The 281,223-nt window shown below is 41.1% G+C and overlaps 24 protein-coding genes and 2 long non-coding RNA genes across 43 annotated transcripts; 8 read left to right on the top strand and 18 right to left on the bottom strand.

The window, feature by feature from the left end:
- Positions 1-2,718: 2,718 nt before the first annotated feature.
- LOC117737359 (neuronal acetylcholine receptor subunit beta-2-like) lies at positions 2,719-15,981 on the bottom strand. Its single transcript, XM_034543276.1, has 6 exons — positions 15,930-15,981; positions 7,869-8,014; positions 7,707-7,751; positions 7,328-7,437; positions 3,970-4,954; positions 2,719-2,859 (listed from the first exon to the last, which is right to left on the bottom strand). The coding sequence occupies exons 1-6, from the start codon at positions 15,979-15,981 to the stop codon at positions 2,719-2,721; spliced, it is 1,479 nt and encodes a 492-aa protein (XP_034399167.1).
- Positions 15,982-39,336: 23,355 nt separating this feature from the next.
- On the bottom strand, positions 39,337-51,249 carry LOC117737677 (E3 ubiquitin-protein ligase RNF38-like). The gene is made up of 13 exons (XM_034543775.1): positions 51,114-51,249; positions 49,881-50,324; positions 46,018-46,070; positions 45,676-45,857; positions 44,080-44,548; positions 43,254-43,391; positions 42,932-43,120; positions 42,282-42,443; positions 42,084-42,187; positions 41,400-41,481; positions 41,179-41,300; positions 40,931-41,030; positions 39,337-40,338 (listed from the first exon to the last, which is right to left on the bottom strand). The coding sequence occupies exons 2-13, from the start codon at positions 50,179-50,181 to the stop codon at positions 40,276-40,278; spliced, it is 1,965 nt and encodes a 654-aa protein (XP_034399666.1). The 5' UTR covers positions 50,182-50,324; positions 51,114-51,249; the 3' UTR covers positions 39,337-40,275.
- A 469-nt stretch (positions 51,250-51,718) lies between these two features.
- Positions 51,719-56,803, bottom strand: LOC117737379 (zinc finger CCHC domain-containing protein 7-like). 2 transcript variants are annotated; one of them, XM_034543310.1, is made up of 8 exons: positions 55,960-56,803; positions 55,159-55,211; positions 54,698-54,808; positions 54,031-54,201; positions 53,798-53,833; positions 53,403-53,507; positions 53,018-53,135; positions 51,719-52,549 (listed from the first exon to the last, which is right to left on the bottom strand). In XM_034543310.1, the coding sequence occupies exons 1-8, from the start codon at positions 56,330-56,332 to the stop codon at positions 52,110-52,112; spliced, it is 1,407 nt and encodes a 468-aa protein (XP_034399201.1). In that variant the 5' UTR covers positions 56,333-56,803; the 3' UTR covers positions 51,719-52,109. The 2 variants fall into 2 exon arrangements, with proteins under 2 accessions (XP_034399201.1, XP_034399202.1); XM_034543311.1 differs by having other exon boundaries at positions 54,031-54,168; positions 55,960-56,791.
- Positions 56,804-63,716: 6,913 nt separating this feature from the next.
- LOC117737710 lies at positions 63,717-65,210 on the top strand. Of its 2 annotated transcripts, XR_004610058.1 has the most exons (4): positions 63,717-63,985; positions 64,480-64,567; positions 64,789-64,829; positions 64,905-65,210. It is a non-coding gene; the product is annotated as an uncharacterized LOC117737710 (long non-coding RNA). The 2 variants fall into 2 exon arrangements; XR_004610057.1 differs by having other exon boundaries at positions 63,720-63,985; positions 64,789-65,210.
- A 521-nt stretch (positions 65,211-65,731) lies between these two features.
- Positions 65,732-69,515, top strand: LOC117737996 (signal-transducing adaptor protein 1-like). The gene is made up of 10 exons (XM_034544257.1): positions 65,732-66,075; positions 66,261-66,332; positions 66,754-66,870; positions 67,004-67,060; positions 67,748-67,941; positions 68,174-68,305; positions 68,742-68,811; positions 68,888-68,990; positions 69,071-69,253; positions 69,361-69,515. Exons 1-10 carry the CDS (start codon positions 65,974-65,976, stop codon positions 69,513-69,515), a joined length of 1,185 nt encoding a protein of 394 aa, XP_034400148.1. The 5' UTR covers positions 65,732-65,973.
- ankrd13d (ankyrin repeat domain 13 family, member D) lies at positions 68,996-78,811 on the bottom strand. 3 transcript variants are annotated; one of them, XM_034544049.1, is made up of 17 exons: positions 77,928-78,771; positions 77,668-77,803; positions 77,447-77,571; positions 77,199-77,244; positions 76,262-76,405; positions 75,915-76,104; positions 75,665-75,731; positions 75,151-75,232; positions 74,788-74,849; positions 74,557-74,687; positions 74,294-74,451; positions 73,867-73,980; positions 73,387-73,559; positions 73,196-73,275; positions 72,334-72,573; positions 71,117-71,214; positions 68,996-69,249 (listed from the first exon to the last, which is right to left on the bottom strand). In XM_034544049.1, the coding sequence occupies exons 1-16, from the start codon at positions 78,009-78,011 to the stop codon at positions 71,151-71,153; spliced, it is 1,896 nt and encodes a 631-aa protein (XP_034399940.1). In that variant the 5' UTR covers positions 78,012-78,771; the 3' UTR covers positions 68,996-69,249; positions 71,117-71,150. The 3 variants fall into 3 exon arrangements, with proteins under 3 accessions (XP_034399940.1, XP_034399938.1, XP_034399937.1); XM_034544047.1 differs by lacking the exon at positions 68,996-69,249 and adding an exon at positions 70,690-71,008; XM_034544046.1 differs by lacking the exon at positions 68,996-69,249 and having other exon boundaries at positions 70,690-71,214; positions 77,928-78,811.
- A 464-nt stretch (positions 78,812-79,275) lies between these two features.
- kdm2ab (lysine (K)-specific demethylase 2Ab) lies at positions 79,276-91,284 on the bottom strand. Its single transcript, XM_034543088.1, has 23 exons — positions 91,053-91,284; positions 90,576-90,616; positions 89,032-89,170; positions 88,684-88,762; positions 88,464-88,510; positions 87,884-88,062; positions 87,513-87,619; positions 87,315-87,408; positions 86,905-87,058; positions 86,676-86,791; positions 85,645-85,771; positions 85,281-85,549; positions 85,094-85,171; positions 84,480-84,740; positions 84,078-84,206; positions 83,872-83,952; positions 83,527-83,763; positions 83,073-83,102; positions 81,830-82,926; positions 81,454-81,617; positions 81,026-81,172; positions 80,656-80,871; positions 79,276-80,560 (listed from the first exon to the last, which is right to left on the bottom strand). Exons 2-23 carry the CDS (start codon positions 90,609-90,611, stop codon positions 80,379-80,381), a joined length of 3,969 nt encoding a protein of 1,322 aa, XP_034398979.1. The 5' UTR covers positions 90,612-90,616; positions 91,053-91,284; the 3' UTR covers positions 79,276-80,378.
- Positions 91,285-92,549: 1,265 nt separating this feature from the next.
- Positions 92,550-107,424, bottom strand: stx3a (syntaxin 3A). 4 transcript variants are annotated; one of them, XR_004610030.1, is made up of 12 exons: positions 107,020-107,424; positions 101,444-101,518; positions 101,199-101,298; positions 100,580-100,654; positions 100,348-100,418; positions 99,843-99,951; positions 99,692-99,765; positions 98,595-98,729; positions 97,726-97,836; positions 95,976-96,095; positions 93,004-95,646; positions 92,550-92,917 (listed from the first exon to the last, which is right to left on the bottom strand). XR_004610030.1 is itself a non-coding variant. In XM_034543186.1 (11 exons), the coding sequence occupies exons 1-10, from the start codon at positions 107,047-107,049 to the stop codon at positions 96,006-96,008; spliced, it is 870 nt and encodes a 289-aa protein (XP_034399077.1). In that variant the 5' UTR covers positions 107,050-107,424; the 3' UTR covers positions 92,550-95,646; positions 95,976-96,005. The 4 variants fall into 4 exon arrangements, 2 of the variants coding, with proteins under 2 accessions (XP_034399077.1, XP_034399078.1); XM_034543186.1 differs by having other exon boundaries at positions 92,550-95,646; XM_034543187.1 differs by lacking the exons at positions 95,976-96,095; positions 97,726-97,836 and adding an exon at positions 97,396-97,506 and having other exon boundaries at positions 92,550-93,093.
- Positions 107,425-109,129: 1,705 nt separating this feature from the next.
- Positions 109,130-111,910, bottom strand: ran (RAN, member RAS oncogene family). The gene is made up of 7 exons (XM_034544053.1): positions 111,658-111,910; positions 110,747-110,804; positions 110,531-110,615; positions 110,012-110,137; positions 109,713-109,900; positions 109,454-109,624; positions 109,130-109,313 (listed from the first exon to the last, which is right to left on the bottom strand). The coding sequence occupies exons 2-7, from the start codon at positions 110,777-110,779 to the stop codon at positions 109,269-109,271; spliced, it is 648 nt and encodes a 215-aa protein (XP_034399944.1). The 5' UTR covers positions 110,780-110,804; positions 111,658-111,910; the 3' UTR covers positions 109,130-109,268.
- A 452-nt stretch (positions 111,911-112,362) lies between these two features.
- On the bottom strand, positions 112,363-116,343 carry ndufs8b (NADH:ubiquinone oxidoreductase core subunit S8b). Of its 2 annotated transcripts, none has more exons than XM_034544083.1 (7): positions 116,137-116,343; positions 115,180-115,216; positions 115,022-115,087; positions 114,811-114,900; positions 113,991-114,163; positions 113,189-113,317; positions 112,363-112,875 (listed from the first exon to the last, which is right to left on the bottom strand). In XM_034544083.1, exons 1-7 carry the CDS (start codon positions 116,206-116,208, stop codon positions 112,744-112,746), a joined length of 699 nt encoding a protein of 232 aa, XP_034399974.1. In that variant the 5' UTR covers positions 116,209-116,343; the 3' UTR covers positions 112,363-112,743. The 2 variants fall into 2 exon arrangements, with proteins under 2 accessions (XP_034399974.1, XP_034399975.1); XM_034544084.1 differs by having other exon boundaries at positions 116,072-116,166.
- Positions 116,344-116,556: 213 nt separating this feature from the next.
- Positions 116,557-124,914, top strand: tbc1d10c (TBC1 domain family, member 10C). Of its 2 annotated transcripts, none has more exons than XM_034544077.1 (10): positions 116,557-116,708; positions 117,072-117,202; positions 118,627-118,726; positions 119,115-119,222; positions 119,742-119,848; positions 120,002-120,116; positions 120,375-120,440; positions 120,677-120,866; positions 121,561-121,718; positions 122,022-124,914. In XM_034544077.1, exons 2-10 carry the CDS (start codon positions 117,072-117,074, stop codon positions 124,587-124,589), a joined length of 3,543 nt encoding a protein of 1,180 aa, XP_034399968.1. In that variant the 5' UTR covers positions 116,557-116,708; the 3' UTR covers positions 124,590-124,914. The 2 variants fall into 2 exon arrangements, with proteins under 2 accessions (XP_034399968.1, XP_034399967.1); XM_034544076.1 differs by having other exon boundaries at positions 116,558-116,708; positions 117,068-117,202.
- Positions 124,740-130,695, bottom strand: rad9a (RAD9 checkpoint clamp component A). Its single transcript, XM_034544082.1, has 12 exons — positions 130,371-130,695; positions 130,188-130,258; positions 129,986-130,059; positions 129,799-129,847; positions 129,013-129,127; positions 128,756-128,855; positions 128,476-128,582; positions 127,839-127,945; positions 127,575-127,639; positions 127,381-127,479; positions 125,989-126,244; positions 124,740-125,185 (listed from the first exon to the last, which is right to left on the bottom strand). The coding sequence occupies exons 1-12, from the start codon at positions 130,402-130,404 to the stop codon at positions 125,075-125,077; spliced, it is 1,188 nt and encodes a 395-aa protein (XP_034399973.1). The 5' UTR covers positions 130,405-130,695; the 3' UTR covers positions 124,740-125,074.
- Positions 129,990-136,758, top strand: zgc:113229 (uncharacterized protein LOC550612 homolog). Of its 3 annotated transcripts, XM_034544080.1 has the most exons (8): positions 129,990-130,265; positions 131,036-131,423; positions 131,584-132,478; positions 132,569-132,711; positions 133,613-134,018; positions 134,196-134,328; positions 134,438-134,640; positions 135,357-136,758. In XM_034544080.1, exons 3-8 carry the CDS (start codon positions 132,425-132,427, stop codon positions 135,609-135,611), a joined length of 1,194 nt encoding a protein of 397 aa, XP_034399971.1. In that variant the 5' UTR covers positions 129,990-130,265; positions 131,036-131,423; positions 131,584-132,424; the 3' UTR covers positions 135,612-136,758. The 3 variants fall into 3 exon arrangements, with proteins under 3 accessions (XP_034399971.1, XP_034399970.1, XP_034399969.1); XM_034544079.1 differs by having other exon boundaries at positions 130,926-132,478; XM_034544078.1 differs by having other exon boundaries at positions 130,923-132,478.
- A 947-nt stretch (positions 136,759-137,705) lies between these two features.
- On the bottom strand, positions 137,706-143,796 carry p2rx3a (purinergic receptor P2X, ligand-gated ion channel, 3a). The gene is made up of 12 exons (XM_034543807.1): positions 143,666-143,796; positions 142,268-142,403; positions 141,919-141,990; positions 141,094-141,163; positions 140,240-140,333; positions 140,079-140,156; positions 139,831-139,972; positions 138,924-139,060; positions 138,740-138,833; positions 138,141-138,206; positions 137,975-138,052; positions 137,706-137,834 (listed from the first exon to the last, which is right to left on the bottom strand). Exons 1-12 carry the CDS (start codon positions 143,794-143,796, stop codon positions 137,706-137,708), a joined length of 1,227 nt encoding a protein of 408 aa, XP_034399698.1.
- Positions 143,797-147,407: 3,611 nt separating this feature from the next.
- Positions 147,408-159,312, bottom strand: ssrp1a (structure specific recognition protein 1a). Of its 2 annotated transcripts, XM_034543433.1 has the most exons (19): positions 159,043-159,161; positions 158,196-158,272; positions 157,294-157,479; positions 154,441-154,546; positions 153,729-153,922; positions 153,509-153,609; positions 153,145-153,274; positions 152,914-153,017; positions 152,470-152,598; positions 152,165-152,386; positions 151,538-151,610; positions 151,402-151,407; positions 150,166-150,298; positions 150,027-150,072; positions 149,779-149,908; positions 149,469-149,630; positions 148,896-149,026; positions 148,607-148,790; positions 147,408-147,949 (listed from the first exon to the last, which is right to left on the bottom strand). In XM_034543433.1, the coding sequence occupies exons 2-19, from the start codon at positions 158,247-158,249 to the stop codon at positions 147,884-147,886; spliced, it is 2,157 nt and encodes a 718-aa protein (XP_034399324.1). In that variant the 5' UTR covers positions 158,250-158,272; positions 159,043-159,161; the 3' UTR covers positions 147,408-147,883. The 2 variants fall into 2 exon arrangements, with proteins under 2 accessions (XP_034399324.1, XP_034399325.1); XM_034543434.1 differs by lacking the exon at positions 151,402-151,407 and having other exon boundaries at positions 159,043-159,312.
- A 1,661-nt stretch (positions 159,313-160,973) lies between these two features.
- clcf1 (cardiotrophin-like cytokine factor 1) lies at positions 160,974-173,707 on the top strand. Its single transcript, XM_034543424.1, has 3 exons — positions 160,974-161,250; positions 169,973-170,127; positions 170,749-173,707. The coding sequence occupies exons 1-3, from the start codon at positions 161,232-161,234 to the stop codon at positions 172,084-172,086; spliced, it is 1,512 nt and encodes a 503-aa protein (XP_034399315.1). The 5' UTR covers positions 160,974-161,231; the 3' UTR covers positions 172,087-173,707.
- Positions 173,708-196,268: 22,561 nt separating this feature from the next.
- Positions 196,269-217,387, top strand: slc43a1a (solute carrier family 43 member 1a). 3 transcript variants are annotated; one of them, XM_034542869.1, is made up of 16 exons: positions 196,304-196,523; positions 200,105-200,318; positions 201,565-201,728; positions 202,510-202,702; positions 203,338-203,393; positions 204,182-204,258; positions 210,308-210,400; positions 210,902-211,035; positions 211,144-211,271; positions 211,397-211,543; positions 211,632-211,667; positions 213,008-213,143; positions 213,249-213,378; positions 213,472-213,545; positions 214,757-214,880; positions 214,976-215,173. In XM_034542869.1, the coding sequence occupies exons 3-16, from the start codon at positions 201,575-201,577 to the stop codon at positions 215,171-215,173; spliced, it is 1,680 nt and encodes a 559-aa protein (XP_034398760.1). In that variant the 5' UTR covers positions 196,304-196,523; positions 200,105-200,318; positions 201,565-201,574. The 3 variants fall into 3 exon arrangements, with proteins under 3 accessions (XP_034398761.1, XP_034398760.1, XP_034398762.1); XM_034542870.1 differs by lacking the exon at positions 200,105-200,318 and having other exon boundaries at positions 196,269-196,352; XM_034542871.1 differs by lacking the exon at positions 200,105-200,318 and having other exon boundaries at positions 214,976-217,387.
- Positions 217,388-217,565: 178 nt separating this feature from the next.
- On the bottom strand, positions 217,566-220,617 carry med19a (mediator complex subunit 19a). The gene is made up of 6 exons (XM_034542872.1): positions 220,261-220,617; positions 219,705-219,827; positions 219,119-219,252; positions 218,595-218,691; positions 218,416-218,510; positions 217,566-218,131 (listed from the first exon to the last, which is right to left on the bottom strand). The coding sequence occupies exons 1-6, from the start codon at positions 220,475-220,477 to the stop codon at positions 218,066-218,068; spliced, it is 732 nt and encodes a 243-aa protein (XP_034398763.1). The 5' UTR covers positions 220,478-220,617; the 3' UTR covers positions 217,566-218,065.
- A 122-nt stretch (positions 220,618-220,739) lies between these two features.
- si:dkey-6i22.5 (polyamine-modulated factor 1) lies at positions 220,740-224,157 on the bottom strand. Its single transcript, XM_034544129.1, has 5 exons — positions 223,871-224,157; positions 221,809-221,914; positions 221,550-221,650; positions 221,022-221,217; positions 220,740-220,899 (listed from the first exon to the last, which is right to left on the bottom strand). Exons 1-5 carry the CDS (start codon positions 224,095-224,097, stop codon positions 220,834-220,836), a joined length of 696 nt encoding a protein of 231 aa, XP_034400020.1. The 5' UTR covers positions 224,098-224,157; the 3' UTR covers positions 220,740-220,833.
- A 42-nt stretch (positions 224,158-224,199) lies between these two features.
- On the top strand, positions 224,200-228,254 carry tmx2a (thioredoxin-related transmembrane protein 2a). The gene is made up of 8 exons (XM_034544128.1): positions 224,200-224,472; positions 224,608-224,668; positions 225,293-225,406; positions 226,056-226,132; positions 226,545-226,651; positions 227,290-227,355; positions 227,482-227,611; positions 227,697-228,254. Exons 1-8 carry the CDS (start codon positions 224,284-224,286, stop codon positions 227,871-227,873), a joined length of 921 nt encoding a protein of 306 aa, XP_034400019.1. The 5' UTR covers positions 224,200-224,283; the 3' UTR covers positions 227,874-228,254.
- Positions 228,255-240,110, bottom strand: zdhhc5b (zinc finger DHHC-type palmitoyltransferase 5b). Of its 3 annotated transcripts, none has more exons than XM_034544124.1 (12): positions 239,945-240,110; positions 237,258-238,711; positions 236,637-236,758; positions 236,250-236,407; positions 235,370-235,542; positions 235,113-235,215; positions 234,891-234,982; positions 234,475-234,607; positions 232,931-233,039; positions 232,625-232,731; positions 230,866-231,791; positions 228,255-230,399 (listed from the first exon to the last, which is right to left on the bottom strand). In XM_034544124.1, the coding sequence occupies exons 2-12, from the start codon at positions 237,404-237,406 to the stop codon at positions 230,294-230,296; spliced, it is 2,178 nt and encodes a 725-aa protein (XP_034400015.1). In that variant the 5' UTR covers positions 237,407-238,711; positions 239,945-240,110; the 3' UTR covers positions 228,255-230,293. The 3 variants fall into 3 exon arrangements, with proteins under 3 accessions (XP_034400015.1, XP_034400017.1, XP_034400016.1); XM_034544126.1 differs by having other exon boundaries at positions 238,434-238,711; positions 239,945-240,108; XM_034544125.1 differs by lacking the exon at positions 239,945-240,110 and adding an exon at positions 239,824-239,935.
- A 1,486-nt stretch (positions 240,111-241,596) lies between these two features.
- clp1 (cleavage factor polyribonucleotide kinase subunit 1) lies at positions 241,597-244,744 on the bottom strand. The gene is made up of 6 exons (XM_034544127.1): positions 244,648-244,744; positions 243,663-243,937; positions 243,384-243,491; positions 243,158-243,277; positions 242,716-242,853; positions 241,597-242,584 (listed from the first exon to the last, which is right to left on the bottom strand). The coding sequence occupies exons 2-6, from the start codon at positions 243,933-243,935 to the stop codon at positions 241,898-241,900; spliced, it is 1,326 nt and encodes a 441-aa protein (XP_034400018.1). The 5' UTR covers positions 243,936-243,937; positions 244,648-244,744; the 3' UTR covers positions 241,597-241,897.
- Positions 244,745-245,220: 476 nt separating this feature from the next.
- On the bottom strand, positions 245,221-249,691 carry selenoh (selenoprotein H). 2 transcript variants are annotated; one of them, XM_034544273.1, is made up of 5 exons: positions 249,628-249,691; positions 249,189-249,315; positions 248,262-248,404; positions 246,790-246,909; positions 245,221-245,475 (listed from the first exon to the last, which is right to left on the bottom strand). In XM_034544273.1, the coding sequence occupies exons 1-4, from the start codon at positions 249,641-249,643 to the stop codon at positions 246,803-246,805; spliced, it is 393 nt and encodes a 130-aa protein (XP_034400164.1). In that variant the 5' UTR covers positions 249,644-249,691; the 3' UTR covers positions 245,221-245,475; positions 246,790-246,802. The 2 variants fall into 2 exon arrangements, with proteins under 2 accessions (XP_034400164.1, XP_034400163.1); XM_034544272.1 differs by lacking the exon at positions 245,221-245,475 and adding an exon at positions 245,482-246,051.
- Positions 249,692-254,137: 4,446 nt separating this feature from the next.
- Positions 254,138-258,889, bottom strand: rtn4rl2b (reticulon 4 receptor-like 2b). Its single transcript, XM_034544350.1, has 4 exons — positions 258,746-258,889; positions 257,291-257,517; positions 256,957-257,187; positions 254,138-256,221 (listed from the first exon to the last, which is right to left on the bottom strand). Exons 1-4 carry the CDS (start codon positions 258,795-258,797, stop codon positions 255,355-255,357), a joined length of 1,377 nt encoding a protein of 458 aa, XP_034400241.1. The 5' UTR covers positions 258,798-258,889; the 3' UTR covers positions 254,138-255,354.
- A 5,532-nt stretch (positions 258,890-264,421) lies between these two features.
- Positions 264,422-265,618, top strand: LOC117737689. Its single transcript, XR_004610056.1, has 3 exons — positions 264,422-264,587; positions 265,045-265,145; positions 265,267-265,618. It is a non-coding gene; the product is annotated as an uncharacterized LOC117737689 (long non-coding RNA).
- Positions 265,619-266,891: 1,273 nt separating this feature from the next.
- Positions 266,892-274,400, bottom strand: slc43a3b (solute carrier family 43 member 3b). Its single transcript, XM_034544359.1, has 13 exons — positions 274,205-274,400; positions 273,548-273,821; positions 273,191-273,320; positions 271,466-271,512; positions 271,294-271,370; positions 270,446-270,538; positions 270,211-270,350; positions 269,071-269,177; positions 268,789-268,932; positions 268,451-268,558; positions 268,072-268,258; positions 267,729-267,852; positions 266,892-267,620 (listed from the first exon to the last, which is right to left on the bottom strand). Exons 2-13 carry the CDS (start codon positions 273,732-273,734, stop codon positions 267,510-267,512), a joined length of 1,455 nt encoding a protein of 484 aa, XP_034400250.1. The 5' UTR covers positions 273,735-273,821; positions 274,205-274,400; the 3' UTR covers positions 266,892-267,509.
- Between the last annotated feature and the right edge of the window lie 6,823 nt (positions 274,401-281,223).

Genomic DNA, 281,223 nt, shown 5'->3' with positions numbered 1-281,223 from the left:
ATCATACGAGGAGAGGATGGGGGTACAACTCTGAGCTGTAATTGCTGAACCCAACTCCAGTCACTTTGTCTGTGGAATTATGTGTGTGTGTGCATGTGTGTGTATGTGTGTGTGTGTGTGTGTGTGTGTGTGTGATCTGATGTTGGCTGGAAAATTATGATGCAGTAGTTTCTTTGCGAGAAAAGCATCTGATGCACACTTGTAAAACAGACCTTAAAATAATCACGGAGACATAATAATACAATTTGACCTAAAGCTTCCACTGTTGGAGATGATTATCAGTGGCATGTAACCAACAAGCTTTATCTGATGCTTCTGGCTCCTTTTTAGGTCTACACAACATAAACATCACACATGTCAGGAAAGCAGCTACTATCTGATAAAGAGGGGAAAGTTTTATAACACATAAGACTTTACAGATTTGTGATTGTGTGTATTCATTCACATGCAGGGTCCAATTAGCAGCTTGCAGCCACTCTGACATCTTAAGCTAACAGAAGGCGAAGTTGCAAACCCCGGGGATACAAGAATGTCTAATGAAGCCTTAGTCTGCTGACTAACATTTAGCACTGGCCCCAGAGAGTTCACACACATACACAAAGAGCACGTACACTTTAGAAACCTCTGTCCAAAATGCCAACTGCGTGGAAGTTGTGCTTGGTTTTGAATCATCTCAGCGTGGCTGAAAATGTGTGAGGTGGGAGAAAAGAGCCTGGAGAATGTTTGAGCTTTTTAAGTCCTTAACAAGATGGTACTCAAATAGGAGAGAAACAGCTGGAGGAGAGATAGTGAGAGATGCCTCAAGAAGAGCTCAATATAGAAACTGAGACATGTTTATAATGTTGAATTAAATAAAATGATCATGTTTATGTGATTCACCAGGTCTGCTTGTTGCTTTCATTTCCCTTTATTGATCCAGTTATCAAGACATCAGCTCCAATCAGAGTCCCTTCCTGTGGTTCTCAGCAATCATTGTCTAGACAGGCACAAGTCAACAACATGACTGGCCAGTGGGATAGAAAAAATATGTATGTTTCATTCCATCCATTAAAAAAAATCAAAAGATGAAATAAATCAATACAACTGTATTAGTAGGCCTACAGTACACCTGTTACTTGGCTAGCGTTGGTAGCAGTGACAGACTTGTGTGTTATGATGGTGACAAGTTAAACCATATCTTGGAAATAATTTATTGACACAGATTCAAGTAATGTCTCTGAGAGCAGACTGCGATAATCAAGCATACAATATGGAAGATGAAGCAAGTGAAGAGCCAGGCTGTTTGGCTCATTTTTGCCCAGGTCTGTGTGTATAAAATATTGTACAATATTATTGCTGCTGGTTTCCTTGGTGATGGATGCTGAGGAGCACTGCTTTGATGAGACAAGAGTTTTTCTTTCTTTTTTTTTTTTGCTCCATCATAATGTCCGGTCTTCATTTTAAACATGACTGCTTTAAAACATCACAACAACATTTGATCAGTATTGTTATCAGTATTATCAGTTCACACAGGGAGGTGTGTGTGTGAGGGTAAAAACAGGCTGGTCACCCCCGTACTCACTCATCCATTATTATTTGAGCAGTCCAACAGTTTTCTGTATTAAACAGTATGTATGTGTGCTGTTGGCAAAAGGACACAGGGAGGTTATCCTATTCTAAGTATGGCGACTCATCTTCTTATCTGCAGGGGATGTGTTGTCGAAGTGAGGCCCGGAGCTCCAAAGTCTGCTTGTGAGTTTCTGTGGCCTTGTTACTCTTTGGGCTCATTCTCTTTTTGAGTCAACAAAATATCAAACTAAAAACAAAGAACTGTCCCTTGTTGTATGCATGCGGCCCCCAATAACGTCATGTTCGCACCATTATAATTTGATTTAGACTCAGAGAAAAAAGAGCGAAACCAAGTCTGTTCTAAACAGAAAAAGTCCTGAGTTGCTGCCAAGTAAACCTTTGTGAACAGTTATGGGGTCGACACTATTTCAATGTTTCAGGTAATGGTTTTCTTTTTAAAATACTGCTACATTTCAATCATAGGAGACTGTGGATCTATGAGCATCTACAAGAAAGAGCATAATGGCTGAATGGTGGTTTAATGTTTTGAAATAAAAGATTATTCTGGTTTACTATAAATTGGGTCTTGTTTTCATAGTTTTGGCCATTGCTTCTTTTGATTATGATATTAACATATCAATAAGTGTACAACTGGGAATGTTAGGTAAACCGTAAAATCAATCTGTAAACTGTGATTGATGTTACAAGAGACATTTCAAGTTATAAATGTACTGTTTGCCTTAGTTTTGTCATCCAAATTAGTTTGGCTAACCCGGGGGTTTTAGTGGTAACCAAGTGATAACCTTTTAGCTTCAGTGTCCCCAGATCTACAGCAATAGTATGACCTCCACCATCCCTGTCTACTGAATGATGGCCACACTATGAAAAGGTGACCCAAGTTGTTATAAACCAGAGTTATCGATTAATTAACTAAAATAATTAGATCCCAGTTGGTGACAGATGAGTGGAGCAGAGGATGGCAATACACGTAAACAGGTTGAAGTAAGGAAGGGAGCAGGTGGAGGAAGAGGGCTAAAGGGCATCATTATAATTTCCCAATGAATGTGTGATGCGAGGCGGACATGTGAGTACATATGTTCAAGTCAGAGCTCTGTTTCTTGGGGGTAATCAAAGTTCATGATGACGTTTCAGCTCTTGGTTGCAGTCCATCTAATCAATAATGGGAGTGTTGTAACTCTGGAACAGAGGCTGCATGAAGAGGCCCAGCGTCCCGACCACACACACAAACACAAAGATCCACAGGAAGAGACGGTCGATCACCATGGCCACGTACTTCCAGTCTTCAATGATCTGTAGAGAGAGGTTTGATTTTAAATGTTGCCACTGTTGTGTTGCTTGTCTTGAACTCAAGCAAACTGATTTGATTTAGTCTTTTCTTTTCACTTATGAACTTTTGTCTATGATGGTTATAATTTCTCAGATCACATATCTAAGGATTTATTGGCTGAAACAACAGTGTTGACATTGCTCTGACATATAAAGTGGTACCATTCACAACTCATTGAAATAGAGCTTTGGATGGATTGGCTCTGATGGCAGGTACTTTGCAAATGATGTGGCTGGCTTTCCTCGTGCTCAACAGAGTAATGCATTTTACATCAAATTACATGCTGCGCAAAATATTGACCACTGATGTAAAATATTTTTGCAGAACTCCTACAGAAATACACAATAATAAAGTCCCTAATTGAGCTATTCACAGAAAGATAACCATTGACAATATTTTCCAAAAACATATGATGTAGATTACACAAAGTTATCCATCACATAGAATAGGTGGTACAGCCTAATCCATCCAAGGTTGTTGAGGCTTGTCATAAATATATGAGGGTCACCAAGGTCATTAGAAACATTATACTGGAGACCTGAATGCCTGTACCAAATTTTGAGCCAATCCATCATGTACACTTGTACACATTGTACTGCATTATTAAACATTTTGACCTGCCCTTTGAGCTAAATGGAAAGTCAGAGGATCAACAGTCATGAGGATCAATCCTCTGGGCACCATGAGTACCAAAACTAATAGATATTTAGACATTTCACCCATAACCAAAAATGTCAGCTTTATGGTGACATCAGAGGGATAGGGTATCACCAAAGTCTTTAGGATTTATCATCCGGTTACTATGAATGTATTTCCAAAATTCCATGGCAATCTATATTTGCTGAGATATTTCAGTGAGGACAAAAGTGGTTGATACCACCAGCAGATTACCATTGCTATCAATTTTGTATACAGGTAGCCACGCTGCTAGTGTAGGACGTCCTATCTTTTGTGGCTATCCTACCACACATGTGAAAATCTATAAATAGTAAAAAAAAAAACTAAAAAAACAACAACAAGCAGGTTGCACAATTCTAGACTTTTGACACACATGTACATGCAGATACACCTACCCCTTCATCATCATCCTCGCTCTTCATCTTCTCTGCGATGTAGCGTACTCCATCCACCGCATCCTCTGTGTCAATGTTGCACTTGAGCGTCATCCTCTTTCTGAACTCTGTGTTCTCTGACAAGTCGCTAAACTTCCAGCCGTAGCGTTTGGCCGACTCCTCGTTCACAAAGAAGGATGAAGAGGAATCTGCCATTCCTGAAGGAACTCCTCCTTCTGCTCCACGCAGCTTTTGGTCAGAGTATGATCGCTGCTGGTGTTTTTTGCGGAACTTCTCGCGGATATTTGAGCTACCGGGTCTCCGCATGAAGAGGTAAGAGGGGAGCCGGTACAGGAAGACACGCTTGACCCAAGGGGGCATGGTGTGCGTACTGGGGGACCGATGGTGCACGTTGAGCACGCAAACGCTGGTAACAATGGAGAAGGTGACCAGCACCATTGAAAACATCAAGTACTTTCCAATCAGAGGCACTGCTAAAGATGTGGGGGGCACAATCTTTGAGATAAGGAGTAAAAACACAGTCAGGGCCAAGAGGACAGAGATACAGAGAGTCATCTTCTCACCACAGTCTGATGGGAGGTAGAACACCAGAATAGCCAGTGAGGTTATCAGGATGCAGGGAATGATCAGGTTGATGGTGTAGAAGAGAGGTTTTCTCTTGATAATAAAGTCATAGGTGATATCCAGGTACCTGATGTCATTTGGGTCTTCATTCTTGCGTCCAGGCAGTGAAACAATATCCCACTCACCGCTGGGTTTGAAGTCATCACGTGAGGCATAATCAGTGAGGAGGATGAGATCAATTTCAGTGTGGTCATAGGTCCAGGAGCGAAACTTGAGGGTGCAGTTCTGCTGGTCAAAAGGGAAATCACGGACTTCAATTTTGCAGGCCGACTTGTAGATAGCTGGTGGGAGCCAGGCCACCTCGCCGTTGTTGGAGACCACGACATTGGAATAGAAAGAGACTTCATATGTCCCATCAGCACTGAGAGGAGGACAAAGGCAGGACGTAAGCAACAAAAGGAGAAAGATAAATTTAAAGCACTCAACGAGAAAGTGATTACTGGAAGAATAATGGCAAATTGTATTCAAAGACTTTCTCTCACTCAATCAAACACACATCTCCACCATCTTCACATGGCCTTGGAACACTTTTTCTTACATACAACTTGACAAACACATATAGGAGTGAGAGGCTCCTCCACACTTTCAACCTTACTCAAACTCTACGATGCATTGCATGTTGAAATCTATGTTACCACTTGTTGAATACATTACAATCTTGAGCTTGCTCATTTTATTAGTGCAACTGATAACAGGATAACAACATAATCAGTGTTGTAGCAACATCATCAAGAGGCAAAGAGTTTACATGAGTAAAACAATTGACTGCTGACTAATGGCATGTTGAGAAAGTCATGTTCTGCAGAGGTGACACATGCAACAGTTATGATAGTTGAAAGTTAAAGGATGTGTGATGATCATCTCAAGGGAGGAGCGCAACCTGGGACACATCCCAGCAACGTGGCAACAACTGCCCCCCCTCACCTTAAATCTGCTGAGACTGACTTTTGTTCCGTGGCTGAAGGTAATGCATAATAGAGAAGTGGCCTATCAATTATAAAGTAGTTCAGGAATCTAACCATCACACTCGGCCTCTAATGCTTTGGACCTTGCTGTGAATATGCAGACTGATTAAAAATGCAGAGGCCCAACCTGCTCACTGCAACCTCTAGTCCCCTACCTAGTCCCCTACACTTGGCCAGAGACCTCGACCTAAAGCCGTAAAGTAGTGCTGATCATCTATCGGTTTGCCTCTTAAGCCATTATGCTCTTTATGTGGTCTTTACTGAGCAGCAATCTGTGTATATAAAAGTGTAATGCTCCTTTATACACTGTAGGGTAACACTGCTGACCAAAACACAAAAGCTACACAAAGCTAGCTATGAGCCTGTGACACTATCTCCTTCTTGACCTTGAATATAGTTGTTGAGAAAACCAACAAACCACCAGGTTCATTTAGTAAATGTCTTGGAACTTTTGATCATATCACATGGTCTTCATCAGCAGACAGAGTTTAGTCAGTTTCCAGTTTTTCTGAGCACAGAAGTATTAGCTGCTAAATATACTTAAAGTATCAAGGTACTCATCTCACAGACAAATGGCTTGACCAATGACCAACGGCCAGTCACTATTTTAGTAGCGAATTTAGATGGAGCTTATTTGAACTACTATACTTTATGTACAATTAGTTTACTCCAGTGGTTCCTAATCTAGGGATATGTCTGTCAAAAGGCTCAAATGAATCTGAGAAGTTAAGACTTAATTTGTGACAGTAATGTGATTTGAGCACAAGGACTATTTTAGTAACTTTCATAATAAAGGTTAACTGTTAATATCATCCGTAAGTTATGTACAAGAAACTAGAAGATGGACTAGAAACACCCAGATGTTGACATGCATGGGTGGCAGATGAGGTGAGGCCCAAAAGCCTTTTTGTGTTTGCCAGCCAACAACTTTCAGTGGATAAAAGCCGTTAGGCTAATTTCTCCTTGAATTATCTCATTACAGCATTAACATTCTCGTGTATTGATTTTACCTTGCAGCTATTTCATACAGCTGCAAGATGATTTTTCAGATGTGCAAAAACACACAATAATGTACGGGGATGTTGTCCTTTTTTCAGAGTAGTTTGAATGTGTAGTAAGAGTGTTATAGTACATTGATTTGTAAGTATACTTTGAGTTTAAAGGCTATAATTTGATTGCATCAATCCAGTGTACATATCATAATCCATATTGTGAAAGGCAGCTGAAACATTTTAAATGTGTCTGCTTGCTGCAGGCCAATAATACATGTTTTGTTTACATAACTGTAAACTGTAAAATATTTTAATGTGGGCATCGGTTATCAAAGGTGGGACCAAATGCACCGTTGTTTTAGCAGCAGATTTTATGACTTCAATATGTCCCGGTCTCGGTTTCTCCATAAAACCTGTAATCTCTCAGCCCTTAAACAATCACTCATCATTATGAGACTGTCAGGAGATGGTTTAGTCAGTGTTAACAACACATTTTGGTAGCATTCATTATCCTAAAAGAGGTGAAAAGTGGGATAGTAAACAAGAGATAAGAGGATAGAAGTAATAATGTCCAATGTTATGCACCACCCGCCAAGACACATTCCTTGTATGTCCAACATACTTGCCAATAAATGGTTCTGATTCTGATAAGAGGATATGAGAAAACATTTTAGGAAAATTGGGCTTTTGAACAAAGTTGCTCATTGTTTGTGTTTGTTCCTCTTTTAATCATTTAGTTTTATACAAAGACACACACTCATTTTGTGTTTCACATACTTGTTGTAGAGAACGATGTCCGGCAGCCAGATGTGTTGTGATGGGAGCCGAATTTTCTTGATTCCCTCGTACTCTTCAGGGTCCCACATTAATCTGTAGTCATTCCATACCTGATGAAGAAGTGCACATACATGCACACTTAACAAAATAGATTAATTCATCTCACTAAACTCTATAGCCACCAGCCCACACTTAATACTTGGCCCAAGCCCAGTCCCCAAGGACTGAGCTACTGCTGCCCATAAACATACCAGTTTGGTTGGAGATACAGACACATTCACACACTTGTTGAGTGAGCCCTTATTTGGCAAGACTTTTTTAACAGATGGACACAAACACACACAGAAAGGAGAACCAGAGTACGAGTGGGGACACACACCTGACTGAGCCAGCAGTTGGTGGTCATGATTTGCTCCCTCTCATTCTGAAACAGACAGGAAGGGAACTCATCCAAATAGAACAGTGTGAATTCTTGAATGAGGAGGATATGCCTCAGTAATAACAGCATATGTGGATTTGGATAGAGTGTGTGTTTCCTCACCACGTTGATCAGCTGGGCCAGAGACACCTGGATGTAGATGGTGACTTGCTGGCTGTTGTTAACAGCTGGTCTGATCAGCTTGTTGTAGCGCTCTGGTGACAACAGGTGACTTACCAGTCGTTCCTCAACCTCCGCACACAAGGCAGCTGTACACAAACATACACAGAACAAAATGTAGCCGGAAAGCAATTACGTACAACAGATCAGGACCTGCATTACATACTCATCCATTGTTCCTACACAGAGGGGGCCAGACACATAACATGAGAGTCAACCATCTGCAGACAACACGCAGACTGCTGGTTCTCCATTGTTTGGCCACCCTTAGTCCAACACTCTGCCCGATGACATATTTCCACATTAATGTGGTGGAGGATATGAAGTCCACACCATTACAGACAGCGTGAAATTATTGAACCTGCTGGTTCGAATTATGATTCAGAGGTTTTGGGAATTTCTGCATCAGCAGCTGTATTTGACGTTAAACTTTGAAATTGACATTTTATCCAAAGCAAAACAAGATTAATTTTGTCAGCATAAAAAAAAGAAAATGAATATCCCATATTCCTTTCCTCTCGTCACTTGTTTATTAGTTTTGAGGAGGATATATTATATTATATCCTCCTCAAAGCCTCATGGGAGATATTCCTATTTATTATAAAGCTACACCATCCTCTGGTTGTTATGTAATCTCATTGAATAATAATAATAATTGCCATCAGCGTGAGGTTGGGGTGTGCGTATGTGTGTGTGTGTGTGTGTGTGTGTGTGTGTGTGTGTGCGTGTGCGTGTGCGTGTGTGTTTGAATGGACTCATTATTGTCATATTACTGCAGATTGCATGCATTGTTAACATGCAATATGCAATATCTACTGTGTATGTATCAAGTATTTTTGTTATTGTTGTTTATATGAGTTGTTGAGTTAGTCACTAAATACACCATTACATCATGTCTGTGATCTCAAACAGATCAGAGACACACACGCACATACACTCTTTACTCTCATTACTCTCATTACTCCCATTACTCCCATTACACACTCATTACATCTCAGGACCGAGTTGGAAAGACCTCATCGCACAAGATTTAAACATCGTTTCACAAACTACTGCTCTGGGAATATGTGTTGATTTGTGTTTGCTTCTGTTAGACATTCATTGCTGTCTCTTGGTTATTATTATTTAGTTTAAAGAGATTATAATGACAAATCCCACACTATATATTTGTCAACCATGCTAAGACTATGTAATTGTACAGTTTGTTTTAACATAATATGTTTACTTTTTCAGGACAAATCAATCTAACTACGTCACACCTCTTTCAGATGATTTATCCCAGCATGGAAAGTTGAACTCAAGGTTGCATCAAGTTCAAGGTTTAGAAACAGACACCTACGCACATCTGTAAGATAAACCTGAGTCAGCAACTGAGATCACCCTCTACATGTGTCTAGTCACAATAACTGATTGTTACACACACACACACAAACACACACACACACGCACACACAGTCACCGGGCTGATTTCACTCACTCAAACAACTAAGACCAACGTCTGAATTGGTCACAGAGCTTCGGTGATAGTGGGTGGTTTGAAACATGGATGTTGCCAGACATTTTCATACATTTTAAACGTGTGAAAAAAAAATCCCTTGAGTTGAGTTCCTTGTTCTTGGCTTGTTTATTAAGGAAACCTTTTTATGTCCCCATATTTGCATAGTCACTATCCCTCTATTGAAAATAGAAATATCAACCTGGTTGTCTCCCGTACAAGCCAAAAGGTACTCGCTGTCGCAGACGCTTTTTATTTAAAAGCCTTTTCTCTTGTGTTTGGTCTTGTACCTGTTCTTTCCTGTTTATTTGTGTTCATGTGTCCCTTGTTGGCTATGGCTTTCCTGCTTACAGGACAATATAAACTGGAGGGTGACAAGATATAAAAGAGAGAACGAGGTGCATCATAGAACAGGTCAATTCAGTGTATAACACAGCCCAAAGAACAATACGACTGCATCTATAAAAAGTACTTAAAAGTATGATACATGAGATTCATCTTAATCTTGATATTTTACTAAACTGTACAACACACCAGAATAACCAGAAAATGAACTAATCTCTATAAGTGTGGTAGTTTTTGTCTAGACCTTTACATTCAGCCGAGCAATGAAGTGATAATCTGTCATGGCAACAGTCACTTCATATTTCTCCCTGTCATTTCTCTCCTTGTCCAACATTTACACACCTGCTCCCAATTGTCTCATTAGGTCCCTGGTGCACACATGTCACGGCTGTCTTCATTCCACAGTTTCATGCAGTCTTTTTTCTTTGGTACTTTGGTCCTGTTTTGTTTTGGGTTTATTTTCTATGTTTGCCTCCTCTTTTGGACTTGCCTGCCTGCATATGCCGCTTTGACTATCTGCCTATTTCCACACCTGGCTTTGATTCTTAAAATAAAACATCACTGTTATTCTCGCTGTATGTCTGTGTAAAGTCAGTTTTATCTATATATGTCTATGTATATATATATACATAGACATATATATAATATCCCAAATCAAACAATCTGTACAGCATACAACACACTCTGCCCTTAGATCCCTTGATTTGGATCAGGATAAACACAACTGGAAACCACCATTCAAGATGTCCAGTCAGTTGTAGGAAGAGTGTGTGTTGATGTTGTAATTTATTATTATTATTATGTAGCCTAATTAAAGTGACGTATGTCCAGACCACAGAAAGCAGAGAGAAAGGTGTGGTCTGCCGTTGTCAGGCAAAAGCAAATTCACCTTGAATCAACAAAAACACAGAATAAAAAAGTATTAGTGATCTTATTCTAAGACCGTTGCCATTTGGGGGGATGTATAACTTTAGCGATGGTGTCCATCATCTAACTTCCTCGAATAGTCTATATGACAGCTATATGACAGCTGTATGTTTAACTTAAGCTTAAGCACACACTTTTCAGTAGAATATGTTGTTGTTATAGTCAACATTCATATTGAGCTGTGCAAACAATTCTGATCCGACATCAGCAATATACTTGAGTCCCGGCATCTCAAAGCTTTGGACAACTATGAATATCGTTTATTTTGGCATTTTCCTTCCACTGGTTTTCAGCATTTCACATATATGTTGTGTGCGTGTCTGTTATTCTCTCTGACCAAGTGTATAATATATCTCTTTCCTGCACCTGCCATTATAGCTCAGTTAATTTTCAGTTGGATCTGACATGTTTTAGAAAACATTTTTATCTTGGAAAATGTTTTCTGAAATGTCAGATCCAACTGAAAATTAGAGGCACTGAGCTATAATGGCAGGTGCAGGAAGAGATATTCTACACTTGGTCAGTTCACATTAACCTCCAGCAGGCCTCCATTTGAAGAGAAGTGTCCGACATCTGAGCAACTATGACATGACACTAAACCTCAAGGGTGCATGTCTTGAGAGAGCTCTGACACCCAGAGTTGTGTCTGTCAGGATAAGACAGAGAGAAAAAATGGAGACACATGAGGAGAAGAGAGGATAACAGACAAGCATACGACACACAAAAACAACAGCAAGGAGCGAGGGACGAAACAGTTCCCAGATTAGTATAACCATCTCATAAAATTAAATAGGATCATGCCATACTAGGGTGATGATTCTGTAAAATCAGTGATTCATAAATGTGTTGAATGGGATCAAAGCCAATATATGAAGCTATAGCGTAAGTTCAGTCGGAAGACCATACTCTTGCATGCCTAAGCCCCGTAATTTATTTCTCACACATCTGCCAATCACTTCTCACGCATGCTCACTCATTATTTACTTGCTGTCATTTCTCGGGGCTGTCAATCAGGAAATCAGCTGTTTAAATCAGCTGGTCTCCTCTATCCAATAAGCACAACGAGACAATTACATCATTAGTCGATCCTCTTGCTGCTGTCTCTTTTTAAATAGGACTGTCTCTCTACCTTCAGTTTATTCATGTTGCTGTTACGCACCGCTCAACCTCCCCATCTCCGCCCAGTCTTCGCAGACCAATCAGCTTCATCACCCCTTAATTCTATTAGCCTCATCATCATCACCACCACCAGGTCTGGACTCCACTGGGGGATTTATCTCGTTGCTGACAGGGCAGACGGCCCTCAATTACAATCTCCCTGTAGAGTCCAAGCGCTGTCAAGACTTCATCACCACATATCCCCTGTTAATAATAAACAATTCTCTTTTCTTTATCCAACTGGTCTCTCCTGGTTGAAAAGCAATAAGGATGCAAACTGCTGCATGATGGCACACAGGCTTCTTGTGTTATTCAAAAGCAACTGGTGTGAGGCTCTTGGGAGTTGAGAACACAGTCTATAAATCCTATTAGTCAGCTCATTGTTTCATCTGGTTTTGTCATTGTGCTTTGGTTAATTCAATTAAAGCCTCAATAAAAAGCTAGAGCAGTGACCCCAAGCAGTGACAAACAGACAGTTGGTCACAAAATGTAGATCAGTCAGGAATCTGTTATAATATGTTATTGAATCATTATCCGTGATGATCAAATAAAACAAAATAAATTACGGGAAACATACTCCCATTAAGCTTCAAGAGGCACTCTGAATGCACGCATGAAGTTCATTTTACTCATCATGAGAAGTAATCAGACTTAAACATCATTTGTATTCTCCATTTATGAACTCCAAAAAAGTAAAGCTGGTGACATTGATGGCATGATGCAAGTAAAATGTAGGAGTCTGTGATTTTGACCCATATGGAATAAAATTCAGGATATCTTAGCCTCTGCTGCATCAATTTTGACTATCCTTTGATTGTCCCCTCACTTTATGAACGTGCAACATTAAATCATTGCCAAGCCCCATCTTATCAGCACACGAGTGGTTCTGTTGTTCATATGCCACATTTATCAAATCCTTAACCAAACCACCATGGCCAGCAATGTGTTTTTTACTGTAGCGGCTTCGGCCTTTTCTCTGGCTGCTCACTGATTTCTGCAAAAGACAAATAGGAGGGGTAGTTTTATAAGGAGGGTGGCATAAAGATGAAACCCAGCGCACACGTCATCTGACTAGTGGAAAGGACTGAGGAAGAGATGCACTGTATAGAGTAATGTATGGGTTTGACAGTAAATGCTAAAACGGTAGATGAGGCTAGAATGAGATGTGTATGGGGTCAATGTAGAGACGGAGCATTAAGGAGTCTACCAGCAGGTCCCATCACACACCTATGCACACACAGATATACACACACTCCTCTCAGCCTTGCTGCGCTCTCAATGCCTCAATTATTCATCACTGCTAAAATAAAAATGACATAATCTCACAAGCAGATACTCAACCACAATCAAAGACTATTCTCTGAGTCTTTCAAAACCGGATCAAATTAACAGTCACAATAAATTATATATCACAATATATAGAATTTATAAATTGTGACAAAAAACATTCAGACACAATGCTACATCGCTGCTGTGTTTGGGTGATGCGGATGGATTGACAGGCTGTGTTATTGGTTCAGTGTACAGAGGGAAAAGCATCCAGATTCTGCATCCTGTCTGTTATTTTTTAGGGTAATGAATTATGCAATGCCTTGTCATCTGGGGTGGCCTTTCTGAGGCCAAAGCAATTTAGGATTCAGCTGTCTTTGGTTTTGCTCAGTGCACTGCCCGTATCAGTCATGTTATGAAAGCATCCGGGGCCACATGGTCAAGTTCCAGTAGACATTTAGCATTGCTCAAAGTTGTTGTGTTTATTTTTTTTGTATCTCCTGGGCCCTGCAAATGTCTGGCGACTTTTCCAGGGTGTACCCTGCCTTCGCCCAATGTCACCTCCCCCCATGACCCTGAACAGGATAAAAGGTTAAAGATAATCGATAGATGAAAGAATCTCATGGGATTTCAGTTGGTTGTTTGCTCTCAAACTTTTCATTTCTTTATTTGTCGTCTCCCTCGTGTCTTTCTCTTCTGCTTTTTCTTTTCCTCTCGGCAGTGACAGCAACAGAAGAGAGACAATGACAGCAGGAACAGTGTCTTTCTTCTGTCCTCGGCTTCCTAAGACTCACTCTCACATGTAACCTAAATGTATTGTAAATTCATCTGATGCATCTCTGGCTTTAAGCGTTAAATTATATATATATATATATATTCATATGCCTCCCTTCTCTCATTCAAAGAGCAATATCCTAACAAGTGTCCAATGAATAATACTTTACTATGAAGTGTTGACTCACTGATGCCGAGCCCTCTTGACACATTAGACATCTGCAGTTATGAGAAAGCAGCTATAAAGTCATGAGAAACAATGACAAAACTTAGAGCTGCATATTTCTGCCGACCCAAATGTAAAGCTTCACCCGAGGGCTGCAAAGATGCAGTCAGGGTTGTCACGCACAGATAGTGTGTGTTTTCCCCCTTCTGCACTCCTGAGCATTTAGCAAGCTGTTAATGAGCAAAACATTGAATCAGGAGTAGCTCCTCTAACACACATTGGCAAATTTACTACAGCATATAGTTGATACTTAGAGAGACAGAGATGACAGGAGACAGAAGCGGTGTGATAAGCAACTAAATATGTCAGATAAGTTACAGAACAAGAGAAGGAGAGGAAAAATATAAGAAATGTGGTATGCAGGAAGTGACAGAGAAAGGCACAGAGAGTGACAGTAGACAGAACAACACTGAAATCTGTCCTAACTAAGTGGTTGCATGGATTTAGTCGTTTTACTGTAGCTGCAAGGGTGAAGTGGCAGAGTCACTGTCATCAATGCTTGTACCCAGAGCACAGGTGATGAGACAAGAGACAAAGTTAGCTATGTTAGACAAAAAAGGAGAATAAAGAGGTCAAAGAAAGGGCAGCGGGAGAGGGTTTGAACAATAAGGAGACTCACTAAATGTGACAAATGCACAAATTGTGGAAGGCTTGTATTTGATAACTTGCTCCCTAAATTAAGACTCCTTTAGAATAAAATGAAGTTTTAGTGCATTTAGAGCATTTTACATCCACGATTCAGATGCCCAGCCAAGGCTCTATCATTCTGAGGATGCAATTGAAGAGAAGGAGAGTGGAAAAGTCATAAGGGCATGCTATCTAAACACACTTAATGAATTTGAGTCGACACAATGGCTGCTGGGGTTTGCCCTGTTGAGTGCTGCAGCAGATCATAGACTGGCCCGTTGAGCACCATGGACAGCTCCTCAGAAACTGCTTCATGTGACAGAATCAAAAGAGAAAATATTTATACTGCACATAATCTGAGAGAGGTGCACTAAATTAAAGTTAAGATACTCTGTAAAGAGGGTCCATTTAGGTCCCTATTGCTAAATTGCCCATAGGTGTGAATGTGAGAGTGAATGGTTGTATGTCCCTACATGTGCCCTCGATGGACTGGCGGCCTGTCCAGGGTGTCCCCTGCCTTCGCCCTATGTCAGCTGGGATAGGCTCCAGCGCCCCCGCGACCCTAATGAGGATAAGCGGTATTGAAAATGGATGGATGGATGGATGCTATAATCAGAGGACATTGAATCAAATTGAAGGCAGTGAGGGCCGCAGAATATTCCATTATGTGATATTATCAAGTAGATGTGTGTCCGCAATAAGAGCTCAACCAGGGAAAGGGCATGTGTGCAGCAATGCATCCTTCCAGCATCCATCCCACCCATGCAATTATAAAGCAATGTCATGATGTCAAAGATGAGTTAGTTAATTGAGGCGTGCTTTGAAATCACGTGTTAAACTGTCTGGCGAACGGAAATGCCATTATTTCCCCCACTAGCCTGCTTTCCAGATTCACGTGTTGGCTGTAAGTTCAAATGTGACATTTCCCCAAATTAAAAATAAAACTCACAGAGAGCATTAGGCTATTGTTTAGCTCATGGGGCGGAGGGGTGGTCTTTAGCTACAAAGCACATGTGGTATTAAATTAAATTCCTAACATTGCCAACACTTCCCGGACCTGTTATTTATATCAAGTGCCATACACAAGCAAGCCCACAGAGAGTGTGACACCGTGAGCCCCAAACGCAAAGTAGAAGCCCCCCTGTCCCGTCCCGTTCCGGGAGGATTTGAAAGGATTACTCACTTGCCACGGTGAGAACCAGGAGAGCCAACGCTGCTTTCACCGGGGCTGCCATCGCTTCCTCCCCTCCAGTGCGACAAACACACGAACACTTACAGACGGAGCGTTTCTCGCGTGGTTTTTCTTCTTTTCTACTCCCGATGTGAAATAAGTAAAGAGTGAAACAAACAAAAAAAAGAGATGGCGTGACTGGATTATAGCGGTTTCATTGCAAGGGATTTCGCGAGTGACAGCCGATAGCGGAGGCTTGGAGGCATGGAGAGGAGCACTGACTGCTGTCTAAGCCCACAGAGGGGGTGGCTGGATGCTTTCTGCCAGAGCGCACCGACTCCACCGCTGGTCCTGGAGCTGTGATTGCGCGCAGCGGAAACCGTCTGTAGAGAACAGAGCCCCCTTAATTCTTCTTGAGCGATGCAAATAACGTTTTCTTCGGAAATATGGGTCAGGAGCTAGTGGGGATATGCCAATCCTGTTATCACCGAAGCGGCCATTCTTCAGATAAAAGATTTAAGCGCCCCGGTGCTCACATCACCCTGCCCGCCCAGTGCACTCCCCCGTCGGGCGTCAGTTTCACTCTCTGCCGTCTTGATCGACACAGTTCGACATGACAACAAACAGGAAGCGATAAGACTCAGAAATCCCCCTAAGGAGGGAAGACATTTAATACCCAGCAGACATTGAAACCAACCTTATCTTCTCCAATCAAAGGAGAAATCCCCTCATTGAAAATGCACTTCAAGTTAATTAAAACACAATTTTAAGCTCAACAGCTCCAAGAAGCCCAAACGGGGGTTTTGTTGTTATGAACTTGTGGCTTAAACTACAAAATGAAAACGTTATCTCTTTAAATGCTCGACTCTGTTCCTTAATGATAAAATAAAATCATTAAAACCAGAGACTGAATTTGTACAGAAGCAGGTCTTTGCAAGTAATTTATCCGCATTGAACACACTGTGATTCAGTTGTTGGAAGCATGAACACGTTTCGGTGCTGGCAGCCAGTCATTTAAAATAGAAACAATCCAGTGAATGTGATGTTTTATTAATTCCTATGGGGCAATTGTCCACTGTGTTCCCCCACATCATTACCACAGGGAGATCAAAGGTCAGAGTCAGCTACAGGCCACCAAATAAGCAGGTATGATGTATTTATGTAGGCCAACACAGAAGTTACCCTCAAACTGGTTCCCTTACAAAAGCCAATGGGAATTTGGATTTTGTATTATTGAAAAAAATAGTGTGTTTTGCATTATGAAGTTTAGTAGTCTCACGTGAGAGCTTCTATATTCACAAGTGTTTATTTACTGGAGGATGTTATGCCATAGAACAACAAAACGTTCAAATCTCTTAAACTTGTGTTAACCACAGATCTTATTTCAGGCATTTGACTTTGAAACAAGAGAGCCGGAAGTGCAAAAATGCTTCCTCCTCTCCGGGTTTTAGACCTCATTCCTTCAGATCAGCTCAGATCAAGAGGCCCCCAAAATCTGACGGCACACTCAGTTATTCATCAAATCAGTTGTTTAAATTCATTCAACACAAAGATAGGCGTGATAATGGAAATAATAAGAGAAACACAATAACTGTTAATCCAATCTGCCTTTCTGTACCAGGACAATTACAGTTTTCCATTCATCTCCCCTTGAGCTTCATGTCAGGTCTGAAGGTCGGTCTAACCATGACAAGCAATACTTTGTGTTGCGCTCTCATGATGTGGTGAAGCAGTCTTGGCTGGTGGCCCAGAGGTCCTCAGACATCGTAGAGGAAAAGAGGGGTGTCTGCGTGCGTGCGTGAGTGCATGTCTGTGCGTGTGTGTGTTTGTCTGCGTATGTGAGTGGAAAGGCTGCAGGCTCCCTCAGTCGACGAACGTCAATGCGGTATAACTGCCCCAGAGGTCCCTTTGATGATGTGAGCAGGAGAGAGAGCAGTAGAAAGAAATGTCCTTAAATGTGCTTCACAAAACAACTCTCGCTAATAGTTTTACTGTGTGAACACAGAGAAGTGAGAGGATGAGAAGAAGGAAAAGATTAAAAGTGGGTATATGGTTGTCCATCAAAAACTGTGAAGAGGGTATTTTTTCTGTAAGTTTTTAAGTTGTTGTAAGGTCTGTGTAAATTTGTGGAGAAAAATGTGAGGAGACTGTTGAGTAATACTTTCACTGTCTTACCAAGAGTAAGATGAGAAGATTGAAACCACTCTCTTAGAACTTTACGCAAATAAGGGCATTTCCCAAAATGTTAAACTATTCCTTTAAGCCTCTCCAGGACCGTGTTCCTGAAAGTTGGAAAAAGAAGCAAAGCAAACACGTCTGAACAAATGCTGAGTAGTATGTGTCAGTCAAGAGAAGATGCAGGAACACAGAGTACTACTCTCACCTGAACTTTGACCTTACGCCTTCCCCCATACAAGAGAGGTATTTTATGGTTCATACATTCATTCAAACACACACACACACACACACACACACACACACACACTCCATAAAATTAACCTCTAGTCACAGCTCCAAATGCAACCAAATTGTATTATCCCTCATCACTCCCCATTACAGCCACATATGAGCATCCGCCTCCCAAAGTCCCCGCCCGTCTCTCCTAATGAACATTATCTCTGCATCCTAAAAGCAATGGAGAGGAGCAAAGGGAAGCCAGATTTAATCAGAGCTACTTAGAGCTCGCTGTGGGGTCTGCTGCGGCTCTGAGCCATCTAGCAAGCATGTACGCGCACGCATACACACACACGCACACACACACACACGCGCACACTCAAAAGATAAATTCTATGAACCCATATTTTGTAAATACTATAACTGATAGCTGGAAGATTGGCAATATTACATGCAGCCCCCAAACACGGTTACAGACACACACATACACACACATTCACAGGCATTTATTAAAGCACTTATGAGGACTTTAAATTTCAGCTTTAACACTTAAACGTAAACATTCATAATGTATTCAGCCTGATTAGTCTTAACTTACATTATGCTACTAGTTTAGCATTTACTTACTAAACGTACAACTTTATCATTCTAATTCTGTCACATTCATGTCATATGGAAGATATTTTGATTTCCAGTTTAAAACTTATAAAATGTGTGAAGGCCTTTGAGTGAAGCTATTTATACAGCCCAATATCACAGATTTGCGTCGGGGGTAATTGCACAGCTTATGATACCCTCTATCTATAGGCCCAAGTTTCAAGGCTTCTACAAATAGATACTAGCATATAGCCTCCTGAAGGGTACAATATTCACCGAAAAACATTATTCAATGATTAAAATAATGAATAATACACATGCGATAATCATTTAACCCACAATCCAAACTTTAAAAAAAAAGTCTGATTCATAAAAGCTTCTTCATCTGGTCACGTTTGTTCCTCAAAAGATAAAATGCATACCTTTGGTTTAGTTTTTTAATTTGCATAATGATTCATCAATTCATTTCCTCCAGCTATAATAATCTTATATTAACCAGAGCCAAAGCAGTCTGTTCGCATAAATAAATTAACCACATATTGTACACCACTCCATATGTATGTGTAAAGTATGTTACACACAAACACACATTACATTATGTGTCTTCCCCTCCGGGTAAAACACACAAACACAGCAAACTCACAACATCTGCATCTATTTCCCAACAGATGCATCATCATATTGTATATCATTTCAGTAGATTACGTTTGTTTAGTTTACTCCTCTCCAAGGAGCCGACACACCAGCCTCCCTTTCATCAAACACTGTTGAGACATTGTGCCCTGGTGAAGTGGCCTATCTCATCGCTGCATTAATGTTATCATAAATTCATATCACTAGGGGACATTTGCGTCCTGGACTGACAGTATGAGATTGAGCTTTCTAAATCCCAGACTGGTAGCCTGTCACAGCTGGTCATTGTCCTGCTCCTTTGGGGCAGAATCAGTATGATGGGACCTCTGAGATGTGTCGTGATTCATCATATATCTTTATGTCTTTCTAATCTTGTTGTTGCTTCATCGTTGCTTGCCTTCAGTGTTTGTCTCCTTTATTTGCACTTTTGCTCCACTGTTGTTCCTTTGTTCCATGTATGTGCTTCCTCCCTTTTTCACCCTCTCTGATCTCCTCCCTGTGCACCTTCTCCCTACTTACACTCTTTCTTCTTGAATCCTCTTCATACCAGGTCGCTCTCCTCTCATCTCCTTTGAACCAAACAGGCATATAAACCCCTGCTGAGCTCCCAGTGGGTGGAGGAAAGAAATGGTGGGAAAAAGGCAGAAATCTTATCAAGGCTGAACTCAGTTAAATGTTCTGACAGCCTCCATGCTGCTTCTGAGTGTGCCTGCTGTCATGGCTGATTTGGTTTTCTGTAACTTTGTAAAGGAAGGTGGCTTTCTGTGAGACCCCAAGGTTTGCACCCAAAACTTTAGGATGGCTTGGAAGTGAGCATATGCAATGCTGTCGCTTTCATACTGGGCATACTGGTCATACTGGGTTAATTGTTCATATTAGAAATCATACAACGGATAATTATTTATATTAGTACAGGCTAATCAAATTTAAAACAGTCTTTTAAGGGTGTGCAGGGTGCACATGCATGGCAGTGCTGTCTCTATGGCCCTCCTCCACAGGAAGCCTCTTGTGTCATCCTTACAAGAAGATTCAGCCCTGCATATAATCCAGAGGCAACAGCAACCTGACAGACATGGACCCCACAAACATGTACTGTTGAAAAAATATGACAGTGTTACACAATCCAGTATGTTCCTATGACACAGTCACATTTCTTGCTCAGAGATGAGTGAGGAAGATGAGGGGGAGGAGATTTGAGGAAAAAGCAATTAGTTCTCTGACTAAAGAATAATTGCAATTATTTCACAATATTAATACAAGAGTGTGTTATATATATATATATATATATATATATATATATATATATATATATATATATATATAAACATGTCAGAATAGCAAACTTTATCAATTTGTTCATTGATTTTAGGAGAAAAAAATCCATTACAGGCTGACAGTAAAGTTAATCACTTTTTGATGACTGGATGTTTAGTTGAAAGTTCCCATCAGGCATTACTGATTCGATTCACCATTGGATCTCAACTCTGAAAATGCATGCAAGGTAAACAGATGTATAATTTACACTAAATAGTCAAATCATAAACATCTGTAATTGACTTGTAACAAATTGAGTTTCCATGTTTTTAATAGCAGGTCACTTCCACCAGTGTTTAGTTTTCACCCCAAAATGCATAACACTAAATAATAAACTGAGTGACCCTCCGTGTACTTTATTTGACAAACAAATCCAAAAATAAAAACGGATGTTTGGATGCACACATTTTTGACTGTGTGTGTGTGTGTGTATGTGTGTGTGTGTGTGTGTGTGTGTGTGTGTGTGTGTGTGTGTGTGTCTATATTCTCGGAGTTGGTTTGAAAGGCAGGTGTGGCTTTACATTTCATATTTCTAGGTGCACTTACATGAACATGAACACTCGTTAATAATAAAGTGTTCCATACTGTAGCTTTTCTCCTGGAAAGACTCAGTTTCAATAGCAGTGAACCAAAGCATGTAGTCCATAGGTGGACTATATATCATACATTGGTGGATTGGTTATTCACTATTTGCTAATTGAATTAAATAGAAGATGACAGGTTTCAAATGCCCAAAACACTCTTTTCATGCTAAAAAGATGCTCGTAAAAAATTAAGAACATTTTGGTAAAATAAATTCATCGCAAGTATAAATATTTGTGAGCTATCAATAAATCCAATTATTCTCTCGATTAATCAAGAAACCAAGACATGTTTTGTTTTTAAATAATGTTTTATTTTTCTATTTATTAATTTTTCAAATCACAATTTACAAATGCCAAAAGGAAAGTCTACAAATCACATGCTCCGCCAACCAAGCAACAGAAACCATTTTCATAGCTTATATATTTGTACTTGGTATGATTAGTCCGGGGCTGCACGGTGGCGTAGTGGCTAGCACTGTCGCCTCACAGCAAGAGGGCCGCGGGTTCGATTCCCGGTCGGAGCGGTCCTTCTGTGTGGAGTTTGCATGTTCTCCCCGTGGCAGCGTGGGTTCTCTCCGGGCTCTCCGGCTTCCTCCCACAGTCCAAAGACATGCTGCAGGTTAATTGATCTCTAAATTGCCCATAGGTGTGAATGTGAGAGTGAATGGTTGTATGTCCCTACATGTGCCCTCGATGGACTGGCGGCCTGTCTAGGGTGTCCCCTGCCTTCGCCCTATGTCAGCTGGGATAGGCTCCAGCGCCCCGCGACCCTAATGAGGATAAGCGGTATTGAAAATGGATGGATGGATGGATGATTAGTCCGTCTATCCAAATTGATTGAACAGAAGAAGAATGAAAAACAAGTCTTGAAGCCTAGTTAAAACCTCCAACCTCTTGTTTTTTCCGAGCTGTATACTCAAACAGATCGTTACACTTCCTCCTTTACTCTTTAAGATCCAATAGAAAGTACACCAGCGTTTTGGCAACATTTTGCAGTGAAATCAATTCATTTCTATGGATTCACTAGCAGGTCTAACTAAGTCCTGCCAATTCATTCAGTTCAGCAATAGAACGCAGTACAAAATGGAGGATGCTGAGGTAGGTTAACAACATCCACATTTATTTAGTCTTTTCTGTATGAGTATAAACTGCTCCATGAGGCAGAAGTTAATCATTTAAATATGTTAGAACTTACTGTCCCATTAGCGATCGAGCTAATGAGCTTTCTATCTGACAGTTGGCAAGAAGTTAGATTGTTATCTCGTGAGCTTGGAGAGTTGTTCCAGACGAGCTAGTGTTTAGCGGTTAGCTTGCAAAGGACACTTCAACTACCCCAGCGAGTCGGCCAAACCCTACATTAACAAGCCTCTCTTAAGAATGTGTCGTCAAAACAAGCGCCCAAAAAAGTTTAGTAAATTACTAAAACATTGTTTAAATGTGTGTGTGTGTGTGTGTGTGTGTGTGCGTGCGTGCGTGCGTGCGTGCGTGCGTGCGTGCGTGCGTGCGTGCGTGCGTGCGTGCGTGCGTGCGTGCGTGCGTGCGTGCGTGCGTGCGTGCGTGTGTCTGTGTCTAACTGAAAGGTTTACACTCTGTAAAGTGTTATGTCACCATGACTCAGTCCGTGGCTGACCTCAGCACACCTAACTCAGGCTGCTGCGTGGCTAGACGGCAACACCTCATCCTGAAATGACATGTCCACAAGCACACACAGACAAACAAACAGACAAATGCACAAACAAACACAAACAAACAAGCAGACAAATACAAAAACACAAACATTTGCACACACACACACACACACACACAAGTGAGGGGGTACACAAAAGGAGACAGAAAGCAGAAATTCAGGGCATGTCTATGCTAACACTCCTTATCTTGAAAGGAAAACTAAAAATGAAAAATAGATTTGAGAAAAAACATTTTTGTTTTAAATAGATACACTTGTTGAGATCAATTTGATGGTCACAAGAATATTAAAAAAATGTAAATACATTAAATACATTAAAGAAATGGTACGCCCAAAGATAAAATGGTGAGTGCTATCAAATAAATCAATTGAGAATTGTTTTGTTTATAAAATGTCAGATAATAAAGAAATAATAATATTCATAATTATAATTTTCAGATTAACAATTTCCAAAAGCCACAGTGAAAAGCCTATTTTATAGCTATATTTTCTAACCATGGCGTAGAAAATGGAGTCAGCATATTCTCTCTGGTCTGTGTGTGTGTAATATGGCCTCTGGGTAAAGTTAGTGTTTGTTTACAATGTAGATTCTACTCATGATACAAATAAACACATGTTGTACTCTGGGAAGTCTATAAAATGATGGCTTGACATCTGTCAATCATAACATACAGTCTGAAGTCATGAACAATGACAACACAGCCAACACCTACATGCACAAATTGGCAACACACACACTGGAGAGCATTTACGGACTCAGTTAAAGGGAATGGAATCAAAACTTGATTCAAATTGAGAACCATTTGATAGCAGTTTAATTAATTAATAAAGTATCACAGGAGCATTAGTGCCACTGTAGCACACACTCTTATCCTCTTCCAATAATTACTGAGATTGTGAATTAAAAACTATATGCTTGTTTCTTATGCTTATGCTACATATGCTTGTTTCTCAAGCCATGTGCACACTGAGTCATGTGATACAAAGGTATGTATATATTTTTATATATTGTACATTACTAAGGCTCTTGTAGGGGCCGTAGTGGTTGAAGTTTGCCTCAACCTCTTGTCAATTCTCATCTTTTGGCACTGATCTGTTTTCAAGTGGTAGCAGTCTGGGATATTATAGAGTTTGATGCTTCATTTCTGAATAATAATGGATACAAGTCTGATTATGGTTAGCTGAAAATAATGTGTGTGCACTGGATGTTTGTCACCATTTTAAAAAACAAAGTCAATAGAAAACCCAAATCACCTAATAAAAGAGTTTTTTTGTTTGTTTTGTTTTAGACCTTTTGTCAGTTTTTTTTGTATCAATGCATTTGTTCACAAGGCTATTTAATAAGTTGGTTCTAATGGTATACTTGCTATGACCCAAATCTCACCCTGAAATAGTGGATGTGCATTGTGTCTCTACTGCACCAGACAATACCAAAAAGAAATTGCATCAAAACCGTCGGGCTCTCAGGTGTCTATTAAGTTATGGCACATCCCTGTCAGAAGAGGACGTATGTGACCATTTGCTTCTCTGACCTGTTGGCCAACCCTTCTTGGATACAGAAACCAGTACTTTTCCATTTTCATTGTTACCAAATGTCACTTTGGAACAGGCACCAATACAGCTATAAATTGTATTTCTATGGCCTGACCTGGCCTGACCCCCCAGACAAATCATAAAAGCAGCTGGCGTCAGATGTGCTGCTAGATGTCTTCAATAATATCACATCAATGGAGAAAGCTGATGGAGAAGGGATCAAAGATATATAGATGGAAAATATGGCCGATTGTTTCTTCTATTCAATTCAATTCAGTTTTTTATATATAGCCCAATATCACAAATTTGCCTCAAAGTGCTTTACAATCTGTACACATACGACATCCCTGTCCCAGGACCTCACATCGGATCAGGAAAAACTCCCCAAAAATAACCTTTCACAGGGAAAAAAATGGAAGAAACCTTCAGGAGAGCAACAGAGGAGGATCCCTCTCCCCGGATGGACAGACACAATAGATGTCATGTGTACAGAATGAACAGCATTACAGAGTTACATAAACACATACAATGTTTCATGGACAATCCATGAAACAGAAGGAGGTAGAGAGGAGGGGGGCCAGGGCGCATCAGCAGGGCCAACGCGGGAGGCATCAGACATCTCCAGGTCCAATGGACCCTATGAGACGTGAAGTCACAAAGACTCCGGGGAGGAAGCAGAGTTAATAAGGTGCAATGGAGAGATGTAAATTCATCCATAAGGAGAGAGAGAAGAGATAGGTGCTCAGTGTATCCTAAAACATCCCCCTATCAGAATATAATTCTACTATTAGAGCATCAGTCACATTCAGTGCAGCATTGGCTTTAGGTTTGCACATATATATACTGTATAACCATTTATATCTATCAGAATCTTGAATAAAAACTTTTGTAACTTTGAGCCAGCACAGTTTTGCAGAGGAAGGTGATTATCATGATTCCTCATACATAGAAAGTTCCTTGTCAGGATTGCAATACAGTACTGTTGAAATCACAGATTAAATCAAATTCAACAATTTACAAAATTACTGAAACTTGTACAAAAAAATTCCAAAGAATAAGAAAAGTTAAATTAATGTTCTGTAATCAATTCAAACATTTATCTTACTGAGTTGAACGAAAAATACAAACGGAATACAAATGTTTAGCTTTAGTGACATAAGGCATTACAAATTGATAGTATAGTATGTCATAAAAGTGACATCAAATGTATGTCGATAGTATAGTATTTCAATAAATAGCACAAGAGGCTCAGTATAATAATAAAAAAGTAACAATATATTATGTCGGAAAATGCCATAAAGAAGTAATTGTTATGGTTTGTCTCTGACCCCAAGCGCACGACAACAGCAAGGTTTAGTTCTAGCCGAACACACGGCGTAGTTTATTGAGCACAACAAGTCGCTTAGAAAAGAAACACAAAAAACTCAGTGTCCCCTTAGTCCACGGGTGATCGAACATCAAACCCCAAAAAATCCAAGAAAATACTCCACACAAAAAAAGTCAGCAAAGACACGAGGGAAAGTTCAGTGACGACACAAGGAGGAACGTCCACGGACATCATGGCACGAACTCGCAACGTCAGCACAGACAGTCCTGCTCTTTATCCCCCCGAATACAACGAGCTGACGAGCTGCAGCCGTGGGACGAGCTGAGTGGCTTCAGGTGTGAGTTGGAGCGCCCCTGGCTTGTCCCCGCCTCCAAGCCCGTAGCTCCCTGGCAGCGCGCTCTGAGGTACCGGGTGTCACTGTGTGAATGGGCTGAGGAGGGAGTCCGGCTGGCTGAGTCCTGACAATACCCCCCCCTCTACGGGAGCCACATGGCGACTTGCCAGGCTTTTCGGGATGGGCCTGATAAAAGTCAGTCAACAGTCCTGGGTCCATAATGAGCTGGCGGGACACCCAGCTTCGTTCCTCCGGACCATAGCCCACCCAGTCCACCAGAAACTGGTACCCACGTCCTCGTCGGCGAACATCCATCAGTCGGCGAACATTCCACTGAGGGTGCCCATCTACGATCTTAGGGGGAGGTGGAACTGGGGCAGGAGGCATCAGGGGACTGTGGGAGACAGGTTTAATTCGCGACACATGGAACACTGGATGGATCCTCATGGAGGTTGGAAGTCTCAGCCTCACCGCTGCAGGACTGAGCACCCTTGTGATCTCAAAGGGTCCAACGAACCGGGGATCCAGCTTCTTAGCGGTTGACTGCAGGGGAAGATCCTTGGAGGACAGCCAAACCTTCTGCCCCAGTTGGTATGCGGGAGCTGGGTTCCGGCGACGGTTGGCTCCTCGGCTGCCACGTTCAGCCGCTCGGAGTAAGGCGGCTCTGGTGACCTCCCAGATACGACGACACCTGTTCAGATGGGTCTGCACGGAGGGAACTGCCACTTCCGACTGCTGAGCAGGAAAGAGCGGCGGCTGGTAACCAAGAGACGCCTCGAAGGGGGAGAGGCCGGTGGCAGAGCTGACCAGGGAGTTGATGGCGTACTCAACCCAGGGGAGGAACCGACTCCAGGAGGATGGTCTCCTGGCTGCCACACAACGGAGTGCAGACTCCACGCTCTGGTTCATCCTCTCAGTCTGTCCGTTTGTCTGTGGGTGATAACCAGAGGAAAGACTGACAGAGGCGCCCAACCCCTTGTAAAATGTTCGCCATACCTGGGAGATGAACTGGGGTCCTCTGTCCGAGACGACGTCCTGGGGGAGACCATGAAGCCGGAACACGTGGCTCGTCAGGAGGTCCGCCGTCTCCAACGCCGAAGGGAGTTTAGGGAGGGCCACCAGGTGCACCCCTTTACTGAAACGGTCCACTACCGTTAGTATCACCGTCTTCCCCTGGGAGGGCGGAAGTCCGGACACAAAGTCCAATGCCACGTGGGACCAGGGACGGCTAGGAACTGGAAGGGGCTGCAGTAGCCCTGCGGGAGCCCGGTGAGAGGCCTTGCTGCGGGCACAAACGGGGCAGGCCAGTACAAAGTCCTTTACATCGTTCCTCATAGTAGGCCACCAGAAACGGCGAGCCAGAAAGGTGAAGGTGCGGTGGACGCCAGGATGGCAGGCAAACTGGCTATCATGTCCCCACTGAAGCACTCGGGACCTGACCGACTCCGGAACGAACAGACGGCGTGGGGGCACGCCACTCGGAGCAGGATGGGAGCGCAACGCCTGTCTCACGACTGTCTCGATGCCCCAGGTCACCATGCCAACCACCTTGCCCTTGGGGATGATGGGAACTGACTCCTCAGCAGTCAGGCTCCTCCCTTGGTGTAGTCGGGACAGGGCATCCGCCTTAATGTTGCGGGAACCGGGACGATAGGTCAGAGAAAAATCGAACCGACTGAGGAAGCCGGCCCACCGAGCCTGTCGACCATTGAGACGCTTGGTCGCCCGGATGAAAGTCAAGTTCTTATGATCCGTCCAGATGGTGAACGGCTGCTCAGCCCCCTCCAGCCAATGGCGCCACTCCCCCAGAGCAGCTACCACTGCCAGCAACTCCCGGTTCCCGATGTCGTAGTTCTCCTCAGCAGGAAGGAACCGGCGAGAGAAGAACGCACAGGGATGAACCTTCTGATCCGCCACGGCTCGTTGGGAAAGAACCGCCCCCAAGCCGGTGTCCGAGGCATCCACCTCCACAATGAACTGCCTCTTAGGGTCGGGATGGAGTAGAACTGGGGCGCTGGTAAACCTCCTCTTGAGAGCCAGAAACGCGGCATCGGTAGCTGGGGACCAGATGAACGGCTGGGAGGGAGAGGTCAGCCTGGTGAGAGGTTCCGCCACGACACTGTAGTTCCGGATGAACCTCCTGTAGAAGTTGGCAAACCCGAGGAAGCTCTGCAACTCCTTTCGCGACGTGGGGTTCGGCCAGTCCACCACAGCCTGGATCTTGCGGGGGTCGGCCCGAGTCTGACCCTTCTCCACAACGAAGCCCAAGTAGTCGACAGAGGTTGAGTGGAATCGGCACTTCTCAGCCTTGACGAAGAGCCGGTTAAGGAGGAGACGCTTGAGCACCCGGCGGACGTGCTGGACATGATCCTCGAGGGTCCTGGAGAAGACCAGGATGTCGTCGAGGTAAACGACCACAAACTCATCCAGCATGTCGCGGAGCACGTCGTTCATGAGCGCCTGGAATACCGCCGGGGCGTTGGTAAGGCATTACCCGGTACTCGTAGTGACCTCGGGGTGTCTTGAAGGCGGTCTTCCACTCGTCCCCCTTCCTGATTCGAACCAGGTGGTAGGCACTCCGGAGATCCAGCTTGGTGAAGATGGTAGCCTGGGTGAGGGGCTCAAGGGTGGAACTCATGAGGGGGAGGGGGTACTTGTTCTTGACCGTTATGTCGTTCAGTTGGCGATAGTCAATACAGGGTCGGAGGCCCCCCATCCTTCTTCACGAAGAAGAAGCCCGCTGCCACCGGGGAGGACGACGGCCGAATGAGCCCTGCTGCCACTGACTCCGATATGTACTCGTCCATCGAAGCCTTCTCCGGAATAGACAGGCTGTACAGCCGACTGCTGGGAAGGGAAGCCCCAGGGCTGAGGTCAATTGCACAGTCGTACGGCCTACGTGGAGGGAGCGACTGAGCCCGGGTCTTGCTGAAAACCTCTCCCAGATCGTGGTACTCCGGAGGAATAGAGGAAACGTCCGGGGGAGGGGCACTGGGGATTGGTCGGGGTAACGGGCTGGGGGCTGCCTGTAGACACTGGGCGTGACAGGAGGAACTCCATTCCAGTATCATCCCAGAGGACCAGGCAATGTGTGGCTCATGCTGTACAAACCAGGGGTGCCCTACGATCACAGGGGCCAGTGGGGACTGGATCAGGTAGAACTTGCGGTTCTCCACATGGTTTCCCGCCACAGTGAGGGAGATGGGACGGGTGCTCTGGGTGATGCGGGCCAGATGGCGGTTGTCCAGTGCAAAGGCCTCTACGGGCTCCTCCAGTGCTTCTAGCGGGATGTTAGCCTGGGCAGCGAACTCCGAGTCCAGGAAACACTCATCCGCCCCAGAATCGAGGAGGGCCCCCACTGTAATCCGCTGATCCGCCCAGGCCAGGGTGACGCTAATCCGCCGGCTCGGTGGTGCAGGACTACGGGAACAGGAAAGGTGACTCACTAGGATCTCCCGAGGTCCTGGTGAGCCTAATCTTTTGGCCGGGTGGGGCAGCCGCTGATGCGATGTCCCTTCTGGCCACAGTAGAGACACAGGCCTGCCCTGAATCGGGCCTCCCGTTCGGTTGGGCTAAGGCGCATGCGTCCCAGCTGCATGGGTTCCTCGCCAGTCGTCGTCTGTGATGAGGGCAGGACGGGAATAGGGGGAGTAGGTTGAGCTACGGCGAGGGTCCTCTCCTGTATGCTGGGTCTGTGGGGGGTGGGAAGGAACCCCCGGAGGACTCGCTCCCGCCTCCTCTCACAGAGGCGTCCATCGATGCGGATGGCGAGGTTGATGAGGTCATCGAGGGAAGAGGACTCCTCCCGTGTGGCTAGCTGGTCTCTCACCGCCTCGCTGAGCCCCCTCCAGAAGGTGACCCGAAGCGCAGGATCGTTCCACCCGCTCTCCGCAGCGGCCAACCTGAACTCCACCGAGTAGTCCGCCACTCGGCCACCACCCTGTTGGATACTGCTCAACCGGGCACCGGGGTCCTGACCACTGGCTGGATGATGGAACACCTTACGTAGCTCTGCCACAAACTCCCTATAGGAGAGACAGAAGCTGGCACCCATGGCCCAGGAAGCGGTAGCCCACTGGGCTGCCCGGCCGGCGAGCAGGTTAATCACATACGCGACTCGAGCGGTGTCAGAGGTGAACCTGCTAGGCTGGTGAGCGAAAACCAACTCACACTGCATGATGAAGGTGGCACAAGTCTCAAAATCGCCCTCGAACGGTCGTGGGCTGGAGAGGCTAGGCTCCCGTGGTACTGGGTTGGAAACCGCAGGGTTAACCGGAGAGGGATACACAGGGGGCGGGTTCACAGGCTGGGTGGTGAGGGCCATCGTCAACGCCCGCAGCTGTAGCAGGATCTCGGCTTGTTGGTCTGCCGATGCCGCCTGCTGACGAGTCAGGATCTCCACAGAAGCGTGGAGCGGCTGGACCTGGGCTTGGAGGTTCTGCACGGCAACGGAGGCCGCCTCCAGCTGGTGAGAGTGGGTGTTGGTCAGATGCAGCTGCCTACTAAGGGCAACCTGAACAGAGCTGGACAATCCACTCTCTGTGTCGGCTGGGGTCGTCATGGCGAGTTCGTACTGTTATGGTTTGTCTCTGACCCCAAGCGCACGACAACAGCAAAGTTTAGTTCTAGCCGAACACACGGCGTAGTTTATTGAGCACAACAAGTCGCTTAGAAAAGAAACACAAAAAACTCAAAGTGTCCCCTTAGTCCACGGGTGATCGAACATCAAACCCCAAAAAATCCAAGAAAATACTCCACACAAAAAAAGTCAGCAAAGACACGAGGGAAAGTTCAGTGACGACACAAGGAGGAACGTCCACGGACATCATGGCACGAACTCGCAACATCAGCACAGACAGTCCTGCTCTTTATCCCCCCGAATACAACGAGCTGACGAGCTGCAGCCGTGGGACGAGCTGAGTGGCTTCAGGTGTGAGTTGGAGCGCCCCTGGCTTGTCCCCGCCTCCAAGCCCGTAGCTCCCTGGCAGCGCGCTCTGAGGTACCGGGTGTCACTGTGTGAATGGGCTGAGGAGGGAGTCCGGCTGGCTGAGTCCTGACAGTAATAGTATAGTACGTCAAATTGGGCGTAAAGTCATAAGTCGTATGTTAAAGTGAAAAAAAACTCAGTGTAGTTTGTCTAAAAAATTAATAAAACAGTCCAACTATAGTATTTAAAAAGAATAGTAATAAAAAGTCATAGTATCATATTTTAAAAAATCTTTTTTTTTTTTATGACTAACCATCGTTTAACTTTTTGATGGCATACTTTACCATGGCAATTAATCTTTATTTCATGGCATACCATAAAATATTATATTTTTACGAAACTATATCATGTTTTTTTAATGGCATGCCATACCATACAATTGATGACATATTTGTTAGAAAAAAATATTGTTTTATGAAAAAGAAATATGACATTTTCAATGTTTTTTCTGGCATATTTGATCATAATTCTTTTTTAAAAAACTATAAAATTACATTTGTATTACTTATTTATGAGATACTTCCTATGACATTTATAATGACCCACTATACTATGACTTCTGTATTAACACAATACTACTATGCGATTATACTAACAATTTGAGAACACACTATATTATAAATGTTCTTTTTATCGCATACTATAACTTGCTTATGACATTTTTATGAGAAACTGGTATGTCATTTTCTATGACTTACCAGTCCATTACTTGTTTGCGTCATGAAAACTGTGATATATATATATATATATATAATATGTTACAGAAGTCTTAAAATGTCATAGCACCATCCACCAAAAAAAAATGCCATAGTATCAGACGACATGAGACAAGAATAATATAGTATGTCATTAAACATGTCTTAGTATTTCATTTTGACATACATACATAACATGTTTATTATAATTTTTTTGTTATACTATACTTTGACATTTTATGGCATAGTGTGTTATTATTTTATTGCATAGTATACTTACTGGAACAGTAATCAAAGTATCAAGATAATGTTTGTCTTCACTGGTGGTTCCTCATTCAGAGTTTGTGTAGCATTCTCTGCTGGTCTCAGATCTGGTCTCGGTTGTGGCTGAGCTGCTTCTGATGAGCCTCCCTGTGGTTCTCAAACTGCTTCCCCAGCATGTGCTGGAGGATGGAGACGAACACAGACACACATTCATTTAAATATAAAAAACATTATCAGCCATATGATGTTTGCCGTTTCCAGCCGTGTGCAGACGGTTGTTTTTCAGGTCCACCTCTCCTCCCCTTGATGCTCCTCACTTTGTCTTTTTTCTGAGAACCAACAAAAAAGATAATGGGCTATAAATGTAGCTTTAGCTTTTTTGACGTTCTGGTCATCAGAGATATTCTGGGGATGTTAAATCACAATGAAGGATGTCTGAACTATCTGTGTCTGTCTATTACTGACCATATCCTATCATTTCATGAATATTCGAGAATTTGACATATTTGAATGCTTTCAGTAATCAACAACATTAATGCAATTTTGAACAAAATCCAAGCAAGAGGTACAACATTACTATTCTGTACTTTTTCACCTACGGGCTGAGTTAATATATTGATCAATTGCATCACTATTTTCTGTGTAAATTTATTTTACGACTATCATCATCAAAATGATAAATTCACAGTTTTGTTCTACCTCGGATAGGGGTATCTGCAAGACTAAAGCTCTTTGCATCATAGTATGAATAAGATTATGTGTCAAAACAGCAACCAAAGAACTTAACTTTCATAAACCCCTTTCAGGGAAAAATGTATCTCAAATTCCATTATAATATTTGAAAAAGTTAATGAACACAGTTTTAAGATAAACCACATTGTAATTGTTTAATACAGTTGGTTTCTCTTAATTACATTTTAAATGATTATTATTCTTTTTTCTGCAATTGTTTTTGTTTTCGACTGAAAATCTAGTTAGTATATTTTGTAAAACATTTAAGCCAACTGACAATAATGAAAGCATTCATACTTTAGTTGACTTCATGAACTTTGCTAACCACGGTTCTCTGGAGAGGGAATCATACAGCAGATTAAGACGACCTGAGGGTCCTACTTGGATAGCAGACACACACACACACTCCGCACGGTGCCTCCAAGCTAGCCTGTCCTCACTGACTAAATGTGTCAAGTAGAAAGCCTTAGTCCTCATCCTGACGCTCAACCTATCCACACACACACACACACACGTCCTGTCTGTCTCCCTCTTTCTGTCTCGTCGATACATCCATGGTCTCGAACCTTCCCCATTTCTCTCTGTCTCTCGATCGACAGCAATGGTGGCAGCTGACAGCATCAAGCATGCTGAGAGAGGGAAATCCCTATGAAATAAATATTACACACACACACACTTCACTCAGAGAGATGGTCAGGAAACAGCCTGCCCTGCTGATGCGTCCACATTTAACCGCTGCCCCGTCCTCTGTGGAGAGTGAAAGATACACTAGAGACAAAATGGGAGAAAAAAAGACAGTGCGTGCAAGTCTGTATACGCGTGTGTGCGTGTGTGTGAATATAAGTGAAGTAGGCAGAGCTTGGTGCCCTCGCTTTCTTTTTATACACAAGCAGGATGGAGAATCTATGTACCCTGTCAGCTTGGGACAGTCTGCACAACACACACACAGACACACTTGCACATTAAAAGTGTGGGATGCCATGGAGGAGCGCAGTGGAAACCGCAGAGGTGTGAAAGCCTTTCTTCTCTTTGTTCAAGCGACAGAGGTAGGACAGAATGAAAAGAAAAGAAAAAGAAACATTTATTTAAAATTAATAAATGGCAGAAAGGTGCCTAATCAGGGTTTTGTAAAACCGAGCTTAACATTTATTTTTATCAACAAACCAGCTTTGCCCCAAAAGAAGAAAAGATCAATTGAAGATTGTACACTTTGATCCTGGATCTGTTAATTGCTGCTGGTAAAGTTGCACCCACACTCACACGCACACACACACACACGCACCAACCTTATCTTAACCAACAACTCAAGAATCTGTTTTGCCAGAGGGAACAGACCAACATGTCCTCAACACTTAAACATCCAATATCTTCAGCTAGATGCCCTTTACACACATTACATGTGTTGCATTATAAACAAATAATCTGTATTTGGCTTTTTAAATTTGTGTTTTGCTTCATGTTTGCAAGAACAAACACATACCTGAGCAGAAAGTCCTTCAGGCTCGCTCTGAGGTCACAGGGGATGTCATGGCTCTGATGTCAATGAGTCACATCTCCTTCACATCAAACTCTCTTGCTTGAAATATAATTGAGTCCCAAATGCACACTCACATGCAAACATGTATTGTAAACAGACATAATGGGCCATAAACTAGCAAACACAGCTACATATGTAGCTCATTGACTCTGGAACTAAAGGAAGTGGGAACTGAATACATTTGGAACATTTACAACTCTGAAATGGTCGATACCAACGAGGTTTGTTGCAATACAACTAAACAACACCTTGAACAGTGAGCTATTTATGTGGAAAGAAAAAATCATCCTCATCCACACTTCTAAAATATATATAGTTTACAGTATATGCAACAAAATATAAAATCCGGAGATTATTTTTTATCTTCTTGCAAGTTGTTTTCTTCCTCCCCTCTTTGACCTGCAACTGAAGGAATTACAGTTCCTCTTCTCCACAGTCACTCTGGAGGACAAAGCTGCCTAAAACAAGTCACGAGTCCGGGCACAGCCTGAGGACGGGACAGCCAGTCACACATGAGTGACCGGAGAGAGCAGCTCACCGGCCAAAGAGGAAGACATTCAAGCAAACATGTGTTACTGCTGTAACTCCTCTTGAGCAACTACAACAATACTGAGAAAATACTTGGTTAGGTCTGTGCAAAGATTAAGGGGCACTATCATGCAGATTTGACCCTGCAGTCGGAATGTAAATGTGAAATGACAAGCCGGTGCAGCTTTATTTCTACATTTTGCAGTCCATTTTAATGCGAGTTTTGGTTAAAGTTGGAACAAAAGCAATTTTACGACATCAAGGGGGCTCATCTGCCATACAAAAAAATAACTGGGCCCCGTATAACCCTGGTTATGAAATTCAAGATGGGGGAGGGTGAAAGATAAAGCAAGACGAGACAAATACAATTTGTTCCAATTTGAGTAACCGGGCCGACCGTTTTAGGCAGAACTTCCCCATCACTTCCACTTCACGACTGTGTAGCGGAAGTGGGTTAAAGGAGTGGGTGGTGATCACAGCAGAGGCAAAGAGGGAGAGGTCATAAGATGCATAAGTAAAAAGACAGAAGGAAGAACAGAGTGGTGAGGCAGAGGAGGAGGGCAGGAGAAAGAAGGGGAGCAAAGTCTGAAGGAATGGACCGTCGTAGAAGAAAAAAGGGAAAAGAGCAAAAAAGAGAGATGATAGAGGGGAAGATGGGGAACTGAGGTGCCTAACAGAAAAGATGGCTGAAGCAAATATAATGGACAGAGTGAAAGACAAGGATGGAGGACAGTGAGTCATCAGGCCTCCGCCAAGAGGTTTCTCGTTGAATTAAACATGAACTCAAAAGTAAAAGAAAATCTGACTTTATTTATAGTTAGATAGCATGAACCTGCATCACCTTATGTGGTTTGACTACCGTCTTTCAGTTTACAACCACAACAACGCAGATGAAGGTGATAAAATAGTATCAGAGTGCAGTTCTTGTTTTACATCCGTCTGAAAATCCATGTTGGACACTGAATGTGGCCAACATTGGTACTGAGCGTCTGGTCCGGTTTTCTTAGAGTTTCTATTGGTGTATTATTGTACCTGCTTTTTACAAAGTGTAAGGTTGTTGGTCCTTTATCTCTGTAACCTGCGCAGACACCATCAACATGTGTTTTAAGTGAGTTTGCGGTTTCAAATGTTTTTTCCTTACTTGGCCCATTGCCACTGATCCATCTTTCAAATCAACCCACTCACCAAAAATGCAGTTTCATGTGTAGAGCATATTTTTGTTATTTATTGCTGTAAAAAAAGAAGACTATGAGAATTAAAAAACATACAGGATGAGAACAAATTAAAATAAACTGAAGAGAATAAAGTAACTATAGGAACAAATTAAAATAAACTGAAGTGAATAAAGTAACTATAGGTTCAGCATGTTCAAGCTTTTGCGATCATCTTGGTTTCGTTCCCGTGGTCTCCCTCAAACACACAGAGTGAATCAAGATTGAACATAAGCTCTCACTTCTAGAACCACAACCCACTATCTCTGGACAGGTGTCTCGATAAATTATTTCATAACATTATTTCACTGTCAGTAGGACCAACTCAATGTAAAGAATACGAAAACTGTTCCGAGGTGCTTGTGGCCTCTCCCTCACATTATTCGTTAACTAGCTGTGGAAATGAAGCTGTGGAAATGGTCTCCAGTGGAAAAAAAACAATGACATTTGTGTTGTCTGCACCTAAAGCAGCTCCATGCAAGTAGCTTGCAGAAATGTGGCCATTTATCCAGCAAAGCCAAGAGTTGACGTCTGGCTTTTGGACTTCAACTGTAGATGCTGTATTAGTATGTACAGTAACAAAAGGCAGCAGACTGCAGTCAAGGAAACAGACGTGTATGTCGACAATGGGGAGACAGGAGCGCTGCGAGGGGAGGAAGAGGAGGAGGGGAGCGTGTCCGTGCACCTACGAGTGGAATTGCAGCTTTAATGTTCACCGATTATACCTTCTAAGTTCATAAGCTGTCCACTACGGTCGTTATTGTATAGTTCCACTACATTGTCTAGGAATTAGTTATTTTTATTTATCATGACTAGTAATATGCCATTTGGACTATGACATATACAGTGGTATGAACAAGTTTGGGCACCCCTGATCATTTTCAAGATTTTCCTGCATAAATTTGGGCACCCCAACAGAAAAATTAAATGAATATTTAGTAGATCCTCCTTTTGCAGAAATAACAGCCTCTAAACGCTTCCTATAGCTTCCAATGAGGGTCTGGATTCTGGTTGAAGTTATTTTTGACCATTCTTCTTTACAAAAAACATCTCCAGTTCAGTCCGGTTTGATGGTTTCCGAATATGGACAGCCCGCTTTAAAACAGACCACAGATTTTCAATGATATTCAGGTCTGGGGACTGAGATGGCCATTCCAGAACGTTGTACTTGTTCCTCTGCATGAATGCTTTGGTAGAATTTGAGCGGTGTTTAGGGTCGTTGTCTTGTTAAAGTATCCAGCCCCAGCACAACTTCAACTTTGTCACTGATTCTTGAACGTTGTTCGCAAGAATCTGCTCATACTGACTGGAATCCATGCGACCTTCAACTTTAACAAGATTGCTAGTACCTGCACTGGCCACACAGCCCCACAGCATGATGGAACCACCACCACATTTAACTGTGGGTAGCAAGTGTTTGTCTTGGAATGCTGTGTTCTTCTTCCGCCATGCATACCGCCCCTTGTTATGTCCAAATAACTAAAATGTTATCAGTCCACAGCACCTTATTCCAAAATGAAGCTGGCTTGTCCAAATGTGCTTTAGCATACCTCAAGCGACTCTTTTTGTGGCATGGGCGCAGAAAAGGCTTCTGCCGCATTCCTCTCCCATACAGCATCTCCTTGTGCAAAGTGCGCTGAATAGTTAAACGATGCACAGTGACACCATCTGCAGCAAGATCATGTTGTAGGTCTTTGGAGCTGGTCTGTGGGTTGAGTTTGACTGTTCTCACCATCCTTCGCCTCTGCTTATCTGAGATTGTTCTTGGCCTGCCACTACGGGCCTTAACTAGAACTGTGCCTGTGGTCTTCCATTTCCTCACTATATTCCTCACAGTGGAAACTGACAGCTGAAATCTCTGAGCTAGCTTTTTGTATCCTTCCCCTAAACCATGATGTTGAACAATCTTTATTTTCAGGTCATTTGACAGTTGTTTTGAGGTTCCCATGTTGCCAGTCTTCAGAGAAGATGCAAAGAGGAGAACAACTTGCCACCTTAAATACCCTTTCTCATGATTGGCTTCACCTGTGTATGTAGGTCAAGGGTCAATGAGCTTACCAAACAAATTTGGTGTTCCAATAATTAGTGCTAAAGGTATTCAAATCAATAAAAGGGTGCCCAAATTTATGCACCGGCCTACTTTTGTTTAAGTAATTATTGCACACTTTCTGTAAATCCTCTAAACTTAATTTCACTTCTTAAATATCACTGTTTGTCTGCTATATGATATATTTAATTGAAATTGCTGTTCCGAACAACCAATGATACATAAAGGAAAATCTTGAAAATGATCAGGGGTGCCCAAACTTTTTCATACCACTGTATGTATGTATGTATGTATATATATATGTGTATATATATATATATATATATATATGTGTATATATATATATATATATATATATATATATATATATATATATATATATATATATATGGCAGTAGAGTAACAGGTGTAACAGTGGGTCAGTGGTTAGCAAGTCTTTCAATCAGATGATCGGCTGTTCAATCCCGGGCTCTGTCCTTGAGCAAGACACTTAACCCTGAATTGCTCCCCGTGTCTACGGTGTATGAATGTAAGTCGCTTTGGATAAAAGTGTCACGCTAAATGTAATGTAATGTAACTTCCCGCTCTTGGGGTTCCCGTTGGGAGTGTTTACTGTCTTGCTATGTTGACATTGCTTCAAAAAAGTCTCTTATGTGGATATTCTGTTTATCAAGCAAACGATCTGCAGTTAAATTGTACTAATTATATACTGTCAACCTGCTAAACAAACAGTATGCATCAGGGGAACCAAAACAACCTGGGCAGATGCGGAGTGATGGTAGTCTAGATTCTAGAAGAACAGTAACGCCGCCCAGTGGCAGCTTGAAGTCACTGCACCTCCAGACCAAAATCTGAAAAGATGGAGTCACCCAAGGCAGCGATCTGCAGACAGTGTCATTTTTAATATTACCACCACTTCAACTCTAACACAGAAATTTAGCACGACTATACCCAACTTATTTCTCTTGCTCCTATGCAGCTTTAAAAAAAAAAAATATATATACAAAATGCTAAGTTTAAAAAGTTCATATCAAGCATTTTATTTGGTATACAGATATTCATAGATTTATACAGTATATATAGATATATGTATATATGTAACACATGTGCCATCGCAAAATTCAGACAAAATTATTTTTACTAAGAAAAGAAAAGGAGAAGAAAAAAATATAATGTGCTTAATTTCAAAGTAGTACTGTGAAGCGTTTGTAATGAAAGATGAGCAAAACCGGAATGATGAGGTAACTGCCAGGCAGGAAAACAATCACTTATAATGGTTGAGTAATAATAATAATAATAATAATAATAATCTACTAAAACAAATGGATCAAACAGGCAACCGAGAAATATAGTGGCAGCATGGACCCTTACTGTCAAACTAGAAAAAAAGGATTTAAGTCTATAACGTACATACACACAGAGTATGCATACAGACGGACAGTGCATAAAACGTACAAACAGGAAGTAAAGTCAGTCACTCATGAGAGCAAAAACACTCTCGTCGTTACCCTTGTCTGATACACAACAGAAACTCAGGCATGCTCCAGGACATCTAAAAATCTCTCTCACACACACACACACCAGCATTACAGGGCTGACCAAACAACGCTTGCACAGTTGAGGTGCATGCACGTGTACACACACCCACACACAGATCCACACCACAGCAGAATAGTGGTCAGGCAGGGTGAAATTCACTAAAAAGATGTGACAGCTTGCATTAATGTGAACAGACAGTAAAATAACTGCTGAAGAGGGAATCTGATCAGATCAAAAATAAGGGAGAAGGGATAAAGATTGAAAGGATAACAAAGTAGCAGAATGTGCTGCACAAAAACACAAGGAAGTGGTGTATGCGTGTGTGTAAGCACATACATGTGTATCAATATATCAGGAGCAGGTAGTGCTGAACGTGTTTGACAGACAATTGGGAGAATCTGGCTCCCTCCTGTGGTCACTCTGAGTCTCTCTGGACCTCTGAGGCGTCGGCCCGACAAATGGGACACGTCCTGTTGGCCTGAGGACAGAGAGGAAACAAAAATGATCCACTTAGATTTTAACTTCGGTCTTGTTATTGATTACACAACATGCCCATTCCTATGACTGCACATTTGGACAGTAGCTAAACTTACCACTGCACTTCCCCATTTTTATTATTTCTTTTGTATCAATTTGTAATTGGGCTAATGCCATCATGCCTCTAAAACATAAGTCTGTGTTATGACTAAAGCCAGAACTTAGTATTTAAGAGACTTTTTTTGTTTGGAACTCAAGTGTTGAAGTGTGTTCAGCGTCTTCTTCAGATGTTCCAGTCCCGGGTTTTAGTGTGGTTTGACTCTTCTGTGCCGAGTTTAGGAACATAGACACAAGCCTGATATTGGTTTCCTTTAAGCAAAACTTGTTTTGCAGAGTAAGATTCTCACCACACTTCAATAATTAAGAGCTGCCTGTGTCACATAATGAATGTGTACTTGGACAGAAGTTACCGGTGAGCTTTTAGGTGATACTGACACACAGAGACACAAAACCGTGTGATTGGTCTCAGATGAACGCAGATATTTATATATGTACTCAATGGGAGTGAGCAGGCTACACGGGGTGGTACTTACCCTGAGCCACTTGTCGACACATTTCCCATGGAACTCGTGGCTGCAGGGCAAGACTCGCAGCAGTTGGCGGGACTCAAAATCACTCATACACACCACACACCTGCAACACAACGAGAATGGACACTTTTCACATGACACCTGGGCATTAAGGCAGATTTAGGTTGATTGGTTAGAGTTAGACCACAAAAAACATAAAGGGAAAAAAACAATCAACCAGGGAAGACCTGGTGTTAAAGGGCAGCACTCACAGCGTTTGTTCAGACTGATGGTTATTTGGATTGAACCGATAGGAAGGAAGCTGTTCGATGTCTCCCTTAGTCAGTCCTCGGAGTTTGGCCTCTCCCAGACGTTCAGCGAGGTTCAGGAGGGCCTGTGGCGGAAAAAACACAACATCAGCCACGACTGAAGAATAAGTCTGCATCCAGCAAACATGCACATAAGGCAAAAAAAATGGCAGATTAAGACTAACCTCATAATTCTCCACTTCTCCATCGTCAACATCCAGCTCTAGACTGATCGCAGGTCCTGTGGGCTGGACTGGCAGCATTGAACTAGAGAAGGCGATAATTAAATTCAGTTTATTTTGTATAGCCCAATATCACAAATTTGCCTCAGAGGGCTTTACAATCTGTACACATACAATTAAATTCAAAGAAGCAAGTTAAGCAACTAAATTGAATATTCAATGCCTCACCTGTATTAAACAGATGTAAGAGAATCCTTAGAATTCTATGGTGCGGTGCACAGTTAACACTCTTACAGTCCTGGCTAGAGTCCAGACGATGTTTTAAGTTGGCTTTATAATGTTCTCCAACTTTTCCAAGGAGACATGTGTCTTTGGAGACCGGTTTTAGATTTTATTGGAGAGAACGGTGCAGAAATCATAATAAAATGTTTTGCAGATTTGCTTAGACGTGTTCACTAAAGGGTTAAGTCCACTTGATTATTAACACTTCTTTGCCATTGTAGTTATAATATAGAGCATGATAATCTCCGCTTGTGTTGTTTCCTCGTCCGTTAGCCTGATTGTTTGAATGGTTAGCCGCTGTTGGTTTTATATATGTGTTATGTACCATTCATTGAGTGTGTAACCTGTATAAAAGTGAAAATAAAACTATGAAAAGAAAGGATGTTAATGTACTGATCTACTTACAGGAAGTAAGGCAGGAGGCTGGGGTGGTAAGGCGAAGGTGGCAGTGGCTGTTGTGATCGGTACCGTCGCCCCGGGAGACGCCGAGGAATAAAGTTTGGATAGGACTATGGAGCAATTGACGACACATACATGAGAAATCATTCACATGTATTTTCTGCAAAGGAAAACAAACGTCTTTGTATTATTCTTATTGCTCACCACTCCGAAGAATTCTTGTGGCAGGGGATCATGGGAGAGAAAGTGAAGCTGGGTGGAGTGTGGTGTGAGGGCAGGGTGGGTGGCATGAGGATACTGGAGCCCAGCACCCAAAGACAGGTGTTCTCCAAGAAGCTCCACATCATTCTCTATCCTCTGTAACGGCTGGTAGCGTCGCGAAGAAAATACACACCGTTACCATCTGAGAGCGTTTCATGTTATCACAGCAACACGAGCAATTAAAAACTATTCAAACATTAAATAACAGATAAACTAGGAAAGGGGAAGAGGAGCATCAACCCTCAACAAATCCTGTAAATGAGTTGGGGGTTAGGACTTATTATAGAAAAATATGATATACTAAACACTGCACTATTTCCAGGTGCTTGCTAACACTCAAGGAGAGCAGCACAAATTGCTTCAACAAAATGTATAAAACATGCATCATCCATTTTGCTTTAATTATAAAAACACCGTTGCTGCTGCATTTTCTTTTTATACAGCAGGCAAAATATTTAACTCTTTGCTCAAAGAAGCTGACAAAAACACAAGCTCCTCAATTATATACCATAGTTTCCAATATTCACAAAAGCTGCCTCTGATACCAAATCAGAGGTCTGAAAAAAAACATAACAAAATTAATTTCTACTCACCGATCGGGCCTGCTGCGTCGGATAGGGTCCAAACTGTCCAGGCTGTGGCAGGTGAGTTGGGTGGTGGGAAAGGTGTGCTGGGGGGTGGGAAAGGTGAGGAGGGGGAAGCAGGAAGGCTGGGTCACTGGACAGCAATGATGGGAACGGGTAGGGCATGGGTAAGTGCTGCACAGAACAAGTCTGAAGGACCTGGAAGAAACAAAGAAAAATGGCAGCAATATTTCCTTTAATGAGGGGCGTTGCAAACCTCATCTTAAACATGAAATAATAAACTCATCAGTAGCAGAACATGTGCAACTGTAATATAAAGAAACAGACTCACAGGAGGAACACTGCACACAGGATAGTGCTGTCCACTGAAAACTACTGAGCATGCTGGGATCTGCTGAGGAGTGGAGCGAGGCGGCAGGCCTGGTGGCGCTCCCGGAGGAGACACAGGATACGATAGTGGAGCTGAACCCTAGATACAGAGATCAACTGGTAAAAGGTCCACTCTACCAACACAGACTGGGATTTAAAACCGAACAGCTGGAGTTACTAGATTGTGTCCACATTATGCAGGTAGCAAATCAGACCTATTTGGAATTGTGATGGTATACTGATACTTGTGAGAGGATGTCTTGCAGTTACAGTAATATTTTTGACGAGAAGCCTTTCGTTACTGGCATTTTGTGAATTCTGATGTGAACTTAAATTATTATATACATTATTTTTAAATGATTGAAGTCAAACATCTCAACTTACTCTTTCACCTGGAAATAAATCATGTGACCAACTTAACAGTGCATCTAGTAATGCAAACTGTTCCCTTTAAATTTAATTACTAGCCTTGTGTTTCACTGTATTTCTAGAGACGGCCTAAAAGTGCACACTGCAACACCACCAATTAGTGATTGTCAAACAATTAGTTAAATATTGGATATGACGTTTTAAAAAAGGTACAAATAGTTCCTGCTTGTATCTTTCTGAAAAGATCATACTCTTTGTGCCTCTCATTAGGCACACAAGCCAGACATAGAAACGCCCACATTACCAACTAAATCTTTCACCTACATGGTTACAGAAAATGTAGTTACTGCTTCCAGATCAAACAGACCCCAGTAATACACTCATAAATTCACCCCATCAACATGATTTCAAGAAGTCACCTGCTCATGGAGGTCCAGCACCATGCTGCTCTGCTGGGATGGGTGGGCATGTTGGTGTGGGTGCTGTGGATGGGCCACAGGGTGCAGCAGCCTAGGAGACAGGTTTGGTGAATGGTGGAGGGGCCTCGGTGAGGGATTTAGGGGATGGTGACCTGGGCGCTCTTCAAGCCCGGGCCCCAGCCCACGGGGAGGTTGCTGGCTGAAAGGTGGGTAGCCCTGAGGGGGAGCGGGGTGACGGTAGTTCTCATCCTGGTGGCCTGGCGATGGGCCGTGGTGGGAGTGCAGATGGTGGTGGTGATGATGATGATGGGCGTTGGGGGGGGGGTGGTGATGATGGTGGTGGTGGTGGTGATGGTTGTTGTTGTTGTTGTTGTTGTTATTGTTGTAATGGTGGTGGTTGTTGTGGGCGTGGTGGTGGTGGTGGCGGGTCAGACGGTCTCTCCGGCCACGCTGGCGTCTCATTGGAGGGCTGAGTTGGAAAGAAAAGAGGGAAAAACATAAGAAAAAGGCCAAAGGAACTGTGTTGTTGTTGTTTGCATAAATACAGTACTAGTGCTGTCCCCTTCTGCAAGTAACTTAACTTACTCCACCAACTAAAAAAGGTCCTACATTTGATATTCAGGGCATTAATATAGCAGAAAACAGCTATTTCCTCTGTAAAGATATAGTAGAGTAATGGCTACCTCTTCTCTTGAGAATTAGACCTCTTGTGTCAATGAAATTACCTGTATAAAAAGGTTAAATAAAATGCAAAACCAGAGCAGAGAATTAAGTCACTCTTCCTGTGTGTGTTGGCGTCTAAGCTTCTCCTGGCTTTATTTACATATGCTCATACTTGTAATGCATGCGAGCGTGCCCCACTGGCTAGCTCACAGCCGCCACTCTGCACCGCTCTAGTACGGCAGTTGATAGCGTCCTAACTGTTTAACCATTGAGCGTCCATAGAAATGCTCCAAATCTCATAAAACCTTTAAGCACTGCACTCTGATGACATTGTTTGACTCAAGTTTAAAACAAAAATGATTATAAATGACAGCAATCAGCTTTTGTTATTCCACATATTATTTTCCCTTTTCTAAACCTGGTGCCTACATTACCCACAATGCAATCTGACCGTCAACGGTGCGGTTGGCGATTTGGAAGTTTTTTTTTTTTTTTTTTTTTTTTAAAAGATAGAAAAAAATGAGTCCTTATTTTTTTAATACAAATATCATTGTAAATTGGAATTACAATGATAGAGAAAAATGACGTGATTGTCAGAACAGAATTATTTCACCAGTGCATTACTGGCAGTAACAGTAATTAACAAAAACATAATGAAATCCCAACAGATCCGATTCATTCTTATATGGCGTAAAAAGATTTAGAAAAGGAAAAAAAAAATGTTGGGTGACAGTTTCTTGAATCCTGGTTTTAGTTAGTTTTATTTAACTGTGATTGAAAATGTTTAAGTCTTTTGCCTGTTTGTTAGATAGAATAAGCAATTTCAACATGTACATTTTACATAATCTTTTTACATTTTACGGGCTTAACAATTACATGATTAATATAATGGCAATATGTATTTGTGTCACACACACACACACACACACACACCTGCGTCGGTTGCGAACAGGCGTGTGGCATCTCTCTGGCATGTAGTGGGGGTGTGGTCTGCGACTGGGAGGCAACTCCCACGGGCGAATGGGAGAGGAAGGAGTTGAAGGAGGGGCGGTGTTTAGATCCAACATGGCCTGCTGGGAAAGACGCTGCCTTTTCGGACTTGGGCTGTCTTCCATCTGCACACAGAGGTAAAGGAGGGGGGGGCGACCATTGGGATGATTGGTTAGGGAGAAACAAAAACAAGGACAGAGAAAAGGGGAGAATGAATAAGAAACAAAAACATACAAATCCTATTCAAAGCAGAGGCAACAGGCAGAGCTCATGTTTCATACTTACTTTGTCCCGATCCTCGCTGCACACATTATCTGGATGAAAATGTATCACTCCTCCTGCAGGCCACAGAGGAAAAAAATACAGAATCAGATAAGGCAGGGCTGAGAAAAACATCAACATCACAAGACACACGGACATATGCTTGTGAAGCAAACAAAAAATACAACACAAAGGCAGCTGGTTGCCTTTGATTTGATTTTCCATGGATCGTCATGAAGCCTGAATGGTTTGTTGCTTAAACAGATCTGCAGATGTAATACTACAAAATGCAACATCTTGCTACACAAACAGAGTTACATTCCTTATCGAGGGTCTGTCTGCCTAACAGCCTTTTGAATTCCCTGCTTAAAACGAGCAGACAAAAGGATGAGGCCATCTCTGGAAGATATCACACTGGGCTCATCCTCGCTGCTTCTCACAGACAAATCCCTCCCTCCGACCCACCATGCAGACTCAGATTGTCCTGTTGCCTCCGCATATGTACAGGACGGCTCACCTTCACCTCAAGTTACCATAGTGTACTATCAAAAGGCTATCAAATTGATTAGTCGAAAGATAGAACATTTATTATATTTATAAAGCAAAGATGCCCAACCATTCATTACCTGGCAGTTTTAGCTTCTCAAATGGGATTTGCTGCTTTGCTGCTTCTCCATGTTTCTGCTTATGACTTACAGTGATTATCATATCTGGAATTTTGAGAAAAAACTATATCTTGTTTCTCTGGTTTAACAAGATAATTATCTCTCAATTCTCAGGAAAGTGTTCACATAAAAAAGAAGCTCCCACATGCATGGAATATAGTTGCTGCTGCTAATCAGCAGGCAGGTTTGATTTCAAATGCATCTTCAACTATCCGTGAAGTGTGCCATATCGGGTCAACTAATCCTGGAGAAACACTGCGATGTCCATCCCAACAGAATCGGCTGTTTATACAACAGTCCACATGTGCAATCTGGATGCAGCATGTGCACTCAGTCATTTCAGCAGCTTAAGAAAGATGTCCTTGAACTCAGCTGACAAGAGTTTCCTCTAAGCAGTCCCCCAAAAACCTTTAATCACCACAAAGAGCGGGGAAAAAAAACTCCTCCCCTCATCTTTTTTTCTATTTCTTCCTCTATGCCTCCCTCATACAAACAGCCCCTTCTGTCTCCCCACAGACAACAGATCTGAAAGCAACCCCCCACCCTTTTCTTGTCTTTGCGACACCACTCCAGAGCCATATGAAGGCTGCCGATAGTGAAGCTCAAAGACTGAATATAGCTTTATTATTATGCTAGTGGCAGCGGAGCACAGAGGGCCACTCAGTTGAAGAACTAGCCAACAGTAGGGCCAACACGCTGGCTTACATATTTATGCATCTGCCATGCTTTTTCTTCATACCTCAGAGGGTCCTGGGTAGGGCTCGGTATCGTTTGGAAAAAACAATCACACCTCGCATTAAATTGAAGAATGCTTAAGGTGATTGCCTGTGAGCAAAACAATTGAAATTGTGCATCTTTTTCTAGATCTGGGCAGAATTATTTGACTGGAGGAAGTTTTGATACTACTTAGTACTGGGTTATTTCGGCCAATACCTTAAAGACCCAATACACAGCTCGGTTTTTAGGAGAACTAGGTCTGTTAATGCCGATTCACCCCGAAGGCCATAGGAGAGGGGCTGGGGAGCCAGAATAGACGGGTTCTGTTGGGGTGTAGACACAACCTTGTTTCCTCCGAGCATGGCTGCTGGGGCAGACTGACACCATTTATTTTACAACAGACCATCAAGTCAGGCAGGCCAGATAGTGAACTTAAGAGTATCAGCTGTCAAGTAGCAATTTGCTCCTGTTCTTTGACAAAGACCATTATTGATAAGCAACATGCCAAAAATAGAGAGACGCTCTCTACAACCCACATAATCATCAGAAATACCAGGTGATGATAATAGTATTAATACAGATCTGTAAAAAACTGGTTGCTATTAAATTGTGATACTGGCAAGTTGTGGGATGCAACACTCGCTGTTGAAGCTACACTGGGGGGTAAAAGCTTGAGACTGGGGGAGAGAAAGAGGAGAAAGAGAGGTGAAAAACAGAGATAAGACAGAGGGACACATTTTTAAAAACCCCAGATAAATATTATACATAAAAGTGATGCCTGGAGGCGTATAACAACGGCTCATACAAAAACAAAACGAGCATTAACCAACAGAAAATCTGACACACACAGAGAGAGAGATAGAGAGAGAGAGGCATACACAGAGAGAGAGACACACACACACACAGAGACAGAGAGAGAGAGGACAGAGAGGGATAGAGACACACAGAGAGAGAGACACAGAGAGAGAGAGAGAGACACACAAAGAGAGAGAATGTGTTTTTGTGCGCTGCCATTATGACAGAGACCCATTAAAAGCCTGCTTTCATTCATTAACAGCACTGTTTTGCCTTTGAGGGATTCCAATCTGGTATTACAGAAGCTTTCTCCAATCAATCACTTTTCCAAAGGTCAGCGATGGAAACATGCTGAACACTAACATAGTTATCAATGTTGAATACAATGAACGGAGGCTGTGGGGCAGTCTTACTTTGTATTTTATATGCGTTTCTTCCTCTATTTTCTCAAAAGGTTTTAGGGAGTTTTTCTTTTTCTTCTAGTGCGTTTGAGTTGGATAAGGAGCTATTACTGTTGTGGTTGTGAAATGCCTGTTGAATAACAGTTGATACCGGGCAATGTCAATAAATTAAACTTCACAAAGTGAATAAACCAACAACAAGCCAACACAACTCTATTGTTTCTTTGTGTTTGGACAGTTCTTTGAAACTATAACACCTTATCAATCTTTAATGTACCCTGCAACTTTAGATAAGAGAGCTGTTGGATTATTTTGGTACAATATACAGCTTTGTACAGGCTTAAATGTAAGATGAATAGTATTACGGCTTATGGCTGAAAGGGATAGTTGAGAAATAGAAGGGTGTACTATCCCAGCCTGCATCACAACTGTGAGAACAAAAATATAAAATCACTATCAAGAAAGAGATTTTATTTGAAACTATTTCAAGGCTTGTTTCAAGGCTCCAAACTGTTTTCTTTTGTTTGTTTAAATTGGACTCCTCTCATACATGCTGAAGGTTGTGTGGCGGCAAAAGTAGAGTATGTAAGCGGTCTACACCACTGGGCAGATGAATCCGTCACTGATCTGATATGTGAAAACAGCCATCCACTGACCAACCAGATTGGTTTTCTACTTTTTATAGAATATATATCAACATGCCACTGTAATTCTAATGAAGGTTTAATAATGCATTAAAATAATAATAAATGTATTATTTTTTCTCCTATCTTAACAGGACATTATATGACCTGCAGGCCTTCAGCATCATTATGCCAGGACTATAGGACAATTCTGTAGTGTTAAATTCCTACTGGTGGGGAAGTAGATCTTTCACTGAACCAGGCAATGACATACATTACATTGATTTAGCTGACTTTTATTCAAAACTACCTCCAATAAGTGTTTTCAACCATGTGGATACAACTCAAACATTCTAAGAACTTGAGAGTACATCAACTTCATCAAATGTGCTGAAATAGTTCAAGTGCAACATACAAGACAAAGTTCAGGTGGTTTACCCTCCTCCTCACATGAGTAAATGCTACTCAAAAGGTCTTCAGCAGATCCGCCACTATAACCCCCGAAATGACATATAGCCGACTTTTCAAGCAACAGCTGGCAGTGAAGGCACCAAGCCTTTCAGTGAAAATGTCTCAAAGCCTGTTAAGCTGCTAGTGGTCTGCCTGCATCCCCCAGGGGGTGTATCCTGCGTGTGTAGTGATGCATCGATCCGGGCTGCAGGCCCTGTTTACTGACGCTTGCTTACCGGCCCCGGGGTGTCTGTGAGCTCCGTGGGTTGGGTGGCGCTGCGCCCCTGCGGACAGGTAGCTCCCCTGGGTGTGCTGCTGCTGCTGCTGCTGTTGCTGACTCTCCGGGTAGCTGCGACCACCGTGGTGCGGCGCCCAGCCGGGGTTGCTCTGCTGTGCGTAGCTCACCCCTCCTCCGCTGGCGGTCATCAAGCCCCCGTTGCCAACCGCGTTGGCGCTGCCGTTGCTTCCAACGTTGCCGCTCATGCCGAAATGATAGAAGCCGGACCGAGACCGCGACCGGGTCCTCGGGGGGTCCATGGCCGTGGAGGGCGGTGGGGGATGGACGTGATGAAGGTGGGCTGGAGAGAGAAACGGGCAGGAGCCTCCCTGTTCGACCGCTTCTACGCGTCTCTCCGTCCACCGAGTTACCTCTGATGACGACCGGCTGCTGCGAGTGTTTTCTGAGGCATTTAAAGCTGTTGTTTTAATAATATAATGAGACGAGGCACCTGAAAACACCGCGTTCAGGGAAGCGCAGCCCTCATATGTCGCACAAGCACCATCAGCTGCCCCCGAGCGATCCGTGCGGGTCAACTTCACGGTTATTTAATCTTACCGCTTATGGACCTACATACGTATTTAATTTAAAAAAACAAATTATGTCCTGATGTCAGCTTGCGGTTTAACGAAAGATTAATCAAAACACAATTTTCTCGAAGTTTTTTGAGCAAGTCTCGGGCTCTATTGTCTTTTCACAGAGGAACACTGGCAGGCTTTCCACAGGAAAATAATGTGTTTAAGTCATTAGTCCAGTCGGGATGAACCCATTACCTACGCACATATTAACGTGCAACTGAAGTTAATATCGCTCGCTCTCTGCCACCAAGAGCTTGTGAAGTTAAATACTTAAATCCCTCAACACAAGCAAGATGGCTTGATGTCGTAGGTTAGCAAACTAAAGGAAACCAGCAGCCTTCATAGCTGGCTGAGAAACTAACTTATCAGCATTTATTTGTGAATAAACTCCAACAAAATTAGGACTGGTAACCTATTATATGTAGTAAAGTTACACCCCTTCGCGTTGGCGAACTATACCTGCTCGGTCATTTGCATAATTGCGATTTTCCAGCTAGCCCAAAGCTAGCAGGAAGCGGGGTCTGGAAGGGAAAACAAGTCCAACAGTGCCGACATTACAAGCTCGCTAACGTCGACGTTAGACTGGTCGTTAAACAACGTGAGGAGCAGATTACCTTGGACCACACGAGAAAGAAGATAATACCTTTCCCGTCAAGTAACGAGGGCGATATTTGTCACATTTAAATCCCCTCTCGCATTCGCTATCGAGTGTTTTCTCTGGTCAGCGGGGAGTGTGTGGAGATCAATCAATGGGAGTTTCACATCTCTGCCAAGTCACTACCAATCGATTACAGAGAAACACGTAGCTCGTCACAAGCCTGACCCGCGACGTGCTTGTTGGTAAACAGCACAAATCCACAAGAAAGGAGGTAATACAATTCGCACAACATCCATCAAAGGGAGATTTGTTTAATCAGCAACGGTCAAAGTCGATTTTAGGTAGCCGCTCATTATTGGAGTTGACTACTTTAGCCTGGCAAACCGCAGGCAGCTGCTCAGTTCATTAATAATTCAGCAGCTTCATACCAGAAATACTATAAGACAACGCTTCAAAAGCATCAAGCCACTTGCGTTATACAGTTTTTCAGGTAGAGAAACTATGCGGTTGCTTTAAGCTTTCTCAAATATACTATATACACCTAAACCCCCATGATAATATGCTTATACGTATCAGTCACACAATAATCCTCCATCTTCGAATATAAATTATACACGAGGATATCCGGAATCCATGTTTATTGTTGTTCTTTACAATATAAACATACAAAGCCCAATCACGGTTCCGTTTTACCCTATTTCAATTATTTTAATGACTATAAACTGCCCTAATTTTGGATAATTAGGATAATAAACCACACTTTCAAAACAACACAGGCATTGTATGTAAAAACATATGCTGCCAAAATACTGTATGTTGAAAACTGTACCTGCATAAAACAAGCTTGCAGAACAAGGTTAAAGTACAAAAGCACATGCATATAAGCTACACTGTATATGATATTCTACAGTTTTTTGATTTGACAATAAATAAATCAATCCCAAAAAATAAAAATATTTAATCAACCAGTTACATTTGATACTCCTTGAAAAAGAAAATCAATCATCATAAATTATCTTTTTCTGCGGCGTGCTTTTTTTTTGGAGGAAAGAAGGCTTTCACTATGGGGATATAAATCCCCACGTTTTAGCCCTCCTCTCTTCTTCCACCTTTCAGCCTCTCTGCTCTTCCTGCTTTTGCCACCTGCCCCATCCTTCCTCTTATGTGGAGGAGGTGTGTACTGCTTGTGAACTTGGAGGTCTGCAGGGCAAACTTCCTCAACAAAGTACCTCCAGGATTGTTGTCGTCCTACTTGTTTGGCTTGAGCTTTTTTCCTTAGCCTCTTCACCTCTTTTTTCTCTTTGCGCCTTTCTGGCCACGTCTTCATCTTGCATGTCTCCTGCTTTGTCCTGCTCCTCCCCTGGACTGGCTGATTCTCCTCAACACTCTCGCTTGTTGCTTCAGGCAAGTGCTGCTGGTCTGACAGTGGCAGGAATCCAGCACTCAAAAGCTCTGAATACACAGCATTGATGGAGAAAATGTCCTCAATAAATAGTGAGCCTTTATAGCTGAACAATAAGTTGAAAGCAGTAGTTCTTTACAGCGGCACTAATTAATACTTTTATGTAAACAAAAGGTCAATGTAAAGGGAAAGGGGCTGCTCAACAAGGCAAAGGCAGAGTGAATTAACAACCAACTCTGCAGTTCTCTGCAGCTCCACGGAGCGCCTTTCAGCACATTGCCTTGGTTTTACAGCCCACAACTCTACTGTTTTGATGCTGCAATTCATGGTGCTGTTAAACTGAATTCTGTTATTTATTATTTTGTCCACATAATTTATATCAATGCTAAACATCTACATAAAGCAAAATGTTCATAGAAAAAACACTATTTTAAGTGTTTTAAATGTTTGCATAATTGTATGTATATTATTACTGTATATACCGGTACTATTATACAGTAATTTATACGTTTAGTCACCTTTGGCTCTTTTCTGCTTCTTGGGACGACATTGGAGGACGTCCTCGATGGTGTCGTAGTGGCAAATGTATGGCAGTGAGGGAAAAGTCCCACTGATCATCCTCCTTTTAGTGCATTCCTAATACCGAGAGAGTAGATCAAATTGAAAGTGAGTGAGCAAGAAGAGAACTACAGCTACAGTTAAGTCCAATCCGAAAGAAGATACAGAAAGAGAGGGAGAATATGTTGTACAGAAGTATACAGAGGGGAAGAGGAAGGCAGTGAGACAGTGTAGACCGACAGAGAAAGAGAGGGATAACATATTAGGTAAGGCAAAGTTCAAGTCAAGAAGGAAAGGAGAGACGGTAAAAGTTAAAAAAAAGGATTCCTTTCATTGGCTACTTACATAGCCATAATGTCCCCTCTCAGAGCAGTTGCAACAATGAGCGGGGCATTTCTTTTTTTTGAGGACGTGGACTGTCCATGGCGGGATTGGAAGCTCTAACCGTATCTGGAAAAAAGGTCAAACAAAGATTTTAAAAGTGTAAGTGTAAAAATAAAAAAATGACATTCGTTTTTTTAATTTATTTGAAGTGTTATCAATACACAACCATGAATTTAAACTTCAATTTTCACGAGGCTATTAAAAAGCTAAATTAAGATGGTTCTTCTTATCATCTGATTATTTATATTCATTCATTTTAAATCGGTGGTGTTAATAAAGTCAGAAAGGCCTTGCATCTTGCTTTTAGTAAAGAAGGTGCACTAATAGAGTGAGGTAAAATCTAAACGCCAACTCACTGTGAAGTGGTATTGTCTCCACGTATCAGGGCAGGTCTGAGGAAAACAAAGGAGTCAATTACTCTTTTGATCAGGACTACAGTAAAGAGCATTGTGCAGATGAGAAACTGTCAAGGTAGAGTAACACTTCAGAAAAAAGGCCCACACATACCTGAGGCTACAGAATATGTCAACACACAACATACACATCCTTTTGACGTTTCCTTCAATACAGAAACCCAACATAAACTCACATCAGAGAGGTGCCCTGACATCCCACAGCGCTGGCAGTATTGGTTCCACACCCGGGGCCTTTCACAGGGCCTGAGGCCATGTGATGGCAGTCCACAGTTGGGGCAGGGGCGGCCCGGACAGTCTCTCAGGATGTGGCCCTGTATCCCACAAAGAACACAAGTGGGACATTTCTGCTGACAGAAACAAAAAAAAATCTTAGAACATTAATATTACCATTAATGTGTTGTCATCCATTTGTTTTCAATTTGACAGCATAAACTTCAAAACAGCACAGGAATATATTCAATGTTTAAACTGCTGAAAATATGAAGGATGCTTTTCAAAAGAAAGCATACACCAAACATTTGCATTTTAGAATTTTGCAATTATTGAATAGCTTAAAGTATATATGTGTAGCTGCAGGAAATACAGCAAAGGGCAGGGGGATATCAGCTGAACTCAACAGATTCAGCCCTGTGAAAGTAATTTCAGACAGAAATCTCACCAGCTGTGTAAGTATTTTAACCTGAATCTGGGTTATTAATCTTACAATTAACTGTATTAAACTCCTGCAATGGTTATTTATTCTACAAGACCTTGATATTGGCTTAATACCTACTTAATGACAGTGTGAAAGTACATTATGGAAAAGTCAAAGAAAATAGGTAAATGCATGTGTTCCTTTACCTTATGGCTGTAGCAGCTTTTGGCAAGGTGTCCTGTCTTTTGGCAAATGTTACAGATCCGAGAACGACCAGTCATAAAATAGCGGCTGGGCAGAGACCGATCAGCACCACGCTAAATATTGTGAGGGACAAAGACATGATGGACATTATTTAAAAGGCGGTATTGTAAGTTCATAATACTGCGTACATGCTAGGAATCAAGACGACAGCCAGACAAAATTGTCTTCCTTGTTTATATCCTTGTTTTACATTTCATGTTTTGCAATTACATGTTTTTTTCATGTATTTTTTATGCACTCATACATTTAAATTTCCTTCAACAATATCTGCTTTTTAATTATAAGAATGTTTCCCTTAACATAAACATAATGTTAACAATAAATATAGTATATACATTTCCTTGAATAAATTAGCTCTGCTCTACTATTTCTGAAAATTAATATAAAATGAATCACACGCTACCTTGTCTTTCTCAGATACAGCCCAGGTATCCTTCACTGATTTCACAGTCTGATCTATAATGGAAACAATAAACAAGGTGAAAATTAAGTTTTGTAGAGGTAAATGTATTTAACAATTAAAGTTATCTTTATGTTGTTCTCAGGCAGAATACCTATTGAATTAAATTCAAACAAAAGAAAAGATTGCAGATTTAGTGAAAATATGTTCATTGTTTTGAAAACTAGGCCACATTTAAAGCTGTGTTCTCCCCATTAAAAAGACTAATCACAAGTAAAATAATGATGTTTAGTAAAGAAAATATTAATCTTCAACCATTCCCATATTGTTGATCATTTGTATTGATTTGTTGTTACTGCTGGCTATCAGCCGTAAATAGACATTCACTTATTCGGTTACAAAATAAGAGCTTGTCATATACTAACAACCAAACTAACCAGCACCGTGAGTGTGAATGTGATATAAAACCACAATAGTATTTAAATAAAGCTTAATCCTTGCGGGTCAAAAGTGATGTTATCATACAACTCATACATAGGCAACTGTGGATCATTGATTGCTTTATGTTTGAGTCTTGTATAGTTATTTTTCTTATTATCACACAGAAATCATTCAGTTTATGTAGGTGGAAAATCTTGGGACACAATTGCTGGTACTTCATTCAGGTCTAATTATTTTTCCTTCAGGTAAACATTTCAGAATAAATACTACGATAACAACTTATTTCTAGCACTCTTAGCCAAGCTTTGAAACAAGATATTAAATAGCAACAGAATGTTAACCCAGAATAGAGTACAGACTAACCTTCATCTCCAGAGTCATCCTCCCAGCAGTCCCTGTAGCTCAGGTTGAGCTGGATGCTTGAGTCTCCCACCTGCTCCTCTCCTCCAAGGAGCATCCACTCCTCAATGGGCTGGTCACACTCCTCCTCTTTTAAGTCTAAACTGGAAGTAGGACTCGGGCTGCTGAGGTGCAGCGCCCGGCCAGAGGGGATGTTGAATGCCAGGAGGAGCGGAGGAGAGCTTTCCCTGTTGAGCCGTGCCGCCCGTTTACAACTGCTGTGAAGTTTCTGGTGACTAAACGTGATCTCATCTTCTCCTTCTGAACTATTGATGTCCTCCACAAAGAAGATGTGGCTCTTGATACCTTGCTCACCATCTTCATTTACAATGGCCATAGTACAACTAATACAACTAATTGTACTAATCCATAGTACAACCTCAAAATAGCAGCGGAACAGCACCACCCAGGGGCGGCTCACTGCATTGCTATCAACCAGTGGTGGCTAATTCAAGTTACTACAACGTTTAAGTTGTTCGCAACGTCCAATAAAATCGTCTGGTTGTGTCTTTTCTTCTTTAAACATGTAATTATGAGGTGTATATGTAGCCAGTTAAAATATACTGGCACGTGGGCTAACATAGGGCCAACCGACGGTGCTATGCTAACGTTAACTAACGAAGCTAATATAGTTAAATAAGCGGACACAACCAAGTGAAATTAAGTTTATAATTGCACTTTACGAGTGCTTACCGTTTTCTGTTCATTATAAATCTGTTGGGAATGCACAATACCAATAATCCCTCCATACAACTAAAAGCGCTGTGACTTCCACTTTTGTTTATATGTTTAAAGCGAAGGCTTGAAGAACTTTTCCGGCGTTTCCGGGAGTTAAAATGTTGGACAACCAAAACTGTCCCCAGCGTTTGGAAAACATGAAGTTAGACAACAATCCCTGGAGCTGATTTAGTAAATAATTTGATTGATTTTGTCAACATATGTAGCTTATTCTTAGTCCATATAAAGCAATCTTTATTTGTTGAGGGTTTTGTGTTTTGTTGTTGCTCCATCGCAACGACTTCCAATCAGGCTGCAAATTCATTTGTAGACATATATATATATATATTCCTCCATAGACTGTATGTCTATGTATGTATATATACAGTCTATAGAGGAATGTAATTGAGTAAAAGGTAGTCTACAGTGTTTAATTCTGAAATGTATCCTTGAGGAATAGAAATAAATCAATGTAAGAAGGTGTACCTCAAAAGATTGACCCCCTGAATGTAATAAGTTCAGACACATTAGTTGTCACAGCATTGGTATTGCTGGGGTCATTTCCTCCGCACTTTATGTATTTGGGGGGCTTTAACTTAGGTGTTATTATTATTATTTTACCGATTAAAAACGTTCATGATTCCAGCATTTTTAGCCCAAGGTTTCGTCTATGGCCCCGTGTAGGGTAACTGAATAGAGCATCGTGTTAGAAACATGTTGGCTGAACTATTCACTGAATGAAAAATATAATTAGGTTATAATTGTTTAGACTCGTGGGCTGCGTATGACTTCTGTATTTTCAAAATCCTGGCTACAGCTCTGATCAGCGCCTTAAAGATAATGCAGCGCGTGCACCCGTGCATGTGCGCCCAATTAAAGGCTCGTGCAGCACCACCGCTCAGGTGCTGAGGACACACTGCTAGTCACTCCGCACCACAAACCATGGGGACAAACTCTGAATAGTGTTCTCTTAAAGCCTCTTTTTTTCTGTTTGAATTAGTAAATGTTTCGTCGAAACCGGATAGGCTCGACTTTAAACCAAACAACGAGAAGTTAAGTATTAAGCTTTGTCGGTCTGTGATGGACGCACGCTTTGGACAGGTTACGCAGAGTAAGTAACCCTGTTTAAATTAAAGTCATGAGGTGCAGCCTCAGCCTGCGTAGGAACCAGAGTTACAGCCGACCCCATCACGGAATCATGTTGATCCGCTCCGGTCCTCAGGGTACGGCGGGGTGAACCAGCTCGGCGGTGCCTTCATTAACGGGCGCCCGTTACCGAACGTGATGAGGCAGCATCGTGGAGCTCGCGCAACGGTGTGTGCGCGTCCCTGTGAGATCTCCCACCACATACGCGTCAGTCACGGCTGTGTCATCAAAATGACCTTGTATTTAGGTTTATTTTGTCTATTTATTAATATTTTACTCATTGGTTTATAGACAGTTGATTAAGCAGATTTTTTTAAACAACATTATTGCATGTAATAATTAATAATCTTTGTAAAACTTTCCAAAACGTAGTTGCAAGTGTTACAATGTGCACTACAACTTATTTTTAAAGTTAATAAGTCATTTGGAAATGTATATAAATGTCTTTCATGTCTAAATGCATAATATTTGGAGCCTTTTGTTGGACAATCCACAATATGCTATTGTGGTCATCCATGTGAGCATTATTCAGAAATGAATACATTTTTGATAGATAACCTATTAACCTGCTGACATACATCTATATTGTGAATTCAGGTACAATGACACAGGAAGCATCAGACCGGGGTGATCGGAGGCTCTAAACCCAAAGTGGCCAATCCCAGCGTTGTGCAGATGATTCAGCATCTGAAACACACTAATCCCACCATGTTCGCCTGGGAAATCCGAGACAGGCTGCTGCTAGAGCGAGTGTGCAACCATGATGTCGTGCCCAGCATCAGCTCCATCAACAGGTACAGATGAGCTCACGCATGTGTGAGTTAGTGTGCTTGACAACACAGATCCTTGAAATGAGCTGAGATCCCTCTGTCCTTACAGGATCATCAGAAACAAAATACAGTCTGAGTCTTGTGAAGTTGGTATGTTTTTCTGTCCCTTCCACTCTTTCTTGACCCGTCTGGGTTTCTAATGTTTCCTGACACTGACCTCTGACCCTGCAGTGTCATTGGCATCATCTGTTGCCATGGGAACCACCTATTCCTCTGAGTCCATCTATTCCATCAGTGGAATTCTGGGAATCAGGAAATACAACAAACACGAGAAAGGTAAAATATTATTATTATTATCAATGTATTGTTGTGTGTTTGAAAGTGAATGTATATGTGCATATTTGTTTTTATTGTTTTAGTAGATACAAGATGGATAAGAGTCTAACTGCAACTTTACCACTTCTATTTGTTTCAAAATTGGAAACCTGACAAATAAAATCAAAATGGTTTTGTTTTGCACAGAGATTTAACACTTAGTTTTAATCTATATTTCCCATTGTCCACAATTTGGTCAGCCTGCATTTTTCCTGCTGTCAGCAGCTCCCTATTCTTTTAATAAAAAGAAAAAAAGACCATTCTCCACCCTGCAACCTTTATTCCTGACTAAATGTTCATCTGCACACTAGATTTCACATGTTGCGTAGACGGATGTATTTGCAGAGCAGACACAACAGACCACACAGCAGACCGATGAGTAAAGCCAGTGGTCCTGTGTTCACATCACTCTGGCTGAGACAACCTCCGCAGCAGGAGATCCACCTCATTGCCCCAGGCTTCTGTCCTCTCAGCCAGCGGGCGCTCTGCTTCTTCCTTCCTCCCCCTCACCTCAGCCTCTCATTACGGGACTTCCACCTCCACTCCTCCATCACTGCAGCCATTATAATAGGAGATTGCGTAGATTAATATGCATGCTTACAGCTAGGAACACGCGTGTGCATGCATTTAGTCAATCTACTAATTAGAACAAGTCATGATTGCAGGAGAGGGATGGATGTAGGGAGATAAATGAAAGTGATCCTGGGCAGAAGCTGTTTTGTTTTCCAGGAGGGGATCTCTCCTGCTGCGTCTATTACGACCAGCCATGTTCCTGTAATGAAGCCTGGGGATTGTCCAACCCCTGCCTGACTTTTATTTCCAGCTTGACCTTTTACCCTGGTCTGCCAGCTCATCATAATCCAGACTTTTTAGGTCAGTCTGCATCAAAACGTGATCACTTATGTATGATATGAGTTGAACCTTCATGTGTTTCTCTCATGTGTTCTCTTGTTTAGGTCGTGCGTAGCTGAACGGGGCTGCAAAACACCTCCTGATTATTAAAACATGCAACATCAATTTAGAAACACAAATCACAATTACAAATGTTGAAATAAAACTGAGATGATATACTTGGTGTATATTTGGATAGCTTTTCTCCCATTAACCTAGACCAATTGTCCTCAACGGTTTCTACTTCTAAACCGTCTACCTGTCTCTTAGACCTCATCCCAACGAGGCTGCTTAAAGACGTGTTGCCTTTAATTGGCACCTCTCTGCTGGATATTGTTAATGTGTCTTTGCTAACAGGGCATGTACCACATTCCTTCAAAGTAGCTGTAATTAAACCTCTCCTGAAAAAGCCCATAATCCAGAGGTGTTGGCTAACTACAGACTGATCTCTAACCTTCCCTTCCTCTCTAAGATCCTTGAGAAAGTAGTTGCAAATCAGTTGTGCGACTTTCTACATCAGAATAGTTTATTTGAGGAGTTTCAGTCAGGATTTAGAAAACACCACAGCACAGGTGAAAATTACAAATTACCTCCTAATTGCATCAGATAAAGGACTCATCTCCGTACTGGTATTATTAGACCTTAGTGCTGCGTTCGACACCATTGACCATGACATCCTATTACAGAGACTGGATCAGTCGATTGGCATTTCAGGTACCGCACTAAGCTGGTTTAAATCCTATTTATCAGATCGATCTCAATTTGTTTTTGTAAACGATGAAGCCTCAATGACCACCAACGTTAATCACGGAGTTCCACAAGGTTCTGTGCTTGGACCAATTTTCTTTACCTTTATATATGCTTCCTTTGGGCAACATTATCAGGAAACACTCTATAAACTTTCATTGCTATGGAGATGATACTCATACTAATTATATTTATCGATCAAACCAGAGGAGACCAACCAGCTCGCTAAAATTCAAGAATGTCTTAAAGACATAAAAACATGGATGACCTGTTGTCTGACAAAACTGAAGTTATTTTACTAGGCCCTGAACACCTCAGAGATCAATTATCTGGTGATGTGGATTCTCTAGATGGCATTGCCCTGGCATCCAACACCACTGTAAAGAATCTCGGCGTTATCTTTGACCGAGACTTGTCCTTTAACTCCCACATTAAGCAAATCTCAAGGATTGCATTTTTTCAACTACGTAACATTTCAAAAATCAGGCACATCTTGTCCCAAAAAGATGCAGAAAAGCTGGTTCACGCGTTTGTTACATCCAGACTAGATTACTGCAACTCCTTATTATCAGGCTGCTCTAATAAGTCTCTTAAATCCGTCCAGTTGATCCAGAATGCTGCAGCTCGTGTACTCACAAAAACTAAGAAAAGAGATCCCATTACTCCTGTATTAGCTGCTCTGCACTGGCTCCCTGTAAAATCAAGAATCACATTTAAAATTCTTCTCCTCACCTACAAAGCCTTGATTGGTGATGCATCATCATATCTTAATGAGCTTGTAGTACCATATTGCCCCACTAGGGAGCTGCGCTCACTAAATGCGGGGCTACTTGTGGTTCCCAGAGTCTTAAAAAGTAGGATGGGAGCAAGAGCCTTCAGTTATCAAGCTCCTCTTTTATGGAACCAGCTTCCACTTTCAGTCCGGGAGGCAGACACAGTCACCTCATTCAAGAATAGACTTAAGACTTTCCTCTTTGATAGTGCTTATAGTTAGGGCTGAATCAGGTTTGCCCTGGTCGAGCCCCTTGATATGCTGTTATAGGCTTATAGGCTGCTGGGGGATGTTTTAGGATACACTGAGCACCTATCTCCTCTTCTCTCTCTCCTTATGGATGAATTTACATCTCTCCATTGCACCTTATTAACTCTGCTTCCTCCCCGGAGTCTTTGTGACTTCACGTCTCATAGGGTCCATTGGACCTGGAGGTGTCTGATGCCTGGTGAGCCGGTCTCGCGTTGGCCCTGCTGATGCGCCCCGCCCCCCCCTCCTCTCTACCTCCTTCTGTTTCATGGATTGGAGTTCCATTCATACATTGTCATATTCATGTAATGTGTTTATGTAACTTTGTAAATGCTGTTCATTCTGTACACATGACATCTATTGTCATGAGAGGGATCCTCCTCTGTTGCTCTCCTGAAGGTTTCTTCCCTTTTTTCCCTGTGAAACATTATTTTTGGGGAGTTTTTCCTGATCCGATGTGAGGTCCTGGGACAGGGATGTCGTATGTGTACAGATTGTAAAGCACTCTGAGGCAAAATTGTAATTGTGATATTGGGCTATATAAAATAAACTGAATTGAATTGAATACTTCAGCTGTTGTGTTTTATTTACATAATTTGGAGTCAAAGAATAATACGCATGCATGCTGTTATTTCAGCCTTAACAGAGTTTCATCAGTCCAACATATTAACCCCCATCCCTGCCACCCATGTGGCCATTTTCTCCTCGGCCAGTGGTTGAGGGGGAGCATCATTAGGGGCCCCGTGATGAAGAACAAAGACTGTTTTCTCTCCTTCGTGTTCGTCTCCCTGGCCTCCCCTCCAGCATGACGGGATTAAAGGAGATGGGAGATGCCAGAGGGACCCGTGGGGTCAAAGAACACCACAGAGAAAGAATCTATCTGTGGCCAGCAATGGGAATCAGTCTATCGGAGGCATGCAGAGAGCAGACATACGGTGCCACATGTTTTGTATACATCTACATATTTCTATGGGAGGGTTTTGTTACAGATGTTCAAACCTCTGCAGTTTGCCAAAATATGTGTGCAAAAGTTTGCAATTTAAAGGAATAAGCTAAACATGATTCCACATACTTTCAGTGTGAAAACTTCAGGCACCACACAAAAGTCAAGTCAAATCTCTGAAGCCCCAAATAATCTTTTTACAGTCTGTACAACATCCTAAATTGAACAGAGTCATCGTTACAGCAACAAATCTAGTTGAAGCTTTTATCAGCAGGGGGCAGTAGTTGACAGTGAGTTGCTTGGTTATAAGCAACAATATCAACAAGTTTGCACAGAGCTGACACATTTAAGCTGCAGCTTGATAAGAAACTAGTTCTTACAAACAATCAAACTGAATTGAATGTTCACCCTCTGACAGTCTCCCAGTAATGAGCTATTTTTAGGCATTACTTGTGCAGCCAGTTCTCCAGCGGGCATTATGAGGCAAGCCACAGTTGCTAGGAGAACAGTGACACAAGTGCACAGGCAACCCAGAGGGGTATTTTTGGTCGAGACAATAAAACCAAGAGGGACCTGACCAAAAATCTCAGGCTGTGACATAATGTGAGCCAGGCCTGGTAATGTCCTACGAAATGACTCTGTGTATATGCATATAGACAGGCAAGAGCTGAAGTTTTTAATTAGCCGGGTCAGGGAGAGTGCTTTCAGATACTGTAACTAAGGTTGACATACAGTGCCACAGACACACACAGGAGAAACGATAAAAACATAATAACCATAAGCTCATCAAGTTGTGACTACGAGGATTCTTCAGTACAGAGTGAATTACAGTCAAAACTAACTGCAAAAGCATTGAGTAAAAGAAAACAATATTGTATATAAACCAAAATAATTATTCCTTGTCGGCTGACAATATGGACAATGAAGGCCACAATACAAAGGGTGAGGAATGCAGACGGACCGGCTTTCAGCACCATTGCTTTTTACTGAGTAAATGTTTATCGTGCTGACGAGTCATTCCTCCACAAAGGTGCTAATGAAGAGGACACGTTTAAATTATGTTTCTACTCACAACATCTGAAAGTTAGATGCAAAACCTTGCCATCAACACTTTGCTTAGAATAGAAAATTGCAGATTAACAGGTTGATTAAGTTGGTTAACATCAGGTTTCACTGACACACCCACACACACACACACACAGGGTAGCTTGCTCAGACAGTCCTCCAGTCACTACTGGATGGTCCACAGCGACCCGAGGAGCTCCGATGATGGTCCGTCCTTCAGCAGCTGTGGGGGCGCTGAGTGATCGTTCTCTGGCTCATATCCTGAGCATTTGCAGGACGTATGAGCAGGCAGCAGTAGGTGATTTAGTCTCACAGGTAAGATGAGGTAAAATGCCTTCTACTGCTGCTGCTATTATATCTATTTAGCCATGAGTAGCTATTGCTGACGCGGTTACATCTAATAGACTATACAGCCCAACTGAGGGAACAGGCCTTTTTACGAATATTGATAATAATAATGATGATAAACAGACTTTATAAAGTAAAAACTAAAAATATAATATCTCAGAAAGTCTAATTTATAATGTTTTGGTTAGTTTCTAAAAAGTTATATTGGGTTGTAAAATAAGTAGTTAGTTTTGTATGTGTCCCCAAACATAAGACAAAATAAACACTTAATGTTTCATTACACCCTTGCACACAAAATGTATACTAATAGTATTTAATGTATATTCTTTTTTTGGTCATAATTAGGACGTCATACAGAAGCTATCTGTTTTACAACATTATGTTTCCATTATACTTGGTTGTTGTTTAGTTTACAGTCAAAAAATAAAATTAACATTTCTTTTGGTATAAATACAATATAGGTCGAAGCACAGAGACGGAACAGGCGAAGAGAGAAATTGCTGTGGATGACCTCTGTGATATTCTTTCTCCTGGCATTCACTTTCGTCAGTAAGTGACAACATGTTGATAATGAATGCACTGAATGAAAGAAGTTCACAGATAAATTTTCTTAATGTACAACCACTTATAGAAGAGCTCAACATGCCTTTTCTTCAAAGTGGCCTTCTTGAACATTGAGGAATTAATAGTTACAGTATCTGCCTCTGTGACATCTGTGTTTTCTCTCGATCCCAGTGACACAGATTTGTTTTGTCCCTTTCTTTCTAAAGTGGGAACAGTTGGCAAAGAAGACAATGATGCACAATACTATGTAAGCCCACATGAACTCACACACTCATTTACAACAAGACAACAAAAAAAGAGTCTCTCCTTCTCTTTCTTCTAGGATGCTGATGTCTTTTTTCCGTCCAAAGCTTTGTGGTTATTTGGATGTCTGCTGTTCTGGACGGTTTGGTCGGTCCTGCGTCTCCTCCAGATGTTCCTCTGGTTGATCAAACTCTTGCTCTGGTTCATCTCTGTTTCTACATCCCCTCTGTGTTGCTGTGCATCGTTTCTTCTGACCTGCGTTATATTGCTGCTACATTATACATGTCATGCTGTGTTTTTCGCAACCACCATTCATGTGTATGTTTATGGCACGTTTCTCTTGGTTGGCGTTTTACTGCTTATTTACAACAGGTGAAAGTCAAAGATACTGTATGATTTCACATGTGAAATAATTTTTTTAATATATATAAATAAATATATGAATATATTCTTTTACTTTTAGAGAACATTTCTTTGTTATCATCATGAATTTCTTCTACATGTATCCAGCAACTGAAGTCTAACCCCTAGTTGGTTCAGTGTGTGAGTGAGTATCTTTATTTTCATTTAATGATATAAACTGAAGCTAATAAAAAGTTTAAACTGTCAATGAATATTGACAAATTCTCACGGAAGAAATCTCCCAGAATGCATTGTCACCACGGCAATATTAAGCTCCCTCACAGCATGTGCAAAATGGAAATAATTAATCTGGTTTGCACATTGAAACTCGTAATCTGTGTGCATGCGCTCGCAGAAATGCGTCATTGCCTCAGACTGGTGTAAACTGTGTTTCTTAGTAACGCCTAGGTTGAAAGTCCAAAAGGGAATTTTTTTTGGAATTCCTATTCCAACTACTTCCTTCATCATAAATCACTGCAGTGTTTCCTCGTGCTCAGTCAAAACAGCACTGAAAGAAAAGGGCTGGAGGAGCTTATCAGTGGAGGTTTATAGATCAATAATCATCTTGGATATAAGAGTCATTGTGAATCCAACACTGCTTTGAGAGCTTCACAAGGAATCAACAAGGAACAAAACCTTCTCAGGACCCAACTCCACGGTTTACTCAACGCTAATGAAAACAGAAGAAAAGTGAGCCAAAGCTGAAACAAGCCAAGCCAGTCGAAGCACTTTGATTTGGCAGGACGATGTCTTTGCCAGCCAGAGTTGTTCACAAGAGGAGGACCACCATCACAGACCTGCCTCTCTACTACTCTGGACACCTGCTGAAGAAACTTACCAAAGAGAAGGTGAGGACGAAGATGGAAAAAGTCATGCAGACACGTGTGTATTAAAGAAATAAGAGGACTACACGGGTAATAAAAGGTGGTCTTAGCAATTTCAATATGAGGTTTTATGCCTGCCTTGAATTCAGTTTAATTTGGGAATGTTGTGTCAAAAACAGACATCCAAAATGGCAATTTGTGATTTTTAGGATTTCAAAAAGTACTACGGAGAGCTCCGTGGCACCACACTCTTTCTGTACAAAGATGACACACAAGATACGGTAAGCAAACGGTTTACTTTGCTCTTCTATATTAAGCTGTACAAGTAACAATACAGACACTTTTCAACGTATATATACTTACATTTTTTTTTTCATATTCCATAGTAATTATTATCTTTAATAATGCCTTTAATTTCATTGTGTTTATGCACCAAGTATATGCAAATATACCTGGCAATTAACCGTTTCTGATTCTGATACTAACAGCAGCATTGGGATTGCCAAAATAACAAATAAATACATCATAAATCACAGTGTTAAGCCTTATGAACAACACTGTTTAAGGGCTATAAGAACGTAGGTGAAAGAAATGGGGCAGAAACATATTTGTTTTTCTCCTATTTTAGATAAATGAATACACGTTTTATTGATCGAGTATGTTTTCTAGAAAGTGATCATTCTTGTTCGTTAACTTTGTCAGTACTCAGAGAAGGTGGACCTGGAGCAGCTGAAGTCCATGGAGCTAAAGTGTCCGTATCAAAAGAAGGCACCAACTATCTTCACTCTCACCCTGCACACAGAGGCGGTGCAGCTGAAGGTGAGACTTATCTCTCTTTTTCAAGATTGAGTCAGTCGAGGGTCCATACCACTAAAAAGAAACTGACTGGAATGTACATATATATTATTTTGACTGTGGCACACCCACGTCTGCTGCTTGTGTGACGATACAGATGGACAACTCTGACACAGGAGAAGAGTGGAGGGGTTACATCCTAACCGTGGTCAAAGTAAGCAAACACTCCACACACACTTAAAGATGTCCGACTGGGTTGGGAGTCTCTTGTCTAACTGTCAGCTCAGTTGCTATTGATACCGAATATTATTGAGTGCTCACAAAAAAAAAGAAGCAAAAACAAAACCTAAATCTCCAAGTTTGAAATGTGCTCTGTGGACAAGTATTTAACTACACACAACTCGGTGATGCAACTGCACAACTTTTATAACTTCTTTTTGCCCTCTTTTGAAAATAAGTATTTTCTGTGTGTACTACTGTACCGATTTCATACACAACACCAAGCTCAACAAACAGAAAACAAGTATTTTCTGGTTAATTATTAGGCAATATTTGGGCTCAGGATGCTTCTTGGGGCACACTCCCAACAAGGAAACATCAATATCTGCAAAGTGAAAAGATTCAAGCAATCTATTACATATGTGACAGAGAAACTGCATCAGTAAATATTTGGGAGTGAGTGGATGCAGGTGTTTTCTGTTTTGTATTTGATTTAATAAATGCTGCACCTGAACTCAAAGTGGATTGTGTTGAAACAGAGTTGCTATATTTGATTTCATAGAGGGAGTCAAGAATGTACAACCACCTTCCAGGATGTGTTTTCTAACTTGTTACAACTCTTAACTCGACGATTAGTAATTACAATGAGTAAAACAAGTTGACGAGCTTTGCTTGCCCGCAGAAAGAGATTCCCAGTAATCTACAGCTGCTGCCTGGCCAGATGTTGTTGCTGCAGGAGGCTCTGGATCAGGAGAGGAGAAGAAACACATTCCCCAGGGAACGTCCACCCCTCCCACCCCGACCCCACTTCCTCCTGTCAGCCCCCCTTATAACGGCCAAAGACGAGCTTGACCAATGTGCCCCCGAGCTTCCTGCGTAAGTTAAGTGTTTGTGTCCAGAAACAAATACAGGGACAGTCTACAGATGCTTAACACTACAGGAAATGAAACGTGGAAGGGGATTTATTTTTGATTTAACGGAGGGTTAATCTCTTCTCGTTAACCTAAATTGATAAACATGTTCTCGTCCCTTGCACTCTGCAATCTGCAGCTTTATTACCTGCACTGGCAATAAGGAAATGCTTAATGTATTTCTTTGGTTCCTGCAGGTGTTTCTTAAGCGTGAGTCGGAAGGAGGCTGAGCAACTGTTGGAGGCAAACCCCGAGTGCGGCAGCATTATCCTTCGCCCTTCCACTCTGGCCAACAATTACGCCCTAACCCTCAGACAACTGATGCCCAGGTCTGTCTGAAATGTACCACAATGCGAGGATCAGGTTCATTCCTTCGACAAATGCATGTACAAGAAGAGCAGATTTCACGAGCAAAGAATTAACTATTATTTAAATTTGTACGTTGTTTTGTGAGATAAGTTTCAATTAAAAAAATATTTAAAAAAATGTAACCCAAATATAACAAGTGTTACTGTATAGTTTACCAGTGTCATATTAACACATTCCCTCACTAGCATATGGATAATTTGCATGCCAGTGTAATGTAATTCACGAGATGCTACAGCTGGCAGATGAACACATGTAAAGGTGGATGTTGTTTTTTGCTCATTCAAATTGGTTTACATTTCATATAAAAAATAAAACATACAAATGATAATAATAATAATATATAAATAATGTTTCATAAGCAGTAAGCAAATAAACCTCCTCTTGTTTGTGTTTCAGTGGGCCAGTCATGAAGAACTACAGAGTGACCTCCACCAACTCTGGGTTTGTCATTGAACTGGACACAGCAGTAAGCCCCTCAGCTCGATACAACCATAGTCATCTTCTTTCTCTTTGCTTGTCTTCATGCGTCTTCCTCCCTTTAGGTGACGGTCTCCTCCTTGAATGACGTACTTAAATATTTCCTTGAAAAGACAGAGAACCGTCTTCATCCCTACGTGGCATCCGAGCCCTACGACACTTGCATCGGTGAGAAGAACGCTGCTGTTACAGTCCCAGGGGCAAGCGCACAACACCTAACAATGTATATCTGTGTGTGTGTGTAATAGACATGACACCGACTCCAAAGTATGTCAGCATGACCTCCCCTACATCTAAAACAGTACCCAGGGCACAAGTGGCACCCATGCTGCGTTCACAGACCAAAGAAGAGCTTCTGCCGCCCAAACAAGAGGAGAGTGAATATGTGGTTCCTGAGGATCAGTGTCCTGATGTTCACAACCTAAAGCTAGGTAAGAATGAGAGAATATTAGTTTATCATTATCACTGTAACAGCTATAAAAGTGTGCATACAAGTAAAGCGAGTCTGAATAGGTAAATGTGTATGTTTTTCTCCCAGTTAAGTTGGATGGAAAGCTTCATGAAGTTTTAAAGTTACGGAAGGGAAACTTGTACACTGAAACTGGCACGGTTGAAGTCACCACAAAGATGAATGAAACCACAGAAAAATCACACTCAGGCACAGCACAGTGGACCACAGAGAGTGACATTTAAATTCAAACTAAATTCTAAAGTTCTCAATCACTTAAAGCAAGGGTCTCAAACTACGACGGTGCAATCAGGTGCAGATCAAACCACCACAACCACTGCTGTACTGTGGGATTGAACGAACACAACCCACAACCCCCCGTCTGGACACCAATGAGCTGCAACGCGTCACAAAACCAGTGATGTATTGCAATCGGCTGAAAGCCGTCATACAAGAGACTTAATATAATCTTGCCAAAAACTAAATTAAACTCGTATCGGGGTCAGATGGGGGTCGAAGATGCACTCAGCTGTGTCATCACCAACATCCCCTAATGGCCAGAAGTAGGTTAAGAGTGTTGAGTGACGAGTCAGCAGGCAGTCAACGGCAGAATAAAACGGGCAATAAAATGTGTTTTGAGAACGTGCGAGGCACCGCAACCACGAGAAGTCCTCGAGCAAGCAGCCATGCCTGGGCACCCAACATGTTATGCAGTTTGCTGCTGCAGCAGAATGAGAGATTAACCGTGGACTTCCTCCTGGCGGAGGATAATAATAATAATAATAATAATAATAATAATAATAATAATAATCTGGATTGTTCCATCATCTGTTCATCTCTTGATTTGCCATGCCAACATTAGCTAATTAGCACTGAACACAAAGTACAGCTGAGGATGATCGAAATTTCATTTGTTTTGCTGATGGTCAGCAAATAAATAATGAATGTATGAGACCCCTTCAATTTAAATATACACCATCTTTACATCGCAACAGTAGTCTATAGCTTAAAAACAGCATATTAAAGTATATTGTTTTCTTGATGAAGGATTTACAAATCAATGTGACAGAGAAATTATGTAGTAAAGTAGATTTTGTATAAATGACGAGAGATAACAGCTCAATACATAAAACTGTATGACCCAGATTTGGGCTAACGATTATTTTCATATTCACTATTAATGACACAAACCAAATATCAATTACGTGAGATATTTTTCATAGTTTGGATGGTTATCATGTTTTCTTTTTTTTGTTCTATTGTTGTGGCTTGAAAGTGTAAAAATGAAGATCCTGTCAGACAATTATAGATGTTTTTCCTTTTTTGATATGAAAGAATAATGCACCTGTAAAATTCAAAACTACAAATACTCTTATGTCTGCGTCTTTCTTCAAAAGCACTGAATAAAAAAAATATATATATGATCCAGGATGATCATTATTCTTTATTTTTCACACAGAAAGCCAACATAAATGTTTCAAATGTTATAACAATATTTTTCAGAAGTTATTCCACTAAGATTGTAATTTCTTATTTTTTTATAATTATCATGGAACAGGTTATAGGATTAGCAAATTTAAGGATCATTTGTCACTCAAAGACAGCAAGACTGAAAAATAGTCAATAAAAAAAGAAAAACAAAGACTCCCTCTATTTTGTTGTCACTGTTGTGAGTTTCTCTTCTTATTCATCCCTCCCACCTCTTATGTTCTGGTCCTTTACAATCTGTTGTAGCAGCCTTTGTGTGAGAAAGACAAATAAAATATCTGTAATAACTTAACATCTCAGGATTTCAAAAACTAAAAACTGAATAAATTAAGAAGATTGTTCCCCAATGAAGACACACCTCCATTGTTGATGTTGTTGTTGTTGTTGTGACATTACTTTTCAGTGAGTGACAGCTGCAGGATCCTCTCCAGCTCATCCTCTTCTTCCTTCTGCTTCCTGTGATGAAAATAGGAAATAAAGCTCTTTAGTCAGAACAATGACGGCCCTATAACTTTAAATTATTCTATATCTATATCTTTATAGTAAATTCTCTTTACCTAGAAATATTCCCCACTATAACTGTTACGTTTAATTTTAGATTATGTTTATTCTAATTGTCTGATTTTATTCTTTAATATGTGTTTAATATGTGATGTTTTGTTTTTGTAAAAAAAAAAAAAAAGTACACTAAATTTGAAATATTTTTAGTTTGCAGGTTCCTTAATGCCTAATAAAGAGAACATTATAATAGCACTGCAGCTAACAGTTGATATATTATATTACTGTAATAATGTCAGATTTAGTCTTGAGCTTAGATAGTTGCATGGCAGCATTCATTTGGAAAAGCAATAGCCCTTATTCAGTGCATAATATATAAGCTCAACTAAACAGACACAAGTAAAAACGTGCTAAATATCCTGGGTTACGGCAGGTACATAAACGGAGTATATTTGAGGGAGAGTTCCCTGTAAATACCGTATTCTCAATATTCCTGTATTCAACCTTGGTCACAGATTGCAAAACAAAACTATCCTTAAAGATTGAGGTGAAGTAGTCATTAGATTATTTCGTCAAACAGCCAATAATTAGTCAGCCAAGGCTGCGTTGCATCAAACATCACTAATCCAAGGACTACTCCCATGACCTCGTCTGAACCATGTATGTATTGTACCATCTTGGTATTAAAGTGCACAAATAACAACATGTAACAGCAGAAATGAAAATATTCTAACATCCACTGTGCCAAAAACAGTCTGAGGTGAATAAGCCGACTGTGTGGGCACCCTCTCTTGAAATTAGAGGGAGACAAAAAGTATTTATTCTAATTTTCCATTTTTAAAGAAAGGCAACAGGTGATGCAGGTGTATGGGCGTCCTTCCTGTGGGTGCTTTGGCTCCCTTCCACAGTCAAAGACATGCAGGTCAGTTTGTGAATGACCGTCTGTCAACATCTGTATTAGCTCCGGGCTAGACTGGCGAGCTGTCCCGGGTAAAGGTGTGCAGGGTATATTTTGTCTCAGGTAAGATAAAGCGGGCCAGATTGTTCCAACCATCTCTTTGTGTTCCCCCGCCTCACCTGTCTATCTCCTCATGCTCCCGGCACGACATCTCCATGGCGATACGCAGCTGCTCGTCGAAGCTTGACGCCACACCGAAGTGTCCCGACAACCGCGGATTGGTCACTGTGCTGTAGGAGAGCGGGGAGTTGGCGGTGGGGGTGGAGTCAGACGGGGAGACAGCAGCGGGCTGGTTGAGGACGGCAGTGTCTTCTCCCTCTGCGCTACCCAGCGAGATGGTCAGAGACTCCTGGAGTGCCCTGAGAAAAGAAACAAATTAAGATTGAGACTGAAGTGTTATTAAATAAAGAGAAATATCTTAACAGGGAAGTGTCGCTGCTGGGCTCAATTACAGGATGTCTGGGAGTTGCTGCTCCCAAGAGAAGGTGGAAAAAAAAAGCTAATCACTGAACTCTATTTAAAAAGACGTTTAATTACTTCACAAGCCAGAGGTTTCCCTGAATAAGAAGGAATTATGAATAGACATGAGTTAAACTGCATGATGGTACTACAGTAACAACTACAAATGTCCTAATTTAGAACAAACCCAAAACAACTTATGTCTGGGGTGAACTGAATTGAGTTTATAATGCTGCCTTGGTGATGCTAAATGTAATTGATTTGTCATCCTTATTTTTGATCATCTTAGTTCATAAAGTACAAAATCTAAGGGGAATCAAATCCAAGAAAGAGCATGTAAAAAACAGATATTGGGTATCAGAAATGTTGAGAAGAAAAATTATATATATATATATAGACGGGGAGACATATATATATATATATATGTCTCCCCGTATATATATATATATATATATATATATATATATATATATATATATATATAGGCCTGTAAAGGAAACATGAGTCTGAAGTTCAGCTCACCTCTCAAGCTGAGAGTCTTCCTCAAACAACGGAGACGGGGGCACCGGGCGGCTGTTGGTCAGGGCCTCCCAGATGGTCACCTAAGAACCACACAGGTGTTACACCACTGGCTTAAGATATAACAAGCAAATAATCAATTCTGACATCTGATGCGTAACTCTGTAATTAATTAGGAGTTCTTTGACGCTGACCTGCTCACTCTCAGTGCCGGCGTCCAGCAGGCTCTGCTGGATAGCGAACTGCAGTAGGTTGTCATCCTCGTCCCTCATTGGCTCGCTACGGCCTGGACCGAGGGTGGTGTAGTCTGCAGGGGGCTCAAACACCGAGGGGTCCACCTCACAGTGGAAGGGAGGTGGAGCTTGACCTAGGTGAAGATGAGTTACAATATTACTGGACTGTACATGTAAGAAATAGATGGGGTTTTAAATTTTTTTATTATGACTCAAGTCTGTGATTTGTGCTGGGAACACCTTACATTTACAGGTGCAATTTCAGTCATAAAATTAATTTTACGACGTACTATAAAATAATTACATTATCCTGCTTTAGGACTGATAATTTGATAGATAACTCTTGCTCTCCTGTAAACAAGATTTTACTTTCAGAAGAAGTTCATATTTTTAATTATATGTTGAAATATATTAGGTGTGAATTAATTTCAGCATAAGTACCAGCTTCTTCGGAGCCCTCTGGTGTGTGAACTGTCACAGAGCTGACCGGCTCGTCGCAGCCACACAGGTTACTGAAAGTCACTCTGGCATTCAACACGTGAAACAAGGGAATCTCTGGGGGAGTGAGAGTTAGAGAGATTTAAATGGCTGATTATTCCAGTAAAACCAGTGGGCAGTGGGAATGAAAACACACAGTAAGAATCACGAATGACGAGGTGGGTGATGGCAAACAAAAAAAAGCCTGAATCACGCATAGAAATTAATAAAGCTTTTAGTTTTTATTATTTTAGTTCTTTGAGCTACAGCTAAAGTCCAGAACAGTGGTAGATAATCGACATGTCGGCTTGTACCAAGGTTTAATAAAATCAAGACACCCATCTAGCTCCACACTGGAAGTGGCACACACTGTGTGACCTCTCATACCCACCTATCTTGACAGGGAAGCCTGGCGGCAGGCGCAGAGTGATGAAGTCACGCAGCTTGGCAAAGTGGGCGTTGGAGATGGCCATAAGGTCGATGATGGGCGTCACCTGCTCGGCCAGGGACAGAGGGTGACTCTCACTCAACCACAGTGTCGCTTTAAACCTGGAGAGGAGACAGAGACGGGCAGAGAGTTTTTGAGCAAACTGGTCCACAATGAAAGCTCTGCTTTTGGTGATGAACTTTAATGTTTCCACGGATTCATCAAACCTCTGGACTTTGCTGGAAAGCTCAACGGGACGTCCGATGTCTCGGCTGTTCAGGTTGAACTCTGGGTTGAAGTACTCGTCAGCTGTGATGGCCGTCGGGTTGTGAGGACTGGCACACTGGGACACATTACTCTGACAGAAACCCAGAGAGAGTTCTAAGTGACGGTGTTCAAAGAAAGCTGCGGGTGGTGTACATGTGGATGTGATGCACAGGTAATGTGGAGACTCTTACCCCATTAGGAGCTGTATGTTGTTCAGCAATCCCCAGGAAGGACTGCAGAGGAGTCTTTGAGCCTGAGTGAGAATAATGTAGGGAGATCATCAATCTTCTCTATTTTTTGCTACAGAAAGAAGGCAAGGGATACACCTGGAGCAAAAGTAGCATTGTAACACATGTACAAGAACATAACTTTGTGCCACCTAGTCCCCAATTGATAGTTTTTCAAAACTTAATCTTTTAAATGTAGGCTATGATTTCTCTGCGGTTATTCTCTGGCCCAATAACACTAATTTTGACATGATGTTCCTTCCCCATTTCTACACGTGTAAGAGCACAAGGACTTACTGTGTGGGTGTCGTTTGTGTGTGTAATCACCTTTGCTTCTCGATTTATCCTGGTCTGATAGATGCTCTGTCCTTGACCGAGTCACCAGCTCCACATTGGCGGCACTGTAAACCTGGACGCAAAGACGCACAAAAAGAACAAATACTCTTGAACAAACTTCTTATTTCTTTCTTTTTCTCTCTTTTTTTTTACACTTGTTCAAGTAAAGCTCCTGTCAACCAATGTGTTTGTGTTGTGTATAGTTTAAGAGTCTCTCCTGGTCCATCTTTGACATAGCAAAATGCATATTGTGACTGTAATTTCTCGGCATCTTTTCACACCATTTTCCTCGTTAAACTATTTTTTAATCTCAAAGAGAAAATCTTCACAAAAAACTAAATCTGTACGCTCTTTCTTATTTACCTATTGTTGGTATGATCAAATTAAAGAGTATGTGTTACTCTGCATACATGTGTGGCCCCAAAACTGTACTAACCTCACTTCCAAATGGCCTGAATTATGCGTTTCAGCAATCGTATACTAGGTTGGCTCACTGATCACTTACCTTCGCTTCGTACCCGCTGACCACTTCACTCTTCTCAGAACGCCAGCCCCAGATTCCCGACTTGTTCCTAAACAAGGAAAGAGATATAGTAAGGGCTCAGGATATCAGTATTTGTTTATTGTTAATTGTGGAAATGAAATGCATGCATAATAAATGCAACTGCAGATATCCGCACGACATTAACAAATCAAGCGGGATCTTGAGGAAATGCTTCTAGTTTGTGGATCTGTACGGCGCATACGCTTATTACCGTTCAAAGGCAATGTTGCGTGTGTTGAGGTGCGTAGAGACGATGGGCGATGTAAGTCTTTGGGCTGTGTTCTCTTGTGATGGCTGCATGGCTGCTAGGAGGGAGGGCGCGTCCCGGGGAGACAACACCAGTGGCTCTGTGTACACCACCTGCTTCTCATGGTCCACCTCCATCACCACAGCACCTTCATCTAAACACATTCAGCGGAGTTGATTCTAGTATTCCAGGGTGGGCCAAGTCAAGTTTTCATAACAAAATCCTCCTTCCATCCATCCATTCATCCATCCATCAACCTCAGCTGTTCACTTATTTGTAGGTATGTAATGCAGTTAAAGGAGCACACACACCTCCACCTCTGAAGATATAGCTGCGTCGTCCTTTCAGCCAGGTCATGTGTTCGAAGCCCAGGAGGGTGGTGTCCACACGGAGGCACGAGCCACTCTTCCACACCCTGTAGACGTCACTTGGACACACCTTTGACACCAAGGGCACTGAGACGAGGACCAACGAAAAGGAGTAGCATTTTAGAAACAGGAGGCAAAAAGAATGGGGAAATCAAACGGGATAGTGAGCGAAGTTAAGAAAAGCAGATTTACATTGTAGGTTGCAATGTTTTCTCAAAACAATCTGGTGTTACATAGTGCTACAACTAATGCATATTTTATTCATAGATGAAGTCATTCAACAGAAAAATGACCTTCACAAATTCTAAGTTGTGCTGTGTTTATTCTGACTAACATCTAGTATATGTGTGTATGTATAAGTGTACCATGACAAATGAAGAATAGTCAAAAGGCATTGCAGAGGTGACATTAAGTGTGGGAATGTTGTTCTCTACGAGTAATTAATGAGTTAGACTCCATATAATTCAGACAATGCACAAGCAGTTTCGTGCTATCCTCTTAGTTGTGGTCTTGACCGATCTTTAACTAAAATCCCAAGGCGGAATAAAGATGCTGTTGATTCAAAGATGAGACCAAGATCCATCTACAAGTACTATAACAAAGGATAATGATATTAAAGTATTCAGATACTAAATAGATTTAATCATATAATCATCTTCTGCAGATTAAAAGAGACCACATTACATTATTGAGCTGTTAAATACATTACAGATAACCCTTTTATAAAGGCATTTGGTCATTTGTAGAGGGTTACAGTGCCCTGTCTTGAGGTTAGGCCAATGCTTCAAACTGACTGAGGGACAGCTGCTGCCGGGGGAGCTGTCCAACCATGGTGGTGCTGAAACTGACCTCTGTGAAAACAGATTAAAGAAACACTCACCCCAACTGGTGAACTCCCACTTCATCTCCACATAGAAGTCCTGTGCCTGGAGTCCAACAAAACGAATTTTGCACATGTCATCTTACATTTCAGTCACCTAGGTGCAGTCAAGCTTGAACGTTGTTGGGAACAATATATATATATATATATATATATATATATATATATATATATATATATATATATATATATATATATATATATATATATATATATATATATATATATTTGCTGTGAAGCAACCGTACCTGTCTGAGTTTGCTAAGCAGCTCTGGGATGCCCGCCAATCTCTCAGTGGCTCGTTTGAAGTCTCTGTACTGAAGCACCAGCTGAACCAGCTCAGGGTCCCCGGTGCTCACCGCCTCCTGCAAGACTGAAACACACATCCACAATGAAATGCCAGCCAGTGCTTCTTATTCCATGCGCCGCCTCGAGGGCATTAAAACGGGGAGCACAGCAGAGGACTTACTGGTCCAGCCCTGCGCGTTGTTGTGTGTCGTGTCCGCAGAGTGCCGGAGCAGCACCCGGGTCGACTCCAGGTGGCCCAGACACACAGCCAGCTCCAGCGGGGTGCGCCCTCTCGGATCGAGGCGCTCCACATCCTGCTGCAGAAGCAAAACGTACAAGGCGAGCATCGGCGCAATGCAGTGCGATCTGACATATGCGATCTGTGAAACATTCAACCGCTAGTGCACTAAATAAATAATAATATGAACCTCGTTTACTCACCTCGTTGTTCTGCAGCTCGAGCTCGAGCTCCAGGTACTGATTGTTCCACACCAGAACATGCAGTGGAAACGCTTCTTGGGCCATGACTGTCGTCCGCTTGACGGTTTCCCGGTAGTAAAGCTATGTTTGCAGGATGACTTCTACAGCCAAACGATTGCAGTGACACCAGAGTGGACTGAGACAACCGCTGGCGAGCTAGCTTCTCTAGTTAACTGCAGAAAAATGGGTAAACGTTGAATGCGTTTCCTTGGAAAACCCCTGTCGCTAAGCAAATGTACCCAATAAGCTCACGTTGGACAGCAAACAAAGTAGAATGATGTATATTCCTATTGAAATTAGTGGGCTGAGTTAGCTCGAGCTAACTCAGCCCACTAATTTGATGCAGTTAACTAACAGCTAGCTGAGCTAACGTTAGCTAACTGGCTAACAACAACATTGTTTCCTGCTCCTCTTGGCTCCTGTTTTCCATCATTCACGAAGTCAAAAACTACTATTTTAGCTGGCCAGAAATGCACCCTCAAAGTCCGTTCATTTTCTCACACGATGGATTACGTTCTTAAGTAATATAAATAAATAAAATATGAGTGAAATGGCCAGCTGATAAAGTTAGCTAGCTCCCCCGCTGTGGCTGCAGCCGCCCCCGTTTGTATCGCAGGTTGTTGCGGTATAAATAAAGCGAATCGGCCTTTATTCCTGTTTCACATCCAGGTCACTCGATCTGAGCGCATCGAGATGTTGGAGGCGGCAGCTGGCCGGCTAATGATCATCACACCGGACCACATCTGTCAAAGCCGGGGTCGTGTCCCTGTGCAAAACCGCAGCTTCGCTATGATGAGTGCATGTACAGCTGCTGTGCCATTATGTATCGATATATTTATTTAGGCGTCCTTTCTTTCCTGTTTACGGAGAAGAGCTTGGTGGAGCTGATATTTGATCTGATCCTACAGTGCAATTGGCATGTAGCCTACTGTATGCATCTCTCCCACTTTCAGTGACAACACGACAGTTAACCTTTCTTTATCTTTTTTTATTGAAAAATAACACAAATAACATAAAGTGAAAAATGCTTTTGAAAATAATTACAATGCTACAGGACTCCCGTTTTGATAATCGAAAAAAGGAAAACAAATGTACACAAAAGTATATATTTATATACTTATATTCATTTGAAGGTATATGGCCAGGAGGGCAGTCGGGAAGGAGACCTTTGATACAGAACTACAACACTTTAAGGGAACAAAGAAATGAGCAACCCCAACCGCCAAACTAAATTGTACATCTCTACATTGAATTGGACAGGGTCATGTAATTCAGTGAAAAGTAGATACTCACATTTTTTCCATCCATGAAAAGAAGAAAGTGTATCAAAGTGGGGTGGGGAGCAATTTCATCTAGAATATTAACATTTTGGCTCTAAATGTTGTCTCTGTACAAAAACAAAGTAATAAAGAGTTTGGAAATAATAGCACCTGAAGTCTAACGTTCTTTTTGTTTGAAAACGCACCATTTATCTGACACCTGACCCGTGGCTTACCCCGATCACTTCATGCAACCTGCCCTTTGTTGGGGTGAGGTGTTGTTGCTTTGTCGATTGCCTTCTCACATTGTTTTTCTACCGTTTTCTACAACCACATCTACTCAATGTCCATGTACACTTATCAGGTATACCACTTAACTACGGTTGCATCCAAATGCCTTATAGAGCTGAACATACAACAGGCCATTCCATTCCCTCACTTTATAAGCAATGATGTCCAAAATCTGTTGCCTTTTAGTTGTCTTCAAAAAATAAATCTTAGCGCATAGTTGTTGTGCATAAAGCAGACGTCAAACTTCTAGACGTGTGCTCTCTTGAATCTGACAAAATATAACCATCTATTTAGAGCATCCACCAGTAGCCGATATTAAAAGGAGTTAAAATGATAAATCACAAGATAAATAAGACTTTATGGGAATCAGCCAAACAAAACAATGCATTTACACCCCAAAGATGAAACTCAAAAGTCTAACTCAAGGCAGGAGTTTGTGAGGAGTCAAGATCAATGTCCCTTCAAAGAGTTGAGCACTTGGTTATCCAAAGGAAGTGCAGTCTAATACAGAGAATTGATTGGCCATGTTCTTCAACTCCAGGCAAAAAAAAAAAGAAAGACACCTTGCTTTTTCCACTCCACATTAAATCCTCAAAGAACTGAAAAGGAAAAATGAGTCCCATTTTACGGTACATGAACATTTTTACATAATGTTAAAAAAAGAAATATTGTTTCAGCTGTGACAACCCCTTTCACCAACACCAGTTAAGTGAGTAAGCACTCCCAGTTCAGACCCCAGCCCTGCTTTAACGTGACACGGGTGCATGTGAACTTCCCTTGCTGCCTGTGTCCTTTGTGTGACACAGATTCACTGTTTGCCTTTGCACCTCAAATCCCCTCAGCAGTGAGAATAGGCAGATGCTTAGGAAATCCTCTGGATCAGTTTTTCATCCGACAGGCAGTAGAGTGTGTTGACTGACAGCTCGGAGAAGAAGGCCTCACAGGCTTTGCGGGAGACACCGTTACAGCCTCGCAGGTCAAGCAGGGAGATGCAAGAGAGGCGGCGGAGATACTTAAGACTAGTGTCTGTCAGTTTACTGCAACCTAGGAAATAAACAAAAACACACAACAATACTAGTAAAATTAAACTGTGCATGTTAATTCTTCCCAAAAATGTGCAATCGCCATCAATCTCTCACCTCCCAGGTTGAGTTCTGTGAGCGTGTTTCGTGTGGACGAGCCCACTGCAGTCAACAGGTTGATGGAATTGTCGGTGAGGCTGTTACAGTGGGAGAGGTCCAGTTTTGTTAAATGGGGCATGTGGCGAATCACCAGGCGCAGAGTGGCGTCGCTGATGTCCAGGCCTGCTAGTCGCAAACACTGCATGGTCCGAAACTGACTGCGATTGTCACAACCTGGAACAGAGGAGTTATTTGTAAGGAAGACAAGAAAAATAAGTTTTTGCAAGAGTTTGATGAGGAAATTATCAAAAAAGGAGTATAATGACAAGAAAGTCAGGAGTTATAAAAAGGAGGGAAACATAAGATCCTGAGGCTGCTCTTTTCTCACCTGGAGGGGTGACTAGATCCCTGATCTGAGAGTCTTTGACGCCATCTGCATACCGCAGGTCCAGGGAACGGAGGAGAGGGCAACCAGAGGAGCAGAGAGCTGAAATGGTTAACCAGGAACAACCTGCCACCATCAGATCCTTCAGCCCTGCAAAATCAAAAAAGAGATTTCAATTAAGTGTTTAATGTATGTAGGTAGAGCACACCACTGATTGGTGGATACATGACATATTGAGAATTAATTTATAAAACTCAAAAATAAACATTAGAAAAAATTGATATGAAACTAAATAAATCCCTACTTTGTTATTGTATAATCTTGTTATTTATTTAGGTGATTCTTTTGTTTCATATTGAATTGCATTATATTGACCAAATTGAGTGAAGCAGTGTGTGTGTGTGCGTGTGTGTGTGTGTGTGTGTGTGCACCTGGCAGGCGGCCAACAAGCCAGTTGAGCTGTTTTTTAGAGATGTTGGTCCATGACAGATCCAGTGTGATCGGCTGTCTCTTTGTGATGCCCGTTAGGGCCTGAGGAGTAATGGTGCGTTTGATGCTCAGGTCAATCCGAGCCCAAAGCCGCTTGTCTAAACACCTATGAACAAGCACACATACATTCATAGTTATCTATTTGCAGAGCGATATGATCTACTGACCCAACCAATATCACTATGGAGTTCGTAATAACATATACAAATTAGGGATGAGTTTGATCAAGTTTTTAATTAAATCCCCCCTCCCGAGATGCGAAATGGAACCGGCTAATGAAACCCATTCCTAATAAAAACATCCGCAAAAAGATCTTACCATTTGTACCAGTTCTTGCAGACAGCCATGCAGACGCAGAGATCAGCTCGACTTAAGTAACGGAAGACAGATACCCACACCTCCCTCTCACAGCCTGGTCCGCTGCCACTGTTCTCCCTGTCTGCCTCGCTCCCCCCTTCCTGCAGGGCGGACAGAGGGATGCGGAGATGGGGAAGCTCAGATGTTGAAGAGGAGGCGCCATTGCTCAATTTAGCAGGTCTGCTGAGCCTCTCTGGGTGGGAGGTGCGAGTGTCTGTGTGTCTACTACGAGTGTAAGGAGGTGTGTGCCTACTGGAGTGTTGATCGGGACAGGGGGCACGGTTTTTAATGGGGGGTCTGGCGAGGATTCTGGTCTGGTTGTGTATTGTGGAAGCTGCAGTTTGAGGGGCGATGGCTTCCAACTTGGGGACAATGGCTGATGGGTCGTATTTGGCTTTGGTTGGCTTTTGGAGTGTCACTTTAAGAAACGAGCCCTCTTTTCCCCTCGTTTCACTGTCCTGCTCCATCTCCTCCTCCTCCTCGTCCTCCTCTGCACCGTTTTGGTTGGCCACCTCGCTCACTTCCTCTTCTCCCTCTTTGGTTGCCCGTCCTCCTCGCCTTGACTGCGGCTGGTTCTCTTTATCCAATCCCCTCCCAATGTTCTGCCCTCTCTCCTCTTCCTTGTCGTCATCGCTGCTGGTGCTGCTGCTGGTGCTGTTGTTGTTGTTGTTGTTGTTGTTGTTGGTAGTAGTGGTGGTGGTGCTGCTGCTGCTGCTGCTGCTGCTGCTGCTGCTGCTGCTGCTGCTGTCCTCGCTCTCCTCCTTCTCCAACTGTTCATGGCTTCTACCACCTCTTATCCCTCTTCCGGCTCCTCCTCCCCGCAGCCTCACCCCTCTCCCCCTCCCTCTGCAGGGCTCTCCTGTGGGCTCAAGTACCAGACCAAGGGAAGACTGTTGCTGGAATGAATCAGTCCCTCCTGAAGAGCTGTGGTAAGAGGAGCCACTCGCCCAGGTGGAGCCCCGGCCTCTGCCCTGAGAAAGTCTGCTGGTTGGAGAGCGCAGCCGGGACAGCACCTTGGAGCGCAGCAGCCGGGGAGAACGCTCGAGAGACGACTGTTTCTGTTGGAAAGGACAAAAAGGATGGCTCGTGGTTAAAAGGCATCTTTGGCAAACCAAGTTGTTTGGAGGAAACTACCTCCTGGAATACCACATATGCATTATAGTATTTAAATGCAACACAGAACATTACAGAACTATATGCTTACCGTTAGGATTTTGCTGCGCTCTAGTTTTATCTGAAATAAACAGAAAAGGGGTGAGGGAATGAGATTTATTTATGTATTTTTTAAACACACACACACACAGAGCACATTTCAGGGTGACTCCAAGTTTTATCATGGAAACACTTTGAAAAGGTCTTTTTAGATTCTATAAGATTGTAAGTGACTAAAATCGATCAAAAGAAATGTCAAAACAGAAAGAATTATGGCTCGCTGAATATTTCCTACTCTCGCAAAAACTGAATTTTCAGGGCATCAAACGCTTTCAGACTTCTAGAACTAAAAAAAAAAAACGTAACAACTAGACTACCGCTAATCAAAGAAATCTAAATATTTATTTGGAAATGCAGACATGCTGAATTACCTATATGCTTTGAATAAAAAAAAACTGTCTTGATCATGAAAACATTCAACAAATGTATATCTAAATTCACTTTACCCTCTTCTTGAGTCTGAGCTCCAGTGCATTTGCTCTTTTGCGATTCTGTTGATGCTGCAGTAGAAGTTTCTGAGACGGTGGTGGTGCTGTGGATCGTGATGAGGATCTGCTAGGTTTCCCTTGTCTCACCCCTTCACCTACACCAATTCCCTCCCGGTAAGCAAGTTTGGACACTGGCAAGGAGGTTGGCAAGGAGGTTGAGCCCTCCGACTCCTCACTTTCCTCATCGCTGGAAGACTGGTGTGGGAAGGTCGGGAGGAGATGGTTGATTGGGTTGAAGAAGAGAATGTGTCATTTTAATTTGAGAGAGAGATAGAAAGATAGAGATAGAGTGTAGATATGTACCTCCAAGTCTTTGCCTTGGTAACATTTGGGACATTCCCAGCAGCTGGGCAAATCTTTATTGATCTTCCCTTCACCGGGTTCCTGAAACAGCAAACAATTATCAAATCAAGACCTGCACATACAATTTTGAAGGCAACAAAACAAACCATGCAATACTGAGTTAATGTATTCACCTTTTTGCTTTCCCGATATCTGAAGTTAATTACCTTAATGCATTGATGATGGACAATCTGCGAGCAGACAGTGCACTCCATGAGTGAGTAAGTGCTCGGATTTGATTCATCCAATTCCCCTTCTCCACATATGGCACATCGCGCTGTGTTTGGCAAGGCAGGCTGGAGGCCGAAATAAAAATATGGAAATTTCAATGCAATGGTTATACACATTATTGTGAATCACACGCACGCGGCGAAGCAAAACAATACAATACAATTGTTACACTGGTATTCTTGAGATCTGACAATCTCCATTTCAGAATGAAGAGTTTTGGAGCTGTAAAAGAATCTCACTTGACATTACGAGCCACCGGCTCTCCTAGTGTACACTGTGCTTACAAGGACAGATGGGCAGCATTATTCCACACATACAAAGAAGGGTATGAGACTCACTGCTAGACACCGTCTCATGATGCAGCCCTTCTTCATTCGTCCGGGGCCACCAAACTTCCTCATGTCGTGGCAGTACTGGCAGGTGCCACACTCCTTCCGGCAGCAGGCGCCACAGTGCTTACACCTCACCCGCCTGCGCCTCAGGGCAGAGATGGAGGAGCGTTTGGTGGGCCTCTGACCCAAAGGCTTGTGGAGGGTCGGGCCCAAGCGAGGACGGTGAATGACAGGAGGAGGGGGAGTGGGAGGCTGGTACCATGACGGCTGTAAAAGGGACATCAGCAGGAAAATTAAAGAAAAGCTTGGTTAGAGCGGTGTACGGTATGAGGACTTGTTTGATGAGCCTGAATCAAGTGCTTAATAATTTATAATGAATGTATATTAATAATGTAATGTGAAAAATAAACAATATATTTAATAAGTAAAAAGAATAAACATTTTCTCTCAATTACACCGACAGTGTATTTATTAAATAATTATAGATTAAAACTAACTGAAGCACTAATACAATTTAAAAAATGTTGGCGAAATGTGACAAGTTTGCATGCCTGATATGGATGTTGTTAAGTATATATCCAAGCTTGCTGGACGCTTGTAAAAATGTGTTCTCTACTCACCCTTTCGGGCCACTTGACAATGGGCTTTCCAGTGTAGGACAACTTAGGGTTATCATTGGAATGCTCTTTCAGGAGAGTCTAGAAGTGGAGAAGAGAAAAGAAGTAGCAAGACAAAAATAACACACATACCATGGCACAGAAACCCAAAAGCAGTAGTTCATTGAGATGAAATGCACAAGGAACCCACCCTCATGTCTTCGAGCAAGGCTGCAGCATTCAGGATGCCTTCAGGTACACACTTTTTCTGGTCCGACAGCTCCTCTAGCTTCCCTAAGAGGTTCCACAGTCCCTCCAGCTCAAAGGGAGTCAGCATGTGCTGAGGTTGAGCAACTTCAGCTGTCTCTTCTTCAACTTTTTCCTCTTTGATTACGATCTCCATGATTTGAGTACTTTCAACTCCATTAGCTGTGCCATTCTTGGTTTGATCATTGGTTTCAATGTCAGGCTGTGTCAGTCCTGAAAAGAGTGATGGATTAAGTTATAGGTCTGTGGAAAGAAGAGACAAATACAATTGAGGACAGCAATGTTTTATTGTGTTTATTCATCCGTACCTATGCCAAGGGAGTATTTCTGGAACTCAGGAGTGAGGTGGGAGATGTTGGTCTGACAGTAGAGGTATCTCTCCAGGACGTACCAGCACATCTCAAAGTAGAATGGGTAGCGGAACTTTGCTGGCACCTAGAGGACAGAAATAGGAAAAAGAGAAAATTGCTTAATATTTTTTGTGTCTAAGTTTTGTCAAATACCAGAGAGAAAATAAAATGTTTACTTTTTTTGTGAATTTATACATGAAAACATAACTTATGCTTCTTCAAACTGCTCTTAAGTAACTGAACTTTGTTGTGGTTTGCACTTCTACTTAGGAATTGGGGAAAGTAAGATGTGGCTGGAGTCCGGAAACAGCTGTTTGCTTCCACTAGCCCACAGCTGATGTCTGAGCAACCAACTTGTGTTTTAGCAAAATTCACAAAAAATGTTTGCGTCGTCTCCCAAAGGACCAAAGAAGTGGGAGACATGCCTGTGATAAGAGATACCATAAACCCTATTATATGACTACTTAGATTGAATTGTGCAGCCTTACATACCAACTCACCAATCCTATACTCAGTAGCAACTACCACACAGGCCTTATTTGGTGGATTGGAACAATGATATGATCAATCCACAATAAAAACGTTTCAATGCAAGTGTCATTCTAAAATGTAGTGTTTTCACTATCAATTGAACTAATTCCCACTTAATTATTTTAAAACCTTAAATCACAGTTACTTACGTACTAATGAGTTCTACTTAATGAGCTATACAGATTTTCAATTGAAAAAAAGGGAGCACTGGTATTGTATCAGATTGTTACTCTATTGGGCGATACTCCAAATTAGTATGTCAGAGAAATAAGACATAAAAAGCAGTGCATCACTGTCTTTATGGCTGTTAAAAATAAAACATTAAAATCATTTTATTGAGAAATGATTATGTTTTTCTATTAGGAGGTTTTCCACAGAATAAGACTCTGCGTAATAACACAATCTGAAGCAATCAACAATGCGTGTCAGGAGGACAGTAAAAATAACAACATGCTCACCCTTGTACGATCCTCAATGCTGTAGATGTTGAGCTGCATGGGGATGTTGAAGCTGTGGAGGAAATTTCCCCCAAACACCAACGTGTCCTCTGGTGTGTACACGGCATGAATCCACCCTACAACATACAAAACACAGGATGTTGAAGATATGTAGTGATCAAGTGTGTTGTTTTAGTTTTTTAGTTTTTAAAATAGGGCTGTGTGTCACAGCCTTATTACAGGAACATACCTGATGGGATTATGAAGGTGTTGCCTTGCTTGAGCTCGATCCTCTGACAGTCATAACACTTGTCCCCCAAGAAGATGTCCCCTTGTTTTCCTGATAAAACCCAGTTCTCATACATCTCCAGGTTCGGCGGTGTGGGTGGAATCAGCCAGAACACCTGCAGGGATCACGGGTGAAAGGTCATGTTGATGGTCTGAGGTCAACAAATACTTGCATCCATGGCACTAATGTCTATTAGCGGGACGTTAAGAAAGTTGAAAACCAAGATGCAGTGTTAGTCCACATTGTATTCTCATAGCTTGAGGGGAAATAATGTCTGTCTCTCATTACAACAAAAAGTGTACATTGAGTCACTGCAGGTAGACAAAACTTCAAAATCTAGAATTTGTGTGTGGCGGGACATGCATACTGACCTTTCCACCTCGCAGGATGTGGTACCACACTGAAGTGCCTCCAAAGTCAATGTGGAAATCTGTGAAGCAGCCCTGCACACTCATGAGACAGTACCTTTTGAGAAGTAAAGGAAGGACATAAAAAACAATGAAGATTTTTTATTTTTTATAATCTTAATATCTTCTCTATAGCATAGCAAAGAGCTCTGGTTTACTCACTTCTGTACTTTGGGATAATGCATGTCTATGATGGCATTAGTGGAGTCTCTCTGTCTCTCCTTGAGATGGCGGGGCCACATGTTGTCCACCCAGTCAATGAGGTCCACCTGGACAATTAGGAGAAGACAATATATGTATTTAAAAAGTATGCTCCAAACCCAGTTTAGGGCCAAGTCAGAACCCAATAGCCATCAAAGTAGTCATTAAATTATTTGGATAACTAACCTGTCTTCCTTAACTACCTAAAGTGTGATTTTTCTCAATTGTTTGTGACTTACATGTGTGTGAATAAGAGTTATAAAATAGCATTACCAATGTGAATATCTGACTCGTTGTAAAAGGCTGACAAATAATATTGTGTTTATTCTCACCGAAGCCGGACGTTTGACCAGATTCTCCAGCCTGGTGTGGCTGAACTCCAGGCTGATGACGTTGTAAAGTTTTTCTCTTTCAGATGGTGGCGTTTCATAGTAGCGTCGCCACTGAGCCATCGACATCTCAATTCCCTTCTGGGTGTTCACGTCCATTACGTCTACAATGCGTCGACTACCTGTAAGATAATTAAAAGGGGGTGCCCATTGTAATTAAATTGTCCTGGAATATACTCAATATTCATTCGCATTGTGTGTAATACCCATTCATTGTAATTAAAATGCCGAGCAACTATAGCCCAACGGATACTGGTTTTAAGAGGTCAAGATTGATTGATTTTTTTTTTTTTAATATAATGTTTTTACATGAACAAACACCTTTTTTATGAAAGAAATACTGAGATACATACTGAACGGGACACTTAACAGTTGAAAGGCCTAGTTTATCAATTCCTTTAAGTTTTTTCTTGTTACTGATCAACCGGAATATTCACCAAGTTATTTGTAATACGGTAATATCGTTCTATAAGACTAGCATTTTGTGTCATTTACACGGAAAGGGCATAAAACAGGAACTTACCAACAAACAACTTGACATCACTCACACTGAAGTCAGGGTCTGGCATTCTGCAAGAGAGAGACAAGTCCAATGTAAATGTTTACATTTATTTTTAATCTCCAGACAAAAACTGGTTTATTAGCATTTGATTTGGAACTAAGTTATAACTCTCCATACGAGAATCAAAACAATTGTGTATATGTTTACTTCTTTTTTTTTTTAATTAAAGAATGCGACTGACTGTATGCCAAGGCCGTCAGCGTTGTCAAAGATAATGGGGTCCCTGAGTCCTTCTCTCTGGATGTACTCAAATGTGAAATCTAGAAAGGAGACACACACACAGTAACAGTCAAACAACACATACTTGCATTGGGGAGATAACAACGTTATGACAACACTTATATTAGACACTATGAACTTGTACAGACACTGTGATCCAATCAGTCTAAAAAAAATTGCAGTATAAAACCATACAGTGTGTAGAACAAACCGTTAGCCTTAGTTGCCTTTTCATGTCATCAGATATGTTCAGGCAAGGTTTAATTAAAAGTTATATTCCAAAAACTCTCCTGGAGTTGAAACCTCTCACCTTTACCCTCCATGTTTTTGATCAAGTCAGACTTAAACCTGACACACTGCAACTTCTCGTCCAGGTCGAACATCCGTTTCCCTTCAATTTCATCGTCTGAGATTCCATCATCCTGGTAGCGGCGTCGCGTCCCTGTACGCTGAGTATAGAAGATGATTTCTTTTAACATCTACATCAAGTATAACAATATGTTTTGTAGTGAGCAACAGAAAGAGGACATGATGAGAGAGTTGGAACAACTGGCAGTGATAAATATGCAATGTCTCGTTGTACAAAAGATATTTTAGTGCCATGACAAAGCTACCAGACAGCAATACTGATGCAAACGTCAAATGAAACCACGAAGCAGCAGAACTAGTATCACATCAATATGTTTTCAGCAAACTACACATGGTATTTTTTTACACAACCAAAAGCAAGCACATTCAAAACTAACTGAGGAGGAAAAATACCAAGAAACTGCTTCATGCATTTTTCAAATGTTCTCACTGGAATTAAATTGCTAAGATATGAGGGGACACCCATGGGAGTTTTCCCTAATATGTCGGTGCTAAAATGGGACTAATATTAGTTGTAAAATGTACTATTTCACCTATCACAATAAATCAATCCAAGCAGATCAGTCAGCCATATACCAAATACCAAAGTCCATGTGAGAACCAAACAGCATTACAATAGCAGGGGTTAATCTTCCATAAACTGCCCCCCCCCTCCCTTTTCCCCCGTCCTACCATTCACCCTATGCAGCACTGCTTGGCTAGACAGATGGATAAAGCACAACACCCCCGTTCTCAGATCTCCCCACCCCCATACAATAAATGTAGCATTATCTAAAGTCTGATACTCCTCACTTTCATAACTGAGCACTGCACAGGAGCTATTACTTCACAACTCAAATCAATGTAAAACTATGAAAGAAACCCATATGGTTGTTTAAAATAGAGTAATAAAAATGACAAAGGGAATAAATTAAATTAAGCAACACATTATTGGGTGCTTTTATTAAGCTTTGGTGTTTTCGACAAATAATTCTAGACACGCTTTCCCAAAGTAAATCAACAAAGGCTTTATTACATATCTATTAAGAAATGTATATTTGGATCGCAACAACCACTAGTATTAGAAATAAATATGCGAGTACACACTGAGAAGTATGAAAGCACTGAGTAAATGACTTAACCAGGGGATACGATTGTTAGGAGGTGAATCAAGGTCACAGCACAAATACTCAGGTTGGACAGTGAACTTGACCGTCTCTTGAACCCAGTCTCCATCGACAGGTTCATTACTGGTATTATCGTGGCACACAACAGAAAGCATCACTGCCGTGGCACAATGTGCCCCAACAAAAAGTGGGCCATTCCAACCAACTATACGATGATTTTAATTTAGTGGACTAAAAGGGCTGGAAAAGGGCTAAACAGCTCTCACACACACACACACATCTTGGATGAGACACACCAAAACACATCACAAAACATTGCAACGGTGAAACACAACACAACGGTTCCGGGAAGCAGTTGTGTTCAGTTGACGTTACTCACCAGGCGTTTGCTGTACCGCGTATGAGGGTCCGCCATAATCTCTAGAAGACAAACAAAGTATCGGCAGCGACGTTAAATTACACACATTAAACAGTCACCTGGAGTTAAAACGTCCCGGTGTGTGTGTGTTTTGTACATTCTGTCGGACACAAACACACCTCTCTCCGAGTAGAGCCTAACGTTAGCAAGAAAGCCTCGCTAACGTTAGCAAACATTTTTGCCTGAGGTTCGCGACGCGACACAAAACATTTACGCCGAATTTGCGTCGTCGTGTGAAGACAAGTGCCGACAGACACGACGACTTTAACAATGAATTCCCCGGCCCAGCGTGTCTATTTAAAGACAGTAGTTGTCGGCTACCGTGAACTAGCTTAGAAGGCAAACCCTTTCTTAAGTCGTCGGCTAACGTTGACGCTCGCGAGCTAAGCTAGCTGACGTTCGCCTCTGAACCGCAGTTGGACGCTTCTTTATCGTTACCTCTGCGTCTTGGCTCCTTGAGCCGGAGTGGTGAAAGTGATATGTCCCGACTAGAGCGTCTGAGGTCTCTCGGTAAAGTTTCTCCCCATGATGTGTGACAACAGCTGTGTATATTGTTGTGTTTATTATTGTGCGATAAAGTTAGAAGGATCCGACGCTCCGAGCCGCCATTTTCAGCTGGTGAGAAAACACACACACAACACACGAACTGAGAAAAAAAAAAAGAAAGAAAAAAAAAAAAGAGGCTCGTGGCCACGCCCTCTATTTACTTCTTGGCTGCAAGTAATTAGCATTCAAACACTCCCATTGGACAAAACACGTGCCTTTTAAACATGATTAGAATATGTTAAGATACAAGTGTGCTCGGTTTGTCTTCCCCGGTTTGACGGTGATGGAAGAAATAGTCCCTGTATGTTCACTGTAAACGTACCTGCAAGGTAGTATTTGCAACAAAATTTACTTGAATTATTAAAATCTCTCATTAGAAAAAATTGCCTGTGTTTATTGGATCATCATTTAGCATAAGCAGTATTTTATTGTTGAAATAACTTAGCAGCAAATGTAGTTAGTTACTTTACATAGTTACTGCGTTTTCATATATATTTATGAATACGTTATATGTACTACACCTCTGCTCAATTTATATATGAATATATCACATATTTTGTGTATTATATTGATATGCAATTCACGTTATGTTTTGCTCGTATTCCCTACTGTACCCGTCACTTTGGTTTGTGAAAATGGCCCCGTGGTTTTGCATGTGTCTTCTATTCATGCAGACTGGTCTCGGTTAATGTTCTGTATGTTCTGTAATAATATATAGCTTTTCTGTCCCTGTGCTGCTCTAATGCTAAATGTCCCTCCTAGGGATCAATATACGTAGCTTAATCTAATTGTATCCCAATCCTGGCTATCCTGCAAACACGAAGCAGGAAACCGAGCGCATCCTTGTACAGACCCCGCCCCCACCGGTTGTCAATGGGGCGGGCCTGCCTCCTGTTAGGAAGAAGAGCGAGATGGGGGCTGAAATGAGGTCAGGGAAGCCGCTCATACACAGATGTTACGCCGTGCATCGCCATACATTTCCCGTAGCTTCACACACAGAGTATACGATTTAAATGTAAAAGGTGTTATGTTGGATGAAGCCAGCCCCCATGCATACAGACTGGGCCATGTAAAAAAAACTTCCAACACAAGAAGCGAAGCACACAACTCCAACACACGCACAGAAATCATTTATTACATAACAGGCTTTACAGGGTTGACACGCAGCCAGTGAGCGAGTGGCAGCCGCTGTCACAGAAAAGACCATCAGTGCGAGCATTTCAGCAGCACAGACGCATACAGACAGATCACACACAACAAAATCACACATAATGTATTCAAATTATGACAACACATAAGTCAGAAAATACTACTTCATTGGATATGTTTGACAAGGGCATATTTATGTGTATGAGCATGAATAGACTTTTGGAGCCAACAACAAAAGAATCATCTTCATGCATTTATTTTTTAAATGAATCCTTCGAAATAATTTCCTTACAATAAACAAATATGATTTGATCCAAACACCACCAGGAGGCGGTAGACTCCACCCGACAAGCACGGTCCAAAAAGATTTTAAGTCTCATATTGATCCATCTGGTAACGAACAGGCAGACTGAGACACATCTACACATTTATAACACGTTTTCAAACACTTCATACAGCAAGATGATTAATAAAAGGGTAAGTGCACAGGGTTGGTTTGGTTCATTTTTTATACTTTTATTCGATTTTAAATTAGATTCAAATAATGGTCAGGGTAAACACAGGAAGTGCCTGAGGAAACTTTCTTGACACCCTCTTCCATAGGAACTCTGCACAAACACAAAAAGGACCTTATTCAACATTTAGTTTGAAATAATTGAATGCATAGTGTTAAAGGCGGTTGCAGCTGTTTTACCTGTAACACCTTTTATGAGAAGAAGCTGTAGATATAGGAGAATCCAACGATTCCAATGATGGTACAGCACAATGTAATCATCATCTTTTTCTGTTGATTTAATACAAAATAAAAATAAAAAGTTGGTCAGACAGCATTTAACACAATACAATTACTCACACTAATGGACACATTGATTTGAGGAAATGATTGATCAGAAGGAGAACAAAGGGTTACAGAGATCAGGGTGTGTGTGTGTGTGTTTGTGTGTAAAGAGAGAGAAAAGGTGAAAAAACGTACCTCTTTAAAAGTGTGCACCAGGCTTTAAAAACTGTACTTTGTAACATTGGTTAATCTGCTGACAACAGCTACAACCATCCCATAAACGCACACACACACACACACACACACACACACACACACACACTTCCCGTCACTCACAAAAGGGACAGGCATGAGGTCACAAGTAGACACTATAGTCAACCAAGTCATTAAAAAACATAAAATCTTTAATTTCAATAACATTTGTGGCACCTTAAGTTATACAGTGTACAGCTGCTTCAGTTTCCCCTCCTTCTCTTGGTGGCGTGTGAAGAAAAAAAGCTTGAATAGAAGCATTAGGATTAAACAGTCGATGGCTGCATGAGTGCGGTCAAAAGACAAAGCTGGGATGGACTCTCACTTTCAAGAGCTCAACCAGAATGAAAAAGAACCATTCAGGCTCTGGTCGAACAGAAACAAAGACTTCCCTCAGACAGCCGCCCTCATAATGTACTTGACATTAAAAGATGATGTCTTTGCGCTACAGAACTCCTAGACGTGGTAAATACCAGTCTCTAAATGATGGGACATAATGTCTCTCATACAGTCTTTGAATGCACAGCTGGCGTCACCTTTAATTACTTTAACTGCCAAATTAAAGCCTCTTGGTGACATGTGCACTGGGTTTTAAAAACTCTCAAATTCCCTCGAACAAGAAAAAAGTATAGAACACAACACATCAGACATTGTTAGGGATAGATAAAATCAATAAAGTTATGTACTTTAAACATTGCGTTATGTACAGTTTTTGTTGAAACTGTTTAAGATATGTGTTAAATCAACTGTATTGTCTATTTAGAGGCTGTACTTGTTGGTGCTGTTGAATTGTCTCAGACGTTGGCAGGCAGCCGGTCCATAAAGTTTAATTAACCAGCATACCTCAATAGCTATTTCAAGAAAAACTGAACATTCAAGAACCTTCAAGACAAGAGGATTTATTGCAGGGCTGCTGTATTAATGCATTCGTTTCAGATAGTTGTACCCAATAAACTGGCAACTGAGGTATACATTTACAGTATAAATATGATTTAAAATATGCCAGGAAATGCATATCGCACTAGTAAAGACCACCAATCAGGGAGATCTTACTGGAGGTTAGAGTGTCCTTTTACACTTTCATCCGTCTTTGCGACTTACTTTGCAACGTCATCAAAAAGTATTATAAATATATTACTATTACTTACGGAACTCTGGCACGGAGATTGAAATATGATAGTGTTACTACCAATCTCTCTTTTCGCACGAAGGCATTATGTTTGTACAGGATTTTAACAATGGAGTCAATCATGTCTTTAAGTGTAGAAAGTCAAGCTGACATTGTATCAAGTTAGCAAAGATACAAAACAAATATTCAGGCATTTCAAGCCTTAAAGCAATGGATACATGTTAATGCACCAAGCTTGTTTGTTTGTTTGTTTGCTCATCTAAGCTCCACCGGTGTTTGAAATGGGTTCCCATGAGGACGTCCTCCATATTTAAAATAAGAACCACTGAGCTCTCCAAACTGAAGAATCATAAGTTAGCACACCGATCCTCTTCAAGTTAAAAGAACTGAGACCTATTCAGGGTTGCATATCTACGACACATAAAATCACAATCCTATTACTCAAATGATTGTCTGAGCTTAATTGCAGAAATAAAAGACATCATTTGAAATGTGAAAGTGCTAAAAAAAAAAAAAAACTCTAAACGAACACATTCCAAGTACAGTGAATATACTATCTTTTCAATCACAGAATGTGTCAAGGCTCATAAAAAGGCAATGATTATGACGAGGGAGGTGATGTGCTTCTACAAGGCTTCACAAGGGTCCCACTAACTGGACATTCAAATCTATTTCACTCAACACTTTCTTTGGCATTGAATGTTAGACAATGAAATGTTAAGTGACATTATGTGGCGTTATGATCAGTTATTTCTCAATTCTCTCTTCCTCTCCACGCAGTCAGCTTCAGTCTCATTTCCTCATTTGCAGCAGAGCATCCTCAAACTGTCCAAGCCTCCTGCGGGACTCAAACGAACCGACCAGGAAAGACGGGTCCGATTGGATAAAAAGGTTTTATAATATCCCAAGTCTCGGTGGTCTTCTTTCTTATCCAGAGATAAAATGCAACACTTGTTCTTCAACCAAAAAGTTGTACATCTGCAAGTTAAACATTTTATCCATATGGAGCCATCAGTATCAGTTTTGTCTTTGGTGGCGCAGCTGACGGAGTATAGGATGAAGTGGATGATTAATAACTGATGATAAAAACAGCAGGCCTGTGATCGTGTCTGGGTGAGGATGACGATGAGGAAGATGAGAACATCCACAGCACAGACTACAACAATTAAGATCATCTTCTACAGATAGGGAGATAGAGAGAGACAACAGGAGATTAATGACGGGGAACTTGAGAACATTGGGACATTGAAAGTAACTCACTTCTAGCACTGCTTGTTTGTTCAGCAGTAACTAGAGGCGAGTGCTGCAGAATAGGAAGAATAACACACACACACACACACCCAAGAACTTCATATATACACAAACACACCTCAAGTTAGCTCTGTGGATAGAAAGAAAACAAACACACATAGAGCACCAAAGGAAAGAGTGCGCAAACCCTTTTCCCAAGTATGTTTCATACATCCATTGTGGCACTACAGAGCTTATTTGCTCCAGAGTTACTCACCCTTAGTGCTCCTCATATTCAAATAGCTCATCACCTTTGCTTCAATCCCACAGACAACCCGATTATGAGAGCTAGTAAGGCCAGCAAGACCACCACAACCACCACTATTATCACCATTTTCTGTTGGGAACAACCAAGTACATACAGTACCATCAGGATAATTCTCAGTGGGAAACAACAAGAAGTACATTATTCATTTGTGCAACAATAATATAATCTACTACTGGAAGTTGTATAGTATTTGTGCTAGTTTTGGGAATATGTATATGAGGGAATATGTACAAAATATCATTAACTCTTCTTGTAGCTTGGCAACCACACAAACCAAGAGCATCAGTTTTGTAAAAGTCTGATAAACCAGTTTTGTCTTGGTGCAACAGTATTGACTTTATGTTAACTCATCAGTGAACAAGTAACTTTCACAGACGTGCTTAAACAGCCTGAGGCTAACAAGCAATATCCTCAAACACAGGAAAAAACAAAAAATAATGTCGCCGCCATGAGATAGAACAGAGAGAAAGAAGAGTGTAGAGGCTCTGTCTGTGTGTGTGTGTGTGTGTGTGTGTGTGTGTGTGTGTGTGTGTGTGTGTGTGTGTGTGGGAAGGTGTGGGAAGGTGTGGTTTTGGTGCTGGAGAGCAGGTAGGAGGGTACTGGGTCATCACAGATAAGGATCAAGGTAAAGATCAGGGTCTTGATGGTGGGGATGGTCTTCATTCTGGCAGGTTTCCCAAAAGCATCTTTGTGTTAAAATGTCATAGCTAACTGGGCTTCGAAGGAGCTGCATAGGATGGCCAGCTTGAGTAATGAGTTTGAAGGCATTTTAGATGCTACAAAACTGCACAGCAGAAGAGTTTTACAACTCTTTAACACCATTTATCATAACAATAATAATGTCATCTCTTAATGTGATGATCACAAGGTAAACTGTAAAACAAAAAGCATGTTACAAAGTAATTCACCAGGAACATGTGTTTGATTGGCCGACATAAGGCAAAAGGTCGGTCAGGTCAACCCTGCATTTTTTGTGTCTTTTGCATCTTTGAGGGGGCTGTTATTTTTGATGCTGTATAGTTCTCTGTTGGAACCACTTGTGACACTTGTATGATCTGGGATAGTGCAGTCTAAGCTATACATGTTAACTACTGCTCTGTAGTTGAGCAGAGGGATCTTTGACGTCCCTGGTACATTTTCACATGGCTTAAATTACTTAATCATATTAGAATGCAAGGTCAGGGTTGCAACTCAAATCTGACTCAATCATTGTCCTGTATTACTAAATCTAGTCCATTTAATTTGTCCTATCTCTCTTCCCTTTGTACTGATTTGAATTTGAATAGCATTGATCTTAGGGTAAAGTTGTAAACGCTATTTTTGCTGCTTTTGGGAAACCGGACCACTCCTCCCGATTGTGGTCACTCACACGGCGAGCCTCTTGCTGAAACTTTGCAGCTTTCTTTGTGTCCGCTACGGCCCGCTCCACAAAGCCCACTGATTGGTCCATGTTGCTCTCAATCTTCTCAATCATCCCGCCCTAACATGGGGCACGGCGTCAGAGGTGACGGAAAGCAACGAAAAAATATGTTTTTAAAAACAACGAGAGAGAGAGAGAGAGAGAGCGCCGAGGGAGTGGGATCTGTATGCACACTGTGTGGTTTAAATGTGTCAAACTGTGACAAGATAATAGGCAGGAATAATACAACAGGAAGAGGTCACCAGCAGACTGGAGCAGCCGTTGGCTACATTACATTACCTTGCGGGCTTTGGTCCGATGCCTTATAGCTTTTTTGGTCTGTTCCTTAGCCACTGTGATATGGTCCACTGACTTGGATACATTCTGCTCTATGTTGTCAACTATGTCACCCTGAAAAACACAGAAAAATCAATAAGATACAGAGCAACACACCACCAGCAGAGGAGCAGTTCAGAACATTGGTTTAAATACACAAAGTAATACATCTCGTTACAGTCTACTGTTAATAAACTGACAGCTTCAATAATGACTCCATGAGGAGCTGTGTTTTGAATGTCAGAGAGAAGCATTATGTTCATGCTGACATTGACCTCTTCAGACTAAAAGCTGGAAATAAAAAATGGCTACGAAAGTATCGTGGGGAAATCACACAACACAGACAGCAGCATTGTAGCCCTTACCTCAAACAAGCCTTTCCCTCAGACAGCATGGTTCAAGCAGTAAGAAATATGTGGTTAGACTTATTTACGCATAAACAGCGATCAACAATATGCGTTTGTATGAATTCTAGTGCGACGTCTGCGCTCATTTCTACGAAGATGCTTTACTGGTACAGCTTACTAAATGCATTTGTGTTGGTTCCATCAATGTTGGGGGATGAGATGGTGGTGGCAGTGAGAATAAAAGGTGTAAAGAGGTGTAAGGCATGGAGCTGGAAAAGAGGAAACAAATGCAGGTTGAAAGTCAAACCACAGCGGAGACGGGAAGAAATAACCAAGAGAAAAAGAGTTGAATGCAGTCACGATCAAACACAAAGCCATGTAGGAAAAGTAAAGAATGAATGAATAAATGAATGGAAAAAATGAGAAGTTCCTGAAGTAATTGTCAGGTGGACAAAATGATGGGCAGATGGACATGGAGGAGCGTACCTGGTTCTCCACAAGCATGGCGATGTCTACAAACATATCGTGCAGCTCCTTGATGCTACTTTCCAGACGGACAATGTCTTTGTGTCTGGCTTCAATCTCACTTAGAGCTTGTTTTGAGATCCCAGCGTCCACAATCTGTGGAGAGGAGAGGTTTCAGATAAACATGCACAACAACAAAAAAAGTCTAAATGACGGTTGGTCTCCAGGTCACATTAAAAAGGGACCGTGTGGAGGATTTGTAGGCATCTAGCAGTGTGGTTGCAATCCCTCGGCTAACTCCTTCTTTTCCAAGACTCCGGTAACGTGAACTCACAAGTGGTAACGAACAGATCCTCCAAACTCCTACATACTGGGCCTTTAGTATTTCATCTTTATGTCTTCTGATCATTGTGGCTGCGGCTGCAGGTATGTGTATCCCTGTGCCGAACATTCTTCCCGAACTGCATTGGATACAACCATTCTATGAGCAAAGTATGCATGGAGAGGCTTTCTCACCACTGGAAATGCTTTGTGTGGTAGTCGGATCAGTTGAGACACACTGGTGCTCATTTTCTCAGCCGTTTCAAGCAGCTCACAAAAAGATTAGTCATTGCCCATTTGCTGTTTGGGGTTTGCAGCACTTAAGAAAGCAAACTGACTTTGAGTCCAACGGGACAGATCACAAGCCCAGCTAATCTTTAACCAGATGATACGAGGCACTTGGAGTTTTACTGAGCTATTTCTCAGTTCAACCACATTGTGATCAGTGTCGAGGCCCAGTGGATCCTATAAATAACACACACACACACACACACACACACACACACACACACACACACACACACACACACACACACACACACACACACACACACACACACACACACACACACACACACACACACACACACACACACACACACACACACACACACACACACACACACACACACACACACACACACACACACACACACACACACACACACAACACACACACACACACACACACACACACACACACACACACACACACACACACACACACACACACACACACACACACACACACACACACACACACACACACACACACACACACACACACACACACTTACCCCTGCCGTAAACACAGCAGAATTGCCACTTTCCAACATCTCTTCAAGTTCATCATCTGTTGTTGCTTGTCCAGCTGAAGAGGAAAGGAACAAGATTATGACAAAGAAGATTGTGAGACGATCACATGGTTTTATTATAGCCATCACTCACTGATCTCTAGTTGTCTCTGAATACGTCCTTTACTCCTCTCCCTGAAGTCCACCTGAGCTTCATTATACTTTGTCATTACCTCCACAAATTTCCTGGACAGGACTGCATGCTGGGAGACAACAGGGAAAAAAGGAGTTAGCACAGAAGTAATCTAGATGGCAGTATTGTCACCATTCGTCTCAAATCAGGCATAAACTTCAGAGCCCAGACACATCTGACATATCTTCTTTTTATGTCAAAGACAAATGTTTCAAAATATATATTAATAATAATACTTATAAGAGTAATAATAATAAAATACCTATAACGACTAATTATAATAATAAATTATATCAGTCTGTTGTAGCTTTGAAAGCTCCGTTTTCAATTAATGTTTTTCAATACAATATTTAATACATGTAGGCCAATTGCTTTTCTTCTCTTCCCCTTTTCTTTCATGCCCATAGGCCTGTCAAGTTTGAATTTGAGAAAGAAATAGAGGAAACTTCAGTTGGACATCATTTACCTGTGATTTACGTATCCGGATGTCAGCAGACACCCTCTCCTGCTCCTCTGACTCCAGATTCCTCTCGATGGCTGGGAAGCAATCCAAACTACTGATTCATGACTGCGTTAAAATCAACTTCACATCACATCATTGTTTAATTCTTCCACAACAGTTCACATTAAAGCAATTCAACATTCCTTTTATTGTATAGACTGACAAGCTGTGCGTGTGTGCGCGTGTCCTGACTCACTCTTGAGTTTGTTTCTTGCATTGTTAGCCATCTTCTTTATGTCGTTGGTGATTGCCTCCAAGTCATCCTGGGTTTCTACAAAGAAAGAAAGAGGCGTGTCAATAAACAGCTAAGAGTGTGACGATGGGTGAGAGAAACCCACTTATTACAAGTACTAATAAACTAATAATGCTCCCAAATCAAGTTAACATTTAAATGATGCAAGGGAAAGATCCTCAGTCTGTCAAAAGGATTTTCTGAAATGTTCAGACAAAAAAAAAAAATCACAATACTTTTTGAATGTTGCTTTCACTGGGTACAACAACAGGTAGCTTAGTTCCTCTCCACAAAAGTCGGATTGAATTCATTTTGGGACACAAACAATTGAATGGCTCTTTTCAAATAGGGTTAGGGTGAGGTAAGAATATATCCTCACCGTAAGGGAGACGGGTTGGGTGAATATGTTCGATGTGAGGTCCTGGGACAGGGATGTCGTATGTGTACAGATTGTAAAGCCCTCTGAGGCAAATTTGTAATTTGTGATATTGGGCTATACAAAATAAACTGAATTGAATTGAATACATTTGCAGAGGAGAGAGAAAAAAAGGAGCAAGTACAGGAAGAAAAGCAAGTATCTTACTCTGATCTGATGTGGGAGCAGACAAGATGACGGAGAAAAGCTTTTTGACTTCAGCCACATTCTCATCAATTTTATCAATACTGCTCCTGATGTCCTCAATCTGAAACAAACACATAGACACTTCTTCAATCAGAAATACATGTGAATGACAACAGGTAAGACATTAACTCTTGCATGCCTTTATAAATACAAGTGAATCAGTAGAAACAGCCCCGACACACTAATGCACTGAGAGTAACACTGACCTGACAGAAGAATTCGTCCATGAAGGCCGCATTGTCCATAGCAATCTCCACCTCGTCATCATCTTGATCACACGTCTGACAGAATAAAAGTAAAAGTAAGTAAAGTCTGTTTCAACCTAGTTTTTAATGCCCTTCTAGGTGTTATGAATGCCCTTGTTGTTAAACGGTGCTCTACAAACAAACAATGATTTTCAGGAGAGATACAAAAACAATACTGTTTCCAATACGTTAGTTTAAGGGATACAAACTTGCTTTCAACATATTTTTTAAAATATATTTAACACAATATGTATTCTGTATCAACACTGTGCAAGAACATTGTCCATATCAAATACAGATGAAAATTAGCAAAACTAATATTAAAACCAGGAAATAAAATAATCAATTCACAAGAATAAGTCATATAGTAAGTAAATAAAACTAATAATCTGAACAAGCATGCAACGACAACTCCCATAAGTATTGTGATTTGATACCCAGCCCCAAATCATACATAACCACAATAAAAACAAATTAAATCAACATTGTTATAATCAGCTCTCAATTAAGTCTAACTTTTTATAGACCAATACCCATAGACTGAATTCTGAAGACTGATATGTTGTGAAAATACTGCCAATTGTTTTTCACTATTTTCATTTCCAATACTACAGAGTCATTGTATAGAAATGTATTTCTTCTCAGGGTACAAAGTCGCTGAATGACATTTAGACCGTAAACAAAATTGCTTCTTGGTTAGCAGCTCAGCGTGACATATGTCAGAAATATTGGTGTGATCCTAATCAGCCTTCACCCAATAACTTATATCAGAAGGTTCCCCTCGATATACGTCACAAGGACAGTCAGTAAACACAGGGCAGTGGCTGCTGGTGAATATTTACACGGTGAAGCATTAGGGCCGGGCTCCAGGAACTATAAGAAACCACAGCAAAGGCTCCGTGTAAACAGACATCACAGGGCCATGCTGTGACGGAGTTACACGACTGAAACAATGAGTGGAAAGAGACAGTGAGCTCACTTTGTTTCCCTCCCTTCTAATTACTTCTGCATTTTACAAAATATTGCGTTTCACCTATACAACTACAGAGTGTTGCTGGCCGACTAAACTCGAAAACAGATATTCTGTTTTGTAATGCAAGTCTCAAATGTGGACACTTGACTTTCCTGGAGAAAGTCAGACTGAATCAAAGTCAAGGCATGAGAAATGCCTCGTCGACTTCCCTGCTCTCTCATATCACCTCAATCTCTAAACAAGCAATCTTGTGTTACACTTCAGCTACAGCAACTCCGTAACTATAATTATTCTTTAACTTCCAAAAGAACACGTTACAGTTTATTCTTATTGGGTTGGTCAAATAAAACAAGTCATTTTATCACATCACCTTAGGGCTGTAGAACTCATACATAATGGGCGCTTTATTTCTTTTATTATTGTCAGACATTTTATGAACAAAGTGATCAAGGAAATAATACAGCAGACTAATCAATGATGGAAATAAGTGGCAGTTGCAGCCCCAGTGGGAACTTCCATTCAATGCACCAGCACGTCTTTTTGAATTTGAATTGCAAATGTAGACATTTGGTTCAGGCTGCTGTAATTAACAACAGCTGTGAAGTAACATAAAGTTCCCTGGACACAAACACACTGCTTGTTTTCATAGCTCTCTGTGAGTTATTCAGCGAACATACAGCTGCAGCCCTCTGGCCTCAACACCATACTCCCTCACACAACACTTCTGCAACAGCGAGATAAGAACAAGCACAACTTCCTCCCAGTGTGTCTCATTCATCAGAAATAAGAGCAAAAGGGACGGTCGTGTGCAACAAATGCTTTAACAAACCAAGCAGCCAAAGGCCACACACACACACACAGAGTGACTTTACCCACTTCATGAAGAAAACCTTTTACAACGTTCCTCATTAAACTCACTTGCTCATCATATGACTCCACCTGGAAACACCCATTGGAAGACCGACTGAGACTTGCTTCATTACTTTGGTTAAAAATCTTACTCAGAATAAATATATACACTAGCCTTGTTTTGGACCCCTACATGGGGGTTGGAAGTTGTTTAATGCACAGTGCAACCCTTGATGTTCAGTAGTGTGAGATGATCTAATGTTTAAGACGAGTGTATTCTGGAAATACATTAAATTTATTCAGTAATGTGTCGAATGTTAATGGGAAAATCACACACATTCTTTAATCCTTTTTTCAAAATAAACCAATATAATGTGAACAAACCCTACAAGGTCACATCTGTGCTACTGTGTCAAAATGTTGACTGACGGAGTGAACCAAGAAGCAACTCATTAGATTTTCTCTTTTATCCAAAAATGCTTTAATCTATTGCCTCATGCTGTGACATGGAGATTGTGTAATCATCAAAAACCAATAAGAAAAACAGAGCATACGCTGCGTGAGTGAATGATACGTTAGCTTGGATGCTAGCTTGTTCCTTTTATTCAAATCACTTAATTACGCTTGTTCTGAATACAAAGCACCATATGTCACGTTGCATAACGCACGACTCAACAGAGGGTTTACACGGAGGAAGACAAAAACATAAACTGACCAGCTCTCTGAGCACACGGTTTCATTAGAGCCAACATTATAAGACTGTGTTGTACTGGTCGATCTGGAAAGTCAGATGTGCAATGACAAACTGAGCTCATCCTGTCAGCCTCGACACACATACAGGTTGAGCACATATAGTATTAATAATAATTTGAATTTATATAGCGCTTTTCTAGACACTCAAACAGAACATTTCGCACACACACACACACACACACACGCACTATCTTTCCTGTGACTCCGTCATTTTACAGAAACTGGGAGGTGATTTACTGTCAGACTTTGTCTCCGAGGATCATAAATGACGACGAGAGCGATGGGAGTGCACTAAGGCTCAAGTGAGCTGAAAAGGTGGTCATATAAAATAAGAATAATGTGAACACTGCATAACTTGTGAATTAATCAATTAGTTGATTACTAGAAGAAGAATCTTGATAATTGATTAATCAATTAAGTAATTTTTTCAAACAAAAGAGGCCAAACTTCAAAGAAATTGAGCGAGTCATTTCTAAGGGAATTGCTTAGTTGTATGTAATAATGTACATTTCATTTAGCTGACGCTTTTATGCAAAGCGACTTACAATAAGTGCATTCAACCATGAGAGTACAAACTCTTTTTCAAGGAAGCCAAACTACAAAGTGTTATAAGTGCCATTTAAGTTCAACTTTTTTATTTAAGATATAGTCGAAAAATATGTGTTTTTAGTTTGCGGCGGAAGATGTAGAGACTTCCTGCTGTCCTGGTGTCCTTAGGGAGCTCATTCCAGTTATGGCTGCATGTCAAAGACCTCTTATGGTCACATTAATTCACAATTTCTCAAAACCCTCTTTTTTTAAAAGAGTTTTTATACTGCCACTGACTGCCTGCTGACTCCCACTCACTATGGGTGACTGTGGGTCAGTGGTTAGCAGGTCTGTCTTTCAATCAGGGGGTTGGCTGTTCAATCCCCGCCCTAGTCAATGTGTCCTTGAGCAAGACACTTAACCCTGAATTGCTCCCTGTAGCTGTGTCTAATGTAACATGATTGTAAGTCGCTTTGGATAAAAGTGTCAGCGAAATGACATTTAATCTAATGTACTGGCGGGTGATAATAAAGCTGAGTGCAACACCGAAGAAGTGCACCTTTTAATTTTCCATTGTTTTTGGGACATTTTATTAGACCAACCTGAGTACATTCTGCCAGATTCATCAATAATAAAAGTTAGTTGAAGGCCAATTTACTAAATTTTCTCACGGGATGATTTAGAAAATGAGCCACTAACCAAAAACAGCAGCAGGACAGGGACATGGGGTCAGATTTACAGCAGCATGCGGTGACAGAAGGCAAAACACTCCATCAGGACGTGTGTTAATGCAGCGCTAACATCTGACAAGGGATTTAAAAACTCCATGTGCTACAGAAGAAGCCATATTAGCTTTCAGGGTAACAACTCTGTGCACACAGAACTGAGGATAAGGCTTTCACTGGAAAAAAATACCATGAGGGGAACAAAGAGCCTAAAATACAGAAACCAGCTGTCAAGTTAATGTCAATGAAACTACATGGGGTTTTGATTGCAAAAATGTTTAACAGCATACAGTATAAACGATCACATGTGACCATAGCCCCAGGTGAAACCAAAACTCAGCATTTCTTGTTCTTGTTGTGCTCCTCTTTTCCAAGTCTATCAGGTGACACACACATGCAAACATGCATCAATATTTACCCTAGTTTACTGCCAACAAGTTACATATTACATTCAAGGAGGGCAACACATGTGAATAAAGAAGAATGACAAAGAAAGAGAAGACTTAAGATTGGACAAAAACTAAAAGGGATGAACTAGAGAACTTAGTTTTATCGATGTTTTACAGGTGTTGACATATACAGTAGTCTTATACCGACTGGCCCATTTATGATCTGTACTTCCTTTGCATGAAAAGAAGCCAGCTGTGTGAGATTACAGATGGGGGAGGGCGGCAGCAGATATATATTTGGCCAGCAGTTTCAGGTAGCTATGGCAACATATCCCAACTTTTGGTTACAATTGGATCAAGGCATTCCCTTACATTTTGTATAGGGAAAATATAAATACTGTGTTTAATATATTTGATTTATTTGTGATGGCAAAAAAGGTAAAAAGTATTCTAGTTCAAAGCATCCCAACTGTAGATCATTTTAACAGTGATGTGTCTAGTAGTAATGACAACTCGGACTGCATGTGATATTTTCAGTATTGATTAGTCTATATATTGTTTACTGCAATCATTGATTAACGACTTACGGAAAACTTTAGAAGATACATGACAGTAATGTCCATCCAAATGTCCACGTCCAAGATCTTCAATTAACATTCATTCAAAACAGATACTTAAAAACACATTTGTAACCAGAGTATTTTGACAATGTTGCATAATAAATCACTTCAACGATCATAGTCGATGAATAAAATTAATAATTGACTTATCTTTTCATCTTTTACGGCATCTTCCGTGACATAAAAAAGAATGACTAATCCGTTGTTAGACCATTGCTGAGGCGAGTATCATGTGAAGCTCGATTTACATCTAAATGTAGGAATTAAGAGCACCAATTGTCGCCCTTGTAAAATGGTATCCGCTGATACAGTTCAACTAATACACTTTTTATTATACTACATACAATACATCTTTGACAAACCAAAAAAATGGCTGCTGCATGTCAAGAAACGTAAAGTAATGTCAGTATGACTTTGACCTATCATCCCCATTTCAAATCATGTATCCACCTGCAGTGTTACTATCTCCATCAGGAGTTATGTCATCAACCGGTACACCACTGGCTCAAATCATTAGTATGTTATGTGTCAACTATTTTAAGTTACATTTAGAATAGTAAAAAGGGGAAATGGTTTTACTAATCTTCATTTCTTTCTATGAGAAACGTTTTACAGATGGCCTTTGAGGTATACGAGAAGACAATACTGGAAGAAAAGAAGACACTAGAAGGAACATGTAGATTTCCTGGACATTACTTACCGCTTTAAGTTGTTCCAATCGGTCCTTCATGTTTCACGCGGATATTTGAACACCGTACACCAAAAGATGATCCCAATATTGTATAAAAATGCTCAAAAACTAGTCCCAATCTGAGAATTCCGCAACCAGCTGGCAAGCTAGTTGTCCGAGAGAAACCCACCGCCAGTAAGAAAAACAATTAAACTCCCCAAAAGTCTTGAGAGAGGTGTATGAGTAAACGACCTTTTCAGAAAAGCGGAGTCTTTCCTTCGTTTTTCCATACAATATGGCTGCTGGGTTTAAAACCAGTGTTTTTTTCTTTGCTAAATCTCCTCGCCCAGGGGATTAAAACAACAGTTGTGTAGAGCTCTATAATCTGTCTCTGCGCTGGCCAACAGTAATCATTCTAAAACGCACTTTTCTAGCTCACGCATGCGCAGACAAATCCATATCCTCTGAGATGAAGCCACGCCCTGAGCCACCTGCACAAGTGATGCATTCAGGTGTTGTAGGAATGATAAACTCTGCACTGCTTAAAATCAAGTTGAACATTGACCTGCCGAGGAAAAAACGGTTAAAAAGGCCATTTAATCTGACATCAATTAATCTACTGTCCCTGATATCACAATTGGATCTTAAAAAGAAAGGTTGGGGTGCACATTTGTACAATGGTCTCTCTTTTTCAATAACTGTTTATTTTTTGGTTCTACCTGCTTAATTAAGGTGACACACTGTTGAACAAAACAATGAAAGCAGGTTGAAAAAAATCTCACCAAAAGGTTCACTTCTGGAGCTTTTGATCATATCTCAAAGACGTTCAATTTAAGTTAACTTAGATTTATAAATGATCAACAATTGAAAGCAAGAGGACCTATTTTGATTCCGTCTGTAGCAGTTTCATATTCCACCTCAAGACCCCAATTCGTATTAATAAAAAGCTGAAGCATGTAGAAATCTTGCATTTCCACTTTTAGAATGTAGCTTGAATGCAGAGCCCAATATTATAGCAACAATTTTTATGGCAATAGTTGAGTTTGTAACGCAGTGCAGTAAAAGCATCAGCAGCAATATATCTTTGTCTGTAATATAAACAACTACACCGCTTTAAACTCAGCTAGAGAACAACCTGTCTTTATAAAGTTGGGAAAACTCATGCTAAGAGGTCAGCTAAGAGAGAAATGTTATTTATTAAATATGTAAATGTTGGTAGAAAACTAAATTGGCATAAAACCCAAGCTGGTGGTTTTATCGGGGCCTGATGGTGAAGGACCCTGGATATCCATCTAAATATAATGAGGAGCATTGCTCTACCAGTGATCGAGTGGAGACAATTGATGCGAGAACTGGCTGTTGGTGTTTCTTCCAATTTACAAATAATGGGTTATAATTACTGCAATCTCGAGGATGTATGAAGTAGCATTCGAACCCTGTAGTAACAGCTGGGTGGAGGACACACATCACCATGAACATGCAGCGTAAATCTATTACATAATCCTGTTGTCCAGTGTGCTCTGAATGAAAAAACATGCCTGACACCTGGTGGCCACCAGTGTGTGAAGTTACAAAGTCTTCAATGATTCAACGCCCTGTGTAATATCTCTTCATATGCTGATGTATTAAAGCCCAATCATTGTGCCCCATTGGACCTCCCCTCACTCTTTTTTGTTCTCAAAGTACAGTGGAGCAGACTACAAATGGCAGCTGAGCTTCATGTCAGGTTTAAGGCCCATCAAGTACTTTTAAACACCAAGTTTATGAGTTGCTTTGTTATTTTGGCCAGATTAATAGATAAAGAATACTATAATAGGCCTTTCATAAGTGATCATTAAAAACACCATTGTTTTCAAAAGTCTTCCCTTAAAAAAGGCCTTCTAGGAAACGTTCAATGTCAAGTATCTGCGTGACTACTGTGCAGGGAAATTAAAATCAACAGACATGTTATATTGAGAATGTTTTATTCAAAGTTTACTCCCCTTAGTGCTTCCAATACACCGTACAACAGCATTATGTGAGCTGGGTAAGTGCAGTGGAGGGTGCTCGATGATGAAGAGTAGCACGTTGCCATGCCTACAACAACACTAGGGTGGTGTGTCTTATACAGTGAAATTAGAACTACAACTTTTCCACCAGATTTTTTTTCTTAGTTTTAAAACAAACAAAAAAAATTCAAAAATAAAAAATCTGAAAAGGGATTTTACAGTAAGGGGCAAAACTCCAACAACTTCCTGTCAACATTTGGGGTGAGATAGGGGGAACATTGAGGTAACAGGTTAGAGGTCATCTTCTTCATCTGGGAGCGCTGTTTGTGATGCAACCTGGACATGAGGAGACAAGATACAATGTCAGATTTCCAATGTTAATTGTTGCAGAGTTTTTTCATTATCCATTTTGAACCATGTTCGATTCAAATATACTAGTCACCTAACAGACATAGCACCTGGATGGTCATACTCACATGAAGCTCTTCCTCATACTTTGCAGCAAGGTTGGGGTCCATTTGGACTTCTGGGGGAGCAAGGGCAGGCATTGCCACAAACTCCAGGTTGGGGTCACCAATTAACTTCCTTGCTAGCCACAGGAAGGGCTTCTCAAAGTTGTAGTTACTCTTGGCAGAAATATCGTAGTACTGGGGACAGAGCAGTTTATGACAGTTGTAAATTAAAGACTCAAACCAATGCTTTCTATAATTATTAGCATTTTGTGAGCACTGTTACCTGCAGGTTCTTCTTGCGATGAAACACAATGGCCTTGGCTTTGACTTTCCTGTCTTTGATATCCACCTTGTTGCCGCAAAGGACAATGGGAATGTTCTCGCAGACACGGACCAAGTCACGATGCCAGTTGGGCACATTCTTATAGGTAACGCGAGAGGTGACGTCGAACATGATGATAGCGCACTGAGCTGTGAAGGTAGTAGAGAAGTTTTAACATATTATTCAAATAGCAGGGTTTTTAATTTACAGTGATCAAGGTTTAATAACCATAACAGCCCGCTAAGGATTGTGACAAGCACCTTGAATGTAGTATCCATCTCTCAGGCCTCCAAACTTCTCCTGACCAGCTGTATCCCACACATTGTACTTGATGGCTCCTCTGTTGGTGTGGAACATCAGCGGGTGCACCTCTACTCCCAGCGTAGCTAGAATTACAAGCAAAGAAAAGATGTATGAGAACAAGAAAGGGGAAAACTGTTGAAAAAGATTATTTTCGGCAAGTGCTGGACAAATTAGTAGGATTAACTGAAAGTGTAATTGATTAATTAGCACAATTACAATTTAAGTCACAATCTACAGAAATTGCACTAGTTTGCCTTGATGGATTAGATTTCCTTTGCCAAATAAAAGGTTATATAATAGTTAAGCACTTTACTGATCAGCACAATCAGAGGATCAGACTATGAAGTTACAATACAGATTTTTAGGAAAACATCCTGTGTTACTTAGAGGCCTTAGCCAGGGCCCTGTCTGCCTAATTTCAGTTAGTTCAACCATATACTTTTGTGTCATGCACTTATTACCACACAAGGACTTACCAACATATTTCTTCTCAAACTCTCCTGTAATGTGCCTCTTCACAAAGGTTGTTTTCCCGGTGCCTCCATCTCCCACCAAAACAAGCTGTCGGGAAACAGAGCGGTTAGAGGAGACTGTTTTTATACACGGACTGTTAGCACAGCTAACTAGCTGACCACCACATGTATCGTCACCCGCGTCCTAACGTACAAACCCACTCGTTACACAGAACTTACCTTAAACACCGCCACCGGTGCACACTGTGCCATTGAGTCCGCCGTGGTTGCGATTTACCTGAGTAAAAAAACAAAACGGGATGTTTAGCACGTTCTCGTCCTCCTCCTGGTCACGTTGAAACGGTCTTTTAACCGTCGTCTTGTAACAGGGGCTAGCGGTGTTAGCTATTAACGCTACCGTTGTTACATTTGGTGGAAAGTGGCGACGGGATTTTCCTCAGGGTTTAATATTGGTTCCTTTTAAGCAGTTTACTTTACAGCCAAACATAACGTGAAACTGCAACGCTTGTTCGCTTCACGTGTAGCGTACCTACTGTTGCCCAATTATATCACTTTCTATCCACGCTAACATGCCGACGAGCTAATGTGCCACTGTTGTTCAAATTGCAACTCATGGAAAGCAGCTTACTGCATTTATAATAACGACTACTGCTGCTTTGGACCCGTTGTTCCAACGGTTACCAGTTGCTAACAACGCTAACGTTCCGGTCTCGAGTCGGAGTGCGCCATTCGCCGCGAGAGCGCACTTTTTCTCGTTCGACTGGAACAATCGAACTGGAACACCAGCTAATGTGTTCCATGTTGCGGTTGATAAGACAACTCGAACAAAAACATACCGATTCAAACCGACTTCACACGTTCAATATTGATTTAGTTTAACAGCAGTAAATGCACTTAATTAGATAAATATAAACTGGTCTCAAGAACAAAGCAGTGAAATGACGGAGAGCTAACATGTTAGCTAGCAACGCATGGAAGCCATTCTTTTCAGAGCTAACGGCTACGTTAGCACAAGAAAACCAACGGCCTAATGTAGCTACTGAAGCCTCAAGTCGCTGCACTCCACATTACTAAACCCCCCCCCCCCCCAACAATACCTTCAAGTTCCCCCATTGTTTTAACTCACTTACCCGAAAAACAAACTAGGAAGAATCGGATGGCCTGTTCTGAGGAAAATGTAGAGACCCACAAAACCGGTGTAACTACTAAGAGAGAAAAGAGGTAAATGGCTGCGTTCGCGGGAGATTCAGCGTGGCGTATGAGTCAGTTTCCGCCCATATCATGTGATCACCGCAGCGGTAAAAACCTATGAGAAACGAGCATTTCACAGACCATGATTCAGCAGGTCAGCTAACAGTTAATCTTAACAAGACACTTAACGTTATATCTGGGATCGGGTGGGACGTCCTAGTCCCTGCACAGAGATAATAGACTGTAACTATATGCTATGCATATCTTGAACATTTACTAGTATTTACCATTTTAACTCAATTTAAAAAATATGATAACAATAATGATTTTGATGGTTATTTTCTAGATAAATCAATTACTTTGTTGGGCTATCAGAAAAGTAACAAATGCTCATCACAACTTCCCAGGGTTACATTTTCCAAAACTTAACTAGTTTCATCATAAAAGACAGAGAAAAGCAGTCAAATTGATTTAGTTACTTGTTTTGTTGGCCAGTGAACCCACATATATTTACTGTGATATAAAACAGAAGCAGCAAATCACCACATTTAGTTATATAACTAGATGAGGGATTGTTTGAATTGAATAATCAATTAATTAACTAATTGCTTCCGTAACAGCTTTAATGCAACAGACATTAATGGTTAAAGTTGTAAAACATTATTTATTTCAGTATCTTAAATAACATTACATTACATACATTTACTCTTTCAGAAATGTCTTAGCTATCACATCAGATTTTAAAAAAAGAAGCTTTTAAAGTGCAGCAGAAAATAGTCCATCATAGACTGTGCATAGGCTGCATGGGTTACAGACTACAATCAACATCTTAAAGTACAATATCATCCATCTTTACTTAAAAATAAATAGGATTTGTGCATTTTTCAATTGTTTCTCAATTCGGAATCAGAGGCTGCAAGGCTTCCCTGCTTATTTGTAACTCACTGAATAAACTACAAATAATCAATGTAATGCGTAGATGGACGATAAGATATATTGTTTTCATGTATGGGGCAATATACTCTCTATCTGTACAGGTAGTCTGCCTGTATGTTGGCTGCTATCTCAGCCTCCCATTGGTCTCCATTGTTGAGCAGCTTCTCTTTGTTGTACAGCAGCTCCTCGTGGGTCTCTGTGGAGAACTCAAAGTTTGGACCCTGAGGGAGTAATTGAGGGAAAAATATACATTAAACATCAATAGGTCTAAAGCCACACAGCTGATTGTAGTTTCATGTTCTACATTTATGTTTTGGTGGTGGGTTGAGTGCTAAATGCCCCATTTGAGAATGTAAAATGAATAAAAATAATAATAAATGTGAAAATTATACAAATTATATTTGTCAAAAAAATCCACTGGCAAATTAATTGTTTTTATGAAATACATATTTCATAAAATCCAGAATACAGTTTTAGTCAGCCAACAGCTCCATATAATCTCCTTTTCACTATACAGGGTAAGCTTATACTTACCTCAACAATGGCATCAACAGGACAGGCTTCCTGGCAGAAGCCACAGTAGATACATTTAGTCATATCAATGTCATAGCGTGTCGTTCTCCTGCTGCCATCAGCTCGAGTCTCAGCTTCAATAGTGATGGCCTGACTTCCACAAAGGGAGGAAAGAGATGAGCCAAAACCAAAGTCAGACCGCCGACAGACACATATTTCGGCATTGACTGAATCAAAGCCAAGCAGCTGATATTGTGAGATAATTTAATTACAGACAGTGGTGATAAATGTACTGTAGAAATCACATGATAGCATTAACAGAATAGAAGATATCCAATAGGTATGCATGTGAATAGAGTGTAGCATTTAAGTATTAACATCAATATTAAGTCACACACTCAAGTTGTTTTTGGGACGTTTGTGTGTGACCAAATATACCAAAGTTGTTAGAAATTTGTGACTATATTGCTCAATATAAAATCCCTGTTTACATTAGAAAAAGTGCAAGGAAAATATACTGGAATGCAGAATAAACAGAATACATAAGGCTGTTTTTTGGTTGTTGTGGTTTTCCAGATTTTCACTCCAAAAATACAGAGATGTTTTTAAGAGGCTCATATTGGTTAAACTATTGTTTTAATCTAAACTTGCTGCCTCTAAGCATCCCACATTTGTAGAGTTGGCTGCTGCCTGAGGATGCAAATGAAGAGAGAAAACACCAAACAGCAGCTGATGATGATAATAAATGATGGCTCCTAAAAATTCACTGCAGTAGAACTGCTAATATCCTAATAGCTGGAACTGAGTATGTGCTTGTGTTCACCTGAGCAGGACAGACAGCCTCACACAGCTTACAGGCAATGCAGCGCTCCTCTCCATTAGGGTAGCGGCGGAGTGCGTGCTCTCCTCTGAAGCGGGGGGACAGAGGGCCCTTCTCAAACGGGTAGTTGATGGTGGCAGGTTCACGGAACAGGTAACTCATAGTCATCGCCAGACCTGCAGGTCGGTGTTCAAAGAATTGTGACTCACTTTATTATTTTCCTTCAAGAAATTACATAAAATTACCAAAACAACCAAAGCTCTCTTTATACATTCTGACTTCCCGTCGGCGGCAAACAGTAGGGCGCTGCAGTTTTTGGCAAACGTCACTCAAACTGGAGGAAAAGGTGTATTTGTTGGGGATTTGTAAATAATTAATCTTATGTGGACTTTTAGGATTTTTTTTCAAATTGTCCAGATATGTATCGTATTGGCTGGAACTGGAACTTCTACACCTTTACTCTTTACATCAATGGAAATACTTTGAGTCTTCGACTTTACTGTGTCATCCTTGACATTTTGTCATCAGGTTTTGTCGGTATCAGCCTCTAATTATTATACATTTGGTACACTACTGAGCATTTACAGCAAGAGGAGGTTGGTGTATGTAGAATTGACAAACGTTACAAAGGCTGTGTTTCTTGTGATTAAGCAACATTTTACCTAATGGTTTGACTAATTTATGTTTTATAGTTTTGGAGCTCGACAAGCTTTATCAGGCTTTGACTACACAGACGATATTTAGGATACATCTTTTGTTGGTGCACACTAACACAAATATAGAATAACACTAGGCCTTTGACACGATGCACAGTATATGTGACCTCTAAAGAGTTCGGTCCAGAGGAGGGTTGTGGCTGCCCGGTCAGTGATGGACCACAGGTCTGTCGGCAGCTCCTGGGCATTTACATACTCTACAAGGAGAGCAGAGGGAGAGGGGAGTGTATGGTTAGATCATTTCAAACAACAGTCACATGTGGCCACTCCACTGAGAAGGCCATACATGAATAGCCCATGGTTTGTAGCAGTGCTTACTGAAGGCCTCTCTCTGCATGCTGAGACTGAATGGGCGAATGGCACCAAGACCACATCCTGATGTACCTGGAGATACAAACAAATATGATAGGATGATGCCACATTTTGTGCATATAGTTATTATTGCCTTAATGACACCTGCTCCAGTAGCAGCCTACCTGGCTTTGAATAGCAACGGAGAAGACGCAGACTCATCTGTGCAGAGGAGAGAGTGTGAAGTACACTGAAATAGTTTAAATTTATAGGAGGAACTAAACATGTACAAAGTAGATATAGGGAACCTTTATTGATGCTACCATGTAAATAGCTCCACATTGAAAACAAGGGGAGGGACTCCAGAGATTGAGGGAGGAAGGCTGCCAGCTAACTGCGCACATGCATCCTCTAATCTTGCGCCCCAAATCCCTGCTTTACGTCACCGGTGTGCCACATTCACGGCACGCCGGCAGAATGGGAAGAACGGGTACACACTCAGTTCATATGGAGCACTCAAGGATTATTCCAAAATTGTTACACCTGTTGCTCGACAGCATCCACCCCATATAAACGGAAAATAAATAAAAAATGACACGTTTTATTGTTTCGAATATAGGTAGATGTTAAGAAGTGAGGTAAAATATAACGTTAAACAAACTGTAGCATGTATATATTCACTTAGCTGACATGACTGTAAATATGATTGTATAACACTGCCAACGACAGAGTTGTTCCCAACGTTTTGCAATCAGTTTGTAGGCATGTGGGCAATCTTTTCCACAAACATATCAATCCATAAAATCGCGTTTACGTAATGACATTAACTCCTCATTACAAAAAAGTATTACAATGTGTCCTCAATCAGCCTGACGTTACACGACGACGCAGTTTCCTCAAAAACGTTTTTTTGGTCATTAACTTTGATTTTTTTCAGAAGCTACATGTTTGTAACACTAACATGATTTGATAAAATACTATAACCACGTCGCTCACACTTTCCACTCTCATAATAACATTACATATTAACATGATATATTTCGCAGAATACAATGGACTTAACATCGTTTATATTACCGAAGTTTAAAATAATCGCCAACAGTAACCAGCTCGCATTTATAATGTCCTTTTACTCGATTTACCTCTGTCACAAGTTTACGATGATCAACAGCAGACAGCAGTCCCTGAACTATGCAATTGTGTTTATGTTGCATTCAGGTGCTCCTTGTTCATTTCTGACCCTCGGTTAGGAAATTGCAATGTATGATATTTTCCAAATTATCTTAATTGCCTTCAAACACGTACTTGCAATATTTCCTAGAGCAAACAAAAGCAGCATACACATTGTTCGGAAAAGAGGAAGCACTTTAAAAAACGAAATCATCGGAGAATAGTACACATGTATCACTCCCTCTGATGTCATGTTTGATTAATCATGTTTCTGCAATAGAGTATCACTTCCATGTCAGTTAAAATAAAGCTATATTCCATAAATAGTCAATTTTACTGCTAAAATAGTCAATGGGAAGTTGATTCAAGGGACATCATGCAATAGTCGTCAGAGGGAGAGGGAGAGCGAGCGAGAGAGAGAGGGAGAGAGAGAGAGAGAGAGAGAGAGAGAGAGAAAGAGGAAGTTTGTCTTCCTCATCACTGGAGGACCTCACACTTTACCTCTTCAACAACCGAGTGATTAATAATGACGGAAATGTAAAAGGTAATTTGGTTTAAATGGATATTTAAGAAGATGTACAACTGTCCTCTTGTTGTTTGTGGGTGGAAGGATGAAAGTTGATTTTTAAAATAAGGCAAAAAACAAAGGAGCGAGACAGATTTCACAAGCGTGGCTTTTATTGAAGAGGGATGGTAAAGCATGTACTTTTAAGATGTAATGAAACGTAGCACAACATTTTTATTCAGAAATTAAATTTTCATACGATCACTAACAGCGTTTTTGGATGGGGTTATGGTATTCTTTGATATCTAGGAGGCATTGTAAAGTCACACCAGCTTCACATAGCCATGTTGATAGTGTAGTCACATGCTGAATAATGAGAGCCTCCTCTCCTCTGTTAGTAAGATGTTAAATCCAACGAGAGCCCAGAAGAACCTCAGTGAAGAGGACAGCTCTGGATCGGATGCAGGGTCAGAGGGTCAGGAACCTGAGACAGACCGCTTCGGCTTCATTCTGACAAATGGATCCACCGCTGGGTGAGCAGTTACACATGGGTGCTTGTCTACTGGTACTATACGGTTATTGAGCTTGGTATTGTTGTCAAAGCAGGTTTACTCGCTTTCTGTTTTAATTCTCTTTCTTTTTTAAAAGGTCTTTAAAACTAATTGTTCCCCTGAATGTTAATGAAAAATGATCCCATTCGTATACAGCAGGTTAATTGAGCTCTAAGGGGCCGTGTGATTTTCACAAACCATGTAATTTTCTTTCAAAGCATGATCACGTAATTCTGAGTCCTTTATCTGAAGATCCAATGCTCTTATGAGACAGAACCGGGCCTGCATCCCAGACACAGGGTCAAGTGGGCAAATAACACACTAATCCGATTTATAAAATAGTCAAAAGACAGTAAACAGGTCGTATTAAGAAAGCTGCAGCTTCCAAACCATTTATTTGAGAATAACAAGAGCAAAATGTTTTCGCTAAAGAGTGAAAGAAGCCTGAAAGTAAAGTTTGAACTTTACAGTGAACTAAGTTGAGAAGACAGCCACATGACATTTTAGCAAACCAGTGCATAAATGTTCATGTATGAAACCATAGTTTCATGTATGAACAATGGTTAAAAGAAAATTGTTTTTCCGACATGAAACTACTCACAGGGTCTGTGGATTATCTTGATTAACCAGGTCATGATTTCTGGAAACAAACATTGCTGTTTAGTTTTTCAAATGTATTGTTTCTCCCTTTGAGCACCTGAAGGCAAGTCCCATTATATTGTTTATATAAAATTGTGTAGAGAAGGATAGATTTTGAAGCAAGACAGAGACCTTAACACCAGGCTGTGTCAGATCTGTTTGAAGTGCAATCCTAAACTGCAGTTGTTAGACCTCAACCAAAGAGAACGTTTTGGGAAACACTTCATAAAGAAACAAAAACCTACTGTTACATTACTAGGATTAGGATTTTATCATTCTGTGGAAAGGTGTCAAATCCATGCCATAGAGTGCACACTAGAATTAAGTGTAGATGTAAAATACTGAGCATGTTCGCTTTCAAATACCAGCAAACTCTTCTAGAATCAATTGACTTCATATTTACATAACATTTAATCAACAGTGAAACAAACATTTCTGCAATGACCAGATCAAGCAGTGTACATTCAGGATAAGAACAAACTTCTATCTGCCTTACCCATTGAAAACATCCTGACCTGTTACCATGGAGACATCACACTGCTACCGTGTGGTTTTCCTGTTTCCTGTCTGGTTTTTCGGAGCCCTGTCTTTCTGTAATAAGAACACACAAAAGTGCACGCATCAACTCTGCACACGGACCTTCTGGTCTCCAGTTCCGCAAGCCTTAATGCTGTACAGGCAATAAATATGACACATAAAAAGGCTCTCATTTCTTGTATTGAATATTTAATGTTTAAAATACTTACCTGTATGCTGTTTTGTGTCAGGAGTCTGGGCCCACCCCCTGAGTTGGTCAGGCAGAGGGAGACCAAGTGGATACATATCATGAGCCAATGGGATCGCATCTTATTGAAGAAGACCAGTAAGGTGTGTCCCGTCTTAGACACCTAAAGTCTATAAATGTAGTGAAAAGTAACTCCTGAAAAATGATAGGCCTTGTCAATGAAAGATGTTTTGTTACAGCAGGAAAAAAACAGTCAACAATAAAATGAATGATGGCTGAATTCTATTTAGCTGCTTCAGTTGCAGGGTCCTGTTATTATTCATGCTGGGTCACTGTCACAATGGATAGTCTTACTGGGACACGTATAGTATAGAACAGAGCTATTGTTCATGTTATAACACACCTGTGCTTTTCCAGTTAAAATGTCTGCGTTGAAAAGGATCTGTCTGCATTCACAACAGCAATGAAATGTAGTCATCTGTTTCTGACCGCACTGAGCTGATCCTGTGTCTGCTACCAACATCCATTCAGGTCAAAGTGCAGTGTCAGAAAGGCATCCCAGCCTCACTCAGAGCGAAGTGCTGGCCTCTGCTGTGTGGAGCTACTGACAAGACGAAACAAAACGAAAACCTCTACCAGGCAAGAAAACTAAACACTCTCAGTGTGGTCAATGCTTTCAAATCAGCAGTAACTATGTATGGTAGGATTCAACAATATATCGTTTTTGGCATCTGAAATGAAAAGGATGCAATTTTGACAATCAATTATTTATGTAATTTATCGAGCAATAATCATTGTTCTGCTTGCAGCTTCTCAAATGTGAAGAATTCCTACTATTTTCAGTTTTATATCTCTGTGGATCTGATATTCGTACTGACAAAACAAGCAATTTTAGCAGCATAACATAATGAGCTCTGTCATGGGCAATTGCTATTGTCTTATATTGCTATATATCTTTGTGAATCGAACATTTTGGGGGTTTGGACTGTTTTAGCACATTCTATTGGGCTTTGTGATCTTGTGACAGGCTATATATATATTAAGTATTTTCAATTCACACAGTAGATAATGGAAGTCCATATCCATGTCACTTATCTTAAAAACAAATAGTCGAGTGCTTGTAGCTGGTGGACTTAAACTATCTTTTGTCACTGTTAGTCTCTGGACTCGCAGCCTGCTCTGCAGAGCTGGGTGGATGTGATCGAGAGAGACCTGGACCGACAGTTCCCTTTCCATGAAATGTTCCTTTCCAAGGATGGACATGGGTAGGACACATTTCTATTTCTATTTGTTTCTGCTTGCAAAATAAAAGTTATTACCACTGGCCTACATTATTACTTTGTAGATTTCACCTCTATTGAAAGATGATTCATACCAGACATTATACACAGAATCATGGGCTTGTGGTTTGTGTGTAGGCAGCAAGGTTTGTTCCGGGTGTTGAAAGCCTTCACTCAGTACCAACCGGAGGAGGGTTACTGCCAGGCACAGGGGCCTGTGGCTGCAGTGCTGCTGATGAACATGCCTGCTGAGGTAACGATCAATAACACCGTAAACCATTCTGCCCAAGAAACAAGCTGCAGACGCATCTCAAAAACATTTCATTAACCTAGATTTCAGTGGAGAAGAAAAGCAATTTCAGCCATTGAATCAGTACCAATTCTTGTTTCTTCTGTCTGTTAAAATACTGGCTTTCTGTCCCACAAACACATCATAACAAAATATACATATAATTGTGGCATCTGATGTTGACTTATTATCATTTTATTTGCAATCATGTAACCTTGGCAGGAGGCCTTCTGGTGTCTGGTGCAGATTAGTGAGCAGTACCTGCCTGGATATTACAGCCCTCTGCTGGTGAGGACCTGCACACATACATATATAATGTACCTGAAACTGCACTTATTTATGTTCGAGACGGAGAATTTACCTGTCAATTGAATTTTAAAGCAGATTTGTGTGCATATGTGCACCGCATTTAGTTCTCTAGAAAATCCTATTTCCCAATAATGAGTACCCGATTACTGCAATTAATTTATAAAAGAAACCTGAAAAAGATCTCCTGAACCGTCAAAGCATGTGTACCTCTGCAGGAGGGAGTCCTGTTTGATGCAGCCATGCTGAACTGGGCTTTGAAAAGGACGTGTCCAGCTGCCCACAAGCACCTGCAGCACCACGGAGTGGAGCCCCTCATGTTCGCCACTGACTGGCTGATGTGTCTCTTCACACGTCACCTGCCCTTCAACACACTGCTTCGAGTCTGGGACCTCTTTTTCTGCTATGGTACGTCCTACATAACGACTGCTGTGGGTCATAAAAACTCAATTATCTTGTGAAAGGTAGCCCAAATAAATGTGATTTTTGTATATCATATTATGTTGTAGGCTATATTTCACCTGATTAGAATTATATTAGTTCCGTCAGCTTAAAGGCCTCTATGTGACCCCCATCTGCTCCTGTTGTAGTACGAGAGCAGAATCCCGCCCATTCAGCTTCTTTAACTCACACACATAACCAACACAGGTGCCAGGATAATTGATCTCTTCACTCCCAACCTCACGGGACTAAACAATAAGGCCATCGCTCGCATTGTAACAGGACATCCCACACCCACTTAATCTCCACCTCACCCTTCTGCGCTACCAGTGCAGGTAAAGAGCTCTGAGATGCAGAAGGGCTCGCTTTGGGAAAAGCCTGATCCTGCAGCCACAGCCGCCCTAAATAACAGGCCTTGTGTGTCGTTGCGTGTTGCTACTGTTGCATGTAATATTATTTGACATGTATGTGTGACGAGAAATTGCCCTGAGGACAATAAAGTCTAGTTATGTTGAACATGAATAACTTAACTGTCACATACAGAGGGATTTGTAGAATAAGGATTTCCTCAGAAACAATTTTCAGCATATGATGTCATTATTATGGCACGGTCCTATTTCTGTCCTCCTGCCCACTTCTACTCCTCCTCTCTACTTCTCAGGGGTGCGGGTGCTGCTCCAGGTGGCGGTGGTGCTGGTGCGCCGGGTGCTGGGCCGGGCCGAGCAGAGGAAACTGTGTCAGGGCCAGATGGAGACTCTGGAGAAGCTGAGGGCTGTCATGGAGCAGGTCCAAGAGGAAGACGACACTTTCATAGCAGAGGTTAGAATGAAACACGTGGGTGGTGTTGAGGAAAGTCAGTTACCAGTTAAACTACTGTTTTTTAGTAGTAGTTTAACAAAACAAACCCAACTCAAGGTTCACTTATTTGCATTTTCTGAAGCTTTTAAACAGCACCACATAGAAATGTTATGGGAAACCTGAATAAATAAGTCTAGAAACATAACAAATGTAGAACCAAACTGAACAATGTGGCACTGATGTGTTATATAGAACTCTCTCACCACTGTGCTGAAATCACAAACAAACAAAAGAGTGAGACTAGTGTCTTTCTCCCTGCCTCAGGTGTGCTCGGTGCAGCTGTCAGCCAGAGATCTGGAGAAACAGACGGAGAAGGAGTTAGAAAAGTGGAGAAAAGACAGACCCTCATCAACATTTGACCCAAGAGGTCGCTGCCATGGATATCGGATGGCGTGGGCGAGGGCACGACAGTACGAGGAAGTGCGGGGCAGGAAAGAGAGAGAGAAAGGAAACCTGTCTGTCCCTCTTGCTCGCTCGGCCTCTACTCTCTCGCTGTCTCCATCCCTCCTTCACAAGAGGTGGAGGAAAGGGGGAAAGGCGAATTCACGCAAATGGGAAGGCAGCGGAGGCAAAGTTGTGAGGCATCTCTCAATGGGAGCAAAGGAGGACTGGAGGGGCTGGACTGAGTTCAATTCTAAGAAGGTGCAGCGTGTTCACGAGGAGGAAGATGTAGTTTTAGAGGATCATAAAAATGTGAGTGAGCTGAAACTGACAGAACAAATACTTTTAGAAGAACCTAAGACGATGGAAATCCCAAACATGCCAACAGTAGAAGAAACGGTCATCGTAGAAGAAGAGAATGACCAAGTGGAAACAAGAATCACTGAAAAGGAGGAAAGCCAACTCAACAAGACCGAGGAGAGCAGAGTGCTTTCAGAACAGAAGGAAGAAACAAATGAGAAGACACAACAAACCAAAGATCAGACTGTTGAACACAAACAGGGAGAAGAGCTGGACTCTAACAGCCAGACACAAGTCCTGGAACAGCAGAGTCACACAATCAAGCACCTAGAAATTCAAGGGAAGGACTCAAATAAAGAGACAGAAAACGAAGTGGCAGAAAGCGAAAATACAAATGCTGTGGTGGAAAATCAGACTGAGATAGAGGAAGCTGCTGATCCAGCTAAAAACACAAAGATGGAGACACAGGAAAGTGTGTATCTAGGTGAGTATCAGATGATTGAGGCAGACATGAAACCAGAGAGCACAGAAACTGTGCAACAGACGCAGGTGGACACAGTCACAACTGAGACACGCCCGGGCTCAGAGACAGACAGCAAAGTCAAAGCTCCGACTATCAAACATCCTACAACAGAGACAGAGACACAACAGCAAAAAGTAATCACAGAGACAGACAGAAGCTCACGGGGAGATGCATTTGAAGAAAAATACCACAGCAGTGAGTCATTAGCAGAAACTGAAACACAAGAAGAGTCCCACACCCAAACAGAGACAGAAACTAATGAACTGGCACAGACTCAAGAACAGCTAGAGGAAAATGCAGCCACACAGGAGTCAGAGAGTGAAATAGTACAAATGAATTCAGAACAACACATAGACTCAGAGACAGAAGCAGAAACATTCATTCTGTGTTCACCTCAATGCATTCAACCAGAAGAAGGAGATGACTTAGAAGCTGATACAGAGACTGAAGCAGAAATACCATTTGCAAACGACATAGTGACGGAGTCAACTGCAGGTATTGGCAAAGAGGGTGATGCAGCAGCATCTGAACCTACACAGGAGGAAGAAGAAAGAAGGTTGGATGAACACTCAGAGGCACAGGTTGATCAAACACAAGCAGAGGAAACACCAACAGAAATGGAGACTTCTAACTTGATGGCACCTCCACAGGAGGAGGAGGAGGAGGAGGATGTAACACAGGACGCAAGGCCTCAAGCCGGGCCTGATGGGGAGACTAGTTCAGTAGAAACTGAAGAACCTGCACCCGAACAACCACCCACCCAGGTCACTATCGGTGCCGTGGAGGAGGAAGAAAGCACAGAAACTGTTCAAGAAAACACTGTAGGAGAGGACGACGTCTTAATTTCTACTGAACCAACCGACTCCCCAAATACTGACAGAAACCGAGAAGTCCAAGACAAAGATTCTCGCCATGTGACGGACAAGGCTGAGCCAGTTAACGACAGCCTGACACAAGCCCCCGGGCATCGTAGCAGCAGGTCTTCTGGGAATCTCTGCGTCCGCAGGTCATCCAACTCCCGTGGGTCTAGGTTAGCACGTCGTCTCTCTGAAGATCTCTTCATCATGTCGGACAAAACTAACCAATCACAATCTACTCCTAATCACCCAGTGGTTAACCCCAGTCAATTACAGCCCAATCCTGGAGAAGTAAACCCAACCCAAAGTCCTTCTGACGTGACTTCAGAAGTCTCTTCGCCCCCGTCTGCAGAAGTGACTCCAGCGGTTCAGCCGCGGCCTGATCCCCCGAAACGTTTCGGTCTATTCCGCAGACTGAGAGGAGAGCAGGCCAAAAAATCAACCAAAATGCAAATCCCCAAAATCTTGATTCAGGACTACAGCGATGGCACAGGGAAGCCGGTTGAGGAAGACGGGGAAGAGAAACTGAGCTCAAAGGAAAGGAGGAGGAGGCGGAGGGACCGAGAGAGAAAAGAGAAAGAGGAGGAGAGATTGAAAAAGAAGCGAGAGAAGGAGCTGGGGAAGGAGAAAGAACGAGAGAGGACAAAACCACAGACGAGGGGGCAGAGTTTCCAGTTGCAAAGAGAGAAAGGGAGCAGTGATGTGACTCAACCCGAGACTGGATCACAGACGCTTAGATATTCTTCTTGTTATGCTGAATCTTACTTTTGACAGAAAGTGTTATTGGATCTGGCGGAATGAGGAGGCGTTTTACTGAGTGCTTCAGACCTCCACATCCTGTCTCTTTGGTCTTTCTGTCGTGCGGAAGTCTCTCATACTTGAACCTTTTGACATGTAAATAAATCATAATTATTGTTTACATAATTTGAAAAATATGTTTCTTTTATTTAGAGGAGCTTTTTTGTTGCACCTTGATCACAAACCCAACAGACTTTGAACAAAAATAAACAGGAAGTGCTTCATGTCCAGTTCCACATAATTGTATATGTTCAAGTCCACCATGAACATTATAGTCCAATAAAACATTTGAATATCCTGTTCTCTACTGTCTTTGCATATCTTTGCCCATGTAAAAAGAAAACAATCCCTGTACAACAGTTGTACAGGCTGGTAAAGATGAGAAATGAGGGTGCTGGAGGTGGCATGTGTGTAAATGAAAAGGTTCATCTCATCCAACAGGCCACTGTCCCTGTGCTTCATTGTACGTCGTCCTCACTGTCACTGGCCAACACTTCCTGACTTGTCACTGGTTGAGTGGTCATCTGAGAAGACGGGGAAAGCACCGATCCAAAGAACAAGGAACAGAACTGTGAGAGGAAAAATAGAAAAATTATGAGCATGTTTTTTATCAAGTAATTCCTGAAAGTTTTATCCAGACAACTGTTCCCTAAAGCCTAGTCCTGGCATGGTTTGGATGAATATCGCAATCATATGCTCATGTCATAGACATCTCTAATTGGAATAAGCTTGTAAACTGGTACACCTTGTTTTAGATTAGTTGTATACTTTCAATCAGGGAGAAGAAGAAAAAAGAGATTTTCTAGTCGGCAGTAGGCTTCAGTCATCGTTGTGCATGAAAACTCATGGCAGTCTAATCTAAGTGCTGCGTCTTGGGACCTAGACTAGATAATACATTTAGCAATTTATTGTATTGATAGTTTTAAAGTAAGTCAGGTTGTGATCAATAAACTGTAGAGTTGTAATAGGTTATTTTGATTTGCACATGTACATAAAGGAAGTCTTATGTTTTAAATTAATAAATAAAGAAGGTTATGATAATTAATAGGGAATATTATGAAGAATATTAAGAAGAATGTATTATAAAGCACAAGAGGCGATCACTGTTGTATTATTGTCTATTAACTTTTGCCATTAAATATTGTTAACTTTAACCCATTGAATCCTGAAGTTCCTTGAGCCCGAGACATCCAGTAGCAAGAATCTTTTCAAAACCAATAACTATAAAAACATGATGCCGTATGCAGATGAACAGCTGTTAATTTGGAAATTAATTTGGTCTCAGCTCCATCCGATATAAATATATTAACCAGCTTTTTCCATTTTGAGCATTTTATTTAGTTAATGCATGAATGTGAATACTAAACCATACCTTCTTATTAGGTGGTCTGCCTGAATCAGCTGTTTCATATTCCTCCTCCTCCTCCTCCTCCTCCTCCTCACTGTGTAGCCTTGTCCTGTGATTGGCTGCCGCACTCTGTTTTGAACATATAGAATCAGCTACTGGGGGTGTGGATAGGCATGTGGCAGAGGGACCTGGCGCAATACTGGTATCCATGGCGATGAGGTAAGCGTCTATGTCGTCATTCATGAAGTCATCAGGAGGCGGCGGCGGCAGTGTGCATTCTCTGAGGAGATAAGACAGTAAGAGAAATATGACATGAACGAAGACGAGAAAGGTAAAAAAAAAAAGAAGAGAAGAGTCTGAGCTTCATTGACAGCACACTTGCATTTAAATTCATAGAAGTTATGAACAGAAAACTGAGTTTATCTACTAATCTTGTTACTGTATCACTGCTCATCCAAATGGATTCTTTAGTCCTGATACCAGGCAGGAAATCTTTAGCATTTATCATGTGGAGAAGTGACACCGACTAGGGGACAATACAGACACACATTTTTTCAAAAGCCTTCTGTAAATTATGTCTCTATTTATACAGAATTGGCTATATATATATATATATATATATATATATATATATATATATATATATATATATATATATATATATACACACAAGAAGGGGATGAGTCAACTCTTTCTTGAGGAAACTTCAAACCTTCGATGTGTGCAGCAAGATGTTGGAGATGTTCTACCAGTCTGTGGTGACCAGTGCTCTGTACTTCTCCGTAGTCTGCTTGGGAAGCAGCATTGGAGCCGGAGACACTAACCGACTCACTAAACTGGTGAGGAAGGCCGGCTCCATCATTGGCTGCAAACAGGACTATCCGGAACAGTTGGTGGAGAGGAGGATACTGAAGAAATTACAGTCCATATTGGATAACCTGGATCACCCTCTCCACCACCTACTGCCGCAGAGCACGTTCTCCAACAGACTGATTCAGCTCCGCTGTCACAAGGACAGATACAGGAGAACATTCCTGCCCACTGCTATAATAAATCAATAACCTTTGGACCGCTTCACTTTATATACTTTATACTCACTTGTATACACTGTATATACTTAGCATTTTTTTAATTTTCTTTATTATTTAATTTTCTTAAATGTAATATGTCCTGCTCTACCATTTTATTTTATTTTACCAAATGTGCTTCAGCTGGACAGATGTGTTGGCAAGAATATTTGCATGTTGTAGTCAGCAGACACTCAGGGAAAAAATAAAATAAGTTGACTTCCAGGAATGTCAAGGATTGTCGTAATGTCTCTGCAGAGTATCCGCTGAGCATTTCCTGCCTGTCATTAGAACTGGAGAAAAAAAAGCAGTTGTATTTTTACTTTGATAAGTTTTTTGAGAGCTTTACCGTTTAGTGTTGTTTTTACGGTGGTTGTGGTCATCAGAAAGTGTGGCCAGCACAAAGTTCCCCTCTAGTACACTGTCTGTTACTGAAAGCACTATAGGGCTGACACACACCAAACACACACACACACACAGTTAATGTCAATAAATCAAAGTTACACAAGTGATTAACTAACATATGTATGTGAACATATTTACCTTCCTGGTTCATCAAAATACATAGAAATAGGGAGACCAGTAGACTCTGCAAACACTAACAAACCCTGGAGGAGAGATGACAAAAGCTCACTGAGAAAAAAGGTTTTTAAAATGGTCAACCACAACATATTTTTAACTGACTGCCCTTAGTGTCATTTCCCTCCAAAGAATCCTCTCCCTCTTGTAAATTTCACAATCTTTGCCTTCCAGACTAATCCTTCTCTTCTTTTGCTCCATCAACCCTCCCTTTGCCCTCCTACTCACCCGTAACTCCTTCAGACAAAAAGTGACACTGTTGTGAGCTTGGACAGCAAAATGGTCAAACTCGTCTGAAGCCAGACACAGCTCTGTCAGCATGGCCTTAGACTGGTCTGAGAAGGAAACAAGGGAGCAAGAGAAACAGAAAGAAAAGTAAGAGTGAATGATGGAAAAAAGCAGAATAACATTTTTTTTAAATATTCTATTGCTGCTAGCAGAGTTGAGAAGACTTCCTCTATTGGCTGATGACAGCCACGACTAGACGATTCTGCTGTTCTGCCTTTCTACCACACAAGGGCACCACTGGCTTCAAATACATCCTCTTTCCTCTTTTTGCATTATTTCTCAATGTCATTAACACAACACTTAATAGAATTTACTTAATAGTGGGTGTTAAAAAGACAATGACTCTTTTGGGTTGGGGATTTAGTAATTAACTAATTAAATACAAGTAAGATATGTTTATTTTGCTTTTGTTGTGGAACATTTTTTAATTCCTGGTTTACTGCTTGATTGACACAATACACCATTTGAAACCTACGAATAATAAACAACCTTGGATTTTAGTCATGTAAGTTCTTTTTAAAATACAGTTCACAACTTTTGAAAATGTTATCAGGTAAGTTTATAACTTCTGAGTCACCTGCTTCTTCCTCCACATGGTTCCTGACCCACATACGTTCATCGCTCACTGACACCGTTACTTCTTCCAGAGACGGAGGGAAATGAACGACTGTGTCCACCAGCAGCCTGAGATCAAGGGAAGATGTGAGTGAGTAACAACAAAAATAAGTAAAGAGCTACATACATTTCTTTTATTTGGACATATTATTCATTAATTTAGTCTAATTGTGTTGGCAAACCACAAAGTGTTCAAGAAAAAATCAGATCTCTATTATTTTTGTAAGGAAGATTTCACAGACCTGGGATGGGATCTGAATACATTGGCATAGCTGTCTTTATCAAACACGGCCTGTAAGCTTTCACTGTCCTGGAAAGACAGGTTATGTGTCTTCATGAGGCCTGCAGAGAAAATACCAACACAAACGCTTTGAGTACACAAGCACGTAGAATGCAATGCACAGAATGAATGACGAGCTTAAATGACTCAAATATGTGTCAGTATAATTAAGATGTAATCCTTTTAAAATCATCTGAGCAGGAAGTGAAGCACAGATACCGTGTTTGCAGTGCAGGGTGAAGGTGAGGTGGTTTTTCTGCTCGTCCAGCTCGATGTGACACTTTTCCACCGTCTTCTCCAGAGTCGCTAGAGACCTGAATACAGCCTGCACACTCTGGCTCACACATAGAGGAACATACAAAGGAGGAAAAATAAGACCATGACTTTGTGAATGTACATTGAAATATTCTGGTAATAACCAAATTAAGCTAATACTCTACACTGAAGCTACCATGACAACAACATTTCAGTCACATTTAAGGAAATTGTTGGACATGCATTGCACCTTACTTTAATCTCTAAAACTATAGGTTTACACTTGCACAACATTCTTTACGTGTGACAATATAACTGCTTGGTGACAAATGCCATGTACAACTGTTTTTTTATTTTTTATTGTGACATTTGCACAAAGATAACAAAGTCATACCACAGTAGCGACATAACAGGAAAGATAGCCTTTAGATAGTAGAATGGAAATTGATTCATTAATTAGATTCTGCTCTGAATCATGTAAACAGGAACGCAAAAATGACCAAACAGACCAAGACTACACATTGTCATTTTCAGGATCACTTTGTGATTCAATTTCTTTATAGTTAAGGTCAAGGCTAGTGTTTATGAAATAGTTCTTGAGCTCCTCTAAACTTTTGGGGTGCAATACAACAACAAAAGGAAGTTGAGAATCATTTCACATAGATGATTACAGTCCATGTAAATGTATTGAATGTTACATAAACTGGATAAAGAATTGAATTAAAGATCCATAGCTTTCTCTCACCACACCTTTATTGCAATCTTGCAGCGGAAGGTGTGTCCACTGGGGATGGTGTACCTGCACAAGAAATGGGAGGGGAAGTTGGCTTAAAGCTCCTATTATAAATGACACAAATAAATGTGATGCACACACCACACACACATCACAACGCACACACACACATCACAGTGCCGTTTATACACAAGCACACAGCACCTGCTGAAGAAGAGTGGTGCGAACAGGAAGCATGCATATGCCGACCGAGAGGAGTTCACAGACCGCAGGGCCAGCTACAAGAGAGAGAAAATGCAAATCAGCACCATCCATTGACGCAAAGTTTGCACCAACAGGAAGTAACAAGACTATATGCATGGCAGGAGGAAGTGTTGGTGTCTATGACAGTATCAGAGCAGCTCACCCCATCTTCCTGAGGCTCCACATAGAGCTCATCCCCGATCCTGGACAGAGAATGGATGGCTTTGGCCAGCACTGGACGGTACATACACACACATATACAACATCATTAGTTAATAGCTAACTATTGTTTTTTACTGAATGTATAGGTGAAGACAGGTTTGAAAAGGCCGGACACGTTTACTACCTTTCACGTTTCCTCCCGTCACGACACAGTCCATCTCAATAAACTAAAGTTAGATAGCGTACTACTTTTCCTTTAGGCTAGCAAAGTGGGCTAAAAGTTAGCCGACTAGCGGCTAAACGCCATCAATAACTGAGTCAGTGGGGTTTTAATAGTTTGCACATCGAGCAAGAATCCTCCTAGTACCGAAAACATATTCCGTTAAGTTATAGCTTTACTCTCAAGTTATATCTTCAACAGCAGTTCGACTAAGCAGCATATTTGCACCGATCTTTGCGTTGTTTACGCTGCCATTACCCGCGTCCTCACTGAGGACCAATCAGAGAGGCTGAAAGTCAAAGAGGCGTGGTTTGAACATGCGCATGCGCAATATGTTTCTAAAATGATATTTTTAAAGCTGCATGTTTTTTGGTTGCATGTGGTTTAATATTTTCTGTATCCTACTTTTGTTTCTATTTCTTTTATCTGCCCGCCGTACAAATTACTGTGCCGTTTTTAAATATGATCATTTACTAAATATATATGATGCATGATAATTACTTTTTCTTGTAACAGCAGATAAATGGGAAAGAAGGAAGGGCAGAGAGAGAGAGAGAGAAAGAGAGAGAGAGAGCCTGTCAATGCAAAATTATCTCACCTCACTGGTCTTTCTCGTTGGCCTGCTTTAGAGTGTGAGGAACGCTGCCACACATCGTCTCTCCTCCCATCACCGTAGATCTAAATGGCTGTTGCAGAAGAGGTGTAACTAAAACAACATTTGTGCACTGAAACCACAGACATTTGGTGAAAGAGATAACACACGACAGGAGTAGTTTTGTGTCTGGCTAAGCTTTGTGCCAAAACAACACAACGAGGGACAGACTGCTGCTGAAACTTTGGTGGACTATGGAGGATTGGAGCCAGTATGAAAGTGTAACATCCACGAGAAGAATTACTAATCTAGCTGGGGAATTTAAACCGTGAGAGATGGACCCATCATGCTATTTACGTTGAGAAACGTATAAGAAGATAATGGAAAAAGATTGGAATGAAAACAAGGGGAACCCACCATCACAGGTATCTTAAGGGCTGACATGATTCACACACAGCTAATTTCTTCTCTCCTGGACTCCTGTCTTTTTTTAAAGTGAGCTATTACACAAGAATCCATACTATTGTGTCATTGTCGAAACGTTTTTCTGTGAAACCTGGATTTGATACACAGCAGTTCTGTTAGATGTCTCAGTCACATGAAACAAAAGACAATCAGGCTTTGCTGCAGTCCATGCTGCAGAAACTGAAGCTCCAGCCGGGAAAAGAGGCCCAGGGATACCCGCACACACCTGTACCCACCGCAGCTGCTTCTGCATGGGGGCGAGATGGAGAAAGAGGAGCCTCCAACCTTCAGAAAGCAAACAGCAGTCCTGTAAATGGCGTTGAGCTTGGTACCAATAGAATCCCCTCAAAGGGGTTTGGGATCTCTGCTGCGGAAAGTAATTTATGCCTCAGAAGTCCGGAAATACAACCACCAGGTCATGGTTGTGAAGGGGACAGGGGTCTTATTTCCTCCCACACCCAGAAAGACAACATTGATGCTGACACGGGTGAGGAAAAGCGGTTGGGACAGGCCACTCAGCCTGCTATCACCCCAACAGGAACAGGGCAGCTGTTTCCTGCTGAATCACTTAAGGATGCTGATATCACTTCCTCTGAGAGGACTGATGGGGCGAGGGGGAGTTCTGGCAGTTCTGCAATGACAAGACACACCCCGAGAAATTATGATGATGTCAAAAGCACGGGACAGAATCAGAATCAGAACCAGGACCAGAGTTTTATGCCAAAAGTCTACATGTGGTCCTTAAAGCCCAAAGATGCAGATCTTGCCACACAAATTCAAGGCAATGAAGCATTGCATGTGGGAAACGGGGGATTTAGAGCTTTGGCAAATAATAAGGACATGCAGATTGTTGCGACAAACAGCGGCTCTATAAGACAACAACTATCGCCTGAGAGTAAAACGAGGAGATGGACTCAGAAGATCAAGGAGAGATGGAGGGACAGGCCAGGGAGTTTTGGCAATGAAAGAAAAAAAAGGAGGAACGGGAGACCAGAAGAGTAAGCAAGGACCTGAAGTGAGTAGTGGATTTTGATTTTACTTAGTTTCTTTGTCAAAATGAAAAACATTAACTGAAAAGTGAAACTGCAACTTATTTATTTATCAGATTTCACCTCAAAACCAGCTGTTGCCAGCAGAAAATGTCATCAACACATCAAATAAGGTGGAAGAAAGGATCTTTCCTACACTCGACTGCAGTGATCCCAGTAACACTCCTCCTACAGACGGCACTAACGAAGGATATATGAGGTAATCTGCAAACAAATTGTCCTAATTGTTAAAATTGTAAAATAAGATACTCAAACCACTACTGAAGTCAGCAGACACAGGCTAAACATTCTCATAGTCAGGCTTTGTTAATTCGTCTCTCAGCCTTAGCAACAGGAGTAAAATTTGTTCGGTATTTTTGAGACGTTTCCAAGCATAGCTGTAATATCAGTTTGGGCTGATTTATGTGATGTCATGTGCCCAACACACCCCTGTCACTGACAGCATCTGTCATCAGCCATCTTCAGTCACACTTTCAATAACTGCACAGCATAACATAAATGCCTTAAAGAAAACAGCATGAAACGGATACATGCTCACACAGAGATCCTCAATCCCCCTTAAAGATAGTCAAACCTCAATATTTCAATTTGTTTATTCTTACCCTGTCTGTACTCAGAACCAAGCCTACTTGTTCAGAATGAAGACTCTAAATCTCTTTAAATCTTTAAAATGTTGTTACACATGTATAATTTCTTTTTTTAAAAGACGCTCAGTCATTTTCTGAAACAGCTCAACGCTGTATTTCTTTGCAAATGTGAGGACTATTTTCAGCCATACACACATGGTGGACTAGCGAGTATTTACAGCAGCAGCAAGGTGTATGTGAGACTGACTCAAAGCAAACCACAGTGTCCATGTTCAACATAACGATGAAGCATGTCACCTAGTACAACAGAGAGGCTAAATAATGTGTTTATAATAGTTTTTCAACAACAATGGAGCTCTATGGCCAAAGGAATAAATCAGGATATATATATATATATATATATATATATATATATATATATATATATATATATATATATATATATATCCTGATATTGAGGCTGAGATAATTTAATGTGCTGCACTAACTACAGAATCTATTTTCTTGTTCCAGACCAACCAGCAGAGATTTTGAGTTTGGCCTGGGCTCCTTTAGCTTGCTGGAGGAGATCATCACCGGTCAAGAGTGGGCAAGGTTCCTAAACCCCAACGTATCAGCTGCCTCGGCCAATCAGAGACCTTCAGAACTCAAAATCCCACCAAATCCTAATGATAGTGGTCAATCACCTGTGATTTTTAATCAACAAGGAGGTGTGAACAACCAGTGGGACTTCAAGGGATCTGAGACATCCCCAGATTTAGACTTCAGCAGGGCACAAATATCGCCTGAAGCTTTCCAAACTGTCAGCATGGAGGTTTCAGAAGGAAAGCAAGCTGCAGTACGAGGCTTTCACAGTGAGGCCGATCAATCAGAACCAATGGAGCATGGACAAACCCGCAGACCCCATTTGTTTGTAAAGGTTAGATCTAAATTGTAATGCATTTCTACTATTTTAACAGATATCATTTCATTAAAATTATGTTCCTCTAAAAATATAACCAAAATAAAAACACCCATTAGCACATTTCCTAAACTCTAATGAATTGTATTTTCTCTCATGAGTTTGTCACCTTGTTAACTTAATTTTCTTTTGCAGCCTAAAGTTATTTTGGAAAACTCAGTGCTGAAGAGCACAGTCCACCTCAACAGGAAGAGACAGCATCACTCAGCTCATAGAGACAAGGAACTTTCCATGGAGATAATAAGTGATGGAAAAGAGGCAGACAGAGGTCAGAACAACTTAATACTCTGTCTAATCACATGTTTCAGGCAAGAGAGTTTACAGAGATTGTGTCAGTTGGAGCTGAAAACTCAATTCTCTTGTCTCTCGTCTCACAGGGGGGTTCATATCTTCACTGAGCCTCACAAGCAACCACGTGATGGAGGAGACAGGAGAGTCACAGCGTAATAACCTCATGCCTTTATACATCTTAAACTCTCCTCGCTCTCCATCTACTCCTTTTGCTCCTGCACCCCGGGGTGTCCTCAAACACAGCATATCCCAGGATTCACAGTCCTCAATGGAAACTGTGACAAAAAGGGTAAGTTGACAAAAAAGTGAATTTGTATCACACTGCCTCCTGGTGGTATAACATGTAAAGATACAGTTTGGGAAGTTCAGTGTTGCACTGATACTTTCTTTAAAAGTAAGGTAAGTGGTTTTCTTGTACTCTATCTGTAAAAACACAGTATACTATAGATTAATAGATTATATATATATATATATATATATATATATATATATAAGTAGTGTAGCAGCTGGATGAAGTTGAGGAACTGCAGATCTCAAAGGTTTTGTTTGAAAATTAGATTATTTAAAAAGTAATTTATGCAATGCAAAAAGGAATATCATGGAAAAACAGATGAGGTTATAGACGTTTTAATAGTTTTGTCTGCACAACATTATGTATTCTTAGATTAAATTATCTGTTTTTTAAAATTATTGGCAACACTTTACTTTTCATTTCATTATAGTTTCTGTTTATTAAAAATAACTATGTAATTTGGTACTAATACTAATAAGGAAAGATTAATTTATTTTTAATTTTTTTAATTTGGAAACCTCACATATGTTGAATTTATGTTTTGGCAGTTTATGCTCAGCTGAATAACATTTAAAAGATTTTCTAGGTACCGACCAAATATATCCCTTTTGGAATAATAAAAGTAACATGACATTTTATCAACTACTTCTCTCTTTGCCACTTTCTGTTCATCTTTCCTTTTCTCCCATGCCATTCATCCCACTCTGGATCAGAGGCGAGTTGAGGAGAACCGGCGGGTTCATTTTTCAGAGGAAGTGGTTGCCATAGCGCCTCCAGAGCCACAGTCGTATGCTACAGATTCGGAGGAGGATTCGGAAGAAGAGGAGGACGCTGTGGCAGAGCAGGAGTGTGAGGAAGAGCAGGCAGCGACAGAGGAGGTGGCAGCACCAGCACCAACACGCCGGCCTGCTCTCCCTGCCTGGATACAGGCTCTGAAGAGGAGGAACACACGGAGGAAGCGCAGATAGAGACTGCACAACTGTTTTTGGTTCTTTCTGGATACTTGAAGCACATCGGTGTCTTATTGCTCCTCATCCAGACCACCACCTCTCAAAATGATAATTGATCAAGTGTTGAGAGTATTTCAAACCTTTCCAACTAGAGCCAGAATTGTTTCCCCTCAACGTTTTTTTGTCCATGCTCTCCTCTTTGTCTGTCTATCTAGATTGGATCCTATATTATATAATGTCAATATGGATAATATAAGTATATTAAGTGTTTAGTCGATTTGGTTACTGGAGTAAATATTCTTCCACCAGCTTTTATCAGAAATGCTGTCCTCCTCCTCCCACTCCTTCCATGTCACACTGGCCAGCAGCAGACTGTCTCTCGGTAATGGATCCCTGTCCAGCCATCCTGGGAAATTAACCCCAGAGGAGGAAAGGGACTTTGAGCTGAAGCAGTGGCTGCAGACTATTGGTGGTTTCTGATTGTCTGCTGCTCTCTGTGCAGCTCTTGAAGCGCTGAAACCTTATTGTGAAGCAATATGCTTGCAGTCTTCACTTATAGGATGGTACATTGACAATGTTATCAGCCTCTGTTATGTTTTTACATACTAGGACTGCAGCTACAGATACTTGCATTTGAGAGATTGTGTAGCTATAAGACAAGTATTGTAATAATGTTTGTTTGCTTTCTCTTTGTGAGTCAGATGAGTCGGTATGATGTCTGTATGACATTGTATGTTGAACCCAGATCTCTGCTGGCTGCTCGTCTGGTACATAAATCCTGTAAAACCTCACTAGGATATCTGCTTCCTCCTGTCCTCAGTCTTTGTGGTAAGCTAGCTTCATAATTACTGTATGTTTGTCTACATTGTCCCCGCAACATGAAACAGTTATTTAAAAAGAAAACATCCTCCAGCTACATCATTATCCCAGTTACATTTATCAATTCTTCTTGGCCTCCCAGTGCTGTTAAAATAGTCTGAAAACGATTTGTTAATTCTGTGTACAGACGAGCTGCAGCTTTGTTTTAAAGATTGACCAGAAGCAACATTCATTGAGTATTTTATAGTGATGTGTATCATATCCTGTCATTTCCATTATGTGTGTTGTATTGATTTATGTGATTAAGTTAGTACATTAAAGTTTGTGGCTAACTGCCGTCAATTCCTCTGTGGCCTCCCCTCAACGCTATCTTCTCTCGTAAATCACTGTCAGAGCCATTAAGAGGCTCTTTAGCGGATCTATTAGTGCCCTGGTCACAGTTTATAGTGGAGCAAGGGGGGGACAAAGAGAAGAAGGGGGGGTACTAAAAAGTACCGTATGGGACAAAGAGAGCAAGAAATACTGACAATCACGTAAACCAGAGAAATAAATGGAGGAACAGAGAATCATAATGCCATTTTGGATTGAAAAAGAAAAATGTCCGTACACTAACATCTACTGCGTGTCATCGCCAAGAAGTGTACTAATAATGGCACATTTGTAAACCTCAAACCACACACAAATGTATCCCTCTGCAGACCCCTCTCATAACACACACCTCATTATTTACCATGTCTTTACAACATATGGAGACTCTAGTGCTTTTATTTGTGCGGGACAGAGAAGAAGGGTGGTGAGGGTGTGGACATGACAACAAATAAATTAGCTTTTTTATTATTCTGGCTCGTTCGAGCAAAGCTAACAGAAAACGAGAAGGGGATTTATTCAGCTTTAATGTTTGGCGGACAAACATGAAGTTGCAGTTTATTGTAGCTGTTTCATGTCTTGTAAAATAAAACTGCAAACAATAAAATAACATGTTTACTACTGTATATTTCCCTCCAAATGTAATTGCTATACTATTAACTAAGCTTTATTTAAATAGTGAAGAGTAGGCCATTCTTTGAGTTTCATCTTAAATCTTCTTAGGAGAATGTTGCTTGCGTGCTGCTAACCAGAAGGGTCCAGTTTGTGTTATCAGCTATTCTTTTAGCTGATTAATTATTCTTTTCTTCTGAAAACTAAAACTGTCTGCAAGATCATGACAACCAGAAAAGGCAGAACACATCTATTGTAATCAGGCAGAAAGGGAAAGAGAAAGGAAAGTCAACTTCTTCAGATTGTTGTTGTCAGTCAAATAGGTTGGTCCGAGTTGGCGAGGGAAATGGCTCCAGAGTCATAGGAGCTCTTGATACCTTGTTTGAGTGACAGCTGGCTGTCTGGGCTTTGACTAAGGGATGCTTCTATCTGAGCCATCGACACCTGGATGGACAAAACAATGAAGAATGTCTGTGATGAAGCTTTTGCAGGAAAGGTCCTCTGGACTCACAGCTTTGTTGAAGCTTACTCTGCCGTTAGTGTCTATATTGATAGTCAAAAAACATGCAACTGTTATTAGTTACCTCTTCAAACTTCTTGGCTTTGTACTGGTCTGCCCCTTTCAAGAAGTTCAGTAGAATAATGTCACAGAGAACTGTACCCTGCCGACACAGATGCAAAAAAGAAAGTGTAATCAAAGCTGACAGCAACAAAATAAATACTGTCTTTAGCCTGATCAGATTTTCTTACCAGTCCAACAGAGGTGAAGGCAGCTACCAAATGGATCAGTGTTTGGACTGTGTTAAACTTTCCGGCCTGGAAGAGATGGAGTCAGTTTAGGTGAAGTAATGTACAAACAGACCCCCACAGGAGTGGTCTCTACAGAATATACTGTATAATAGTTTGTGAAATTGTATTTCACTTTTCAAAAAAGTGTTCCGCACAACTTTCTCATTGAAAAATTATGATGATTTTGAATTACTTTACAGTCATGAATGGAGATTTTAAAGAAATATTTTGACAATTTGAGAAATATTACAGTTATTTGTTGTCTTGTTGAGAGTTAGCAACCTGTTAGCTTAGCTTGGCTTAAACATGGAGTTAGTTAGCCTCTAAAGCTCACTAAATTATTCCTAACAAAACCAAACTCTAAAAAATACAGTGCTGTGAATCACACTGCTTTTCATGCCAAGACCAGCCTTGAGGCAGAAACGATTGTTTTTTATGGTTCGTCATTAACCTCGAGTAGTTAGAATCAGGATAGCCCACTGGTCAGGGCATAGGACCTGAACAATCAGGTCACCAGTCCCTCGGCGACCACGGACGCTTGACCATGTTACACAACTCACAATGCCAGTGACCATAACATCAAAGCGGATGGCATATGCTTTGTGAAGTGTCCGAAATTCAGTCCCATTCTCTGTCATGAAATATTTGGCAAATCTGCATTTGAAGAGAAGGGAAAAAAGTGACCAAAGAATTAAAAGGTATAAAGAGATTTGACATGGAGAGGAGAAATCCCCCTTACTTTACCTGAAGTTGTAGCCACTGGAGACGGCATTCTTGACAAATGGTGCGTCCAGTCGTGTGAATGAATACTTTGGTAGACAATATTCAAGGCCCCAGTCCAAGTTACACTTCCACTCAATATTTATTCCTATTTCTCCACCCTGAAAGAGAAGGATGAAAAGGAAAATATAGATGTACATTGAGGCTCTAAGTAATAGAGTAACCTTTAATTTTTAGAATTTAGCCGGCTTTTTTAATTGCTCAACCTTCGGCTAGTAATAATCAGGGTTACACTAGTATCGTGAAAACAATCAGTGTGTCTTTGCAAAATATTTCTTTCTGGAAGCTCTGTGGCATAGTGAATAATTGCAGGACTACTTTGTAAACGGCTGTTGCTGGCGAGCTAACTGTTAATCTGCCAGCCAACGGGGTGATCACCGGGTACTAGTCAGTCACAAAACCTTGGAGATTCTCTGAATTTATTTTCCCACTACTATTCTGTTTACTGCTTGTCATTTTGTGCACTATTGTAGCTTCAATAAAAAGATAATGAAGAGAGAAAATAAAGCTCTCCAAGCTAACTAACGCACAGTTAGCAAACTCATTAGTTTATTAGCTTAGCTCCGTCGCCAAAGGTACAAGACGCATTTGTACAATCAAATACTGTCTCATAACTAAAATCTCTTTTGTCGAGCATTAATTAAAAGCCCGGTGCATCTCATATAGATGCTAAAAGGTGCCCTGGGCGTTGGTATCAGATGCTGAGGGACGTGACAAAGCATTGTTATTGGGAATGAGCTGCTGCCTACTCCTATGCATGTCAACAAAACTATCTCTGTGTGTAGTTACAACATTTTAGTCTTGAGGATGAAAAGTTAAGGAAATGTTGAGGAGAAATAGGAGGAAGGAGGAGATAGAGGACAGATAAGACCTTGAGTGCCAGTGCAGTCTGGTTCTGCCTAGTGATGTTCAGCACGTCCTCCACACGAAAGATGGGGCAAAAGGGGTTTTTCTCCGGATGGTAAGTACATTTCTTGATATCACTGGATGTCATTGTGGAGATAAAGTTCCCTCTGAGAGAAAGATATTTCACCAGGTTATGTGGGATTATTATATATTTTCTTCACAGTTGTTTCAGCTGCTTAAGTTTGATAATGTGTGTGTCTTGTTGTGACCGACCTGGTGACATTGAACAGTGGAAAGCGAACACTGTTTTTGATGAAGATGGTGAATTTGACCACATCCATCATGGGTTTGCTGGCAGGATGTTGACAGAGAACGACATGTGAGGATGACAATCAAGTCTTTCAATGAGGATGTGTTGTATGTGTAAATCTTACATATAAACGTTGTCATCCTCGGCTGGACACCATCCATAAATCTCGCAATGACCGGTGCCATTGTAGGAGTTAAGGCAAACACCTGTTATCATCCCTGGTGGGTGAGACAGAAAGAACAGGAATGTCAGTTAAATTGAGATGATCTGGTTCATAGGTTAATACAGAGGAAGCCATAAGAGTTATTACAGTCTTTTGTGCATCACTTACAGAGTGTGTGCATTTGGAAAGATGCATACTTCCTTTGTTTTCTGCTTTTACATCACTTTTTGTTTACACCCCACCTACACCACCACTGCTTGGTCAAACTAACTTGTGTCAGTCATCAGAATGAACAATGATCCATATGAGCAGACAATCTTAGGTTTGAAAATATGGCCAAAGATTTATCAAGTGTAAATTGGAAAAGTACATCTAACACCTGGCCTTATGTTTAATGTATAGGATTTTACAATTACAACAATTTTCTCTGGGATTGGCTCCATCTTCTATAAACAAAATCCCACACTAGCAGAATCATTTTAAACATGCTATTATACCAGGACAATCTCTACATAGATTAACTATATTAAGGTCTGTCAGCCGGAGCAACATCTTGAGAAGTTCTAAATGTATTCTAAGATTTATTGCATGTTTAACTGATTGAACACTCAGCCTCTGCAGTCTTTTCTTGTTTTAAAGAACATGATTCTGAGTGTACTTGAAAATAGTTTGCCTCTCTGGTTAGCGGCTGCAGAGTTCTCGCTCAATACTCGCTCAACTCCAAAAATGATTCTCCCCATTATTCACTTAGACACAAAAATATGTAGGAAATAGGTTTTAAAAAAAGCAAAGATACCCTTTAAGTTTAGACTCACCATTGGAAAGGACGCTGCCTAGATGCTTTTTGCAGTCGTCATTGTTGCTACAATTAAACCCTTTCTCCACCTGAAACACACAAACTTAAAGCGTGATATCATTCATACACTCAACCCTTACACGCCTTTTAAATTCCTTTCACTTCCTCAGTAATTCTGGATGTAGAGGTATTCTTGGACAAAATTATTTTAATAGAACAAATGTAACTGTTGGAGCTATTTATTTGATATTGGTATTTAGTTATTTTATTGACAAGTAGTATTGTTTAATCATTCAGGTTGTTTGCTTATTTAGGTTAGATGTTTTGATATATTAGAATAGCTTTTTTCTTGTGATAGTTTTTAGTTTAGTTTTATTCTTTATTGTTGTTGTAGATATATTTAGTCTTTTGGTTGTTCATTTGTTCGTTAATTGGGTAACACTGTGGGCACCTGTGGTTATATGTAGGAGTAGGCAGGTACAGGACCAGCATGCACCTGGGTTTATGTTTGTTTTTGATTTATTGGACAAATGACCACTACAGTAATGATGATGAAGTAAGCAAGTAAGCTATAAGATATGTGACCATGTTTTTTTTGCACTGCCTTCCTTGAATGTATACAATATAATAAATATAGAGGAATAAAATAAACAAGTGTAATAGCTAAAACATTAACTCGACAACAAAACATTGGGGTCTTATAAAGGCCTTCACAGAAAAGGTTTTAATAAGAAGTGATTTAGAAGATGTTTCAGAGTCTGCACGCCCTTACATCATCATGCAAGGCTCTGACTGCATTTTTTACAATGCCAGTGAAACTGAATGATTTAAATAATGTCCTCACCTCTGCACATTTTCTTTGTGACTGTTTTTTTGTGATGATGACTTTGGTCATGATGCAGAAGATACCTGCGCCCTGAAACACAGTGGATCATTATTATATTCTGTATTTTTATAAAATGCTGTACAACGGTCGAAATGTGCCACACATGGAAAGATGGAGACAGAAAGACAGCTTGCTCATCACAAAATTGATATCAACAATGCATTATCAACTGTCGGATTCTTCATGTGCACCTCAAACCACCACCAAACCTTTCAGTCCACCTAATGTGTGTCGTCCGTCCGACAGGGAACCTGAGAGTTGAAAATGAATCAAATGTCATGCTTATGTTTGTGCGGGCGCCACACACCTGTTGGGGGAAGACATAGTCGGCCACATCCATCACTTGGCCGTTAAGGTCACCGAAGCCTTTCACTTTGGTCATCACAGAGGACTCAATGCCGGTGTCCTTCACCTGATACGATTTCTCATGGATGAAGACCCAGCTGCAGGGCACACAGGATTAATAGCAGATCAAGAGTTACGTGAAAGAAGTAGAGAATATGAAGTCTCGTTTCTGGACATATTTTACTTAATAAATGTATCAATTTATTTTGATCAAGTTCAGCCTTAACATTTGTTTTAATATAAAAAGGGTTTGGATTTTACCTCTGTATCAAAAGTGCATTGAACCTTTTTACATATATTAGTTTTTAAAACTTTTATGCTTGCCATTTGGTCATTTCAGGCTACCATCTTTGTTTGGATATACAAATTAAAAATAGTAAAACTTCGTTATTATTTTGCAGTAGATGGATTATGTATTTCATCCAGATGGTAGAACAAAACATCTGTTGTCAAACAACCTTATGGATCACATTTCTTCTTTATATTTCTCTTTTAATTGCATGCTTAACTCTTGAATGTAATGAAAATACATGAGAGGCACCAACTGGGGCTGAAAGTAAATCTGATCACAGATAAAGATAAAAAAAGTATGAATTAATACATTAATTTGCACAAGTTGGATGGCAATCCAATTGCACATTTCTTTACATTTAAAAAGCCATTTAAAAATGTTACATTTTGGGAATCCCTATGGCCTACTGGTCTAAGAGGTAAATTAAATTAAATTGCACCATCCACAGTTACCATTTTAACTGGGGTCTTTGTAGCATATCTCCCAGTATTTTCTGTCCCTCTACTTCAGATTTTATTGTATTGTATCACAGAGTTTGTACAGCACTTAATAAACGTATCCCTTAACCAGATGCAACTATCAAAAGCTGCCTTTTTGTTCATGCATCAGCAATCACCCTGAAACAATTTGATATATAATAATGTAATACTGACAGGGGCTTTTCTGCTGCACAGCGACTACTATTACTTTTTATACTTGAATTGAATTTAGCTGACAACTTCTTTTCTTTTACTTCTGAAAAATTTAGAAGGAAGGACTTTTACTTGTAATTAAATATGTTTACATTGTAGAATTGATACTCTTATAAAGTAAAAGATCTGATTATTTTTTTTCACTGCTGAAAGTAGTTTGCCAGGAAAACTGTTTGTGGAGGAAATCTCAAAATATGGCCAAATAAAACAAAAAAACATCTGCATAGCAAGATTGAAAAAAATATTTTTGTTGTTAGGGTGAGTCTATACCAAGAGAAATCCCAGAGCTTGTAACACAAAGAAACTAACCTGGGGAGGAAAAAACACAATCAACCACTAAACATAACAACTAAACCAAAAGAAACACATCACTGACCCGACAAAATATGAAATGATGAGCAGCTGAACAATCCGGTTGACGATGCCCACAAACCAGCTCTTGACCACCACAGACTTGGTAGTCTCATAAGTGAAGAAGTCCGTGATGCAGCCCACCATTGAGCCCATGGCTGCTTGTCGGTGCAAGTCAGAGAGCGACGGACGAAGAGACGGGTCCTCCTGAGTCTAAGTTTAACACCTGGTCAGCCTCAACAGGTGCCTTCGGGGAAGTGAGGTGGTAAAACTGTAGCTCCCTCCGGATTCTACTGAGAGAAACTATTTCTGATCCTGTCTTTCACTTACTTGGTGCGGCCTGTGTTCGTCTGCTTCATTGCATATTTGATGGTTAGACCTCACTGTCTCTCTCCTCTTTGTTTCACTGGTTTATAACACAAACTGGACCTCCCCTTCCTTTACTTGAATTAGCGAGAGGAAAATGTGAAAGTGTTCTGCTGTCCCTCCCTCTTTCTTTCTTTCTGCACCACAAATCCCCATCTCCCACGCCTCTTTCTCTCACAATAAGCCGGAGATGCAAGCGCGCACACACAATTATCCAGGGACACTGATCAATATCCCATACATCCACTTTCATTTGCTCCAGACACATTTCTGTCATCCATTTAAGTAGTTTTGTCCACGTTTCTTTAATGCTTTTATTTGAAGTACACTACCGTCACTTAATTCATTGTTCAGTGTTACTGAGAGACTCTGAGGGAATCTAACCCCAAAAACCCGAACACTTCACTCACAGAACCATAAATTACAAATTAAAATTATAATGCTGTTTAATAGCAGAAAGCTGTGAAATGGAAATAAGGGATGAAATACATTACCTGTTTATTTGGTTGGTGTATTTAACAGCAAAGCTCTATAAGGAATTACTATAAATGGGACAGTTTGTAAAAAGGTTATTTTTCCTCTGTTCCCTCTGGTCAGATGTTACACAACACCCTGAAGACTGTTACTAAAACAAGTATATTATATATATATATATATATATATATATATATATATATGTTAGTTTTACTTTTTCGATCATAATCAAACAAGATCCCCCTTCCTTGGGTTTTAGAAGATCCTGTTAGTTCGACTGGTAAATCATCTGAGCCTATTTGCTGTATATTGGCCATTCTTGGCTTATTGAAAATATATTGGGAGCAACTAATAAGTGACAAAAAACTATTACAAATGCTAAATATTATTGAAATATGTCGAAATAGTGTCATAACCATTTAGATTGTCTTTTCTTTAACTGTAAAATGCCTCGCTCAGTACATTTGTCACAATTCTAGGGATCCGTATGAAAAATGTTTTTGTATACATTGCGGACTGTGTCTTCCTATTTATTCTGGCTCAAGAATGTTTTACAAAAACAAGAAGATAAAAATGCTTCTACTTTTAACTCAGGTTTCATCAGTTAATCTGAGATGCATTCTTCAAAAGTAGCAGTGAAAACTTGTGATAATGTCATCACTTTAAATGTAACCACTCAGACACATATGTTCAATATCTCTCCATTATCACTTGTTTCAGTCATATACATCAACACTATATACATAAATCAGATTCTATACTTACAGGCTGCTATGGGAGGCTTTGGTAATAAGTTATAAGCTGTTTTTGACAACTGTGCAATTATTGCGACATATGATACGATCACTTCTCAACATACTCACGAGAACCAACAGCATTATTGGCTCTTATATCAGGGAGATAATGTAATGATGCAATGACAGTGTCTGTCTGTCTGTCTGTGTGTGTGTGTGTGCGTGTGTGTGCGTGTGTGTGTGTATAAATGCATGAGCCTGAAGACTTTGTCATTTCATAAGTGGGCCCATTATGTTTGTGGTCAATTACTGTTAACGTAATCGAAGACAGGATAAACACACATGCACGAGCTTTCAGGCTGCATGCAACTGTAACCCTGATCCCAAAGATTAGAGCCTTTGCATTCCTGTAATGGCCAATGATATGGTGAAACACGTACATCTACAAATATGAGACACCATTTGTCAGATTGTAAATGTGGACACGCATGAGGAGTGAGTGTCAGATTGACGGATGGATTTTCTTTGTGAAAGGGGACACTGTCGTGAAAGTGGTTATCATCATTCAACAGGAAGGGATCTATGTAAAAACATCCACACTCGATCTGTATTTGGCCGCTACATTTAGGATTTAGGACATGCCATTACACAAACATCCCAAGATCACGTGAACACAAAGGCACTGTCCAACACTTTGGTCCAGACTGATAATATCTCAACATCTAGTTGATGGAGTGCCATAAAACTTTGCAGACATTCATGTTCCCCAGTGGATGAATCTTACATATGTTGGTGACCACCTGACTTTTCCTGTAGTGCCGTCATAAGGCCAAAGCTTTCCTATAAATGTCTCAACATTTACTCGAGGCATTGGAAAAACATTTTGTATATTCATAGTTCCCAGACAATTAACCCAAATTACTTTGATCACCTGACACTTCTTTTAGCGTTTCAAATGTTTCAACAACTATTGGATGGATTGCCATGTAATTCGGTTTATATATTCATGTCCGCATCAGGGTAGTCACTTTAATGATCCCGACTTTTCATCCAGGACTGCAATCAGGTCAACGTTTCAATTTGTCAATTTTGTTTTTTCTTTACAAAATTCTACACACTAAACTACAGGCTAAACATCAGCATGTTAGCATCCTGACATTAGCATTTAGGTAAGAGCACAGTGGTACCCCTCACAGATCCACTTGTCTGACTTTCCACTTGTTTTCCTTGAATGCTTCAAAATAAAACTTAAAAACAAAAGGTGCAGTTGGAACTAGGGATATTGTGATGTTCCCATATTGAGAACAAAGGGAAATCTTTGAGAAAAATTCAACTCAAATGACATCCAGTCTGTTACTGCCGCAGGAAGAGTATCTTATCATCAAAATCAACACTGTTCACTCGGAAGTCTACCACACATTGGGAGTGTTTGGCTCTTAAAAACCACCATGTTCGATCCTAACATAGCGACCCTTTTACAAACCGCTGTGTACTTAGGCCTTGGCTTTCCGATTGAAATGTCTCTCCGACATTCATCAGCGTCGCCATCTAACTTCCTGTGATAACACACTCCCAAACCACCCTGCCTGGTTAAATGGGCCTGATGTACAACACAACAGGGGATAGGACTCCTATGGGAATTGCCTGAGTAAGACTAACTACATAAAGAGCTAATATCTCCCTGATATGCAGTGCCATTTCTTCAGTGGATAGGGAGACGCTCAGGTGGGGAAAAATAACAGCAAAACGTGAATGAATCCTTGTGCAGTGAGTTTGGAAGAACAGAGACAATCCTGCATGAATTCTGCTGGTGTTCACGAGAAGTGTTTTTAAATGGTATAATAAGAACATTAGGTTCAAAGTTCATTATTGACCTTCACATTAACAAAAGGACAAAACAATCACCAAAGGTACTTTTAATAACTGTTCTGGAGCTTTTGATCATGTCATCTTCCTCAGCAAGTGGAGTTTGAGTTGTCACCGAATTCAAAATCCATTTATTTAAGGACGTCTTTAACCATGTTGGCAGAAATGTTCAGCTTCAAAGTCCATTCTTTGGCTTTTATTTCTTAATGCAAATGAATCCATAACAGACATGCATAATAAGTGATGAAAGCCGCCAAGACAACTTTCTATTACCACTCTGCAGCATAATGCTAAAAGTTGTGTACAACAAAAACAGAAAAGTGCAGATTTATTAAAAATGAATCATTTATTTATTCAAGCCTGAAAAGATAACAAAAACACAAACAAACACTTAACTGCGGTTTGAAATGCTCAACACTGGAAGAACAAAACCGCTTCACACCTGCTCCTCTGTGTTATCGACATTGAATCAACTAATAACTCCTATATTCTTCAGTACTACCAAACTACAGCCATCCCCGTGGGTGAGATAGGAAAAAAACCTCAAGAATTCTTGGTAAAGTGGTACACCAGTATACCACCATTTCACAAAGCTGTCAGGATGAAAACAAGTTAGAATATCAAATATGACGCAAGCTTTCGGAGTCACAAGGCGTGTTTGTACTCTTGAAGCAAAACTTGTCGTAGAAAAAAAATTAAACTCAAGTCTGTTGATTTGTCTGTCAGTCCATTTGTGTGAGATCAACATGGAGCATATAAATGCTTGGTCCTTGGTTTGTCTCGGATGGGTAAATGTTGTATGTTTAGTCAGAGTCTGCCTCTGAGCTGGCAGGTGTGGACACAGCCTCTTCCTTCTCTTCATCCGATTCCTGGTTAAAAAATATTAAAAGAAAACAGAGGTTAACATGAGTAATGAGGAATAAAGACAACATGTTTTTATTCCCTCTGTATTCTGCCAGTAACAAAAATCCAGATACAATAAAAAATACCAATCGTTCACTTACTTGTGTGATACATTTTGGTCTTGCGTCTCCATTTTGAATATTATGAAAAACATTTCCTTTATTTCAGAATTGCTCGACAACAGGAAGGCGTATGCTTCACAAGGCCGACGCACCAGGAGTTTAAAATCCTGATAAATATTGAAATCCGGCTCGAGCTAGACTCAGATTATTATCACAGATATACATCGGTATCTGTGTATCAGATATACCGGCTAGCTTTTGTAAAAAGTCCTCTTTCCTCCTATCTTTACTTGATTGGGACGTCCAGATTCACTCAAAAAAGTCAAAAACAAATACAATCTCTACATTGATCTGCAACGCAAACTTACAAGTGGTTGAAAACAAATTTTGCACCCTAAAATGTCTATCCATAATTAAATGTATACGACATAACCAGAGACTGACTCACTACAGCGAGCGATGTCTGAATGTTGTGGTGAACGGAGAGAAACGCACAGAAGATGAATCCGATAATGGATTCTGCTGAAGCCCAGCTGACCATTATGTTTGTTATTAATTTACCTTCTTCTTCTTCTTCTTCTTGGACTTGCTCTTGCGGTCAGTGTCTGACGAACTGTCCTCGCTCGTCTCGATGAACTCTCGACTCTTAAAGCTGTCGTTGCCTCCTCCCCGCTCCTTTTCCTTGTCTCCTCCAGCAGACTTCCTCTTCTTCTCGTCCTTCTTACCTCCAGATTTTTTACTCTCCCTAAAAGGGTGAAGGGTGGTGAGAAAAGAGTTACATACATATTAGACTGATTGTTTCGAAGAAAACCCCCCCAAAAAACAAGAGTTTCAGTATTGTAAGCCTTACTTCTTGGAACTTGATGTTGCTCCGCCACCGCCACTACTGGCACCGCCAACGCCACTGGCGACGCTATCTTTGTACTCTTTCTTTGCTTTGTCATACTGCCTCTTCGCCTCTGCCGCCTTTGTGTCCCACTCCTGGAGGACATAGAGAAGCAGGAAAGTAAAGAGCGGATTGAAGAACTTAAGTTTGTTAAAACTTTTTCTCTATGTCCTATTTGGCAAAGATGTGCAAATCTGGCTGTAGTTCTTTGAGAAATAGCACTACAAAACAGTTCGATATCATTCTTTCTTCTTCATTAATTAATTAATTAAATAAATATATATATATATATATATATACACATTTTTAACCCAAAGAATAACACATGATCCACACTGAGTAACAAAGATTGCGTGAAAAAAAAAAGTTTCCTACATTGCATCTAAATTAAAATGATCAAACCTACAACTTGCATACTTTGCTTTTATGTCATGCTATGGTCACAGCCACACAAAAAACACATAATTATCTAGTGTTGTGAGAGCAATGGAGTAAACATAATCCAAATCATCTCTCCTGCTCATTCTCCTGCCTCACCTCCTTGTCGTCTTTGCCCAGTTGTCTCCACATCTCTCCAGCCTTCTTGGAAATCTCTGTGATGGAGATGCCGGGGTTCTCAGACTTGATGCGCTCGCGGCTGGCATTCAGCCACAACATGTAGGCGCTCATCGGCCTCTTGGGTCCTTCTCTCGGCTTTTTCTACTCAGATTAAAAGGAAGGAAAGGATTTTAAATCCTCGAGTAACCCAAACTCTGCATCAGTTTGCAATTTCTAGAGCCGGGAAAAATAAAAATCGCTCCTTGAATCGATATTTCTCACGTTTTCTTTGTCCACACGGTTCTCTCACCTCTTTACGTGGTTTCCTTTCTTTTTTCTCCTTGACCACTTTGGGTTTCTTGACCTTCTTCTTTGAGCCATCATTGTCGCTATCGTCCCCGTCTTCGCTGCTGTCGCTCGCCGACGCATTGCTGTCGTACCTGACGTAGGTGAAGAAACAGAACAGGAAAGTCAGCTGGGTTGAAGAAGCCACGGGGACCGATGAAAAGGACAAACGGACACTAAAATAAAGATCAATTTTACGAAAAAGTCACTTACTCTTCTGCAATATCATCATCTTCTTCTCCGGGGTTAAACGACTCATCTAAAAGAGTGAAACAAGACCGGAATTCAATCGTGCTGATCTTCTGAACACAACATGTATCGCTTACTTCCGGCATACTGAACTGTTGCTCACCGCTTTCGCCGTCCGATTCTTCGCTTTCGTTGCCCTCCTCTCTGATCTTGCCCTCAGCCTTCATCCTCTCCAGGTAGGCATCATGCTGGTCCTCGTCTGAGTCACTGTACTCGTCAATTTTACCCTTCATGCCCTGAAAGTAAACTGCACCGTCAGAAACAAAACACAAACCCAACAGTAACCACTATACAAGCATAGCCATTGGAGTTTCAGGGCTGCAATTAAATCAGCACTTTCATAATTGATAATTTGGTCATAATTGATCATTTAGTCAATGAGATTTAGGAAGATACTGAAAAATGCCAATCACAATTTAACAGAGGAAGTGTCCAACAGGACAAAACCACAAATATTCAATTTACAGAAATCAGCAAACGCACACACTTGAAGTGGCAATTAGTTTGACTTAATATTGGAATTAAACAATTATTAATATTGTAGTATATTTACCTTTTAATTGACTAAATGATTAATTGACAAGTCAGATTCAGCAACTGCACAACCTTGTAATACATTTACAAATAGCTACCTGGTCATTAACATCTTATGTTAATGACCAGGTGAAATTTGTTATTTAGAAAAATGTAGTCTGGAAATGTCCTGTTCCTCTGTATTTGTGCCAAGTTTCTTTAACAAAAGATATCACTCAAGAGTAAAAGGAAGAATCCCCCCCACAGAAAAGCATTGTCTTGTATCTGTATTTCTTCTCCTCTCACATGGGCTTTCCTATCTCCATGCATCAAGGAGCCTCTTATTAAAACACCAACAGGACATAGAGAGCCGGCCCATTCATTTTCATTAACCTTCTCAACTGACCCTGTCACCATGGCAACAGATGGCCTCATCACCAGAGAAACAGAGTTGTCAGACAAACCACGAACTTGTATATACGTCAACTGACAGCATTAATGCAATCAGCACTGCCTATGTTAAGCAGTGGTCATGCCGACAGCTGTGTCGAGTGTTAAAGCACACCAAAATTCCCCGGGCCACACATTAGTCAGCACGATGCAAACAACTGCACGCACGCACGCTTAGTTAACAGAGTCCCACACTCCATCACCCCGATGTCCCATGATTAGTTATAAATCACTTAGCAATCGTATTGGTAATCTTCAATCAAAAGCATGATTTTAAGAAACGATCCTTGGTAACATACACACACGCCATGCAAGCAGAAATCACACCGTTAAAAATCAAGTGTCGTTCAAACATGACGCCCATGACCATACCCACCTTCTTCTACAGGGGTACAAGGACAGACACACAGGAGAAGGGCAACAAGCATCAATATGTGGGATGGAAGTCAAACAAAAGTCATGTAATGTCTTTGATCACAAACTGGGAGATGTTGAAAAGACAAGTGAGTTACCTCTTTGAATCCTCTGTTCTTGATGTTGAGCTTCTTGGCGTTAACAAAGTCAAACAGTTTGCCGTACTCTTCTCTGAAGGAACAGAGAAAGACTGAGGTTATCTTGGCTGAAATTCACTAAATGGATTCAAGGCTTGATGATAAAATCTATATCTCAATACGTTGTCACACTTATCTCAATAACAATGGCTGCAACTTTAAAGTTCCCCACAGACACATTCTTAAATGGAGGTAAAAAGAATACTCGGCTATGATTATTAATATATAATATATCTATCTTTAGTGCTAGTGAAAAATACAATAATATCTAGAGGGATTTTAGTACCAGGTTTATATCCAGAATCATCACACTCTACCATGTTGTCAAAACGTTCACTCTGCTTGTGCAAACTCTCGCTCTCTGTATCAACAAGTCCACTCTGGGCTGGAGGTTTCAGGTTTCTATGCTGCCATTAGTAATTGACTTTGAAATTCATGAGGCATTTTTTAATCTCAGATTTTAGGCAAGTGCACAGACAGTAGAGGAATGTGAAAAAACCTCTCTGGTAACACACTTTGCACAGATTCAAATCAGTATGGTAAAGGTCAGACATTTTTAGGACAGGACTGAGTGACAGGAGCTCTCACCTCTCAATGCTGCTGAAGGTGAACTGATTTCCCTGCTTGGTCTCGATCTCAAAGTCAAAGGATCGCGTTGTGGTGGTGCCTCGGGCGAAGTTGACAGAGGAGATCTCCTCGAAGCGCAAATGCACGGGGGGCTTGTGGACATAGATGAAGCCCCTCTCCAGAGGATAGAGGAGGCCCGAGGACGCCTTGTAGGAGCAGGTAATGCACTGAACCCCAGAGTGACTGTGGAAGAATTAGGCACGTTTAACTGGATTTACTCAAACATAGAAGAAAATGTGTTCCGAATGCGTCTATCAGGTGCTTACCCCTGGAAGTTTCCGGGCACAGTGATCTTGCGGTTGACCAGGGCCTTCATCACCCTGCTGACCATCTCGTACAAAGACCCTGACATGTTTTTACTGAGTTTGCCCTCAAAACGGCGCTCCACGTCCTCCCTTTGAAGACGCAAAAGAAACGACAGGTTTACTATTGTGGAATGAAAATACTTAACACAGGTTTCTAGTGTTGTAAGCAACAATGCAAAGAACATACAAGTAGCTGGTGCTCCTGGAAATGTATGTAAAGTGCTCCTCCAGACCGTTGCTTCCCCCTAGTGGATACGTCAAATCTTGTCCTATCATTGAGCCGTTACCATAAGAGAGCTCCTAACAGGCCTTTTAAACAAACTTCCCAACATGTCTATGGCTCATATTGCACATGGCGACATGTTACCCAAAAAAACATGGTGTCCTTCACTGTCACATACTCACTCGCTCATGTTGAGGGTGAGGCTGAGATCCTCTTCCTTGGAGAAAAGCAGGATGAGGAAGTGATAACGCGTCTGACCCTGCTTAATGGGAGGATCCAGACTTATCTAACAAAAAAAAAAAGACAAACAGGGAGAAAGAGTTTAAGAAGGATCGAGGGTACCAGCAACAGGAAAATGCTTGTTTGGAGTGAAAAACTAAGGACTGAGAAAAATGGCACAAAAGTCCACTTACCACAAAGAACATCTGCCTCTGATCCTTGTGCGGCAGCAGGAATAGACGGAGGACGGTGGTGTAGGGAATCTTGTAGTCAAACGTCTTACCATGGAGGTGAAGGAAAGTCGGGTAGATACGGATGTCGTATCTGAGTGTGGAAAAAAGAGAAATTAGATTGCACTCTTGCTATAGTCTTAACTAAGGTGAATGGCGTAAACACCATCACTGTAGTTAATGACTAACCCGGTCATGTTTGGACTAACCGGAGTGGCTTCCCAAGCAAACACTATCAATGGTTTTGTTTGTAAGACTGGTTTTCGATTGATGGGATAACATTAATGAGGAAATCTGTGAGTGACTTTGCTTTGTGTTGATCTTCTACCTTCCTCTGGGCGTAAGACACTGCAGCTCTTTGAAGATACACACAGCGTCTCCTGTGGCCTGGATCACATCAGCCTTCGACAACACATTATCTGCAAATGCCTGCAGGAAAACAGACACACATTTTAAGCTTTATTATCAAAGATGTACATTTACTTTTTGAAGCACTTTACGAGGAGCGAACTAGCAGTATAAAAAGGAAGAAGCCCATCATTCCTCACCTCCACAGGGTCTTGTCGTTCATCAGCCTGGGCGGGAGGGACGTAGAATCGGACCTCCATGAGGGAGACATCAGTGTCGTCGTTCTGGTGAAACTCCAGAGTGACTTCGTTCTTCCCCGTTGCGCATTGGGACACGTTGGACAGTGGGACCTCGAAAGCTGTACTGTCATTTACTTCAAATGATAACAGTGGTCCTGCGGTGGTGGTGTGGGGGGGGTGACAAATGTCAGTGGCAGCTTACTTTTCAAATCTTCTTTAAGTATTATCAGGGTTCTCAGTACATGAGAAAAAATGTGTTTAGTATGTTTGTTACAGATCAATAGGCTTGCTACTCGCTGCTACTTTGAATCCTGCTCTTCATTGTTAGAACATAGTATATATTAGGAGCTGAAACAAGCAGTCAATTAACCAGTAAGATGGTTTAAAGGATAATTAATTAAACAATTTTTGATCATTCAAATTTCTGCAAACCTTTGCTGGTTCTCAAATGTGAAGAAATTATGCCCACCTGGTATATCAATTAGTAAACTGAATAATGTGACTACTCGTTGCATTTCTATGGACAAAATAATGAATTAAGTAATCTACAGATTAATCGATAACGAAAATAATCTAATATACATTACTTCAGTGACCCTGTGCATACTTAATCCTTCAGTAGCCAACTGGTGAGGACATTTTGTTTGTTACAAATGTTTTGTTTGTTTTTTACCTGAGAACTTGGCTGTTCCCCAGTTCCATCCCTTCACACACATGTCCTTCTCCGTCAGCTCCACCTTGTAGTTAGCCTTGAAAAACTCAGAGATCTTCTCAAAGTCCTGATGGACAAAAGGTAAGAGGGGGCAGAAGACAAAGTTGACAGGAGAGGACATGATGAAAAGGGGTAAATAAATGGAAAAGACAAAAGGCTTCATGTTAGTCAGGCAGTAACACACTTTTGCGGCAAGGGTCAATTCTTAGAAAAACACCCTCCGAAAAGGGTGAGGGGATGGAGGGTTAATTAATCACGGAGCTATTAGAACCACACCCCCAAACTGAGGCCTCTTGGGAACACTGGAGGTGAAGGTAATCCATCTGCCCTCCGTGTCCTCCTCCCCTCCACACCGCCGCTGACAATCAGCCTGTTTATTTATCCTGCAAGCTCACTTACAACTGGAAAGGAGACACAGTCACACACAGCGACAAACACATGCTCAATCACGCACACAAGCACTGTCCTAGCTGTACACACACATGTGGAAGTGATTGTGGTGTGCGAGTGAGCAGGCCAGGGTAGAGACTGTGTGGGAAACAGAGTTTACGCACCTGGATATCTGCCTGTCCATAAGGTTATTAGAGCCAATTAGAGCTCAGAGAGTCTGTCTGTGTGTGTGTGTGCGCACACACACATTCATCAGCGGTTTGTTAGCCAGGATTAAGGCATTGTTTAGATACGAGAGCATGTGTGAGCAGATGTGTAAATGCATTTTTATTTTATTTTTTTAAATCAAGAGTTTGTGCAGAGGTGGCCTGTTTTTGTCGATGTGTGTGTTCATTCCCAGTGTCCTCATCAGGCCTGCTGTTGAGTGTTTCTCTACTCCTCATTACAGTTCTGGCAGATTTGTTGTTGCTCAGCTCATTTAATCATAATAAACACAGAGTCCCCCCCCCCCCCCCCCCACGCACGCACACCTGTATGTCTTTTATAACAACATTTTTCATGCTCTCCCAACAACCTTCAACCTCATTTCATAAAAAACATCCACATTTTCGGACCAATAGAGCTAGCCAACTTCCTGTTGCCTCTCCGCACACAGGAATGGCATTAAATTATTTCATGATCGGCTTCAGGACTTTTCTTTGGGACCTAACACATCAAATTCTGATAATACAACAAGTCATGGCAGTAGGGATAGTTAACATTTGGATGTTATTGATATTAGTACGTTTATCGATAGTCTTGTTTTTTTGGGGATTATTTTGTGAGAAAAATCAAGAAACGACTAAACATTGCTTTAATATTCTTACATGTATGTAAACAAATAGTCTTTCTTGAGCAGCAATACAAAAAGTGCCAAGATCTGTTAAAAAAAAGTGATTAGCTTTCATTTATGAACCTATTCTTATTAGAAAACTCTGTATGGCATCGCTAACAATACAAATGTTGCACATATATGATATATTTTCTTTTACTACTACGACTACACAAACTTGACTACAAAAGCTTTTTGTTCACTTCACAATATAAGCCAGACGTCTGAATTGTTAAATAATGTGTACAAGCAAAGCGACTGTTCAAGAGCTTTACCAGAAGCAGGCAAAAATTCCTGCTTTAAGTAGGAAAACTGGCAATACCTGTGAATTAATAAAGAAGACTATAAATCTGACATGGCTTTTGAAACCAACATTTTACAGAACTGTGGGCACATTTCATCCAGTAACGGCAAAAAATATTGAGGTTTCATTATCAGCTCTGGACAATCTAGACATTATTAAGTACCTATGGCAGGGTTTAATACCAAGATGCAACCATAACATGCAGCTGCATACATTCAATGCCACACTCTTAATGTAAACAATGATGTCTTAGGCCAATAAACATTGAAGCGAAATGAACAGAAGACATGGACGTGCCTCTACAGCCCGACCCTCAAATAGACAATTACAGGTTAGCTACATAACCGGAGAGATTCGTTGTCTTGCTCAAGGACACTTCAGAAGGACAGATGCATCAAAGCTCCTGTATGGCTCGCCAGCGGCTAAACCTCCTGCCAACTCCCGATTACTGACACTGGCTGTGGGATAATAAACAATGACATCATGCCATGTGCTGCGGGACGAGAGGATCCATCTACAAAAAAAAACTATGCTGATTAACCCCAGGAGACGCCAGCGCTCGCAGCCACAGAATCCAGGTTATACCCATTCCTCCATCCCAATTTTATACTTGCGTGCTGACATTCCCCATACACTCAGAGCAGCGGGGGGAAAAGAATAAAAAAAAACTAGGGTGATAAAAACAAATACGACCACAAATGTTTTTCTTGTCTGTCTTCTGAGCCAAATTGTTTCAGTGGATTGATATAAACACTGGACTCACATGAGCCGATGATTACACTGTTTATGGAACACACATGCTAGCGCTGGTTTCCCTCATTAATCCCATTAGGATCTTTGGAGAGAAGAGTCGACTCATTCACATACTTTTGATAACAACCCACACTCCAAGTGTTGGTTGTTTTTTGCAAGATGGTAGCGTTTCTTTCAAGGCAATGTCAGACATGGGATGGGAGTTGTTTACCGGCGGGCCCCTTACTTGTGTTACATCTCTCGTCATAAACACAGCACCGAACAAACCAGCAGAGTGTGTGTGTGTGTAAGTCTGTAATATTCCACTGTTGCCTTGTTCCCCTCGGAGTGAGGTAACAATTACTTCCCAGAAACAGAAAAATACAACCAGGAAGAACGATTTAGAGTCTGTTTAAGGATTGCAACAGGAAAAAATTATGACAGAAGCTTTGAGAGCCTGATCTGCCTAATAAACCTCAAAAACTGTCAAACTACAGCTTTATTAAAACACACTCACCGTGTCCCTGAAGCCGTCATATTTGTGGACATGTCCCGAGTTGGTGGCCAGTTTGATTCCGTGACCTAAACACACTCGCCTCCACTGGGCGAGGTTGAGCTCTCCAGCAGGGATGCTGTCCACCTTCCCCGTTTTGCTGCTCTTATAAACCACATTTTGTTTGCCGAAACGCAGCCGCCCATCATTCTGCAGCGACCAAGGGAGGAGATACAAACAGACATAGGACTTGTGTTGAAATGCTGGGACTTAACGCCTCAAGAAAGAGTTTAATCAATCTCTTTTCAGTTTTACAATGAACAGTCAACTGACAAAAATGTAATCGGCCTATTTTGACAACAGATTCACTGTTAAGTTGTTTGTTTTTCAAAGAAGTAATGCCAGAAATTCAATGGTTCCATGTTTTTTTTTTTTTTTTTAGATGAACATTTTCTGCCTTTCCAAGTCTTCTACATTGAGAATATTCTTGGTTTTTTTGGAACAGTGGTCAAAAAAAACAAGCAATTTGGGCTCTGGAAAGCCTTTTCTGATATTTAATAGTCTACTTAAGAAAACAATATGCAGATGAATGAATTGTGAACATATCTGTTAGTTGCTGTCCTAGTTCTTAAGGATAACTTAATTATTTTGCAAGGAAATTATATTTTTTGTCATCCCAACTTGCAATACAAAATCGATTTTGCCTCTAATCAGATACACTTTTAAATTCAGCAGAAAGCAACATAAAACGGGAATGCACCGATATGTTTTAACTTTATCAATCATGTTATACGAGTTGTAGTACATACAAAGCAGGATAGCAAATATAGTTATTATGAGTGTAGATCAGTCTGTGTATTAGTAATATTCTGAATGGTTCCCATCTACACATTTTGAGAGCAGAGTTGGTTGATGAGGATACTGACCCACGAGCCTTTGAACTCCTGGTAAATGTCGTTGAACTCCAGCGTGTCTCCCATTTCAGCTACAGGCGACTGATCCTCTACAGACAGAAGAACATGAATTACACAGAAGCAAACACCCACAGGGCTGAAATATCAATCACTATGTACACTCTTGTGATGGTGGTCAGACACTAATTGGAGGCTGAGCACCGAGTCCCACTCGAGAGACAGAGAAGCCTCCATGTGATGGTGTCAATACGACAGAGTGTTGTGGTTACTTCTGTTAACTTTAGTTGTTTTATTCACAAATGCATGTACGACTGATGCTAACTAACGTGACACTCAATTTAAAGCACTGGTTAGAGTTGTGAGCTAACTTCAGCTCTCAGTTTCCGCTGGCTGTGCGCGAGCAGTGAGATACAGCGTGCCCACATTGCGATTGTTATTTCCTTCTGACGTCAATCGATCACTAACCGTTGGGTCCGATCGTCCGGTGCAGCGGTTTCTGATAAAAAATAGTAAGTAACGTCCATGCTGGCTAACGTCCATGCTAGGCTAACTTGAACTGCACAAGGTGCGCTTGTTTTCCTGTAAGTCGTGGCGCTGAGTTCGACCGACACCTCAAGCAGAGCGATAGGCGACACTGACTACAGGCGCCGCCCCGCTGGAGACACAGCGAACATCAAATCGAGCGCTCCAGCTGAAACTAGGCCGTTGAAAAGAAATCAACTGATAATCAGCTAATTTTGTGAACGAAATAGCTCCACGTACAGCACGTGGGTGGAATATGGCCCCTTGTTACAAACACATGTATCAAACTGAGTTCCTAAACAAGCGATACAATACAATTTGAAACTTCATGTCTTACTGTCAATGTGATGAGCAGCTTCGCCTGTTTCCCGCGTGTAGCACCGGGAGCTAGTGCTACGTCACAGGAAAGAATTCTGGTCTGTTTGTATGTACTTCCGGTTTGGTGAACAATTTCTCTTTTCTTCAATAAAGCCGTACATTTGAAAGCATCCACTCTGCGATGTGTTTCCGACGCAGCGGTTTTATTGTAATTTACGCATCGAGTAGCTCCTGGCAACTTCTGTGTGAAGACTTGAAGTTGTTGCAGAGCAGACTGCAATGACCACTCATCACCTTTAGGTGGCACACGACACTTCTAAAGAAGTAGTATATAGTAGTAGCCTATAGTAGTTTATAGTATATGCATTTCTATTATATTTTCTATATTTTTTTCCTTTTTGTCAAAGGTGTAACATACAGTACAATACACAGAGTAGAACAGTACAGATGTCGCCTTTCTCTAATTTTTTAAGTCACAGTCCAAATAATTATTTGGATTTTGAAACCGCATGATATCAAACGTAATATGACTGCGGCAAGGGCCTGGATCAAATACAACTCAAAAGATAGCCTACTCATGTCCTGATTCACATGACTTTACTTGTTCTTGGGCTTTTGGGCAGAAATCAACTGTTTGGCCATATACCCCCTAACCACTCTAGTCTATACATATCTGCATTTACTAGATAGTACATTTTAAATTTAAATGAAATAAACCATCTTAAGAACTGGGCCACGGTATATTAAGTCATGATCTAATGTAATGTAAAATGTAATTATGTAGCCCAAACAAAATTTGAAATTAAATTAGACCAAAACAGTTTACAGAAAAGAAAGAAAAAAACATTTAAGTTGGACCCAATACAAATTGTCATCTAGTGAGGCTTCTCCTTGAATTTCTCACCTCGTGCACGCACACAATCATGCGCGCGCCATGGTGTGAGTGCTGTTGGTATGCTGAGTGACAGCCTGAGGTGAGAGAAGAAGATCACCGTAATCCACGTGTCAATAAAAACAACTAAAAGCCGAGGAATGGGAGAAGAAAGAAATGCCGCGGAGCAGGCAAACACTTGCCTTCATCCTCCCCCTTTCTCAGAAACAGACAGAAAAAACAAACGGAATATTTCCGAATGGGGACTAAGTATATTCAATGCTCCATTGATAACTTGTGTCGTAACACAGTTTATGGGAGGCCTCTAAATTTATAGGCCCTAGCGTCCATATAATCTTCCTGTCGACAACTATTCACATTATAGGCTGCTCAATGAAATCTTACCCCGATTTCTGAACCGTGTATCGTCAAGGGCTTTTTACTCCTATATTCCACGATATTTTAAAGTTTTGATTCACATATGGCTATACATTATTTTAAGATTACGTTGGGCTTTCTTTTGCATAAAGACTATGATAAACAAATAATTGCTCTTAATTGTTTACTGTTTTTTAAAATACATTTAGAGAAAGGCCCACGAATAGCCTAATAGAGTAAAGGCTACTGGTGGAAAATAATTTAAAAAATGAATTTTAGGCGATTATAAAAAGGGGAAGAACACGGCCATAAATAAGAGAGAAAATGTAATTCCTTATTTGCAGGATGATTTGAGGGTCGAAGGGTTACTAGGTCCTTCTGCCTTGCAGGTATCTGATCCAGCAAGACGTGCACCTTATTAAAGGAAAAGCGGATTACAGATCAAACGGCCGCAGTCAGATCGCGCTCAGGAGGATGACGAGCGGAGAGAGACATAAATGAGTTGTGACAAGTCCCGTGGTTCAGCTCGGCTCTGTGATGCGTCAACCTCGTGAATCACCAGCGCCGAGGAGGATAACGACAGAAGGAGAGACGGGGATGGGGAGGAGGGGAGGAAAAGAAGAAAAGGGGTAGAAAAAGAGGAGGAGGCGGAGGTACATAAGACTCCACCGTCATTCAGTCTGTCACACAGACCACACACACCAAGTCAGCGGAGCATCAACGGCTCAACCTCATCCTCTGATCAATGAGATTTAATCGACATCACCTGCTTTTTCCCCTCCAGCTCATCCAAAGTTGTGTGAGGAAGGAGAACAGATCTAATTTATTCAAAGTTTCAAGACAGCGAACTAATCTACAAAAGGAAAGGAGACATTTTTATCGGGTTATTTCAGCTCTTAAAATTCACCAGTGGATAAACTTGTGAGAGCGAACTGAACGGAATAAAAGGATTGGGATAAATGAAAATGTTTTGCGGAGGTAAGTACATCAATCCAAATACTTTTGTTATGTGAATAAAAGAAAGAAAGAAAGAAAGAAAACACTTAAATAATGTCCTGCTCTAATAATTACGTTATTATTATTATTCTGTCGCAAATTTCCTGTCGATCGTCAATATTGTGAGATATTGTGAAAAAAACTTGGATGCAGACAAGTGTTTGCTGTTTTTTTGCACACTTAATTTTGATATCGTGATGTGGTTTACTTGCGCACCGTCTAGAAAGTAACTATCTAATTACAACAATGGACTTATATTCCATTCAATTTGTGTTGGTTATCTAGAAAAAAAGAAATTGAAAAATCTTGAAAATATTTCCAACATCCAAAATTTGTTGTATTTACATTACAAGATTTATGTTGAAGAAACAGATGGGTTCGGTGGCTCATCAGCAAGCCTCAAAGGTTACCAAATAAATAATAGACAGAAAAAACTGCATATTGAACAGACGTGTTCAACACAGAAGCAAACTTTAGTTTTCGATATTTTGTTATATATTTTTTCTTTAACATAGTGAAGGGAGAATGTGAGATTAACAGACAACAAAGACAAAAGAGTAAAAGGACTGAAAGAAAGTCTGTGTGTGTGTGTGTTAAAAAGAGAGCAGTGTGTGTGTGTGTGTGTGTGTGTGGGGGGGGGGGGGGGGGGGTTAAAAATGACAGGGGTTGAGGAGGTCAGAGGCAGCTTAAGCCTCTGTCTAGTTAGCTGTCAGTGATATGAGAAAGTACATGATTCACGTTAGTCAGGGTGTGAACGCACACACACACATGCACACGCATGCACGCATACACGCACACGCACACGCACACAGGCACGCACGCACACACACACACACACACACACACACGCACACACTTTTCCCCCTGGGACTGGAGCGGCTGCTGCTCCATGTCTATGAAAGGAAGGAAAAGGAGGTGAAAGAAAGATAATACAGAAGGTTGGCTGCGTGATGAAATGATGCGCTGAACTGAAGCGCTGAACTGAAGATCACCAAGTTCCTCTGTCTCTCTCCCCCCTCTCCCTCAACTCCCGCCACCCTCCCACACCCCTCCCTCCCTTCCTTGCTCTCCTAGATGGTCACACCATGAGGCCAAATTTGCTGATGGCTGGCTGGTTCACATGACGTGACCACCTATAGACAGGAAGAGTAAAGAACAAACTGCTGCTCCCTCTGATATTCAGAGCAAATAAATACACACAGAGCTCAGCTGTTGAAGAACATGCTGCCTTTGACACACCCACACCCACACCCACACACACACACACAAACACACACACACACACACACACACACACACACACACAAACACACACACACACCTCCCCAGGTAGACACACAAAACAACACGTTCCCACACATAGTTGCACATGTTTTTTCTCCTTTTAAATACACATACCTCCTACACACACACACACACACACACATACACACACACACATACACACACACACTCACACACACACACACACACACACACACACACACAGACAAGGCCTGTTATTGCTGGGAGGGTTGAATTAGTGTCGGTGTGTTTCAGATAAAAGCGTTAGTGTGTGTTGGAATAGCGAGTTAAAACACACCCGCCAAAAGGAGGAAACAAAGGAAGAGTGAAAGGAGTGAGAGAGAGAGAGAGAGAGAGAGAGAAAGAGCAAAGGATGTGGAAAGGAGAAGAATAGTGAACCTTTCACATCTTTTGATTCGCTCAGCACCATCCTCAATTCTTCACGGTATATATATGGATGTCAGGAGGATTTGTGGAGGTGGGGTGGGGGGCTGTGTGTGTGTTGGGGTGAGAGAGAGTAAAGAGAGGTAGAGACAGATAAAAGTAAATAGAGAGAGAGAGAGGGAGAGAGGAACTGGCGGTAGAGGGGTTAATGCAGTGCAGATTCCCGATTGACAGAAGTTAGCAGCACCCAGAGGGAAAGAGAGAGGAGAGAGCAGGGGGGACTGATATAAAATGAGTCGGTCACGCTTTGAACAGTTACACATGCTGTTTACATTTTTCCCAAATTAACATGGCCCCTCGCTTTAGAAAACTCTCCCTCTCCCCTCCACCAACTCCTTTTCCTCTCCCTCCTTCCTTTAAAATCCTCTCTTCCTCCTCCTCTCCGCTGTCTCTATCCTTCAAGACCCCAAAATATCTCTCCTCACTCCTGATTCAGGTCCTGAATACCACAACGTAAAATACTCTCAAGTCCCTAATTTATTCAGTATAATCAGCAAAATACCTTTAAAGCATTAAAAGTACTCATTATGCCGGAAGAATGGCCGCTAGGTCATGATGGAGGTCATATAAAGTTTGTATCTACGCCTGGGAAGTTTAAACAGTGCATTGTGTATTTTAAATGCTCATTTTAAGTAACTCACTAGTTGTCAATTATTAAAAAGTTCAGTGTTTTTCTCGGAAATTTTGTTGAAGATGATGAGCATATAACTTTATTAGTAATCTCCAGAGGTGAAATTAGTTGTGTCGCTCCCACACAGTAACAAATAAAAGATACTCAAGTAAACAGCTCAGCAGACAATATATAAAAAGACATACTGCCACACCAATAAACTAAGACATGTAGCTCAGGAGCATTTATGCCATGAAATGAAAATAAACATCCATCCATCCATCCATTATCACCCGCTTATCCGGGGTCGGGTCGCGGTGGCAGCAGGTTCAGCAGGCCGACCCAGGCTTCCCTCTCACCCGCAGCACTTTCCAAAAATAAACATATTTATACAATAAATGAATTAATATATGAAATACCATAACTTATGCACATAAATAAATTGATTAGTAAAACAAGTGATGAATATTGAATAAAACAAGTATTTTACATGGAAAAAAACAACAACTAAAAAATCTGCCGGTGCCTTTGTCAGTTGACCAATCAGTTCTTTGTTCGAGAATGTCAGAAAAAAGTGAACTTCAAATCCCCTGTTTTGTCCACCAAAAGTCAAATATATTCAGTATAATATCAAATTAGGCAAAGGAGCAAATCCTCTTATTTGACCAGATGAAACTGAAAAAAAACCTCAATGATGAATGATTTTATTTTCTGTCGACTGACAATTATTTGACTAATTGTTTCATTACTACCTCAGAACTGTAAGTACATTACTTAGTTTATTTCCTACTTTCTGTGAAACAAATTTAAATCTTGTCGGATTCTATTTTGAATTATTATTTAGGAGAAAAGATAGGGAGCAGCTGGGGACACAAGGGGGTTCAAGCTGTAAATTAAAAACCGAAGGTCTTTAAGGAGGGAGTGAAAGATGTAGATGGAGGGAACGAGTGGAGACAATTAGTGAAAAAAAGAGAGGGACACGGTAATTAGGGAGAGAAAGGAAGGAGACTTTAAGAAGGAGGTTTGATGTTTCAGGAAGATTTAGGGGGAGAGGGGGACAGATGAAGGGACAACGAAATTGAAACCAAACATGGCGATAAAGTTTGGAGCAATTGGAATCCACATATTAAAAAATATGGATGGATTGGTTTATAAGGTGAAGAGGGAGACAGACATCGGGGTAAGAAGGGGAAGTACACGTAGGACATTGATTTTACGACCAGTGAGACACAGTTTCACAGAGAGTTTCTGAGCATAAACAACAATTTTATTGGATTTTTTAATTGTTTTCTTTCATCTTTGTTTTTTGGATCATTGATGTTGTTTGGCTACCCCAGTTGTCTGACCGGTGCCAAGAGGATCAATTTTAAATTCAATATGAACAAACTCCAGAGCAAGGAATGTCATGGGACAATAAATGGGAAAATGTCTTTGTTTATATGCATTTATTCAGGATAAGGTTGTGCATACATGCTCCAGTGCGCAATCTGGATGCAAGTGTGTGTGCACGTCTGTGTGTGTTGAGTTAGTAAAGGAATGCACATTTGATTGAGTACAGACTGCACATAAATCTGGCCTATAACTGTACACAGACAAAACACCGACCCTGACCCCAGACTGTCAAACCCACCACCCTCCCCCCCCCTCATCCAACGCGTGTCTCCGTCCACTTCCACTTTGGCTCATCCCTCACATCAGCGTGTCGATGTTTTTATGCCCCTGGCGTCCGGCACAGGTGTGTTTATGTTTAGGATAAGCCTTATGACAGAAGGCAGAATTGCCACTAGGTACAGTAACACAGAATAATTAAATAACTGTGCAAGAGACAAACAGCTCCTCTGAGTTTGGTTGTGATGAGTCTTTTCTGTCAACAAAGCCACAACAAGCCTCAATGATCCTCTGGGTCCGTCTCTGACAAAATGACTACACGACAACACATATGCAAGACGGGTGCACATTCTCAGAAAGACACATCAATTAAACATTTCTAACAAAAGGAAACAGATAACAAAAAAAGTAACAATGTGGGAACACAAATCTGTGATAAACTATCTTGAGTATCAGGTTCACTTACTAGCTTTTTCTGGAGCGTTCAACCATGTCCCACAGTCTGGAAAATGTTTCAGGTGTCAGTGCAGAGGTTTGGTTGGTGACACCACTGAAGAGGAGTCTGGGATACAACTTAAACCTCTGGAAAAAGCCAGTAGGTAAAGCTGGAGTTTATGGTGCATTCACACCCACTGATAGCCAGATCATTTAATTTGCCTAAATAAGCAACTTATTAAAACATGTAGTAGTTTGGAGATTAACTGATGTTATAAAATGAACTGAACAGATTGGCAACCTATATAAAACAATTATCAGATCGTAATCAGATTTCATTCAGCCTGGATTGAAAAACACACATTAAAAACATTACACATAAATCTGATTAAATCTGATTACCGGGTTTAATTAAATAACATTTATAGCCTCCTTACTATAAGTTTACATTTAAATCTGTCATTATAATCACTCCCAACATGGCATGTAACGTGCATGTAGCATGAAACATGGCTGGATACATCATGTGTCTAAGGTTGTCTAAAATTGTCCTCCGATGTAGAAGAGGAGTCCTGAATAGTAGACGACACTAAAGAGTGAAGAGTGAGAGGACGTAGCCTGCAGCTTGTTGTTTTGGTTCTGAAGAAACCCACTGCAGTTTCAACATTTTGTTCCAAAATCCGGCTGCATGGCTTGATTAATGTTAAATCATGTCAACGTCTAACAATGTAGGTTCACCAAAAGTATGGCTTGACAATAGACTGTAGTTATCGTAAGAACTGGAAAACGTAACAATTAAACATCTAATTTGGGCCGGATTCGAACATCTTCGACAAGACACTGATGTTTTCTTTCTGTTTAAGACTTCTTTCAAGTGGTTGGAGCAATGAAGGGCAACCTCTTTTGGCTCTGGAGCTACTTTTTCCTGGACCAGACTGGAGAGATTAACTTGCACATGGTTTTCCCACAATTCCAAATTCTGTTTAAGCGCTTGTTTGAAACCTCAAGTGGTGGTGCATGTTGGAAAAGATGAAATTCTAGTCCCCTTGGATGGAGGCAGCACAACGCCCTCAAACTCTGGGTCACTGGTTTACCAAAACACCGTCTGTGTAAATGTCAAGTGTGTTACAAGGCTCTTTTTGCCCTGAACGCAACCTCACACCCTATAATTCAACTCTGAACCCTGACCCTGCGCTGATATTTAGTTTTGACCTATTAGGAGCTCAGAAGCTCTGGCGCCTGAACCTCATGTTGAGCTCTGTAATATAGATGGCAGCCAGACTCCAGAGTGCCAGATCTGACTTTAAAACCAGCGAACAAACCCTTAGTTAAAAATATGATCTGTTGTGAATAATGGAGCTTCCCCGTGGGTGAATAATTTGTGAAACCCTAATGCATATGTGTGCCAAAATATGTTTCACACACACATAAGTGCACAGAGGCGGGTCATTGTCGGCCGTTGTAGGGAACCCCTGTGTTGCTGTAATGCAATCCTCCCACGGAGAATGTTCTGGTTTCAACCCTACCCTGCGGAGTGTGCTTTCACTGCCAGGTACACAGCCCCACGCCTGCAGGGCTCCCCTTGAAGTCGGGCTATACGCCGACTTCAATGTATATTGCTCAATGTAATGTTATATAAAAACAACTTGGCCCTATATGGGTTTGAGTTATCTCAGTTTATGGTACAAAAGAGCAGTTGTTTTTGGCGGAGGATGCTTTTAGACATGTCAGCGCTCAATCACAACAACAAGAGGTTTTCACGTCTGGCAATCATCTCTGAACATGTGGCTGCAGACGAAAGGAAACAGTTTGGAACAGTTTGGGTTGAGTTTTTCCTCAGGAGAATTTTCTTTCTGCGTCCCAGGCTCCTTTTTTTTTTGGTACCTGTTTATTCCTTCTGAATGCAACCCTTGTTGCTCGTGTGTGTCCTTTTCCTTCAGGGCTGTTTACTCAGAGATGTCGTGTTGATTTCGGAGTGTTTAGATGCTAATGGAGGAGGAGCCCGTGGCTTGATGAGCTCCAAATGTTCAGGGGTTGCTGAAAGATGCTTATTGCTTCTGACAGGTGATGAGGATGTTGAGGGTGAGGAGATTGGAGAGGGCTTGGCTGTGGGGGTTGTCCTAGTTGACTGATTTTAAGGTGTGTGTGGGAGCATAAGAGTTGCCTGGGTCCAACCAGAAAATATTCTGGGAGAAAGCTTTGATGTAGCCGATAACTCGTGGTCCACAGGTAATGGAAGATCTACGAGCCATGAATGAGGCACTTCTTTTCCACTTTAAATCAAGCAGTTGTTTGTTCAGGTTTTGTCCGTGTCACACAAGCATTTCTAATCGTGCTTTAATTTCAAACTGCCGGTTACCCAATCTGTCAAGTCAATTGATGAGTACAACTTCAGCAAGCTTGAGCTTGTTAGGCTAAAATTGTCACTACAGTTACTCGTTGTTACCATGTCATCATCGCAAATCATAACATAATCAAATGGGTGAACATCAATGTATTTGGATGATTTGCTTTCTTTCTGATCACTTTACATGTTACATGGGTAAAGGCACAGAAGACAAAAAACTATATATGACAATAATTTTTTTATAATTTTCTTCAGTGACACATTTTCTAATGCTCACTGCAATTATAACACAGCAGACTACACATATTTATGTATTGAGTAGTGCAGAGTGCATAATATCATGAGGTTTCTACCTAACTCACGCATACCGATGCATCAAATGTAAGTGCTTGAGTCAGAAGAAAAAAGTGTTGACTGTTTTAGGTCAGAATTTGTTTTCCTAGAACCACTGAAAACGTGTTGAATGTTTAAACCATTTAATGTTCATCCTGTGGGGCCCATCATGATGGATAGATGAAAGAGAAAGAAAAAGGGGCACTAGAGGGAGAGTAGGAGAGCTAATCGGGGTTAATTGGCTGTTATTTTTCCCCGAGGCAGAGAAGAGATAAAAGCGTCAGGAGAGAGAAGTGGGGAGGAGAAAGGTATGATGTCAGAAAGTAAAGAGTGCAGTGAGGGAGGGATTCAATTGATGAAGCAACGAGAGGCCCCAGGTGAGTCAGAGAGAGACAGAGAGATAGAGAGAAGGTTGACACACATTGTGCAATACTTATTTCCCACCTGTTGAACAGCAGCATGTTTTGTCCATAATTACAAGCATGAATCACTGCCATACCGTCTGGGTGTCAGGAGGATGACGGAGTGCAGAGAAGATGGAAAAGGATGACAGAGAACAGAGACAAACAAAAGAAATGTACGTCGCGCTCAAGCGAGGGAAAGAGAAAGAGAGTTAGAAAGTTAAGGAGGGAGTGGGAAAGGGAAGGCGTGCAGAGACAGCAAGCCAGGGACAAAGATAAGTGGACGTACATGAGGTCCCTTAATGTTGAAAACCACCTTTCTAATCCAATTTTCTCTGTTTGAAATCAGAGATGAGGGGACTAAAAGGCTTCCAGTGTTACAACCTCCGTATTCCCCCCCCCCACACACACACACACACGCACACACACACTCATAATCATTGTATACAATGTGAAATCCACATATAAAATTACAACTACAAACATTCTCACAAACACTCACAATCACTCTGGAACCTAAACAAGAAGTCCACAGCAAACATACAACTGATACAAACACATTAATGTTTGTGATTGTAAAGAAAGCCACATGTCTGTGTTGTTGGGATATCAGTTAGGAATGTGTGTGTGTGTGTGTGTGTGTGTGTGTGTGTGTGTGTGTGTGTGTGTGTGTGTGTGTGTGTGTGTGTGTGTTAAAGGGCTGTTTGCCCGACAGGCTGGTGCATTGAGCATAGGAGCCATTTGTCTGACTGTCTGCAGCCATTAAGTGAGGTTTTATTTGAAGGCAGAGTAAACCTCCGACAGCCAGAAACCTCTAAAATTAGATTGGAAACGGAAAAAGCTTTATTGGCAGTGTCAGATGACTCTGATCCGGCAGTATGTAAACAGACGAGGCCATCGCTATAGAGACAAAGAAATAAACCAGAATATTGTAAAAAATAAAAAAATACTATAAACAGTGTGATGGTGCAGCGACCGGGGCGACATTTGGAAACATAGCTGGAGGTGATTTTGGTCTGTTGAGCTCTCAAATCATCATGATAATTAAAAACCAAACATTCAAGTTATATAAATCACCGAATGAGAAAATAATGTCTGAGATAAAGTTCATCTCTTTGTTATGATTACAAATACCTCTGCAGTGTGTGTTAATTATCACTTGGACACCCATGACGCCTGTGTGCTTAAAGAAACATCTCATACTGTCTGTCTGAGTTTTAATCATTTTTTATTTCTCCACAGTGCATCAACACCAACTCATCTTGCTATTGGCTGCTGCCATGGCGACGGCCCTGGATTCTTCACACAACCTGGCCAGCGAGAGGAGTTCGATAGAAAGCACGTACGAGCTGACCAAATACCTGGAGTATCAGCTCAAGGAAATCAAAGACATCTATGTGAGTTGTGTTTTGTGACACCTTTCTGTTTCTGAGTTCCCATTAAAGTGCTTAAAAAACGATCTATATATACTATCTATATAATTTATCACATGAATCCGCAGCTCCTCTCTGCTTTATGTCATTTTCGGCCCCAGCACGCAGCGGTTTTCACTGAGAAACCTCTAAAAACCCTCAGTACACTACCTGCTCAGCACCAAACCGACTGATACAGTCAGAGATAGCTGGTGAACATAGTGGAGCATTAAGCAGCTAAAGAGGCAGATATTGTCCTCAGGAGTTGGTAGAGATGAAAAACAGAGCAAACAGAGAGTTGATATTGGTCAAACTAATTCCAAAGAGAACAGAAAGCTACTTTAGAAGTTGACTTCCTGGTTTAATTATGATCATCTGTACGTGACCACAGTTTTCCTGTGTATTGATGTATTATTACAGACATGACAGAATCACTCACTTTCAGATTAAGCTCCAAATAAAGTTGTTTAGATAATCTAACTAAACTGTTGGCTAATTGACAAACTGTCTGATATTATGTTTCTGGGCTACTTCCCAATAGCAAGGAATCTGTAGAAAGTGTACACGTTCTCAACCTTTCGTCTGATTTGTGTATATCTCCTCCAGCTGACCTACCTAGGTCCTCCATTCAACGAGAAAGACTTCTCCCCTCCTCGACCCAACAGTACCTCTCTGTCCCTGCCCAGCGCCGCCACCCGCCTGGAGCTGTGGCACGGCCTGGAGAACCAAGCTCGGCTCTCCCAGAACCAGAAGGCCTACTCTGTCCTGCTGGCAGCAGTCAGGGAGTTGGCCCGCTCCACCCTCTGCCCCTCCCTCAAGACCTCCCTGCTGCACTTTTGCACAGGCCTAGATGGGCTGCTGGGCTCTATATCTGCACTGATGACCACCCTCGGTTACGCACTTCCTCCTCCATCTGCAAACACGGGGAGTACCGCTAGAGAGCTGCAGTACCCTTTGAGGGTGGTAGGGGCCGACCGACCTGCTCCACTGATGAGCCAGAGCCTTTACAGGTCCAGAGCCAGGACCAGGACAGAGTCCGCTCAGCGTTACAACCAAAGACGGAGCGGGAAGACGGTGGTCAGAGGAGAGCGGGAGGACGGTGTCAGAGTAGACCTGGTGGAGAAAAGAAGAGGGAGAGAGGGGAGGAGAGCGGACGCCACCGCAGCTGGAGGAGGGAGTGGCGGATCGAGGGAGAAGGGAAGAGGAGAAAGAGGGAGGAGAGTGAGAAGGGAAGAGCCAGAGAGCGGGAAATGGTCTCCCAGCGAAGAAGAGAGAGTAGGGGAGGAGGAAGATGAGGAGCTGGAGCGAGAAGTAGGTGAGGACGGATGGAGGAGGAGAAGGTTGTTGAGTATCAGCGAGGATGGAGAGGAGAAGGAAAGTCAGCCTGAACCCTGGGTAGAAGTGTCGTACCCGGGCACAGACAGCTCCAGCTCCCTTGGACTACCAAACATCCAAACCCACAATAATCAATACAGCTACAACCTGAACTCACGTCACACTGACACACTAAGAGAAGAAGATGGATTTATTATGGAGGCACGCAGAGGGTTAACGGTGGAGGAGGAGAAGCAAACATACATGGAGGCTCCTTACTCCACTTTCCATCATCAGCGTCGGCCTCCTCGCTCCCTCCTCACTCCCACCCTCCAACCTCCTCTGTCCACCCTCTCCTTACTCTACCAGTTTGGAGCAGGTGAGGAGCACACCCTCCTCTCCCAGCCGGTTCCTCTGTCTTTACAAAGGGGCACCTCCCTCCTTTCGCCTCCACTAAATCCGCTCCTTTCCTCTGCCTCCTCTGCCTCCTCCTCGCTGTTGTCGGTGCGGCCGACAATGAACGACTTTGCCAGGAAGGTGGAGGGGTTTTGGATATTGAGGGAGCTGCAGAGTTGGCTGTGGCGGTCGGCGAAGGACTTTAACCGCCTAAAGAAGAGACTCAGAGGCTGAGACACTGAGACACACAAGTGCAGTATATCGGAACATCTATGATTTGCATACATTCTGAGTGGGAACAAATTGAGAGTTTAAACAGACAAAAGCACATAAAAGCATTCTTAACTCATTCATACAGTACTGGAATAAGTGAATGAAGGACGATTTGGCAGGTCAACAAGAAGCATTGATGGAATATAAAGCCAAAATATTACCAGCACTGTCACCCGCCTGATGCACATAGAAGCTCATTGAGCGAGACACACTGAGACTGGGCTGAGTTACCGGACTTCACGGCTCATAGATCAACAGAAATACCACTGTAGGTGGTTAGACACACACACAGACACACACACACACACACTGAACACAGGGGTAAGCCAAGTGACAGTGCAGCCATTGAGTGAAAACTGATTCAGTGACCTCCAGATGTGTGAATCAGCAAACTTTCTCGAAAGGAAGAACACTTCTGAATGGGTAAAAGACAAAAGGAGAGGAGGAAAAGCCCAGAGGGATGAAGAGGAGGGGATGAAGAGGCAAGGAGAGGAGAGGAAGACGGGAGGAGGCGTGAGTCAGGACATGAGCAGTGGAAATAATGGGCAGAGGGGTGTTGCTGAGTAATCAGAAGTCGGCTGGTCAGTTACAGTAACTCTACAACAGCGCTACACATACTGTCCAGACAGAGAGGTGGTCAAACACACACACAGGCACACACACGCACACACACACACACACACACACACACACACACACACACACACACACACACACACACAAACGCACATGCGCACTTATTGTGATTTTTGGAGCTCAACCATTCACTTCTACGCTGCTTTTGATTCAGTGCACACTCATTTGTGCCACTTTTTAATGACTTAACTCCATAACAACAAATGCTTTATTTAAAAATGTTTTAGAATATAATAATTTCCCCTCAAAAATACCACCGTTTTGTGTTTTCTGTAAAAATAAGTATAGTTTGACATTTTGGGAAATATACTGTACATATATGCTTTCTTGCTGAAAGTAAAATTTGAAAATCAGTACCACTTTCACGTTTGTACAATAAAATATGTAGATGTGAAACAGCTCGCCTGACAAAACCCACCTTCAGCACCTCTAAACTAATTAACATGTAACATCTTGTTTATTTAAAAGGGTTAAATTAGCATGTTGCAGTCTTGGAAATATCCGGCGCATAAAACCATAAAACTACAAATGTCTGTTAATTTTACACTTGTATGGGACACATGATTGTGGCATGTAACTTCCTCTGTCAAGTCATTTTGTGTACAGTTATGTGTATTTGACATTTAACATTCATATCCAAAAGACATGAGAGTGGAAATACATCTTCACATCTAACTCTCAGAAAGAACGCAAAGGTTGTCTAACTATTCCTTTAAGTAACTTCACACTCCTCAACACAAAACATTGGCCACATGGATGTGAATCTTTTGTGCCTTTTAAAACATGAAATCAGACACTTTCTCCTTTGGCAATTTACAGATGTCTTCATTTGTTTTTCAGAATAATGTCCAATTGTTATGTCTCTACAATGTGCCTTGGATGATGTAGCTAAAGGTTATGGATCATATCTCTATAATATTTATTGAACAAGATGTTTATTTATTTTTCTCCGTGGTGTAAATATACTGTATTGTAACTCAAGAGAATAAATACTAGCTTTTGTACAGAGCATGGTGTTATTGGTCTTTTGGGAGCCCATTGGGAGGGGAGACAAAAAAAACAAATGCTTATGGGATTTTTGTTTGCACTGGTTTCAGTTTTATAGGGATGGTTTCAGGTGATTGACACAAGGGGACAGGAGTTTGGGGTCGGGGAAACAAAGGCTGGCTCACATTCATGACAAAAAGTAAAACAAGAGAGGCGGGGTATGAGAGAGTTTTTATTTGTCGGTCCTGGTGAAAATTTACGATCTCATTTTTCCTTTCATCTCTCTTTTCCCACCTCCCACCGCATCATCCCTCCTCCCACACTATCTCACGAAGCTCCTTCCCCCCCCAAAAAAAACATCTCTCTGACCTGTGACAGTGAGGGATTTACATGAAACAGGCACAGGTACAAACCCGCCCCCACATAATCCCACCAACCGCTGGGCTCTCGTTGAGTCTGTGTTGCCGCCACGCTCCGTGTTTCTGTCACTGTCTCTGCCTCTTATCATCTTTGCTCTTGTCTACCACACGGCGACTTGTATCGCTTCCTCACCTGTTATCCTTTTTCTTTCTTTCTTATTTGGCTTTATTTATCTTGACTGCTCCCCCTCCCCCCTCCCACGTGCTCTGCAGCTCACTGGCTCCCTCTGCTCGCCCCAGGCCAGTTTTTAAAGGATCAATGAGAATCTCCTTTCCATCACCTTTGAGGTACACACCTGCACACAACAGCACATGCCTGGCCTGACACACACACACACACACACACACGCACACACACACACACACACAAATGTGGACCATGTCCAAGCCAGTGCCCATCAGATGAACCTTGAGAAGCAGCATTAGCTGAGCAGGAAGTGACTTTTATAGGAGGTTGACTGCGTCAACGCTGACACATCGTCTCACACACACTCTCACTAAGTGGGGTAAGGGTTAATGCTGACAGAGACGCGACTTAACACACACACACACACACACACACAAGACACTGTATGTTTTTTACATTTAGTAAGCAAAGACTGAGGGACCGCCAGTAGTCAACAAAGGCAGCTTTGTATGGTCTGTGTGTGTGGGTTTGTTCTGTGTGCGTGTATTGTTGTGTGGGCTTGCAAGCGCAGCACGTGTGTGAATCATTATCTCTGTGTATTAGAACTCCGTTGGAATAAGGCTTGTCATACCTAACAGCCATCACTCAGCGTTGTCTCTCTCTGTCTCTCTCCCTATGTCAGCTAAGCAGAGACAAATTGCTGTAACTAATACGTAACAGGATTGCCGAGCTCCGTTTGTATGACTCAGCTGGCGAGTGCTGCAATAATAACGGATACTGTCATTGACAGGCATCAACGTTATTGGCTTGTTCGGTCTATCAGGCAGCTGCTGACAGAAAAAGGCTCTGGTGCCCAGACAGTCTGTCCCACCAGCAGTCATATAGGACTGATGACTGCCAGAGGAGTCGACGTGCGCGCCATCTTGTTGAGGAACTTTGATTTGCTCTTGCAGTGCACTTCTTCTGCTATTTCTTCTTGCTCAATCGCTCCACACTTCACCTCCTTTTATTGTGAAATTCTTCCATGTCCCCAGTCTAGTCCTTTCAAAACCTGCCACCTATATTACCCACAATGTAACTCAACTGCCAATACTTCAGTCTGAGATTTCAGGACATCACTTTGAGGAATCTTTTTGACTTATGTTATTCGATATATCTGAGAAAATGTCATAGGTAAGAATGATTTTCAAGCATTTCGGTAAGAACATCTATTTGCAAGTTGTTTGTTTTTGCACATGTACAGCAACAATAATCTGAAGCTAAAGATTATGCTTTGTAGACAGTGCTATTTTTAACGATAACGCAGTTTAATTAGTTACAGCTCTGATTCATGCTGCTGATAAATGAGGCTGTATCTAATTCAGAGTGATAGCCAGAAGGTAAACCTATACTTTAATTTATCTATACGGAAGATTTGTTCATTTTTATGTTGAGAAATATTGAAGATATCATGAAACAAAAACCTAAAATAAGTTGCAAAAAGCAGTTTTGCTTGTATGCAGAGATAAAACACCTGTTACCACTTTAGAAAGGCAGTGCTTGTGTAACAATGGGGATCACAGAACAACATTTGGATGTTGTATTATAGAAAGAAACAAAAGTAGCCTAGTTTAAAAGCACTGAAATGTACCAGAGTACACTTTCTCCTTCAAAACACCTGAAAACATAAATTAAGTAATAATAAATCAGTCAATAGGCCAAACAAATGAAGAATATATTGCCTATAAGATAATCTTCATTATACTCTGATAACATTCAACATGATTTGTGTGTTGTGTGATCATTGAGGTGCGTGTGATCTCATCATTGAAGCTGACCAATCTCCCAAAAAGCCGTGTATGCCTTTAAGATCACAGATACGCTCGTTTTCGGACTTCCTCTTCCACCCCGTCAGTCTGTCTCTGTCCTATTTATCCCTTTTTTTTTGTTCACACTCTGTCTCCCAATCTTTTCTCCTTATGTCTTTCTGCCTTTTTTTTCACTGTGTCCATCCATATGTCATGCTCTCTCTAGCTGCATGAGTAGCCATTTTGTGTCATTTCTTGTCACTTTTGCTTCATTTTCAGTCCATGTGTCCCTTTTTTCTGCTACAATCGAACCCTTTCAAGCTTTCCTCAAATTCCCTCGGCCACCCCCGCGTCCTCTCCCTCTTTTTCCATCTGTCTATCTCCTCGTCTCCTCTTCCCTCTGCTCTGTTCTGCTCACCTGCAGCACATAAAAATTCCTCTTTTCTTTCTCCAGAGGATTGTTCAGTCGCTTTGGGATTTACTGCATTCCTCTATGCTTTCTCTCCCTCTTTCTCTCCATTTCTATATCCCCCCGTTTCTCTCTGTTTTGGCAGCACTACACAGCGTTTCATTCAGTTCTTCTCATTTGTCTTCATAACACATTTGTATCTCTCTTTAAGCCCCTCTGTGTTTTCTTTCTACATCCCTCCACGTCTGTATAATAACACATACTAATCCTATACCTGTCGTTTCCATGACCCCACCCTAATTCTTTTTCTACACAGTAAGCACCCACTGTACCTGCCCCACCTGGCCTCTCCCTCCTGCTGGGCTTCTGCCATGAGCTGAAACATCCCGCCTCCACTTACTTAGCTGGAGGGTGCAGGGTTGGGCTGCAGCTTCTCATCGCCATTTTTATTTGTGTGTGTGTGTGTGTGTGTGTGTGTGTGTGTGTGTGTGTGTGTGTGTGTGTGTGTGGGGGGGGGGGGGGGGGGGGGGGGGGTGATGGGGTGCTCCCATGCCCGAGGCCTGAATGAGAATGATTTATGAGTTAATCAATTGGTCGTCCGTGTGAGTGAGCAAAACCACAGAGGTGGATGAGCTCTTTCATGTCACTGTCTGTGCTTGTTGACTTAGTCCCGTAGGAAAACATCAGGAGCTGTCATTGCCCATGTTGCTCAGCTCCCCGACATGTTTTCCAAAGCAATTAGGGAGAAATGGGGCTTGGTGTTCATTCATCTGATGGTTGAATGGCTTGTATGGGAGGATGTTCGTGTTCGGTTGTCTGGGTGTCTCACAGAAGACTCACCATGACATGACAACAAATTTTAAGGTAACGTTTGGCCTCGGAAACAAATGCAAGCTTTGATTTACTATGTGAACTTATTAACGCCCTATGGGTTGTGTGACAGCAAACAACTTTCAAACATAACTTACACATCCAGCAGACTCAGAGCAACATCTTTCTGGAGTGATCTTCCTCACCACTCGTTAAGACTTTGCCCCGAATCCACAAATTATTTAGTGAGCGCCGAAGAAAAATACCTTTGGCTCATTCACTTGATGGATGATGTCAAAGACGTTTGCAGATTACTGTCATGAACAATTACACTGAGTGCAGATTTACATCTTTAATCACCTCAAACTTTAGTATCATGTTCAGATTTGTCCCGCTTCAAGGTTTGTTCTGAAGCTTGGTCAGAAAATCTCAAGACAAACTGTGTTGACTCTTCATGCTGTTTGTAGAACAGTTCAGACTCAGTGTAATCTTGAAAATCAGGCGTTTAAGCTTTGGAGAAGCAATGTGTTTTTTTCATGTAGTTTTGTGTATCTGCTTTTGCTTTTCTTTCTCTTTCTTCTTGCTTGTCTGCCAACATTTGCATTTAACATATACTTGTATGTGTATGTGGGAACAGTGATGAAAAGTGAAAACAGCTACTTTAAAGGAGAGAGGAAGACTGCGAGAAAGCAGAGCCAGATGACAGACAGATGATAGAGCAGGCGTTTGATGGCATCTAATAAGTCTGATAACTGACATGCATCCTGGCAAAAGCACAGACGTACAGATTCAAAACAGAGGGGGAAAGCCAACCAGAGCGAGGTAAACACACTCATCCAACTCAAGGTATATCTCAGCCCCTTTATTCCCCAAGTCAAGCTATCCTGAGAAGAATCCAGCAGTTGTAGCCAATAACTTCCCTCCGCACATTTGTTTTGCTCAATTTATGACAATCATATTCTTCCCCATCCCTCGTAAAAATCAAATTTATGATTAATGGCTGCAGTTGTGTGTAAGCAAAAATATATATTTTTTTCCTTTTTCTTTTCCTCTCGGCTTTGGGTGGGAGTCAATGAGGCGTTTTACATGTTGCTGTATTGCGGTCTAGGTTACATCTTTGACGTGTCACAGTTTGTTAGAGACTCAAACGCCTGTTTTGGACCAGCTGTCCACCCACACCAGGAGGACTTTACAGGGCTCTGTCTCTCTCGCTCGCTCTCACACACACACACGCACACACGCACACACACACACACACACACACACCTCTATCTGCGACCTGAAAATGGGAGAATGGTGCGAAAGGTAAATAGAAAGCTTTTAAACTGTCTGCGGGTCGCACAAAGACAGGAGATTATAGAAGAACTACAGACTCCCTCAGACATACACACTCAGTCGCGCACTTGTTTTTGTCACTTAGGAAGAGACGTTGACTTACATTCATTCCCTGGAGACCTGCCCTACAATCTCAACTCTACATGCCACAACCCCACCTTAACCTCAAAGAATAACTCTAGGGATATTCTACATTTTTGTTATTGTCAACCAATCTTGTGAAAAACAATATTGAATTTAACCTTCTAATAACCATTGTCTGTGTAGCCAAATCCGGATATCTTATTGCCTTAAAATCACAATGATCCCCACTGTTGCACTGGACTCATACAGCGGTTGGTGTGGTATCTTACAGTTAGTTTGAGTTATTTAGCATTCTTCTTTTACAAATGTCCAGCAACTTGAGCAATCAGTGCGCCAGTGTGTATACGTGCCTGGCTGTAAAATACTCTCAAACAAATGCACTATTTAGTCCTAGAATTTACTAAAAGCGCCCACTTAAAGTCTTTTTAAAGAATCAAAGGATATTTTTGTGACTTGTTTTCAAAAGATGTGCATCTTTAACCTAACTTTAACCAAAACCTAAACCATAAAATTTAATTTTTTTTTTCTGATTGTCCGTGACATTATTAACATGACATTATTGTGAGTAATTAAAGTAAAAAACTAAAATACACAAAGACATTAATTGGTAGACTAATTTATTCTCACACCTCCACATTGCCTTATACACACATACACAGACATAACACACATTTTCTCACACTAGTTCACAGCTTCCTCTTTTCTTTCTCCTAAAATTCTCACGAACACTGGACAATTTTTTTCCCCTCTCCCACAGTGCACTGTTTCAAAAGTGGAGGAAAAGGCAGAACCAAATATTTTCCCGTTCAAGGCCTGGAAAGTTCACAGTGCATATCTTTTTACGGTCCTCTTAAGAACCTCACGGTAATATAATACTAGTTCTTCATTCCGTCACGCTGTCTGAGTTTTCATTTAGTTTTCACCATTTGAGCACATTTAGACAAGAGTGGACCAAAACAAACAAGGCATGCTTGTGTCTGTCTGCCTGGCAGGATCACCAGGATGAGCAAGAAAGAAAAGTTTAGAAAAAGAAAGCCAGGATTCAGCTTTTTCCTTTTCTCTTTTTGACCAGACGGATGAATGAGTCTGAGCATTTTTGACTCACATCCTATTTGTGACTCCAGTTTGATGTTTGACAGAGATCTGAACTCTCAAACCTGCAAAACCACCACACCACATATCCAGGGGAAAGATTCCAAAAGTTCTGAGCCTGTTTCTCTCAGTGCTGGCAGTTTGAATGCAGAAAGCTTTTACATCTTGAATATAAAAAAGAATAATCTAAAAGCTGCCATGCAAGTATTTACTGCTAGGAGCAAGGACGTTCAAAGGGATCCAGAACAAGTTGTTTTGAATAAGTTTGTGCTTTCATGTTCGGTTTGCTTGGTCGATGGAACAAAGATCAGATGCGCCGGTCAGTTCCGCAATGGGTTGCTCGGCTCTGTGTGACAGTCAAAGTTAATCTCTCGGAGGGAGCCCAAGTAACAAGCGACTAGAATGAGATTTTACACAATGTGCCCCGGCTTGATTGACACATTCTACGATCAAATCAAAGTGCTGACAGCTGGGACTTATTTCCCACAACTGTTGTGGTTTAGGGACAGAGAACTGAACCAATGGGAAAGCTCAATACAGAGACACACTGTAAAACAGAGACAGAGCTTGAAATACGGGTAAAGAAGGGGACTTTTTTTCTTTTCTTGACGTCACATGAGAGTATTATTTGGAGCTTGGGTGCTATTTGTTTTCTATTATACAGACTGTTGTTATTTTTGACAGGGAGGGTGACTGAATAGTAGGAAATTGATCTTTACCACAGAGATGTATGGTTGTTTCAAAGTCTACAGCAGCTGCAGTCAACAGAGCCAGCAAGAAAGGCCTTTTATTATAGTGCTTACTTTCAGTTTTACGTAAAGTTGTGTTAACAGTTTCAGATCCCAAAAGCAGAAGCTTATGTGAAGCACTGGAGCTGCTTTAAACAGACCTTGATTATTATTTTTATTTATTTGCTTTTTTCAAAACAGTAAAATTGTGGGCCACAAAAATCCCAACAATTAGCTAAAAGACACTAAAACGCAACGCAAAGCTGAGGGAATACACACATAATTGTCAAACCCATTGTTGACATGACATTTGATAAGAGCCGCTTTCAGGGTTCAGTTGGTTGAAATAAACTAGGTTGTAGGTGAATGAATCATACAAGTGGGGATGACAGCACTTATTTTCAAACAGTCTCCTCTCGAAAGGCCTTCCTCGGATGTACACACAAACATTGAAGGTAGTACATACAACATTTGGTTATTTGTTTGAAGCACACTGAGACCTTTACTCTGACAAATATGATTCCAATAAGGGTCAAAGTTTATAGTTGACTCAATTATTGTTGGTTTGAACCCAGCGATGAGGTCGCAGCCTCCTTGAATCCTGAATTTAGCTGTGCCCTTTCAAGGCTGCTTTTTCTGCAAACTTGGAACGGCAAAGAAAGACGGGAATCCAACTATGGATGCTCAGACGGTGAGTAGAGAAATCTGATGAGTTTAAAGAATGGAGAAAGAAAGATTCAGGGTTAAACTAAAAGAAATCAGGAACTGAAAGACGTCTACCGCGGACATGTATTTTCCTAACCTTCTTGGCTTCTCTCTCTCTAAAGCTCTTGGTGGAGTTTCATTAAAGTATGCTTTTAAGTTAATGCAAGATCTTATCACGCATCTCCACTCAGCTCAGCTCCTCTCTCTGCCTCTCTCGCTTCATTTGTTATCACGTCTAATCTTCTTCTTCCTTCCACTGTTTCCCATAGCCTCGCTCAATCCACCCTCAACCCCCCTTACACACCTTTTCTCTCCCTCTGTTGTTCTCTGCCTGATTTACTCAGCCTGCTTCAAGGCACTCATTATCTACTTGAAGTTATGGAGTTCCTTAAAAGGCAGAAATAGAAGAGGGGTAATACTTGAGGCCTGAGACACTAAGACCTCCACCATTCTCTCCTCCTCCTTCAATCCATCTTTTGTTTTGCCTTTCACTCCCATTCCTCCGAACACAGTTTGTGTTACACCAGTAGCCCTGTTTTTTTCTCCACTCGCCTTGTACATGTTTTATTTCCCTGGCTCATCCATCATGTGCTGTCGCCGGCGGTTGTGATGCTGTCGTGTAATTATCTCATATTTATGCGAATATGCCTGTCCTATACTAGCGCTGCATTGGTTTTATGCACACTCAGGGTTCCTGTGACTCCATGCTCCTGGCTTCATGTCATAATTCAAGCCAGAGGGAGACGTTTGATTGGCCCACGGCCCCAACGGCACAGCGGGATCTCTTTGATTTTTCACCGCTCTCAGTGGACGCTGTCGTTTTCAGACAAACAACGAATGTGCTAATTACTTTAAGGCATCGCCTCACAGGGTACAAATGCACCATAAGCAATTTGCAGGATACAATTTATTATTGCTCTTGCAGTACTGAGCAAACATACAGTTTCAATTTGAGGAGCCACAGTGGGAGCCTAACCCCTAACCACAGCACCACTGGTGCCATGCTCTGCCCATTGAGCTTCAGAGCAGGAGCGTGCACAGAACCAGCAGGGAGGGTAATCACGGTCTACACCGAATGCCCTGAGGGTCCAAATGCCTCTCGAAAGCATAGACCGGGCCACGTTCACCCTGGACTACATTTTCACATCTTCTTTCAATTCTGACCAAAGTCCTATTTGCTTATAATAAATCTCTTTACATCTTTCTTGCCAGCATGCCTGGCTATTCGCTCCAAAAAAAACTAACTCAAAAGCTCCCAGGACCTGCTTGATCTGTAATAATGGATAATAAAACAATTTCTACTCTCTTCCATTTTTGTAGATGGAAATATAATGGAGCTAGTGTGGACATTTTATTCAAAAGAGAACAAGCCCGTCTGTGAAAACTATTACAACTAGTTTCAAAGCGTCAAGCCTTAGTTTCTCTTTGCAGCTGGAGCTGACTGATATCTTAAGGACAACATTGCTTTGAGACACACTGTCAACTTCAGTGGTGCTCTACCATATACGTAGCTTAATAGTTAGCCTGATTCCCATTACTTTTTGTTGTTCAAACACCCGTTGAGTGCCATTAGTAAAGTGTTGTGTTTATCACACATAATGCAATGGAGCGGTCTTAAATATCTCTCTTTCATGGGGTGATAGAAAATGTACAGCTCCAAAATTCCCTTTTATCTCAACACTCACAAATATGATAACCTCTGATTTGAATCACACCCCTGAGATTACATGTAATCACACCAAATAAATAGCTTAAATTACCTACCTACCTTTTGTAGTTGTATTTAGTTTGTCAGCATGTGAAACCAGATACAAATCAGATATGTATAGCTCATTTCAAATTTACTGAATTGACTGTAATGGTAGCTGTCAGTGATGGATGCTTTGCAGCCATGTTGACACCTGTTTATTCACACTTATATTGACATTTCTTACCATGATTGAGATTCACATATTCACAGTCACTTATGGTCTATAAAACTATATGACATGAACGTTGAGAAAGAGCGAGAAGAATCTAAATTAATTAAAATTAACTTACATTTCAGTTAAACTTTAAACACATTTTAAAGTGATCTGTTCCTCATGTAGTTTTGTTGTTACCTTACCCGTTATTGTCTAGATAAATTAATGTCAGTTGTGCATTAGCGTGTTGAAAACACATACTGGTGGGAATTATTTTTGGTAAATCCATTAATCGTACAGGTCTGACGGGCTGCACCCACTTATGGAAGATGTATAAAGGTCTGCAATAAAGCAACTGATGAAAATCAGTGCAATGAAGAACGATAGGAAAACGTGTTCCAAGTTGGTTACGGCTAGAGTTAAATGGCTTTAGACAGAGAAGAAGTAGAAAAGCCTCAAAAATACTGGGGGGAACAAAAAGCTGGAACCAAGGCGATGTTTCAAAAAGATGTATTCATAATTTTTTTTTGTGTGTTTGAGGAGAGCACTGGATTACATTAAGTAGAAAACTTGTGCTCCAAATCTCACCAGAGGGTAAATAACCTCACTGGAAACTGTTTTGTTTCAGCCCACAGACCAGTTTCTTAAATGATTGGCCAGTAGTTAAAGAGGTTAAATAGACCTCTCCTGTCAAAAGTAGCCCCATGCTGTTTTTATAGGCCTCTGTTGCCCTCCTGTGGTGAGCAGTGAGCGTTACTATAGCGGTCGATGACTCTTCGGGAGTGCTTTTGACCACCTGCGTGTAGTTTTAGGCTGAGAAAAGTGATGTGTTATGGTCTTCTGCTAATGGAATCACAGGATTAGATATGTTTTATGTTTCAGGTACCGTGAGACTCCTTGGCAACCCACAAGCCTTCTTTACATTCATGAAAATTAAGACCACATTGAGTTTGAGAGTGCGTGTGTGTGCTTTCACTGATTGCTGTCTGGACCTTATTTAAGTAGAAACAGATTGAAGAATGATAATTAGGTCTAATAAGATGGAATTTCCATATGTCAAACAGCAGCCGCATCATAGGGCTGCTTTTAAAGGGGCTTCAGGTCAATTGGAACCACACATGGGCACAAAAAGTCATACGAGACCTTTGATAACTCTAGTTCGAACTATAGTTTGACATTTTGGGGAAATGTGCTCATTTGCTTTGTTGTCAAAAGTGAGATGAGAAGATCCACACCGCTCTCATGTCTGTTGGATAAATGTGCTACAACCAGCAGCCGGTTAGCTTAGCCGAGCGCTAAAACTGGGAGCACGGGAAACAGCTAGCCTAGCTATGTTCAAAATCTGCCTCCAATCACATCAGGAAGTCATTGCACCTGGCCAAGAAATAGTCTGGCACATAACTCTCTAAAACCCATATGTATTGTTTTTACTCCTTGTTTTTATTTATGTGTTTACAAGTTTAAAAGTAGTGAGCTTTAAAGGTGCTAGTAAGAGGATTTAGTGACCTTCCGACAGAGCCAGGCCAGCTGTTTCCCCCTAGTCGTTATGCTAAGCTAAGCTAACAAGCAGCTGATCATGGCCTTGTCCTTAGATGAATATTTAGACGTTTTGGAACATATGCATTTTGTTTTTGACAGAAAAAGAGGGATATGGTAAATATTAAGCTATAGTACAGCAGCCGCTTAGCTTAGCGCAAAGACTTGAAGCAGGAAAGAGCTAGCCTGGCTCTTTCTAAGGATAATCTTCCAGCAGCTCTAAAGCTCACTTATGAACACGCTGTATTGCCTGGAATACAGCGTGAGAGTATAGTATATAGTACAGAGAGGCCGGGAAATTACTGATCACTCAAGTAATTATCACAAAAGCCCTCTTAAAATAGCATTGGTTTTGGTACAGATTAACAAACGTGTCCATTTGTGAGCTTTAGAGATGTTCAGACAATCCCAGGCAAAAGGTCTTCATTTGCTGCTGGAAATTATGCTAAGCTACCTGTCCGCTTGCTATATCCTTCCATTTTACATACAGATATGAAAGTGGTATCAATCTTCTGTTAAACCCAGCAAGAAAGGAATATCGGTAAGTGTGTTTCCAAAAATGTTGAAAAGGATAAAAAAGGGGTAACCAACTAAAGGAATAGTTTTACCCCTTTTTCTTGAGATTGGTTAGATATGTGGGAGTCAGAGAAAATACAATATTATGCCTCATTTAAGAAATGTTAATGCCAAGTCTTGTTTCTCAACTCTTTCCCAAAAGTGCCAGCTGTGCTCTCTGATTTGGAGCAGACCTGACACATCTGAGAAACATTGACCTTGAGACCACTGACCATGAGAGAAAAGCACACTGGTTTGAGAACCATGCCACGTCAAGATCAAACATAACCCCTCAACATATCCAGACGCCTGTCAGTCCGAAAATTCTTCCAAAGTTATTCCAAAAGCTCCAGGGCTCCCCTGAATCCCAGCCAACTACATGCCGTAGAAGTGAAGAAACTGGTAGTGAGACACTCGTGAATCTTCCAAGAAGAAACCGTTCTGCCAAAAATCTCTCCAAGAGCAATGTATAAAAATCATACAAAAAGTAAAAAAGAACATCCATCATACAGGGAACTGCAGGACCCTTTTTGTTCTTGAATTTGGTCAGCATTCATCCATCAAAAAGAAGCCGGAGAAAAATGAGATTCATGGCCGGGTACCAAAACAAAACCACTGCTCACTTGGAAGAAAAATGAATGCTTGTCTGAAGTTTGCCAAAAAGCACCATGGTGATCATTAAGAGTGAAACCCTTTGGCAACACACACATAAAGCAGGCTTCATAACAAAATCCTGCTGTTTATGGCAGAGAAGCAATGTATCCATATCTATACTAAATATATATATATATATATATATATATATATATATATATATATATATATATATAAAATTACCTCTCAACATGGCATAAGTAAATGGTAAATGGACCTGTACAGCGCTTTTTTAGACTTCTGACCACTCAAAGCGCTTTAACACTACATGCAGGCCCGTAGAGATCACCCCGCAGCCCCCGCACTGCGGGGTGATCTCTTTTTTAATCCAACACTAGCTAGCGCACTCGGCCGTATTGCGGCTAAGTGTCGGCTGACTCGGCTGTGTTCCGGCTCGATGCGGCCAAATGTGAGCCACCTTTGGCACATTTCACTGTTGCCATGTCTGGCCCAGGTGTAGCTGTTACGGACATGGGCAGATTCTGTCTGAGACATGGCAACCGGTTTATCGGCTGCCGAATCTGGGCCGAATAATGTAATAAATAAATAATATTACATTACGTAATAACATTAAGATATCCCTCAAAGTTGTCTCTCTCATATAAAGCTACACAATAAAAAAAAGTATTTTAAACTGGCTTTATAAGTTTTAAATAATAGTTGTAAAGGCAATCGTAACAGGCAACCACTAGGACCTCCTGCTACGCGGACTGGTGTTATTGTTGAGCCGCGGTGTATTCTGGGAGAACTACGAGGAAATTTCTCTTGAGGAAAAATGAAACGCACATTTAAAAGTGGTGCCCAAAAGCGGCATTCAAAACAGAAAATTTCTGAATTAAATGCCAAACTTCCCAAAATTAGAAGTCTTTTTCGACCAGCTGGTGAAGGATGCACTCATCTGCCAGAAGAGACAGGTATTGTACTGTTTGCTATAGCTAACATTACCACGTAGCTAACGTTATACTTTGACAGCTGTACTGCTCTGTCTATGTGTTGTGCTTGAGGTCATTTTCCAAGCTAAAACTGATCAAAACATATCTCAGAAGCTCCATGTCACAAGAGAGGCTGTCAGGTCTGGCCATCCTTAGCATAGAGAATAAACGTGCGCGCAGTTTAGATGTAAAGAGCGTGGTTGAAGACTTTTCACACAGATTTGCTAAAAGACGCGCACATGTGTATTCAAATGCAAACCTGTAGAAAGTAGCCTACCGGTGTATCGACTATATGTAGGCATATTTGTTATGTTGTTGTAACATATGTTCTGTTTGAGCTGTTTGATAGGCCCTAGCATATGTTTTGTTTCTGTTGGAATACCTTTGTTCTCTGTTTGAGCTGTTTTTTCTGATTGAATAAATTTCCCTCAAAAGAAAAGCTTGGGTCCTGTTCGTTTATCTTTGGATAATGACCGCCGGACAATACATTATCCCTTACATATGGGGGGGTGGGGGGGGGCCCTCTCAGGGTTATTCTGCAGGGGGGCCTCATGTGTTTCCGTTACGGCACTGACTACATGACATCATTCACCCATTCATACTCTGATGGGAGGGGCTAAGGTTCCACCTGACCATCAGCAGTAACTAACATTCACACACTGTAGGCACAGCTACTGGAGCCCAAGGACACATCGACATGGGCTAGTGGAGCCGGGGATCGAATCGCCGATCCTCTGATTGAAGGACGACCCTGCGCACCACTGAGCCACAGTCACCCCAGTAGCGTCATTCTAGTTGCTGCATTGTCATTCCATCTGGATTCATTGAGCTATATGTTGGTTTGAAAGTATGTAAGTTACAATATCAAAGCCAGAAGTAATTTTTTTGGAGTCATTTTTTTAATTTATTTTTTATCCTTGTCAGACTGCTGTTCCTCACTGAAAACAGTTCAGATGTTATTAAAAACATTGTTGGACATCATATTGGAGTAATTCCAACTTCAAGCTTCAGCTTCCAAGTCTTAACTCAACACTGCAATCCCTTGGGTCCTCAGTAATATCCCTGCTCTGACATAGTGCCATCATACAGACAAGTGGCGGCTACGCAAAGTCACAAAACACCTGAGAAACAAACTCTAGTTCATGGGAAACCCCCAGAGGCTGACTCTACTTTAGTGTCAGGCATGGTCGGCAACTGTTTCCGCACCCAACTGAAAGGTCCTCAGTTTGCTTTATTATGATGTTTAGAATTTTTGTAACTAGAACTATACTATGTATATATAATTCTAACTAACTCATTGTACCCCAAAATAACTTACAAAAGGCCCCAAAGGCCTTCAAAACTATATCCAAATTAACCAGACTGAAAACTCCACCTAAAACAGGTTATGCACATTCAAGTACATTGTGCTGATCAGAGGTGGACATAGTAAAAGAATATTGCACTTAAGTAACAGTACTGTTGCTCAAAATGTTTGTAATGTAAAAAAAACAATTACTCAAGTAATGTAAAAATTGTGTAAAAATGTTTAAAAAAATTGCAATTAATGTTAACTTACACAGAAGTGGAACAACATCAGCAACAAGACCCCCTCTGTTCAAACCAACAGACGGGCACCCTGCAGTCAAACAAGTGATCGTAAATTAGAAATAATGGAAACAATCCCTCCATCACAAACAACACTCGAAAAAGGGTTGAGAACAAAAGACGAGAATAATACATCACAGAAGCAGACACCGTGAATGTGTAAACAATGTAAACTCCACAGCGGCTGCACTCACAAACACATTACAGCGAAGGAGAGACTGCACAGTTTTACCAAATATCTAAGGTTTTCATACACAGCAACAAGGTGGTTGTTGACGTTCTCAACAGCAGTGTGTCACTTAGCGTTCTCACTTGGAGGAGCATTAAATCATTGTTTAAGATAGAAGCCATGTTTGTTTGTTTTGCTGGAGCAAGGTATAATGCTAATTGTGACCGCGCCCTTTATTTGATAGTGCTAGAAGTGGGCCTGTGAACTCGACCTGTGAGCAACCATCATCTGTAAGCTATCATGTCCGGGTGCCACCTCATACAGCTCATTGATATCTCTGGAGCTCCGGAGCTCTGCCCTCCTGTGGCCGCAGACACACCTGCAGCTTCTGCTTCTTCTGGTCCGTTCTCACTGGTTCTGCAGGACTTTTCCCATGTGATGTTTGTAACAGATTCGAAATGTAGCGAGGTACTATACCAGTCTACATAAATAAAAGTTAAATTACAATTACTAAACAATATTTTTTTTTTTTTAAATGACCTACAAGTACACAGAAACTATGTTGTTACAGTATAAAGAGTAAACTAAATGTGTTAAGCACATCTGGTGCTGATAATGCGTCTCCTTCCCACTACCCTTGAAGTAAAAAATTAATGCAGGACTTACTGTGCAGTATTTATAGTTTTACTAATAATAGTCAATAGTTTTACTTCAGAGAAAAGTGACACTTGATATAATCATCTTTTCACCTGTGCTTTTCCTGCTACAATTCAAACATGTCTGCTGTTAAAAAGGCCAGTTGTACTCACTGAAAAAATTCTCAAACCACAAACGTCTCTTGGGTTGAATCCGTTCTGACTTTAAGAGTGAGAGGAATGCTCACTGTGAGACGGAGAAAGTATTTGGCTCCAAGGGTTATTTCTAAATGTGATAAATATTTTTTTAGTTTAAGGATTTTTTAGTTCCCATGTCGTAGCTGCCCTTCTGGGAAACACAAAAGAAAAAAGGCATTTGTGTTGCAAAGGAACATAACCAGCTGTGGTTGGAAGGAATTAGATGTTAAATATATTCCCTTCAGTATTACGTTTTTCAGAGGAAGGTAAAGATTGATCACAGTGACACTTTTTGGCATATTTCACCATGCAGGCACGGGTTTCTTTTGCATGTGGAGATATTCTGATATGAAAGTTAGCACACAATAAGTATGACACGTTCAGTTGAAACGTACGCCATTGATTATGTTGTGAGTAACTAAATATGTGTTGGCATAGAAGTACCTTTCTTTATGTCGCCTCTTCACAGCAATTTCATCTGTTGGGTTTCAGAGAGATATTTTTCTGCACTCTATCAATTTTAACATCTTCTTGCACACATGCGATTTATAATACTTCTGTAACTATTCTCTTTTAACCACACATTACTGTTGTGCAAAGCAGATCATTTTCTCAGATGGGTTTATTTATGTCTAAGTATTTGAGTAATCATTTGCAAAACATGACCATGACAGTTAAAAACGCTGAAGGGCTCCAATGAGAGGAGTTTCTGAACTTGTTTTTCCACTCGACTGTGGCAAACTAAAACCTCTTTTTAGACACTTTGAATCAACAAATAGGTGATGTCATATTTCAGTGATTGTTCTCCACTCCGTAGCTGAATAAGACACATCGGAATCCTGTCACCGTCACACGAACATGTAAGTTCATCGATGAATCAGTCCAAACACGCTCTCTGTGCAGTCCATCTCACTCTATTCAGACTCATTCATGGGCGTCACATGTGCTCATCATCAGACTCTACTGTTTGTCCAAAGTTTGGCCGTCGCTCATAGTGATGAAACAATTAATGCTATCCTCTGCACTGAGACATTTTTTGGAGAGGAATCAAAGAGTGTTTCCATGTCTGTGCATGCAGACGACCAGTCTGTGGCAGTAAATTAAGGTTTCTTTGATGCCACTAATTGACGGCTATTATGCTGCATGTGTTCATCCTCGCTATTTGAGATGGAAATTAACTAACTTAATGATATATGGACGTAAAGAGACACCTCATTAATACAATTTGTAGTCGTGGGGTGACTATGGGTCAGTGGTTAGCATGCCTGTCTTTCAATCAAGAGGTTGGCAGTTCAATCCCCGCCCTAGTCAATATGTGTCCTTGAGCAAGACACTTAACCCTGCATTGCTCCCCGTAGCTGTGTCTACGGTGTATAATGTAAAGTGTCTTTGAGTATCTAGAAAAGCACTATATAAATTAAATGGATTATTATTATTATTTGCAGTTGACTGATTTCTTTGTGTTTATTCCAAATGTGTCTGTTAATTAAATAATTACACACTTCACCACACAGCTGCTGTGTTAACGCTGACATGACCTTTGTACTCCCTGTGATGCAGACGATAAAGAAAACAATATCATGACCCCTAAAATATCACGAGTAGCTTCCATAAGTATTACTAAAACAATGTTAATAAAACCAAATACTTTTTTAAATCGCAAATCACATTTTATATTTAATCGCTGCAAGGAGAAAATAAAAGGTGTTTGCATCAATCTTTAGGCTCCTCCATGAAACATACTTTGTGTGCATGGTTAACGCCATAATCCTTCTCCGTGGTTGCCTGAATCCCTCGTCAGTACTGCAGCCTGTCCAGCAGGTGGAGCCCTCTATCAGGCGTCCAACTTTTGCATTTTCTTCGGTGTGATGAAAACTAAAACTGTTGTAAAATAAGTTAAAAATATAAGAAAAAACTGTGTACTTAACACTGATAAACAAAATATAATGTTTGATCCACGTTTTTAACGTTATGCAAATTATTATTATGTAGATCAAGCAAGACTAGTCTTTGTATAAACTACCTCTGTACAAACAAAAGGCAACTTAGGTCAACGCAATTTGAATAAATACATCAATCAAAACTAGTATTTCAAAATGACTTTAAGTCATATTTCTCACAGCGTTGCTCAAAAAGATAATTATTTTAAACCTCCTCCAGTTTAAATTGATATCTTTTTAACAATGAGATAATTGCTGCTACCACGCTCACTATTTCAGTATTGCAGCGGATGAGAAATCTTTTTCTAATCATATAATGATTCTAAATTCATCGGTAGGAGGTCAGGGTGCGATTTACCATCATGAACTAGTGCAAAGGTTTACACAATTCTAAAAGAGCCATAGCTGATGTGATTCAACGTGACCCACAACACATATGATGCCCCCCCACACACACACAATTATATTAGAAAAGTGTAGATATAACACAGTCATTGTTTGTTGTGTAGGTTTGGCTGGGATTGTGTAAATACATCTTGTCAAAGAAACTTGCGAAATGTCTTGGGCTTTGAAAAATGCAGATGAACTAAAAACTATTTATTTTCATGTTCAGATACAAACATATATTTCTAATGTTAATTATGCGACTTTACATCCACTCAGATTCCTTTTGTTCATTGTATAAGCCTTAAATTGAAGAATACTATTGAGACAATATCTTTGGAAGGAAAAAAAACAGGTATTGCTTTGCTATTTCAAGAGGACATTTTGCACTTGTTCAATAGATCTCTATGGAGCTAAATATGTATTTAGTACTAAGTGGTATGTATTAATGATACTTTTGCAATTTGCAGAGAACATATTACAAAACTGTAAACCATATTGAGGTGAGAAACCTCCATACTCATTACTGACTGCTCATCTTATATTATTTTTCACTAGTTAATAAACTCATAATCACCCTGAATGTCTTCTATTGTCTTGAGCTTTCAGCCATAATGACAGTCTCAAAGGTATAAATGAATGGAAGGCTGTTAAAATACTGTGGAGTTTGTTTCTGCATCATAGCCACTCATCACTCAGCTACATATTTCTCTCAGGCTTCCCCACTGTGAGGTGAGTGCGGTGCGACATCGTCAACCGGAGCATTAATTGACCTGACTTTTACTTGCTCACATGAACATTGCCGTTTGCAGGTGGGGTTAAAGGTGACATTTACAGGTGTACGCAGCTGGAGAGAGCTCACACACATTCCAATGGGATTAGTTTATTAGGAACTTGGGGCCCAGAGTCCTTTTAGTCCCTGCAGCTGGATCAAATGTGTCCCGACCAACTGTAGAGCTGACTGTCAGGAACCGACTTTAGCAGATTTCTGTACGTTTGAAATGGAAAATTGGCCACTTCCCTGTAGAGCCCAGCAGGGTGCAGATTTTCCTTTGTGACAGGAGCACCGTTGGACTGAATGAACAAGCGGGAATGCTTTGTATGAAAACCAGAATTACGAGAAAATTATTAGAGCTCAGCTGCCGGTCCAAGAAAGTAATAAAGATGGAAGCCGAATGTTTTGTTCATACAGGAAGGTTAAGCTGAAGACCCTTTCCCCCCTGTTTGTAGTTCCCCTTTGAAGGAAGTAATTTTCTGATATTTTGTGATTTGTTACTGAAGGCCTCAATAATTTGTTGCTCTAACGAGTGTCTGAAATGGGAGTTGGATATCTTGGAAGCCAGAGACCTAGTAATGTTGCCATAAATCTGAAGGCCTACATACAATGCAAAGTCACCAGACTTCAACATTGGCTTCCCCATTTAAACTAAGGGTTTCTGACATGTAATAAAGCTCTACTGTATATTTAAACGGCTTGCCACTGTCGCTGTATGCAATCATTCCTCCTTTAAGTATGCATATGAACATATTAAGTGTACCCTATATAGAGTTTTTGACCAATAGTAGCACAATAGAGCAATGTTTTTATGAGTGGAACCCATTTTATTTGTTTTTTGTGTATGCACCTGAGGACGCATGTGACCCAAAAGATATTCCTGCCAAAGCTTTATAATAATAATAATAATAATAATAATAATAATAATAATAATAATAATAATAATAAAGTAATAGGTAGATTTCAGTAAAATAGCTAATTATAATACAAAATGACCACATGAAAAAGAATAGCATCACCAGATAAAATAAGATAAGTTAAGCTGGTAAAAAGAAAGAAAGGTGCTGCAAAGTTCCTCTGACCAACAGGTATCCTAATGAGCCAAGCAATGCCGCAAAGAAGAAGACAGCAAATAAATATTGACGTAAACAATTGGGATTGATGTTGACCTACACATTTCTAATATACTAATATTTGTTGAAGAAAGAGAATGTGTTCAGTGACCTTTTCACACCTCGAAGATACAGTCAATATGCGTTGGTGTTTTAAAAGGGTTGCTTTGAATTTTAAGTGTTTTCTGCTGAAGGCCACAATAACATTTAGGCAAACTCCACAATACATTTGATTTATTTTCAATTTTATTTACCTTATATATGGGCAACATTATCAGGAAACACTCCATAAACTTTCATTGCTATGCAGACGATACTCAATTATATCTATCGATCAAACCTATCGAGACCAACCAGCTCGCTAAAATTCAAGAATGTCTTAAAGACATAAAAACATGATTGACCTGCAACTTCCTGATGTTAAACTCAGACAAAACTGAAGTTATTTTACTGGGCCCTGAACACCTCAGAGATCAATTATCTGGTGATGTGGTTTCTGTAGATGGCATTGCCCTGGCATCCAACACCACTGTAAAGAATCTCAGCGTTATCTTTGACCGAGACTTGTCCTTTAACTCCCACGTTAAGCAAATCTCAAGGATTGCATTTTTTCATCTACGTAACATTTCAAAAATCAGGCACATCTTGTCCCAAAAAGATGCAGAAAAGCTGGTTCACGCGTTTGTTACTTCCAGACTAGATTACTGCAACTCCTTATTATCAGGCTGCTCTAATAAGTCTCTTAAATCCCTCCAGTTGATCCAGAATGCTGCAGCTCGTGTACTCACAAAAACTAAGAAAAGAGATCCCATTACTCCTGTATTAGCTGCTCTGCACTGGCTCCCTGTAAAATCAAGAATCACATTTAAAATTCTTCTCCTCACCTACAAAGCCTTGATTGGTGATGCACCATATCTTAATGAGCTTGTAGTACCATATTGCCCCACTAGGGAGCTGCGCTCACTAAATGCGGGGCTACTCGTGGTTCCTAGAGTCCTAAAAAGTAGGATGGGAGCAAGAGCCTTCAGTTATCAAGCTCCTCTTTTATGAAACCAGCTTCCACTTTCAGTCCGGGAGGCAGACACATTCACCTCATTCAAGAACAGACTTAAGACTTTCCTGTTTGATAGTGCTTATAGTTAGGGCTGAATCAGGTTTGCCCTGGTCGAGCCCCTTGATATGCTGCTATAGGCTTATAGGCTGCTGGGGGATGTTTTAGGATACACTGAGCACCTATCTCCTCTTCTCTCTCTCCTTATGGATGAATTGACATCTCTCCATTGCACCTTATTAACTCTGCTTCCTCCCCGGAGTCTTTGTGACTTCACGTCTCATAGGGTCCATTGGACCTGGAGGTGTCTGATGCCTGGTGAACCGGCCTCCCGCGTTGGCCCTGCTGATGCACCCCGCCCCCCCTCCTCTCTACCTCCTTCTGTTTCATGGATTGGAGTTCCATTCATACATTGTCATATTCATATAATGTGTTTATGTAACTTTGTAAATACTGTTCATTCTGTACACATGACATCTATTGCATCTGTCCATCCGGGGAGAGGGATCCTCCTCTGTTGCTCTCCCTGTGAAACATTATTTTTGGGGAGTTTTTCCTGATCCGATGTGAGGTCCTGGGACAGGGATGTCGTATGTGTACAGATTGTAAAGCCATCTGAGGCAAATTTGTAATTTGTGATATTGGGCTATACAAATAAACTGAATTGAAATTATTTAAGTACATTCATTTAATTTATAATAAAGAGTTTGGGCACATATATACATGATTGCATGAGAAAAAAAACTAATCATTGTTGCTTTGTCTGCTCTTTGTTTTGTGTTACTATGGACACCTGATGGTTTCAAATGTCACTATCGTAAAGACATTAAACATTGAATAACAGATGTTTGATCTGTAGGCAGATAACTTATTGTGTACAGTTATCTTTCATGCAATTACTGCTTGGAATTTACTACCTCCTCATATAACTCATACAGGTAATAATCTGTCATTTAAAACACAATTAAAGGCACACCTCAGGCCATTAACCACTTGACGTTTTCTATTGCCTTTGTAGTCATCTGATCCTTCTTTGTATATATTACAGATGCACTGCACAATATACATCCTAGTCCTCGACTGCACTAGGTGTCTGAAAGTAACTAAGTACTGCACTTAAGTACCGTTTTGAAGTACTTGGACTTTACTTCCATTTCACTGCAATTCAGAAGCAAAGTCTTTATTGATAGCTGCAACTCTAGAATAATGCATTAAAAATGATAATGTGATAATGGTCCATTCTGTATGACAAGTACTTTTACTTATAGTATATTCTGATGCAAATATCTACTTACGTAAGAGTTTTAATGGAGGACTTTTACTTGTAACTGAGTATTTCTACAGTGTGGTATTGCTACTTTTACTCAAATAAAAGATCGGAGGATTCTTCCACCAGTGCCCTCTTTTTTTAAATAATTATATGAAATATTGCAGCTAGAGGTTTTTTATTATTATTAATAACACATCTTAAGGGATCATCAAGCGTTTTATTTGGAGGCTCCATTCAGGAAATATGCATAGAGTTGAGCGAGGACATTTGTCCTGTGAGGTGGTGAGTGACTTCTCTCCACCCATAGAAAGAGGGAGGGAATTAGAAGTCATATTGGGGAAAAAGGAGGGGGAGTCTGTGAAACCAGAGAAAGAATAGAAGTGTGGACACTCACAAGGACTAGCAGGTAACCCACGCGAGAAAGAAAGGAAGCCGGGAGAGGAGCAGGTTTGGTTCAGGGGTTTCCTCAGTCAACAAGGAGAGCTATTTTTACATCCTAAACTTTGTTTCACTCAGTGAACAACAAAAAACATATCAAGCATTTTTTTCTTCCTCTCTGAAAAGACGCCCAACTGAAGTAAGTACATGAGTTTTCCCTGAGACATTCACGACGTCGCTACTGTAGGTTAGAGCCGGTTAACAGCAATAACGTGTCAACTGGCGGCATGAAGCGGCAGCAGGACGACCCGGTTCCAGATACTCACACGTGGCATGGAACTGAAACGTTTGCGTTACAAACAAAAGGCACTTTATAACTCTGTATTAAGCCTGCGAATATGTGTAATGGGTAAAAAGTTTCACGTGTTGGGCGTTCACAGAGAGAGAGAGAAAGTGTCGAGAGAAACCTCAACATGTGAGTAATACACTTAAGGGCTGTGTGGAAAGTGACCATTCAAATGACTGCTCAAGCTGTTGCAGAAGTTTATCTGTTCATCTTTCTTTGAATGGTAAACTCCCAGATTCTGTCTCAGGGCTCATTTGCAAGCATATATATATATATATATATATATATATATATATATATATATATATATATATATATATATATATATATATATATACACTAGACACGTGTCTTATTACACTCTAATGTAATTGCTATTAACATATGCAGTGGTTGCAGACATGTTTCAAATTAATAACATAGCCGCTGTTGCCTTATTCTGTTTACGATTAATTATAAAACATAACTCAAGAGAAGTACTTTGTGCAAAGGTGGTAATACATGATTTGAGAAAGTGTTTTGTTGTTATTGATTTAATGTCTTAAACGATTAGTGAAAACTATGTCCATCACATTTTCTCTGAAACCAGTCCAAAATCCAAATAGGTTCAATTAACAGTGAATAATCAGTGAAGAGCAACAACTGCGCAAATTTGAGAAAGTTGAACTGGCAACTGTTTGTTGGCCTCTAATTGTGCTTCTCACATGACTTAATTAATCAATTATTAGAACCGTTGGCAATACATTTTCTGTTGATCAATGAATGATTGCAGCATTTCACCGAGTCAAATTCCCCGTATGTTCAACGTAGATGGCAACTAAACAATTCTGATCTGATCGTGATTCTGAATACCACTATAAATAACTTTTGCCACTCGTCTTGACGAGGATTTCAGGCCTCTTTGATTCCTTCACTTTCACCTGTGCTAGATTGGAACCAGGCGTTATCCACCACTTTTGGGGTTCTTTCTTATAAAAATCCCGACGTTTTGAACAGCACTTGAACGCAGCTTCAGATTTGCTGCGGGACGGACGGGTCTTTTCAGCGGCCGCCCCGCCGTTCCGGTAACCGGACGCCGGGCTGAGGTCATGCCCGCGGAGAGACAGCTGCTCGTCGGCTGGGCAGCCTCGGGGGTTGCGTTTTTGGACTCCTCGGGGAACAGAGGCTCCTAGAGTGCGTGGTTTATTTTCTTGAAAACTTGTGAGGATAAAGAGTTTGCCCTGCGGTCCTTTATGTCCGGCAGAGGTTGATAAACACGGCTGGTCAATGTCAGGAACATCCCTGCGGGGAAAAAAGAGCATGGCTGCATGGGAGCATCAACAGAGAGACTTGAAAGGAACCAGCACATGTGATGATTGAAACATGTCATGGCCAACTCACATTGTAATACAGAAGCAGCAGATGGTTGTTATGTGACACAATACTCTAAGATGTGACATAATAGCCTCCACTATGAATACCAAAACTCTACATGGCCATAACAGTGGAGTTGGTCATGGCAACATTGCATCAGCTGCGGATGCTCAGGTATTTCAGGAAGCATATTCCTTATATGGTGTTCAGCTCAGTGCATACTTCACCTGCTCCAACACACACTTCACAGGGTTACGAGACGGGCTCACAACTACCTGCCATGCCTAAAGAGTCTGTGCCTTTAGGTGTTTCTGTCTTGTGCGTTAACGTTCCCGCCTCACTACTCTCCCACCTCACTACGCTCCTTAGTCCATGTTGGCAACGTGCCGTTTCAGAGCAACTGCTGCTGCCCTCGGCTGCTCAAACTGGCGGGAAACAGAGATAAAGAATGTGTGGTAACCAGAGATGGAGGCAGCAGATCAAATGCTTGAGTTCAACTGGCATTGCTTTTGTGTCTTGCGTCAGTCCATGTGCTTTTATCACCTGATACCAAATACACACTGAGGAGCACCGACACCTTTTTTTCCAGACCTTTCTTTACGACACCATTTGACTCCGTGTTGCATTTGCAACCTTTTCTCCCGAACAATGAGTGTGCAGGCGATGTACATTCATTGTGTGTTGCAGTCACAGTGCTGTAAATCCAATACATGTGACGGCCGCCTCTATACTTAAGCCTTCAATAGACTGTGTCTGTTCATGTTTAAAAGGCTCGTCTGTCGGTCCGTTTTGCCGGATTAACACAAAATCAAACACTTAGGGATACACAAGACTGCACCTATTAGTGTGTTTGTCAGACAGAGGGGAAATTGAGAAGATTAATGCTGCTCAAAGGGACACACAGCTGGCACTGCACTGCATTAGCAGTGTAATTAAAATTCAGATGTTGTGGCTTTTGGGCCCACTCTGCTATTCTGACTCCCTATACCTTTAAAGTCATGGTGTTACAATAAACAGTTATTAGTAAGTTCAAGTGAATTACTGGTGCTGACAGGACTGCACAGTTAAGATTAGAGCTTCAAGGATCAGTTCACTACACCGTTTGCATCTTATTGCAGCATCTTTGTTATTTTTGAACCCTAGCGTGAGCCTTTTAATGGTGTCGTTAGCAGCAGTTGCTCGCTGAGTAATCAAACACTAATAGATAGAAAAATAGGTTCCACTTTTAATTTGTGTGGAAGTTCACAAGTAAAGGTTATCTTTTGACAGCAACAGTTAACTGATATTATGTGAGTTATTATGGAGACTCAGACCTTGATATATGTGTATAGATATGAGAGGGTAAAGATGGTGTCATGATACAAGTACTTTTTATGAAATGTAATTTATTAAGCGTCTCTATGATTCAATAGAGATTCTGAAGAGGAAAATGTACAACTATCAATACGATGTCAGGAAGACATACACTGAATCATATCCATCTTAGCGATAATGAGATTGATTTACATTAGAGCTGCAAAGATTAGTCAATGAAACAATTAGTTGACCAACAGAAATATATTATGCAACTATTTCAATAATAAAATCATTGTTTAAGTCACTCTGGAAAAATTTCAACAAATGAGCAGTGCCAGCTTATCTAATATGAAAATGAGCTGCTTTACTTGGTCTTACATTGAAGTACATTTAATATTTTGTCGTTTTGGACTGTTGGTCGGACCAAAACAAGACATTTAATGAAGTCATATTGGGCTAGGATGTTGTGATGGCCATTTTCCACAGTTTTCTAATGTTTTGTAGGCAAAATAATTTAAGGAGAAGATTAAACGACTATAAAAACAATCATTACATGTCCTTCTCTGTTAGTCTCCCCGCTGATTTAGGACCAAAGGCAACACATTGGTTGTTTAATTGACAGGTTAATTGTGGATGTTACATTTACAAGACTGAATGAATGAGCGCCGTCTCACTCTGTCACCTCATTGTTGGGAGTCGGGGAGTTGAGTGTGTGTGTGCTGAAGGGGTTTTCAGCATGGGGTGTCAGTTACATAGAAATCCTCCTTTTCAAACTCTCTTTCCAGCACAAAGGCAGTTCAGTGGACTCTGGCTAATCGCATTACATGAAGTCCTCACCAGCACATACGCAGACTCACGGACACACGCGGAGGCAAATCTGTCCCATTAGATCCTCTCGTCTTCTCCCATGCAAACACTCACATGCTGAAGAGGTGCCCTCATTCCAGCCTGCCCTCCAATCCTGGACTTGTACACCTCCAAAAGTCAGGAAGCGGGCTGGTAAGATCACTACAGACACTTCACACCCTGGACACAAGCTGTTCCAACTTCTCCCCTCTGGTAGGCGCTACAGAGCACTGTACTAACCACAAGACACCGGAACAGCTTCTTCCCTCTGGCCGTCACTCTGATGAACAATTAATCACCTCCATCTGCACTACTTGCACTATTACCACCTTTCTGCACTACATCCCCATTTCACTGTTGTTGTTGTTTATATTGTACATACATGTTGATATTGTTGTCTTTAATGTCTTTTTTATATTTATCCTGTCACTTGTAATTGTTGTACGCTGAGAGCGATGAGTCAAATTCAAATTCAAGCTGATTCTGATTCTGATTAGAGCTACTGAAAGGGTTTCCTGTTGGAGGCCTTGACTTGTTGCACCCCCTCGCCCCCCCCCACCCCCTCCCATACACACACACCACCACCCGCGTCTCTTCAAATCAAGTGGCTGAGACTTTTCGTCTCAGTTCTTTTCCACTTCTATGGTTCTCCGTCAAATAGCTGGTTATATTTGGATCTTTATGTCTTGCTTAAATGTTTCCCAGATTTGTGTGTGTGTGTGTGTGTGTGATCCTGTCAGAGCGGTCATGACGGATTCCTGGTCACTAATCTCCCAGGTTACATCGACCAATGACCTGTCCAGTGTGTGTGTGTGTTTGTGTGTGTATGGCTACTTTCCAGGTGGTCATGACTAACCCCGACTTTATTTGGTCAGTCATGTGATAAGTATTCTAGCAGTGTGGGTGTTGTTTGTGCACATGCAATTTGTATCACCCCTCACCTTTAACCCATTAATGCGAGTCAAACACGCTGTGGAAAGACTCCTTTAATCCGACTTTCAGATGGAAATGTCGCCCCTTTAAGAAGCTATCCCTATTTCCAGAATAAAAGCAGTCATCAAGCACTCAGCATTGTTTCTCTGGTCAACATCAAGGGTTAAATAGTGGCTGTGTTGAGAGCACAGTGGGAGGATATCTGAAGACAATGCAGTGCAAGGTGTCAGGTACCCAACTGGGATTTACAAAACAATGACTGGTCACAAGGGTTCATTAAGCAAAAATGTCCTGTCTCGAGGGGCTCCATTAGGTCTTTTAGCTTTTAAAGGGACAGGCATTGCATTGAAGATGAGGCTCTTAGACATGCTGTGGTTTGTGGCAGTTACCCACTAACATGGCCTTACATCTCAAAATGCATCTCAAATTAAATGTTCCCTCCCTTCTCGCCTCTCCCGCTTCACAGAGCAGCAGCGATGGCGCCCTCTCTCCTCCAGGCCTACAGGAGGCGCTGGTGGATGGCGGTGACGGCGGTGCTTGAGAATCTGCTGTGCTCAGCTGTGCTGCTGGGCTGGGGCTCCCTGCTCATCATGCTGAAAAGGGAAGGCTTCTACTCCCACCTGTGCTCAGGTAAAATCATCAGCTAGTCACTTGACCCTGATATTTGTTTCTTTGTTTGTTTCCTCATCACAGCTCCAAACGCAACATTGTATTATCATCTTGACACTTTATTATGTCTGGTAAACGTTTATGAGAATTGTCTCTAAATAGGATTTAAACTGATGACATATTTCATCCATCTGATACAGCGACAAAATAATAGAGAGTGTAGCTATGTTCTCTATATCTATGATCAGTGCCTGTTGACAGTCATTTCTTTGCAGCCTTAAGATCTCAAAACCTAAATTGGTCAATTTGACTTGGAGGAGTTTTGTAACAATTTGTTTTCCTGGGGTCTAATTGACCTGAAACCCAAAGCAGTATATAGTTATTTATAGATAAAAACATGACAATTTGCTAGATTTAGTTTAACATCTGAGCTTTATGCATATGTCTGTATTTTGACTTTATTAAACGTGCCTAGTATATGTGGAAAAGGAAAAGCTTACTCCATCTGTATTTGTATATTGTTTCCTTATATTCATAGCAAAAGACAAAATATGTATTTAAACAAAAGGTTAATTGTGCAACCATCATTACTATGTCTTGCACACATTGTACTGAGCGTCTGTGTAATCCTAAATATTGAGGTAGTAATTAATTGATTGCATATGTCTACCAGTTGCAATTATTTTTAGAGGCATGAAAGATAATTTAAAGATAAGAGATAGTCTTAAACATCTCTTGACCCAAGAATCCAAATTTTATTGTTTATTTTTTAACCACTCACCTATTCTCTCTCTACACACAGATAATGAGTCCGTGGTTGTGTCTTTCGGCAACTCCTCTGGCGAGCAGGAGGAGGAGTGGCTCAGCTGCGTGGATCAGGAGGAGATGCTGAATCTGGGCTTCACCATCGGGTCTTTCTTGCTCAGCGCCACCACCCTGCCACTCGGGATCCTGATGGACAGGTTTGGGCCACGCCCAATTCGCCTGGTGGGCAGGTAATGGTTTTTAAATAGATACAACAAGTCACATTGGTAAAGGAATGTGCATGTCTGCTGGGTGTTTAGGTGACTTTTTATATTCTCTTTGTCAAGATTCAGATTTGCTTTTTGAAAGCTTGTTGGCTTTGAATTTGTCACCATGGTGATAATTTGTAGTGAAAAAGAATTCCTTAACTACTACTAAGGTAACTGAGGTTATAGGTAAAGAAAAAAAGCAGACAGGTCACATTCCCACGTTTTTTTTTTCTCAGTGTGCGAATAATAGGTGGGGCAGTAGAGTGTGTGTGTGCACATAGCATAGTAAATGCACAGACACAGTCAAATGAAAAAAAACCCAAATACACACACAAAAGCATGTTTTCTCGTCCTCATTCACAGTTTCAGCAGCTATGACACGTTTATCTGGCTAAACCAGACAGTTTAGTCTTTGGCAGACAACCAACAGCTTAACTGCTGTTTTGGGAAACATACTTTTAATGTTAGTATGAAACATAGTAGTTAGTTGTCCTGTGGGATTTATATCATGTCCCTCCAGGAGTTTATATATGTGTTATATATAAATGAGAAGGCCAGTGTGCTAAGATATTATACAGAATGCAAGTATTTAAAAAGCCCTTGTTCTTTTGTTACAGTTCGTGTTTCGGGCTGTCGTGTGTTATCATGGCCATGTCTGCCTACGACCCTCATTGTGAGTACAAACACAAACAATAAAACATGTGCTGGATATCAATGAATCATCTGTAAACTGTGGCAAGAGAAATGTAATCCAGTTATTTATATATATATATATATATATGGCATAAGAAATGTAATGTATTTATATATATATATATATATATATATATATATATATATATATATATATATATATATGCTGCCCTCAGTATATGTGCCGTGATACACCTTGGCAGTTAGACAAACTCTTTCCTGACATCACGACTCTAAAGTACACACATATACACACACACTATATCTGCAATATCTCCTATAGGCCGCCTCATTCTTCACAACACGCATATAAAAAACACAGCGTACCAGTGCTAATTACACTTCTTAAAGTCCTCAATATCCTTCAAACAAACAGCGTGTTGGATCATCTAGCAGCATCGGACACCCCCCATTCACACATATCTTTGTTTCAATTTATTATTTATTTTTATTTGAATTGCTCATTGCATTCTGCATTAATGAGCTCACAAATGTAGGTGTACAAACATCACAGAAAAAAGCAAAACCATAAAAAATAAGAGACAAAATAATCCTAATTTTGGTGTGGAAACATGGGAACACAGGTTCAGCAGTGGGGTAACTGAACCAAACGACACCCGACAACCAGCCTCTCGCCTCATCTTCTAGTCGCTAAAAAAAGAAATATCAACATATTTGGTGGACAAGGGGGAAGACATGTCCTCCAGTCTTATTCTGAGATCGTTGATTTAGGCTATAACTCTTCTGTGTTTATGTTTTTCTCTGCAGCTCTGTCAGCACTTATTTTCTTGGCTCTCTCCCTGAATGGCTTTGGAGGCATCTGCCTGACCTTCACCTCACTCACGGTGAGACACACAACCGTCAGGAAGCAGAAAATACAGAGTATCACTGGCCAGTGGAGGAGAATTATATATGAATATAATACTGATATTTACACATGATATCTCCTGGTTCACTGAGACATCTGGGGCCAAACAGTTGATCCTCTTTGATATATTTTGTTGCTCAAAACAGCTTCTGTGTCACCTGCATGTTGCTATTAACTTCTCTACATGAGACCTGTTCTGACCTGGCGGAGAAGGAAAGAAACGAGATGTCAACTCAACTCACCTCTGGTGTTTTGGGAGCTTTGCTTGTTTGTTTCATGTAAACCACAACTTGGATTACACATGCAGTGCTTCTGTGGCTGCCTTTGCTTTCACACTATGTAATATATGTGTCCCCAACCACCTCCAAAATATTGTCTGTGGCACTATTTATAGTGTATCAAAAGAGAGCCATGACAAAAGAACAGGGCCAGCTGTTTGCCCTCGATGGACTGGCGGCCTGTCCAGGGTGTCCCCTGCCTTCGCCCTATGTCAGCTGGGATAGGCTCCAGCGCCTCCGCGACCCTAATGAGGATAAGCGGTATTGAAAATGGATGGATGGATGGATTTTCAGTTTTGTCAGTATACATGTTGACATCAAGTGGACGAGAATACATTTGAAGGGTTTTGGTCACAAATTGGCACCAACATGAGCTTTTCTTCCTTTCAGCTCTTTAAGGCTGTGTGGTTACATAACTCATATTCGGAGAAAGTACATATGTATGGTTTGTGTTTCCGTTAACAAATAAGCAGGACCGTTTTGGTAGCTGAGAGTCTCACCGTGGTCGGGGCCTCTATTTGTGTCAGCTGAGGAAACAGTATGTGCTGTGACTGGGAGCTGTGCTTGTTTACACTCACGTCAGGCATGTGTGTCTGCTTGTGATGTGTCAGCTGGTACCAACATTATCTTGCTTGTTTTATTGTTGCTGCTGACTCCTGTGTCATGGCAACTATTTAAGGTCTGTGTGCGTGGCTGTTAACAGTGTTTCCGTCAGAGCTGCACATGGTTCCTCCCAGATGGAAAGTCTCCAATTTGTGTTTCCACCAATAACGAACAGCAGTCTACCACACACCCTCTCCCCAGGGCCCGGCCCACTCACCTCTATTCAAAACACTCAAGGCCACTCATCTTCTTGTCTTTGCTGTTCTCTCCCACTTCCTTCTTTTTTTCCTTTTTTCTTGTCCTGCCAACTTCCCACTCTCTCCCGTTTCTCTGTTCTGCCCAGCAGTCAGCAGAAAATCAATGCAGAACCTTTTTAACTCTGCATGACTGTGCACACATGTGGATGTACACACAGGGAGACGAACATGAAACAAATGTTTGGATAATAAAGCTGAGTGGACGGATGAACCTCTCCTATGACCTTAGCCTTGTATGATGAATGCAGCCTGGCTCTGTAGGAAAGAAAAGCTGGGACACCTGTCTTAAATTATATAGATATTCTACACTTTTGTGCCCGTTTATTCCTCACTGAACACTGCTGACGTCACTGTTTAGAAGGAAACGATAAAAGAACCTTGTTCATCCAACCATATCATCCATGTCAATTTGTTTAATGTGGGTGTTTAGCACAATTGCACAAGTTAATTTTCAATGGACAGATGGCGATTTTAAAACCTTTTGCAAATTCAGAGCATATCTATGACAACCGACCATCGGCGTAATCAGCGACAATCGCCATGTGAATGCAGCACAGAGTGGCGGCCATTAGCTAGCCAGTGGGATAGACAAATAGGGACTTACATGCACTAAAAGGCACTTGTGGTCAGACCAGCCACCAAAAGAAAGAACAATAATTACAACGGAAGAATCAGTGTACAACACCCACAAAGGGAGAGTGACTCCACGCTGCTTTGGATTCTTGTCTTTTTTGGTTTTACTGTGAAGAACTTGGTGACTGGAATCAGGGAAAGGTGCTTTTAAATAAGGCCATGAACTGCTTGCTCAGGAAGTCATTACCCCACTATACCTCCTCATAGCAAATATTGGAGGGGAAACATGAATTAGACATCGAGAAGAGCTGCAACAATTAGTTGATTAATCAATTAGTCGATGGAGAAAACATCACTGCCAAGAGCAGTGATGAACTCAGTGTTGGCTCCGACTCTGACTGCCAGGAACCTCGGTGTGACGCTCGACAGTCAACTCTCCCTGACTGCCAACATTACCGCAATAACACGCTCCTGTAGGTCCATGCTGTACAACATCAGTTGCATTACATGCAAGTAACTGTCTAACCTCTGTGTGTCTCTCCTTCAATCTCTAATTAGGTTTTGTGTACCAGCATTGACTGACGTCCACACGGTTGTTGTTGTTATTGTGAAAGCACAAGGACAGAGAGACATAACCGCTCACCCGATCCTGATTTAAATCATGTGCTTAGTAAGAGCTCTGTTCTTGTAGAATGAAAGAACACTTGTCCTTCTGTTGTCAGTTTCACATAATGAGGACACCTTCTATCCCCCGAGGGTCTAACACATGATCTATCAAATCATGTAATAGACCACCACAACCACATTTGTCAATTCAATTCATATACAGTAACAGAATACAAATTCACATTATCTGGTCATTATAAGAATTATTATTATTAAATAACATTTTGAAAATAGCTCAAAATGTAAATTTAATAACCTGTAAATGTGTAGATTGTGACCGTTTTACTAAAGGGGTTCAAATCATTATTATTATAATTATGTTCTGATTGTTTAACAGTTTAATAAAAACAGAAAAACACGAGGCATCATATACTGTGTATTTTGGGCAACACAATAAACACACTACATGAGTATCCCTGTAGCTCTATTTTCGCTGCATCTACTTTCTCCACTTACTATATAAAATTAATTATTTGTTTTACTCATTAAGCTGTGCCAACAGACCATTGTGCTTTACCAGAAGCACACAACCGTCGAGAGGTCCTGGTTTCCTCGTTCTTAACCAGTGGAAATAACGCATGGTAACTATGTACTCGTGAGTCACACAACGGAGGATTGAGGGCGGTCCTCTTAACAGATGATTGCCCTTCAAATAGCGCTGAGTCCTGTCTCTCATGCTGTTACTCGCTGCATTAATACGAGAGCTGTCAGTCTTCCACTCTCATCGCACTGAGAGAGGTGCGGCTTCTTTTAAAGTTCAATAAATAGAGGCCACGACAGGGAATTGGGGATGACTCTTTCTCAAAAAAAACTCTAAATGAAAAAGTCACTCGACTTGGTTTGAGGCTTCCATCGAGGGCAGTTGAACCACCGCCTTTACATTGGACTGCTTTTTGTGCGGTACATACTGTAAGTGCAGTGCAGCTGGACACAAGCACTGTTCCTACCCTGTGACGGGTAAAGGTTTGACAAATCTATGAAGAGCGAGAAAGGGCGGCAGAGAAATGAGGTGGAGAGAAGAAGCCGGTGCCAATCAGCTGTGGTTTAGTGTTTCCTGCTGGGATCTCCACAGAGAAACGGGCTGCCTCATTTTCCTCATTTCCATTCTTGCTTATTTTCAAACACTATTATCCTTCTTTTCTCCCTCTTATGTTCCCATTCATTCAATGTTTCTTGATTCTGCCTCTCTTTCGCGTGGTCAGAGCTGCATCAGAGTTGCAGTGCTCACTAAGCTACTATTTGGCCCGTTGTCAGAGTGATTCAGTTCCTAATTAAACTCAGTGCCAAAGTCATACAACACCCAAGTGAGTGAGCACAGCATGAGTAGAGCCTGAACTGATTAGTCGGGACAAGCGAACGGCCAGAGCTCCCTTTGTTTTTGACTTTCTGACAATAGTTGACCCTCGCGTTGCCTCCATCAAGTCACGTGTTTCTGCCGTTAGCGTTGGCAAGCAGGGCATGTGCTGCAAGGCCCCGTTTGAAATGTATTTCATGAGAACTGCCAGAGTGGTGGGAATCATGCCTGCTGCTGGCACATACACGGACATATTTCACGCTTATTTTCGCTTTCTAGCCGGCATATCTTTGCTTTGACATTACTTAGAGATGCAAACTCCCCTGTGTGCTCAGAGGGCCCTCTCCCCTACATTCAACATGCTTCCGCAGTCAGAGAGTCCGGCGCTGTGTATCTCACGATTGGAGTTTTTCGAATGAGGACGGTGTTCTCATTGTTTTTTTTGTCTCATCTCACTCTGACTCCCCGTTTACCTGTTAACCTTGTTATGTCAGCCATGAGTGGCCTCATGTATCCCCCCTGCAACACGCACGCACACCAATAGTAGTCTGCAGGCACAAACTGTGACCCCGGGCTAGTCTCCAGACAGCAGCAAACCCCTCCCACAGAAAGAATATCGATATTCAAAGAAAAACCCACATTAATTCTCACCTACGCCTTCCACATTTCGGTCTTGCTGGCCTCGTGACGTAGCTCTAGGAATGTCCATATAGGGTGATGAATTTCCTAGAAAGCCTTTCGTGGAAGTTATTTCAGTTTCAGGCCCACCAGGGAATCCTCTGCAAATGGGACAGATCTGTTTTACTGTGTTTAGACCACACTTGTATTATATTTTTTTAAAAGCTGTAAATAACAAACATTCATGATTAAACACATAATGGCCTATCAGCTTGGCCTTTACTATAAAGCTACTATATTCAAAATGTTTAGTTTAATTAATCCAATGACTGGTTGCCACACCCATAGATAATTATAGTTTTACTCTTCAGTTCCAGTCAGCTGAACAAAATGTTATTGCCTCTTTCACCTCATTGTTTTGGTTTACTCACTGCTCTCATCTTTTTCAACAAAGAAACCCACAACTATGCTACCTATCCAGCATCAAACAGCAAAGTTAGCAGCTAATTGGTAATCATAGCAGAGCATTGAGCGGCAAGAGAGCCAGATCTTTCCCTCAGTAGTAGGTAGGACCAAAAGGAGATTAAGCAATGGGTTTATGTTAATCAGGTGGCCCCAAACACAACTCTAACAAAATGCTGATGTCCATATCTGCTGAATTTGTAAATACAAGTGGTCTGAAATCAGTTAATGCTGTTTGAAGGACCTTTTTACAATCCTGTTTCCTTTTAGCAAGGTTAGTAGGTTTGTAATCGTATTTGTCATCAGCCCAGATCCTTTTACTTCGACAACATCCATCTCTCCACCCGTCATTCTTCCTGGCAACCTAATGGTAAAAAGCATACCATATACCTGCTATACGCCTCTGAATCGGCAGTCTGTCCAAGAAAGTCCAAAATAATCTTAAAAGAATAAATAAATAAATTAATTGGTGGGTTTCATTGTTTCCAATAATTGCTTGATGTGCATCGTTGTCACCTTGAGTTGACATCATTTGGACCACTGAGGAAATGTTGGGGGGAAAAGGGGACTCTGACCCCACATGGTGAACTCTGACCCAGCAGGGGGATTAGGTGATGCCAGCAGAAGTTTGGATAACCGTGTTGAGAGAGAGAATACTGAGCTTGTCATGCAGCACACCTAAAATCCCACCCATGTGATTTTATAATCGTGATTGACCCATTTACAACTCTAATCAAAGGACACTACGTGTGCTGGCAGCACAATAGTTCATTGTTATGTTCGCTAAGCTTCTTACTACTGTAAATAGGTTGACCTAATATATGATGTGTTAGTGCCTGGTGCCCACCACATTGTTCCCTTTGCATGTGTCCATTGAGCCCTCTGAAGTTCATCCAGAGCTCGCTATAGATTGGCTTCCATATCTTTAATCCCAACTCAAAAGAATGTGTTGAAAAAGCCAGAATGAAGACGGTGGACGTCTGTCTCAGTGTAGCTTAGTCTGCGTTTGAATTATGGGGTCAGGGCACAAACTGGGTCATGACTTGGTTTCTTGTTTCCTCATGACATGGAAACTAATATTGCTTTAATGAGTCTGCTCTGTGGGGAGAGAGGAGTGTGACTGGGTGCAAACTAAAGTTGAAGGATTGGTTTATCCTGCTCACACAAAGCAGCTGTCTGCCACCTGCTGGTCTGTCACATTGCTGAGGTCAAGGTGAACAGGTTCGATTGGTGTAAAGACTGACATATTTTGTATCTTCTCCTCTGTCCCTGCAGCTCCCCAACATGTTTGGTGCTCTGAGCTCCACCGTCATGTCTCTGATGATTGGCTCCTACGCCTCCTCTGCTGTCACCTTCCCTGGAGTCAAGGTAAATCAAAAAGGCTAAGTCATATGATTATATATCCTTTGTACCACATTACGGAGCTTATGGAATATAAACAATGGTATGGGTAAAATTAGACAGCAAAAATAACATAATTGTGCCAATGAGGTTTTAACATCCAAAGTGGCAGGATCAAGTGATAGACTAAAACCAGTATGTTTCAAATCCCTTTGCATTTGAACTTTACAGCTGCTCAAATTAATATTTGTGTTTTAATCATGTGAAAGTGGTCTCTTGTAGTGATGAACTCACACAAAATTGTCCCCTGACTGCCGTTCTCCCCATTTTGATTTTAGTGTCTTTCAGCTAATCAACAATGTGTGCTACACTCCCTATAACTTAACTAGGTGGGGGTATGGCAGTGGTGTGTTTAACAACGTGTTTTGTCGCCCCCCCCCAGAGGCCAAAGACATCACTGGCTACAAAGCACAAGTTGCTAAAAAAGTATAACAACCCTCTTGCGCCCCCTCTCTCTCTTCTTCCCAGCTGATCTACGATGCAGGTGTGTCCTTCCAGGTGATCATGTGGATGTGGGCAGGTCTTGCTGGGTTTGTCTTTCTCAACTGCTTCTTCAACTGGCCCACTGAAGGCTTCCCAACACCTGACGAGGTCGACTACAGGTCAGTGTGTCCGCCGGTCTGCCGCCCCATCTCTTTGATGGAGACACCAAGTCGGAACATTGTTCCTTCACTCCAACCTTAACGTGTGTGTGTGCTTATGCATAACAGTCAGATCATCACACTGCAAGAGCTGCCTTCATCTGACCAGAAGACTGCTGGAGAGCAACTGAGCCAGAAAAATGGAGACGTCCGACACTCAACAGAGAAACTTCCTAATGGATCTGATGCTGCGCCCAGTAAGTCAACAAACACACTCACAACTGCTGTGCTCTCAGCCGTTTACTTTATACCACCGCTTCACACTGCAAAATATAAAAATGCACTTACCTGGAACCAAACGAACCGTCTCCTCTTCTCTCAGATGCTCCTACCTTCCGACAGTCCGTATTCTCTCCCATCTTCCTGTGGAGTCTGGTCACTATGGGGATGTCCCAGTTGAGGATCATCTTCTTCATGGGGGCGATGAACAAGATGCTGGAGTTTATGGTCACCCACGGTGAAGAGCATCGTGAGTGTCAAAGCACAGTGTCATTCTTTTGTTATCAAGAACATCTAAACGTTATCTTAAAGAGTGGGTCTTTGTTTTTATATTTCAGCATCCGAGCAGATGATGATTGAGACAGAAGAGAAAGGTGAGTAGCGTAATACTTCAGCTCTAACTGTATATACTTTATGTAACTTATCTGGTTAATTTTCTTTCAACTTTATTTGACTTAATGGACTCTCCTGCGTTTGATACGTAGAGATGTTATGGTCTACTACGGTGTAGACCATAACATCCTGGTTGAGAGGAGGCTAGGTGATTGGGTGGGTATATGGTTAGAGTGGTTTTCATCATACCTCGCTAACAGACTTTTTACTGTCTATGTGGGAAAATTTGTGTCTGACACCTCTCTACTGTATTGTGGGGTACCGCAGGGCTCGGTTCTGTTATTTTCTTTATACTAGTTACCTTTTGGAAAGATCATTAAAACTTAGAACGTTCTATATGCAGATGATATCCAACTCCATCTCTCCTTCAAACCCAGTGAGGCTTTCAGGTTAACTAGGCTTCTTGATTGTGTCAATGCTAATAAGGACTGGACAGAAATAAATTGTTTACAACTAAATGCTAATAAGACGGAGGTTCTGGTTATTGTACCTGATGTTACTGTCGCTACGATCAAGAAGAGCATTGGCTCACTCTCCTCTGCTGTCCACCTCAACCTGCGTAACCTCGGGGTAATATTTGACCAATCATTGTTGTTTGACCCCCATGTTAAGCAGCTGTCCAGATCTTGTTTCTTCCACCTAAGAATCATCAGCAAACTGAGATCTGTATTATCAACAGCCGAATTAAAGATGATCATCACGCTTTTATCTCTTCTCGTATTGACTATTGTAACGCACTTTTCTCCTCACTCAGTAAGTCTGCGATTAACCGCTTGCAGGTAATCCAGAATGCTGCTGCCAGAATACTGACTAGAACAAATAGACTATAGTCTCACATCACCCCCAGACTCAGGTCTCTTCACTGGCTCCCTGTAGAGAAAAGGATTCACTTTAAAACCTCACTCTCACTTACAGAGCTCCTGCATATGTGGTTGAACTACTTCGCCCTTATTCACCAGCCCGCAATCTCAGGTCCAACCTGTTAAATCTTCTGTCCGTCCCACACACTTAAGACCCGTGGTGACCGAGCTTTTGAGGCAGTAGCACCAACGTTATGGAATGCTCTGCCTGCCCCCGTACGGTTTGCTGATTCTGTGACGTCATTTAGAAACCAACTAAAGACGTACCTGTTCAAACTGGCTTTTTATCTGTTTTTAGTTTATTTAGTTTATTGTTTTTATTGTGTATTTTATTGTGCTTACTTACCTATTATGGTCACTTTCTGTTAATTCATGTTTTGTTTTTTCGACTCCTGTATAGCACTTTGGGACCTTTGTCTGGGATAAGTGCGATATAAATAAACTTTACTTACTTACTTTAGTGAGTTTCTACTCGTCCATCTTCGGCACGCTTCAGCTGCTGTGCCTGGCCACGTGTCCTCTGATTGGATACATCATGGACTGGAAGATGAAGGAGTGTGAAGAAGAGAAGACAGTCCCATTGGGCACCGAGCAGAGGTACACACAGTGGTGGCACACATGACTGTTGGATGGGGTTGTAATAATGGGAGTGGGCCCGCATTCTCCTAATACTAAAACTCCTACTACTCTGGGTCCCATCAGGCAGACTATTGTGCCCAAAAGAGACCGTAAGATCCAGAAAGTGACCAACGCCATGAGGGCCTTCATTCTCACCAACATGCTGCTGCTCGCTTTCGGATGCTGCTGCCTCATAGACAGCCTTCCTCTACAGGTAGTGCGCACACATGTAACACATGTTACGGCAGCGAGAGAACAAAGAAACAATACGATCCGCTGATTGTGTTGTTTCTTTTCTCCCCCTCAGATCTTGACCTTCATCCTCCACACTATGGTCCGAGGCTTCATCCACTCCTGCTGCGGAGGCCTTTATGCTGCTGTGTGAGTGCTGCGCTGCTGATTCATCACCTGCATCGTCTGACGCTCTGTTTAACAAACTCACATCTGAGAGGAAATGGGGAAAGCATAACCTAAGGGGTCTAACGTTTCACACTTAAATTACAAAGCAATCCTTAAAGTGGCGTCATAATTCAAGACTTTTTTTTAACAAAGTAGAAATACAGAGTTTCCAACTCATTAATAAGATAATAGACATTAGACTTTATAACAGTGTTATATTTGAAACCATTTAGAGTTGTTTCCCCACACCACACAAACACCAAACATAAAAAAGCACTTTACAGTGTGATAAAAGCAGTAGATGCTGCATTATGAGGTTGGTCAACAAAATTGAGCCGAATTGATGGTTCCATTTACAACAAAATGATTTATATAAAAAGTATAGCAAACACAATTACAAATTGAATCACACTAAGAACTACACAAAATATATCCCATGGGACACATCCAGTGCCCTCCCCCGGGCAGGCCGGAGTAGAGGGTACCTGCCCGCCAGTCGGCATAAAGAGATCTCCTGAGCATTGTAAGCTTAAAGTCAGGCCCCCCATTCTCTTTCAGTCCATCATGTGGACAAGACCTTGGTCTCTTCTTCCTTATCAGTCCCTCCATGTTAGGTGTTGGTCAACACAACCCCCGTCCGCATCCCTCTACGCGTTCCTGAGCGCGTCCTCTCATCGTTGTCATTGTTCAGGCTGTGTTCTTGAATTACTCACATACGTTAACTTATTTGGTGGATTCCTTCCACAATCACCTAATACATCCCATAATTCTAATTGATACACTTGCATAATACATACAGTGTCATTCCTCTTTTATCGCATAATCCATACAGATTTGTCTTGACCCTCCAACGTGTAAAGTCATTATAATACACAACTGCAATCACTAGGAGCGCTATCACTGTACACAACAAAAATATATGGATAGGTTAACAACAAAAAAACTCTACAACAGGCCGATAAGTGCACTTCAGAGCCACATCATTATGCAAACGTCCTTCCATTAGAAAAGAAAAAACAACTCACTGAAAAGGCACATTTAATCCATAACTGCCAACAATTACGTAGTATTGCCAGAGGCACTTCTCAAGCTGGGAATATGTTTGTACCACTGAAGCAGCAGCTCATTGTTTTATTACATGTTAACTTTCTAATCTGGGGCTCTGTCATTAACCACCTGTAACTCTCTTACAGCTACCCGTCCAACCACTTTGGCACTCTGACGGGCCTCCAGTCCATGATCAGCGCTGTGATCGCTCTGCTGCAGCAGCCGCTCTTCATCGCCATGGTCGGAACGCTGAAAGGAGACCCCTACTGGGTGAGGAGGACGCACAACACACTTGCAGAGAGTGAGAAGAAAAAAAACTACATGACTGAAACTTTCCATCTCATGTCATCCAAAATATCCTTCAGATCAACCTCGGCCTGATCATCTTCTCATTGGCTGGTTTCCTGTTGCCGGGTTACCTGTACTACCACCGCAGGCAACTGCTGAGGGAAAAGGAGGCCAGAGACAAGCGGGCGGGCGGACAGGAGATGCAGGCGCTAAACGACAGCGAGGCCAACGGCTACAAACCCCACAGCAACGGCCTCGCTGCTGTGGAGGCGTAAAGCGGCACCGAGTGGAGGGTCAGAATCGTAGTATTTGTACTTGTCTGCAAAATGACCACCAACAATGTCTGCATCCATATATATTTTTGTTTTGATATTTCCAGTGTTTTTTTGGTCATTGCTGGTGCACATTTTGCTCATCACAATCCATAACATAGAGATGGGATTCCTCATGTTTTGTTATGACTCGGGAGAAGAAGAAGATATGTCATCATCATTTGTTTATTTATTTTGGTTTCGTGTCAAAGAGCCAAATTAATTTAAAGCCATAGATTTCACTCACAAGCACACACCCTGGTACTGCCTGTGTGTCAGACTGGGGATATCACAGTACTTGAAATACTTTTAAATAGTTTTCAAAGATTTAAATAGAAAGTGGCTAAGACCAAAGAACAGCTTAAAGATAAAAAAGAAGTTGCAGTTTTTAACTCCATATTGCTTCAGAAATATGCTTAATGATACACACTTTTAATATTCTATATTTTGCTGTTTAATACTGGCAAAAACTACAAATATAGAAAACAAAGCATACGACAATCAAAGAAATGTTAAAGCATCTGAATACCAGACTTCTAGTACCTACAAAGAAGCATTTGGGGTATTTTCAAAGTCCAGTTTTTCACACAGACACACACACACACACATGTACACGCACAGATAGGCTGGTTGTAGAGACACCATATCTACCTCCTCTCTTTCCTTTTTGTACTGTCTCTCTGCAGCCGACTCTTATGTCTGTCCAGCAAAGTATTTTTTGTCACTATTAATCCTTTAATTGTCAAATCCCCAAAATTGAATCACCGCCTTCTGTATTAATGCGCTTTAGAGTTATTGCTGAGTCAGCTCTTGCATTTGTTTATATATATATATATATATATATATATATATATATATATATATATATATATGAAAAACATTTTTTAATGGAAAATTCACAAGGAAAAATTAGACTGAATTTTAAACACAGTGTGTGTCAATGTTATTAATCACTGTGTATGGCTTTATGCACATCAATTAACTAGTGTGTGTATAAAATGTGTATCTAAGTGTATTTTTATACTAGCTGCAGTAGCATTAAAAAGGGAAGCGTTTGTTTCAATATCCGTGGCTATTGTGTAGTGTGCTAATTATAAATGAAGCTCAGATGATTTACTGTGTATTCTGCTTTTGCCTTTATTTTATTTTCAAAATAGATTTTTTGTAAATAGAACTGAAGTGTGTCTTATTTTATTACATATTCTGCTTACTTGCGTTACTTAATACACTGTGTGTGTACAGTATCCTAATTGATGAGATAGGAGACACTGGCTGTGCTCAAAGTCACAATAAAAAAGACTGTTTCAGCCAGCTGCACCCTGTATGTTCGTTCTGCTCACAGCAACAGTATCTTGTAGATTTTTTTTGACTCAATCCATTTCAGTGTCAAGATTGCTTTCGTAGAGTTTTCCTTGGTGGTATGTTTTGCTTTCTAGTTATCTTTTGTCCTTTAAATGTGGTCAGCTTCATGAATCTTTGCTTTCTCGCCATTAGAGAGATTCTGTGTTTTGTTTCAATGCTGTGCCTTTGCTGCCATCTTGGTCTTATTGCAATATATATGAATGTAAGATCAATAGCTCTGCCAAACAGCTTTCTCTGTAAATCAAAGCCATGAAGAGGTATTGTGTATTAATTAGTACAGCACTTTCCTGCAGGACCTTACACCAAAATGCATTGGTCCTGCAGTAAAGGACAGTTAGGTTTTTGATGATCGTCACAGGTGTTGATTCAGCTTGATTGTGATTTCTGAGGCTGTTGGTTCCTATAAATACTGTGAGTGCATTACAATCAGTGTTGCCAAGGTTTCCCAGTTTGGCATATGTCATTGCTTTCCTCTTTTAAAGTATTTTGTAATGTCTGAAATAGTCCAGAAATCGCAGCAACAACTATCTGACCTCTTTGTATCTCTGCAAGTTGCCTCATAAGTTCCTTGTTGTCAAACCTGTGGCTTCCTTTTGCCTTTTGTTATTGGGATTCAAAGTTGCTGCCTGAGTTATTGGTGTGAAGTATAATAAACGTCCTTTGCTTTGTCTGTATTGTAAGACCATCCTCGACAGTGGCTTGTCTAAACTTCTCTCTTTACCCTTGGGGCTGAAGTGTTGCTACGAGTTGCTAAATGTATACCTTTAATCAATATATCCAGCTTGTGCATTTGATAAATAAATGAATGACTTTAAACATTGTTTGTACTTTTACCAACCATGCAAACGATTCTCTCGCTGTAACAATATACCTCAGCATCAGCCATGTTTGTCATTGTTGCTGCTACACTGCTGCATTTTAAACCATGTAACCATGTTCCTGATCACATGATCTCCGCTTCCACCACGGTCTTATAAGGAGACACAAGCAAAGATAATAACCAAACGTTTATTTGATTTTGGCAATATGGTCAAAAGTTATCACAACAAAATCAAAGTCAGTCATCCATAACACCACACAGCCCACCAGCGGCTTTCTGCCTTTTACACTGCTCTGTAACATTTCTTTACATGATCACACACGTCCACTGTGTTGCTCCTTTCACACACACACACACACACACACACACACACACACACACACACACACACACACACACACACACACACACACACACACACACACACACACACACACACACACACACACACACACACACACACACACACACACACACACACACACACACACACACACACACACACACACACACATCATACAAACATTTGCATTACTTCATTCATCTCCGCTCTCATTAAAACATACTCCCAATAATACAATTATCTGTAAATCACACACGCATCCCCTTACAAAATGCCACACACACACACACACACACACACAAACACCGGCATGCACACAGTGGGCTCCTGTCTATCTGAGGCTGTTGCTGTTGGGTTGTGATCCAGCGAGGCCGGGGTGGTCAGGACTGTGGCGGTTCTGGAGGGAGACAGAGATATAAACAGACTGCTTTTACTTGTGTGGCCATGGGAGTGAATGTATTGTGAATCAGATCTAAGCCAAGTGCACAGCTGTTGTGTTCACTTCTGCCGAGTTCAGTCTGTTTAATACTGAGGGGAACAAATTAGCTTTCTATAAGCATTCATTATTTTGTGATAAACTTTGCATTTGTTATATGGTTTAAGATAGTCTCGAACCAGAACCCATAATCAAGCCTAACTGGCAACTTTATGAATTGTTGGTCGCGTGATAGATTTTCTTACCTTCTTCTTTTTCTTGTCTTTCTTCTTTTTCTTGCGGTCAGGATCATCATCCCGTTTCTTCTTCTTCTTTTTGGGATCAGTGTCTGATGGAGTTTCTAAGACGTCAAAAAGAAGCAGCTTAGTGGCCTGAAAACATGCTGCATTATTCTGAGTTAGTGGACTTGTATAGCATGTCATACCTTGTGGTAACGGGTCCTGCAGTCGATGGTGTTTGTGTTTGTGTTTGCTCTTCTTCTTTGGAGGCTGTATGTGCATCAGTCTGTACTGTTCTGGTAGCTGGGAGAGAAAAAAACACAAACATGCATGTTAATAATGGACAATAAAATTATAAAATGAACAACACATGCAGGCCAGACTATGCTAACTAATGACACTTTGCCATACTGTGTGTGTGTGTATATATATGTATATATATATATATATATATATATATATATATATATATATGTATACACACACACATACATATATATATATACATATATATATATATATATATATATATACATATACATATATATATATATATACATATACATATACATATATATATATACACATATATACATATATACATATATATACATATATACATATATATATACATACATACATACACATATATATATACATACATACATACACATATATATACATACATATACACACACACTGTTAATAAATCGATATATTCAGCACGTACTGGTCCTGTGTGTAGTCTGAAGCCTGTGAGCAGAGCGCCTGTCAATGGGTTGAAGGAGTTCCCACACACTGGAGGCTTATCAATCAAAGAGCGCAACGAGCTGCCGTCCTGAGTGCCCGGACAGTCGATCATACCTGCAGCACAGAAGAGGACGAGTAATTTGGAGCGAGGAGGAAGTTTAGAGATCAAAATAAAAAAAATGTAAGAACAAGGTCGTGAGCACATAGCCATAAAAATGTAAACGCGTTTAGCTGCGTTCAACATTAAATAGACAATCAGACAAGAGACGTTTGGTTGGCAAGAATATGTAAGAACAAACACAAGTAGTTACATATCAGGGGTTTTATGAAGCTGATTAAAAGGCAGGTTTCAGGCACAACTTTACTGAGCAGGAACACTTAAGACCAACCACTATTGAGCTAGGGGAAATTAGGAACATTGTGATAGAAAGAACAGCTATCAAGAGTAAAGTCACTTGGAAACGTGTGTCCTGTACTTCACTAACATTTTTTTCCTTTTTTCTAATGAGATGTGTGCAGTCTCCATTATTAAACACTACCTTTGATTCCTACTCATAACCACCGACCTGGTAACTCTGGCAGAAAGTTGCTGAGCTTCTCCTTCACCTTCTTCCCACAGAACTTGTTGTAGGCGTGCTCCAGGTTGTAGTGCGTGATGAGGTTGGTGTTGCCCGTTAACTCGTTTCCCACTAAACACACACAGTTAAATTCGTGCGAACATGACAAGTAAATTAATATACAAGTAAATGAATATATAACCAATCTATAACCTAACGTTAGCTAACCAACAGGTCCGACTGGAGCTGCTGTTACTTAGGTTAGACTAAGTTAAACTTAGAAACACAAGAGCGGAGTTAAAAAAAATGTAAACTCAGGTGGTTTCTGTGTCACGCAAACAAGATATATAGCGTTATATAAAAATTAAAAAAAACTATTAAACAAACAGGTGGGCTCGTACCAGCAACGTTAATTAGCTTAACGTTAGTCGATATTTTTGGTAACACTGATCTTGTTAGCTAACGTCAGTTAGCATTGTTTACAAACAGCTCAACTATCTCCTTAAATTAATAGACATTTAACACACAAAGCATGGCACAGTTAACAATAACAGACAGACGGTACCAGGAAGCTCCCGCAGTAAGTAGAACGGTTCATTCATGGCTCCGGGCTTCCGCAGGACAGGCCCTTCATCCCCGAGCTGCGGTGGCATCTGCCCCGCCATGGAGACTTGATTTTGAGGCAGAGGCGGCGGAGGCTTCCCCGGCCCGAAACCCAGAGACGAGCCGGGTGGTCCCTGGGCATCGTTTTGCCCGAACAGAGTTGAAAACATTTCCGTCATATCTATCACGAATAATACATTTATATTGAAAGAAAAAGTTAGTTTCGTCAAGCGTGTGGCCTGTTGTTTGACAGGGTGTTCACCCAGAATCCATCCGTGTGTGAACTCGACTCCTCACTTCTTTGTGGCATTATATTCATGGCCCATGTGCCGTAATACCAGGCATAAACACGCACACTACCGTAATGATTGGTATATATAAGCTAATATATTAAATACGAATATAATTACCAAGGTCACAAAACATTTTTCTTATATCCAGGATTTCAAGTTTATTTTCAGAAAACAGGCATAATGAACACATCCGAAATGTACAGTTAATTTATCCTGCAGATATCAAATAACTTATTAGAAGATCATACATCAAAGACATCGGCAGGGTGAAGAGAAGATGCCAGCCTTTCAAACTCTGTGACCGATGCCTAAAAGGGAAACAACAAAACATACAAGAAAACTGTTAAGTCATGTTAAATATGATTTTTTTTTTGGTGAATTTTATCCTGTATAGCTCTAATATTTCTTTTGCCAATTGTTTCTCTCTCACCTTCCACTCATCAACAGTGGTAGAAATACGATATTCAGTCTGAGCAAGACTCTCTCTACCAGCCTGGGCCTTCTGTGATAGGGCAGCATTCTCGGCTTGAATCTTATTCAGCTCCTGTCGCATGTATTTCTCCTGCTTTTGATAGTATGGCATCAAAAAGCTGCAAAAGTCCTGCTCAGGAACTCCACTCGGCCGCCTATCAAAACAAGTGAGAGGGTAAAGGATTAAGATGTTTGGTATTTGAATCACGCTGCAAAATGGAAATATTACAGTGGTGACACCCATTGCAATGAAGAAAGGCAATGCGCCTATAGTACAGGGTTGTTAGTGGTATTTGCTATTAAGTATTTGAATGAGTGGTGGTAAAAGGAGCAGATATATTTCAGTCTTAAGATGTTGTCAAAGAGTGTTTTACAAGAAAACTGAGCATAAACAATCAAAAGCTTAACATGTAACCAGTTGATCATTTAATTGGAAAGAAAGCAGAAGGTGGTGGAAGATGAAATGGATTTAGTGCCGTTTACGGACCATGCAGGGTCTGCATTCTTCTTTGCAGCATTCTCCAGTTGGTCCAGCTCATTCAGTTTGAACTCTAACGAACCTTCTTCAATCAATCGGCTGATGTCCTCCTTCACATTCACAAACACAGCCATTGATGTAGGCAAATAAATAAAAAGCAAAGGCAGGTAGAAGAGTACATATACACACATATAACAAAACCAAGGAATAATACCCTCCATCTGTTTTTTACTTTTCATACATTTGTAATGTGTGGTGCGCTGCATACCCGTATGGCCCTCTGCAGCTCCTCAATGAACTGCTTGTGAATGCTTTCCATCTTCTGCGGGTTCTTTTTGTACAGAGGCCGAAATGTGCTGGCAAATCTGTTAAAACTGTGATCAAAAGCAGTGTCAATCAAAAGTGAAGCAAATTGTGTCTTTTTCCCATTAAACCAGAACGTTTTCTCAGTTAACCAATCGAGTACTGAAATGATTAACTGTTTGGACAAAAAAAAGCAACTTGAAGGTATCACCTTGGACTTTTTCTATATTTTCTGACACCTAACAATCTATAATATAAGAATAATAGCGATAATGGAACAAAAATAATTAGCTGCTGCCAAAAAAGACACATTGTGTGATTTTACAGAATGTGTAGAAAGCTAGGAAAATAAGGCAGTAATTATTATTTCTTTATTATTTCCAAAAAAACATGATAATCCTACATCTTTTCAATAATTTGAGTTAACAATTTAACCCAGAAGTCATAGGTCTGACTTCCTATGACAGATGAATGCTGCACTGTCATGGTAATCATCTACGATACTTCTGAATCTCAGTCCTTCACACAGCTGTGACCACTACCACATTCACCCACTGCTTTTGTAGCTCATCTCCTGTACCTTCAGGTTATCATCATCATCCTCATAAAGCTACCTATAGAACTCACCTCGATTTGTGCCTCCAATATACAGGGGGTAAAATAAGTATTGAACACATCACCATTTTTCTCAGTGAATATATTTCAAAAGGTGCTATTGAAATGACATTTTCACCAGATGACGGTGACAACCCAAGTGATGCAAACATACAAAGAAAACCAAACCAATAAGTTCAGAAATTAAGTTATGTGTAATAAAATGGAATGACAGGGAAGTAGTATTGAACACGCTTACTGAAATTGATTTAATACTTGGTAAAAAAGCCTTTGTTGGTCATGACAGCTTCAAGACGCCTCTGTATGGAGAAACTAGTCTCTTGCATTGCTCAGGTGTGATTTTGGCCCATTCTTTCACACAAACTGTCTTTAAATCTTGAAGCTTCAGTGAGAACTCTGAATTTAGTTATTTCTATAGATTTTCTATTGGATTAAAGTCAGCTGATTGGCTGGGCCATTCACACAGCTTTATTTTCTTTCTCTGAAACCAATTGAGAGTTTTGGGATGATTGTCTGGCTGAGATGTCCACCCTCGTTTCATCTTCATCATCCTGGTAGATGGCCACACAAGAATGTCTTGGTAATTTTTTTCATTCATACTTCCTTCAAATATATGAAGTTTGCCAGAGCCGTATGCTGAAAAACACTGCTGGTCTGGTGTTTTTGGGGTGATGTGCAGTGCCATTTGGCCTCCAAACGAGGTGTGCATTATGGCATCCAAAGAGTTCCATTGTGTTTTCATCTGACCAGACTATATTCTCCCAGTATTTCACAGGCTTGTCTAAATGTACTTTAAACCAGCTTCAACATGTTTTTCCTTCAGCAATGGAGTCTTGGTGGTGAGCATACTATTTAAATTATGTTCTTTCCACTTCCAGATTACGGCCCCAACAGTGCTCACTGGAACATTCAGAAGTTTAGAAATCCTTCTGTAACCAATGCAATCAGTATGTTTTGCAACAATAAGGTTGAATCCAAGAGAAAATCTATGGAAAGAGCTCAAGATCAGAGTTCCCACAGAAGCGTCAAGATTTGAAGACAAAAAATCACACCTGAGCAATCCATGCGACTAGCGTCTCATACAGCAGGCGTCTTGAAGCTGTCGTTACCAACAAAGGCTTTTGTACCAAGTATTAAATACATTTTAAATCAGCGTGTTTTATTACATGTAACTTAATTTCTGAACTTATTTGTTTGATTTTCTTTGTATATATGGGTAAACGACATCTGGTGAACATTTCATGTCAATAGCTCCTTAAGAAAAATATTTACTGAGAAAAATGGTGGCGTGTTCAATACTTATAAATAATTTAAAGTAACGATGATCCATAACAAGGGAGCTACAAACTGGGACTAATGCATACTGTCGTTTCGGGACTGGATTTCCACCATAAACACAAGTGGTACGTTACCTGGCATGGTCGATGAACTTTTCCAGGCTCTTCTGCATCACTTTGTCGAACAACTTCAGCCTCTTAAACCGAGCTTCTTTCTCCTCGGGCGGCTTACTACCTGATCCAGGTATGGTCGTCTGTGAGGAAACATCTCCTGTGGCTTCATTCATTCGGTCTACAGCTGGTGTTTTAACACAAATTTCAACTACAGTCTCCTTTTGTGTTGCGCCTTCGCTTTCTTCCATTTTTCCGCTTCTGTTTACGTTTTTCAACACCCGCCAAATCTACGGCAAGTCACTGCGCCCAGAAACTACGAAATTGGTTATTCTGGCACATGCGCAGTTCGAGCTGGCCGCCAGGTCTGTCAGTCAGTTACTTCCAGCTGTCATTCCTCCTCAAGCCCCTTGAGGTTGACTGCCGTCTTTACCAACATGGCTCTAATCACAGGACTCTGTACTTTTTTGTACCACTTACCTCAGATTTACAAATGGCTTCTGAAACCATATTATATGTCCTCGCTTTTCATGACCGTCGCCTTCCTGGTGGTCCGAAAGGCTCCCGGTCTGTGCGAGCACCTGGCGACCCAGCGAGAGGACGGCAACTCCTGCGACTTTGACTGGGTGAGCATGGCGGGGATAGTGTGGCGCTGCACTGTATATTTATATTTATATCAAAATATAATGTGAGATGAGTTGTAACTTAATTTACTCACTTTTCACAAAGTTGTTTCATGTTTGTTTTCTTTTGCTTTATAGAGAGAGCTGGAGATTCTCATGTTTCTTAGTGCAATAGTTATGATGAAGAACAGGAGAGCGAGTAAGTACCCCTCCCCCCCCCACACACACATGCTCACAGTTGTATGTGTGTAAACCAACACAGCAAGTGTTTGTTTACACTGTAAACAGTCATCATCACAAGTGTTGGCCTATCTGCATTAAGAAGGTGAACTGGGGACCACCAAGATATACTAGCACGCCTTTTTTCAGTCTAGGCAACAACCCTACTTGGTTAGATCTAGTTTTATTTCAAATAAACTCTTTCTGGCAGAAAGCCACATTTCTGCCATCTGTGATATGTTGATTCACATGAGAAGTGTGTCTCCTAATTATACTTAATCTGTAACCTGAAAGTAGAGACAGATATGTGACTGTTCAAAATCCTATCGAACAACAAGGAAGGAAACTAGGTGGGTCCTACGATGTGTATGTAATGTTGAACCCAGTAGGTATTTGTGACTTAATGGGTAACTGTTTCAGATCCTGAGAAGCCCTGCACTTAGCCACATGCAGGAAGTGCTTTACAAAAAGCTTTGCTTTGTTGTGTAAACATTTCAATTGCAGTGTAACCCTGCCTTCTTGTGACCTTGTACCAACAGCGTGAAGGTTACTCCCCGGCTACATTCAATGTTTGTCCTCTCTTCTTCTCCTTTCTCTTTCTCAGTCACACTGGAGCAGCACGTAGGCAACTTGTTCCTGTTCAGTAAAGTGGCCAACGTCGTCCTCTTCTTCAGGCTGGACATTCGGCTCGGCATCCTTTACCTCGCATTGTGTGTCGGTCAGTGGCCTTATGACCCTTATACAAATACTGCCGCACTCTCAAGAAACTTTGAGTTAAGGGGAGGGATATTTAAGACTGTCTTCCATCAGGAGGGACACATGGTAGTGCCGGCCCATCACCTTCCCCTTAAAGTGGTGCCATTAAAGTTATTCCTTTGCTGTTTAGAGACACCACTCTCGATGCCCCTCAAGAAACTGTTCAACAAAGATCTCACGCATTTAGTATTATAATCAGTTCTGTTAGTAAACGAGGTAGTAGACAGTTTCTATATAATTATTGGTAGGTATTCATAAAATAAGCCAGCATTTTGGGGAAATTGATTAAACATAATTACTAAAGAAAGGTACCTTGAAACTGCATTTGGAGTACTTATTTTATTACAGACGTTTTGAGCTAACACTGATCTCCTTCACGACAGTAACGAGTCCAGTGTGGGTACTTGTTTTCTTTTGTATTCCTCTTTTATATTTATATATCTTTTTTGTATCAGGCACCTATTCAACTGAGGTTACTTCAAGTGGATATTTATTATTAACCTAATCTGAGACTTTCAAAGCTTCAGAAAATGTCAAACTTGCATTTAGACTCCACTGGGATTCTCTCTAATGTTAACTTATTAGTCTGTTTATCTGTGCCTTGTCTCCAGCATTCCTCATGACCTGTAAGCCACCTCTCTACATGGGCCCCGAGTACATCAAGTACTTCAGTGACAAGACCATAGATGTGAGTGTTACACTACAGACTGTGCTGGATTGCAGTTGTTTAAATACTTGTAAATTCCTTTCTGATGTAAGATGATCATTTGTAACTACAGCCGTACCTCAGGACTCTGTTAAGTAGCAGCTTTAAAACAACACAACTGGTGGGAATTATAATGGAGTATCCAAGTCTTTATATGTAATATAATAACATAAAGATGTGAGCTTCTTATTGCACAATGCAATAAGAACGTCTCCATTAAACATGGAAGCCACATTGTAATAGCAAAATGCCAATTAATAATATATATTAATTGAATGTCAGACATTTTAAATATTTGAACTGCCTTATTGGACGTATTTTAGGAGGCGAGTAGGTGAGAGTGACAGATCGTCACCTGCGTAATCTGTTCTCATCTAATTTATTGTGTCATCAGGAGGAGCTGCAGAGAGACAGTCGTGTCACCTGGATTGTTGAATTCTACGCCAACTGGTCCTCTGACTGTCAGTCTTTCGCTCCCGTCTTTGCCGACCTTTCACTCAAGTAAGAAATAATTAAATTAAGTTTTTGTAATTAAGATACTGACGGCTGAACTGTTTGTCAGACCCTCCTTCAGGTTAATTAGTCACTGATGGTGAAATTTAAATAGCTGTGATTGGCTGAGCTGTGTTCGAGACAAAATACTAGATAAATACACTTTTGGCAATAAACCTACATATCATTATATCATACCTTTGCTTAAATATGCAACCATGATATCTATTTCTAAGTAGAACATTTATTGCTTGAAGATAAACCGTATGGCTCAAACATTCTGGAATCTGCTGAGTATTATACATACAACAAAGACAATAATTTTACAGTGTGTTTATTTGGTATGAATCATAAAAATAATTGTATCTATTTAGCTGCAGAAGGCTTTTTTGTCTGTCAGTAAGACGGCTCGGCCTCCTGCTTTATTCAGTGGAAGTTTGGCTTGATAACTCCCTTCCATGTTCCATACTGTATGTATCTTATAATTTCTAGATAAGCAATATTATATTCATTTTCACATAATGAAGTTGTTAAATTAAACTGCTGTGTAAATAATAAAAGTAATCTGCTATCTAAGTGATCTGCTCTCCAAAAATAGAGTATTGACTCAGATACTTGTCCCGTGCATCCTGCACTGTGTACTGCAGGTACAACTGTCCTGGACTCAAGTTTGGGAAAGTGGACATCGGACGCTATGGAGATATTTCTGAGAGGTCGGACATTTTTTTCCACTTTGCCCCTCTACTACAATGCCACACTATTGTTTCTTCATGCTTTCTACAAATTTGACAGTATCTGAGCACAGAAAATTGACTGTCCAAGGAATTATTTCTGAACAGGTTCAAGGTTAGTACTTCACCACTGTCCAAGCAGCTGCCCTCACTGGTGCTTTTCCAAGAAGGGCGGGAAGTCATAAGACGTCCAATGGTGGACAATAAAAAGAGAGCCGTGTCTTGGACCTTCAATGAGGCAAGTCTTGTATGTAACTAACTGGTGGAGTAGGAACTGTCACATCCACAAAGATAGCCTAACATGAGGTTTATTTAATTCCTAGGAGAACATTATCCGGGAGTTTAATCTCAACGAACTCTTCCAAAAATCCAAGAAGCTGAACAAAGGTCGTGGTTTGAAAGAGGAGCAGAGCGGCGTTCAGCCACTGGAGGTCACCGACGAGCTCCATTCTGAAACCAACAACCTCGAGCATCCCACAGAGAGCAAGAAAGACCAGTGAAGAGGATGATTGCCTTACGTGGTTGCCAAAGTCCAGAATATGATGGGACGGCGAGAGGAAACCGGTTTTAACCACTAAAGATGTCATGTCTACACTCAAAGTCTTCACTGTGGCAAATTAATACCCAAAAAGCTGGACCACGTTTCCCTGGCTGGGTATGATGCAGTGTGGTTTGAATGCAGCTATGCAAAAGACAAGCAATGATTTTGGTACATTTTATAAAGTTATTTGAGAATACATTTTGTAATGCTTGTTTTTTGGCTACTTTCGGCAACATCTCATCACTGTGTAACTTTTGCTGCCTGTATTTTGCAACTAGCATGTTTACTGGTGAAGCTGAAATAAATAGAGGTGAAGCTGAAATAAAAAAGTTAAGATTCATCAGTTTTACCTTTTTATTCTGAGAAGCCATCTTTTTCAAAATTCTTTATAAAGGCCATTTTGGAAATGTCTTAAATGTACTCGTTACAGATATTTGTGAAACTCGTTCCATTCATCACAGCCCACAATAGTAATATTTTATCTCACAGAAGTATACTCACATAGTTTCAAATTGTTCAGTGGCCAACGATCATGGCCAGAGCAGGAAGAAAAGTATCGCAGGTTCTTTTTATCTCCTTACGAAGGCTGCCTGTGCCATTAATGATGCTTCTTGACTTGTAATCACCCACACATCACCATATTGCCAATATTCTCAAGTTTGCACACCAGTGAAGCATTTAGCTCGACAAACAAAAAACACATGCATGCCGAAGACAGTCTGGTAGGGTTGAAAACTAGTAACATGGTCCTTTGGGTTGAACAATGATACTTCAAGGAAGTACTTTCCCCCAAAGACGTGCTACAGTCAGCCAGCTTTGACATTCTAGTGTGAACACCGCTGGAGGCCTTAATAGGACAAATAAAATAAATAAAAACTCCACTTTAATACCCAATCCTGAAACTCAAAAAAAAAATCTGCTCTCCTTTTTTCTTTCTCAAAATGGGCTTGGGTTAAAAAAAAATAAAAAAAAGTCTGTACCTTTACATAAGTTTTAAAAGCCAATCAAAAAAAATCTACTCTGACGTACATTTCTTTTTCCTCAAGTGTAAAAAATACAAATAAATAGAAAAAAATGTCAATGTGCATGCTTCACTATGTATGGTCTCAAGGCAGAAAAATAAAAAAAAACAGACAGTCCCTCCTTGAAATGCTATTAAGTGGCGCAGCGCTTTTACAATTTAATTTATAAAGTCTTTGTTGTAAAAAATATTCATACTTTTCTCAAAAAGACAAAATGACAATCTGGTCGAGACAGGTTTGAAATGGTGTCCAACACTACAAGGTTGTCATGTCTGGTAAAAATAAATAAGCCCTTCTTCCATTGCTGCCCCTATTTTGCTGGCCACCTATTAAAGGTTCTACTTCGCATCTTGATTGACAGAAAAGAAGAAAGAGACAAAAAAAGTACATAATGATCTTAAAGCTACTAAGAGATTTTGCATATTATCTCTAGCATAAACATTAAAAGCGTACATTCCACAAAGATACTTGTGCTGCAGTTGTGATTCAGAATTTCTTTGCGGCTTTCAGGAAATCAAGCTAAATTATTTACCACTTGTCCACCAAACGATCATCATTCTCTTTGGACGATGAAAATTCCAGCACAAACTCATGAGTGGCTGATGCAGCCATTAAAATAAAAAACAGGCAACTGATTTGAGATTGCGTTCATGAATAATTACACACAGTACATCTGTCACCCTTATCCAAAGTCATCTTCAATACCTGACAAGTTGACCCAATAATAATAATAATAATAATAATCTGTAAGATTTTATACATTTATATAAAACAACATTTTTAAAAAAAGATTTAGAAAACTAAAATGATACTGTTTTTATAGGTACGACTCTCTCTCCATGACTCTTATAGATAAATCGGTTGAGTGGTCCGTTGGAAAAGATGTTTCTATTGGTCAACAGTCCTAAATCCTCCTACTTAGGTTTCTACATCCACTGGATAAAGGACATCCTTTCCTTAAGTGTCGGACACGGTGGGCAATACTCCGTGTGCTAATGTCCAAATAAAACTGCAAATCATTGAATAGCTATGGGTGTTTTATAGACAGATCTGTGCCCAGCCATGATGATACAGTCACATCCATCTATGGCTCACAAAGTGGCTAAATGGAGTCGACTTGATCCAGTGAAAAAGTGTCCCCTTTTACTCTTTGTTCAAATCTGCCAGTGGGTGGAGTTACAAATATAACAAAGTGAGTACCAGACAGGCCTGCTCCTTTAGTCTTTTGCAGTGGAAAACAGTCATTTTTCAGGAGCTTACAGTCATGAATAACATCCAGCTCAGGTCAGAGACAAGTGGAAGTAGTCCTGTGACTTTTCCCCATTCTTTGTGATGGACCATGAAGGATGTCTGTCACTCAAACCGATATCTCGTAAGTGGTCCCTCCAACACCCGTCACCTTCTTGACTCCGCCCCCTGGTCTGGATGGTGTGTGATTGGCCAAGACTGGACGAGAGGTGGATCTGATTGGACAGCCATCAGGAAGGGGAGGGAAGGGGAGGGGAGGAGAGGGGAAGCAGATGAGGAGGGAGGACAGAGGACAAATGTTTCTCTACAATCACATTTTTAAGGCATTTGGTAACTATACTTAGTGAGTAAGAAAAGCACAGGGACAAAAAAGGCTAGAGGACAGAAGTAAACAGCACCATCGTTAGGCATGCTTTCACAGAGCTAAACACATACTGACATGCTTTTAGAAACTTATCCACACAGTCCACCAACACAACCAATAAATCTTCCAGACACACTTCCAACTGTTCAATGCTAAACAAGCAAAGACTGACTCAACCTTGGAGGAGGAAAAGGAAGACTCACACAGATCAGGGAGGAAGAGGAGGGCTGACACAAAACCAGGGAGGAAGAAGAAGAGAATTAGGAGGAAGAGGAAGAGAAGCGTGCTGACGGATCTGACGATGGATCACTACTCACTGTGGAGCCTGTTGCCCTCCTCCGGCTCCTCCCCCTCCCAGCACAATGCCTCCTCCTGAAGCCCGAGGCTTGTGCTGAGGTCCTGCCTCCCCAACATTAGACTGGGACTTGCCGAGGGAGAGGCCGCGAGGTGGCGGGGAGACAGGGGGCTCTAGTGAACGAGCCAAAGGGGAAGAGGAGGAAAGGTTACGAGGGGCTCGGGAGGAGGAGTCGTGGTTAAGCTGGAGCAGGTGCTGGATCTCAGGAGGCCCAGAGGGGGGAGGGGGCGGGCTGACGGCACGCAGGTAGGCCCTGTGGGGGGAGGAGAAAGTGGCAGAGCCCTGGAGCAGCTGCCCCTCCCTCTGCTGAGCGATCTGAGCTGAGAGGAAGGGCGACGTGTAGCCCTGCAGCGGGCTGCTGGGTGACACCACCTCACGCTGGCCTGTTATAGTCGCTGAAGGAAACGGAGCTCGAGGTTTCTGCGGTGACAGCTCATGAGCGGCTGACTCAAACTCTGGGCTCTCGGATGGTGTCAGAAGGCTGTCATAGGACAGGCTGCCATTCCGAGGCGTTTGATTAGCCAGGCTTTTGTAGCTGGTGTCTGTGGTGCCCTCTGATTGGAGCGTGGCCAGCGGGTTTTGTGCCGTGTGAGCCGAGCGCAGGCTGGAGGAGTGAGAGCCGCCAGTGGACAGAACCAGAGAGGATGGGTAGGAGGTGTAGGAGCGCCCAGTAAGGGAGTAACCTGACATGCCCCCTGGCATCACCCCAGCAGTCCCGCCAGAGCCTCCGGGGCCCTCACCCCTCTCCCCTCCCCCTCTGCGCGCCCCTGCACCTCCCCCCACCACTGTGGTCCCGTCCAAGCTGTTCGGCTCCGAGCGGTAGCTAGGCTGACGGCTGGACTGGAGGATGGAGGGAGATGGAGAGTCAAGACTATCCCCACGGATCATCTGAGAGGAGGAGAAACAGAACAAAGACAGAGAGGGGGAGTGTGATGAAGATGAAGGCAGGAGTAAAGATGTGGATTGGGAGAAAGATGAAAATCACCATGTTACTTAAGGAATGGATAACATAACACCAAAAAAAACATTTGACTACTTATTATAAAACAGAAAAAAAGAGTGGTGGGGTGAAATTGGATGCTTGACCAGTGCTCTACTCCATCATCACACTACTGGATTGGAAACATTGACTGGCTTGAACAAGCACTGACAGTGCATGTCAAAGACTGTGTGTATCAACACATGAATGGAAATACAAATACATACGGTACATGAACTACACATTCCAGTCAATGCAGTCTCAGGGGAAAGGATAGATCCACTCAAACACACAGAGACAGCCAATGGGATACACACAGACACTAGCTGAGACTTACTGATCGACCGATGGCCACTGAATGATCAATTCAAAGTAAAAAACAAAAAAGAGGGGCATGGTATTAACCACAAAAAAATTCAGAAGCAGGACGGCATATCAGCCACCAGATTAATTGTTACTGTAATCGGATATTGTTTGTTCTGAGAAATCTAATAAGATTAACCACATCCCTATATTTTACAAATGCTAAAACAAGCTTGCTAAGTAAAATCAACATGGTGTGTGTCTATTTAAAAGAATATGTTTAGATTGACATGAGTCTTGCATGCATCTGTTTGTCCAATCAGGCAAAGACATGTGGCTAACTTTGCTCTTAGCTGACCCTGTGTTCCTTTAATACTCTTAATATACAGAATTGAATAATGTTAGGTGGATAGTTTAGTGCATGTATATTGACATATACCTTGTTGGGGTGTGTGAGGGCAGTGTGGTTCCTTCCTGGGCTGTTGTAAGGTGGTCGGTACTTATACATTGACGGCGTAGTTGGAGCTTTAGTCAATAAGCTGCTCTCTGAGTGGCAAGAAACCAAAAGGAAAATTTGAAAGAGGTGTGTTTGTGATTACAAAACAAACATTCAACTGTTCAGGTAAAGCCCTTGAAGTACCTGTGCTGCACTTGATGGCCAAAACTCAAGATGTGGACATGCCATGTGAAATACCCGTTACTACAGAGGTTACACATGTATTGTGTGCGAGTGTGTTGGTCTCACCCTCCGTGTCAGCACGGGGCAGGCCAGGATAACGAAGCTCTGGCTTTGGAGGAGGCGGAGGCTCTGCATCAGCTGACTGGCTCTCCATCTGCTCTAGACTACTCTTGGACTGGAGGGGACACACACAGACACACAGTTTCAGGCCATGTTCACACCCACAACAGCACTGAATTAAAAAAGAATGATTAGAATACAGTTATCCGGTAAAGAAGTTTCACAACACCATCTGCCAATGCACGCACGTTGCAAGTATATTACTTTGTAACTTGAGCGTAGTACTTCTATTGTTAACCTTGCAATTGTTGTAACAGAGGATGGAACAGTTGATGCCATAACAACTTCTTGGAGGTATAGTGTCCCGTTTCATGAACCATTGTTTTGGCATCTGATAAAAGTTCAAACTCAATGATGTAACTATTTTTAGTCTGAACAGCCTCCAACACATGTACTTCATTATCCAGATGAGGTAGGGTTTTCTCCTTTAATATACTCTTATTCCGTGTGCAAAATACAGTGTACGAAAGCAGCAGGAAAAAAACAGAAAGAAATGGGATTCAAATTGTTTTTAACTAACAAATTAGACATCTTCTGTCCTGCATTTTCCCAGTTTTGATGAGCATTGAAATCAATCTGTTACTTGAAGTTATCTCTAAATCAATGTCTCTCCTATTTCTCCAAAACCATGCTTAACACTACACAAATCTGTGGATATCTTTAACGTTTAACTGACCGTTTCTGCTTTTATCTGTCCTGTAATATTTAAAGTTAATACATTAAGATATAGCTGCATTGCTAGCACAATTTCAAACCCCATATGTTTTATCATTATGTTGTAAGACTGTTTCAAAGGACTGTTTAAGAACGTTTCAAATGGATGAATAAGACATAAGGACATGAGGTTTTTCAAATAGTGAGAGCAAGACTGAACTGGGTAGTTGTGAATAGGTTATGTTGTCTATATTAATGGAAAATTTGCAGCACTGGTATCCATGGTAGCAGCTGCAGGACCAACACATCAGCTGCCTGCTCACAGTCAGTTGAATTTTCTGTGTTGGTACTCACCTTTCAGTATTTAAATATGAAAAGAAAACCCACATCCTTTGAACTCACTTAATTTCTTTATGGTCGTTTATTTATTTTTTTGTCTGTTTGAACTTTGCCTGATGAAGTTTAGCAGACCAACACGTGTGCATGAAGTGAGCTCATGTGGTGGAAAGTGTGTGGGATTCTTGGTTTTCTTCAAGTCGATAGCTTTTGATCCTACACATCTGTCATTAGGACTTTATGGTGTGTAAAACCTTTTGTGAAATTAACTATTACATTAATTTTTAAATGAACCCTGCGAAATGTGATCGACATCTTTGGGGCGTTCCTATGTGTTAATAAATATATATATCATCCCGCAGCAACATAGTAATGTCTACAATATATACCAGTAATTCTTGAAAATCATTTATAATCCCTAGAGCTACTACATCTAAACTTACACCTGTAGATTTCTTTAGATTCTTTTTAGTACATTTGTTGGATTTAGTATCCCTCACCCTGGTGCTGTGTCGGTCATTCTGGATGCCGTTGTCCAGGACCTTGGCTTCTAGCTGGGCCTCAGTGAGGGGCGGTCTAAGAAATGGTGGCTGTACATCCACTGATTGATGGCTCCGCCTCCGTCCCATGTATCTGTGAGATCATACACATAAATCCTAATTAAATGACACAAGAATTAAAGAACAGGCTTAGAAGTATGTTGCTCGATTGAAAAGCATGATCGAACACCAAAATCTACTCACACTGAAGGCTTACTCTCATATATGCCATAACTAAACAGACAAGCGAGAACAATAAAAGAGGACGCTGGAAAAGTGGAAAGAGAGAGCAATGGAAAGAAAAATAATAATTTGGGAAGAAAGTGTTAAAAGGAGGGGAGTAAACAGACGAGTTCAGAGGAGAGAAGAAGGCTGACCTGGGGGCCTGGGAGCTGCACAGCACATGAGAAATATTCCTCATGCAGCCGTTGGTGAAGGGGTTAACACCTCCCCGAAACTTCCCTGTCACCTACAATGAGCGGGAAGAGCAGAGGAAAATGTAGCACACATGGACACCGACATTAATGATAACAACCTGAACTGCCTGGATTAATTCAGTGATGTAAGAGTTGATGCACACAACCAGCTCTTGTATGTACCTGTTCATTTGTGGTCCTACCGCGTGCCACCAACACCATGTGGAACCCAGTCAGGCCAGCGACTGGGACAAAAAAAAGGCCAGCCACACACATTACAGCCATACTGGGAGGAGAGGGTCAAGGAGGTTAAAACAAACCCAACAAAGAAAAACAAAACAAATACCAGGCCAAAAATCACAACGCATACAAAATGTGAAAAGAAAGTTTTATCATTTGTCCTGCATCTTTATGGCTGCAGTGTGCCAAGTGAAGGATACGTAACCGCAGCATGTGGCGTGTCCAGCTGCTGGCGGTGGTGCAGCACATAAACCAAGCCAAACCCAAATACGTTCATGATGTGCGTGGTAAGTGATAGCAAGAAGAGGAAGAAATGGCGATAATTCCTCCGACCAATGCAGTTGTTCACCCAAGGACAGTGGTGGTCAAAATCCTGATAGAGCACCGAGGACAAAAATGTGCACAAGTAAAGATATGACAGAGGAGCATAATGATGACAAGGAACAACTACAACAAATACAAATCAAACCATTCCTACCTCTCACATGAAAAACTAAAAATATGACATATCAAGGTCATGTCACACAGACAGACAGACAGACAGAGTTATCATTGACATTCAATCAATAAGAAAAAAATATAGAGGAACAATTAAAAAAAGAAGATAATATAAAAAGGAAAAAATATTTAATATTTATGTAATTATTATATTCAATCATTTCTGTCATATTCATTGAATGTGTTGTAACTCTGTAACGCTGTTCATCTGTACACATGACATCTATTGCTTCTGTCCATCCTGATAGAGGGATCCTCCTCTGTTGCTCTCCTGAAGGGTTCTTCCCTTTTTTCACTGTGAAAGGTTTTTTTCTGTTTTTTGGGGAGTTTTTCCTGATCCAATGTGAGGTCCTGGGACAGGGATGTTGTATGTGTACAGATTGTAAAGACCACTGAGGCACATTTATAATTTGTGATTCTGTGCTATACAAAATAAACTGAATTTAATTGACACAAACCATCACCCTGTTTCACCCAATGTCCCTGTATAACTTTCACTCAGTGTGTATAATACTGTGAAATATATACATTTCTAATTAGGACTCACAATACAAGCCCATAATACAGAGTGTGCACGTGTACCTCCACACAGTTGTCGCAGACTGAGCAGTGCGAGCAGCGCGGCGGACGGTAGAAGCGGCAGGTCGAGCACCACTTCATTCGCACCTGGATCCCCTTGATCTCCACGGTCTTGTAGAGCGGAGCACGGAAATCATCTTCTTTGTCCTCATCCTCCTCCGCTAAACACGACAGACACAAACACTGAGACTGTACCAACATCATTGTACCTGATCCTACGGTATCCCTGCATTGTGTTATACTATTTGAGTCAATTTCTAATGGATCAAGTCATTATTGATGATTCTTTTCATTCTTAGTTTATCTGTTGTGTACTCAAAAACACTACATTGCATATGTTGGTTTCTCTGTCAAAAACTTGCAGAGCAACACTGTTTACATGTGTTTTACCTCTGGGGAAGACTCCAGGGTCCATGAAAGTGGCCATACAGAAGTTGGCGAGGGTGAAGAGGAAGATCACAGCAATGTAGATTGGAATGACAGAGGAGAAATACTCTGACAACCATGGACACCTGGACAGGATGAAAAAAAATGACAGTTCGACATATTATGGCCATAACTACTAGCAGCCTCAAATCGCTGCACTTTCTATAATACACAGATGGGAAACCTCCACATGCCATCAACAACTATTGACAAGCCTTGTGCGAGCCAATTTACCCCTAAACAGCTCCCTTGAAGCTGCTCACTGGCCAGAAACAGAAGACTGTAATTGTAATTTGGCAGTTCACGGTTATGATCTTGAGGAACTGTGTGAATACAAGTGTTGCTAATAAGAGGACAGGACATGTTTGCTCAGTAAACTTTCTCTGTGTAAAGGTTGAACAAACAGGATGTCTTCATAGAAAACACAACACATAGGGGTATCTATACATGCCTTTAGCACACACAAATACATGCAACCATTATTAGTTTGGCAATGACACACCTGTGTGTACATTCGGCTCTTTGCACCATGTTTGCATTATGTGTGAGTTCAAATATGAGCGAGATCAAGAAAGAGATACTTACGTGAAGCAGAAGAAGAGGGTAGTGGATCCGACTAGGAAAGTGGTGGCTGCCGACACCGGGACATATCGGCTGGGACGAAATGGACGGGGAGGAGCAGAAGCAGGGACACCTACTCCTCCCCCAACCCCGCCACCACTGAAGCCCGGCATCAGAGACACAGAGTGCGGAGGAAGACAGAGAGAGAGGTAGGTATCTACGGTCTACCTACTGTAAACGGTGCTTTACGGGTCAAAATGGCAAATGTGGGGTTTGTTTTGGAGGAGGGGCCATGACTACAGACAAGGAAAAAGAAAACACTATGCAAAGCAGCAACTGAATGGAAACATGAGGGTTTCTCTGTGTCCAGACACTAAATGTCTCCTGGCACCAATATATCACTCAAAATCAGAGGATTTTTATAAAGCAGTATACAGCTTTACATTTAGCTTTGCATGTGTACAGCTTGTTGTAATGTTACTTAAGTTGTGTGCATAATAGAGGTTTATAAAAGCAAGACTTTACAAGAGCAAGGTGATACAAAAATATGTGTAGGTAATTTATAAATCTTTTTGTATGGCTTTAATGTAACTGTATTTGGTGCAACAATATAAATAAATCTAATTGTACTGCTCCCTGGCACCAGAGCAACTGTAACGCTTGTGTGCTTCAACACAAAAGCACAGTACCTTGCACACGACTTAAACTGGAGGAATTTGGGTTTCTCTCCACTCCTAAAACTCAGCGTTTACATTAATGCCGCTGTGCTTGAGTTCTGATGAAAATTCATATTAAAAATAAAAGACCAGAAAATGAAAGAGGTAGTGGGTGGATAGCCAGCAGGCCGAGAGCAGAAGCACATAGAGGAGAACAGGCAGAGGATTGAGCGCAGCAGCTGCTGAGGACTTCTGTGATTGTCCCGAGAGGGCGTATTTAGGCACTGGGTGGGTGGAAGAAACGGAGGATGGCGGCAGAAGGAACAGTTCCAGCGTTTCAAACTAAGTCAGCAGGGGAAACTAAAACAAATCCCATTTTAAACTAGTTGCTGGAAGCTGCATCGAACAAAAGTCCAGCTGGAGTATATTTTCAAAAAGCTGATGAAGAAAAAAACGGTATACAAAATGATGTCCAGCCTTGCTTTTGCAAGTACAACAGCTTAAACAGCCGAGCAGAGTCCCCTGGTTTGTGTGAGACCCCTACCTTCAGTCTTTGCTTCAATATGGGTTCAAAATCAACTCAATCCAAAAAGAAGCCCTGTGTGTGTCATCGAGCTGTCTCCGCACTTGGCCGGGTCTGGGTGTAGAGACCTCTCCCACCTCCAAATTCTCTGCAGATAGACCTCCTTTCCCATTCTGCATCTCTTAAACAAAGCCATGTGCCGCAGAGATGTTATGTAGTCTGAGGCATTTTAGTCCGTTCTTCTCTTTGTCCCCCGTCTTCTTTTACCCACTGGCTCTGTGGGTCAGCTGTTGGATGTCCTTATAAAACAAATATAATAAAAATGTTGTCAAGCTATTTTGATCATCAATACAATTTCCAAGCAAAAAACGTTAATATGTGATAGTTCCCACTGATATAAAAGCACTTTGAGTTCAATATAAATAGCTGTGGTCAACACAAGTAACTACAATGATACCTTGTATGAAATGATCAGTTTTTTATTTAGCAGGTTTAAGCTTTACTGTCAAAAGTAAAGTTCCTTGTTGGACACAGATATCTAAGAGAAGCAGAGGTTGTTCTCTGATTTCACAACAAAGGCTGACTAATCACTTCTTTACTGTCCCAAAAAGGTTGCGTTACACTGTAAACCTGTTCATTTCTCACCATTATTGTTACTCAAACAAAGTTGCTCAACAGCCTGCTGTTGTTAAACAAACCGCTGTCACATCAATGCCCTCAAATGAAACACCTCCCACTTCTGGAAATTGAAAAAAAACAAACACGCAGACAAGGATCCGTGATGAGCCAGAACGCCTTTGACTGACACGCGCACACACACTCCTCCAAATGAAAAGGTAGTGCGTGCGGTGTAACAGTGCAACCTGATAGTTTAGACACGCCCCTCTTTTCGACAATAACCAGGCAGTGCAGTAACCGTCTCACTGGCCTAACAACAACACACGCAAGACTATAACGGATGTTAATCCTAAAATCCAGCCTGTCATGTCACCGTCTATCGAGCTACATCGATAAACGGCCGGCCAGCAATGCATGTTATCCATTTCCCCGCAACAGTTACACACTAGCAGTTTCCAGCTAACGTCTTGTTTAGCTAAATGTATGTAATTTAACTGATTTATCACTTCATCTTTGGATCCCAAATTGAAGCGGACATCGACAACAGGCCAGGGCGGTGATAGGAGACAACTTACGTTACAACAATGAACCTCATTAAAATAACGTCACACCTCACTACCTTCAACTAAATAATACACGATGCAATGTTGTGTCCCGTTGTGTTAACGTTCATTTAAATTCTGACATTTAAACGCATTCCACACTTAATAATCAGCTAGCTCTCACCTAGCCTCGAAAGTTTTTTGCGACAATGCTCAGTCCTTTACCACAGCGAAGAGTTAGCTAACGTTACCTGGCGAGTATGGGGAGCTTTACACTCGCGGGGTAGCTTTCATTGACGGCTGGCGGGATACACGAACGTACGTGCAGTTGAATTATCACCACAAAAAACAGGTGAAATCAGTAGGACATACCTAACACGGAACATGCGAGCTGTCTTGTCGGTAGGATTGTGGGTCGTTACGGTCCTCCTTGAGTTAGCCGCTAGCAAACTAGTTAGCTCGCTTGCTAGGCCGCCATCGGAATCCCGGAACTGGCCCGTCGTCCCTCAGGTGGGATGAGCAGCCAATCAGAGAGCGAGCAGGTGTGGTCTGGAGGAACAGTTTATCCGACCATGACTGACTGATAGTACTAGTTCGCATTCGGCAAAACGGATTGTTTTGACCGTCACATAATTTGATTACCACATAATGAAACGGCTTCCTCTTAAATTACTAAAGTTTTACATGCATATCATCCTTGCATTTAACATTTAAATGTAACATTTCCTCAAATAGCTCATAATGCAACAAGAGGAAAAAACACTTTTTTCATTAACGTCCTCTGCCCACTTATGAAGAGATATCTCTAACGTTACTTCAGAAACTTAGAGTCAGATGTCCTTGTTGTGAGCTGTAATACTGGAAACTTGAAAGCCAGATGATTCCATATAATTGCTGTGCCTTTGTGGAAAGTTCCACATTACCAAGTGAAGAATAGTTAGTCTGGAGTCTTTTCTTTTCTCTAGTGAAATATTGGATCAGTTTACATTTATTCAGCTTTTGTCCAAGCCACATGCAAATTATTTACAATCCATTTGTTAAGAAGAAGCCAAATTCTACCTAACAAAAGTCATATATTAACCGGTGCCAGGCAAAACAATCTGGGAGGATTAACAAGGGAACTCCGAGACATACTTAACTTGTGACAAGGGGTTAGAAGCAGAAACTACTTTGTTTGGAAAGGATCACCAGTCAAAAAGGTAGGTTTCTTGTGTTTTGTAATCACTTTTGAAGGTTACCAAAATAGTCAGATCTAATATTGTTGAGTAGTACTAATGTGTTATGGGAATTGGGAAGGAGTTAGTACAGTAGCTCTGAAAAACAATTTCTTTGCAACGTTTTTACCACAGACGACAGATGGTCCACTCAAATCCTCCATAACAGGCCCACCTACAACAAAGCCAATGTTTAGAACAATAGAACAATTAACAGTACAAAAAATAGCTAAATATTTAAATCAGGACATAAAGTTAATCGGCATGTGTCTAGGCATCACAAAGTCTGTGTTTCAATTGGAGATATTGTTACTGTATGTTAAGAAATAGTGTCCAACTTAAATACAACAGCATGAAGGCCTGTGGAATATTTGATGAGCTCCAGTGAGCTGGCAGGTGTCTATAGTATAAACAACAAATCATAGTGGTACTATATATCAGTTACGATATAGCCAACACAATAGTGGGCTTTGCCTCACCTATGTCCTAAGAGACATATATACTACAGGATGTAAATAACAGAGAAGACAGGACACGTCTCCCACTTCACAGACACATTTAGAATATGTTTGCTTTGTTGGAGGAGGCTTTGTAGAAATATTGAGTAAAACCTAATGTGAAGCGAACCTATTATAAAGATTTTTCCCAGGCTTAATTAAGTTGTAATTAAGTAAAAGCATACAAATGTTTTTCAGCATGTGTCCATTAAATAACAAACATACAAATTAAATTACGTGTGAATTGACATGCAGTGGAATGTAGAATATGAAAATATGCAACCATTAAACTGAGTATATCTGACACCAAATGTTTTACATTTAAAACATTTATTACACAAGAGAAGAAAAATAATCTTCATAAAACATATCAAGGAAATAATTCCCGCAGTGATAAAAACCTCCCGTGCCACAAATTGCCCAAACATCAGTACAGTGTGGTCTATACAATGGGGTTGAATTTTCAGCAACTGTACTAAAACCTTTTCTCTTTTTCCCTCTTTAGTCCCTACAAAGAGGCAACTAAGAAACAAAATGTCTTCTTTACGGAACTCCACCCCAACAAGGCCCCCACTTCTTTTACAACAAAGTGCTCTTCCCTTAAATGTAACACTTCATTTCATGTCCATGAAGCGGATGTCCATGATAAGTAGAGTGTGTCTGGGCAGTGGTCTGGGTGCTGGGGACAGCACTTTCATCACTTGTGTTTGCGTGTCCACATTAGTTACAACTATAAAGCCACACACAGGGCTCTCTACTATACCCTTTCTGGCACCTTCCTCTCCGTCCTCTGCACTGCTCACGCTTAGGACATGATACGTGAGGTCTCTCCCTGGTGTTACAGGCACAAGCTTTAGCTGTGTGTCATCCTGAGACATTCCCAGCGGCAAGCAGGAGTCCGGGATGGATGGTGCTCCGATCTTATAGATGCGGACGTCTGAGAAACGCACTTCATAGGAGAAGGGGTAGAAGGTCACTCCACGGAAGCCGTAGAAATACTCGCGGATCTTCTCATCCCGAGTATCCCGTCTGCACTCCTTTGAGCGCTCCACCACACCTCCGGACTTGGGTAGGAGCACAACCCGAACAAAGTGAGGAAGGTCTCGTTTGAGTTCATTGTAGAGTCTCTCATGGTCCAGCACCAGCACCACATCCACCTCAAAGGCAGAGGCACAGTGGACTAGAGCCTGGTATCCAGAGCCCTTCACCCAACCGCAGGTGTTGATGATACAGCCTCCAACACTAGCCTTTCTGTTCCCCTCACAGCGCTGGGAAAACACCTCTGCTAAGCATGATGTCAACTACACGTTGTGAGAAAAGAACAAATTAAACTTGGCAGAGAAAAACAAAAAACGGACTACACTTGCAGTCTGGCAGTGGGCTTTTGGCTTCATACCGTCATGTTAAGTATTGCCAGAATATTTTTTCTCACCTTATTGTAAAGTTTGATATTGGTCCCAGGGGTAGTAGAGCCAAAGTGGTAGACCAAAGGAGCCTGGACTGAGAAACCCTCCTCCACATCTGCCGGGCGCTCAATGCATAGTGCCGACACTGTACCAGGTACAGACACCTGAGAAGCAGAATCAAATTGACACGATAAGATTTGAGTGGGATCTGGCACATAAAAAACAAACAAATTTGAGAGCTCTGGTTATCAGGATTTTAGTGATGAATAAACTAAATGTCAACCATGATGGTATATTACAAACTGTGGCATGAATAACTACTCTGTCTGACATTTGTTCATTTGATAGACTGATGGAACTTAACCTGACATCTTTCAACACTTCCAGAGGATAAGTCTGTGGGACATGATGCAAAATAATAAAAAATGTCATATTCCTCTAATATCGGTGTACATTATGATAACTTACCCCACTCTGACCAACATCCAGTTCCACCAGTGTTGGCCTCCGGCCCACTCTTACAGCATAGCTTAATAGCAGGCGGCACACAGTTGACTTTCCTACATCTGTAGGTCCCACCACCATCACCTGCGGGTTAAATAATGATACACGGTCAACTGAAATGCATTTACTGAGATCTGGCAACCTTGCGTATAAAGGCCTCTAGGTATAAAGGTTTTTTATTCAAACCTACCCTCGGCCCCCTCTCATTGTCCCTCTCTGCTTGTTTTCTCATCTGTTCGAGGGCAGCATGCGTGTTCAGGTAGAGCAGCATGGGAGTATCCTTGGACACATAAGCTACCTGTGGTGATGAGGGGTAGACACTGGTTATTTCTCTCATTTATCAAATGTCAAACTAAAAAATACACACACGGTTAAATTGGACACTATATAAAACTGGTGAATTTAAAATCAACAAATAAGCCAAAATAGAACCAACATAAAAGCTCTCACACATTTGCATGGTGCTTACCTCTGGCTTTCCATAAAGATTCACACTGCAGCCTTGCCAGGTGAAAACTGCGATCTTGGAGCCTGGTCCGAATGTGTACTTCTTGTTGCGGTTCAGCTCTGAGCCAAACACCTCAGCCATTCCTGTCAGGAGCTCCAGCTCAACTTGCTCTGCTGCCTCACCTGACTCCACCTCAAACCGAAGTTCAGTCTCCTTCTCCAGGTCAAACCTGGTGCTGACCTTCCCAGGAACTGGAACATCTTCACTGGTCGTTTCCACACCCTCTGTTGCCATGACTGACAAGAGAAAGTCTATGTTAAAAATACATGTCAATAACGGCTTATTGGAAAAATACAATAGAAGTTGTCACAATGTCTCCAACACAGCAATACTTTATAAGACCATTTATATCTTGTATGAATACATATTTCATATATTCATTAACGCTATAAAATGGACAAACCTTTTTCAAACGCTGAGATAAAATGTTGATTTAAACAGGAAGTGTATATTCACACCATCTCTGTTAACGTTACACTAGAGATCGAGCAAAATTGGCAGCGTAGTTTAGTTAAACGTTACATAAATAACAGGTTATTAACTCTATCAACATATAGAATTATAAAATACTATCGGAGATGTATGGAAGAAATTAGTCCCAGTTTATGATCGCTATCGCTAATAATGTTACGTATGAGAGACAAACTGGAGCTATAAAGAGAGTTAAAAAGAAAATTGTATTCCTCATTTATTATATGTCGTTTGCATATTATATTAAAAATATGTACGTTATGTTATTACTTAATCACACTCACAGAGTCAAAGTGTGAGCACATTTCAGCTCATGAGACATACAAAACAGCTAGCTAGCAGTTAGCATGGCGTAGCCGTAACTTCTCCCTATTTTAGCAGTAAAGAGCCTACAGACGCCTCAAGTGTAAGTAACCTGCTCCTATATTGTCAGGTAAAATTCTAATGGTTAGTTATGTTAGTCTGTAATACTTACGGACTAAATTCAAGCTTATAGTAGTTTGAAAATTAGGTTCCCAACTCTTGAGGAGCCAACCCTGTGGTTGGTCGCGTGATGATGATGTCACGTCCCTCTCAACCAATAATATTCAACTTCTGCTGGAGGCTGGAGCAAAACAACTTCGTAATAAATCGAATTACCATTCAATGTAGGTTTAAAACTTAAACTTAAAGACACTTAAATGTGTGGTAGTCATAACTCTTATATGTATGCTTCTGAAAAAAGAAGAAATAAAAATACCGTCAAAATTACCCAGAGTAGAGTGACCCCTTTAAGAAATACATGTGAATGATTATCGACTATGAAATGTATTTATGACACACAAATATCAAAAGTTGGTCTAATGGTGAAGCTCTTCATAACCACTGTTGGAAAATAACTAAAGCTGACCAATACATTTAATAGAGTAAAAAGTACACTTCTCTTTAAAATGTAGTCAAGTAGAAAATAAAAAAATAAAAACGAAAACCATAAAAAATGTTCACAGATACAAATAACTGCTTGGCTAGAGTAAAAGAACACACACAAAAAACTAGACCCACACAATAATTGAAAAACAAGAAACACTTTATTTACTAAATACAAGATTTAAAAGCACAATAATAAACCATTGATAAATAAAGTGTTTTACTAAACAGCAGCACTGTGCTTCTGTATTGGCTCAGAGACGCTCCACTAGGTGTCACCATGCATCCAGGAGACGTGAGCTGTTGGAGCTTGCATCATCAGAGGAGAGACTGGGAGCATCCCATTGGTCACTCCTCATCATTCTGCTTCCATGGACCACACCTCCTGAACTCTTGGCTGCATGCAGACAAAGAATGTATTTAGTTTAACTCTGAGATATAACACACCACTGTGTACTACAGCACTGTGTCAACCAGCAGCAGCCAATACATGTATAGAACACATGATTACAATTGTATGGTTTATTAAAACCTTGTTCCACATGTGCAGACATTAGTATTCAGTTATGAAAGCAAACTGTGGACCATATTTGAATTACAGACTTGCTAATTCCATTTCATAGAGGGGTCCACACAACTTAAGCTGTGTTCAATTCAGATTTATTGCTCAGATCAAATTTAGTGTTTTGCTGTTCATTATTATTGTTACAATATTATTATAACAATAATACATCACACATAGCAGCACACTGTTGTGTGAAAGCAAACCTGGAGGCCACTAAAGTCAGGGTTTACGGATTCATTTCTAAGTTGATGTGCAGAGGAAGTCAGAAACTTTGCGAGTGGACGATGAGGAGGATGATGAAGATGAATAGAGATGGATGCTAATTCTTTACGGAGGATGCGGTTGGAGTGGTGGGATTGTGATGTCCACGGCCTCACAACGCAGAATTGCGACGAATGTTGATCTCGACTGAAAGAAAAGTTGCATAAATTCCGATATGACTGTTCAGTCCTGTATTTGATTTAGGACCACATGTGAAAATGCCCCAAATCAGAATTGAAAAGATCCAATGCGATTTGTGCCATTCACACCTATATATCTGAGTCACATATGCAGTCAGTTAGCTATAATGGCTGAAGGTAGTGTCATGAGCTTGACTAACGAGCAGTTGGTCTGCTCGAGCCTGGTGACTCATAAAATGTTAAGACGTGAAAATAAATCCAAGTTCAGGCTATGACACATGGCTCGGGGGGAAATATACACCAGGCATCAGTGAATCCAGACACATTTGTAACAGTATCAAAAGGTTTAAAAAGTATCTCAGTAAAAACAAATAATGAGCGATGAGTAAATGTCTTTTGAGCCCAACTAATTTGATGGTAAAACATTTCAACATTGAATAAACAAATTTGAGCAGTTTGGTTAATGCACTTTTTCAAAGAGAATAGAAATTGAAACGATAGCAACGGTTAATTCTTTTCCACAGGCTAGGCTGTGGAGAATATGGTGGCAACAAACTAACCTTGTAATGCATCCCATTTTAAAAATCAGATTGAAACAAATGCAACAACAGTTCACAGGTATCATTTTACTTTGCGTCTCTATGTATTACAGCTGAACAAAAATAATTATTTAGTGTGACAGTGCAATCATTAATTATCTTTTGTATGTGGAGTTTTATTCTCTGATTGCTTTGACATGACAAACCTTCACTGGGCGTCTACTCAGCCTTCAGAGCCTCCTGCAGAGCAGCAACCACAACATCAGGTTGAGGGAACTTGAGCTTACGAGGCGGACCCTTCTTTATTCCAGTCCACAGACACGTTTCTATGGGGATGCGACATAAGGAGAAAGTGTCATTTCTAGAAGAAATTAGCAAGATAATCAACAATTTTAATGCAAAACAACAGCCTCTAGAATATAACATAAAAATTAAAATGCCATCAAGACAATTTTGCAGATGTGTTGACTGATGACTCAAAAACAATTCTCTCTGCAAATTGTATCGATGTGGTGGCTTTTCTGCAGGTCTGGTAAACAGAGCCTGCGACTGTTGGAGCAGGTTTAACAAGGCAGAACAGACCGTCACTCTACGTGAAAGATGGTGGCAAAGCGGGTTAAGCGTAACGCAATCGGCACCGATAACCTTTCACGGTTCGGCACGCACGTGAACTGTGGATTCATTACAAAGTTTAACGTTAACCACTGCAGTATGAAATAAAGTTTTACGGACGATCGTTATTCACTAATATTCAGTAGAATATGTGATCAGGACATCGGCATGGATGCTTTTCTAGATCTATAATGTTACATTATAAACAGCTAGTCTGTGTTTAAATTGAGACAATGTAACTAAACGAAGGTTCCGTTCAGTAGACATTATGATGCATTCAGGCGAAAATAAGTATTGGGCGAAGGTAAATTATAACATTATGTGTTCACATGTAATCTCGTAAAAAGTTAAGATTTGAAACTTAAACTCAGTTGTATGAAGGAGATGTTTTTACAGCATCATAAAATAGATGAATTATGACCCATTTACACTAATCAGCTTATAATATTGACTATTAAAACTACTAATGACAACAACAAAATAACGTGATCAGGGATCTCCAAGTTATTTTTGCTCCCTTTTTTTTCCATTTGTGTTGATCCGATATTTGATCCAATCCGTGAATTTTATGATCTGTTGCACCACTAGCAAAAGATTTGGTAAGATTATATTTTCACCTTAAATTTACAGCTAAAACGAAATCTATTATATTAATGAAATTACATTTTGTGGAATATCTTTACTAAAAGGATGGTTGCAACTAATGTGTTTAATTTAAAATATGGTTATTTCTGAAGTTAGAGTTCACGTCTCATTACATTATATATATGTATCTAAGTAGCTGGGCCATTGTTTCTGGGAATGCACTGCTTTGTGATATTATTATTGCTATGAAAACCAAATGAAATTCCATTCACCAGTCTCAGAGGTGAATATCTCGTAACCTCAGCGAATAAAACCAAACTAGGTGAATGGCAGACTGTAGTTAGAAATATAATGCTTTAGTGGTTTGTAATCTTGGTAAAACTAAAACTGTATTAAACCAAAACTGAGATAATGCCACTTGATCATCCATTGGGGAGTAAATGGCAGTTATTCTGGGATATTGCCTTTTCGCCCTCCTCACCTTTGCCTCCATCCAGCAGAGTGATCTCAAAGCTGTTTCTGCGGGGTTTCTCGGGGTTGAAGACCATAATCAGTTCAGGATGGGCAACCAGGAGGGCAGATTTCACCTCCTCAGCATTACGCCCATACACTCGTCAGCTCTTACTGACAGAAATAACAGATACAATATGATAAAAAACATATTAAGAGCTGCTTCTCAATTTATTAAATTATGCTTGTTTGTGTCTTGTGCAGATGAACAGCCAAAATACCCCTTCAATGTAATGGCTTTGGTGGAATAGTCCCATTGTAATTTATTGCAGAGAAATACAGGGGTAGATCTACGGCTCCATATGTGAATCCGGAAAAGCAGAGGTGATTATTAAACTGCAGGTTTCTTTTTGGTTTTCAGTAGGTTTTGATCAAGTCTCACAACTCTATCTCAACCATGGGTCAGTGGTTAGCAGGTCCATCTTTCAATCAGGGGCAAGACACTTAACCCTGAATTGTTCACTGTAGTCTACAGTGTATGAATGCAACATGATTGTAAGTCGCTTTGGATAAAAGCGTCAGCTAAATGACATGTAAGGTAATATATCCATCACTTGTAGCTCTTCAGACACACACACACACACACACACATTACTTATATTTACCAATTGTCTATTTCAGCAACGTATCCATTATGTTTATGTATATTTCAACAACTGCCTTTTTATGTGCCCGAGTGCAGCTCCACAGCAGTACCAACAACAAACTCTAAAATATTAGGGCTATTTAGGAGGACAGCTCTGCAACTAATGCATGTGTTATGATTATGCTGGGTGTGAACCCTCAGAGGGCACTTCTGCTTGGGGAGGGGGGGGGCGTGGCGACGAACTATGCCTTTAACTTCTTCAGTGTTTATTCCCCCAACAGGCAAATACTGGACTATTTTTAAGTTCCTTACCAGTGTTCAATGACTACTCTTTGGCATCCTTGGCCCTTCTCCCCCTCTCCTCTGTCCCTTTTCTCCCCCACGGATGGTTTCTCCTCTTCGGCCTCAACCTCCGCTTTGCGTTTCGTCCCGCGACGACCTGAAACACACGTTACGTTTGTTTAACACGGATTATGCTTTCGATGCCGACTGAAAAGGGGACGTTGGATGAGGGAAGTAGAACAATAATAAACACTGGTGTGACTCAAGTCAGAAACTGGCTGATGACTTGTGTCATTAAATCCGTCCTCCAGTTTGGGTGCTTTGCTCCACTAACGTTAGCCAACTGTTAGCAGCCTACAAGAGGAAGTCTGGCCCATCAACTAAACAACATTATACACCTCGTGTCTATCATGTTGATACATGTCGCAGTTCCATTTGTTTACAGTGACGTTGCACACCGAACCGTTACCTGCTTTGGACGCCATTGAAGTTACTTAATCTTCGCGCGCACGGGGACTGTACCAAAGTATTTGTCTGAAAGGGTTTTCAATGTGACGGACGAAACCATTCCCAAGAAGGATGGGGTTTTCTATATAGACACATATGCATACAGTTCACTGTGTTTTTGTCTTATGATGATGTTGAATTATGGGACAGTTTGTGCACGTGTTTCTGGCTTTTAGTTTGTATCACCATTTATTTGACAATGATGTAACATGCTACAATGTAACACATTTTAAACAAGTTTACATTTTAAATGAAATACTTTTATACACAGATGGTGTGTCTGACTTTTCAAAGACTTTTTGGCCCTCATATTTGCGTCATCCAATTCAGCTAAAACTTAGATACACTTTGAGATCAATGTCCCCCTTCTGGCTATTCCCACTGAAGATCTGTCCTCTGCAAACAGACGAGTGCCGGCCCCAATGGTTGTGCTTCTTTGTTTTTTTCTATAAGATTCCACACGGTTGACTTGTAAGAGATGCCAGAGAGACAGAACCTAAGTGAGTGAGACAAAAAAAACTGTGTTTGAGTACTCAAAAGTCAAGAGCAAATATGGTGTTACCGGAATAGCAATACCGAATACACGTGTCTTCAGTAGAGGATGTGGCAGTCACATTTTTGGGCACTCAAAACAAAATTGCCTGAAAAGACGTCACAAGCTGCATCTGTGCCAACAAATATGGGCTATAGAACCTCCCAGACCAAGGCGGTGTGACTGACTCACAAGCGCTCATACAATAATGGTTCTTTTGTTCACTACCAACTCAAGACCCACACTTCTTCTCAGCCATGCTGTCACTTGTATTCTTGCTGCCCGTACCGTATGATTAAATCTATCACTCAGCCCGTCACTCTCTCTGGAACGCACCAGACAAAGAGACGCAGCAAATCTCTGATCTCTGTGGGACCCAATCTGTCTTTTCAGTCTGTTGCAGTGTATTTTTAGCCGTGTGCGTAAAGCTCCACGAGCGAACAGACTGTCGGACAGATGTGCCCTGTCTTCAACTCTGTTGCTTCCAACTGACTCAAGGATGCACAGAACTCCTGGTTGCCTCCACGCGGCACAATGTGCACCCACTCACAAACACTCTCACAAACCCACATATATCTGTGAGTACACAAAAGTGGTTACACGGTAGAAGGAAGATATTAGTCAATTTTTTTCTTGTATGTTTGCTCTCAGCTACAGCATTGTGTCTTCTGATTCTACAGGACTCTCCATGTCGGTAAATATATATTCTGATGTTTAATTGTTTAGTTGACTGAGGATCCTGTAGTGAATCTCCCTCCTGCATTGGTTCTTGTAAATCTGTTACAAATTTTCTAACATTATTGTGTGAAACATTGCCAATTGGTTCATTGGAAACTTGAGCTCAAGTTAACAGTACCAAACATAAACAATTAAGTTCAATAAACAAAATATTTTAATCAACAACTGATTAGTCACTCTGACACACGTGAAATTCACTTTACATTCCCTCTGTTTGAAGTCAGTATACACAGGTCTTTTCTTACAGTATATTGTTCCTGCTCCTTTGCACACATATAATGTGATACTGGAGAGTCCCACTTTAAGGGTTCTAAAAATATTAGTTTACAACTATTGAATTTACATTAGATTAATTAGCAAATATGTTGGAAATATTATATTTTTTACTTCACCACATATATCTGAAATATAGTTATGCTTTAGATGTAAAGCTTTGAAAATATAATATATTGATACACTTTAAACCAGTGGTCTCCAACCTTTTTGGCCTCAAATATTGTGTGTGAATGCAGCTCGAGCTTTGTATTTTGTTTACGTTTTTGCTTCACTTGAAAAATGACAGAAAAGTTCCAGCTTTTGAGGTAGTAAATATGTTTTTTTTTTGGTGATAAATATTGCTTCGCACTAATGATTTGGTAGCATTTTATCCAGTGACACACACACACACACACACACACGCACACACACAAACACACAAGCAATGGGCTCAGCGGGTGAACTCATGGCAAAAGAGAGAACAGTCAGTGTTTGGATGATTTATTCCGATAGTTATAAGATGTCCTCATCTCTCTGTGTTCACTCGATTCCTTTCCTCCTCCGTTCGGTGAGTTAGTTGGTTGAGCAGAGGTTCGCTGCTCCGGAGGCTCATGTTTCAACGCGCTGGACAATTGAGCTGATGAGCGCAACGGTGCTGCAAATTATTTTCATCAATTATGGATGTCACGTTAAAAGCAGCACTGCATTGTCACATGGTAATTGGAACCTGTTCTCTTCTTTAACTTAAAGAAAAGATGACCATTGTATTATATTCAATTGTTTCCGGGTAAAACCCCGATGAATAATCCATTGCACCCTCCTGAATGTTTCTCTCAGCCTCTTTGTGTTCGTCCCGGGCCCTCTGACGTCAGGGCGTGAGTCTCAGTTCTTCCTATGCAAATAAGAACATGTGTGAGGGTGAACGTCAGCAAACACGCCAATGACACGCAAACAATCTCACCAACTCACACGAGCCAACACACAGGCTTGGCCAAGACAAGCGTAACCATGTGGGGGAGGCTGTGTGACAGGCAGAGAGAGAAAGGAAGAGAGATGGAGGGAGATATACGTGTTGCAGTGATAGGGGTTCAGACAAGGACTGAGTGACAGCATATGAAAAGCAGGCAACACACACACAAGAGAGGAAGAAAGGCAGAGGCAAGAAAAAAATGTGATAGAGAGTCGGGGGAGAATGAGTGGGCACAGTGTTTGATCAAAGTCTGATGACTTCAGAGGAATTCTCTCTGCTGATGGTCGGGTTGTGTTCCTGCACATGAAAAACAGCAAAGATGTCCTGTGGCCACCCAGCTGCTGCAACGCCTACACTTCTGACATGAAATATCAACTTGGAAATACAGGAAGACGAAGCACGTTGGTCACGATTAAAGTTTTTGATGTGCACTTTTCGAGGTGTTTACCCTGGCAGGATAAGATGTCGTCCATTTCTGTGAAATTATGATCCAGAGTCCTTTTTTCTTAACTTCAAAGCTGTTTTAGTGTTCACTTTTTAGCATGCAGACAATTTTGAACGACGCTAACAATACCACTGGTCATAATGGTAAATATTTAGGATTGTCAGAGTTGAGCTTAGTCACAATCTGCATGTAACCGTTCCTCTCTGTGCATCTTCAGATTTAAATTGGCTTTCTTTGTGATTCCTTGTGCATGTTTAATTTGAGGAAATTAAAAGTTCTGAAAGAAAAGATACGTGGGTTTGAGGATTTATCTGCTTTGACCTATGACTGCGAGGAATGAGGAAGCTTTTGCTACAGAGAGGAAAACAATAAAGGAGAGAAAAGAAGAAGAAAAATGAGGTGTGAAAGTGATGAATTCTTTGTGAGCTTGAAGATGAAAAAGATTAGAGGGCTGCTCAGCCAAACTTCTCTGAACTTTATAACTTGTGTGCGTGTGTGTGTGTGTAAGTGTATTTGCACATATAAGTTTATGCAACACATGAGGTCATGCATCATTATCACGGTGAGAGTTAATCTGTTGAGGGGGTGTGCTGATTCCGGGACACATCGTCACAATTTCATCCTGGCGTGTTCCCCATTTATCCCCTTGCCTGAATCATACAGACACACACACACACACACACACACACACTCTCCTTCGACAGCTTATAATATGGCCCAAAATACTGCCTTCTGCACATGGTGAGAAAAGTGACTGGGGCGAGGAGTGAACACAGTTGAGACTGGTGACCTTCACCAAACACACCCACATGTTCACATTCTCACACACACACACACGCACACTCTGATGACACCTGACCACCACATTTCTGCTCATGATTCTTGCATTTTACTGTGCTTATTTATTCAAGTGTAAAATATTACCTCTCAAATTCTATTCAGAAGACTACTGATTCAACAAAATGTTGCGGTGCATGTTTCTATATACATTGTGTTTGCACATTGTTTACATTTCTTTGTGGCAAAAAACAGCGAAGCACCCCACACACTTCTGTTTGATTGTTTTATTTTAATAAAAGTAAAATACTTTCCCAACAAGTTTTTGAAAAATACAAATCTCTTAGGCACAGTCTCCTTCATGTGTAGAAACTCACAGACATTGTTTGGGTTGATTGGTTTGAATTTACTGTTATTTGGGGTTGACAAGAAACTTCATGACCGCGGTGAATAATGCAGATCACTACCAAGTTATTCTGGCATTGTGTTGAACAGATTGCCCATTATCCAAAAACAGACAGGTTATCTTATAAAGTACAGCTTTAATATGACAGAGATGATTTGATGCATGACAGCTTGATTGTCCGTGTTGTCTGTTTATGGTTTGTAGTAATACAAAAATCAGATGACATCCTTGCATTTACCAAATATGTTCAGATTTTTAAAAAAAAATACATATTCCCATGCATTTCTGAAACAATACCGTTTTTAAACTAGTAGTTTAATTTATCCGTGGGACCTTTTCAACTTTCAAGCCAAGCTAATAAGAAATACACACATCCTTTTATATAAGCACACAGTCATACTGACAGAACCAATGGTAATGTAACAGGAGCCACCATGAGAGCCGAGGCTTCAAACAACACAAAGGGCTGTAAAGGATTCCACAAAAACGGAGTCCCACACACCTAAACGCACGCGCACACACACACACACACACACACACACACACACACACACACACACACAAAAAAAAATAAAAATCAGCACCAGGAGCACAACATTTGTTGTTTACCTGAGAGAAGAAGACGAGACAAAAAACACGAGGGGCGAAAGAGGAGTTTCCACTTTTCATTGGGTTGGCCTTCAATTTACAACCTAAGTATCTATTCTATCACCACAAGCTGTCGATAACTGAATGGTACTAAAATGAAAAGTAAAAATCCAGCTAGTCTAAAATACAGAGCAGTTTGGGATGTGTGCAAGTACAATCATGATGCGTGGTATGTACAAGTGTGGGTGGTGGTGGTTAGCTGGCATCTCTGGGATCACACAAGGTTTTTTTTCTGAAGGAGAGAGGAGAGCTCTAATGATTCTCTCATCCATCTCTGCCTTTAGATGCACATCTGAAGCTCACTCTGCTCACATTGTATTGACTTTCTTATCACTTCTCCCTGTAATTCTTTCTTTTTCTTTCTCTGTGTGAATCCACATCTTTCTCCTACTTCTGGTATAATTAACCATCACTTTTATTCAGAAAAAAAGAAAGAAATGAGTGAGGGACAATGTTAGCGGAGAGTGGATGGTGTTCACTTTATATAGAAAATAGCTGTCACAGATCCACAACGCCTGTGTTGTTTACAGCTGATATAAAAAAAAACATCTGGAGACATCACAAACTGTCTCTGTGTGTGTTGTGTCTCTATCCTTTCCTCATGTTGTTGTAGGTTTCTGCCTTTGTACCGTCACTATCAGAGTCAGTTTCCATGATCTGAGCCCCACTTTTTCAAGCCTGTACTAATCAGCAGCAGCTACTTCAACATTGAAATCCTGCCCTGCTCTACATCAGCTCAGCTGATCCCTGCTCTTTACAACAGCTCCCGGCTGCCTCGCCTGTCTCCTGCATCAGTGTAGCACCTCCTGCAAGTTGAGGAGGTAACTGAAAGGAATCAAGATCCAGGTTTTTGTTAGAGTTGGAAAGAGCACGAGGAGAAATCAGAAGGGAAAAAAAGGGACTGGAGGAGAGAGTAGTTCAGCCAAAAAGGAAATGGATGGAGAATGCGATTATGGAGAGGGAGAGGAGGCGGAGGACGGACGGGGTGCTGGGTAAGTTGGAGGACGAGGGGAAGACTGGGTTGTTATAGCCTGGGGGGCACTCCAGCTCGAAGCAGGGAATGGAGGCGTCTTCGTTTCCGTAGTTGGACCAGTATTCTTCTTGGTCGAGCTTGGGGAGTGCCACCTCATCCTCCGACAGTTCATACTTGGAGGAGAAGGTTTCGGAGGGGGTTTTGGGGAGGTACTGAGGTTTTCCCGCAGAGAAGGCCTTCCCTGTGTCAGTTCTCTTCTGGTACGAGGCCTTGGATGAAGATGCGGGCTTGTGCTTGGAGAACCACCAGCGGGTCTTGGTGCTGAAGGTGGTTGTGGTGGTTCCTGCCAGAGAGCCGGGGTCAGGCAGAGGGCAGAGGGCGAAGTCCATCTCCCGAAGGAATCGGAGGTCCTGCCCACGACGTTGGGATGGTGAGGTGCACATGAGCTCAGAGGAGGAGATTCGGGCCTTGCGGAACCACTCCCAAAGGGGAAGAGCCTCACAGCCGCAGGACCAGGGATTATCGTTGAGGCGGAGGAACTGGATGCCTTGGGTGTCTTTCATGGCCTGGCCTGGCAGCTCGGCCAGGGAGTTGTTGAACAAGTAAAGGATGGTCAAGCGGCCCAGGTCACGGAAAGCCCGGCGGTTGACCTGCCTGACACGGTTGTTGTGGATAAGGAGGCGGTCCAGGTTGACCAGGCCTCTGAACACATTCTCAGAGAGGGCACGGATGCGGTTTCCATGCAGGAAGAGGTGGGTGAGGTTGACCAGATCTGAGAACAGGTCATCCTGCAGAAAGTGGAGCTGATTCTCCTGGAGCAAAGACAAAATACAAGTAGATTTAGTGCTGTGGAAAAGTGCAGGAAAAGGAAGGCTGTGGTGTTGTTCTAGTAAGAAAAAAACCCTCAGTGATAACTATTAACTGTGAATTAAACATGACCATAACATATATGCACACCTGGGGTATGTCTTATCTGAACTTAGCCTTACAGTGGTCATAACTGATCTATATTAACTGGAACCAAGCTAAATGTGGGAGAGATGTTTCTTGGCAGAGACTGCTCTGATTGTAACAGAGCTTAATATGTTAGATTCAAGGACAGTCCGACAGCTGAGACTCGATGTCAGTTGACAAAAAGCTGACAACAGTGATGATGCCTTGTAAAAACCTGTGCAAGCAAATTTATATAGTGCTGAGAAATTAATGTCTTGAAAAGTAGGAAATCAATACTCAACAAAAAAGGATCAATTAAACAGTATTGTTTTTACTCTTTGCACTTTCTACAACTATTCATATTATTATTATTATTATTATTATTATTATTATTATTATGTGCTGTGTGCAAATCACTGAACCTACTTAATACAATTCTTCAACATGCACTGTGTAAAAGTCCCTCTTTGTGTGGGTGGTCAGCCTGCATGTTGGCAACTAATGGGTCCATGAATTAATTCTGCAACACAAGTGTGTATTCCTGCAAGCGTCATGTCTACAAACTCATGTATGACTATCAAATATGTATTTTTGCATGCGTGTGCTGGTTTTACCTGCAGGTAGAGGAATTGCAGACTGTACAGTTTGTGGAAGAGGTCATGGGGGAGAGCGGCCAGCTTGCAGCGATGCATGTGCAGGCTCTGCAGCTTCTCCAAGCCACTGAAGGCTCCACCTTCCAGGCGCTGTAGTGGGTTATCGCCCAGATCCAGCTCCTCCAGCACCCTGAGGTTACTGAAGGCCCCGGCCTCGACCCATGTGATGTTGTTGCCGTATAGCCAAAGCACCTGAAGAACAAATGATGGGATTAAAGGAGGGGAAATTAACAATGTCTGCAAATATTACTGGGAAATTCAACTGATGGACACATACACACTGAGCTATTTTTACCTGCGTCTCGAAGCCAAAAGAGTCTGCACGCAGTTCTGTGATGCGGTTGTTCTGCAGGAAAACACGTTGTGAGTCATATGGCACACCGGCCGGCACTATGGTGAGGTTCTGGGACTGGCAGCTGACAGTCATGGGCGTGGGGTAACACACACACAGCCTGGGACATGCAGATACCCCGCCCGGCTTCACCACCACCAGCCACAGAATCAGCCACAGAGACAGTCCACCTACAGAGAGACAGAGAACGTTAATTATCCATTGTTGCAGCAGTTAGTCCTGACGAGAGAGACAGACAAAGAAAGAGAGGTTGATTTCAGCTTTGGGCACGAGTCTTTCTTCACTGTCAAACCTGTTGCTGTCAACAGTGATTCTTTTTAACACTGCTGTGCTGTCACCCGTGACTTGTTGATGGTTCATGTATAATTCACCAGGTTACATTACAGAAATCGTTCACCATTCATATCCTCCCGATCATGTTACAAAGGTCTCCATGGCTAATGTGACACTGTTACATAACTCTATATTTAAGCTTTTTAGAACAGGACATCTCCACAAATCTACTGAACAGACCTTTAAGGGAACACAAAACGTCAATCACACGTGCAACCGTCAACCAGACCCGGATCAGTTTCGGTTGTCATCAATATTGAAACAGATTCTTGGCACAGCTCGTATAACGGCATACAAAAGGTGGCCCCCGAGGGAAAAGCACATACATGTAATAATGATGAGGTTCCCATTCATTTGTTGTTCCCAACATTTTCCAGTGGCTCACCTCTTGACCTTTGAATATGTTGGACAATTAGCAGAGCTGGATGCTGAGGGAGAACTGGAGATTGGGCTTTTAAGGGGAACGAGACACCTTTCTAGAGTCTTAACACATCTTATCTACTCCAAAGTCGACACGAGATGAGGAATTAAGTTCGGAATCGTGTGCACATGAATCATATATTCATGCATAAAAGAAATATGGAGAGATTTACGTTTTGGTAAACTTTATAAGTGAGCCAAAACATACAAAGTAATTTGATCACGCGCTGTAAATCACGTTTTCTGTAGAGGACGATGTCACATAAATTCACCCGTAAATTGTGCTCTTACTGTCAAATCTACTAAATGCACTAAAACGCCCCAAATGTGCACAGTCTCTTCATCTATGCGACACATTGCTCTAAATGTGTAAGACCCACATTGAACAAATATGATTTAAATGGTTGGTGAACAACGTGTCCAGCTTGGTTAACCATCTAAATTATATTATACTATATGCAAAATGACTGCGCGTAAAAAAGCATCATAAAGTCTCGCAATTCAGTTGTTTTTATACAAGTATTAATGTTTAAAATACGAATGTTCCGTACACTTGTTATTTGATAAAAATACGACTGCAATAAGTACTAAATCACAACACTGCATTACATCCAAGCTGCAGGTGCATCGTGGAGAGCAACTCACCTTTAAAGTTGCGGGCGCTGGAGCGCCTCTCGGTGCAACGACGAGTCACCATCTCGAACCAAAGCCGAAAGCGAGTTAGCCTGCGCGGCGTGGAAGTGCCTGCTTGCTGCTATCTCTGCTGAAGTTCAGCTCTGGTGAACGAGTTGCTGCTGGTTCAGGCAGTGACGTCCTGGAGTCCCTGGAAGCTGCTTATACCCGCGGCAGGGTCGTCGCCCACAGTCGGAGGCGGCGGAGGTTTCTCACTACGTCATCCCGGGAGGAGGAGGAGGGGGGGGGGGTGGGGGGGGGGGGGGGGGGAGTCACCGGAGGAAGCGACAATAAAGGCAGTGACGGGGCGGGTTTTTGTCTCTGTCTTTACCTAAGAAGACAAGACTGCCTGTCAAGGCACGTAACACATTATATTAGCACACATAAGAAATGTGAGAACACGAACACAGTATTCTACCGTTTGCCATTGTTTTTAGGAATATATCTTAAATTTACCTTTAGTGGTTTTATTCAATTTCGTGTGTGGGAGAAAGCCAGATGAGGAGAGGGATGGGCGGAGGTTTGTGGGGACAACAAACTAAGAATTTTTGGGTCAAAGTTTAAATTGATGCATGACTACCAGTTAATTAGAGTGTTGGTGTGGTTGGAGGAGGAGGCGGAAAACTCATTTGGCATTTAAGCCAAAAAATCATCTGTCTCATGTAGGCCAGTTTTGGGAAGAAGCCGAGAGACGCCTACTGTTTAGAACAAAGGATGAACATGATGGGGAAAAACATGTGGAGCTAAACGATCCAACACGTGGACGGAATACATTTGTGTGAGGAGGAGTGGTGACAGACACATATCTGTGGGATTACACTGTACATCACGTGTGTCACCAACCAATATGATTCTGCTTGTATCAAAGCAATGAAATATTATTTAAGGTCACGTGGACAAAGGACTTGATAGACGACGCTGTCAACTTGGTTTGCTGGGGAAGGTGCGGTGTTCTTCTGCATGTTCAACACACTGTCAGTGCAAGGTGGGCCGGGTTTACTCACAACTGATTCCTCCCTTCATAAGGTCAAGGCCATGATGCACAACGTCTGTTCAAAACTCAGTTTCTTGGCTGTGGTGTAGTGATTAGTAGAGGCAGACAGCTCAGCAGTCAGGCATTAGCCTCCACAGGGGTCTGTGGGACACAGAAGGTCACATGTGTGAATGTGTTGGGGTGCACGATATGTATTCATACTGTTCTTGGCAGCCAGCTCACCAACCAGCTACATCTTCAGGGAGATTGTGGGAGTGTGTGTGTGTGCAAGTGTGTGTATGTGGGAAGTTCTTGGTGCCCCTTCCACAATATTGATCAAGTATCCAGGCTGACAGAGAGGGTAGATGTGCGTACCTGTTTGTGTGTGTGTTTGCATTGTTTCTGATTTGAGACTTGTACACACCTGTTATGTAATGCTTGTGCTGTGTGTGTACGTGTGTTTGTGTGTGTGATGCTAAGCTCATGACCCACCCAAATGCATTGGCATAGGCAAGACACATACATATACACACATCTCCACTCCCGGATCCCCTCTCTTACACCTTCTCACTAGCCTGCTGTGTCAAAGTGAATCACGGGCACTGTGGCATTTACTCTGGTGTAAACACAGCATGTTCAAGGATTCTGTCCCGATTCTAAAAGAAATGTGTTGCTGACTGCGTCTATAACCCTTACTAACACACACACACACACACGTGCACACACACACAAAACTGTCAAACCTCTTGAAATGTGACTGCATGGGAAATAAGCCATGTCTTAAAGTCTCAACAACAGCGAGTAGTTAATAACCAAAGTTTTCCACATTCTTCAAATCCAAGCCATTAAATGCAACGTGAGGCTGATGTGTGTAGAAACGTATGAATCAGACACAATGTGGGTGTCATCTGGGACAGTAAAGGTCGGACAAGACTTTGTTAACACGATAATGAATCATTTGATATTTAGTCGCAGCAGTTTCTGTGTGCATCCAATTTAAATAAATGCCCGCTGAGGGTCTCTAAGGAGTTATTGTTAAATGTGAGGGTTTCAAAATTGTTCTTGTATGTGAGCTATTAATTCTTTTTTTTTTAAATGTATTTATTGATGGAAATTGGTGGTATACAGAAAGTAAATTGGGAGGCATTAATGGTACAATCTCCTTTTTTTTTCTTCTTTTTTTTCTCCAAACAAATAACATCATCCAACAATACTTTAAACTATAAATAAAAAATAAATAAAACACACAAAATAATACTAATAGTAAAAAATAAAAAATAAAAATGATAAACCCCCACAGTAATAAGAATAATGAGAAGAAAAGCACACACACTTATATCTTAAGCCCTAGGTGCCTATGTATCACGAATGTGACTAGGCGTTTGAGAGCATTATTACCAGTACCGCACACTCTCAGAGACAGTGTGGAAAGCTAGGGTAGGCTATGTCTCCAATTCCTTTAAGTTCTCAAAACAAACAATAATAGGCTGCCATCTCCGGTAGAAATTCTTCATGGAACCTCTCAGTGTAAATTTGATTTTTTCTAGCTTGAGAAAGAGCATTTAATTCAGTTATTTTTGTTATTTAAATCTTAAATCACATACCAAAAATCCTATTCAACTTGTGTTTCACGAACACGGAGAGGCAAAGCGAGAGAAGTGAGTGTGTGGTTGTGTTTGTGAAGCAGCCACATCAAGGGGAGAAAAAGTGAGATAAAGATACGCTATACGGCCAAAAGTATGTGAGCGCCAAAACATATGAGTGTTGAACATCTCATTCAAGTCAAATACATTTTATTTTGTTGAGTCTGATGCTTCAAAGCCTCAAATCCTCTTTTCACATATACCATTAATCTAAATATCTGATATCTGTTATTGCTAATATTAATCATGGCTTTGTGCTTTTTAAGTGTTACAGTAAGCCACAACAGTGTTACAGTAAGTTGGCATGGACAATACCAGGAGTCATGAAATGATCATCAAAAGCCATTATTTTTTGTAATTATTTACACACATGATCTTCCTAATGTGACATGTCAAAATGCCTTTGGTGAAAGAGGCCTGTTGTCTACATTATGCTGGAGCATTAGGATTTCCCTTAAATAAAAGCAGACTGGGGTAAACAATTCTGATACTGTACTAAATTGGGAAAAAATACTCCATTACAAGTAAGTCTTTCATAATAATTTAATTTAAGGAAAAGTTAATAGGTGTTAGTATAAAAATAAACAAAGAAACACTAACAAAAGTGAGCATTAGATTCCATACTACTGGATTATTAATATAGTTGATTTCGTGTGTAAATAACGGTTGGTCCAGGTGATGCTAATCTAACTCCTGTTCAATAGTTTACAATTCATATTTTATAAAATTGTGATCTGAAAAGGAACCTTCTGGCAAATGAATGGAAAATAGCAGGATATTTTGCAGTGAAATATATTGAAGTAAAAGTATAAAGTAGCATAAAACTAGAACACACATATAATATCTCATAACTGTACTGTGTCTTATTAATTGAAACCCCAAAGTCACAATACTTTGTTTTGGGTTACAACCCAAAACTGAGATCATTAATAAGCTCACGTTGCAGCTGGTTCAGTCATTCACTGTCAGAGATAATTTGTTTTCCCACCAGCTCCCCACAGCAGATGGAAAGCAACATGTGAAAGCAGACAACGTGAGATCATTACAGGGTTCCTGTTGCTCCAATCAAAGAGAACAGACTTGAATTTGTAAGACTGTCAAATCTACGGGTGATAGAGACCTCTTCAGTCCGTTTAAAGAAAGCAAAAACAACACACAACAAATCAGCTCATTAACAGACTGGCGTTTCTGTGTCCTCCCCTCCTCCTGCCTTCGCTCCTATTTCTGTCACACATTCGTTTAGTCAAGTCTGTATTAAATGCCAAGACGGTGAGATTTTGAACAACGATGACGCAGAAGAAAGGGAGGGAACTTGTCTCTGTGCACATGTTGCCAGCACACGCACACACACACACACACACACGCACACACACACACACACACACACACACACACACAAACACACACACACACACACACACACACACACACACACACGCACACACACACGCCCACACACACACACAGCATTTCTTCTGGGCTCACTGCGTTGTCACACAGCAGGCCGACAGAGCAGAGGGGGGGGGGGAAATAATTTCAGGTTTAAACCCCTCCCCCCCTCTCCCATTGGATCTCAGTCATGAAATCAGATCGTTCCTCTAAGAGTTCTCCAACAACATTGCATTGCCTCATTGTCAAGTTCACGTTGGACAAAATCGGTGCAGCAGCAGAACCAGATGCATCATGCATTATTTTTCTTTGTCAGCAAAACCAACTCTCACAATAAATGCTACAGTTTGACAAAAATAATTAAACACACCAGTCAATCAGAAATCCACTGAAAACATGGACTCAGTTAACTGAACATTGGAAAAACAAGTGGTCAAATTCAGGATTTGGTCTTTAAATAACACTTTCATGTTTATTTTAATATAATCATGGTTTTCAACATACCGTTCCATTTAGTTCATTGTATTTAAAGAAAACATCATGTTACTAGATTACAATTGCATTTTCTATACACTCAAAAAAAGGATACTGGGTGGCTGTGACATTGACTAAAATGTAACATGTATTTCGAACGATATTCATTCATGTTTCCAATGTGAACGTGATTCAGTCATGTTGGATTTGCCTGAAATTCAAAAACGTAACATTTACTAGATCCAATCAAGTTGAGATAAACTAAGACAATCGAGTCTGTAGGCATAACCACGAAAATCAAGGTGAAGGCGGAGCTTGAGAAGAAGACTTGAGAAGAACACTTGCACATGGGAAAGATAAGGAGGAATCCATTATCATCTAAATGTCCATCTAACATTAAATGCAAAAACATATATGTCCATACATGTCTTCAGCTGTTGGCTAACTGTCTAGTTGTTCTGTTAAGGCTATTTATTTAGTGTTATTTTCGACCAGACTTAAAAAGCCAAGAGTCCCCATGTGCATGGCTAATTAAGCCGAGTTAGCGTTAGCTAACATTAAGTTGTCTCTTTTGCATCCTCTGACATAATTTTCCAATGTGAACAGCGAGCTATTGTATTAACAAGGTAACTTGTTAGTAACATAAGGTGTCCACGACCAGCTAACGTTAATGAACAAACACACATTAATGATGTTAGCATACTTCTTGTCGAGTTAAATTAGCAAATGAGTCCATACCAGGCCAAAAGCGCCCTTTTGCCGTAAAGGGAAAGCTAACTTTAATAATTACAACTTCTATTTAGCTCAAAAGGTAAGAAGTTAAAGTTTAGTTTAACACCAATAAATTAATGATATGCTCATTTTCCTTAATATTCTAAGTGAAGTTGTATTGCAATGTAAGCTAAACACGGATGTTAAGCAATCTTAGGTGTATTTGAAACTTTTGGTTTGTTTTTTTATGACGGTAGTATTACTACTAGAGGGACAATCGGTTCTTATATACATCGCCGTTTTCTCTTGAAAGATTATGACTCGATGCAGAACATTCAATAATTGAAAATGTATAACTCAAATCTCAAACATGATCGCCCGTACACCGTGACACCGGGTTGTCCGTTTTTTACGGCTCTCCCTGAACGCAACATACACGTAATACATGTGCGTCTTGTTTACCGTCTAAGCTAGGCTAAATACTAGAGCTTTGGCTAAAGTCATGGAGCAGCGTTACCCGAGAAAAGCGGGTACGATAGCAGTAAGTAACACGCTACGTGTGGACATCCATTGCCATAGAATCTAGTCACAGTGACTCTAGATTGTAACCGTGCACTTTGTCACTGTAAGTATAGTTTTGTTTTACCACATGTTCCAGAAAGAGTTATTGTTGTACGACAGCTGAATGTTCATTGCCTATACAGAGGGATGTGTTTTGAAGAGAAGTCTATATTATATATTCGTGAGTAAGGGCAGCTTGTTATGTTAAATGTTTTTACTGTTGCTACAGGCCCAGTGTTATTTTGTCCCTGATTGGTTCTCTTTGCAATGATAGAAGAGATGTGTTAACTTGCGGTTAACATTTATATTTGTTAATAATATTGAATTGATAAAAGATAATTGAAGTACCTTTTATCTGTTAATTGTTTTACATTATGAATCTTTACAAATATGCTGCATTTTTACAAATAGCAAAAAGTCCCAAATATATAATCTATATATACATGTTGCTGACTCAATGTTAACTTGATAACTTAACCTTCATGGATATGAATTGATTGTTCTATCTCACTTTATTACAGCAACTTCTGAATGGAAAAAGTGTCCTGGTCAACCTCACAGACTGCACCGTCCAACCAGAGTCTCATCCCTACCCCAGGAAACTAAACTTGTGCCGTCAAATGTAATTTAATTTCACTTCATTGAACGTTGACTACTTTCCCTAAAAATATTTTTTCATCAAGATAACTTGTTAACCATCCTTAATGGATATTAATTGATTGTTCTATCTCACTTTTTTACAGCAACTTCTGAATGCAAAAAGGGTCCTGGTCATCCTCACTGACAGCACCGTCCCACCGCAAGAGTTTCCTAGTGAACCTCACCGACCTGCCAGGCATAAAACGGTGAATGTTTCTGACTGAACAAGCAATTACAATGTTAAAAAGCTTATGTGTGATGATCTAGTTAAATCAGATGTGTAGGCTGAGGGGATGTGGAGGTGTTACTTGTATGTTTAGAGGTAGCAGTTTAAAAAAAAAATGTATATGGAACATAGACTGTTTGAATTGTTTTCAGAGGAATGTGTGTCTAGACCTTTATTGTTCAAGGTCTAGACTTTTTCTTAGACCGCTTGTTTTTTTCAAATAAATTAAAGTGCCAAGATCCACTATGTTGGCACTTTTAAAAATACATGACGCCGTGTACTTTATTATTTGGATTGCATGTATGTCATAGCAAGTTGACAACTTCTTATTTAGATTCTTGGCTGCAAGCAACAGATTGTGTAATGTTTCCAGCCAACCAGGCTGTATATTTTATTAGAACTTAAGTTTCAGTTGTCATTCACAGTAAACATTTAAAAAATGTTAATACTTAAGTTATTTTTAGAATGACCTTATCTAAATACGATGCTTTCAACTAACTTAATAAAATCATGGAAAGGATTTCCACACAATTATAATGCTTTCTTTAAGCTATAAGAAATTAAGTTGGTCCAATATAATTTACTTGGGTCGGTACAACTTAATTTATTTGGGTTGGTCCAACTTAATTTATTTGGGTTGGTCCAACTTAATTTATTTGGGTTGGTCCAACTTAATTTATTTGGGTTGGTCCAACTTAATTGACTACTGTAAGTTAAGTTGGACACAACCCTAGTGAATGCGTTTAACCAACCCAAGTAAATTAAGTTGATCCTACTCAAGTACTTTAAGTTGGAACAATATAATTGCTTAATGCTTAAAGAAAGCATTTTAATCATGTGGAAATCCTTTCCATGATTTTATTAAGTTAGTTGAAAGCATCGTTTTTTTGAGTGTACCATCGGTATTTGCTGTTGCCTGCAAGTGAATACAAAGCAATAACTCCATTTACCATAATAGTTCATATAAATAGACACATTTAATTTCAGTCAAACAAGCTGAATAGTTATATAATAGATATTAAGAGAGGTATTAAAGACATTTTGAGTGCAAGACCATTTGACAGACTTAAGAGGAGGCACTGATATGTCTCCTTTCACTGGACCTGAAATAGAAAAAAATTTAAAAATACATTAGAGAGGACCATGCAGTGAACATAATGCATCTTTAAAGCATGGCATTTTATATAAAAAAACAACCTCCATGATACATTAAAAAAAAGGTAATTGCACAAGCAAGACGTGAGCTAAAATATCAGGGCACAAGATGCACTGCTTAGTCCAGTCGGACTGCTCAGTCCTTTTCCCCAAAAACTGGACTTCTGCATAAATTCAGATATTGGAAAACAGAAAAACAATGTATGTCTTGGACATTTAGAGCTGCAGTCAGCTGCTCTCTTCCCACCAACTGTTGTCCTCTCCATCTCGAGACTCTCTAACTACATCATGCAACATTACTCCACATCTAGGAGGGCAGTTAGAATAAAGTAAAATAAAGACGCAAAACTCTTTCAATGTGTTTATCAAAAGTTTACTCCATCAATGAAAGTTTGCACATCCATCATTTTGGGGGACTTGCAAGATGTTTTTTTAAATTGGAAACACACAATTCAGACAACCACACATAAGTAGCAGAACACCTCAGATGTTTTGACAAATTAAACACTTAATTAAAAAATGTACAATAATTTATAAAAATCCTATTCGTAACCGTTTGGCACACTCACGGTTCATACAATCTGATTATCTTTGAAATAGTTACACACTGCTGTGCTTAATCTGCAACAAATTCAACATTTCTAATGATATTGAATTTTCAGCTACATTTATAGAAGTGCATGAATATATTAACCAAGCTCAACACTCAAGAGAGTGTTGCACTGCACACTGATACAACATATTTATTTATCTCCACTTTGTAAAATCATTCAATACATTTGTGACAACCAGAGATACATACATAAAATACCTGCAAGGGCACAACAAGTAACATTTTATTTACTATAACTACTTAAGTTTATGTCAATAGACACATTTCATTTGAGTCAAACAAGCTGAAGAGTTATATAATAGATATTAAGAGAGGTATTAAGGACATTTTGAGTGCAAGACCATTTGACCGACTTAAGAGGAGGCACTGATGGCTCGCTGGGAGGCGAGACTTCGACAGTGCAGGAAGACAGAGAGGGGATGGATGAAGGCGAGCAGGCTGAGCAGCGTCAGACCGATGTTCACCTGCAGACACATGAAGGGAGAGAGAACAGGAAGCAGTGAGAGGAGAGTTCATGAAGATGGTTATTAAGGGAGGAGAAGGACCGGAATATGATTTATAGTTGTACTCACATATAAAGGGTTTCCACCCAGAGGTCCATTCACAAGAGCAAAGCAGGGATACTGCAGCAGAGAAAACACTGCAGACAGAGCCATGACCAGTCCATACAGCTTCCCAAAGTGGCATGATGGGAAACTACACACACACGCACACACACACACAAACACACACACAGTAACACACACACACACAGACACACACACAGACACACACACACACACAGACACACACACAGACACACACACAAACACACAATGAAACAGGTTACAATGTCACTATAGGCAGATATAAGAATGCTGAAGCGTAGTACACAAAGACGTGTGTGCTGCGTGTCTTTGTGTGTTTTGTACTCACGCTACACTGATGAAGGCTGCGTTGCCGCCGTAGAGGAAGGAGCGGTTGAGCACCTGCAGGACGAAGGTGACATACTGAAGCGGCAGATACGGGATGGAGGCGCAGACTGAGAACACCAGACACTGCAGCGCCGTCAGGAAGAGAGAAAGCACCGAGGCCCTCAGGTCTGCTTCCTGTTCACTCTCTCCTACACACAGACACACAAATTAAAAAAAATATGAAAAAGAAAATCTGAGAAATAAGTCATTTTAAGTAATAAGTCTTTTTCTTGCACAATGTTGTTTTCTTTAAAGGGAGCATGAGGTTGTTGTCTAAAGCACCAGGACTGCTGTTTATCCAATAGTCATGAATTAAAGACATATTCGTATTAGTATGTTACCTGCAGCACGAGGTTTGCCCTTGTGTCTGTCCATGATGAGGCCGTTCCAGGGAGCACACAGCACGCCACACAGCTGCGTTATGGCGAAGGCATTGATGTACTGGCTCACTGCAGAGACACACAGGGAGGACAATATGGTTAGAGACAAAGGGCAACCAGAACATGACTACTTTCAGACTTCAAGTAAATCCGACTTCTTTTTATACTCGACAGTAGCTTCTTACTCGGATGTTATTACTTCAGTCACGTCCTCAGTCACGTCAATATTCATGCAACTTCCTGGACCTAATAAGGAATTATTTGCAAAGACAGGCAGACATGATGTGGTGTGTGTTTACCCAGTGAAGGCTCCCCCGCCGCCAGCCGCTGCAGCATGGGGTTGAGGGTGCCAATGAAGAGGTAATGTCTGAGCTGCATAATCGATAACCAAAGCATCTGCAATCCGAAGAACCTGGACATCACACACTCACAGAAACTCTTCTCTGAGTGAGTTGAGGGGAGAACAAGAAGATTTATGAAGACGAGGAAAGAACAAAGATGAAGAGAAATAGGATGTGCGTTTATTTTATTCTGTTACATCTCACGATGTATCAACCCATGTCACAGTAAAGTGAACTGACCTTGTTTCACAGTGACATCTTTGTTGAGGGCCGTTTCCTCTGTCACTGTGTTACCATTTGTCGTCGTCTGCACTAAGCTCAGAGTCTTAGATTTACCACAGGTTATCCTGACAAAGGTCACACAAGGTCAACAACAGCGAGAGCATTGTGGGAAATCTTACTTTCACCCCCATACAATTACATAACAGCATATGAAGAATATTTTCAAAGATTGTGGCAAGATGGGAAAATGTGCTGCTTGATTCAAACAAAAAAAGTATCTTACAATATTTGCAATTGAAAGTATTCATTATTTTTTTGTTTTATAATGCTGTTTTTTATAAAGGGAGCAGATACCCGGGCATAAACATTGAAAACAAATGGATACAACATGTTGAAACCCTCTGCACTAGGCTCCAACAGTGGCACGTCCTCCTTAGGGTGGGGTGGTCTTTGCAGCCCCGTTCTGCAACCACAGAGTCTCCCAGTGCAGGCTTTTTAATAAATAATTAGTCCCCCTGTCCAAAAAAGTCCTAAAAGACAAGCTAGAGCTTAACCCTGTAACTTTGACATCTATCTGTGCACACGTACATTTATGTTATTCTAGGTAGGCTGCTCTACTCATACTGCACATATTATGTACACTAATATGATGACTACTACTATAGTGTACGATGGGAAGTGTGTACTTTGTTGGTTGGTGCATGTACTGTAGGTACTGTGTGTGTGTGTGTGTGTGTGTGTGTGTGTGTGTGTGTGTGTGTGTGTGTGTATTGGTGACAGTCTGTATGTATGTATGTATGCACTATGTCAAGACACATGTACTTTCGATCTCATCTTTCTTGTCTCTTATTTGTTTGAATTCTTTTCACTTTATTTCCCGTCACACTCACAACCTTTTGTTCTTGCTGTGAGAGTACACAGAACTCTTTACTGGGCTGTTTCGTAGACTTCTAGCAAAGAGCTCAAGTAAGCCATGTCTGTAGTTGAATTAAATAAAACCTAATTAACTTTTTGTGTATACATTTTGTATACACTATTGCAATATTTAATCCTTTTAAACAAACACAGATTCATTGATTTTTTCTTTTTCCACTTCATGCATTGCCGAGGCACGTGTGATGTGTTGATGCGTGTGTGTGTGATGTGGCCATTTTGTACCCGTATGTGTAGCCCTCAGGCAGCGGGTAGGGAATGTGGTGTCTGGGCAGCAGGAAGAAAGTTCTGAGGAGGTGAATGACGCTGCAGGCGGACAGGAAGAGGAAGGAGGAGAGGAGCGAGACGCCAGTCTCGTGCAACAGCTGCAAGAGACGACATCAAGATCATTGTTACATAATTAGATGCAATAAATATATTTCATTGTGAATGTGTGTGTGTGTGTGTGAATGTTTCTGACCTTGATGACAAGGAAGAGTGCTGACGAAGAGTCGAAGGCCCCGTTATAGAGAGTGATGATGGTGGAACGACGTGAGCCGAACAGGTTTCCTACCTTAAGGAGAGACATTTATATTTATTTAAACATGTTGCATTTAAGGGAGTACATATCTGGGGCTTTCTTTGCTTTTTTGCATCTACTTTTCTGTCAATCGGTGTAAAATGTGTTCTTGCTTAATTACTTATTTGAACATGAGGATTCCCTCAAAGAGCGTTGTGTTTATTTCATCACAAGCTGCCCTGCAGCCAACAAAAGTGCATTGAGGGCAGCATTTTTGTTTGTGTTATTGTTTAGTGACTTTTGTTCCATGATTTAGATATTGTCATCCTCACTTTGGGGAACACTACGATCTCGAGCATCAAACCTCTGTCTCTTTCAAAAAAAGCTTTTACAACTGTGTTTCTCAGTCTCTCCTTACAAATGGGTCATAGTACGATTTAGAGCACACATACAGGCATCCAGATGTAATCAAATAAAAAATGTGACTAATAGGACACGCGTTCATATTGTTTTTTCAATTACAATTTAGAGCAAATATTAACCATCTATTTAGAGATATACAAATCAAACTTCATCAACAACAATTTGTGTTCAATTCTCCAGTCCACTTTGAAGTTGTGCTGCTTTTCTCTGTTTTATAAAATCATAAATGTAATATTTTGGCTTTGAGACTCTAGGTTGGATTAAATGAGCTATTGAATCATCTCAACTTGGGTCATGTGGAATTGTGACTGAATTTCGGGGCATTTCACATAGTACTCATCTGAAAACAAAAGATTAAATGGTTTTAATCTGAATGACTTCAGTACCTGCATGTTTGTTATTAGAAACAAGATGCCACCTGCTGCCAGGAGGGAGGCCGCTGGGAACAGCAGGTTGGACAACGCTGATGGAAAAAAACATGGAAGAATTAGCATCCAAAGCTGTAACAGTGAGGTTTGCGAGAAAGCCCCCCAAAAAAGAAAGATAAATGTTTTTCACCTGCAGTCGAGAAGGCCATCATCAAAGTACCCAATGTGTACAGAAATCTAAAAAAAAGGGAACAAAATATTCCAGTGTTTTCAGGTAATTCGTCTTATGTTCATCTTGGCTTGATGGGAGCTTCACAGTAACCAGACACACTATTTTACAATTGGTTTTAAAATGAATGAAAACCAATACACGTTCAGTTAAAAGTCACAGTAAACATTAAAAAACAAGTTATTCTTCTGCGGTTTGAAGAAGTTTGGCTGACATCAGCTCCACTTGCTGCGTCTTGTCCAATTATTTGCATTCCATGGATTTTTTCATTTTCACTCCACCCTCTTGGTGGGAAACATGTGTGTCCTTTGTACCAGTTTGTTATTGTGGATTTATATATATATATGATATATGCTGAGTAGGTATGGGTGTGTGGTGTAATGTTATATAAGAAATATAAACTGAAGCAGTAGGGAGGGCTTCTTCATCACAGGGTCAGAACATCTGCACATGTTACGACATTCCGCCATCCTCCGGTGATTCATGTTCCTGACCTTTCTATTTCTTAATCTTTCACTTAATATTTCATTTCCCTTAGTTTTCTTAACTACTGCTATTTCTCATAACACATTGTATATACATTCTGCATTGTATATACATTTTTCATTCAGAAATGCAGCAGCATCTATTCTTGTTGCTGTTTGATCTCAACTACTTTACGTAACATCCCTCGAGAGAGATACTCTGGCCTTTCGCTTTTCCAGCTTTCCTACAGTACGCGTCCCCTTTAATTTAGCGAAGCTCGTTGAGTATATTTAGGAAACATTTGGAAATTCCTCAGAGAGAAATACCAGACAGACTGACTTTACAGCAAATTGCCTCTTTGCACTGTAGCCTTAGCTTAGCCACTGCACAGACGGAGAGAGTTACGGAGAGAGTATGAGAAGCCCATCTGTCGTTAGTGAAATATGTTTGGTTTATTAAAAACATCAGGCTGTATGGCCGCTTTGGTCTGTTTAGTTTCATTGCTGCATCCATAACTGGAAGTTACAGCAAAGCAACCGGTCGCAGTTTGTTGTTGAGGGTATAAATACTCCCAATGTTAAAACTATCTAGTAAACATTCATTTTTGAGTTGTTTTTTTTTCACATGCACACGTTACTTTGTGGTGTCTTTCTCAAAAGGCAGCCTCACCTGTCAGGTCTAGAAGTGTAAAAACATGTGCACAAGCCTGAACTGATTAAGTTGAAACACTAACATTGTGTCTACGGTGTCTACTTATGTCTACTGTCTGCACAGCCTGGAGACAAACAGACAGACAGAATTCTTCTGTTCTTTGGAGCTTTAAAAGTATCCTCAAAGAAATCCTCTTTGAAGTGGTATATTGTTGTTTAAGTATCAAAATTAATCAAGTCCATGTTAAAACTATTCAATTATTGACAGAATAGATATCTGATGATGCAGAATTAGATGCAATGTATCTTAGCTAAATAAAATCCAATGAATCCATCAGACGCCTTGTCAGTACACAGGATGTGCAACAGGGGAAAAAGTCCTTGCTGCACCTCGCACAACCTCTTGTTGTTCTTACTAACTTACTGGTTGACATTTCATTCCTCCCAACTACCCCAACTCGTGGGATTTTAGTCCTCTACCGAGTCACTGTTTTGATGAGAAATTACACAGGAAATCTTTTAAATCTATTGATCTTTAACTCCTCAGTAATTAAAGCGTTGCTTGACTCACATTCCAACAAGCCGAGCCATTGTAGTACCAAACCAGTCAAAGAGGAAACCACTGGGCAGTGTCAGGAAATTGTTCATAAAGGATGCGATGGTGAAGACAAAAGAGAACTGTTCATCCTGTCCACTGCAATCTGTAAGCAACACACGAAAAGAGAGAACCATGGTTGTGAAATACATGGCCAACCAGGTGACAAAGGTCAGATGACACAAAAACATCTAGATTTGTAATAAATTATAGAAATCCAGGTGATGGGGCACACTCTCTCCCTTTCCTGTCTATCTTTGGCTGTAGTATCTAATAAAAGGCAAAATAATAAATAATAATTATAAGCAGTGGGGGTGAGGATTTCAAACTGACCTAAGACATGCGTTGCATTGAATTCTGTAGTGTTGACACATAGAGAGCTGAAGTAGCCCTCCGTCTTCAGGATGAAGACAAGTGAAGCCCATCCGAACACGGCTCCAGCGAAACACAGACATTCCACCAGACCTGTTGCAAAGGTGAGGCAGTGTCGCACCGACAAGCTCCTGCCAAGGCCTGGCATGGTCCCTCACAAACTCACACACACATGCAGAGGGAATTCACAAACACTGTTCACCTGCATGGACACAGATGTCTCCCCTCACTGCAACTGCCAAACAAACATGAGAAATTTAATTCAGATTCATTTGACACAAGCCTGTGTATTTTCATATGCAAAGAACATGTACTGCATGACATGTCAAAAGCACTTTATTTGGAAAATCTTGCACAAGCAAGACATGAGCTAAAACATCTGGGTCCAGGCCGTTAAGAGAGTCCTGCTCCAAAAAAAGAGACTTCTGCATAAATTCAGACGTAAACAGAAATAAACCTACTGGTAGGTCATGAAACTCTAATTTTAACAACAATAGAATCAATTAAAAAGTGCAAACATGGATTCTTAAGAGAGTAAGCTTTTGTCAAGTCACAAAAAACAAAATGCACACTTGTTAAATTGTATTATTCTCCAGGTTACTACTCTCTAGTACTCACAGTTCAGCCTGTATGGGTCTCCCAATAAGTTCTAACAAACCACACCTCTCTGCTTTTGCTCCACTCTCTTTCTTTATATAAGCAAGCTCTTCCTTCCTCCATTTCATTAGTTCCCTCCCTTCTCAATGCTTTTCTCTTTCTCAATTAATCTCTCTCCTCTTGCAGTGCTAGTGGTTGCTGAAAATAAAAACTCTGATCTCCGTCTGTAGAATGTAACACAACAGGGTAACAAACCTTTTTAAAACCTTTAAAAACACTATACTATGGTGGTGGGGGCGTGGCCACTCCCCTCTGGCTGCAGAGGGGAGTGGCTCAGGGAACGGTGATGGGATGAGGCCTTCTTGGCCTCAGCTAGAACTGACTTAGTGTTTTGTGTCTCTTCCCTATATTAAGTTGAGTAGGGATGGAGGAGCGAGAGAGGAGAGCAAGAGACACAGTCTGCCAGAGTGTGCAGGTGACAATAAAAGCGTTGTAAAACGATACCCGAGCGTGCTCGTGTCATTGGTGCTGGGGGAGAAACCCGGGAAGGTAGCAGGAGCCTGATACATATAATACCATATGAACTATTCAGACTCTCTTAAATCATGGAATGAGTCTGTGGGATATTTACTATGTTTAAAGCCAGCTGAGCATTATATTTTTCGGTGAGTCTCTAAATACTGTATTAATATTTCTGTCAGGAGAATCATGCATCATTTGATTGCTTGTGAATGTGCATGCGTGTGTGAAGAGAAAGAGTGCATCTCACATTGCGGTAACTCACACGTTCTTCCAAAAACTTGTATTGTTGTTTTATACTGACATTGACTGCCTACCAACTCTTCATTCACTACCCTTCACCGTCCCGCAGCTGAAAGTGATGACAGAGTCAATAGTTGTCTGATAGACATTATGGGAGTACTGAGGCAGTCCTGACTGAGACCGCTAACCCTGTGGCGGATAAGCCTGACCACAGTTAAAACAGTTATTAAGTCTCTCTGCCTCCGTTGCCCCAACCGTTACCCCTAATTTCTCTCACAAACTGTCTTCTTGGTTGGCTAACCCCTCCGTACGGTGGAGCCCTAGTTACGGGCTGCTGACCCGCCTGCTGCAGGACATAAGGTTGAGGGAACTGGGCTTGAGAAGGTGCAAACGTGGCTTGTTGTGGCTGTTGATAGATCGGTGCATATGGATCTGGTGGAGGTGCTGGATACGGACTATAGGCTACGGGACGTAAGGTCCTGGTGTTTATATTATCAGTCACCAAACCCCAGTCGCTACTCAGTGGCCAGAGACAAAGTGGGAGAAATCTATAGGCTACATGTCTATGGGGAACACAGTTGGCTCATTTTTGGAAGGTGCATTTGGCTATCAGCTAACTGTTAACTACTAATGGTTAACTGTTACCTGTTAATCGTTAATGGAAATACACAGCTGACTGCTGTTCTTAAGCCAGAGACAGTCAGTGCGTTTTCTTTGCCATTATTTTCTCATTTACACGCATCACAAATTTTACCTGAAGCCTAAAAAAAAAATGCCCAAAGACGCGGTTAAAACCGCGAGACAGAGGTGAGACGCACATCTGCACAAAGCCAGTGCAGACATCTTCAGAGATTCTAATGAAGGCATATCTGTTGCGAGAGATGTGCAAGTGAAAAAAACATCAGGTACACTTGACGGGGGGGATTAGCCTATTATGGGTTCTCATTCAATCACACAATACATGATAATGGTTGATTTCAGTGTTTGAATTTTCTTTCCTTTAAATTTGATTGATGAACACGGATGCAAAATGGTCACATAACATCAAAACATCCAAAAAGATCAAAGATTACTACCACACTTCTCTGTAGTGTTACACATTAAAATAAAAGCACATTCCCAAAACATAATGCAATTGTAACATAATCTAATAAAAGTCATAACGTCCTGAAACTTTAACTTCTAAGACCAGCAAGACCTCACTACAGTATAAATGTTCAAAGTTAAACACTGATAACAACATCAAAATGATCATGCTTGTCCTCTGATCCTGTCAGGATATAGCTGATGGCCCGGAAGTAGCAGTTCCCATCACCTTTGGTTTTATATGTACAATTCCTTACCAAACGTACTTCCTTCCTGAACGTGGAAGTGGGTTGAAAGTCTTGGTCTGCTTGTGTTTCTCTGTTTCTGTGTAGATGTCATCATTGTCTGGTTTTAGACACGTGGTCTTTTGAGTGTCTTGAGTTACTGGGAAAATCATCAGGGGACTGGGGTGGTGGAGAAGCCTCTTCATCCTGGTAAATCTTAAGGTTGCTGGCGTGGTAGGTGTTCCTCAATATCTTGTCAGTTTTATTGTTCTTAAGTTTTACTCGTCCTGCAGAAGAAGAGCGATTTCTCACAATAAATCCACTTTCACAAAGTCTCCAAACTCAACAACTGCTGCTGGTTCTGTGGCAGCTTGTGAGACAGTGAGGAGTCCGTCAGTGAAAATGTGTCCGTCCTCCGCAGCGTTTCATAACTCCTCTGTGTTTGGTGCTCGAGTCTAAAACTCTGGCGTAGTGAGGACGCTCAGTGTCAATGTAGCAAAATGTATGCGTTTTAAAATGCTTACATAGTAGTGTGGACATGGCCGGGGGTAATTCAGAGTTATTTTATTCAAATAATAAGTTATTGCATTATATTATTGGTATTATAGGCTGTGAAAGCACCATGGGAGCAACTGGGGGTTCAGTGTCCCGCTACAAGAGACTTCGACATGCGAACTGTGTGGAGGACAGGCATCGAACCTGCTTATGGTTACAGGACGACCACTCTACCCATGAACCACAAATATGGGGAGGGTTAAGGACCTGCGTAGTTGTCTGATTAATTGACCTCAATGTGGCCGACACATGACTGTATTTTTTTTTCTCCTCTTCATAAGAGTTTGATTTTGTTAGAACCGGTAAAATAGCAATACAATGTCAAGAATTGTCTTTATTCTGGTTCTATGATTTCATAAATACAACAAACTATAGTTTTTGTACATACAATATGACTATATATATATATATATATATATATATATATATATATATATATATATATATATATATATATATATATATATATATATATATATATATATAGAGAGAGATAACTTTATAAGCTGTGATATCAAATAGCTTTTGTGGCTCCGGACACATTTTATTTGGTGGAAAATAGGGCAAAACGGCTCTTTGTATAGGAAAGGTTGCTAAGCCCTGCCCTGGGGTATATTCTGGCCTGGAGGGGTATAGTATGGCCTAGGCTATTTTACACCCCCGAGTATAGTTTGGCCTAGGGCAGTTTATCCCCGGGGTATATTCTGGCCTGGGCCAAAGTATACCCAGGTTTCATCTGGGCGGGGGTTAATTTGGCCTGTTACACTGAGACAAAAGATGTTGTATGGTACAGATTGTAAAGCCCTCTAAACCAAATTTGGGATTTGGGATTTTGGGCTCTACAAAATACATTTTATTTAATTAATGGGGTGCCCCTTACATGATATTTGTTATTAGGCCCAGATACTTTACACAATGTATAAGGCTTTTTCACTTTGATGCCGACTTTTCAGTGCGAACCAGCAGGTTCCGGGAGACCTCGCTACTGATGGTGGAGATGCAAATCACTGTTGGAAGTCTTGTGATAAATACAACACCACTCATGAGGCCTAAGAATGTATGTTTTACCAGTATCGTCACCTGATCACAAGACAGATATTTTTATGCCCACACAAATGTGCACATTGTGCACAAACAAGCTGGTATCCACTTCCTTAAACTAATGACCTAGTGTTACCAAAGGCATCGGCCCCCGTAGATACTGTAGAGCCTGTAGATACTAGCTCCACAGATCATCATTAAAGGCCGTGAGCCACATAGCTTCTACGAAATTGCAATGCAGATTAGGTCTATTTTAAAGGATAATTCTGCAATCAGTTAATCTTGTGACTTATCAAAAAGTCACAATGTTACAATTACACAAATGTCCAATGAACCTCCATTACTATCTTGAAGCTATAACACATAACAGCCATACTGTTGCACTGGCTTACATGTTCTTACATTACAGAACAACTGGCCTTGAATAAAAACATGTAGTTTCAATATCTGTAAGCAAACAAACTAAGTAATGTAGTGACAACATATCTGAATACAGCGTGACCAGTAGCGGACTGCAGAACAACTCTGAAAGAAAACAATGAAATACGTTAAGAGCAACATTTGGGCTTTGTGGAAAACCTTTCTTGAGTTGCTGTGAGATCTTTAAAGGATAGACACTGGCCAAAGGCAACCTAACAATGTCATTATTCTGGTTAGTTGAGTTTGCAGAGACTTCCCACACGTTTCTTTTCATGCAAAGCATTCTGGACATATTTCTTAGAAATATAAATATAAATATTCCATTCAGGGACCTCGTGAGTTTGAAAGTACAAGTGTGTGCGTGCATTTATATAACCAGAAGTGCACAAGAAGTGCAAATATCAGCAATTTTAAGGACATCATCTTTCAACTTGCCAGAGACAACCCACTAGTCTCTTTTTGTCCATCTCACTCAATACTTCCCCTTAGTAAAAATAACATTAGTGGTGAAAGAGAAATATGAATGTCACATGTGACTTATAAGACACAATCCTCAAAATGTTACATCATACTTCCTATGCATCCATCCATTATCTTTTCCAAGGTCGCAGGGGCTGGAGCCTATTCCAGCTGAGATTGAACAACATTGAACCTAACCTGTCTTTGGTGGAGACTGGAGATCTCAGAAAACCAACGCTAAGTTATGGAGAACACGCACACTTCACCAGCAGTCTATTGGGTTTCACCTGGAACAAAAACTGTTAAGTTAAACTGCTGATTTTCAGCTTTGTTCTGTTTGAGGGTGTTCACTTTTGTATTGATACATAATCTCAATGCCGAGGGACAGTGATTATATGTAACTTGTATGGCTTAACTCTTAATTTTCAATTCAGTTTATTTTGTATAGCCCAATATCACAAATTACAAATTTTCCTCAGTGCTTTACAATCTGTACACATACGACATCCCTATCCCAGGACCTCACATCGGATCAGGAAAAACTTCCCAAAAATCACCTTTCACAGGGAAAAAATCCATAATCTTAATATTGCGTGTGTTCCACCCTTAAAATTAACTCTTCAGAAACACGTCGTTCTTCTGTTTTGCAACTTTTATTTAACAAGTTCCCGGTTAAAACAAGCATACGTTGTTTTTGTCTTCAGCCTGCTTACTGCACTTGTCCTTCACACCCCCTCTCTTAAAGAGATTGCGCTCTCTTCCAAATGGACAAGCACTTTCCTCCCACAGTTAGTATGTGCACAGGTGATGAACGGTCTCAAATATAGGAACACATGAATTAACTTAAACACACATTTAAAGTAAATTATGAAAAATGGACACAGTTGTATTAAATCGGTAAGATACATGACATAACATATTTCAGGGTGCTACACGTGCATGCAGACATTGCAAAAGCAGAACTCAAACAAAAAGGTAGCCTACGCCTTTCTCCCTGAAGCAGAAACAGCAGGACCTGTCAAGGCCTGTGACTGGGTTCGATGTTTTAGCTCCACCTGTATGTGTGCATCTGAGACAATGATCTCACTCATTGTGTGGCTGGAGAGAGAGGGGAGTGACAACCAGAGTTCTCAACTGCCATATAGAAATCAGTGTGGAAGGTAAAAGATGCAAAGATGACACCACCTAAGTAACTGCGTTGGACCGCAGATCACCAGAACCAGCAGCCCGGGCTGGTGTTGCCTAAGGGATTCAATGTGTTTTTTCTTCTTTCCAGTAATAATTGTGCTTCCTATCATTTAAATTGTCTACATGCAGACCTTGCAAAAGCAGAACTCTACTCCAAAAAAAAAGGTTGCCTCTGTCTGACTTGCTGTTATTTCAACATACGTCTTTCTCTCTGAAGTAGAAAAACAAGACCTGTCAAGGCTCTACTAAAATCTTGACTCGTTTGACCTCTGACCCATACGTAGGGAAAGAGCTCTGAACATTAATCTGAATTATGCTAAGTCTGTTCAATACAATACTTGGACATTTGAGTTTCTCACCACACTTAGTCCAACTGAGCATCCAACTGAATGAAAGAAACCTCTGGAACAAACAAAACTGAAGCAGCCTGCAGAGAGTCACTGAGTGATGAATAGGACCTGGCTGGCTAGCTAAAATCAATGCATATTCACTCATGTCTTGCAGACTTCATGTACAGATAACTGTCATTGTCAAGTGCTGGAGCGTCTGCAGTCATGCTGTGGGATAAAGTTCAGTATGAGCAGTATCCCACATTGACAATCCTGTAATGAGCTGCAAATAAAAGATGTGCACACGGTCACAGAAGAGAGCCTCCCATCTATTTGTCTACAACTGTCTTTTCGTGGGAGGATGTACACTTTCAGTACGTGATGTTATGCCCTCCTACAGTGATCCCATTGTCCACAACATCGATTCAGACGTAAAGACCCAGCAGGGAGGATCCACATTCTGCGGCCGTGATGGACGAGTACATAGTAAATTCGTAACGCTCCCATCTGAATCAGTCGCCCAGGTCCAAATGCCCCCTTGGTTGCTGGAAACACTTTCAATTAGACCTTAAATTGAGAATAAGCCAACAAGAGGTATATTCAGTATGTCTTACGGCAAGCAATTTGGCAGTGGACCCATTAATCACTTTTCAAAACCATTTTCTTCTTCAGAGTAGATATGCTTTAAGGCTGCAGCCTTTACCAGTTTGATAAGCTGTTCAGTCTTTTGGCGCCATCGAGACAGATTACCGTAGCCTCATGACAATCACAGTATTCATGATAAATTCAAAGTTTGATGACTGCTATACAGCAGAGGTGAAGTATATTTAAAGTACATAATTGAAGTTCTCGCATTTGGTGACACCACTACATTTACTACAGGTTTTACAATGTTACGAGCATTACAGATTTGTAAAGCCCAAAAGCACAGTGAGTGTCAGTTTAACGGCCAAATGTATAAATGGTGCCACAAAAG

The sequence above is a fragment of the Cyclopterus lumpus genome, chromosome 10 (genome assembly GCF_009769545.1).
Source record: "Cyclopterus lumpus isolate fCycLum1 chromosome 10, fCycLum1.pri, whole genome shotgun sequence".
In the NCBI taxonomy this organism is placed as follows: domain Eukaryota; kingdom Metazoa; phylum Chordata; class Actinopteri; order Perciformes; family Cyclopteridae; genus Cyclopterus; species Cyclopterus lumpus.
The sequence above is the reverse complement of the archived record's forward strand: the minus strand, read 5'-3'. Positions and strand labels throughout refer to the sequence as shown.

Excerpts from the sequence above, each read along its gene's own strand:
- ankrd13d (XM_034544046.1), bottom strand. The coding sequence starts at position 78,011 with ATGGCCCAAGAAGCGTTTCCACTGCATGTTCTGGTGTGGAACAATCAG. Across the intron at positions 75,732-75,914 it reads CGCAACATTGCCTTTGAACG|GAACAAGTCGGGAATCTGGG; the intron begins GTAATAAGCGTA and ends TTCCTTGTTTAG. Across the intron at positions 73,981-74,293 it reads AGGCTTCCCTGTCAAGATAG|AGATTCCCTTGTTTCACGTG; the intron begins GTGGGTATGAGA and ends TCACTCCCCCAG.
- ssrp1a (XM_034543433.1), bottom strand. The coding sequence starts at position 158,249 with ATGGGAGACACGCTGGAGTTCAACGACATTTACCAGGAGTTCAAAGGC. Across the intron at positions 152,387-152,469 it reads GTGCCCGGAAACTTCCAGGG|TCACTCTGGGGTTCAGTGCA; the intron begins GTAAGCACCTGA and ends ATTCTTCCACAG. Across the intron at positions 147,950-148,606 it reads AGAAGAAGAAGAAGAAGAAG|GAATCGGATGAAGAGAAGGA; the intron begins GTAAATTAATAA and ends TTTTTTAACCAG.
- zdhhc5b (XM_034544124.1), bottom strand. The coding sequence starts at position 237,406 with ATGCCGGGCTTCAGTGGTGGCGGGGTTGGGGGAGGAGTAGGTGTCCCT. Across the intron at positions 235,216-235,369 it reads ACGCCACATGCTGCGGTTAC|TATGGCTGTAATGTGTGTGG; the intron begins GTATCCTTCACT and ends CTCTCCTCCCAG. Across the intron at positions 233,040-234,474 it reads ATGACCGACACAGCACCAGG|TCCAAGAGTAGTCTAGAGCA; the intron begins GTGAGGGATACT and ends TGTCCCCTCCAG.
- tmx2a (XM_034544128.1), top strand. The coding sequence starts at position 224,284 with ATGGCTCTAATCACAGGACTCTGTACTTTTTTGTACCACTTACCTCAG. Across the intron at positions 225,407-226,055 it reads TTACCTCGCATTGTGTGTCG|CATTCCTCATGACCTGTAAG; the intron begins GTCAGTGGCCTT and ends CCTTGTCTCCAG. Across the intron at positions 226,652-227,289 it reads TTTGCCGACCTTTCACTCAA|GTACAACTGTCCTGGACTCA; the intron begins GTAAGAAATAAT and ends TGTGTACTGCAG.
- zgc:113229 (XM_034544080.1), top strand. The coding sequence starts at position 132,425 with ATGAAAGAAAAAAAAGGAGGAACGGGAGACCAGAAGAGTAAGCAAGGA. Across the intron at positions 132,479-132,568 it reads AGAGTAAGCAAGGACCTGAA|ATTTCACCTCAAAACCAGCT; the intron begins GTGAGTAGTGGA and ends TTTATTTATCAG. Across the intron at positions 134,329-134,437 it reads TGGAAAAGAGGCAGACAGAG|GGGGGTTCATATCTTCACTG; the intron begins GTCAGAACAACT and ends CTCGTCTCACAG.
- LOC117737359 (XM_034543276.1), bottom strand. The coding sequence starts at position 15,981 with ATGGCAGCCCCGGTGAAAGCAGCGTTGGCTCTCCTGGTTCTCACCGTG. Across the intron at positions 7,752-7,868 it reads TGGCCCAGCTGATCAACGTG|AATGAGAGGGAGCAAATCAT; the intron begins GTGAGGAAACAC and ends TGTCTGTTTCAG. Across the intron at positions 2,860-3,969 it reads GCGAGGATGATGATGAAGGG|ATCATTGAAGACTGGAAGTA; the intron begins GTAGGTGTATCT and ends CTCTCTCTACAG.
- ran (XM_034544053.1), bottom strand. The coding sequence starts at position 110,779 with ATGGCACAGTGTGCACCGGTGGCGGTGTTTAAG. Across the intron at positions 109,901-110,011 it reads AGATGGATACTACATTCAAG|CTCAGTGCGCTATCATCATG; the intron begins GTGCTTGTCACA and ends CTACCTTCACAG. Across the intron at positions 109,625-109,712 it reads ATCGCAAGAAGAACCTGCAG|TACTACGATATTTCTGCCAA; the intron begins GTAACAGTGCTC and ends CTCTGTCCCCAG.
- clcf1 (XM_034543424.1), top strand. Across the intron at positions 170,128-170,748 it reads AGGAAATCAAAGACATCTAT|CTGACCTACCTAGGTCCTCC; the intron begins GTGAGTTGTGTT and ends TATCTCCTCCAG.
- ndufs8b (XM_034544083.1), bottom strand. The coding sequence starts at position 116,208 with ATGCAACATAAACACAATTGCATAGTTCAGGGACTGCTGTCTGCTGTT. Across the intron at positions 115,088-115,179 it reads CCGTTGCTATTCAAAGCCAG|GTACATCAGGATGTGGTCTT; the intron begins GTAGGCTGCTAC and ends TTGTATCTCCAG. Across the intron at positions 114,901-115,021 it reads CATGCAGAGAGAGGCCTTCA|AGTATGTAAATGCCCAGGAG; the intron begins GTAAGCACTGCT and ends CTCTCCTTGTAG.
- slc43a3b (XM_034544359.1), bottom strand. The coding sequence starts at position 273,734 with ATGCCAGGCCTTGGCAGGAGCTTGTCGGTGCGACACTGCCTCACCTTT. Across the intron at positions 270,351-270,445 it reads CACTCTTCCTTGTCATCAAG|CTGTTGCACGAGACTGGCGT; the intron begins GTCAGAAACATT and ends CGTCTCTTGCAG. Across the intron at positions 267,853-268,071 it reads GCAGCCTTCATCAGTGTAGC|TTTCCCATCATGCCACTTTG; the intron begins GTGAGTACAAAA and ends GTGTGTGTGTAG.
- rad9a (XM_034544082.1), bottom strand. The coding sequence starts at position 130,404 with ATGGACTGTGTCGTGACGGGAGGAAACGTGAAAG. Across the intron at positions 128,583-128,755 it reads GTATTCAGATCCCATCCCAG|GCTGCTGGTGGACACAGTCG; the intron begins GTCTGTGAAATC and ends CCTTGATCTCAG. Across the intron at positions 125,186-125,988 it reads GCAGACCACCTAATAAGAAG|TTCTGTTCCTTGTTCTTTGG; the intron begins GTATGGTTTAGT and ends TTCCTCTCACAG.
- stx3a (XM_034543186.1), bottom strand. The coding sequence starts at position 107,049 with ATGAAGGACCGATTGGAACAACTTAAAGCG. Across the intron at positions 98,730-99,691 it reads CTGCTGTGTTTACGGCAGGG|ATTGTGGACGCTGGGATCTC; the intron begins GTAAGTGTGTGT and ends TCCTCTCCACAG. Across the intron at positions 97,837-98,594 it reads CCATGCTTGTGGAGAACCAG|GGTGACATAGTTGACAACAT; the intron begins GTACGCTCCTCC and ends TGTGTTTTTCAG.
- si:dkey-6i22.5 (XM_034544129.1), bottom strand. The coding sequence starts at position 224,097 with ATGGAAGAAAGCGAAGGCGCAACACAAAAGGAGACTGTAGTTGAAATT. Across the intron at positions 221,915-223,870 it reads AAGTTCATCGACCATGCCAG|TTTTAACAGATTTGCCAGCA; the intron begins GTAACGTACCAC and ends TTTTGATCACAG. Across the intron at positions 220,900-221,021 it reads CCACTGTTGATGAGTGGAAG|GCATCGGTCACAGAGTTTGA; the intron begins GTGAGAGAGAAA and ends TTTCCCTTTTAG.
- kdm2ab (XM_034543088.1), bottom strand. The coding sequence starts at position 90,611 with ATGGCGGACCCTCATACGCGGTACAGCAAACGCCTG. Across the intron at positions 86,792-86,904 it reads CACCTTCATAATCCCATCAG|GGTGGATTCATGCCGTGTAC; the intron begins GTATGTTCCTGT and ends TGTATGTTGTAG. Across the intron at positions 84,741-85,093 it reads TTGTCAAGTGGCCCGAAAGG|CCGTCATGGTACCAGCCTCC; the intron begins GTGAGTAGAGAA and ends TCCCTTTTACAG.
- slc43a1a (XM_034542871.1), top strand. The coding sequence starts at position 201,575 with ATGGCGCCCTCTCTCCTCCAGGCCTACAGGAGGCGCTGGTGGATGGCG. Across the intron at positions 201,729-202,509 it reads CTACTCCCACCTGTGCTCAG|ATAATGAGTCCGTGGTTGTG; the intron begins GTAAAATCATCA and ends CTCTACACACAG. Across the intron at positions 213,144-213,248 it reads CCATTGGGCACCGAGCAGAG|GCAGACTATTGTGCCCAAAA; the intron begins GTACACACAGTG and ends GGGTCCCATCAG.
- tbc1d10c (XM_034544077.1), top strand. The coding sequence starts at position 117,072 with ATGTTAAATCCAACGAGAGCCCAGAAGAACCTCAGTGAAGAGGACAGC. Across the intron at positions 117,203-118,626 it reads ACAAATGGATCCACCGCTGG|GAGTCTGGGCCCACCCCCTG; the intron begins GTGAGCAGTTAC and ends GTTTTGTGTCAG. Across the intron at positions 118,727-119,114 it reads TATTGAAGAAGACCAGTAAG|GTCAAAGTGCAGTGTCAGAA; the intron begins GTGTGTCCCGTC and ends ACATCCATTCAG.
- LOC117737379 (XM_034543310.1), bottom strand. The coding sequence starts at position 56,332 with ATGGCCATTGTAAATGAAGATGGTGAGCAAGGTATCAAGAGCCACATC. Across the intron at positions 55,212-55,959 it reads GGATGACTCTGGAGATGAAG|ATCAGACTGTGAAATCAGTG; the intron begins GTTAGTCTGTAC and ends TTTCCATTATAG. Across the intron at positions 53,834-54,030 it reads TGTCAGGGCACCTCTCTGAT|ACCTGCCCTGATACGTGGAG; the intron begins GTGAGTTTATGT and ends TGTTTTCCTCAG.
- LOC117737677 (XM_034543775.1), bottom strand. The coding sequence starts at position 50,181 with ATGGACCCCCCGAGGACCCGGTCGCGGTCTCGGTCCGGCTTCTATCAT. Across the intron at positions 42,444-42,931 it reads CGACGCAGCAGGCCCGATCG|CCGTTACAGAGGATAGAGAA; the intron begins GTGAGTAGAAAT and ends CGACGCTACCAG. Across the intron at positions 41,301-41,399 it reads GAGAAGTGGAGAATTATGAG|GCCCTCCTGAACCTCGCTGA; the intron begins GTTAGTCTTAAT and ends TTTCCGCCACAG.
- clp1 (XM_034544127.1), bottom strand. The coding sequence starts at position 243,935 with ATGGCAACAGAGGGTGTGGAAACGACCAGTGAAGATGTTCCAGTTCCT. Across the intron at positions 243,492-243,662 it reads ATCTTTATGGAAAGCCAGAG|GTAGCTTATGTGTCCAAGGA; the intron begins GTAAGCACCATG and ends TCATCACCACAG. Across the intron at positions 242,585-242,715 it reads ATATCAAACTTTACAATAAG|TTGACATCATGCTTAGCAGA; the intron begins GTGAGAAAAAAT and ends CACAACGTGTAG.
- p2rx3a (XM_034543807.1), bottom strand. The coding sequence starts at position 143,796 with ATGGGCTCAATGGTGGGCTGCATCACGGACTTCTTCACTTATGAGACT. Across the intron at positions 142,404-143,665 it reads ATCATTTCATATTTTGTCGG|CTGGGTCTTCATCCATGAGA; the intron begins GTCAGTGATGTG and ends TGTGCCCTGCAG. Across the intron at positions 138,834-138,923 it reads TCCAGTGGCTACAACTTCAG|ATTTGCCAAATATTTCATGA; the intron begins GTAAAGTAAGGG and ends CTTCAAATGCAG.
- rtn4rl2b (XM_034544350.1), bottom strand. The coding sequence starts at position 258,797 with ATGGTGACTCGTCGTTGCACCGAGAGGCGCTCCAGCGCCCGCAACTTT. Across the intron at positions 257,188-257,290 it reads CTTTTGGCTTCGAGACGCAG|GTGCTTTGGCTATACGGCAA; the intron begins GTAAAAATAGCT and ends TTTGTTCTTCAG. Across the intron at positions 256,222-256,956 it reads TGCAATTCCTCTACCTGCAG|GAGAATCAGCTCCACTTTCT; the intron begins GTAAAACCAGCA and ends TCTTTGCTCCAG.
- LOC117737996 (XM_034544257.1), top strand. The coding sequence starts at position 65,974 with ATGTCTTTGCCAGCCAGAGTTGTTCACAAGAGGAGGACCACCATCACA. Across the intron at positions 67,942-68,173 it reads TGTGCCCCCGAGCTTCCTGC|GTGTTTCTTAAGCGTGAGTC; the intron begins GTAAGTTAAGTG and ends TGGTTCCTGCAG. Across the intron at positions 69,254-69,360 it reads TGTTCACAACCTAAAGCTAG|TTAAGTTGGATGGAAAGCTT; the intron begins GTAAGAATGAGA and ends TTTTTCTCCCAG.
- med19a (XM_034542872.1), bottom strand. The coding sequence starts at position 220,477 with ATGACGGAAATGTTTTCAACTCTGTTCGGGCAAAACGATGCCCAGGGA. Across the intron at positions 219,828-220,260 it reads CTTACTGCGGGAGCTTCCTG|TGGGAAACGAGTTAACGGGC; the intron begins GTACCGTCTGTC and ends GTGTGTGTTTAG. Across the intron at positions 219,253-219,704 it reads CTTTCTGCCAGAGTTACCAG|GTATGATCGACTGTCCGGGC; the intron begins GTCGGTGGTTAT and ends TCTGTGCTGCAG.